At 40.5% G+C, this 277,614-nt stretch overlaps 1 protein-coding gene and 1 non-coding gene across 2 annotated transcripts; both read right to left on the bottom strand.

Annotated features, from left to right (window-relative positions):
• Positions 1-25,425: 25,425 nt before the first annotated feature.
• Prim2 (DNA primase subunit 2) lies at positions 25,426-205,497 on the bottom strand. Its single transcript, XM_004668191.2, has 14 exons — positions 205,223-205,497; positions 204,906-205,067; positions 203,641-203,744; positions 201,462-201,541; positions 199,003-199,123; positions 170,762-170,857; positions 167,489-167,626; positions 104,948-105,015; positions 83,794-83,866; positions 77,942-78,127; positions 47,006-47,132; positions 45,030-45,112; positions 37,006-37,074; positions 25,426-26,054 (listed from the first exon to the last, which is right to left on the bottom strand). Exons 2-14 carry the CDS (start codon positions 205,057-205,059, stop codon positions 25,830-25,832), a joined length of 1,524 nt encoding a protein of 507 aa, XP_004668248.1. The 5' UTR covers positions 205,060-205,067; positions 205,223-205,497; the 3' UTR covers positions 25,426-25,829.
• On the bottom strand, positions 158,813-158,919 carry LOC123463088. Its single transcript, XR_006638700.1, has one exon. It is a non-coding gene; the product is annotated as a U6 spliceosomal RNA (small nuclear RNA).
• Positions 205,498-277,614: the final 72,117 nt, after the last annotated feature.

Genomic DNA, 277,614 nt, shown 5'->3' on the forward strand with positions numbered 1-277,614 from the left:
ATGTGGAACTCCTTCTTCTCACATATCACTGGTGTAGATGACAGTCAGAAAAATTCAAAGCTCACAGACCAGCTATATTAGCATTTGTTTGCAGTGGTAAGAGATTCTGTCCCAAAGAAGGTGGAGGAAGAGTGCAGTCAACTCAAGGTTGTCCACTGACTTCCACGCACATGACATGGTACATGCACACATGCATATTCACAAATAAATAACAACTTAATAATAATGCTGGCAATTTTACTATGCCTAATTTCAAGTTATACTACAGTGATTTCAAGTTATACTCCTGCTCCCATCCTGAACTATTATTTGTTTTTCTTGTCTTATTACTTTAAGAATTTGAGCTCTTTATGAATAAGAATAGAGAACTAGGGGCTGGAGAGATGGCTTAGCAGTTAAGGCACATGTCTTGCAAAGTCTGAGGACACAGGTTCTATTATCCAGAAACCACATAAGCCAAATGCACAAGGTAGCAATGCATCTGGAGTTCGCTTGCAGTGGCTAGAGGCCCTGGCGCTCTCTCTCTCTCTCTCTCTCTAATAGATAAATAATAACATAATTTAAAAATTAAAAACATGAATATAGAACAAGGGTTCAAAAGATAGCTCAGTCTTGTTCACATTGCAAACATGACGACCTGGCCAGGATGCCCAGAACTCACATTAAAAAATCTGGGCACTGTGGTGACTGCTTGTCCTTCCAGTCTTGAGGTGATGGAGAAAAACAAATCTCTGGGACTGACTGGCCTGCTTGGTGAGCCCCAAGACAATGTCTCAAAACTAAGGTAGATGGTACCTGAGGAATAACACCCAAGGTTGCCCTCTGGCATCCATGTGCACACAGACACACACCTGTATGCACATTCATAATCCCCCATCCACATGAAACTGCACACACATAAATACACACATGCACATACACATATGAAAAGAGAAAGTGAATACCCTGTCCTATTCCTGATTTTAATAGTAAAACTATGTTTTCTCACTTAGTACAATGTTGGTTATGTCATATACAGCCTCTACTATATTTCCTTCTACTCTTAGTTCCCTCAAGGCTTTTATACAGAAAGGATGTTGGATTTTGTCAAAAGCCTTTTCTGCATCTGTTGAGATGATAATATAATTTATCTATTTATATAGTCTGTCCTCCAGTCCACTTATGTGATGGGCTACATCACTGATTTGTTGAACCAACCCTGCATCTCTGGAATGAAGCTAACTTGATTATGGTGAATGACCTTTCTGATGTGTTCTTCAATTTGATTTACAAGTATGTTAAGAATTTCTCCATGTATGCTGTCAGGGAGATTGTTCTATAACATTCATCTTCTCCTCCTCTTCCTTCTCCTTCTCATCTACCTCTCTCTCTCTCTCCTCTCTCCCGTCCCCCTGTATACATTATGTCTTTATCTGGTTTTGGTATCATGGTAACACTGGCATCATAAAGTGTGTCATTGAATTCCTTCTTTTCTATTTTATGGAACAGTTTAAGAATAATTTGTTCATTTGCAAGGGCTTTGTAAATTGCCATTTCAATTTCATTGCTTATTATGGATCTATTTAAATTTAACTATCCGGTCTTGATTTCCTTTTTCTAGTCCATATGCATCTAGCAATTCATCAGTTTCTTCTAGGTTTTCCAACTTAGTGCAATATAAGGTATGTCCAAACAATTTTCTGAATTTCACTGGTAGCTCTTGTCTCTGTTTTCTTCTCTAATTGTATTAAGGCTCCTCTCTCTTTACTTTGGTTAGTTGACCTTGTTCATCTCTTCCTAGAGCCAGGTCCATTGTATCCTAGATCATGGATTCCTTGTGGCTTTCTATTTTATTAATCTCTGCCATGATCTTAATTTTTTCTTTTTAGCCACAGTTTTGGGGTTTCTCTTAATTTTGTTTTTCCAAGGCCTTATCATAAATCATTAAGTTATTTTTTCACCTTAATTTTAATTTATTTATCTACCTTTGGATTTTGATTTTTTTTAATTTTTTATTCTCAACTTGTATGCTTACAATTAACCATGATATTTGCCTCCCCTTCCCCATTTATCCTTCACAACTCTACTCTCCATCATATCTCCTCCCTCTCTCCATTAGTCTTTCTTTTATTTTGATGTGATCATCTTTTTCTCCTATTATGAGGGTCTTATGAAAGGTATTGCTATGTACTGCCAGATAATGGATATCAAGGCCAATTTCTGTCTGGACAGTTATGTTGTAAGGAGTGGTACCCTTCCTTTAGCTTTTACATTCTTTCTACCACCTCTTCCCCAATGGACTCTGAGCCTTTGAGGGTGTGATAGAGATGTTTCAGTGCTGGACACTACTCCATCACTTCTTCTCAGCACTTTTGGGTCATCCCAGTGGTCACCACCATCTGAACAGAGAAGCTTCTCTAACCAAAAGTGAGAGTAGCATTGATATACGAATATGAACATTATGTGCAATGCTTTCAAGGCAGTTTGATGAGAATAATATAAGCATTTAGCCAAACAAGAGCAGGCTTTATACATTAAGTTACTTTTAAAAACATATTTTATTTATTTATTTGAGAGTGAGAAACAGAAAGCAAAGCATAGAGAGAGAGAGAATGGAACCACCAGGGCCTGTAGGCACTGCAAGCAAAGTTCAGAGCATGTGCCACCTTGTGCACCTGGCTTACATGTATACTGGGGAATCGAAGCTGGGCACTTTGGCTTTGCTGGCAAACACACACCTTAACTAAGCCATCTCCACAGCCCTCATTATTTATTTTAGATCTCACTGATTTTGAGGATACAGACTTTCCTCTTAGGACTGCTTTCATTGCACCCCATGAGTTTTAGTATCTTTTGTTTTCATTTTCATTCAGTTTTAGGAATTTTCTGATTCCTTGTTGATTTCTTTTATAACCCATTCATCATTAAACAGTGTGTTGTTGTCCAATTTGTGTGAGTTTGTATATGTTCTACAAATTCTCTGACTTTTTGATTTCTAGTTATTTTTTATTGTGGTCAGATAAAATACAGGAATCCTTTTGATTTTCCTATATTTGTTAAGACTTAGTTGTTACTATTTAAGAGAAAATGTCATGGGCTGCTGAGAAGAATGTATTCTTCTATGTTTGAATGGAATGTTGCATAAATGTTTATATGTTCATTTGACCCATGTTGTCATTTAACTCAGATATTTCTCTATGGTATATCGAAGTCATCTACTATTGTGTACGGTTTCTGTGTCATTACATCTAGAAATATTTGTTTTATAAAATAGGTTGCATGTTTGGTGCATATATATTTAAAATTGATCGTTACCTTAAATAGTGTGCAGTGATCCTACTTATCTCTTCTGACTGATTTTGGTTAGAAGTTCATGTTGTCAGATAGTAGAAGAGTGATACCTTCTTACTTTCCAGTTCCATTTGCTTACAGTAATTTTTTCATTTATTTATTCTGGGTTATATCTGTATTTGACAATGAGGTATGCATCTTGGAGGCAGCAATGCCTTTGGACCTGCTCAGTTGGTCATCTATGCTCTCACACCAGTTCAGATACAGAGTGAGCATGTCAATAGGAAGATTTGCCCTGTTGTTTTATGGTCCAGAATCTTGTCAGTGGTCAACTACATATTGCTGCTTCATTACTAAAGGTGACTGTTCCTGAATTCCAATTTTTAAACATCTTCTTCAAGGTCTGTCTTACATGGTATCACAACTTAAATTATCTGGATTCTTCCTTCCCCTGCTGAGCTGGTGGCTTTGATGAAGTCCCTCAGCTCCATTCTTTTCCCCAGTGGCCATTATGTTCCTGGAGGTGATAATAGACATAGCTGACACTAGTCCCTGGGTATTACATCATCCCTTGTCATTTTCTTTCTTCTTCCTACACAATTTTAACAATCCTTCCATTCAATTTTCAGATTTACCTCAAGGGGAAAAATCTAACTAATCCTGCTATGGCAGGCACTGAATCTCTCCAAATAAATTCCCTTTTTAAACTCCAAGCCCTTGGCCATTTTAATTTCCCCACTTTACTCTTTCAGTGTAAAATAATAGTGAAATGCCAGGAAAATAATTTCTATGTGCTACGTTTAAAAGCACTGCAGAACAGGGGATGTGGAAGCGGTTAGCAGCTGTTGCCTATGGACCTCAGATAGTGAAAAGGAAATAAGACATTGTCATTATGAGCACCCATCTATTCCACTCCTGATTTCAAGGAATACACATTAGGCAGGGTATGGTGGTGCAAACCTTTAATCCCAGCACTTGGAGGCTGAGGAAAGGGGATCATTGTGTGTTCAAGGCCAGCCTGAGACTACATAGTGAATTCCAGATCAGCCTTGGCTAGAGAAGAGCCTACCTTGAAAACTCAAAAATAAACAAATAAAATAAATAGATAAAAGAAAGAAATACCCATTGTTCCATTTAATATTTGGGATCATCTTATAAATTTCCTATAAGCTTCTCCTAAGAAACAAGAGGCATAGTGACAAAGTGTAGTGATTCTAAACCAGCGCATCTTGGGATACTGCTTCTGTGACTTTTAGAAGGTTATTCCTCAGCATTCAAAGGAAGTAACAACATAAGATCCAGTTTATACTGTGAGAATGCAATAAGAAAATGCACACAAATGATTCATACAGTCTGGATCACAGTCAAGGCCCATTCATTCATTCATTCATTCATTCAAATAATATATACTGAGAATCTTCTATGTGGTCAGCACTGTGGTAGGGCCAGGGTTCACAGTAGTGAATAGAACCAAATCCACTTTGGGGGACCCTGAGGAAGGAAATGTCTGTAGTAAGTGCATCAATAGAGGATGCAGATATTCTAAATAGAGAATGGTGGTATGGCATATGGTGTTTTACAGGGAGATCAGCAAAAACTTCTTGGAAGAAGTGATATCTGGGTAAAGGTCTAAAGTAAGTATGTGGACTGCCTGGGAAACTTTTCCAGGGGGAGAGAGCCACCAGTGGAAAGGGGAGCTACTCACCATGTTCCAGAGATAATGAAGAGACTTATGTCCATCAGAATAAGCAAGATGGAAGTGAGAAGATGATACCAGAGTGGGACAGGGAGACCTGGATCTTATAGGTCACTATAGGGTCTTTTTATACTCTCAGCAGATTAGTGCCAATAGAGGGGACTGAGCATAAATGAGCATGATCTGACTTAATTTTGTGTTCATAGTGCTGGGGATGAAACCCAGGACTTCATACATGCAAGGCAAGTGCTCTGCTACTTGAGCCATCTCCCGCCACACATCCCGGCTTTGTATGTGACAGTATCCCTGTATCCCTCTGGCTGTTGTATTTTAAGGGAAACAGACCAACTGAGAAGGTACTGTTAATATTCCAGGTGGGAGATAACAGTGGTCTGACCTAGGGTGGTAGCTATGGAAGTAATGAGAAGATTGTGGAAAAGTCCATTTGATGGTTTGGACATACTGTGTGTGTGTGTGTGTGTGTGTGTGTGTGTGTGTGTGTGTATAAGAAGACAAAGAATAAGTCCAGGATGTTTGTCCTCAGAGTCTAGAAGGATATAATTGCCATAACAGGATGGAGACACCTAAAGTGAAGCAGATGAGGTGAGGGGTCATTTAGAGAGAACTGGGAGTTCTCATTTGGCACTGAAGAGACAACTCAGTCAGTAATGTGCTTCCCTTGCAAGAATAAGGACCTGAATTTGAACACTAGAACTCCCATTTTTAAAATACTGGCATAGATTGTTACAGAAAATTTCAGTGCCTGTGCCAGAAGTGGGATACCTCCTAGTGAGTTGTTTGTCAAGAAAGCCCTTGACACCCCCCCCCAAAATGTATCTTATAGAAAGTTTCTAGAATGGATTGATGTCCTTAAAAATATTAATCCACTTCAGTTGGGGGAAATATCAAATACAGCTAGTAAACAGAACAGAAAATGGAGCTTCATGTGACACTTCTTTTGACCAGAGTGCTAATTTAAAATTATAGTAGATTAGAAGCTGTCAATTACTTGAAATGGCAAGATGTTGATGACTAGATAATTGGAACTGAACTTTATACTTCCTGTAGATATTAAGATTATATTAGGATGGCAACTCTTATTTGGGTGTGACTTTTGATTAAAAATTTTTTACATGTTCTTATAGTTTAAGAGTAATGACTTTAGACTTCCAGTCAAGATGGCATCTGCCTAACTATGCTTCACCTGGTGGTGAAGGAAAGGTAAGATCTTTGGGGCTCTGAGGGGTTGTGAATCCTATTAGACACCCCAGTGGGAGGGTGCAGATGAGCATAGTAGGAGATCTGCTAATTCCCATGCTCTTAGGCAGCCAACCAGACCCCCAAACTCCTCAAGCAGCTGACCCAGCTGCCCCACCACCAGATCCCTCCAGAAGTACCTGGAGACTACCCGGTCCCAGGCCAGCAGACTAGCATTCCCCCTCCTTCCTAGGGCTTCTACACCAGCGAGATCTCCCTGCATTGTCCTAGATGCCCTGCCTTGCACAGTCAAGGTTCCTTATGCACTACTAGCAGGCTATTTGGACCCAGGCCAGCAGGCTAGCATTCACCCTCCCTTCCTCAGTTTTTCCCCTACTTCCTGTCACTGGGACCACTGCCCATTCCCCCCCCCCCGCCCATGTCACTGCTAGAGTCCCATCCCTGCCCCACCATGACACAGGATGTGGCAGTCCCATCCACTCTCTACTACACCATCCCAACAGACCCCACCACCCCACCCCCTCACCCCTCACATTGCAGAACCACACAGTTCCAGCCTCCCTCTGCCACCTCGCCTCAACATGCTTTGGCCCATCACCTGCTAACCCCATTCCCTCAGACCAAATGACCGTGGAGTCCCATACTCCAACTACCGACCAACAAGCCCTTTCATTAGGTCCTCGGGCCCACATCAGAGCCTCATGGGCTCTTTCTGTCTGAGCAGACAGACACCATTGCCATCAGAAGTCTAATCTAGTCAAACAAAAAAGGGAATAATCACTGAAGACACTTCAAGGGTAAACTACAGCATCCTCCTAAATTAAATGATTCCTACACTGTGATGGGCAGACCATAGTGCAAAAGGAATAACATGAAAAGTGAAATGTAAGTAAATCCAACAAGATTGCCAGTTCCACAATGGGGAAGTCTCCAATCACAACATAGAAGAGACAACAGGATCAGAACCCCAAAATGAAGATACAGCCTTAGCCAAATGTCCAAAAATTGTATGAATGCTGTCCTCACTAGATTAGACCTAATAGAAAAGAAGCAGGAAGGGTTCCAAAGACAGTTAAGTGATCTGAAGAAGAGTGAAAGAAAAAAGCGTGGGGGAGGGGGGACTCAAAAATCAGCTGGCTAAGCTCAATGAAGACATAAATGCAAGGACGAATTAAAAGAAGCATTAAGAAAGTCAGAAAATGACATGAAAAGGGAATGTGACAGAGGGATGGATACTCTACATAAAAAGGCAGTAGAAGGGCTGGAGAGATGGCTTAGTGGTTAAGCACTTGCCTGTGAAGCCTAAGGACCCCGGTTCGAGGCCCGGTTCCCCAGGTCCCACGTTAGCCAGATGCACAAGGGGGCGCACACGTCTGGAGTTCGTTTGCAGAGGCTGGAAGCCCTGGCGCGCCCATTCTCTCTCTCTCCCTCTACCTGTCTTTCTCTCTGTGTCTGTCGCTCTCAAATAAATAAATAAATTTTTTTTTAAAAAAAAGGCAGTAGAAAATACAAATCAAACTGAACAAGTCCAAAACTCTATAGAAGCTCTCAAGAATAGAGTCAGCCATGAAGAGGATAGAAACTCAGAACTGGAAGACAAAAGAGAAGAAACAGTTAGTGAGTCCAACAGGTTGAATAAGTTCAAAAATTTTGTGAACAGAACATAAGGGAACTGTGGGATGCCCTTAAATATCCCAACATTCGGATCACTGGAATACCAGAAGGGGAAGAAATTATGATCAAGGCATGGAGAACTTATCAGTAAAATTATCAAAGAAAACTTTCCTACCCTCTCAAAAGAAAGTCCCATCAAGTTACAAGAAGCTAATAGAACTCCAAGCAGATTGGGCCAAAGGAGAAATTCTCCAAAACGTATTATCACTAAGACCCTAAACATTGATAACAAAGAGAAAGTCCTAAAAGCAACTAGGGAGAAACAACACATTACATATAAAGGTAACCTTCAGACTTCTCAATGGAAGCCCTGAAAGCCAGAAAGGCCTGGGATGGAACACTACAAAGTCTAAGAACGTATGGCTTCCAACCCAAACTACTCTACCCAGCAAAAGTATCCCTCATAAAAGATGGTGAAGAAAAACTTTCCATGATAAAACTCAGGTTTACAATTATATGAACACAAAGCCAAACCTACAGAAAGTACTTCAGGGAATTATCCACACAGAAGAGTCAAATAACCAACCTCAAGTACCTACAAGAAGCAGATCACAATAATCAAACTCAGAGAAGGCACAAAAAACATAGCTCTGGGAAATTTGTGGAAAAGGGGGCAGAAAGATTGTTAGAGCCACAAGTTAGGACATTAGGAACAGAGACATTACATCTTCCCCATAACTGATGGCTAACCCCACAGTGCATGACCCACAATCCCAATGGAGATATCTGGCAACCTCAGCAAGGAGGGTCCCTTCAGAGGGAGGAGGACAGAGAGGAGGCTCAGGATGATACCAACATGTGCTATTTACACACTGAGTATGTACACATATAATAAAGAAAAAGAATAATGATTGTAGAAGCTGGACATAGTGGAGCATGCCTCTAATCCCAGTACTCAGGAAGCAAAGCTAGTAGGATCATTACAAGTTCAAGGCCAGCCTGGACTACATAGCAAGCTCAGATTAGCCTGGGGATACATAATAATACATTCTCTCAAAACAATACAAAAAAAGATCTAGAAATGTAAGCTTAACACTAACGAATATAGAATATTGCTAGCTAGACATAAGGGAAACAAGACTGTCATCTTAAAATGACTTTATAAGAACAAGAGATACAGCCGGGCATGGTGGTGCATGCCTTTAATCCCAGCACTCAGGAGGCAGAGATAGGAGGATTGTTGTGACTTTGAGGCCACCCTGAGACTACACAGTTAATTCCCAGGTCAGCCTGGACCAGAGTGAGAGAAAAAACAAAAACAAAAAGAAAAAGAACATGAGATACAGTCTATATTTCTCAAATTGACAAGATTTTATTTTCAGGCAAATAGTAAATACTTTAAGATATATAAGTCATATGTTCTCTGGACATCTCAGGTATGCCATTATGGCACAAATACCTACAAAAAGTACATAAGTCACTGGGCATAGTTCTGTTTCAGGAAAACTTTGTTTACAAAAGCAGGCAGCAGGTTGGAATTGGCCCACTGGTTATAGTTTGTTTTTGCCTCCTCTCCTTCTCCAACTAAGCTTTTCTATTCCCTATGAAGCCTTAGGAAAATAACTTTCCTAAGCTGAAAAGGTAGGTCAGTGGTAAAAAGGCACTAGCTTGCAAAGTCTGCTGGCTTTGCAATACCCCAGCTACCCACATAAAGCCAGATAGACATTAATTTGCAGATGCAAGAGACCCTGGCATAGACATACAAAGAAAGAAATGAAAAGAAAAATAACTTTCCATTTTTTGCACTTTACTATTCAAGAGCAAATTTTTTAAATACTGTTTTTTGCTTGTCATTAGATGTTCAACTTATATAAGAATGGGTTATGCCAGTTATAATTATTCTATTAATTCAAAAAAGAATTGATATCTTGAAGAAGGATGGAAACAGTGAAATGGCTAAAAATGATGGCACTGTGGCTGTATTTTTATAGGAGAAGAAACCTAATTTGTATAGGAACGAGTGTAAGATGTAAATGGAAGAGAGGGATTAAAGATGGCTCCAAGGACTTTCTTTCAACCAATAGAGGATAGCAGTTACTACTATGTCTGTATAGTTAATGATGCTTCTATATCTCACTGTCTTAACTTGACTTTCCTAAGCATGCAATGAAAAATGCTTGGCTGCCATCTGATTCCCATATCACAGCTCCATGGGTGCGTTAGACACCCTCAATCTTATTGAACAATGTATCCGAGGAAACAGTTTCAAGAATCTTGTCATTTATTGGTATCACAATAGCGGCACAGTCATTTCCCCCAAAACTCCAGTTCTGGCTTTTGTCATTATCCTATAGGGGCTCATTGGCAGCTGAAACTCTCAGAGACGCAGCACTGACCACAGTCTTTGTCCCAGTGTCAGCTTCCTGGTGCACGACCTCTGCTTCAGACTCGAGGCAGTCCACAGCACCAGTGCTCTCGTTCAGCAAAGTGACTCATAATCATTTGCACTTCACATGGACTGCCTGATCGTTAACACACAGCCACCACGCTGCGTTGAGTTTCTGAAGATGTTCATGGGCTATTAAGCTGTGAATTTCTTAGAGAATTCAAATGACTCTAAGTTAAACTTCACAGTCTTACAGTGTGCTGTTTGTATTAAAAAAAAAAAAAAAGCCTGGCGTGGTGGGGGTGGTGGGGCATGCCTTTAATCCCAGCCCTTGGGAGGCAGCGGTAGGTAGATTGTTGTGAGTTTGAGGCCATCCTGAGACTACATAGTGAATTCCAGGTTAGCCTCAGGTACAGTGAGACCCTCCCTCGAAAAACCAAAAAAAATAAAATAAAATAAATTTTTAAAAAAAGCCAGTTGGACAAGTGAGTCCTATTAAACAACTCAATTCCAATATATTAAAAAGGAAACAGGGCATGGTGATATACACCTTTAATCCCAACACTGAGAGGTAGAGGTATGAGGATCGCTGTGAGTTCAAGGCCAGCCTGCAACTACATAGTGAATTCCAGCCTGGCCTACAGCAAGACCCTATCTCACAAAACCAAAAACAACAGAAAAAAAGAGGAGACCCAAAAAGCCAGGTATGGCTTTGTATTGTGTGTTGAAGTTAATATAATGATTCCTGCTTTGTTCTTTCACATTGACAACTTTTGACTATTTGAGGGTTTTTGTAGTTCAATACATATTTTAGAATTTGTTTTCTAATTCTGTGAAGAATGTCAATAGTATTTTTGTAGGGATTGCACTGAATCTGTACAACGCTGTGGGTAATTTGGACATTTAAACAATATTATTCCTTCTGAATCATTCACACAATATATCATTTTACTTTTTTGTATTCTCTCTTTCCATTCCTCTTATCAATATCTTGTGGGTTTTGTTTGTTTGTTTGTTTGTTTGTTTCGGTTTTGGTTTTTCAAGGTAGTTTCTCACTCTAGCCCTGGCTGACCTAGAATTAGTCTCAGGATGGCCTTGAACTCACTTTGATCCTCCTACCTCTGCCTCCCGAGTGCTGGGATTAAAGGTGTGTGCCATCACGCCCAGTGTTATAATGATTTCTTAATGGTGTTCTGGTGGTTGTGTATCATGTCATGTATGCATAGTAACAATAAACTTTCCAAGTTTTAACATACTTTGTTTGTAACTTGATGGTCAGGTGTGGTGGCACACACCTTTAATCCCAGCACTCAGGAGGCAGAGGTAGGAGGATCACTGTGAGTTTGAGGCCACCCTGAGACTACATAGTGAATCCCAGGTCAGGCTGGACTAGAGTGCTAGAGTGAAACCCTACCTTGAACCCCCCCCCCAAAAAAAAGCTACTTATTTATCTATCTATTTTTGTTTTAAGTTTTTCAAGGTGGGGTCTCAATCTAGCCCAGGCTGACCTGGAATTCACTATGTAATCTCAGGGTGGTCTTGAATTTATGACAATCCTCCTATCTCTACCTCCTGAGTGCTGGGATTAAAGGTGCGCACTACCATGCCTGGCTAATTGGTACTTCTTTTTGAAATACTGAAAAGAACTTGTAGTGAAACCATGCAGTCCTGAGCTTTTCTTTAAATGTGAAGTTTTTGTTTTTTTAAATTTCTGATTCAATTCTACTACATCTTACTATGCTGTTCAAATTTTACATCTTTTTCATGATGCAGTGTTAGTGTTGTATAATGGCTACAGATTTGTCCATTTCTTCTTACTTATTACATTTGTTGGCATAAAGTTGTTTGTAATAATATCTAAATAATGTCTAATGAACTTTTGCATTCTGTAGTTTCAGTTGTCATGTCTCCCATTTTATACCTGATTTTTTAAAAAGTAGAGGTTCCTTCTGTATTTCTTAGTCTAGCTAAGAGTTTTTCTATGTTGTTCGTCTATACAAAGAGCCAGCTCTTCATCTCACTGACATGTATTTGGTGAAGTCTTACATTCATTTATTTCTGTTCTGATTGGGATTATTTCTTTCTACTAATGTGGTTTTGGTTTTTCTTTGCTCCTGTTTTTCTGCTTTCTTCAGATACAACAGGGGGTTGTTTATTTGAGGTCACTATGCTGCTTGATGTGGGTGCTGACTGCTAGAAACTTCTTTTGCTATATCTAATAGGTTTTTGGCATATTGTATCTCTGCTTTCATTTGTCTTAAGTAAGTTTGAGAATTTCTATTTTGGCTTATTCCTTGATTCATTAATTATTCAAAATGTAACTTTAGTTAGACCCTAATGGGGAAGTTACTGTTGTTGTTCTCCTCAATGCAGATGATGTGCCCATCAAATTGCCTTCTAATAACTGTATTTATGCCCACACCTTAGTTGTAATTGACAGCTTTGGTCAAAGAGGCTCCTCTTTCCCATGTGGGAAGCAGTAAATATGAAGACTCATAACCAGGAAAAGTGAGGACGTTAGGGACTGCTGAATGCTCAGCCTTAAATAGGACATCTGTATGACTCTCCAAAGCTCAAGGAATATTGTCTAACAGGGGGTGAAAACAAAAACGAGACTGAGGAAGGAGTGGAGTGAGGTGAAACTGTTTTTGTAGAATGACATTAGTGTTGCACTATTGAACACAGAGCAGTTGTGATTGCTGGTACAAGATAGGCACAAGCCTGGGCCCAGTAACATCCTGTCATAGGGATCAGTAAAGAAGGGCCCATGAGGTCCTGTCCATCATCTGTTTTTTTTTAATATATTTTAAATTTTTATTTATTTATTTGAGAGAGAGAGAGCATGCCAGGGCCTCTACACTGCAAACAAACTCCAGATGCATGTGCCACCTTGTGCATCTGGCTTATGTGGGTCCTGGGGAATTGAACCTGGGTCCTTTGGCTTTACAGGAAAGCACCTTAACCACTAACCCATCTCTCCAGCCCGCTCCCTGAGGTCTTATAAACAGATATTGGTAGGCTCTGCCCCTCCCTGAGTATCAACAGGCAGTTACTGATCATTGAGGGAGGCAAAGAGTATTCAGTGATCTGGCTGCTGGTAAGGAGCTCATGCTCCTGTAAATAATCCCTCACTCACAATCCTGTAGGAAACACTAATGAAGCTCAGTGGATCACAAAATCAATGAAAAAAAAAAAAAGCAAACAACAAAAACAACAAATGTACAAAGAAACCAAAAAGGAAGGAAAAGAGGGAAGAGAAGGAGAGAGGGAGGGAGGAGGGAAAAAGGAAGGAAAGAAGGGTAGGAGAAAGGAAGGAAGGAATAGAGGAAGAAGAATGAGGGAGGAAAGAAGGAAGAAGTGAAAGAAGGAAGGAAGGGAAGAAGGGAAGGAGGGATGGAGGAGGGATGGAGGCAGGCAAATGAAAGGGAAGAAAGGAAGGGCAGGGAAAAGTCTTGTAAGCAGGAGGAGTGGTAATTAAGAGGGCAGGAAGCAGTGAGAGTAAGAGGGAAGCAAGAGAGGGAAATGCGGAGTGAATGTGATGAAATGCACCGTGTCCACATAGGAAGTGCCATGATGAAACCTACTGCTAGGACAACTAATATATGCCAATACAAATTGTAAAAACAAGTTATTTAATTTCCACGCATTTTGTACTTTCTAATGTTTTTATTGTTGAATTCTAATTTTATTGCATTGTGCTTAGAAAAATATGATATGATTTCAATTCTGTAAAATTTGTTAAGACTTGTTTTGTGGGCTCTAACAGATGCTACCATGGGCAATGATAATTCAACAGCTATCTGTCAGAATGTTCTGTAGATATCTATGTTTTCATCTGGTCTAGGGTACAATTTAACTCTGATGTTTCTTTCTTTAATATCTTTTTAAAATATTTATCTGCCGGGTGTGATGGCACACGCTTTTAATCCCAGCACTCAGGAGGCAGAGGTAGGAGGATTGCTGTGAGTTCGAGGCCACCCTGAGAATACAGAGTGAATGCCAGGCCAGCCTGGGCTAGAGTGAGACCCTACCTTGAAAAACCAATATATATATTATTCACACACACACACGTGTGTGTGTGTGTGTGTGTGTGTGTGTGTGTACTTGAGAGAGGAGGGAGGGAAGGTAGGGCAAAGAAAGAGAAAATGGGCCTGCCAGGGCCCCCAGCCACTGCAAATGAACTCCAGATTCATATGCCACCTTGTGCAGCTAGCTTATATGGGTACTGAGGAATTGAACCTGCATTCTTAGGCTTTACAGGCAAGCTCCTTAACCACTGAGCAATCTCACCAGCCCCTGATATTGCTTTATTAGTTTTCAGCATATTTATTAGATTTTAGCCTGTATGATTTGTCCATTGATGAGGTTGAGGTGTTAAATTCCCAAACTACTACTATGTGGAAACCCATTTCTCCCTTTAGTTGTATAAATATTTGTTATATGTGTTTCACTGGTTTTAATATTAGGTACAGGCAGAGTTACAATTGTTAGTTGATCTTGCTGAATTTACACCTATAGCCTCTTTTTTAGTAATGCTGATCTTATATACATACAGATAGCCTTGATCTTCATTTGCACAAATATCTCATTCCATGCCCTCACTTTCATTTTACTTGTATCCTCCAAGGAAGGTGAGTTTGGTTAAGTTCTTCATTTTTTTTAAATCAATTCATTCACTCCATGTATATGTCTTATAATTGGGGAATCTAGTTCATTTGCATTCAAGGAAATGATTCATAAGTAAAGTCTTATTCAGCCATTTTATAACCTGTTTTACTGGGATTTTTGTTCATTTCTTTCCCCCATGCTTGTAGCCTTTCTTTCTGGGACTTACATTAACATCTTCTGTTTCTTGTTTATTATTTTTGGTTTATCTGTTATATCTTTGCTGCTTTGTGGTTATAGGGAGACTTACAAAATCACATTTTGATTATGACAAGCTGTTTAGAAATGATAGCAGTTTAGCATGAGCATAAAGAAAAGGAGAAAACAAGCAAACAACAGAACAAGAAAAATTGTAAGAAAAGCACACTTTCCTTCAATTCCTTTGCACATTTTGGATTGACAGTAAGTTATTTAATATGTTTCTATATTGCTATCTCAGCACAATGAGGAAATTATTGTTTTTTGTGTTGTTTTGTGTTTTGCTCTTCATATTAAAGGTAATGATTTAGTCACCATGCTTCAATTACCAGAATTCTGAATTTAATTACCCTTACCAGTGAGTTTCATGCCTCCACATGTTTTCTTACTCATTGATGTCTATTTAGCATTTCCTATAGAATGTGTAATAGAGATTTATTCTCTCAACTCTAATTTCTCTGGGAATGTCTTCATCTCTCTTTCATGTATAAAGTTTTGATGGGCACAGGATTCTTAAATGACATTGTTTTTCTTCAAGTATTATGAAAATCTAATAGCACCATTTCCTGGCCTATAAGGTTTCTGCTGAACTGTCTTCTCTTTTCTCTGAGCATTCTCTCACATTGGTTCCAGGCCTCATTCTGACTACTGGGTCATCTTATGGTTTCCTGAAAGCTCTTCCTGCTTGTTGGCATGAGGCACGACTTGGGCAGTCAAGATTTAAGTGCTCATCCCATGACTCTTAACATGGCTTTGTGTGTGCATGCCTATCTTTCCAAAACTCTAAGCAGGCTATGTGTTTTCACTGAACCTATTATGACTTCAACACTTTCAACAGAGGAACGTGCCTAGGTCAAAATATCCTGGGAGTTTGCTGTTGATGTTTTGTTTCCATTCCAGTACTAAAAGACAATCCAGGCTCAAGTTGTTGACAGGTTGTTCAAAGAGAACAGAAAAAGTAGCCAGCCCGTTTCTACAGGCCTCTCCATAGGGGCAGAGCAGGCCTAGAGTCATTGTCCATCATTACTGGCCTGTGGTCAGGCATTACAAGATTTGGTTTAGCTCTGGGCAGAGCAACTATAACTGGATCCTCAAGCTACTATGTCATATCTGCAGTTACCAATCCCACAAGCTGTGTTACTGTGTTACACACTGAGCGCACAACTACCCAAGACCTACAGAATACTGCAGTAGTGCTAAGTACTACACACACTGCTATGACGTACCTAATGCTGAGGTGGACTGATGACTTAAGACCACTGCAACCAGCCATTAGGCAAAGCTATCTAGAATAGAAGCAGATACACTCCGATTGCATGTCTTTCCCTGGCACATAATATCTTCCAGAGGCTTCCTCATCAGACAGGCCTACAGTTAAGGACCATGAGGATTTGCCCAACATTACGTTTCCAGCAGCTTAGAACTATGTTTCATGGCAAATATCTGTGCTTTTCACTTTGCTCTATCTCCAATAAATGGAGTCTTGCTCTTGAGAATCTGAGGGTGTTAGTGAACGCAGCCCCATAGATGCCTGCACTTATTATTAGCTCAGTTGTACCCAAGTCTCACAGCCACAAGAATGTACAGTCTCAGGGGTGAGCTGCAACCCCACAGTACAGCTGGTGGTGATGCAGACTGAAATACAAATCCGTCCTTCTGGGGCCTGGGTCTCTGCATGGTGCTGGAAGAGTTCAAGTTGCATTTGTAAGCATTAGCCTAGAGGTAACTGAGTTACTGGAGAAGAGGAGCTGTAAAGTCAGTTCCTTGGCTGCCATGACTAAGTTTGGTCACATCAGTCTTCCAGCCACAGGGACCTGCACAGTATTGAAGAAGATGAGTTTCAAGGCCACACTGAAGCTGGAAATGAAACTTGAGTCCATTCCACTGGCACACAGATCTCTGCTGATACGCAGGCAGTGTAGTTTCTGTCTGTCAGCTCTAGCCTGCAGAGAGGGAATTCAGTTTCTATCAGATGACGAGCCTTACTGCAGCGGCCCCTGCACTGAGCTATGGCCTCCCGGCTTTGTTCTCATGCTAGCATTCATGTTCTGCTTCCCAACGGGTGGTGTCATGCTCCCCACTCTTCCACTCAAAGTTGAAGAAGAGACAGTGGACACAGTCAGTTGTCTGGCCTCACAAGTGACAAAAGCTCTGTCCAGAGGTACTGGCCGTGGTAGCATTGGTCATGAGCTTTCTCAGAACTAAGTCCTGCTGCAATGGCTCAGATAGTGCATTGATATCCAAGACTTTTACTTATTTCTCTCTCCCTCTCCAAGTAGAGGTATCTCTCTCCAAGCAAGACTGTTTGGAGCTGAAGGGGTGACATGGGTAATGTTCTCCTTCTTGATTTCTTTAAAACATCATTTCATTTTACCTAATGAAAACTGGGTTGTGTTTTTTTGTTTGTTTGTTTGTTTGTTTTTAGCTCTGGTGAAAGAAGTTCAGCTCATGGATGGTTGTAGAACCAGATGCACCTAAGGGGAGATGGGGAGCAGAGGATCTTAGCCACTGTTTTCCAAGATTCTGAGGAACTTATTTTTTCAATTTTTAAAAAATATTTTTTATTTATTTATTAGAGAGAGAAAGAAACAGACAGAGAGAAAGAAAGAGTATGAGCATGCCAGGGCCTCCAGCCATTTCAAACAAACTCCTGACACATGCACCTTGCCACCTTGTGCCTCTGGCTTTATGTTGGTACTGGAGAATCTAACACAGACCATTAGGCCTTGCAAGTAAGTGCCTTTAACTACTGAGCAATCTCTCCAGCCCATGAGAACCTTTGAAAATGCAGTCTAATAGAAGACATTCATTCACATACTTATTCAACAAGTACTTATTAAGGAACTGCTATGTTCTAGAAGCTTTCTAAAGTACATATAGGAGTTAACTGGATAGACAAGGACTCTGCCCTCATGTCTTTCCATGAATTGCTTAGACAAAGGTATGACAATGAACATGTGCTCAAAAAGACAAGTAACTTTATACAGTGATAACAGCTATGAAATACAAATAACAGAGGCCTGTGATTGAATGCCATAAAAATGGGCTGGCTTTATATAACTTGTTGTAACAGAATGGTATATGGCCATTGCTCACAGTTCCCCAAGCTAAGCCTGCCTGATTCTCAAATCTCTAACTCAGAAAGCATAACTTTTCCTTTTCACCCTTTATTTCTTGTGGTGGTTTGAATATAAAATATCCCCCATAGCATCAAGTGTTTGTGATGCTTAATCTCTAGTGGGTGGAGCCTTGGGGAGGAGTAACCTTGTTGGAGGAGGTGCGTCACTGGGGCAGGCCTTAGGGTATTATATTCTAACCCCACCTGCTGTACTTAATGTATTCTCTCTCTCTCTCCCTTCACCTTCTCCAGGACCTTTCTACCTGGGCAACCTCCCCCTTCTTATAGTTTGCTATCCACAAGGTGTCTATGGTACTGATTCATACTATAATTAATTTTGTGTATACCCTATACACTCCCACCCTCCTTCTCCCCTTTCCCCTAAGACCCTTCCATCCCCTGTGTTCTGTCCCTTGACTTGCCTGTCAAGTATCCTATCCTCTCTTCTCTCTGTTTCCACTTTTTCCTATCTTTATTCCCTAGCCTTTCAGTACTCCTGATGTTTGTATTACTACATGCAATGCATGCTGTTGCAAGTTAGGAAGCACATAGCTTTTTAATTTTATGAGATTCCAGTGACTGAGAGTTTCTCTAATAGCCTGGGCATCTGGAGTCTTACTCAGGAAGCCTTTTGCTATTCCTATACCTTGGAGTATTTGGTCCATTTTTTCTTCTAGTTGTTTAAGAGTTTCAGATCCTTGATCTATTTGGAGGTGCTTTTTGTGCAAGGTGAGAAAAGAGGGTCCAGTTTCTCCAGCATAATTTGTTGAAAATGCTGTCTTTTCTCCAATGTAAGTTTATGGCTTCTTTGTCAAAGATTTGATAGTTTTAGTTACAAGAACTTAGAGCTCGATCTTCTATTCTATTCCATTGATATATGTGCCTATTTTGTGCCAGGATCATGGCACAAATAAAACAGTACTATGCTGTTTTATTATTATGGCTTTAATAGCATATCTTGAAATCAGGTGTACCATGGGACATATGCCTTTTGCTGAGGATACTTTTGGCTATTTGAGGTCTTTTGTGCTTCCATATTAATTTTGACACTAGTTCTAACTCTGTGGGATGCTGCTGGAATTTTCATTGAAATTGCATTAAATCTGTTCATTGCTTTATGCAAGATGGCTGTTTTCACAATATCAGTTCCTCTGATCCATGATCCTGGGTAGTCATTCCATCTTCCTGTGACTTCCCCCACTTCTTTCCTCCAAGCTTTTATGTCTTCGTCATATAGGTCTTTTACTTCTTGGGTTAGGGATATTCCAAGATATTTAAAATTTTTGTGGTTATTATGAATGGGACTCCTTCCCTGAGTTCTTTCTCTGTACATTTCTTATACAAAAGATACTGATTTTTGTGTGTTGGGTTTTATATCCTGGCACTATGATGAAAGAATTTATCACCTCTAGGAGTTTTTGGCAGTCTGTCAGATCTTATGTATATAATCATGTCATCTGCAAACAGGGCTACTTTGGCTTCTTCCCTTCCAATCTGCACTTCTTACTTCATTCTCTTGTCTTATTGCTTAAGCTAATACTCGAAGTACTATCTTAAAAAGCAGTGGTGAGAGCTGGGAATGGTGGCACACGCCTTTAATCCCAGCACTCAGGAGAAAGAGGTAGGAGGATCGCCATGAGCTTGAGGCCACCCTGAGACTACATGGTGTATTCCAGGTCAGCCTGGACTAGATTGAGACCATACCTCAAAACACAAACAAACAAACAAAAAAGCAGTGGTGAGGGCTGGAGAGATGGCTTCACTGTTAAGGCCTTTGCATGCAAAGCCAAAGTACCCAGGTTCAATTCCCCAGGACCCACATTCGCCAGATGCACAAGGGGGCACATGCATCTGGAGTTCATTTGCAATAGCTGAAGGCTCTGGCATGCCCATTCTCTCTCTTTCTTTTTCTCTCTGTCAAATAAATATATAAAAATAAATTTTTTAAACAAAGCAGTGGTGAGAATGGCCACTCCTGTCTTGTTCCTGACTTTAATGGGAATTCTTCAAGTTTTTCCCCCCATTTAATAGTACATGGGCTTTAGGTCTGATACATATAGCCCTTATTATGTTAAAATACTAGCCCTCTATCCCCAGTCTCTCCAATTTTTTAATCATAAAGGGATGCTGTATTTTGTCAAAAGCCTTTTCTGCATTTCTGTTGAAATAATCATGTGATTGCTGTCTTTATATCTATTTGTGTGATGTATTACATTTATTGCTTTCTGTATGTTGAGTCACCCCTATATCCCTGGGATGAAACCTACTGGAATGAAGTGGATGACACTTTTGATATGTTCATGTATACACTTTGCAAGAATGTTATTGAGAACTTTTGCATCTAAGTTCATTGGGAATATCAGTCTATAATTTTGTTTTCTTGATGTGTCTCTCTCTGGTTTGGTATTAGTGTGATAATGGCTTTATAGAAGGAGTCAGGGACCATTATTCCATTTTCAACTGTGTGGAATAACTTGAAAAATAGTGGTTTTAGTTCTTCAATGAAGGTTTGGTAGAAGCTGGTAGTGATTCCATCTGGGCCTCAGAAAGAAAAATTTACATAGCTATATCAACTGGTGTTTCTTTGGAGAGACAATCACTGGAGGCATTCACTCTAGGGTTAACTGGCTCTACCATCTCCTTTCCTTCTACTGTGTTTTAAAGTATGCAGTGAATTAGGTTATGTTACATTTATTTTAAGCTTGAGGAGAGCACCAGAGGGATGCATGGTCATCCTGGATACTCAGCAACCATACATGGCTAACAATGGTAAGAGTGGTCTAATGTATTTTAATGTAGGGACAGGAGGAAAGGCGACTTTAGAACAGGTCTCAGCCTTAGCACCACTAACATGTTGTGCCTGGTATTTTCTTGTTGTGGAGGACTGTTGTGTAAAATGTTTATCAGCATCCTTGGCTTCTATCACCAAGACGACATAGCAGGTCCCCTCTAACTGTAACTGTCAAAAAATACTCCAGCACTGCCAAATATGCTTATGGGACACTCTAATAAAGAGATTCAAAAGATAGTTGGACATATGAATTGGTGCTCAGAGGAGAGATTTCATTGGACCTAAGATTTGGGAATACTTTGCGTATGTATGAAAACTAATACCAAGGGAGTAGCTGGGATTACTGGTAGAGCAACAAGAGGACCAGGCAGGGAGCTCTGTGAAAAACCAAGAATTAAGGGTGATACAGAATTATTAGATCACTATTGAGTGGCCTGAAAGGGAAAGAAAAGAATAACTAGAGCTACAGCAGTGGCTCAGCAGTCAAGGCACTCACCTGCAAAGCCTAATGACCCAGGTTTGATTCCCTAGTATCTTTATAAAGCCAGATGCCCAAAGTGGCACATGCATCTGGAGTTCCTTTGCAGTGACTAGAGGCCCTGGCATGCCAATTTTCATTCATTCTCTCTCTCTCGCTCTGAAAATAAATAAAAAAATATAGATATATTTAAAAGAAAACTGTGTCCTCTTAAAAAAAAAAATAGAATACCTTGTATCACTGTCCTTTTTACCAGTAAAGAACCTATGACTCAAATGGAGGCCAACATTACAAACACTGTCTGGGGAGATAGGAAAGTTTGAGATGATTAATTCCCTCATTATAGTCTTAGAAGCAGCATCTTAGAAGCAGCATTGGGGAATTTATTTTTCTATACAAAATAAAACATTAAAGATCCTCATGTTCTATTAAGGCAAATGAATACTATAATGTGGGGTTGAACTGAAAAAGTCATCACACATTTATGAGCAATACTGTTTCACTTCCTTGACACCAGTGTTCAAAACAATCACTGCAAGTGAAGGCTCAGGGGAAATATAGAAGCTTTGTATAGAGACATATTCTTAGTTATAGATAAGCTCCTGCAGTGATAATTCTCAGAGAAAATAAAAAGTCACGAAGCAACAGAGAAAAAGAGCCTACTGGATAGAAAGCAAATCCAGCAGTTAGAAAAAGTATCACTTTGGGCAAGAAGGTTGGATGAAGTGGGAAGGTAATTTTCTACAGGTGACATGAATTCCCAGAGTCAGACAGCTAATTGCCTACAATGCCAATTAGGGTGAGGTGGCTCGACGAGGGCAAAGACTTGTCAAAGAAAAAAAGCAAAACAGAACTCAACGCTGAAAAGAAGGCCAGGTGTTTTAGTAAACAAGTAATTACTCAAATATATGCTCGGTTCTTGTGTAACACTTTGGGCCAATAATACGTGACTACTTGGAGGTGCAACTCCCAAATACTCCCATGAAGGCTTTCTAAGGACAGTGTAACAAAACTGTGTGCATGCTCAAAATGCAGCTCTGCGCTGTGTTTCTGCTGGATGTTGTAATAAGGCAAACCAAATAGCATCCTTGAAATAATTTTCCCACCTTACTCATTTGTCAGATGAGATATCTGACACTCTGCAACACAGAATCTTCTGATCGCCTGTTTCCAAATGGAGCATGGACTGCCTTCTTGATCCCAGCCTGCCAACCTTTTTCTTCCCCTTCCTCCCCCAAGATTAGAAAAGAAGTTAACAAATGGATCTAATTACCACAGTGGTTTGAGGCTTCTCAACTTTCTTCCCCTTCTGGCTGTAAAGATGCCTCAGATTGAGCTTCTTTCTCACAGAAGTGCTGTCAGACTCTTGCTTTAATGGGCACTTAAATTCAATGTCAAGTTGATGTCTGTGGAAGGCCTTGATTACATTTGCAAACTGTAGTGTCTATCTGAACTGGAACTCATTTCACCTTTGAATTCTAAATCCCAGAAGTTTCCCTTTCTTCTTTGCAAGGAATGACAGAAGTTTGTGTGCAAAGACACTGCGTAAGAGAGCAAAGTTTAACAAGCAAAACACCCTGCATGCTTTGAGGGAGAGAAATCACTCAAGTCATTACAATTAAACATCTTCCCCAATTCTTTATTTCACATTTAGCTCATTCAAAATCTGAAACTGTTCACTCTTAACAACTCTGTCATATCACAACAAGTCTTAAAACTTGACTCATGCCCTCCTCTTGCTCTTTTATGCACATGGAAACTAAGAGTTATGAAAACCAGGGCGAAACATGAAGGAAATGCAGTGGCGTCTCCACTATGTCATTGCTTCAACCAGCTACAAATTTCCTGCCTGGTTTCTTTCCTCTGTTGTTTCTCCTTTAGTCTTTGAGCCTTTCTTCCTTGCGGTAACGAAAGACTAGACGTTAAAAGATGTATACTACTTATTCTTTTCCACTGGCCACTGTCTTGAAGAAGCTGCTGGATTTTGATTTTTCTTTTGAGTTCTTCCTACATCTCCCAATTCAAATAGGTCTGTTTTCAAAGAAAACAAGTCAAAATTGTCAAGACCTGTGAAGTGTGAAAAATAAATAGCTTTTTCCAATCCCCCAAAGCAGTGGGAACACAGTGGTTTCTATTTTCTTATTTAAGCCTCTCACCACTATCCTCTAATACACAGACTTCACAAATGTTTATATATTCTGCTGTACAGTACGTGAGGAGATCAAGCCTTATTCTAGAAACCTGACCTCGCAACAGAGCTCACGTTAAACTAGTGTTATTTTCAAGTTTGAGCAGAGCCATGTAAAACACTGAAGACAACACACATTCCTGAGGCTGCCAGAGTCCAAAGAACAGTCCACTTGAGGCATGCCTACTATACTCAACGTCTTTGTCCTTTCAGCTGGTGGAAGCACAGGCATGACAAAAGGTGAACACAAAGCAGAGGAAAAAGATAGTCTGGAACGATGTTGTCACATACAAAACGCTGGAAGATTTCTCACTGCACTATGTGAGACTACTTCTGATGGCCCCCTTATTCTAATAAAAAAAGAGAACTACATTCTTACTTTCAGATTTCTAATGGTTACTTATTTCTGTGGTTAAAACAGCTCCATGCGGCATTTATTCATAATATTGTAAAATAAGATTTGTACTTTACAGTTCATTATTAAAGTGGTAGGCAGTCACAGGATTCCTGTTGAGAACTATAAATGATGAAAGGAGTAGCAGATGTTTCCAGAAGAGAGATTTATAGAGGTAATTTGTAGTGAACTAAGGCTTTTTTCTGAAGTAGGTAATAATAGTTCATAAAGAGAGTGACAGGTCAGATAGCATCTCATTTAACTGTGTTAGTAAATATTCCTAGAAGTCGTTGTCTCAGAACAATATGAAGTCCAGATCAGCTGACCTTTTTACGCTTGGGTAACCTGTTTCTGTCTGAATCCCTTTCATAAATGGTGTCTGTTGGCACAAGATTAAAAACATGGTACTCCCTGAAGCTCAGTTTTCTAAATGCAATGTCTTTCCAATGGGTGATCCAGTTTTGTAAACACAACATCCTCCTAATGGGGAATGTGAGTCAAGAGGGAAAAGAAGAGCATCCCCTTTTGAAGACTGATGCATAGTAATATTTTCACACACTTCAAGGTAATAATAAAGCAAGAGTGACATTTCTAAGTAGGTCTTCTTAGAGCTCCAAAACCTCGGGTGCTTGAGACACAGAGGAAAAATCACTCAAAGAAAGGCACTGCAGGACAGAGAGGGTTGGGGATAGTCCAGGCCCAGCTTGCTTTTTTCTTTGCAAAGACAAGCAAGCAAGGAATGCTGTGCAGAGTCCGCATGTCTGTAACTACCTACACAGTGCCTGCAGTGAAAGGAGCAGCCAATTCCATGAATAAAGTTAATGAGTTGCCAAACTTATTTGGCTCTTCACAGCAACTACAGAAATAAAAAAGTAAGAAAGCTGGAGGGTAGAAGAAACACTGGACTTAAACCTTGCTGTGTGTTTTGGTGAAAATGAATGGAAAATGATGGCCAATAAGGAGAGTCGTTATTTACACCATAGTCATACTCCTTAATAAATACAGCTACAGGGCTGGGGAAATGGCTTAATGGTTAAGGTGCTTGCCTGCAAAGCCTAAGGACCAAGGTTCAAGTCCCCAGAACCCAGGTAAGCTAGATGTACATGGTGGTGCATGCATCAGGAATTTGTTTGAAGTGGCTACAGGCCCTGACATGCCCATTCTCATGCTCTCTTTCTCTGACTGTCATAAATAAATAAATAAAAATAAACCTACAGCTATAGAAATGCTGTTCATTAAGTCACGATTCATTCCAGGAGAGTCTGTTATCAAATCACTCATAATGTAAACAAAAACAAGTTTCAGACTCCTCACTGGGAATTGACTGATGCTGAGTATTTCAAAGAACACTTGAGATACACAGGGAATGTGTAATCTGTTGTGAAATAAGATTTCCACTACACACAGAGTCATGCACATTGTGACATTTATTATAAAAACGGTCCAGAAAATAACTAGGTCAAAACTACAGAGTGTTAAGCCTTAAAGCAAATGGTTGGTTTAAGCTATGTTGCATCCTGGGGCTGTAACCAGTCCAGAAGGCTGTTTTGATTTTACAGAAATAGGATTTAGTTGGCAATATTCAATGAAAGATTTGAACAGAAACTCCTCCCCTCTGTCAAAGAAGAACATAGTGGAGGTCTTTGTTTAAATCTGCAAGTCTGTTTGCCTAAAACATGTGTGTACATGGTGTGAGTGGGGCAGAAGAAGTAGTTCAAGAGAAAAAGGTTTAAAAAGAAAAAAGCACAACCTTAACAACAGGAAAGGATGGCTGTGGGGGGGGGGGACAGGAGCAGAGTTACTAACTCCCTGTTCAGTTACTGAAGTAATCTTCTAGCCCCTCCAGGTCCATGTCCAGGGAGGAATTTGCCGAGGCCAGAGCAGGCGGTGCATCTCTGTTTCTCTGGACACTAGGTTTGGGTTGAGGTGTTTCTGGATGGCTGGATTCTTTCTTGACGTCTTTACCACCATTTAGGATCCGCTGGCTCTCAAAAAAGAACTGATTCGGATGATTCAAAGAAAAGCCACAATCATCTACCTGTAAAGAGAAGCAAATTTATATCATGCTACCAACCCCAAAGCTACAAATTAAGGGCTCTGAAGATTATCTCTACTTCTACTCAAAACTAATTTTACCTGCATCATGGATCCCAGCTGTTCTTATCCAGAGCAGACACTCAGCACTTACCCCACTACATTCTGAGGGAGCTTTGGCAGTCCCAAGATTCGCATTACTATGCCCAGTCTAAACCTTTACACTTAGATCCGGTTCCTACCCACTTCCTCCTCAACACTTCAATGGCTCAAAAGCAGCTCAAACTCCACATCAAACCCATTGCGTCACCACATCTGCCTTCTGTTCACAGTCACTGGTGTCATCATCCACTCTGTGAGACATCCTGGGCATCTTATCATCTCAGCCCTCCACATCCCATCCATGGCACAAATCCTCAAATCACTCCAAAGCTTGCTGACAACTAGTCAAATGAAAGCTATGTTTGATAGGACTGGAGTTGTTAATCAGTAGAAGAGCCACATTGCTAGCATGTGCAAAGGCCGTGGTTCTCAAAAAAGTAAACAGTGTGGGAAATAAATCTGGACATGTACGTGTGCCATGACATGTGTTTGTAATGCATAGGTTAAAGACCTGAGAAATCCATTACTTCCCAGCTCACTGAGGCTAAGCAAACATCTGGCTTTTGAAAGTGATCATAAGATCACTTTTGATCATTTTGATTCTGATCCCTCTCATCACTCCTATTTCAGAGCTTATTTATACGTCTGGGACATGTAATATCATTTAATATAATAAAACTGAGAAAGTGATCCTAATGTACCATCTTCATTCTAATCTTGGGCATTCCATCCTTTTGTAGAAAATGATTCCCTTTTTATGAATTTTTACTATAACGTAATAGAAACATGTCTAGCTTTATGGCTTTATGCTATTTCTTTTCTCACTAACCTTTAATTTTGAATATTACCTCATATTACTCATTACTTTGTGCCTCTTGAACTCAATGAGAATTGAGAAGGCATTAATAATTTATGTGTCTGAATAATGGGCAAACACTATTATCCTCACATTTTGATTCTAAAATACAGTAATGGCAAACAAGTATGTCTTCCATAATAGCAGTCAGCACTTATTAGTGTCTACGGAATGCCAACATTCTTTTTTTTTAATTATTTATTTATTTATTTGAGAGTGACAGACACAGAGAGAAAGACAGATAGAGGGAGAGAGAGAGAATGGGCATGCCAGGGCTTCCAGCCTCTGCAAACGAATTCCAGACGCGTGCGCCCCCTTGTGCATCTGGCTAACGTGGGACCTGGGGAACCGAGCCTCGAACCGGAGTCCTTAGGCTTCACAGGCAAGCGCTTAACCGCTAAGCCATCTCTCCAGCCCGCCAACATTCTTAAATGGTGTAAACACATGTGGTCTCCCCACCACACATAGTCTTAATGACCTCAACAAAAGCCCTATAATAACCACATTACCAGGCTTTCAGGTAACACAGCTAAAATAAAGAGGGTGGATATGTTGACAAGATCACACATAAGCAGGCAGAATCCATGCTCAGAATCAGTAATCTCCAGTGTCTTATCCTTGTGCCAAGATCAAACATATTGTGTTCATTCCTGAAAACTGGAAAATCTTTTACAACTTGGTGATCTCTATAGCAGTGTGACATAAGAAAACAGGAAGCACTTTCTCCATAGCGTGAACCTTCAAGTCACTTTCTTCACATTCAGTCAGATCAGATGAGTGGATCCCATGCGATCCAACTTAACATTCAATCAAATCAACCAAAAGGATCCTGTGCAACACAACCTGAGTCCTTGCCCTCTTCGGTAGGAGTTGACCACAAAATATTTTGCTTGGATTAGATTTTTTTTTTTTTTAATGTGGTTTCACTTGATTTTTTTGAACCAGAAACCATCACACTGTATATATGGGCACTTAAAATGCTTGGCTTGTTCGCCTGGCTGTCCTCGAACTTGTGAGCCTCCTGCTTCAGCCTCCTAAGCAGTGGGACTGCTCCCTGCTTTACCATGTTTACTTGCCACTCTTTCTACTGAAGTAGCTAGCGTGTGCACAGTAGGTATTTAATAAATATTTGATGAGCTGAGCCTAGAACTAGTCATACATTTCACATATTAAACTTACTACATAAAAAGCAATCTTATGAGTTAGTAGATTTTTAGATTATGAGAATTCATTTTATTAATGTTAAATAAATATCCAATCTGCTAGTCATATGCATAAAATCATTTTCAAAAATAGAAAAGTAATGGTGGTTATTATAATCTATCATATAGATTAAAAAGGATTAGTAGGGAGGAAAGGAGTTGCTTTGGCTCAGAATAAGCTGTCAATGGCAGACTATGATTCAGAAACAAGGTCTTCTCTGGGTTCTGTGATTCTCCTCAGTCAGCTAATAAAAACCTCTCCAATACTATTATAGTAACTTTACTGTTTAAGAGATTGATAGCAAATACACTCGATTAGGAGCTATTACCCAGATCACCAAGGAAATAAAAAATCTTTACTTTACATTTTTAATGGGACTGCTTAATTTAAAAATATTTCCTAAGTGTTTTATGATACATCTATAATTTTTATTAATATTCATTTGTGAACTTTTTTTATTATATTTGATTTAGTCTACCTCATGAAAAAAGCAGTCCAATATCAATAATAAATGCTGTATTTGCAAAGCATTTCATGAAAAGTTTATTGCTTAATACGTTTCAACCAAAAAGCTCCACATTTTTAAAACAGAAAACCAGAAATTATTAGGACTCTGTAGGTCCTTTAAGCTGAACCTTCTCCATGTATAGTTTGGCAAACAGATGCCTAAACAGACTACATAGCTCCCTCAGCCAATGAGCTAGCAACGGGACTTGCATGAATTGAAAATACACGAGTGTTCGGGTATGGTGGCGCACGCCTTTAATCCCAGCACTCTGGAGGCAGAGATAGGGGGATTACTGTGAGTTCGAGGCCATCCTGAGACTACATCATTAATTCCAGGTCAGCATGGACCAGAGTGAGATCCTACCTCAAAAAACCAAAAACCAAAACAAACAACAACAATAAATACACCACTGTTGTGCTAGAGAGATGGTTCAGCACTTAAGGTACTTTCCTGCAAAGCCAAAGGACACAGGTTTAATTCCCCAGGACCCACATAGCCAAATGCACAAGGTGGTGCATGTGTCTTGAGTTCCTTTGCAGTGGCTGGAGGCCCTGGCATACTCATTCTATCTGCCTCTTTCTCTCTCAAAAAAATAAAAACAAAGTATTTTAAAAAAACAAGCCAGGTGTGGTGGCACATGCCTTTAATCCCAGCACTTGGGAGGCAGAGGTAGGAGGACCGTGCCCTGAGTTCAAGGCCAGCCTGAGCTGACATAGTGAATTCCAGGTCAGCCTGAGCTAGAGTGAAATCCTACCTCGAAAAAAAAGATACCTCATCAAAGTGCCAAGAATAAGTGAGAGTGAAGTATTCAGCACTAAGTGAGACATCTCTATTACATCCTCCAAGGATCAGGGACCATTGTAGAAGAGGTGACAGAAAGAATTTGAGAGCCAAAGGAAGGGGAGAATGCTTTGCAGTACTGTCTTCCAGACACAAAGTGACTATGGTAGTCATGATCTCACAGTAGCTGACGCTACACATGACCTGCATAATAGGAGATCAGTGGCAGGGGAATTCAGAAGAAGGAAAAGTGAGGGTGGAAGGATGGGATTATGATCATGGTATACTGTCTATATGTATGGAAGTTGTCAATAAAAAGATACAGATCTTCTGTATGACCCTGTGATACTGCGCCCGGGAACTCAAAGGACCCTAAGTGAACATATCACAGAGATACTTGCACATCAGTGTTTAAAACTAACCTAAGTGTCCAACACAACAGAGGAACAGATAAAGAAAGTATGGGATATGCACACAATGGAATTGTTTTTCAGCCATAGAAAGACAAGTATGCTTTCTCTCACAGTGGCGTCTCAATTTCCTATAGGAAAATCATGTATATGTACATTAAAGTAGAGGTGAAACTGTCTCAGAACACTGGGGGCTAACCGGAGGTGGTGGGGGGAGAGTAAGAAGACGCCATGCACTATATACACTAAAATGAAAATGATGTGAATGGAGGAGGGAGAACAGGAAGACTATGCAATGCCCCTGTACAAGTATATGCTAGTATGAAAATGAGAGTTTATGCCAAGTTAAATAAACTGACAATGTATGCTCATGAAATGAACTTGGCATTCAAGATTGTTTTTAAGGGCTTTTTTATTAATAATACTTGGTGTGATGCTCATACACTTGGGGGTATGCTGCACCTTCCTTCAAGGTGCCAAGAAAACAATGTCCTAAATGGAATCATTAGATTTCACTGTGGGGAGTGAAATATATCAACTGTCAAGCTTCAGTTTCCTCATTGATGGAAGGGGCATGGTAATCATGCTATATCACAGGGTTGTTATGGAAACAACAATATGAACATAAGAAGACTTGTTAAATCTATGAAATCTAAATTAAATATTTTAGAAAGAATTAAAAAAGACAAGTTAATTAAAAAGAAGCTGAGTTCCCAGAAGAAAAGATCTTGTTCCATACAAATCATTAAATTCTTAAGCAATTTTTTAAAAATTTATTTGCAGATAGGGAGGGGAGACACATACAGAGAGAATGGGCACACCAGGGCTTCTAACCACTCCAAAAAACTCCAGATTTATGTGCCATTTTGTGCATGTGGCATTGCATGGGTACTGGAGAATCAAACCTGGGTTGTTAGGCTATATAGGCAAGTGACTTAACCACTGAACCATCTCTTTAGCCCTAAGTTCCTTTTTAAAAAATAGAAATTATTGTGTATAAGTATGTTAAAAAGATAAAATTGAATTGTAACCCCAAAACTATACATAGGAGTTACACCAAAAGATCAGAAAATGAAGAATATATCTTAACTTTCAAATATTTTTAAGGAATCCACTTTCTATGTATTTCCATGTTAATCAACTGTTACATGTTTAGTATGTATGTGTATGTATGCCAAGGTCAGAGGACAATTTCAAGGTGTCTATAGTGCACTTTTGAGAGAAGGGTTCTTGCCACTGCAAGCAAACTGCCATGCGGCTGTCTTTATGTGGGTGCTGGGAAAATAAACCCAGGCCAGCAGGCTTTGCAAGCAAGTGCCTTTAACGGCTAAGCTATCTTCCTAGTTCCTATTAATTGATATTTTTATTAACCTTTGAAAGTAGGGCCCCAAACCCTCAAACAAGGGCTGTACCACAGTCTCTAGGATGGCGTTTTCTGACTTTCCTTTGGAGGCATGCACTACTCTGACTTGTCTTATTAGGCGTGCTGTGGCTTATGAAGTTGAATGACAGCATAAAACTTAGGTCTTCCCTTCTTCCCACTGAACTGCATTTTCCTCTAGGGCCAATTCTTTTGAACCTTTTTTTTTTTTTAAAGAAATTATGGGGTATTTGCTATTCAGTCTTCTTTTCATCTTTAACAAAAGCAATAGATAAAAAGAGATATCGACATCCTAATTACCTATTTTCCATATTTCTGCTTGAACCAGCAGCTATTTTCTTTACCATTCATTCAACAAACACATTGTATTTGCTTCCTTCCAGATCTGAAGCACATGCTATAAGGAATCATCATGATTTTGTTTTGTGAATTTGCTAATTTCCCCTTTTTTTTTTGGTCTGGCTGATTGTTGCTATAGATGATTTTTTTTTTCGGTGAGTAATTTCTGATTATGTCTTGTACAATGTTTTAGGTATTGGGAGAAAGTCAATTGTGTGTTTTCATTTTGTCATATTGTACTGGTCAGTTTTGTGGGAATGTGACAAAATAATTGTGCTAAACAACTTCTAAGAGGGACAGGGCTTTAGCTCATAGTTCAGATTTCAGTCCATGATCCATTAGTTCTGTTTCTTTGGGGTTTACACTGAGGCATTACATCATGACAGGGAGAATGTGGTATATGGGGAGCTGTTCTCGTCAGGGAAGTTGGGAAATAGGGACTGAAGAAGGCCAAAGCCCCATTATCTACTTCAAGGATATGCCCTCTATAACCTAAGTTCCTTCCTCTAGACCCTACCTCCAAAAGGTTCTATCACCTTTCCCTTCAAGGGCACTCCCCTATAACCTCTTTTCCTTCCTCTAGACCCCACCTCCTAAAGATTCTACCCTCACCTACTTGGTATGATGAGCTTGTGACCAAGCCTTCAACAGATGGTTCATTAGTGGCTGTTTTAGACAGCTTCACATTGCTGGGATGAGCATCCAAACCAGACAGTTTATGAAAGGAAGGGGTTTATTTTCAATCTTATATGTTATAACAGACGTTGTACATTATAAATTTTAGATTTCTACTTCACAAAAACAAAAGGACATCAAAGGTGTGTGTTTGTGTGTGTGTGTGAGAGAGGGAGAGAGGGAGAGTGTGTGTGTTAGGGGGCATGTACATGTTGCCAAGGCCAGAGATTAACAATGGGTGTCTTCCTCAATTATTTTTTTTAAGACAGAGGCTCTCAATGAACCTAGAACTCACTGATTTGGCTATACCAGTTGTCCAGCAAGTTTAGCACTGGGATTATATGTGCATGCCACAATGCCCAGCTCTTTACATGGATTCTGGGGCTTTGAACTCAGGTTCTTAGGCTTGTATAGAATGCATTTTACCTACTGAACCATCTCCCCAACCCCACGCAAGGTTTTTAAAGGCAGGTTAATGAAATTATCACATTCTACTATCTTAAGTTTCATCCCCATGTTTGTGTGAAGAAGGGAAGAACTGAGTAGTATGTGTAGGCTCTGAGAAATGACACAGGAAACTATCCCAAATGAGAGATGGCAGTGACTTCTAGCCTAGGGTTCTAATTGGCATCTACAATGATGACCCTGAATATTACAAAAGGTATTATATGTGCCATTTATGGCTGCAGGAAAATACGTGAGGGGTGTCAACAATGTGCATTATGGGGAAGAAACTATGCTCAATTATTTGGAAAGGAAGTCTCCAGAATTACTCCATATTTAAAGATTTATTTCTTAATTTTTTTTTAATTTATTTATTTGAGAGCGACAGACACAGGGAGAAAGACAGATAGAGGGAGAGAGAGAGAATGGGTGCGCCAGGGCTTCTAGCCTCTGCAAACGAACTCCAGACGCATGCGCCCCCTTGTGCATCTGGCTAACGTGGGACCTGGGGAACCGAGCCTCGAACCGGGGTCCTTAGGCTTCACAGGCAAGCACTTTCCACCTGTTCTTTGAGAAAACATCTTCCACTGAAAGGCAACCCCTTCCTTTCATAAACTGTCTGGTTTGGATGCTCATCCCAGCAATGTGAAGCTGTCTAAAACAGCCACTAATGAACCATCTGTTGAAGGCTTGGTCACAAGCTCATCATACCAAGTAGGTGAGGGTAGAATCTTTAGGAGGTGGGGTCTAGAGGAAGGAAAAGAGGTTATAGGGGAGTGCCCTTGAAGGGAAAGGCAAGCACTTAACTGCTAAGCCATCTCTCCAGCCCTAAAGATTTATTTCTAAAGAAACTATTTTTAAGTTCGATGCAGAGATTAATTTACACAAGGTTTGGTGTTTTCATTCACACATGAAGCATATGGTCAAAAGTAAACTACAGTACACCATAAATGTTTTCACTGTTGCTTCTTTAAGACACCCAGAAAAACAGGTTTCATGTAGGCTAGCTTTTGAAACCTACTAAATGAATCTCCCGAACATTTGCCTGGATCAACATATTTTCCATACAATGACCTTTACACACATACAGGCCTCCTATTCCTGCCACAACAAATGCAGAGTTTGAAGAATAGAAGCAATATTGTTTTACCTATGGGATATTTGGGTTTAATCAATAGGTTTCGTGATGGCAGCTTATAATGAGGCAGCTGGTATTCACCAAAGCCATATGGAACTATCACAGTGCTGCTGCGAATGCTATCAATTAGCTGGTTCATTTTGCAAACTTCCATTTAAGTGAATGTCATCACAGAGGAAACTACATCACTCAGGAAAATGAACCAAGGGGCTTACGGGATGGGAAACAGAGTGGCAGAAACCTGACAATAAAAATAGGTTCTATTTTTACAGTAAGAAGAGTAAATGGAGAAATGCACAGCTAAAAAAAAAAAACAAAACTATAATCACAGATCTAGTAAATACAAATAGCCTTTTTTATTTCACTGATTAACATGTGGTTTAAGGTACATTGTGTCTGAATATGAGGATTTAGATGCATGGCTTTTCCATATCTTCATTACTCTAAGGCAAGTTTTTAAAATTGGCAACTGAGTTTAGAGTGAGTTCTTAAGTATGTTCTTATAGTATCTCTCCAAATGTATAAGTAATTTATTTCCTTTTTAAAAAATAAAATATTGGGTAAGAGATCTCAATTTTTTATGAAGTTCTGTGGCTTTTTAAGTCAGGGAGTTCACAAATGATTGAGGACATATATGAAACTACAACTCTTAAGCTGAACAAGTTAAGAAGTGTAATCGTGGGCTGAGGAGGAGGCTCAGTGGGCAAAGTACTTGTCACACTAGCATGAGGACCTGAGTACAGATCTTGAGCATCCACATAAAATGCTGGGTATAGAGACATGCAGCTATAATTCTAGTGCTGGAGATGTAGACAACAGGGAATCCCTGACACTGGCCAGCTAGTCTAGCCCAGTTAGAGAGCTCTGGGTTCAGTGGAAGATGTTTTCTCAAAGAACAGGTGGAAAGAGACTGAGGAAGACCCCCAACATTGACCTCCAGCTTTGACACACATACATGTGTACCCCCACACACATGTCCTCATATATGCAATCATGCATACACACATGTATACCACATATATACAAATATATAACACTCACACACATACCAAAAAAAGAAGAGAGAAAAAGAAGGGGGAGGGAAGGTGGAAGGGGCAGTTATCAAGAGAGCAAGTCATTCAAAACTGGTGCTGTAATACCAAACAGGTGACTTACCAGTGATATTCCTATTTTATGATATAATCCTATTTATAGAAGACATTTTTCCTATGAATGCTTATCAAGAAACTCTGTAATTACATGAACCTGAATAGAAAACTTATCTATTGACAATAGAAAATAGAAAAATAGTAACATAAAATATGAATGCAATTATAAAATTGATTTTATTTTTAAAATATTTTTATTTATTTGCAAGGGTGGGGGAAGACAGAAAATGAGTATGCCAGAGCCACTTGCAACTGCAAATGAACTTCAGATGCATGTGCCACTTTATGCACTGACTTTACAAGGGTATGGGAAAATGGAATCCAGATGACTGGGCTTTGCAGACAAGTGCTTTTTAACCTCTAAGGCATCTTTCCAGCCCCTAAATTATAATATTCAGCATAGTAGCTGATTCAAGAAATAGCATCTTTTGTGAGAGAGTCATGGATCCCTGTGAAATCTTCTTAATACCACAGACTTCTTAATAGTGCATATGTCCACTCAGAGACAAAATATTTTTAGAGGTACATGGACCTCCAAACTCTATTCTTGGGTGTCTATTTGAGGTATAATCAATAATTGTGACCTGGGGGCCAGCGGGCTGAATTTGGGTCACAGATGTTTTCTGTTAGCTTGCACAGACCAGGCAACTTCATCCACACAAATGCTTCTAACAGGGCCTAAATTCTTCAGTGAATCAGTTTGTGCCTTACTGCTCCTAACCTCAGCCAACTTGACCTTTCTGGATTATTTGTGTCATCACTAAAGACCTCTTGAGCTTGTGATCCTTGCTCTCCATATTTTAAACCTTTCTCTGTGCCAGGCTAAATCACTCTAGCCACCCTGAAGGACTGCTGGTCCTACAGGACTGGGACGATAAATAGCAAGCACATTGCTCAGATACCCTTGTAGTTACAGCTAACCAAGTTCCCACCACGCAGGATATATGAGACTTGGCAATCAGATTAAATTAACAGCAAATGGCAGCCACAAATAAAGGAGATTTTCTGCACAGAAGATGGAAACACTCTTTGGTTTCTCTGGGCAGCTATTGCATGGCAGATTCTAGATCTAATCTATCTTGAAGACTGGCAAACAAAGGCCTGTGGGTCATATGCGACCCTACATTTTAATAAAGTTATATTCACAGCTATGCCTGTTCATTTTGTTGGTTTTTTGAGGTAAGGTCTCAGGCTGGCCTTGAACTGATAGCAAGGCATCAAGCCTACCTACATATTTTCTGTTTAAATTGTTTTGCATATGTATGTGTATACATGTATGTATGTGGGTGAATGATGAATGTGTCCATGCGTGTACAAGGTGTGGAGGCCACAGACCAGCATCAGATGTCTTCTTTGATCACTCTCTACTGTATTTCTTTCTTACTTTGTTGTTGTTTTCAAGGCTGATTAGCATATTTTTTGAGACCAGGTCTCTCACTCAGCCTGGACTAGCTGATTAGGAAACCCCTAGGGTGCACACAGGCATACTCAGCTTTCACATGGGTTCTGAAGATCAGAATTGGTACCAACTGGCTGACAGGATAAACACCAAAAAGCACTTTACCAATTGAGTCACCTCCCTAGCCCATTTACCTACCTTCAATGGCTGCTTTTGGACTGCAATGGCCGAGTTGAGTAGCTGTCACTGAGACGGCACAGAACCTAACGTCTAGAATTTTTTGCTACCTGCCATTTCATTGGAAAAGCTTACCAATTTTAGGTCTTGAATGTAGACATGGAGAGTGGGTAGAAACTGCAGTAAAGTGGGATCCTGCTAGTTCAATAGTCTTGGTTCTGTAGCAGCCAAGCTGGGCTCTGCAACCCTTTTACAAATGAGTTAACTGATACCATGTAATAAATCCATTTCCATTGAACATGGGGAGAATGGTTTCCTTGCTGCAACTAAAAGTGCCCAGTGAAATGCTGGATAACAAAAGACACACAGTTAAACTCTAAAGCAAATTTACTTACATTATGTGTCATCTCGAAGTATTTTTGACAGGCAACCTGATAATGTGTCCCCTTTACAAAATCCAAAATCTAGAATGAATGAGGAAAAGGAAAAAGAAAATTACCATTTAAGTTTCTTCTAAGCCACTGGAGCTCAGTTGTTGGCATTTTCATAATCTTCATTCCAGACAGGAAATAAACTAAATCATGAAGAAGGGGCTAAGTCATGCTTACACGGATATTAAAGTATCTAGGTAATACTAACATGGATATTAAAGTTTTCTAAGTAATGCTTACACAGATATTCAAGTGTTCTAAGTAAGGCTAGGTAGGGTAGATACTAGAGTGTTCTAAGTAATGGTAACACAGATATGAAAGTGTTCTAAGCAATGGTAACACAGATATTAAAGTGTTCTAAGTAATGCTAACACAGGTATTAAAGTGTTTAAGGAAAGCTAACACGGATATTGAAGTGTCTCAGTAACGCTAACACAGGTATTAAAGTGTTCTAAGCAATGGTAACATGGATATTAAGATGTCTGAGTAATGCTAACATGGATATTAAAATGTCTAAGTAATGCTAACATAGATATTAAAATGTTCTAAGTAATGCTAACATAGATATTAAAGTGTCTAAGTAATGCGAACATGGCTATTAAAGTGTCTGAGTAATGCTAACATGGATATTAAAGTGTTCTAAGCCATGCTAACGCTTTGAGCTTATACTATGATGCATTTTCACATTGATATTAAAGTTTTTCAGATGAATTCACAATTACTGGTCAACAGTAATCTCAGGGTAGCCTTGAATTCATGTTGATCCCCCTACCTCTGCCTCCCGAGTGCTGGGTAAAGGCCTGCACCACCAAAACTGGCTGACTTAAGTATTTTTATTTTTATGCATTTTTAATGTTTGGATTTTCATGGTAGGGTCTCATTCTAGCTCAGGCTTGTTGGGCTCTGAAAGCCCAGGAGTGAGGCCTAGTGGAACTTCCTGAGCCTAGCTAGAGTTTGGCGACCTGTCTCTGGCCAGCTAGGACTCAGCAAGACGCCTAATGGCTTCAGGCCTGCCACCTCGGCGTGGCAATTGTAATTATCATTTCAATAGCTACAGTTTACTATTGGCCCTTACCTCTGCCCCAACCTCCTAAAACCCCGCCTTCATCCCCAACATGATATAGGCAACTGCTCATAGCAATAAAACGAATTTTTTCTGTGAGTTTCTGCTTTGAAAAGACTCCCGACTCAGTGTGGTTTTCCTCCGGTGGCCAGGAGAGGTTTCTGAGTCGTCTTATGCTCATCTTCCTCCTTCAACCCCTTGGGAGGAACCAGCTGGCCTGGTCCTTCCAAAGCACTACCTACCGGGGAGGAGCCCGGCATCTGGGCCTAACGTGCGGCTCTGGGAACCCGGCAGACTAGTACCCCGTGAGAGGCAGTCATTGAGGAGGTAATCGGTGTACATGTGCAGGTGAGCGTACCCCATGAGTTATGAGGCAATCTTCATACTTAATGCGCTAAACTTTGCTTCTATAACCTATATTTGTTTGTCAACATTTCTTCGTTCCCTTTCTCTTTCCCTTCACCTTCAGTTTGCTGGCGGCTTTTGTATTTCTAAAGGCTTGTGCTTCCCTCTCTCTCTCTCTCTCTCTCTCTCTCTCTGCTTGGGCCTGAGAAGGCAGGCCAGCTTTTTCTGCCATTATGGAACTTCCCCTGGATCTGTAAGCTTCAATAAATATTCCTTCCTCCATAACTGTACCTGGTCTGGAAGTTTATCTCAGCAAACCTAAAGCTGTCTAATGAGCTGAGATGAACCTGACCATGTAGATGTTAATCTTTTGGAAGCTTTGTTTTGGAGAAATAGGCATGGACTGGGTGCTTACAACTAAAGGTGTCTTCTGGAGTGGTAAACCAAATTTATAGACTATTCAGATGAAAGTTTAAAAATACTAGGTGCAGACAGCATTAAACTTCGAGGCTTGGCTTATAAGCTTTCTAAGAGGAAAGAAAGACTACAGGGGACTTTGTTGGAACTGGGCTACTGGCGTAAGGGCTGGCTACATCCTGCTGCCCAGGCCCAGAGAGTTTAATCAAGGTTAAAATTGTAATAGACTGACATGCATAGCTAGAGATATTGGATTAAGAGATTTAAGATTTTTGTTGTTGTTGTTGTTTTGGTTTGGTTTCTCGAGGTAGGGTTTCACTCTAGCCCAGGCTGACCTGGAATTCCCTATGGAGCCTCAGGGTGGCCTAAAACTCATGGTAATCCTCCTACCTTGGTACCACCATGCCCGGCTGAGACTTAAGATTTTAAACTAGAAAACCTCAAGCAAGTTAAAATTACAGGCACTGAGACTAATTTTAGGTTATGATGGTTCAATATACATTGTTTTAATCTCTCCTTGCTATGCCTTATACCAGTTAAAAATGTTTATTCTATGCCTTTATATGTTAGAAGTGTTTAACTTGTTTACTTTTACAGGTCTTAATATCTTAAATTGGTCAAGACTGTGGGGACCTTTAAAATTAAACTAAGTACAATTTATAATATATAATAGTTATAAATCTACTGGGAGCCAGGGGCAAAATTTGGCAATTTAAATAAATGGCCCATCTCCTGGCAGCTTGTACCCGACCCTCCCATACTGGGAATTGGCTGCCATGTTGCCCCCTTGGACTGACCCAGGTGGGGACAGGGAGAATTTTGCCCTTTCGTGGTGACTGGGCTCACTAACCTTTTCCTGCGCCTACTAGACATTGGCACATGCCAGGAAAAAATCTAAACATGCCATTAGTCATATACTTCATTGTTTTACCACTCTTGGGCTGCCTGATCAAATTAAAACAGATAATGGCCCCTGCTTCGTAAGCAAGGCCCTTGTAGATTTTTCTCCATACCTAAAAAATTTTACATTCCACAGGCATCCCCTACAACCCTCAGGGCCAGGCTATCGTTAAAAGATATAATCAGACTCTCAAGTCTCAATTACAAAAATAAAAGGGGGAATCCTTACCCCCACATGATCAACTAAAAAAGGCCTTATTTACCCTAAATATTCTAAATTTTTCTAACAATTTAAAAGATCTATTGGGAGCCAGGGGCGAAATGTAGTAATTTAAATAAATGGCCCCCAATATATTCAATTGTTTATCTTAAGGTGTGATGGTGGGTTTCAGATTTCAATCTAAAGATATACAAAATATGCCTAGCAGGAGTTCCTAAAGTGTACTGTGACTTTAGGCTTTAGGCTTGTACTTTTAATGTCTAACTATCCTTCATACTCACAGCTTTAAAGTAGTTCCTGAAAAAATTCAAACTGTACCTCCCTTTAAGATCTTGGGCTTGATCCTTACCCTAGATTCAGTTTCACCTGACATGGAATTCACTATGTAGTCTCAGGTTAGCCTCTAACTCACAGTGATACTCCTTTAATCTCAGCACTTGGGATGCTACTGTAGGAGCTGGCCTTGTACAACTGGCTCCCCACCTTCCCTGCCTCGGGTTTCCCATCCCCTGGTTCCCATGGGCTGAAGAATGCATGCAAGTTGAGTGAGTAGGCTAGAGCTCCCAGTTCCCCAGGTAACTTTGATGCACTTGCAACCTCTATAATCTGCAGTTATGACCCCATTCTATACCAATCCAGTTCACATATGAAACAGAAAACTCAGTCAAGATCCTACAAAGACAAATATTTGCTTCCTCCTCAATAAAATAAGACTTCCCGCCATGGGTAACCACAATACCATAAAAAGGAAAGTCAGAAAACTGAGAGATCTCTACCAGGATGGAAGCCTCCAATGAAAACATACAGAAAACAAAAGAAATTGAATCCCAACATGAAAACACAACAAGCTATGTGATGCTGATCAAAATAATTGTTGAACTGGATCAAAAAACCAACAATTGCATAAATAAAATTAACCAGAATCATCTCTTAGAGCACTCAGCTTTTGTCACTAGGCTTAATTTAATTGAAGAAAAACAGAGAAGACTCAAAAGACATATAACTGAAATGAATGTGAGTCAACAAATAGAGGATCTCAACAACCAACTGATTGGAGACATGATCAAATGCAAGAATGAATTCCATGAAACATTAAGAAAATCAGACCTCAAACTGAAATTGTACCTCAAAAAAGAGACAGACACAATGCAAAATAATGCAACAGGAAAAAAAATCAAATAGACCTTTTAAAAACATCTCTACAAACACTGACAGAGTCACTCATGTGGAAGTCAGAACCTCTTAGCAGGAAGACAAGACAGAAGTTGATAAGGAGTCCAAAGACCTGTTATGTTCAAACAATTATGTGCACAGAATATAAGGGAACAATGGTATACCCTGTAACAACCAAAGAGCCAAATCATGGACATACCAGAAGGGGAAAAAATATAGGACAGAAGCATAGGGAACACATTCAAAACTATTATTGCAGAAAAATTTCCTAACTTCACAAAAGAGAGGCCCATCCAGATACTAGACGCCTACAAACAGACAGGACCAAAGAAGGAACTCTCCAAGACACATCATAGTTAAAATTCTTAACAATTAAAGCAAAGAGAGAGTGCTAAAAACTGCAAGAAGAGTAACAACTCACTACACACAAAGGCAATCCTATCATAATTACTTCAGGTTTATCAATGGAAACCCTGAAAGCCAGAGGGTCTGGAAAGGAACACTTCAAAGTCTGAAAAACTATGGCTTCCAACCCAAGCTATTGTACCCTCATAATAAAAGTATCCCTCATAATAGATGGTTAAAGGAAAGCTTTCAATGAAAAAAGTCAAGTCTGTGGTTATATGAACACAAAGCCAAACCTACAGAGAATACATCAGTGAACATTCCACACAGACAGTCAAACAACCAATCTCAAGAACCTAGAAGAAGATCACAATAACTAAAAGCACAACAGGCTCAAAAAAGTAAAAAACACAAGAAAGCACCAAACCCATAAAACACTTCATCATGGCAGGGATTAATTCAAACCTGACAGTAATAACCTTAAATATTCATGGTCTTAACTTACCCATCAAAAGACACAAGTTAATAAATAGGGTGGATCAAAAAAAATGGACTCTTCTATCTGCTGTTTTCAAGAAACCCACCTCAACACTAAAGATAGACACCTCCTTGGAGTGAAAGGATGGAAAATGATATTCCAAGCAAATGGAAATAAGAAATAGGCATTACTATATTATTGTCTGGTAAAATTGATTTAAAACCAAAAGTAATTTAAAAGGACAAAGAAGGCTACTTCTTACTCTTCAGCTTATAAAACAAAACATATTTGACCAAAAAAAAAACAAACTTTCTCCTTTAAGGTAAACTAAAAAATAGCCCTCAACAGAAGTATACATGAAATGCTCAAAAATAAAGGCACTGGACAGTGTGGTATGAAGCCTAACTTTAAAAACCATTAGCTCTGACCTGTACCTTGCAGTACCAGAAATAGGTGCTACTCACATTGAGATGTTGATCTGAGAAACCCAAGAGGTCCCCAAAACAAGACAGGCTTCTTCTGGCAATGCATTTGATTACCCATCTGTGGTAAAAGGTAAGACCATATTGCTGAATACACCATATGCTGCCAACACAGAGCATGGAGAGACCTGGCTAGAATCTGGAAAGAGTCAATCCCCAGAAAGTTAGCCCATCAAGTGCTGGAAAGCACCACATGAGCTACTGGGGAAAAGTTGTCAACAATGGTGAGCAAGCAGAGGTCAAGCTACTCAGAATCAACCAGCCTGAAAAGATGTACACACCAGTGCAATGGCGGCACACAGCCTTGGTGGGTATCCAATGGCTTTCTGATTGGCCAAGAAATCTGCCTAGTGGAAAGGAACTCATATTTGGAACTGGAAACCAGGTCTGAATCCTGTAGAGACAAAGATTATGCTTCCCAATGTCAAATTCCCACTAGTCTTTGGCTAAAAGAGAGGCTACCACCAAACTCTCCCTAAATTAATATTGCTTATCCAATTTAACCTAGGCTGACTTCTCCATTGGAGAATCTGTTTTGTTCTTTTTCAGAAGGTAGCAAGACCTGAAGAGATAAACCACCCCTCGCATCTCAGTCAAGGCCTAGGTGAAACCACAGAGGAATTGCGAAGATGGGCAAGAGTGCTCCTTCAGTGGTGAGCCTGACAAATCAGTGCCAGGGTAAAGGAGACAGATGCTGAGGACATTCAACACATACCAACACAGAAATCCAGTAGTTCCTAAGAGCTCATCACTGACGTAGACTTAAAAAGCACCCACCAAGGCTCAGAATGTATTTTTAAATTTTTTATTTATTTATTTAAGAGCAACAGACAGAGAGAAGGTAGAGGGAGAGGAAAAAAAAAAAGGGTGTGCCAGGGCCTCCAGCCACTGCAAATGAACTCCAGACGTGTGCGCCCCCTTGTGCATCTGGCTAACGTGAGTCCTGGGAAATCGAGCCTCAAACCAGGGTCCTTAGGCTTCACAGGCAAGCGCTTAACTGCTAAGCCATCTCTCCAGCCCGGCTCAGAATATTTTGTAGAAGGGGGGCAGAAAGATTGTAAGAGTCACAGGGTGGGATGTCACGCCCAGAGGCACTGCCTCTCCACCATAACTGATCAGTGCTACCATAATGCATAATGCACAACCCCATGGGGAACACTAACAACTCCAGAGGAGGAGTTTCCCTGTGGATGGGGGCAGGGAGGAGGGAAAGATGGTTACCTACAGATGATGTATCCATACAAAATATGTTCTTAATAAAATAAATAAATAATTCTTTTACAGTAAGGTGCTTTGTAGATCTAACCTTCTCAGATCTATGTCCTCTCTCTCTCTCCTCCCATTTCTGTTCAGACTTGTTTGATACCAATGCTCTTTAACCCCTGACAAAAGCATTAGCCACACTTCTATTTTGGCTTTTGCCTTCCTTCCCCCATCCATTTCCCACACAAACTCATATTAATAACTTCTGAGAAAAATGGGGCTAGAAAAAGAACAATTGGCATAAAAGGGCTTACTTTATTCTGGTACTACCAGGTAAGCACCCATGGTATGCCCCATCCTAGTACTCCATCCCAAGCTCATGGTTTTAACTAGAAAGAACAAGAGATTTCTTATCCAAACTTCTCTAATGTGTTACAAATCCACTTTATTTACTTCATTTAAACTGCTTTACTGTGAAATCAATACTTCTTATAACTTGCCTAATAATGTATATGTATTGATCCTACCATTATCCTCAGCTTGATACACAGTAATCTTATGCATTCATATTCATGCATTCTTCCTTCCTAATTCCCAACCTTCTCTTAAAACCTCATTCAAAGAACTTCCAAAAATGCTTCTTAGCCTCCTTAGCTGACTAGATTCTCTCCTTCATTAGAATACTCAAGACACTCAGCCTTGCCTCGAGTAAGCACCAACAAACTAAACAAGCCATAAACTAAATAAGCTAAAATTAATCTGAACTTTAGAGACAGAAAGAACAGTAGTATTCTCGAGAATAGTAATGTTCTTCAAGCAAAATATAACTGTTTAAGAATGCATAAAAATGGAGATGCTCCAGTTCTAAATTATCTTTGCTTCTCTTTAAGCTCTAAAAGGAGACACTGCCCTTCAACTCCTTCAAAGACCAAGTCAAACAGAAACACACTATAGAAAAAGTCTTTGCAACAGCACAATGTTTTAAAAATACAGAGGTACTATAAGATGTACTCAAATATTAGTTTTTCAAGTTGAATATTTCCTGTTTATTAACAAAACAAAATATTTCAAAACTTAGACCTATTATTGTCTCATTTTCACTTTATTTATTTTTTTAAAAATGTGCCCCTTGGTTGAAATATGAAAACAAACTAAAATTAAGAAAAAAATATTTCCATATTCCTTTACTACCAAGAAAAAAATAAAAATGTTGCCTAGCAGACAGAAGAACTGGAATTTCCAAGATCTATCAAGAACACAGGACCTGAGGCATCACACAGCATCTCTGTTGGTCACTCAATAAAAGTGAGGGTCTGTCTGATGCCTCATTACAGAGGAGATGTAGAGTGTAGTCTGACCTACCTGGTTTATCCCTCCAGGGGAGATCTTGTATGACTGCAGCTTCTGCCTCAGCAGCTCTGGGTCACTGTGACGGAATGGGCACCCTGACAACACAAAACAAGCCAGAAAAGCCACAAGGTTATTTATGCAGGACTCAGTACAATACCACACTTGAGAGACCATCTAAGCTTCTCTTAATGGTCTACCAGCTCATTAATGAAAACGCTAACTGTCCCTGGGTGCCACTAATCTCAGCACTTGGGAGAAGGAGGTAAGTGGATCACTGTGAGTTTGAGGCCACTTTGAGACTATATAGTGAATTCCAAATCAGTGTGGACTAGAATGAGACTCTACTTTGAAAGACCAAAATAATAATAAGAAGAAGAAGGAAGAGGAGGAGGAGGAAAAGAAGAAAGAGAGAGAAAGAAAAAAAATTCTTAAAACTCAAAAGAAAAGAATTAAGTCAAAATATCTATTTGAAAACTTAGAACAGAAAGGTCTGTACTTTAGGCATACATGGACAGATCTATCCATTAGGTAGAAAACAAAAAAACAAAACAAAAAAAACTTCACATTCTTTTCTCAGCAGGAAATTGGCTGATAAAAAAATAATGGGGGCTGGAGAGATGGCTTAGTGGTTAAGCGCTTGCCTGTGAAGCCTAAGGACCCCGGTTCGAGGCTCGGTTCCCCAGGTCCCAAGTTAGCCAGATGCACAAGGGGGCGCATGCGTCTGGAGTTCGTTTGCAGAGGCTGGAAGCCCTGGCGCGCCCATTCTCTCTCTCTCCCCCTATCTGTCTTTCTCTCTGTGTCTGTCGCTCTCAAATAAATAAATAAAAAATTAAAAAAAAAAATAATGGGAAATAGCCAGGATGTGAAATAAATGTATTGGCCAAAAACAACTTAACTACAAATAAAATATCTACTGTAACACTATGGATCCCTGCAAACTAAAACATTTGCAAAATGTATACTATATACTTTATTCAGACTAGAATTAATATGTATAGTACAAGGAAATATTGTGACAAACTATACAATACATGGCTTGCATTTTAAATCTCAATGTATAGTTTACTGGTTAGCTAACGATGTTACATGTTAGTTGCATGGTTAGCTAACCATGCATGTAAGCTCCCTACATGCCTGACCAGAGAAAGGCTAAACAAAAGAGAAAAGGAAAAAGCTAAATAAACTTAAAAACCAATAATTCTTAGATCCAACAGAGAAGTGGTGGTGGTGGGGGTCACAAGGCAAACTGCATCCCCCAAAACTGGAAAAGCAGGTAAATGCAGAGATCATAACTGACGGGAGCAGAAGTCCATGAGCAGAACCTCCATGAGAACCAGCGCCCTGAGGAAAACCTAAATCGACCGATGAATCATTCCCTGACAGCATACAAACCAAGTGCTATCCAAAATTTACTTAGAGAATTGTTCTAAAAAGCAAAATGTTGAACTCATAAATATATAGGAAATAGTTTGACATGGATTTTTTTTGAAGTAACAACTTGAGCAAACTGATACATATACTTGCTTTGCTATAAAGGCTTATTAAACTGCTTACATCATCTTTGTTGGTTAATCAGATGATACTCACATGAAGAAATACACTGCTCTTCAGTAGTTTGCTTTGACAATGAATGTGCTATTCTAACACTAGAGCTTTCCAATTTTAAAAGGCTTTTGTAAAACTTTTATTAGTCTTCTAACAAACTTGCAGAACACGAGCAAGACAGAACAGCAGGTAACAGAGGGAACTGAGAACTAAAAAGCCTCATCCTGCACAAACTGAGAGGCAGCTAAATGAGTTTCTCTGCCTGACCTAGTTCAATAATAAGGGAAATCACTGTTACAAGTAATGGGCTCTAGCTTGACACTGACGACTGACATGAGCTACAAACTAGGTTCTGTCAGTAAAGCAAAAAGCCATTACACTGTTTCAATGTCTCCTACAGAGCCGCATCTCGGCATCTGACGAGCACCCGGGGAAGCACTTACCGTGATAATCCCCATGGCTTGGTGGATTGGTTAGAATAATCTTCATACAACTGAAAGGTGTATAGTCTGTCCTCTTGCCTTCCTTTCCAAAGCTATGTCGGATATTGTAAGCATAACCTTTATCAAACTGAGAGAGAAAAAAAAAGAACCGACAAGGTCAGTCAACACTAAACTAGTGATATCAGTAATACTAGGTAGCACCAAAGAGCAGCAATACTTTCTAAATAAAAATTCAGTGCCCATGGAAGGATATACATGAATATGTATTGCTAGGGTCCTTTATGATTCAAATAATATTCTCTTTAAAAAATGTACAAACTTGGGGCTGGAGTGATGGCTCAGAGGTTAAGGCACTTGCTTGCAATGCCTAAGGACACAGGTTCAATTCCCCAATGCCCATGTAAGCCAGCTGCACAAGGTGGCTCATATGTCTGGAGTTCATTTGCCATGGCTGGAGGCCCAGGCACACCCAACCACACACTCTCTCTCTACCTTGTTCTCTTCTTCAAATTAATAAATATTTATTAAAAATGTAGAAACTTGGGCTGGAGAGATGGCTTAGCAAGTAAGGCACATGCCTGTGAAGCCTAAGGACCCCGTTCGATTCTCTAGGTTGCACATAAGCCAGATGCACATGGTGGCGTAAGCATCTGGAGCTCATTTGCAGTGGCTAGAGGCCCTGACCCAGGCTCACTCATAAATCTCAATGCCCATTTTGTTGTAACTGTTCCCCTCTTTCCCTCTACCATTCTAAACTAGAAAAAAGAATACTATGAGAAAACTAAATCTATGCTAGTCTATAATTGTCTTGTCTGCTTTGAATTTTATTCTTTCTGAAAACAAGCATTTGTCCATTATACTTACTTAACCTAGTCACCCCAAACTCTAGCATAGAGTTCTAGACTGCTATAGAGAGTTCTAGACTGCTATAGGAAGCCCAGATATCCTTCACATAAAAGGAAATGTGTCCCTTGTTCTTCCCAGCTTAATTTCTTAGATCTCAAAAACAAAACAAAAAAAAAAATCCCTTTCCCCATTTTCAAAATCCTCATTCCTTTGTCCTTGGGCAACAGATAATTATTTATAAAGCCGTGCTACCTCCTAATGGCTATTTTATCTGTGGAATTAAAGAGCTGTTAGTGACCATCCAGCTCCAATCTTGTTTTCTCATGAATCTTTCCCACACTTGAATCATCACAGCTTTCTGAAAACTGTCTGTAAAACAACCATTTCTTCCAGTTTACCCTGCTCTCATTGTCAGGACAAAAGAAGAGTTTAGGACATTATAGGGTTTCCTTGTAGGTGATCTCAACTCCTTAGGAGGCAGCTTAGAACAAAAGATGATAGAACTAGTCCCACATCTATCCAGAGCCTCACTATTCTAAATATTTTATTTATTTATTTATGAGACAGAGAGAGAAAATGGGCACCCCAGGGACTCCAGCTGCTGCAAATCAATTTCAGATGCATGTGCCACCTTGTGAATCTGGCTACTCTGGGTTCTGGGAAATCAAACCTGTGTCCTTAGGCCTGGCAGGCAAGTACCTTAAACTGCTAAGCCATCTCCCTAACCCCAGAGGAAAGGTTTGTCACCTTATAGACACCATCCCTTATAACATATCAGCTGGCTAAAGTAGTACAATTCCACAACCAAAGCTATCTACTTATTACTGAAATAGTTCACCTTGTCCCTTGGCATTACCACCACTGGCATTGAACACTGATTTTTTATTTATGTATGTATTTGGTTTTTTGAGGTAGGGTCTCTCTCTGGTCCAGGCTGACCTGGAATTAACTATGTAATCTCAGGATGGCCTCGAACTCATGGAGATCCTCCTACCTCTGCCTCCTGAGTGCTGGGATTAAAGGCAAGGCATGTGAATCCCAGATTTTTATTCCCCATAATCACTATGGCCTTAATATAATCCTGGCTGCAAAAGAAGGCACTTGTACAGTAGTCACAAGCAACTGCTATATCTGTATTCCAGGAACTCTACCTTTCACCTTTGCCATATCCACAAAGGTTCAAGAAGCAAATGAAAAGACTAAAGATGATATGATGATGGCCCATTATGTACAGGCAGTTGAACAAGAAATGGGCTTGGACTGCTCACAGAAAGAAGAATGCCTCTCATTTTCTTGAACTAGAAAGACTAACAAGATACCTGTTTGCCAGGCTCCCCTGAATCCTGTTGTTCTGAGTCAAGCTCTAACCTTTGAACTTTTGTGCTTCCTATGACCCGGTGTCATTTTTAGGAGATCCCACCCTCAGTATCTATTCACCTCTAATATCTGACGAAATTCTTCACTCCCAACCTTTGGTATCCAATCATCCAAGAAGAATTCTATTAGGTATGAGTGGCCAGAATCCCCCTACCCAGGATGTTTTCTTTCCTGTCAGTAATTTTCCATCCATAGACCATGGCCCCTCAGTTCCTAGATTGTAAATCCACAGTGGTGCCCTGTGTATTTGAACAAAGCATAGCTCTGTATCAATATCACCTTTTCAGAATTATAACTGTTTCTAAACAAAATGTCCTTTTACTACTTTTACTCTTGTCCAGTTCTACTTTTTTTTTTTCTTTTTGGTTTTCTAAGGTAGGGTCTTGCTCTTGTCCAGGCTGAACTAGAATTCACAGGGTAGCCTTGATCTCATGGTGAAACGCCTACCTCTGTCTCCCAAGTGTTGGAACTAAAGGCATGCACCACCACACCCAGCCAATTTTCTTTAAAAACAGTAAGCACTCAATACTTTTTATCCTTACCAATGTTGTCAGTTTACTATTAGCAAAGAAATGACTACCCTGAGTGGCTCCCTTCGGCATGTATGCTTAATCTACACATGCTTTGCCTTCACACTTCCTCATGAGGAAAACCTGTACGAAGTTAGTCCCTCTAATCATAGGACTTTAAAGACCCAACTCAACAATCTGATGTTTGGGCCACAGCTGGAGGAGTCTGCTGCTATTACAATTGTTCAGGAAATTTCTTCCTTTGATGTAATAAGTATTTCTTCTACTCTGCAAGAGTTTATTTACTGTCAGGGAAAACTTTTCACAGGCTGTATAAAATAGCAAGATGTTAGAGAGAGAATATAAATTTTGGTTTATCTACCACCTGCATAATTTGGGCAATTACAAATTACCTTGGACTTTTTTTTTACCCTTTTTTTTTTTTTTTGGTTTTTCGAGATAGGGTCTCACTCTGGCTCAGGCTGACCTGGAATTCACTATGTAGTCTCAGGGTGGCCTCAAACTCATGACGATCCTCCTACCTCTGCCTCCCGAGTGCTGGGATTAAAGGCGTGCACCACCACGCCCGGCTTACCCATTTTTAGTAACATAATAATGGCACCTAACCTGTCCTCTATATAAAAGCATTTTATAATCTGTAAAATTTTAAATATGGGGTCAAGATGACATCCACCTAACCACGCGCACCTCCCTGGGAAGGAAAGGCAAGACGTTAAGGGTTCATTGGGTCATCTGGAGGTGAGCAGACATTATCAGGCCTCCAGTGGGAGTGCGCGGAGGAGCAAAGTAGGGAACCCGCTGATTCCCACGCTCTGGAGTAGTCAACCAGTCCCCCAGTCCCCTCAAGCAGCCATCATCCCAGCCGCAGGCTCCTCCTGCACTAACCACAGGCAAGCGGACCCAGGCCAGCACAGCTCCATGCCAGCCACGCCCCCCCCACTCTTACCTCCGCCCCCAACCCCCATGCATGCACCCAGAGCAGCAGGCGGAGCCAATGCCTTCCCACTCGCTGCTGCCCCTGCCCCTCCCCCACCAGGAGGCTAGCATTCCCCCAAGGGACCTCCACATGCAAACACCATCCCACTGGCTGCCATCCCCCTACCTCCCTACACCTACCCAGGTCAGCAGGCCAGCACCCCCACCCCCACAGACTACACATTCTTCTCAGCAGAAGAATAGATCATATACTGGGGCATAAAGCCTTCCTCCATATATTTAGGAAGATTGATATAATTTCCTACATGATATCAGATCACATTGCTGTATTGCTAGAAATTAACAACAAAAGATGCACCAGGAATCCCATCAGCTCCTAGAAAATGAACACACTTTTAAATAATAAATGGGTACTGGCCAAAATAAAAAAATGAAATTGGGAAATTTCTAGAAATGAATGACAATGAGAACACATCATACCGACACTTATGGGACACAATAAAGGTGGTCCTCAGGGAAAAATTCACAGCATTAAATGCCTTCATAACAAAGGCAGAGAGGTCCCAAATCAATAACCTAACCATCCACCTAAAGGCGCTGGAAAAGCAAGAAGAATCCAAAGCAAAAAACTCCAGGTGGAAAGAAATAATTAAGATCAGAGCAGAAATTAATGAATTAGAAACTAAGAAAACAATTAAGAAAATTGATGAAACAAAGAGCTGGTTCTTTGAAAAAATAAACAAGATTAATAAACTCCTAGCCAATTTGAGCAAGCAAAAAAAAAAGACATGCTTCAAATTAACAAAATTAGAAATGAAAAAAGAGAGATGACAACAACATCAGGGCGTATTTCAAAAACCTCTACTCCACAAAACTGGATAATATGGAGGAAATGGATGAATTCCTAGACATATAACACCTACCAAAGCTAAACTCAGATCAGATTAATCTCCTAAATGAACCTATCACACCCATTGAAAGTTAATTAAAAACCTGCCCCAAAAGAAGAGTCCAGGAACAGATGGTTTTTCAGCTGAATTTTATCAAACCTTCATGGAAGAACTGAAACCAATTTTTCTCAAACTGTGCCACATAATCAGAGAACAAGGAAAGCTCCTCAACTCCTACTATTAAGCTAGTATCACCCTAATACCAAAACCAGCCAGAGATGCCACAAGAAAAGAAAACTGTAGGCCTATTTCCCTGATAAACTTATATGCAAAGATCCTGAACGAAATTCTCCCAAATGGAATCCAACAACACATCAAAAGCATTATCCACTTTGATCAAGTAGTCTTCATCCCACAAGCACAGTGGTGGTTCAACATACAGAACTCTATCAATATAATACACCACATAAATAAGCTTAAGCACAAAAACCACATGATCATTTCAATAGATGCAGAAAAGATCATTGACAAAATACAACATCACTTCATGATGAAAACATTGGGGAGAATAGGCAAGGATGGTTTATATCTCAACATAATAAAGGCTATACATAAAGCTCCTAAAGTCCAAATAACACTTAATGGGGAGAGATTGAAGGAATTCTCATTGAGATCAGGAACAAGAAAGGGGTGTCCACTATCACCTCTGCTCTTCAACATAGTTCTGGAAGTCGTAGCTCAAGCAGTAAGACAGGAGAAAGAAATAAAAGGGATACAACTTGAAAAGGAAAAAGTTAAGTTAGCCCTATTTGCAGATGACATGATTCTGTGCATGAGAGACCAGAGAACCTCCACCTCAAAACTCTTAAAGGTGATTAATTCCTTCAGCAAAGTAGCAGGATGTAAAATCAATGCACAAAAATCAGCAGCCTTTCTATAGACAAAAAGACAAAGATACAGAGAAAGAAATAAGTGGCACTGTCCCATTTTCAATAGCAACAACAACAATAACAAAAATACCTTGGAATAACATTAACCAAGGATGTGAAAGACCTATACAATGAAAACAAAAACCCTCAAAAAATAAATTGAGGAGGACTTGAGAAATTGGAAAGACCTCCATGCTCCTGGATAGGCAGAATTAACAATGTGAAAATGGCAATCTTAACAAAGGCAATATACAGATTTAATGCAATACCAATAAAAATCCCATTTTTCTTCACAAAGATAGAAAAAAATGTTCTCAAAATTCATATGGAATGGCAGAAGGGCTCAGATATCCAAGCATATCCTCAGCAAAAAAAAAAAAAAAAAACAAAAAAAACTCTGGAGGCAACATCATACCTAATCTAAAACTATATTACAAAGCTACAGTAATAAAAACAACATGGTACTGGCATAAACACAGGATTACAGACCAATGGAACAGAATTGAGGTCCTGGACTTTGGATTAAGTAACTACAGCTACTTGATATTTGACAAAGGCTGCTGGAAAAAAGACAGCATCTTCAACAAATGGTGCTGGGTAAACTGGAAAACCATATTCAGGAAAATGAAACTCAATCCACGCATCTCACCATGCACAAAAATCAAGTCCAAATGGATCAAAGTCCTCAATATAAGACCAGAAACTCAGCTACTATTGGAAGAAAAAAAGCAAGAGGAACTTTCCACAATATAGGAATGGGAAAAGACTACCTGAACAAAACCCTAGTAGCTCAGGAACTTAAACAATCACTCAACCATTGGGATCTCATAAAGCTGAAAAGTTTCCTCATAAACATACAATAAGCAGAGCCAATAGATTACCCACAGAATAGCAGAACAACTGAAAGAGGCCTAATTTCTAGAATCTACAAGGAACTCAAAAACCTAAACAGTAAAAAGTAAAACAACTCACTCACAAAATGGGGTAAAGAACTGGACAGAGAGTTCTGAGTAAGAAATGCAAATGGCAAACACATACTTAAGAAAATGTTCAACATCCCTAATTATCAGGGAAATGCAAATTAAAACAACCATGAGCTTCTGTTTTACCCCAGTAAGGATAGCAAATATTTAAAAAATCAAGGAAGGGCTAGAGGGATGGCTTACTGGTTAAGGTGTTTGCCTGAAAAGCCAAAGGACCCAGGTTCAATTCCCCAGAACCCAAGTTAGCCAGCTGCACATGGGGACACACACTTCATTTTCAGTGGCTGGAGGCCCTGCTGCACCCATTCGCTCACCTCTCCCTTACTCTGTCAAATAAATAAATAAATAAAATATTTTTAAAGTTCAGATGATAACAAATGCTGGGAAGGATGTGGAGAATTAGGAACCCTCATTCACTGTTGGTGGGAATGTAAGATGGTATAACCACTGAGTAAAGAAATATGGAGACCCCTAAAAAGGTCAACTATAGAGTTACCAACAGACCCAATTATTGCCTTACTGGCATTTACCCTAAAAGCTCCACGCCTCAGTTCAGAGAGATTTGCTCAACCATGTTTATAGCTGCTTAATTCATAATAGCTAAGAGCTGGAATCAACCCAAATGTCCATCATTAGATGAATACACAGCAGTAAGGAAAAATGACACAATGAAATTTGAAAAAAAAAGTGATCGAACCTGGAACACATCATTTTCAGTGAACTCACCCAATCACAGGAAGATAATGGTCACATATTCTCACTCATCTGTAGCTCCTCACCTGAATCTTCCCAAGATACTGACATACCTAATAAGCATCTCGAGGACCAGGCAATAGGGAGGGTAAGGGTGAGAGTGGGGGACACAAAACTGGACCCAGTTGGCAATGGTACCATAAAATTCTACATCCTAAAAGCCAGACTAAATGGTTGAACTTTCATCAGGTCTTTAGAGGGAACACAGCAATCACAAGGCCCTGGAGAGGGTATGATGAAGATTAACCCTAATCTTCTCCTATCTCTCTCTCTTCCCCTCTTCTATCTCTTTTATATTACCTATCTTCTTCTTCCTTTTTTTCCTTGGTGCTGGCCTATAACTCCCAGTACTAGCATGTGGTTAATATCCACAATGAACTATTGATCAGAGAGACCTACAAACTTTCCCAAAAGAAGACAGATTTCTGTCAGAGTACTTGATGACACACCAAAGGTTAGTGGTAAGATGCTACTGCCAAAGGCATCATACACTGTTGGCATATAACATGGAATGACCTGGCTGGAATCTGGAAGAGAGTCAGTCCCCAGACAGTTAGCTCATCTAGTGCCAGAAGGTGCTACATGAACGACTGGGGAAAAATGACCAATATCTGTCCAAGCAATTCATGGTCTAAGCTACTCAGCAACAAACAACCTGATGTGATGCTCACACAAGTGCAATAGTGGCACACAGCCATGGTGGGTAACCAACTACTCTTGATTTGGCTAACTGATCTGCTCAGTGGAATGGAACCCATAGCTAGAGCTGGGAAACAAATAGAACCATATCCAAAAAATGATCCTGCTCTTCATTACCAAGCTCCCACAAATCATGAGCTAAAAGAGGACCTATACCTATTCTCTGTAAAATAATAACGGTTATTCCCTTTATCTGGTACTGACTTCACTTGTTGGAGAATTAGCTTCTTTTTCAGACAGACACAGATCCTGAGAAGAAAATCAGCCCATCACACCTCACCAGGGATACAGCTGAAACCAAGAGTAATTGGGGAAAGGAGCAAGAGTGCTGCTTTCTAGGTGAACCTGGTACCAGCACAAGGGTGGAGATAGACACAGAGAACACTCAACTCCTACCAAACCAGATATCCAGAAACACAGAGGTTTCTAAGACCTCATCACTGAAGTAGCCCTAAAATGAACCCATCATGGCTCAGGGACATTTGCAAAAGAGGGGGCAGGAAGACTGTTAGAGCCACATGTTGGGACATTATGCAGAGACATTGCCTCTCATCCATAACTGATGACTAACCCCACAATGCACAACCCACATTTCCCAATGAGGAGGGTCCCTGCGAAGAGGGAAGGACAGGGAGGAGTTTAACATTGGTACCACAACATGGCTGTATACACATTGTGTACATAACTACTAAAAAATGTCAAATATGTTATTATGTGTTACATTTACATAGAATTTTTGCAGACAAACTCATGCCAATGTTGAATGGTCAAATCAGCAAGAAAAGATTCTATATTCAAATATATCTATCTGGATACTCCAAGTAGTTCTCTTAAAAAAGTATAAGCCATAAACAATAAGAATTCTACTTTGGAAAAGCAAAACATATACTCTATCTTCAGGTCCTAATCCCATCCCCCAAAGACACAGAAAACATTTTTAGTTCAGGATGCCAAGGTGTGTAGATTGTTTTTCCACAGATTTCCCTTGGAGGCAGAGTCAAGCTAAAGTTTAGATTTTTTTAATTGACCACCTCAGGAAATGCAAAGGAAGTAGTGAAATACCAACACTTCTCACACCATATTTTAACTGGCATGATTCCATACAATCCAATAAAGGAGGTGACCAAGCAGACCACTTTCAAAGACATTAACAGATCAAAAGGAAGGTTACCTGCTTATCAGAATTCTCTGTCATGATCACCATAGAAAGACAGAGAGCTGTCTATTTCGTACTATAGGTTGTACAACTTAAATGGATTTGTTTGTTTTTTTGTTTTTGTTTTTATTTTTATTTATTTATTTGAAAGTGACAGACAGAGAGAGAAAGAGGCAGTTAAAGAGAGAGAGAATGGGCATGCCAGGGCCTCCAGCCACTGCAAAGGAACTCCAGACGCATGCAGCCCCTTGTGCATCTGGCTAACGTGGGTCCTGGAGAATCAAGCCTCGAACTGGGGTCCTTAGGCTTCACAGGCAAGCACTTAACCACTAAGCCATCTCTCCAGCCCATTAAGTGGATTTGTTTTATCTTTTTCAGGGATTATCCTCGAATAGACTCAAGGTGACAACATTGTAACTCTCTATTCAGGTGGCTATTTAAGTAAGGAACACTATTTCTAAATTTTTAATGGAGAATTTAGTAACATGGAAAATTAAGAATAACATTCAGAAATGTTTTAATAACAATAGCTTCTAGGCACAGTGACTGTGAACAATCCTAACACTCAGAAGGAAACGCGGCAGTAGGTTTGAGGCTAGAATGGGCTACATAGGCAGACCTTGACTCAGGAACCAAACAATAAATAACTGGCATGTCTACAGATGACTAGTGTGTCCTGGACCATCACTACATGCAAGGTACATAATTTGGGTATTGCTATGTTATAAATGAGGAAACTAAAGATTGCAGAAGTCATGAATGGTTCTTTTAACTAAATTTAATAGAAAAGCAGAAATTATAATCCTAGTCTCCTACTTCCTAGAAAATACTATAAGATATAAATGGAGACAAAAGCATACACAACCATCTGTCAATGATCCAGTACAAATATTCATTCAACTCTAGATATCTCAGCACTGTTACTCAGTTGTTTGAGCCATCTGGAAGTCAGAATGAACCAGTATAAAACATGATGTTCCGATTCCAGAGAAACAAGGCAGGTAATTTGAAGTCACTTTTATTTCCTTTTGTAATCTTTTGATATATATTTTATGTTTTTATTATTTATTTGATTTATAATTTATCAATAGTTTAGAATTAAAAAATACAATTAACTAGAAAGATAAAAATCTAAAATGAGGGACTAGAGAGATGGCTTAGCAGTTAAGCGCTTGCCTGTGAAGCCTATGGGCCTGGGTTTAAGGCTCAATTCCCCAGGACCCATGTTAGCCAGATGCATAAGGGGGTGCACGCATGTGGAGTTCGTTTGTAGTGGCTGGAAGCCCTGCTGTGCCCATTCTCTCACTTTCTCTATCTGCCTCTTTATCTCTCTGTTGATCTCAACTAAACAAATAAAAATGAACAAAAAAATTATTTAAAAAAGAAAATTATTTTTTAAAAAATCTAAAATGATAGCCAGGTGTGGTGGCACATGCCTTTAATCCCAGCACTTGGGAGGCAGCGGCAGGAGGATCGCCATGAGTTCGAGGCCAGTCTGAGACTACATAGTGAAACCCAGGTCAGCCTGGGACAGAGTGAGACCCTGCCTCAAAAAAAAAAAAAAAAATTCTAAAATGGAAAAACACTAAGTCATGTTTGGCAATGATTCAAATAGTCAGTTTCCCTTAGGTTATTCTTCATGGAGTTTTCTAGATGGACACAAGAGAGGAAGTTTGTTTCCTTATCAATTAGAATCAGAATTGAAGAACTGCAATGTGCTTCAACCACCATCTAATGAGACCACAAGCTAAGAAACCAAGAAGAGGCAGATGCATGGAGGAAGGCACTGCAGGGGCCCCGCGCCTCTCGCTCACATCTCTATGACCCTGAGAGCAGCGAAAGCCTAGCAAACAGTAGCTTCTCAATAAAGGCTGACCTGGATGAACTTGTAAGAATCTGTTTCATAATTTAATGTTCACAGAACCCTTGTTTGTCGATATGAATGCCACTGACATTAACAGAAATTAAAATGCATAAACATTTCATATGCAATTTACCAAATTTGAAGACAGGAATCACAAATGACCTTTCATTCATCAAAATAGAACATCTACTAAATAACAATCTAAAAGACTAATTGCAAACACTTAAGAGGTAGTCAATTTAGTGTCTATCTCTCTGGTGAATGCAATAAAATAGACAACAGTATCATCTGAACACCGCAGGCTCAGGGTGATGTGATACAAGTGAGCCCATCACAAACTGGCTCAGCCTGAAAAAAACTGGTCTTTTCTATCACTGGCAAGAGGAAAAGCAAACAAATTCTGACTTAGGTTCACAATTAGAGACTGCAGAACAGCAGAGGCTCAGACTTCTAATAGACACAGGAGAAGCTTTCTCCTCCTCACAGATACAGAAATAATGACTGCTTAAAACATTCTACAAAAGCAAGTGGGTGTTTATTTAACTTCTGCTACATTCATTGCAATCTACCTACTTATTTTCCCACATTGACTTTGTGCCTGCCCAGTTCTCGGCACCCCCAGTGCCCACCAAGGAGAGCCAAACACATATGCAAAGGCAAGGAGCTTTATTTTGGGCTTAAACTCAGACTCTTGACTTCACCAGTGCAATGGATCCCTACAAGAGCCCTGAGCAGCAAGGGGGCAGGTTTTTTATAGGGATTTGAACAAAGAAGCAGGGGAATGGTTACATGATTTAAGCAGTAACTGCACTTTTATTTTTCTGATAGGCTTAGGATGCTGGTGGGCAGGGGTCTAGGGAAGTTTCAAGCAGATTAGGTAACCTTTATTGTGATTGACTATGTGTGTTTGAGGAACTTAAGCAACTTATCTTATGTCTATAGAAATGTATGGCGTAAGCAGTTTGTGGTCTTTTTTTAGTAACTGTTAAATTCTTATTTAAACCTTGCCGGGAAACAGAAACTTACTCTGACTTTGAAGCCTGTCATGGCATCTCTCTGGTTCCTGAGTCCTTCACTTAAAACATTCTACAAAAGCAAGTGGGTGTTTATTTAACTTCTGCTGCATTCATTGTAACCTACCTACTTATTTTCCCACATTGACTTTGTGCCCACTTCTTCTCGGTGCTTTGCTTCCTGAGTTTTCCTTATCTAGCCACTTTAGCATGCAATACTGAAGAAACAAGGGGTTTGTGTTAGAAAACGCTAACAACGGGCAAATTACACTATACTTAAGTAAAGTTACTTAAATTCACCACAAACTCCAGCCAGTCTTGTTGAACCACACTCACTGCTCACTACTTCCTAGGAAAAGTCATAATAAGGGACAGTTTGTAACAAGTGTCATTAGTTTCAATAGGTGTAGGTGTCTAATTACATACTTCAAAGATATTACAGAAAATTAAGTTTTTCAGGTTTGTGTTAATAATCTTTCTGTTGTAACCTGTAGCATCACACCCATGATATGTACATACAACACACACAAGGTTCAGTACAAGGAACAGCATCAAACACAGGAACACTGTGTCTAAGGTACATGACAGGTACCCCAGAAAGGATAGGCTACTTCATCTTGTACATGATGAGGGTCCAAGTTAAAACAAAGTGGCTGCTTTCTTCTAACCAAACCAGGCTACTGGTCCACTAGGACCGAGGCCTTGCAGGCAGATGGCTCTCAGGGGAAGGCTATGCAAGGTCCGTCGTGCGGCTTCAGGTTAACTGTTCACTTCTCTAGTGCAATGTGGCTTCTCTTTCGTCACTGAATTTATGCTGTTACACTATTCTTTCAAGAGGACATGCTAACAAAAAAAGATAAGACAAACCAGGAAAATGTTTTTATTTTCCGCTTTCCCACCCTAATAATTTTTAAAGCACATATTATTTCATGTTAGAAGTGCTTTGAATATCTGAACAAACTTCTCAGATATTTATCCATAGGAATTTAATGTAAAATTAAAATATCCATGATATGTTGGTCAGACATGAGCATGCCCAAAAAAAAACAGATGGGAAAAACAAGCGACCTGCTTGAATACAGATTAACTCAAACAACCCGACATACTTCAGTCTATGATGCCTTAATGAACAAAACAATAATCACACAAAACGTGATCACAAGCTAAACTCTGAAGATTAAAGTATAATTTAAATATCAATACTCATCTTTCAAAAGCTGATTTTCAAAACACTCTGTAATTATTTATTCTCACAATATCACTGAGGTGCAGTCTCGTACTTCGTTAGGTCATGCGGTCATTGTGTAAACATAGAATGCATTCCTGTACACACTCAACTATGCAGATCATCACTCAATGGGGCCTCTTGATAAAATCAAGAGATACAGTAAGCAGGAAATATATGGGGCTGCTGCTAGTATAACATGTCATATTATTTGACAGTTGTAGTAGTCAGCTTCAGGTCGCTGAGATGAACTTCCAGACCAGGCACAGTTATGGAGGAAGGGATATTTATTGAAGCTTACAGATCCAGGGAAAGTTCCATAATGGCAAAAGAAGCTGGCCTGCCTTCACACAGGTCCAAGGAGAGGGAGAGAGGGAGAGAGGGAGGGAGAGAGAGAGGGAGAGAGGAAGGGAGGGAAGGAGGGAGGGAGGGAGGGAGAGAGAGAGAGAGAGGAGAGAGAGGAGAGAGAGAGAGAAAGGGAGGGAGAGAGAGAAGGCTAGCAATCTACCATGATCCCACTTTCAGGTTTGGGTGCATTTTAAAATTCAATAGCTAAAAATCCTCATATGATGTTATAGGAATCACTGCTTCATTTATTGCTTCTTTAAGAGATGGGGGGAAGTAAGAGTGTGAGGGGGGAATACAAGGTTAAGTAATGCATTTATGTTCTAAGCTCAGAGTTCAATTTATAAGGCAGATGCAATACAGATGCTGATTGTGGTGGTTTGACTCAGGTGTTCCCAATAAATTTAGGTCTCCTGAATGCTAGGTTCCCAGCTGATGGAGATTTGGGAATTAATGCCTCCAGGAGGCAATGCTCTATGAATATAGGTAGGATCTCATGAACCTGCCATATACTGGTTTTGATCTCCACAAATAACAAATTTCCTATAATTCTACCTATAACTTACAAAAATAATGATAAAATGTAAGTCCACAACCTCTCCTCTAGGTTTTAGCTAGTTTTTTTTGTTTTTTTTTTTTAAAGCTCCTTTTACAAAGAGACCAGAATTCTAGGAGGAAAAGAGAGGGCTGACTGTTCCTTCCTTTTTAGAGGCCTCTAGAACCTTCCTCATTTCTGTCTAGTACATTACAGGCTCTGAAAAACATTTGCCCCTTATAATGAAGACAGATGTGACCATTTCCTAACATTTCTTAGAAGTTATTTAAAAAACCCTAAAACTAGTCATTTACAAATTATAATAAGCAGCTGATTACATTTACAAAACCTTTCTCAATATCATAATTGCCATTTTAGAACTAAGATAACTGATAAGATAACAGGACTATTTCTCTAGTCTCCAAGTTCAGTTTTGTGCTGGATTTGTCTCTACCATGAACTACATACACATGTTATAAGAGATATACACATGTATAGGTATTAGTATCTTCCCATAGCATTTGATTATATTAAGGGACCCTCTTCTTAATATTATTATTTTTCTATGCTACATCACATTTAGAAACTTTAAGACAAAGGATCAGTTGCTTATAATTTCATTTGCATAGTTTTTGTGAATATATTATCATGCAAAATACACATAAAGATAATTTTAAATATACACATATTTCAGGGAGGGGGAAAAGTTATCAGCGGTATTAACCAGCAATGGACCCTACAAGTTTTATGGCTGGCCAGCCAGGTCAAATGTGCCAACTGATGCAATGGTGGCACAGCTGTTATGGGGAAACCAACAGCTTTCTAAATGGACTGGAGACCCACTCCAATGGAAAGAATTCAAAACTGGCACTAAAAAAACTAATCAAAATCCTATGGTTGGGGAGGTCATAAGCCCTGTGTGTGGGAACTACTACTGTTGTCTGGCTAAATGGATATATTGTGACCACCAAACTTCCTTTTAAACACTAATGTTTATGCCCATATATTAATGCTACTCCCACTTTTGGTTAGAGAAGCTTCTCTTTTCAGTTGGTGGTGACCACTGGGATGACTCAAAATTTTCCACAGTGCTGAGAAGTGACAGAGGAGTGTTCAGCACTGAGACATCTCTAGTATACCCTCTAAAGCTCAGAGACCACTGAGGAACAGATGGCAGAAAGAATTTAAGAGCCAAAGGGAGGGAAGAACTGCTTTCAATGCAGTCATCCAAAGATACAAAGTGACCTTGATATTCATGACCTCACAGTGGCTCATACCATCTACCTAAGACAATGACATCAAAATAGAAGACACTAATTAGAAATAAGAAGGGACTCAGTGGAGGGCAGATTTGGGAGGGCAAGAATGGGGGAAATTATCACAGTTTATTATCTACACTTATGAAGATGTCAATAACAAATTTAAAAAATATACACACATGAATAATGCTTCAAATTATCATATTGCTATAGAAATTTCTGTTGTAGCCTTTTGGCTACTGTGTCATAAACAGTATTGCTTGAAATTTGCCACACCACTGCATAAGAAAAGCTGCTCCATAGGAACTCTTTGTGTTAATTCAAATTGAATCATTTAAGTGGTGAGATACCAACTAAAGAGAAAGCTGGGATACTGTGCAAATGTAAGCATGACAAGTCTTGTAGACTTGTGACCCTAGAAGCTGTAGATTAATTCCCTTTGAAACTCAAAGGCTGCCTCTGATCTCCACAGCATACAAATGAGCAGAACCATAATGAGAAGAGGAATAGACATAAAATTACAGAAATAATACTTTGATGTAAGCTTTAAAGAATAACTTGTTGACTATTAATAATCTCTAAATCAACTTATTTCTAAAGAAATGAAACAACTTTTGAAACTTAAGTAGTAGTAGACAATGAACCTTTCACCAAGCAACTACATTAGCTGATTGATATAAATTCTAAGGAACTTATCTTCTACTATAATACCAAACAATTCACATTTCACAAAATTTGCTGCTTAGACTTATTTTATGCAATGAACATAGCCCACCACATGGTTTAGGTTTCTCTGCCTTAGTTGTGTTGATCTAATCTAGACAACCGAGCTGTGATGAAAGACAATCCTAGGTTTCCTGAAATCTCTCTGCCTGTGTCCAACTATCCTTGACAGGGTAAAGAACTTCAAAAATTCTGAATTAAATTTCATAGGCATACATACACAATTGCACATAAATGTATAGTGAATTGCTACATCTAAGATCCTTCAAGATTCAGACAATCATTATCTACCTTTCCCTGCTACTGTGAAAATATCCTGTCCTACAGACCTACAAAATTAAGCTAACTGGCCCATAAATACAACCTGGCTAGCTCCTCCACTGAGATGACACAACGTGTAATGGAAAGTCACATTAATTTCAGGATGGGCACAAATGCACCTCAACTCATCGTTTATCTATGAGTTGCACAAATTGCACAGGTGCAGTTGCTACTTAACACTATTCCACTCAAATGGAGGTTCAAAAAGGCAAAATAAAAGGGAGTTTTATCATTTCTTCTCTTTTTGCTATGGAACACTACCAGCACTTTGTTCCTTAATTGAATCTCTTTTCTTTAAAGACTGCTGAGCATTACACTGAACACCAGAAAAGGGATAAGAAAATAAGAAATATGAGAATATTTCTTTAATCTGAAAGTCCAAAACTTCTGCTTCGCAATACAAAGAATTCTTGAGTGAAAAAGCAAATGTGAACAAGCATTTCAACAAAGACAGAAGGATTTGGGACTCAATGTGAATCAACACAGCTCCACCTTAATGGCTTAAAGAGTTCATGTACATTCCCTGAGGTCTCTCAACCACTAAAGAAATGTGGTAATGAGTTCAAATCTTCAGATATGAGCCTACATAATAATGACTAATTTGCCAAATTTACTAGAGCCCTGAGAATTGCCTGGTTGTCTGTTTTACAAGCCTGCCTTGACTCACATTTCTCACATGGGAAGAGAATAAGAAGGACATATTCTTGCTGGTTTTGTTCTAATAATAAGCATTATAGGAGGACCATGAGGAAAAATATAATTACTACTTATTACCTTACTGACATGCAGAAACTTTTGCTTTGATAATAGTTTAAAGCATACATGTCATTTCTAATTTTGCCATCTTAAACCTCAAAATAGTAATGTAATAAATTTCAAAGTTTATGTAAAATCTTGACAGAAATGACAGATATTCTAAGGGGAAATGATCCAAAGGTTTAAAATATGAGAAACAGCTTTTCATGTATTTTTGATCTGTTTCTGGTGCTTCAATAAAGGGAACTGGAGGAACACAAGTTTTCTTTATTGTTTTGTCATTGTATAAATCAAATAGAATTTTTCCAAAGAATTCTATGAGTAAACTGACAATGCACATATCTTGAGGGCAGAAAATATATAGAAACAATATCATTTCGATAATAATATGAATTTAAAAATGTTCTTCAGCTTTACAACCTGTAGATTAGGAAACTTTTACATATTTTTCTGACAAGTATCACTAAAAATTGATGACCACTGGGATTATAATGTTCTTATGAATCATGAAACAGTGATATCAAAATCCAAATTAAAAAAAATAATCTTAAACCAGGTGTGGTGGCACATGCCTTTAACCCCAGCACTTGGGAGGCAGAGGTAGGAAGATCACCGTGAGTCCAAGCCCACCCTGAGACTACACAGTGAATTACAGGTCAGCCTGAGCTAGAGTGAGACCCTACCTTAAAAAACAAAGAAAAAAAACCTTGCATTCACAGTTCCAGATTTGTGGTTTACTTTCTGGCAAAGTTTTTATTAATTCTTTTTTTATTTTTTAACATCTCTGTATGTGTGTGTGTGTGTGTGTACATGCCCATGTGCAATGCACACACACATATACACAGACATTGCGTGCATGTACAATGCCAAGCAGAAGGATATGGAAATCAGAGGACAATTTTGGGGTTGTTTATTGCCTTCTACCTCATCTTTCCTTCCACCTCATCTTTCCTTCCACCTCATTTGGATGTCGCACTATATTCTTTGCTGTGCACCCTGCAAGCTTCTGTGGAGATTCCTGTCTCCACCACCCATGTTGCTATCAGTGTGCTAGGGTTGCAGAAGCCCATGGTTTCCAGTGGGGCCTGGTGAGGATGAAACTCAGGAACTCAGGCTTGAGTGGCAAGCACTTTCTCTACTAAGCCCATCAAGGTTGTTTTTAAGCTATAACTATTAGCATTGAGTTAGTGCTTCTTCTGCTATAGGCATTGTCTTTCATAGATTGTTACTAGTTTTTTGTTTCGTTTTGTTTTTTCAAGGTAGGGTTTCAGTATAGCAGAGGCTGACCTCGAACTCACTCTGTAGTCCCAGGCTGGCCTTGAACTCTCAGTGATCCTTCTACCTCTGCCTCCCAAAGGCTGGAATTAAAGGCTACTGTTACTGTTTTATATCTATTTGTTTAAGTCTGAACAACTATGAAAATAGCTCCACCTTATTATACATAGTGGACCAATGCTCAGAGAAATGAAGCCTTGTTCTTTCCTACCAGCCAGTACAATGAAGCATTTGTACTGAAAATGTGATTTTTTAAAAATCACATTAATGTGCTACAAATCTGAAAGTGAAACTTAAGTGGTACCTCACAGTATTTTCCATGTATGCTTATTCTTCATGTTTTTTTCTAGAGTAAAAAGTAGACATCCCTGTCGGGTGTAGTGGCGCACGCCTTTAATCCCATCACTCACGAGGCAGAGGTAGGAGGATCACCAAGAGTTCAAGTCTATCCTGAGACTACATAGTGAATTCCAGGTCAGCCTGAACTAGAGTGAGACCCTATCTTGAAAAACCAAAAAAAAAAAAAAAAAAAAAACCGTAGACAACCCATAGTCACTTTCTTTTTCCTAGAGCACACTGATTATGTGAAATATGTATTGTATGCAGTGTAAATATACCAATAGTTGTCTGGCCTTAAGATTAGATTTACTTTATATAAACACAACATCAACACAATCATGCTAACAGATATGACAATAATATCTCACCACACTCTGTAAGAAGCCATGAGAGCGTGTACTAAGCAGCTGCTGGGAATTACAGAACATGGAATGTGGCCACAGGGCACTATCATGCAGGCAGATACTTTATTTTTCAAACAAAAACGTTTTCTTTTTAATCCCACAATTAAATAAATTTTTAAAAATATGAAACATGACATATTTTCCCCTTAAGGTGAAGTTTTACACTTATAAGGTGGTAAAAGAAGCTTTAGAACTCATGAAGGGCATGCTTCATGCCTTTCACTAGAACCTTAGGAAAGAACCTATCGTTCCAGTGTTAAATACTCAAGTAGCTTATAACACATGTTCAGAAAAATTATCTGGATGGTAAAAAACAATGCTGTTTTTAGATATTATGAGAAAGCCAGCAAAGCCCAGGGAACTGTGATGGCCTCAACTACTGACAATGACTGGAAACATCATCAAGTTCATGGATTCTAGAAGGAAATTAAGGATACTTGATAATTAGGTATCACGAAAGAAAACAAAAACAAACATGTTTGCTCTATGATATTTACAAGTCACCAAACCAAATAACTGAGACAGTGGCATTGGACTTGTATTATAAACCTATATAAATCAAGAGTGTTTTAAGAAGGCTAATAACCCAGTCTTTCCACATGAATTTAACTTTAATTCCTAACCTGCCCAGACAAGAGTCTCCACTGCCTTTTTAAAAGGCATTTCTTAAACAAATGGCTTAGGAAGTGCCTTTGTCCAGAATGTCCAGAACAGCCTGAGTTACAAACACAGGAAGCAGACATAACTGAATAAGAAAGATCCTAAGTATAGAAGAGCTTTATTTCTTATCAGTGTCTCAACTTCAAGAGATACTGACATTGTTTTCTGCTCATTTATCTCTTGTCTCTGGCAGCACTGGCTCTTGGGTCATGTGGCTCAGACTAGTATACCACCAGCTTTCTTTTCTTTTAAACCTGAATCTCTCTTTTTAAAATTTTTGTTTATTTTTTATTTATTTATTTGAGAGTGACAGAGAAAGAGGCAGAGAGAGAGAGAGAGAGAGAGAGAGAGAGAGAGAGAGAGAGAGAGGGAGAATGGGCGTGGTGCCAGGGCCTCCAGCCACTGCAAACAAACTCCACATGCATGTGCCCCCTTGTGCATCTGGCTAGTGTGGGTCCTGGGGAATTGAGCCTCAAACTGGGGTCCTTAGGCTTCACAGGTGAGCGCTTAACCACTAAGCCATCTCTCCAGCACCCACCAGCTTTCATGAGTCTCTATCCTGCAGACTTTTCAGTTTCTATAATCACAGTCACGTGACAGAATTCCACATAAATCATCCAATCAATCTCCAACCTCTCTCCTCTCTTCACCCTCCTCCTTTCTCTGTGTATCCTATTCATTCTGCTTTCTCTAAGGAATCTGGGCTTGGGTTGGAGAAATGGCTTAGTGGTTAAGGCACTTAACTTCAAAGCCTAAGAACCCAGGTTCAATTCCCCAGAACTCATATAAGCCAGATGCACATAGTGGAGCATGCATCTGGAGTTTGTTTGCAATGTCTGGAGGCCCTGGTGCACCCATTCTCTCTCTCTCTCCTTCTCTCTCTCTGTCACATATACACATAAATAAATATAAAAACATTTTTTGAAAAGATCATGAAACTTGCTTTAAAAATTTAACTAAAAAGCATAACATTTTAAAAAGGGACATAGAGCTGGGCGTGGTGGTACACGCCTTTAATCCCAGCACTCGGGAGGCAGAGTAGGAGGATCACCATGAGTTCGAGGCCATCCTTAGACTACATAGTGAATTCCAGGTCAGCCTGGTCCAGAGTGAGACCCTATCTCGAAAAACCTCCCAAAAAGGTGGGGGGTATACAGGGCTGGAGAGATGGCTTAGCAGTTAAGGTTAAGTAAAGGACCCAGGCTTGATTCCCCAGTACCCACATAAAGCCAGATGCACAAGGTGGTACAAGCGTCTGGAGTTTGTTTGCAGTGGCTGAAGGTCCTGGCATTCCCATTCTCTCTATCTGCCTCTTTCTCTTTCTCTCTCTCAAATAAGTAAATAAAATATAAAGCACAAACAAACAAAAAAAGTTATAGCCAGGCCTGGTGGAACATACCTTTAATCCCAGCACTTGGGAGGCAGAAATAGAAAGATCACTGTGATTTTGTGACCAACCTAGGACTACAGCGTAAAAGGGCCAGGTCAGCCTGGACTAGAGTGGGACTCTACCTTGAAAACAAACAAACAAAAAAAGGACAAACAAAATGTGGTAAAAAAAAAAAAATTATTTAATATGGTGATAATCGTGTGGGAATTTGTGTTTATATTTATTTGAAATTTTTTATGCTAAAGTTTTAAGAAATATTCATTCTCAATCTTACAAGCAATTTATGAATTCACAAGTATTATCTCAACACTTGGAAAATAGAGGCAGGAGGATCAGGAGTTCAAGGTCAGCCTCAGCTACACTGTGGTTGGAAGCCAGTATGGGCTATCTGAAGGCCCGTCTCAACCCCTACACCTCCCCCACACCGACACACACAAAAAAAAGATTTGCAGAGGTTTTCAAGGATCTCCCAACTCTAGAATCTCCCAAGCAAAAGCAAAGCCACGGATAAAGTAGTGTTTGATAGCTGTGTTTTTGCTTCTGGTAAGGATAAATCATTTCAAAACTCCAAGATAGTTACTGTTTTGCTAACTCTAAAAGCCTGTACGAGAGTAAATAAACAAGTCGAAACAGATCAACTAAAAGAGAAAAGAAAAATTATAACTTAAAGATATCATTACTTTATTTCAAATACCCTGAGTTTAATCCCATAATCTAAGGGAAACAATTTATCACAAGGTTTGACTTACGGCAACCAAGGGAAGCTTTTTATCTGGGAGGCAGGAAGTGGAGAGACAAATATGTAGGAAACTGGAATTTCCTTCATATTAACCTGACAAAAAATGCTGGACACCCAAGGGCCATTATATTTCCTAATCATAAACTTCTATATGTATTGTACTAGTAGTTAAAAAACATTCTTTGGCAGACTTCAATTTAACTTACATAACCTTCAGTTACAGCCAGAAGCTAATTAGTAATATAAGGTCTGAGAAAAGCAAGTTTTACAGGGAAATATACAGGGAGAAAAGTGAGAGTAATATGTAAGTACCCTAGCTAAAGGGCATAATTACAACGACATCACTCCTTGAAATCTGCATAATTATGTCCCAAAGACATTCTCATTAGTATCTTTTACTTTGCCACTAACTCAGAAAAGTCCTCACTCCTACATGGTTGGGAAATAAATATAAATTAAAAATTAAGACTTATACAAGTCAAATGCAATGTTTGCAAAATTCAGTGGTTGAAATTTTATTAAGTTCTAAGCAACAACAACCAAAAAAAAAAAAAAAAAAAAAAGACCCAAAAGCAAACGTCTTCCAGCAAACCATCACTATTATAAAAATAATATACATTTCAGAATATAAATGGGTAAGCTTTTGTCTCAAATTTCAGAGGGGAAAAAAGGAAGCTTAACCCACTTTTGGAAGACAGGAAGCTGCTTTTTCTGATGCTAATTCAAATTGAAATCTCTACTGACCAGCATTTCCTTTACTATGCAATGATACTGGTGCTTCTTGAGATCAGCCAGAAGCAGTTCCAAATACAGAATGCACTCTAAATCATTAAAAAGATGAAATTGTGTTTGGCATCCTTTCAGTGGTGAGTGCACCACACTGTACTCTCACGGTCTTGATTAGGAATACATTCAAGATATATAGGACAACTATTGATCAAGAGACTGTTACACTCAAGCCAGACACAGGAGCTCTCTCATATTATAGCAAGTTGACTGCTGCAGTCAGGTTCACATGGTTGGCAGAAATCACATGACCGAGGGCAGCTTATGGGAAATAAAAAGTTTATTTTGGCTTATGGACTCGAGGGAAAGCTCCATGATGGCAAGGAAAAATGATGGCATGAGCAGAAGGTGGGCATCACCTCCTCATCTACATTAGGTGGGCAACAGCAGCAGGACCGTATGCCAAACACTGGCAAGGGGAAACTGGCTATAACACAAATAAGCCCTCCCCATCAATACACCGCCTCCAGGAAGCGTTAATTCCCAAACCTCCATCAGCTAGGAACCCAGCATTCAGAACACCTAAGTTTATGGGAGACACCTGAATCACACCACCACATTGACTATGCATGGAGAAATAACTTACCTCTCAAAATTTGGGGCAGAAGACTTGAGGGAATATTAGTAAAGTTTCTTTCCCAGGACTTGAAGAAATTTTAATTCATTTTTAGGGAAAACACTGGCCAAAGTGGTGTTGATGCAAAAGCAGCGGAACCTGAGTTCGGATCCTTAGGACTCACATAAAATACCAGGCCCAGTGCTCACACAAAAACACAAGGTATGGAGGTAGGTACCACTGCTGTGACAAAACTAACCGTGAGGCTTGTAGGCTTCTTGGGTTGGTTTGTCGGAGTGATGTGGAAGGGTTTGGAAGTCTGGTCTAGAAAAGACCTTGACTACTGTAAGCAGAGCTTAATGCACCATTCTCAAGCGGGCGCATGGAAGACAAGAATGCCAAGAGAAGCATGGACAATGGAGGCCCAGCTCATGAGCTTTCCCAGAGGACAAGGGTGCAGACAGTTCATGCTACAGGCTAGAAAAGAGTTTGGCAACATTCTGCCCATGTCCTAAAAAACCTGAATGAGACTGAATTAAGAGTAATGACTAATTTGTTCGGTGGAGGGAATCTCAACACAGGAACATTCAATTGGTGCAGAGGAAGCAGCTGTGATTGTTAAAGAGATCAGCATCACTGAAAAGAACACTTCTGTGCTATACTGAGAAAAAAGATGCCCAGAGGGCAAAACCCTAGGCACTGAAGGCTCTAACTTGTAAGATGCCAACCCATCTGAAAAGAAGAACCAAGGCAACAGCAGCTGTGGTTGAAATGGGCCAGGCTACATCTTGAGCAGAAAGCAGAACTTGGCAGTACCACCCACACCATCCTAGTTTTAGAGGCATGAAAAATGCAAGATTGAGGGGGTTATGGAGTCTTGAGCTATACATGGTTCCAGAGAGCCACTGACAGCAGGCAATCTGTGGCAGTGTTAGAATCTTGCCAAACGACTGTGTGAAGCTATGAAGGTAAATCATAAATTAAAATGGCAGCCCCTGGGCTGGAGAGATGGCTTGGAGGTTAAGGCACTTGCTTGCGAAGTCTAAGAACCCAGGTTCCATTCCCCAGACCTACGTAAGCCATATGTACATGGTGGCGCATGCGTCTGAAGTTAGTTTGCAGTGACTAGAGGCCCAGTGTGCCCATTCTTACTCTTTCTCTTTCTCTTTCTCCCTTCCTCTCTTTCATAAGTAAGCAAATTAAAAAAAAAAAAAAAAAATGGCAGCCACAGAATGTCGGAAATGTCAATACCATGTGACATCTGCTAAGGAAAGCTTAAAGTTCAGAGTAGAGCTCCCCCAATAGTCAGGCTGTGAGTGCATCAGACAACAGAGGTAGAGGAGTGAGGCTACCCAAGCCCAGATGATTCCATCACAAGTTCAAGACATGAACCTACAAGATGTAGAGTTTTCCCTGCTGGATTTTAGTCTAACTGAGGTCTGATCATTCCTCCCTATACAGTGGGGAGCTTTACTTTGTACCAGTGCCTACTGGAAGAATGTAACTTATTTACTACCTCACAGGAGCCATAAGTTAAACAATTGCTTTGCTTGAGAACAGAATTCGGACTTTTGAACAGTGTTGGGACTGTTGAAGACTGTTGAGACTTCCAGAGATGTACTGAATACATTTTCATTATAAGACTCTGAACCTGTGGGAACAGAGTGGATGGCTATGGCTCAAAAGTGACACATTCATATCACATTGATGAGGAGAAGACTTCTGATGGATAATCTTGGTTGACAACTTGACAAGACTTAGAATCACTGTGGAAACAAATCTCTGGGTCTGTTTATAAAGGGTTTTCCAGACTAGATTAATGGATTTTCTAGATTAGGTTAGCTGAGGTGGGAAGACCCACCCTAAATGTGAGCACTGCCATTTCGTAGGCTGGAGGTCCTTGTGAGCTGTAGAAAAAGGAAAAACTGAGCTAAGCATCAGCATTCACCACACTCTGCTACCTCACTGGGGACTAAATGTAACCAGCTGCCTAGATGTCTCATTAGTAATGGGCCCTTCCTGACAAGTTGAAGCTTAAACATTATTTTAAAACAATTTTATGATGATTAGTAACTTCTACAGTTTTATGTATTTTAATTATCTTATTGATTGCACCTTGAGGCCTTTTACATAAAGAATGCAATTTGAATAATGCTGTAGTAAAGCCATTTAATCTCTGTTTACAACTATTTTCTATTCCAACTAGTAATAACTCCTGCCTGTGGCTACAGAGGCCTGTGTTTTATACATGGATAGTTTTAGAAGTTGTATCATATAGGTTAACACTGCTAAGGTCACACGGCTTGTGTACCACAGAAACAAATCAACTCAGTCTGACTTCAAGTTTGTCCTCTATACCACTTCTTTACAACCTTTTTCATGTCATATAAAACTGTGGGGGACCATATTAGACAGACAGTTTCTGGACTATGGAGGGATCTTACAATCTTATGTCACACTCTAACCACACCTATGCCCCATCTATCTCAGCTCACCTCACCAGCTTCAGTTGAGAAATTCAACTTCTGTCTGTGTCACCCAATCAGACCTCTCTTGGGCATGCACCCTACCCAGGTGTCAGTGGATTCTTCCTCTGAGCACAGGCCTGGTGGCTGGGATACCTGGTGCAGCTGTGCTGAGCCCAGACTCTAAGATATATCTTTCTGGGCCCATGGAGAAGTTCCTTATCCTCTCTGGCCCTTGAGCATACAACACTACACGTGGGTCTTAGTTCTGGTAAGATTTATCTTTTTTCAGGGTAGGAAGGAACATTTTTATTACTGTTTTTTACTCTTTAATCTCTTTGGAAGCACACGTCTTTTTTTTTGTTGTTGTTCATTTTTATTTAGTTAGTTGAGAGCGACAGAGAGAGAAAGAGGCAGAGAGAGAGAGAGAGAGAATGGGTGCGCCAGGGCCTCCAGCCACTGCAAATGAACTCCAGACGCATGCGCCCCCTTGTGCATCTGGCTAACATGGGTCCTGGGGAATCGAGCCTTGAACCAGGGTCCTTAGGCTTCACAGGCAAGTGCTTAACCACTAAGCCATCTCTCCAGCCCTGTCGGGAGCCATAGAGCAAAAGCCTCTCCATTTTGCCTGGGCCTGCTCATAAGCTGACTCATTACTCAGAAAGCTGATCCATCCAGCTTTCTGTTAGGTACTTCTGGAACCGGTCAGCAGGCTGCTTACAGAATCTTATCTTTTGCAAAAGGCCAGTTTATGGTCAGGATGTGAAGCCTGGTGCAGTCAGGATGTTAAGCTAGTGAGGCAAGATTAGATGAACACCTAATTACATCCCCTCTAGGTGTCCTGACAATTCCTTGCCCTGGCCATGTCCCCTCCCCCCTACAACTCCTTGCCCTGACCACATCTCCTTCTCCCTACAACCCTATATAAACCTACGTGTAAGAATAAACTCTCGAGGCCGTGACAAACATCTAGCATGGTCTCCTTCTTATGTCTGTTTGCCTTGTTTCATTCAGGTTAATTTTCACCTCGCTTCTTTGTTCGACTCCCCGCTGGCCAGGGCACAGCCCAGCACACATCTTTTTGAAACCTCTTGCCACATATTTTTTTTTTTATCAAAGGTCCATGTTCATTTACATGGGCTCCTGGAGGATGTGGTGTATCTCTCTGCTCCCCACTTTACCATCCCTTCCTCATCCCTTTCCCTCCCTCACATCCTGGTGATATGTGAATAAAAAAAATCATTTTCTTTAGTCTGGATTGCCAATTCTCTGGTTAATTTACTGACAGGAACTTAGGACTTGGGGTTCCAGAAAGTGCTCTGACCCCAAATTTCCCTGTATCAAGATAGTATTTAAAAAACACTCCAGCATAAAGCAAAAATGCTGCTTGCAGTCAAAGGCAACAAGCTTGGAATATTCCAGGCCCAGCCTAGCTTCCCCAACAGTTCACAGAATCAATACTGGAGTATACTGAAGATTCACATTTCAGTTATCAGTTACTGGTCCTGGCATGTACGAGGGGGTTAAATGTAAGCATGGACTGCTGACAGGGGACAAGTCATTACACTCATGTTGCTCACAGACACAAAGAACAAGTAAGAGCTGAAGAACTGCAGTGGCTCCACCGGATGGTGCTGGATGTCTGTAAGGGTAATACTTTAAACACTGGCTCTCAGTGCTGAGTTTGCATCAATTTCATGTGAAAAGTTTTTAATACACAACTTGTGGACCTGAATATACACTCACAACTCATAAGTGAATTGTTTAATCCCTTGGTGCAAAGGTTAACAATGTAAGTCTGCTCTGAGTCATACTACCAGTCAGATTCTGGAACAAAAGACAAGCTTTTTAAACAGTGCTAAGTGTTCCTTGACCCAGTTATGACACCATGTACTAGACCTTTTGTTTTGCTGAATGTCCAACACAGCCAAGCAAAAGCAGCTGAGATTAATGCTGCAAGCAATCTGACTGACGGAACACACTGCTGTGCACTCATAGAAGAACTCTGCAGTGCAATTGCAGTGGCTGAGACAGTTCACAGCCAAGTCCTAGTGAAAGGGTATGCTTTACAGGTAAGCTTTCTCATCCTCTAAATAAAAAGTTTGATAAATTTAATCTCTTGTATACAAGGTAAAGTTTTTCTTCAGGTAGACTAGCAAATAAATTATAATTACAACTAAGAAAAGTGTATGAGGGCTGGAGGGATGGCTTAGCAGTTAAGGTGTTTGCCTGCAAAGCCAACAGACCCAGGTTTGATTCCCCAGGACCCATGTTAACCAGATGCACAAGGGGGAGCGCATGTCTGGAGTTCGTTTGCAGTGGCTGGAGGCCCTAGTGCACCCACTCTCTATTTCCTCCCTCTCTGCTTGCAAATAAATAAACTAACTTTAAAAAACTTATTTTTTAAAAAAGTTATGGAGTTTTATTATAATTATGTAAGTACATTTTATTTGCACATAGGACAGTTGCATTTATTTCAGGAATCAAATAAATTATTTAAGAAATATGACACTCGAAGAACTTCAAACACCAGGACAGGGAGATGAGGTAAAGCACTTGCTTTGCAAGCATAATCCTCAGAACCCAATAAAAATGTCGAGCATGGTGACACATGCTTGTCATCCTAGCACTGGGCATGTATGACACAGTTCCCTGGGGCTCACTGGCCAGCCAGTCCAGCCTAACTGTGAGCTCCAGACCCAAACCAGATGAGCTGTCGTGAAAAAGGTGGATGGTGTTCCTGAAGAATGACACTCAAGGTTGTTCCCTGGCCTCCCGTGACTGTAGACTCATGTGGACTTGCACGACCATGAACACACAAACACATGCACACATATGTACATACTCTGAAAAACCTTTAAATACCCTTTGTAAAAATCATTTACAAATCAAAGAATCATATTATAAGTGTGACGTTAAGATGGCTCTACCCCTTGCTGATGAAGAGTGCGCTGAAACTTTATTGTTTTTAAAAACTGTTTTGTAACTCGTGTGTGTGTGTGTGTGTGTGTGTGCGCGCGCGCGCACGCACATGTTGCCATGCTGCATGTGTGGAGGTCAGAGGACAACCTCAGGGTGTCCATCCTCTCCTTCCACCTTCTTTGTGACCAGGTCTCTCTTGTTATTTTGCCACTGTATACATCAGACTAGATGGCTTGTGAGCTTCTGGATTCTCCTGGGTCTGCCTCCTTTTGCCAAGGGTGTACTGGAATTATAGACTTTTGTGACTTCGTGTCCAGCTTTATGTCGGTGCTAAGGAAGATCAAACAGGTTGGAAGCTACCAAACCAGTATCTTTAACCACTGAGCCATCTCCATAGGCCCATATTGCCGAAATTTTAATCTGTCATAAATATTCATACAACTTTATTAAATCTAGAATAAAATCTCTAGATTATGTAGTTAATATTCTGGAAGCAAAGTACACCAAAGCAAATGGTTTTCTTTGAGATCATTCATAATGGTGGGGGTGGGCAGTGTTTATTTGTAGGCATATGTGCAGATCAGGTGGATGGTGTTTGTACCCTACCACCTTTGAGGCACTGTCTCTTGAAATGCCAGGCTACAAATGAATGTCAGACTAGCCAGCCCACGAGTTTCGCATTCTCCTGACTCTGCTTCTCATTGCTGCATCAAACCACAGGTGTACCCACCACTTTGCATCCAGCTCGATGAGGGTTCTGGGGAAATAGAATGGCAGGGTTTGAAAGCCATCACTCTTAACCACTGAGCCATCTTCCCAGTCCCTTATAGATGTGTTTAAATAGTGAAATTCCTTATCCTCTAGTAAATTATGCACACCCATACTCATTCTCTGTGTGTGTGTTTATGTGCCTGTGTGTCTCTGCATCACTTTCTCTCCCCCCCCTCCGTGTATGTGTATGTACATGTGTGTATGTATCTGTATCGTTTTTTTTTTCTCTTTCTCTCAAACAAATAAATGAATGAATAGATTTTTTTTTAAGTGTAAGTTTAGTTGGTAAGTATTCTTCATTATATGATTAATCTTTTTCAGGGAGAAAGAAATCACAAAATAAACAATATATAATTCATTTCATATCACAGTGCATGCCACAAAGTAAGACTGATGTCATATTTGCAATGAAAATATCATAAGCTGGCATTACTAAAGAAAGAAACGGGGAGTTGTATGAGTACGAACACTATGGAGAGGTTTCAAAGCAGCTCCTCGGGTTATGGTCATAAAGTTGCTGTCCAAAGCTACTCTAAGAAAATTGTGTCAGCTAAACCAAACATTGCAAGTTGCTTTCCCTTGACTTGTTCAGAGTACCTTCCAATTCTCAAAGTAACTTCGTATGTGTGTATGTGCATACATACAGATGTATCTTATGTATGTTTGTTTTGTTTTTGTTTTTACAAGATGTGGTCTCATCCTGTAGTCCCAGATGGCCTCAAACTCATAGCGCTCCTTCTGCCTCTGCCTCCCAACCAAGTGCTGGGATTAAAGATGTGTGTCACCATGCCTGGCCACAGAAATATTCTTAACTGAAATCTAACCCAGAAAGCAAAATTTCAGACATATAAATGCTATTGGGAGCATACTTAAAAAGGAGAAGACACCTTTCTTCATCTTTTGTTTAACACTTAGTAGATTAATATGTGAATTTCTGTTTACATAACACTAGGCCCATTTATCCTTGAGAACCTTCAACTATATTTCTTTTTTTTTTTTTAATTTTATTTATTTGAGAGCGACAGACACAGAGAGAAAGACAGATAGAGGAGAGAGAGAGAATGGGCGCGCCAGGGCTTCCAGCCTCTGCAAACGAACTCCAGACGCGTGCGCCCCCTTGTGCATCTGGCTACCGTGGGACCTGGGGAACCGAGCCTCGAATCGGGGTCCTTAGGCTTCACAGGCAAGCGCCTAACCGCTAAGCCATCTCTCCAGCCCCCCTTCAACTATATTTCTATATATTTTTAAAATAGCCAGGTGTGGTAGCACATGCCTTTAACCCCAGCACTCAGGAGGCAGAGGTAGAAGGGTGGCCATGAGTTCGAGGCCAGCCTGAGACTACATAGTGAATTCCAGGTCAGCCCGGGCTACAGGGAGACTCTACCTGGAAAAACCAAAAATAATAATAATAATAAATTAGTTAATTAAAAATATACCTAACTTCAGACCAAATTAAATTTCATTTATTGTTCTGAGTTTTCCAACTCACCTTGTCTGGATCCATCTTTCCTTTGATAAATTCTTGCTTCCAGAACTGCAAAGCCTGTTCCAGTGTTAAGCCGATGCCCTTCAGGAAGAGGCCGTACTGCATGCGGCCTCCATGACGAAGATGATGAGTATCTCGCAAGGCCTTATGCAACTGCCGCATGCAAGGTGGGAAGGATTTGGTAGAAAGCTAAAAAAATAAGTTTTGCCAATGTTAAAAACTACCAGTCCCCTATATTTGTTTTGTTTTTAAATTCAGTCAAGTCAGAATTTTATAAAAAGCCATAAGGAAATATTACTGTGATTGTAAATGAAGTTTTCTTAATATTTTATATTAAGTAGTGAATATTTTAAATACATAAGGTTAGATGGTAATAAGTTCTTTTTTTACCTACTTCCTTTTTGAATTAAACTTTTTTCTTTGGAGATAATTACAGAACCACATGTTAGTTGGTTCTAGTAATAAATAATACAAAGAGATACCATGCTCCCAATTTCCCTTAAAGTAAAGCTATACAAAATTACAGTGTGTCATGACAACCAAAACCTGCTGGACTTTCCTGAATGTTCTCATCTATACTCACACTGTCTCTGTGCAGAATTTTTTTTTTTTTTTTTAATGCAAGAAAGCAAGAATGAGGAAAACAGAATTAGAACATCGGGGCCTCCAGCCACTGCTATCAAACTCTAGGTACAGGTGCCACCTAGTGTGCACATGTGACCTTGCATGCTTGTAATACTTTGTGCATCTGGCTTACGTGGGACCTGGAAAGTTGAACATGGGTTCTTAGGCTTTGTAGGCAAGTACCTTAACCACTAAGCCATCTTTCCAGCCCCACAATGTTTAGTTCTGTGTGAGTTTATTACATGAGTGGGTTCACAAATCTATCACCAGAGCCAGCATGCAGAATAATCCCATCACCACAGGGATACTTCTTATTTCCTTACATATAAATTCCTGCTTTGTGCACCTTGCTCCATCACCCCTTCCCTGTTTCCCGGCCCCTGGAAACCACTAAACTATTCTCAACTTCTGTAAATACTGCCTAAATAAAGTCACACACTACACGGCATTGGAGGATTTCAAAAAAAGAGAAAAACTCAGCATAATTCCTTTGTGAGTCATCTAAGTTCTCACAACTAAAGTGATTTCTCTTTTTAATTACCACAGTAGGGGTGTAACACAATTCGTGTAACGATTTGCTCCCTGAACAACACTTAAATTATTTCCAACATTTTGTTTTAAATAAATCTGTTATGAACACTTTTGAAAAGGTTTTGTGTGAGCATAAGTTTCTATTTTCCTGAGATAAATGTCTAAAAGTACAATTGCTGAGGAGCAGATGAAAATAAGAGAAATGGGACGTGGAGGGAAAATTCAAATGTGTTTCATCAGTAGTTTAAAAAAAATGCAGGTCTTTCCTTTAGTGTCAAAAATAAAATGTCACTGCTCATTTTTAATTTTTCAGTTGCATTCCCTCTACTGTCCTCAAATATGTCATTTCAAGACCTGAATCCTCAGGGCCTCATTTGCTCCCTGGAGAGCTTGCCTTGTGAGAAAGAACAAGTTTCACCTTGACTTTGCTATTCCCTCTAGTGACCATCTCATTTCTCTTTATCCTTTCAAAAGAGCTAAAATTTTCTATTCCCACACTAGTTTATTCAGATCTCTATCATCCCTTGATGAATCACTAAAAGCCGTTTGGCTCATTTTCACTGGCTCCTTTGGTTCTTTCATGCTATTACTTGACTATTTTACCTAATCAAAAATAAATAAATAAAAGCATTCAGCTCTGTTAATAAGCAAAAAGGTCCCCCTCGATGACTGATACCTTTTCAATTACATATGCTAGAATAAATACTTATTCAGAATTTTAGAAAACAAGATGAATAAGACACAATTTTCCTTTCAATTCAAATAAGGAAAATAATAATAGCAATAAGTGAATCCAATGCTATGTCAAATTTATACTATGCATATATATAGTCTTTACATATACATATAGTATGTATTATGAGGACTCCAAGAAAGGCATAAATCAAAATGCCATGGGGGTGCCCTGGTGGTGGTGGGGAGCTAATCTGTTACTTTACCAACAAGGCTACTTGCTAGTCCACCATCTCAGGTTCATGTTTCATAGTTCATCATCCTCTGGTACTATCTAGTATTCCCTTTCCCCCCGTGCCAACTAGCCACAGACAACTGATTCTTCAAGACACAATTCAATTTTAGCTTCCCTTGGTGCAGTCCATCAACAAATATTTATTGAACACTTATATATGCAGCCCTAGCAGCCACCAAAGAAAGAAGTAAAAAAAAAAAAAATCTCATCTTCAAAGAGTTACGTTCTAATAAAAGAGCTTACATTCTAATGTGAGGAGACAATGAACATGAGCATGAAAAGGCAGGTCTGATTTCAAAGCACTGTAAATAAAATGAGATCAAGTGTGATTAGGATGAGGTGCCTTTATCTGGGAGACACCAGAAGCCTCTCTAGGGAAATTGCAATTTTACTAAAATATAATTTCAGTTTGACTCCAGCTAAGAGAGGATCCAAAACTACTGTCCACAGTAAGAAAATTGGGAAAAAAAAAAAAAAAAAAACCTGAGAAGAAATGAATTTGGTATGCTAAGAAACCACGCAGCTGGAAAATAGTATAAGTCATAAAAAAGCAAAAGACAACACTGAAATGTGTGAATAAGCTTTATAAGCAATGAGTTCAGATCTCAATCCAAATATGATGGAACCCTAGAGGGTTTTGATGGTTTGATAAAGAGAATACTGTTACACTATAAACAGATTACATGAAAATAAGAATGGGAGCAGGAAAAACACTTAAGAGGACCTAAAAGTAGTCCAAATAATGGAAGCGACCCAAGAAAATGACTAAAAATGAAGGAGGAGGTGGCAAAAAGAAAGTAAGACCAAAGGAAGGGAAGAAGTGCTTACAGTACTGCCTCCCAGACACAAAGCAGCCATGCTACTCATGACCTCGCAGTAGCTGATGCTACCTACCTAAGACCTACACTAGCAGAAAAAAGTGATGACATCAAAATAGAAGAGAGCTTATTTGGAGAGAAGGGATTCAGTGGAGGGGGAATTTAATTTAGGTGGGGAAAATAAAGAGGATCATGGGATGAGATTATAATCATATATTTTCTATAGTTATGGAAGTTGTCAATAAAAAGTTAAAAAAGAGAGATTGTATGAGCAGCACATAGTATCCTGCAAAAGCCAAGAAGAGCATAATGCTAATGTCAAAGACCATTAGATAGGCATAAAAATCATCAAGGAATAAGAGGTTGGTGTCGGCAACAAGGAGGTATAAGGTTGTTACATCATCACAGAGCTTAAATGGAGCTGAAGCTCTGACTATGAAGGGCATGAAAGTGGCCATGTGGACTAAGGGAGACATTCCCCCCTACCCTCACCAGGAATGAGAAAATGCAAATTTTTGCAAATATGCTAATCATATGATGATGTGAGGCTCAGACAATAGAGACATAGAAGTAGGAAGCAGTTCTGCCTGGCATGGTGGCGCACACCTTTAATCCCAGAATTTAGGAGGCAGAGGTAGGAGGATCACCACAAGTTCAAGGCCAACCTGAGACTACATAGTGAATTCCAGATCAGCCTAAGCTAGAGTGAGATCCTACCTTGAAAAACAAAAAAAAAAAAAAAAAAAAAAGTAGGAAGCAATCCAAATAAAGATATATCATCTATATTACATAGCAGAGGGGTCCCAGAAACAGAACTACACTGTGGTCATCATAGTACTTAGCAGAATTTTTTTTTGGGGGGGGTGGGGTAGGCAGGATCTCGCTCTAGCCCAGGCTGACCTGGAATTTACTACATAGTCTCAGGTTGGCCTTGAACTCACAGCAATCCTCCAACTTCAGCCTCCAGAGTGCTGGGATTAAAGGCATGTGCCATCACACCTGGTTTACATTGTATTATTACACATTATAATACTCCAAAGTAAGGTCCATGAAGGTAAGAACAATTTGTTTTGTTCACCTCTGTTTACTGTTCAGTGGCTAGTATATAATTAATAGGCTCAATATATATTTGCTAAATGCATCAGTGATTATATTTTTATGCACTCCCACAGTAGGTAACCAAGTACATAATTGCTTGTGAATGTAAAAACACTTAGAGATAGAAATAGAATTAGTTTCCACCTCTTCGTGTAATATAAAGAAATTATGAGGAAGGGGAGAAGTGGGAGAAAGGAGTACTATAAGTAAAATAGTTATTTAGAGGAAACTAAAAATTCACAGACCCTTGAGAACAGATTTCAAATTAAACATGTAAGAAAGACAATGCTATTGTTATTTCTAGGCAGATTAACTGTTAAGTACTAGATTATAATTTTTCAAAAAGGAAACAATTTATTCTGCTCTAGCATACTTTTTGCTTCTCAGCATTAAAAGCTCAATATATTTTTTTAATTTATTATAAGTCAATTGGTAATTTCTGAATGAAAGTTATTTATGGCTGGCTTACTTTTTTATTTTGTGGATAGAGTGCAAATTCTATTGTGCATGAAAGTGAATTCTAAAACAAAGTATATCAAAGTGCACTATTCTTTCATTCTGTTACAGAATACAAATGAGACAGAGCTAAAATGAGCTACACATTAATGTAGGGATCCCAAAGATGGCAGACTCTGCTTAACATTATTGGTGACTGCTACTAATGAGTCTTGTACCTCATTGACACATTAAGTCCCAACCGCTATACCTTGGAATGTGACTTTACTGGAAAATAGGACCTTGAAAGAAGTGACTAAGGTAATATGAGATCACAGTATCAGAACTGAGTGTGATAGAAAATAAGTATATCCTTAGAGGAGAAAGAAACACTAGGAATGTATACCAACAGTGGAAAAATGATCTGAGGACACAAGACAGCCATCTCTAAAGCAGGGAGAAAGGCTTCAAAAGAAATTGAATCTACTATGACCTTGAACTTGGACTTCTAGCTGGTAGTTGGTAAAAAAATAAATAAATAAATATTTAGTTGTTTAAGTTGGTATTTTGTTATAACAGTTGTAGCCAACTAACTCACTTTTCTTTCTCACAATGTTTATGGTATTTAAAAATAAACACATAAATAATATCTAGTGATCATTACTTAAAAGAATTTCCCTTTGGAATAAACTGATTAAATTCTGTTTTTACTAAACTATAAACATTTTTCCCTTAATTTTGCTTCTCCTAAATTAAAAAAAAAAAAATCAGGGCAAGGTAAATGGGTCAATAGTTAAAGGCACTTTTTTGCAAAATCAGTTCTCCCAGGTTCAATTCTCAAGTGACCCATATAAGCTGGACACAAAAAGCCAGCAATTATCTGGAGTGCATTTGCAATAGGAAAAAGCACTGGCATGGTCATACACACATACACATGAAAGTAAATAATTTTTTAAAAAAGAAAATTACATGCACAAGATGAAATTGAAAAAAACAATGATAAGGGCAGGAGAGATGGCTTAGTGGTTAAGCACTTGCCTGTAAAGCCTAAGGACCCCAGTTCAAGGCTCAATTCCCCAGGACCCAGGTTAGGCAGATGCACAAGGGGGCGCACGCATCTGGACTTCATTTGCAGTGGCTGGAGGCCCGGGCGCACCCATTCTCCCTCCCTCTCTCTCTCTCTCTCTTTCTCTTCCCCCCCTCCTCTGCCTCTTTCTCCCTCTGTCTGTTGCTCTCAAATAAATAAATAAAAATAAAACAAAATTTTTTTAAAAACTATAAAAAAACTAAAATAATGAGAAAGCAATGAAATAACATTCTCTCCCACCTTCCCAAAAATCTCTAGTTGAAGAAAATCTGTCTTAAAAGCACTTGATACTTACCAAATCAATTTGATCTAAAGAAATCTTCCCAGAATTTCCTTGTGTACTATAATCTTGACCAGTGTAAGAATGACTAAAAAACAAAAACAAAAAAGGAACAAAATATTAAGATCTGTAAAATACTTTTGATCATATCACAGATAATTTCTAGTCTGATAAAGATTAAGGTCATACTAAAACATTTTATATGTGACCCTCAATAAACATATAACCAGGTATTTTAAGTGTATCTTATAAAACACACCTAATAATTTACCTAAAAATAATACAAAAATAGAGTAATAGTCTGGATTTCCTAATTCCTAGTCTAGGGCATTACTTCTAGTCTTCAAGCATAATACAGACTGCTAAAATTCAAGCCTTTATCACTTATGCCCTTAACAATATTGCAACCATGCCAAAAAAAAAAGCACTAAGCAGCAGGTCCTGGGAAAGTTATTTAATCCATCTGTACCCACATTACTTATGTGTAGAATGGAAATAATGGTGCCTGCTTTCAGTGTTAAAGAATATCAATGAAATAAATTTTGTTAAAAGTCCTGACATATAGTAGTCACTGTTTATGAAAATATGTAATAGTTTAGGTATTGATCTGTGGACAGAGGGCTCAATGCTCATGCTGGAGTACCTGAGTGTGATCCCCAGGCCCCACATAAAAAGCCAGACTAACACTGATGGTGAGATAGGAGGCAGGGACAAGAGAATTTCCCGGAGGCTTCAGGTGAGCTCAGCAAAGAACAAAATGAGAATCAAGTTCAAAAAACCCTGCCTCCAATGAGGGGACAGGCAAGAACCAATCAGAAAGTTGTCCTCTGACCTCCACATGCATGCACACACACTATAATGTTTGAAATTAAAAATTCATCATAACTAAAAATATTTATCAGTTCTCAGTGTACAAGGAAGGAGTCTTTAGCTGTGTTCTTTAATAAAATCTTTACAGTCATCCCAAAGAAAATTATTTTACACTTAGTAAATGAGGAAACTGGAGCACAGAAGGATTAGAAACACATTAGAATCCAAAAGCAAGTCTGTAGTACAGTAGTACAGTATGGATACAAAGCTTTGCACTCTTAATTCCCTGTCTCTTCACTGCACTCTTCCCTATAATGAATGTCTCTCTGGTACAAATTAGGAAACACAGCCTCACATATACTATCTAAGGCATCACAATCATAAAGAATTCCAGTCTCTCCACTGTGACTTGCTCAGTGTAGAGTGTTTCTGCCGTACCACATACACACTCACGGCACTGTAAGAGGCTATTTCCACAATTAACTTTACTGACTAAATAATAAGTTATGAAACAAACCTACACTAGTGGGCTTGGAGGTTGCAAGTACTAAGCTAGGAGATTGTTATATTTAAGTGCAACTTTCTCTTTTCCATAGTCCTCCTTCCACAGGCTAAGAAGGGCCTGAGAATTTCTCTGAAAGTAGGAGGAGTGCAGTGATACAAAGAGTGACCATCACTGCACTGAAGACAATTTAAGGACCAGAACCAGAAATACTCTTGGTCATAGCCCAATTTGTCTCAAATAGAGTGAAGTCACAAAGACAAAATGCTCTATCTATCCACTGCCAGGGAGAAGAAAGGTTAACCAATGACGACAACCTCAGGCCCTTAGCACCTAGATGGTGCCTGAGGGATCTAGGCAGACAAGTTTTACTAACTAGCCTTATCTGCATTTATTTGCCTTCCCTTGAGTTCCTGTACTCAGACTCAAAAGACTATTCCCCTTGTTTTGCCATTTCTCTAAATCCACTGCCCTTGACTGAAGATGTCATACATGTGGGAATTAAACTATTAGTTCCCTGGATATCCCTCCCTTGTACATATAAAATACACATGCTAATGGACTTTTCTCTTATGAATTTGTGTTTTGTTAAAAGAACTTGGTCCCACTAAGAACCTATTGAGATTAGAGAAAAAGATTATAACTCTTGCCCTAAAATGTCTATATGCTAAAAACATATCTTCTTGTCTCTTAAATTATTTCTTCCTCAAGTAGTAAATTTCTGTCAAATATTATCTCATTTGATCTGGTATATTCCATTAACCACAACATCACTATGACATACAAAATTCAAGCTGAGTTAAGCTGACGGCTGTTACTTTAATGTTTTACAGTTTTATATATAACATAATAACTATTTCAATAAAACCCCTAAAAATAAAAATGCATTTCACTTTCCAATATATCTGATAGTAGATGAAAGAGATACCATAGAACAATGGAAATCTGGGAGTTTAAAGACTTCTCTTTTGGTTTATAAAATTGCTAGTTCTATAACTGTAAAAAGTCATTTAATTATCCTGATTCTTAACATCTTCATTTGTAAAATGGCATTAATAAAGTCAGTCCCGTCTCACAGAAATGCTAGTGAGAGCAAATTAAGTGGTTTATTCAAAGTGCTAATTAAAATCAGTATATCTTAATATTAATTAAAACAAGTAGAGTATATGGAATAGCTTTGACAAGTAAATTCAGAGATAAGAGAATGGTAAAGCAGATATAATGTGCCAGTACAGGAGCCATTCATTGCCCAGCTGGGTACTGAGCCCTGTAACCCTTGGTGTCTCAGTATATAAATGAAAGATGATGAAACAATCAATGTTCAGATCAGATAGACAAAAGTACTCCCTAGGTAATAAAATGATACACAGACATGATCAGAGATACTCATGGATAAAATGGGGTGAGTGATCACCACACCACAAGCAGAGCATGGGACACATGCCTGCAATTCCAGCACACAGGACAGGAGGATTGTGAGGTCAAGGCATTTTGAGCTACATAACAAAAATGAGATCAAGGTTAGCCTGAGCTTCATAGTGAGATCTTGTTCCAAAGAAATAAAAACAACAAAAGAAAAAGCCATGAACATTTGCCTAAGTGACAAGCATTTGTAATAAAATGCTTGTTTTTCAACATTTTAGTAGAATATACAAAAGAGCTCATTTCTAAAATGGGGGGTGGGGGAAGTAAAGGGCAAAAGAATGGCGAGATTAATTTCAGAGAGCGCACAAGTAGAGTACAGACACACAGCCGAAGCAGAAAGAAGGCGACTCGCCACATGGGAGGATGCACAGAGCCCCCCCCCGGGGGGGGGGGATGAAAACAACATTGTTAAACATTCATTCAGAATTAGAATTCAATTCAAAATTAAGAATGCTGTACTAATTTACTTGTCACTGTGACCAAATAGCTGACAAGAAGCAGCTTAAAGGAAAGGGTATTATTTGGCTTATAGTGTGAGGAGATACTGTCCTTCACAGCTGAGAGGCAGCAGACATGAGGGGACAGCTGGTCACAGGTTTCCAAGAGTCAGGAAGAAACTGAAGAATAGGAGGTGGGACCAGGCTATAAATCCTCATGACCTACTTCCTCCAGCAAGGCTCTACCTCCTAAAGGTTCCATAACTTTCCTAAACAGTGCCACCAGCAAGGAACCATGTATTCAAAAACACATGAGCCTATGGGAGACATTTCATCCAGCCAAAACAAAGACTTTTTAAAAATATTTCTTTTCCACTCAACTATGACCAGAATGACTTGTCTATGTCTTGATTTATGAGAATCACACCTACTTAATATAAAAACAAACTAGTGATAATTAGAAGAAGTTGAGGGTGGAAAAGACAATGCAAGGTACAAGACACAAGACAGACGAATGAGACACCATGTGTCCCAGGTTTGGTAGGTAATGAAAATATCTGAGATGACAACTGACATAATTGGGTTTATACTTAAGGGGGAGGGGGTAAGTATGAAGAAATGACTATGAAGGAGAGGAACTGGGCAATGGGAAATTAATTGGAAGAATATTTTAGGCATGATTTGGCTCTAGCCAAGTAAAAGAAATTAAGCGCTTGAAGGAAAATAATGACAACAGATGAACTCAAATTTTCTGGGAAAAAAAATGGATACAACTTGACAGAGAAATATAAAAAGATCAAGAATAACAGAAAATTTAATGAGTGGCTTGAGTGTTACCAGGATAGTATTTCACCCTCCACTACATCAAAATCCATTTTATCAAATAATACAACTTTAAATTGGGAATAAACGTTCAAAGAAATTAATTTAAAATAGGTTAAATCATAAAAGCTCTGCAATAGCTCAAATCTGAAATGTTCCCACAGGCTTGCTTAGAACACTAGGCCGTCAGCTTGTGGTGCTATTTTGAAGCTTGTGTGGCCTTTATGAGTTGGGGCCTGGATGGCAGAAATAGGTCATGGAGAGTGGCCCTCAAAAGGCTCCACCAGGGCTGCGTCCTGGTCACCAGGATGTGAGGAACCTCTCCTACATAATGCTATCAGACTTGCTGGGCTAAAATCACTGGAACCTGAACCAAAATCAACATTGCCTCCATGAAGTTGCTTCTGTCAGGTGATTTGGTCACAGCAATGAGGAGAGTAACTAACAATCTTCTAAGTCATTAGTATTCATTACTATATTTCCAGGATGATTGGTTTTGCTCATAGTAGAGCAGAAGCTCACATAATTGGATCCCAGGAAAAGGAACAATGATGTTACCAAGAATGAAAACTTTGAACAAGTCACATTCATTCATGAAGGAGGAACATTGGCTTTTACATGGAAAGTATATTTCTAAAGGAGACTCAGGCAAGGAAAATGAGGCGGCACCTGCTACCTTCAGAGCTCAGTGTAGCTTCATATCTCAAAGATTCCAAATGAGTACAGACATTAGGGCAAGAAGTACAAACAACACATTTTTATTCAGTTTTAGGAACATCAATTTTATGAACATTTCTTAAATTAAATTAGAGGAACACAGAAACAGAAATAACAAATTTTAGTAGTAAAAACAAATTTCTTATTGAAATCACACATGGAAACCTAGCAGAAAATACTGTTTTGTTGTCCATTTAAAATAATACTGCTTGAGGGCTGGGGAAATGGCTCAGAGTTATAAGGTGGCTGGTTGCAAAGCCAGCTGGCCCAGGTCTAATTTCACAGCCACTCATGTAAAGCCAGACATGCATTTCTTTGCAGCTAATAGGAGATAATAGCATCCCCACCACCCCCACATGAACAAATTAAAAAAATTTAAATCATTAGTTTATTTTGAGTAATATTTATGGTCATTAGTATTTAGCATTTTTTAGCAAGGGGGGAATTTAGTAGGCATAAAAGCTATTCTATCCCTAACCTTTCATGAAAAGATACAGAGATATCACAAATGCCATTGTTTTCAAACAGAAGAATGAAAGGCATTGTAATGGGTCACAAAATTCAAACTGTGTTCTTTTTTTTTTTTTAATTTTTTATTTATTTATTTGAGAGCGACAGACACAGAGAGAAAGACAGATAGAGGGAGAGAGAGAGAATGGGCGCGCCAGGGCTTCCAGCCTCTGCAAACGAACTCCAGACGCGTGCGCCCCCTTGTGCATCTGGCTAACGTGGGACCTGGGGAATCAAGCCTCGAACCGGGGTCCTTAGGCTTCACAGGCAAGCACTTAACCGCTAAGCCATCTCTCCAGCCCCAAACTGTGTTCTTAATCACTATTTTGCCAAATATACAGAGGAATGTTTGCTCAACTGATAGGAGAATCCCTTTAATTTTCAATTCAGCCATTCATTTACCACAGTATAAAAGAGTAAAAACAAACCAAACTATACCCCAATTTGTTCATTCACAAATACGAGTGACAACAGTTTAGGAATCACAATAACTTAAACTTTTTATGTACATTTTTTATTTGCAAGAGTCTCTGGGTAAAAGGCAGTAAGTGTTTTCTCAAGTTATACAAATGTCAGTAAATATGTGGTTCAGTGATTACCCAACTACACTGTACACTATCTGTAGACACCAGCTTATAAAAGTATATAGTGTGCCTTTGCCAAAATGTACTGTTATGTACCAGCAAAGTCAGCACCTTCAGTGCCATGTCAGAACTGACCATATGCATAAAATCCAGGGGACCTTTCTAAAAATATCACTAGATTGGAGACTCACAGAGATGTTCCCCACATTCCAGCTACTGTCCTCATATGAAAGATAATAACAATAAAGCAAAATTGTCATTTTTAAGTAGCAGCAGCAGCAGAAACACTGTCCAGAGGCCCTGTGTACCCCCTTAACCTCTCAGCATACACTAAAGAAGCACTTTTCTGACCAAGGAAGGTCACTGACCAAACTGTGAATGATGCAGACATGACCCACAAAGTGTGATGTGATAAATGCCACAAAGCTGGGAACCAGTGGTGTGCAGGCTGAGAGAAGCCTCCTAGTGGCAGGTAAGAGAAGGCTGACAATGTGTAGTATCAAAGACTTTTAACACAAAATGGCACTGAATCTTTATAAACACAAATGACAGTATTCTTGAAGACTCTTAAAATGCAGCTGAAATGCTAAGGGATGGAACTGGAGTGGTGAAGAAGCCGGCTTAGGTAGAAGAGAATGCCAAAATAAAGAGGAAAGAGTAGAAATGTGGGGCTGAGCGTGAAGTTAGAAAATAACCTATGTCAAGCCTTAAAATTAAGATATGATGGGCTGGAGATGCTTAGTGGTTAAGGCACTTGCCTGTAAAGCCTAAGGACCCAGGTTCGATTCCCAAGAACCCACGAAAGCCAGATGCACATGGTGGCCCATGCATCTGGAGTTCATTTGCACCCATTCTCTTTCTCTATCTGCCTCTCTCTTTCTCAAATAAAAAAATTAAATTACACACACACACACATATATATTTGTATGTATCTCAAATGTAGGATGTGATGATGGTGAAAAAAGCCAAAAGCTGGGGCTGGGGCTGGGGAAATGGCTTAATGGTTAAAGGTACTTCAGTCCTGCTGAGCCAAGTTCAATCCTTCTCAATGCCCATTTAAATCCAGACAAAAAGTAGTGTGTACATACGTAATCTTAACACACACATGACAACAGAAGGTGGAGCCAGGAGAAATCAGAAGTTCACAAGCAGGAATGGCAAGACAGACCCTGTCTTAAATGGGTAGAAGGAGATGAGAAATATCCTGTCTTCTGACTCCCACACCGTGCCTTGTCACAAGCATCTGTGCATACACACAAACACACATAAACTCAAGTATACACATAAGAAAATATTTTTAAAAGTCAAAAGTCTGGAGTTTTAGTAATTTTAGCACTTCTAGTTTAACAATTCTACATGCATTAAAATATTCTGAAATTTTTCCATGTTCATAAAAGTATGTGACTTGAGTTTATAAAAGTTGGTTTTTAAAGTAATCATATAAACAGATGGCATTGTCCCTCTGCAGGCTTGAAAGGGTTATTACTTATAAGCAGACAGACAGAGAGAGATGATGAACAAATTCTGTGGAATTTCTAGCTTATAGATTACAAAGAGGTCACATTAAAAAAAAGCAAGAAGGGGGCTGGAGAGATGGCTTAGCAGTTAAGTGCTTGCCTGTGAAGACTAAGGACCCCGGTTCGAGGCTCGGTTCCCCAGGTCCCACGGTAGCCAGATGCACAAGGGGGCACACGCGTCTGGAGTTCATTTGCAGAGGCTGGAAGCCCTGGCGCGCCCATTCTCTCTCTCTCCTCCTATCTGTCTTTCTCTGTGTGTCTGTCGCTCTCAAATAAATAAATAATTAAAAAAAAATCTTAAAAAAAAAAAAGCAAGAAGGGGAAAAAACTGAAATTAGGTGGGTAGGAAATATGCAGGTCTCTAAACAACTTTAAAGCACGTCTTCTTGTACTGTAACAGTGCTAAGTATCTGCTATTTACTTGAAAAGGCTGAGTTTGGAGGGAGGCTTTGAAATTTTTACTTATTTGTTTTGGGTGTGGGAGACAGCCCAGGCTTGCCTCAAACTTATGATCTTCCTTCTCCTACTTCCCAAGTACTGGCATTACAAACATATGCCATCATGCCTGGTGCTAAGTCTCTGAATACAAATTTAAAGCTCCATCATGTTTCAAAAATCCAAAAGCATATATAATAGTATTTTTATGAAAATAGAACGCTATAATTATTTGTAACTAATTGTTTAGAAGTATGCTGGTAATTTTTAAACTTGTTTTGAGGTGACTATTGTAAATTACCTAATCTAGAAAAAGAAAACTAATGATATACAAACTATATATAAGTACCTTTTACTATGACATTAGTTCTATAAACATACAACTTATCTCAGATTTGATCACATCTGAGAAAGTTTCTCTTCCAATATTATCTTGCTCCTTAAACAGTGAGAGGTAGGCAGAGATAAGTTCCCAATACATGTATTTAAACACATGCTAGGAAGCTGGAGAGATGGCTTAGTGGTTAAGGTACTTACTTGCCTGTGAAGTCTAAGAACCCAAGTTTGATTCTCTAATACATAGGTAAGCCAGATGAACAAGGTGGAGCATACATCTGGAGTTTGTTTGCAGTGACTAGAGGTCCTGGTCTGTCCATTCATATTCTCTCTCTCTCTCTCTCTCTTTTCCTCCCTCCCTCCCTCCCTTTCTTTTGTCTCTCTATTTAAAAAATTTATTTTCCAAATAGAAGTTTATATACCTAAGTTTCAATAATTTGAAGCTAAAAGGAGAAAGATAAGACTTTCCAAAAATCTCAACCCCTATTTATATAACCAAACTTACATGATGATATTTTTAAACATTTTTATTTACTTATTTATTTGAGAGAAAGAAGCAGATAGAGAGAAAAGAGAGAGAATGGGCATGATAGGGCATCCAGCTGCTGCAAATAAACTCCAGACACATGTGCCCTTGTGCATCTGGCTTATGTGGGTCCTGGGGAATTGAACCTGGGTCCTTTGGCTTTGCAGGCAACTGCCTTAATTGCTAAGCCATCTCTCTAGCCCCCATGATGATATTTTTAATTAAATTAAATCAATTCAATATAAGAAAATGAAGGGCTTGACTTAGACAGGAGGCACAGTAAAACACATTCACAGTGACCAACAGTTATTTCAAAGCACTGAAACAAGTACCTAATTTACAGAAAATACTGGACATATATAAAACAAAAAATCTGAAAGACACTTCTGCACACATCTGACCTGACAATCCTAAGTGAGTAACAGACCTATTCTTGGACTCCACAGAAATAACAGAAATGTACACCATTTTAGATACACACAAATATCAATATGGGCAGTTAGGCACTCCATAGAGAATAGTGTTGGAGAGTGGAAACTAGGATTTAAACACACACACACACACACACACACACACACACGTAGGTTGTACAGAAAGATTAGTTGGTTAAGGCAAAGAAAAAAAAATCATGCTGTGGCACTGACACTATTTAAAAAAAAAAAACAGCCAGACATAGTGGCACACACATGCCTTTAATTCCAGCACTCAGGAGGCAGAGGTAGGAGGTTCACCATGAGTTTGAGGCCATCCTGAGACTCCATAGTGAATTCCAGGTCAGCCTGGGCTAGAGTGAGACCCTACCTCAGAAAACCATAAAAGGGGGAAAAAAAAAAAAAAACACGTAATCACACTTCAAGACTCCAAGAGTGCATTCACAGGTCCTCTACTGTGCCAAAAGGCAATAATGTCAAAACAAGACAGCAGATGCCAGCTTTTCAAGGGTAATTATGGCTCCAATCACTTTCTTCTTTTCATGTACTCCCACTGGAGAGAGTAAACAGAATAGAGGGAATAGCTACAACTCATTCTGTGTGTGATTTGTGGAAGCCCAACTAACTCAGAGCAGTGCTGGAGGCATGGAGGAACAAGGAACAAGAACACAGTAATTATGAACATGGCTTTCAGAAACCAGTAGTCATAGGCTTGAATATACCATCTGTATGAATTTGGCAGTTCATTAACTGGTGAGCAGCAATTATAAAAATAGTTATAGAAGTGCTACCATCAAGGGTCGTGAAAATCAACTAAGAAGTCTGAAGTTCATCACTGTATTTTTCATTCAAATAAAATCACTATCATGATTGCTTAAATTACTTTATCTAAACATATCTTGGTTGTTCTACAATTCCCCATGTAAAGTCAAATGGGCATTCATTGCAGCAGTAGGAAACCCTAGTGCACCCTCACATACATACATACATACATACATACATACATACATACATACATACGTACACACACACACACACACACACACACACACACACACGTGTGTGTGTGTGCAAGTGAATAAATGAATGATGGATGGAATTCAACTTTATAGAGCTTCACTGTTCAATGTAGGAACCATAACCAGTTGTGACTATTGAGTACAAAAGGTGTAGGGAAAATTAATGGGATTATTATTAGTAAAAGTCACAGTACAAATATCACATCATGTACTTTTATAGCCCTTTAATCTTGCAATACTTACTGATGAAGTCCTGTTATGACTATGAGTTTTGATTTCATATATCAAAATAGCAAGGCATGTAACAGTTTTGTTTCTTAAATACAATTTTATAATATTTAACTCATTGGAGAGAAGAGGGAATTTTTTTGAGGTCACATAGAAATACAAAGTATTCAGCTCTATGTTTAACTCCTTAGTCCATGTGAGTCTCACAAAAAGCTGATGGTGCATGCCCTTAATCCCACCACTTGGGAGGCAGAGGTCGGAGGATCACCACGAGTTCAAGGCTACCCTGAGACTACATAGTGAAATCCAGGTCAGCCAGAAGTACAGGAAAACCCTACCTCAAAAAAAAAAAAAAAAAAAAAGTCTCACAAAATAAGATAGAACCTGAAGAAAGTAACTGCAAAAGTAAAGAGCATTTTTCAGAGGGAGGAAGGGAGGTGGGGAGATAGAAAGGGAGATTGAGGGAGAGAGAGAGGGAAGGGGGAAGGATGGGCATGCCAGGGCCTCTAGCCGCTGCAAATGAACCTCAGGATGCATGGTGCACTTGTACACCTGGCTTACATGGGTACTAGGAAATCAAACCTGGGTCCTTAGGCTTTACAGGCAAGTGCCTTAACTGCTAAGCCATCTCTCCAGCCAAAGAACACTTTATAATCAGAGTTCCCATGGGGAAATGACAGGAAATCCAGAGACATTTTATTAAAATTACCCTCTCAAAATCTAGTCAGAAGATGCCTCTAAAAAGAGCATGAGTGAGGCTCTGGTTCAACCCTTGAAGGTTGAACATGATGACATGAACAAAACACACACCACCATCTCATTCCATCCCAATATGAGAACACAGATGCCACCAGATACCACCTTCTCATTCCAACCCAGCATGAAGACATGACTGCTACCACATACCACCATCTCATTCCGTCTCAATATGAGGACATGGACACACCACATACCACCATCCCATCCTGTCCCAATAGACATGAACACACCACAAACCACCATCTCACTCTGTCAAAACACTAACTAGCTCTATAAAAACCAAATGAATGCTAAAAATTTAAAGCCCAACAATTCCCATTATTCATTCCATTCATTCACATATTTATTGGGGCTCAATTATGGGAGTTACTGTAGTAAATAATGGGATATCAATGCTAAGCATGACAAATTCTTTATTTTCATACAGTCTGTTATGCTAGACTAATAAGCACCAAACAAACAAATGAATAAATAAAAACAGTCATTCAATTAGTGATAGTGCCTTAAAGAACTTTGGATCCATGAATGGTAGCACACACATGCACTCGCAGAACCTGGCAGAGGTGAGAGTATTCTGAATTAGAGACCAACTTGTTCAGTCAGGAGGTCAGGGATCTCCTCTATAGAGTCTGTGCCTCAGTCCTGCACAGACAGATAGCTCAGATGCACAGAGATAAAATCTGTATCAAGTACAGGCACTGCTGCCCTCTTTAGAAAGTCTTATGACTTTCAATTACCAAAATGTCTTACACAGGAGTTACTCTAAGAACAGCTGAGAAAATCAAACGAAAGGAGAAAATTATATATTCTGCTTTGAGAAGCTTAAATCCTGGGGTAAGATACAGTCTTCCAGGGCACTCTTCCAAGTGACCTGCTCCTTTGAACTGCCCAGTCTGCAAAAGTTTTCACCACTTTCCCACAGTGCATTCAGTTATAAACACATCTGCGATGGTTTGATTTGGGTGTCCCCCATAAACGTATGTGTTCTGAATGCTAGGTCCCCAGATGGAGGCAATTTGGGAATTGAAGCCTCCTGGGGGAGGTGGATCATTGGGGGCAAGTTTATGGGTATTATAGCCAGCTTCCCCTTGACAGTGTTTAGCACACTCTCCTGTTGCTGTTGTTCACCTGATGTTGAGTCAGGAGGTGATGTCCACCCTCTGCTCTGCCATTGTTTTCCTTTGTCATCATCAAGCTTCCCCCTCGAGTCTGTAAGCTAAAAATAAACCCTTTCCTGCTCTTACTTGGCTGTTTGCTGACAGCAACATGAAGCTGAGAGCAACACCATTCACAGATTCATTTGTTGGCAAGGTTAAAGTCCTCCATGATCACCTCTGAACATGGTGATATGAAGAATCAAGTCCTCAACCCACAGGTGTCTGTGACACTTCTATCCAAACCATAGCACACCTTGGACTAGGAACTCTAAGCCCCGCCATTACATTTTTAGTGTGGCTAGCTAAATTTATTTCAAATATGAAATGGAACTATCCTATCCTGTTCTACAATTTTTTCAAGTTTACATAGCCAAATTTAATTAAAATAAAATTTAAATTCAGTCATTTAACACTAGCGTATTTCAAGCACTCGAAAGTTATAAGTGGTGACTGGCTAAGCACAGGTACAGAACATCTTCACAGCAATTTCCACTGCACAATACTTCACAAGTTATATTGCTAATATATTATAGTAACTATCACGGTGCTTTCTCAGGCTTCTTAAGAAAGCTATTTCCCACATCATTATCATTTTGGACTTCACTAGAACTTTGTAACTAAGACAGTGTAAAATAACTAATTTTCTTTATTACTTAACTAGGGGAAAATCAATGTTTCAATGAAACCCAATGATTGAACAATAGAATATTTAGTGTTAGAAAGCATGAGAAATTATGAAATTTGTAGAAAAATGGTCAAACTTGGAACAGATCATTCTAAGTGAACTCACATAATCACAGAAAGACAATTGTCACATGGTCTCACTCATCTGTGGTTCCTAACCTGGATCAGCCAGAGTTGCTGACACACGTGAATGGCGTCTTGAGGCATGGACAATAGGGAGGGTAGGGAGTAGGGGAAGAGGAAGGATGGCAGGGACACAAAACTGGACCCATATTGAACTGGTACCATAGAATTCTATATCCTGGAAATCAGACTAAAGGGTGGAACACTCAAGAGGACCTTAGGGGATGTAGTGGTTTGATTCAGGTGTCCCCTATAAACTTAGGTGTTCTGAATGCTAGGTTCTCAGCTGATAGAGATTTGGGAATTAATGCCACCTGGAGGCAGTGTATTGTTGTGGTCAGGCTTATAGGTACTATAGCCAGTTTCCCATTACCAGGGTTTGGCACACTCTCCTGTTCCTGTTGTCCACCTGATGTTGGCTAGGGGGTGATGTCCACCCTCTGCTCATGCCATCGTTTTCCCTGCCATCATGGAGCTTCCCTCTCGAGCCTGTAAGCCAAAATCAACCTTTTTTTCCCACAAGCTGCTTTTGGTTGGGTGATTTCCACCAGTAATGAAAACCTGAGTGCAACAAGGAGAGCAACTGAATCAAAGGGCCCTGGAGAGGGTGAGACAAAACCTAACCTTAAATTTCTCCTGTTTCTATTTCTTCTCTGTCTTTTTCTTTTTCTTTTTCCTTGGTGCTGACCTGTAATTCCCTGTAACAGGATGTGGTTTACATCCACAATGAGCAGTTGATCAGAGAGCTAACTGGGAAACAAGTCAGAACCATATCCAGATAATGATTTTTCTTCCCAATGTCAAGCTCCCACTAACCTTGGCATATAAGAAGGTCTACACCCTTTAAATTCTCTGTAAATTAATAATGGTTATACCATTTAACTGGTGCTGACTTCACCCTCCATTGGAGATTTTGCTCTGTTTCAGATGGGAGCAGGATCTGAGGAGATAAAAGACCCAACACACTCCACCTGAGCCCCAACTGAAACCACAAAGGAACTGGGGAAATGAGCAAAAGTGCTGCTTTCTCAGTGAACCTAGTATCAGCAGAAAGGGAAAGGAGATAGACACTGAGGACACTCAATACCTACCAAAGCAGAGATTCAGAGGCTCCTAAGAGCCCATCACAGAAGTAGACTTAAAATGCTCCCAGCAAGGCTCAGGGAATTTTGTTGAAGAAAGGACAGAAAGACTATTGTAGCCACAAGTTGGGACATTTTGCACAGAGACATTGCCTCTCCCCCATAACTGACTGCTGCCCCCATAATGCATGACCCACAATCCCCATGGAGTTGGCCTATATCCCCAATGAGGAAGACCTCTTCAGAAAAGGGGCAGGGGCGAGGGAAAGGATGGTGCCAATATGTGTTGTTTACATACTAGATATGTCTATAGCTAATAAAAATAAATTTTAAAAAAGAAATTATAAAATTTACTTTCTAGGAAAACTGACAGCATCTGAAGTTCATAAATTCCTGAGAAACTTCAGAATCAGAGAGCTAAACTTAAAACATTTGCTTAGGAAGAAACAAGACCACTATCACAGGTAAGGCTCTGCTACTTCATTAACATTATGTATCCCATAGGCTCATGCTCCAGTATTTGACAAGATTTCCTGTAATAACTTCAAAAGTGTTCTCTTCTATGATCTACACTGTGTCTTACAAAGGGAGAAATGAATGTCTTCCTAGAACCTAATAGGAGTTCCCCTAATATGTGTTCAAAAAATAAGTAACCACTTCAAATGCTATGTTATGTGAGCAAGTACTCCAACATAGCTCCCACAAATCACCTCCCTAAGTCACAAGCACTGTATGAGTCCCATGTACAAAATCCTACAGCTACCTTGATTTTTCCTGGGGAGACACATGTCACGTTTCTAAATTTATAGGGTATAACAAGGGGATCCCTGCAACCCACTATATCTGGGATAATTTTTTTATGCCTGCAACAAGAAAAAAACCAGCTAATACATTCACTACCTTTTATTTTTCTCAAATAAAAATGCTAGCTAGCACCAACTCTAAATATGAGATTTATACACACAATATTTATGAAGTTTTGACACAGACACTTTAATATGTGTGAAGTGTTTTTAAATATTCTAAATAATAATGCATTGACAGTTATAAATATAGCTACACTGACTATAAGATTTAAAAGTCAGCTTCCTAGATTTTGTCATTTTCAACTCTGGTTCTCTGATTAAGAACTATGTCACAATGTGGCATCCACACATTAAAGCACTCTCTGGTATCTCCAAGGCTAGGTGTCAGCTATTCTGCGGCTTCTCTTTGCTCTCACCTCCACCTCCTGGAAGACAGCTGAAGAGGACAAGCGCGTGGTGGGCAGGCTGCTGCAAGCACCTGTCACTGCTGAGCCACCTCCCCAGCCCTACGCTTCCCATTTCTAAGCAAGATGATGAGAGAAAAATCACTTTTAATATGCACCTTTAATACCATGGGCACCATGTGGGGCACTAAAGCTACAATGAACTTCTACATTCGGGAGAATATATGCACTTTTGGTAACTCAGAGAAAAAAATCAGTACTCAAAATAATTTCAGCCTAGAAAATGCAGTGACATATGATCTTGAAAATGGCCAAAGTCACAGTGAGATACAGGATCACTAGATAACATGGCTAAGTTTATGTGATCTAGGGAAAGCAGTAACGATTCTTTAAAATTTTGACACTTTAAAATTTTACCTTTTGTTTTCAAAGTCTAAATAGGTTTATTTTTCTAAATTTTAGAGCTCCTGAGAGAAAAATTATAAAAAATAGCAATGTCTTTCTAGGTTTTCACGCTGGCCTAGAACTCCTGGACTCAAGTCATCTGTCCTCCTGCCTTGGTCTCCTGAGTACCAGGGACTACAGGGATCACCACTGTGCTTATCACATTTAAAGGGAAAGAAGACCATAGTTTTTTTAAAAATTTAAGCTTCAGGGACTGGAGAGATGGCTTAGCAGTTAATGCTCTTGTCTGCAAATCCTAAGGACTCATGTTCAACTCCCCAGGTCACATGTAAGCCAGATGTACAAGGTGACATAAGCACACAAGGTCACACATGCACACAAGATGGCACACCCACCTGGACTTTGTTTGCAGTGGCTAGAGGCCCTGGCGCACCAATTTTCTCTCTTTCTCTGTCATTTAAAAAAAAAAAAAAAGCAGGCCAGTCTGTTGGCCATGCCTCAAAAATACAAGTTAAGCTTGGGAGATGGCTCCATAATAAAGTGTCTGTCTAATGAAAGCATGAGGAGCTGAGTTCAAACTCTACTACCTGTGTAAATGCCCTGTGCATGGTTATTTATGTGGTGGTGGTAGAAATACGCCAAAAAACTTGAGCAGTGGAAAGCCCCCAGATGAGATAAGGAAAGAATGAGGAGGGTGACTAGAGAGGCCGCCCCACCCCTGGCGGTTTATTGCTCTCACTCCCCTTTAGCAGTTGACTGTAGGGTTAACTTTAACTATTACGTGCACCCCATTCTAATTTTTGTTTGCCAAACTGTGACATTTTTGTAAATCTTTTGTAACCTGCTCACTCAATTGTCCTATATGCACTATTGCAACCCATGCTTGCTTACACTATAAAATCCCTGACAAACAAGTCCGGGGCTGACACCATTACGGAGAGCACTTGATATCAGCACACCAGCATAAATAAACTTCCTCTCCTTCACCTGACTCAGCTGCTGGTCTCTTGACTCCCAGAAATTCCCATAAGAGTAAGTGCCTGAAATCCCAGCTTGAGGGAGGTAGAGGCAGTTTGCTGGCCAGCCAATCTAGTCTAACTGGTAAAATCTAGGCTACCAAGAGACCCTGTCTCAAGAAGAGGTAGACCACATATCTAAGGATAAGCAAGGTTGTCCCCTGGTCCCTACATTCCTACAAGGTTGTCCTCTGTCTTCCATATTTTCATGTACCTACCCACACACACACATATATGAACACAAACAAATAAACATCCTCACTGGGTGCTTTCGAGGATCAACTAAAATCCTATGCTGAAAAGTACTTCACAAAATGCCAACCAATTTGATTTCCTGGTCCCGTTCCCAGCAATATCCTCTAAAAACTCCCCTCTTTTATCACGTTTTACTCACATAGTCCTTCCTTCTCCCTTAACCTGTAAATGTACTCATCAATCCAGTCTTAAGAGAAAAAAAAAAAATGGAGTACTTTCTTCATCCAAAAAGTTTATGGATATGTTGCTTTTTCCTTCCCTCCCTCCTTCTTCATTCCTTCTTTCCTTTCCCACAGAATTATATGCTCACAAGAGCAGTATACCAGCCAGAGACTCATTTTTTTTAAATTCCTCAACATGACTCAGCATCACACTTGTACCATTTTTATAAATGTATGGATAATCCTACAGTGGCTTCCAAGGCCTAATTCAACTGACACTGATTGGTTCTTAGTATGTGACAGTGTTCACCAGCTCTTTTTGAACATTCCCCTTGGCATCCTTTGATTCTGTCGTTTGACTAGTTTCTCTTTTAACTCAGCCTCTGCCGCTGCCTGCTGCTCAGTGGTGATCTGTGAGCACCATTCAGGATCACTTCTCGCCTCTCTCCCTCGGTAAACTCACGCAGTCCCCAGACTGACTGCAGCAACTGACTAAATGTAGATTACCAGCATACACCTCTCAAATTAAAATTACTCTTTAACCATGTGTCTGCACTCAGCTAGTGTGCATACAACACACACACACACACACAAACTCCAAATTTTGTACCTTGCTGACATGCCTATCTCTCAAATGAAGCCAAACTTATAAATTATTTAATAACAAAATGTGACTTACTTTTATCCCAAGCATCTCTTTTTGAGACGGAGTTTCATGCATCCACAGGCTGGCCTTGAACTTGCTAGGCAGCCAAGGATAACTTTGACCTTCTGACCCTTCTGCTTCCACCTCCTGGGTGCTGAGATTACAAGTGTGCACCACAGTACTCGGTGTATGTGGTGTTGGGGATCAAGCGCAGGGCTTTGTGCATCCCAAGCAAGCACTGTACTAACTGAGCTATGTCCCTGGCCCCATTCTTTCCCATCTCCATCTTCAAAAAGGGAAGATGAAAGGAACACATGACAGCGAGACAGCCAAGAGAGAACACTTAACATGCTTGAAAGGCGTATCAAAACGTTACTGTGTACACTCTGTGGAGTCAAACTATGCTCACCAGCTGCCATCCCACTTACAGATGTCTGACATGGTAAATAAAATGAGAAGCCATCAGATTTAATAATCATAATAATAAAGCAACATCAGATAGCACAAATTACATGTAGCATCTAGTCCTGGCTGCCTAGCAACCAGTCATGAATGAACTCAAGAGAGAATAAAAGTCCTAAACGAATATAGAGTTTGTGCAAGTTTCAAGGACTAACAGAGATGTGTCAGTAGTTAATCTAAATTCTACTTGACAATTACCATACAGAGATGGGAAAAGGTAAGTCCATAACAACTGAACACAGAATCAAGTATTGACCTAGAGGTAAGACTCAGAAGATTTTATGTTTTTTGAACCAGTGAAATTGTAGAGGAAAAAAATGAGTTATAAAATTACTTAGCAAAAATAACAAAACTTTAATGAGATAACTTGCAGTTCACTCAGTAAAACACATAACCTTATCAAGTGTCAAATATTATCCCAGCCACTGAAAACATAAATATGAAAGTCACATTACAAGCTTTCAAGCAGCTCATGCTATCCTGAGGAAATCAGACAATAAATAAACAATAACAACATCTAATTCTGGAATCCAGACTTGTCTGTAGAATATTATGAAGCCACAGTAAAGGCCAGCTGAGACAGACTGACAGGATGGGAACTAAACAGTCAGGAAAAATGTTATCAGGAGACAACACTTGAGCTGAGTGACTAAGAACAAGCAAATGTTAGTTAAGCTATAAAGTGGGGAAAGGAAAAATATAAATATCTATGTGCTTACATATATTTCAAGTACCTACATGCTTATGTAAAATATATATTGAAAATGTTTTAAAATTGTATTCACATATATTAAACTCATATATACAAATGGAAGTGGAAGGCAGGGAAGTATTTCCAAAGGCACAGAGGAATGGAAGCCTTTGCATATTAAATTAGAGGACTTTCATGGCTTGTAAACAAACAAGAAGTTAGTGCCCCGGATCTGAGATTCTAAAGAAATAAACAGGCCCTACAAGCAGGACGTCCACAGAAGACTCCAAGCCCATTCATCTGGAATGAAGTAGCTAGACAGAGAAGGGCTTAAACCAAAGAAGAATCACGTCTGGCAGGGATGTGAAGAGTATGACAGGGCGAAGCAGGAGTTACGGAGAATAGGTAAGAGGCTGCTGTAGTAAACAAGGCACCGAGGAGACAATCAACAGATTCGATTTGGGTTAGACAATGGACTCAAATGTGATGTCGATGTTTCTTAATCTATGCACAGCTGTAAGAAACTGACAATTATATAGGATATACAATACTCAGGATCCTGAAATATTAGTGTTCAATCCATTCCCTTCCTGAGAACTGAGGTTTAAAAGTTCATGTCTAGGAAGAAAAAAGTTACTGCAGAGCAGAGAGAGAAGAAAGGGTTGGGGGAGGGGCAAAAGGAAAGAAAACCTAAGATAACAAAAATTAAATTTTCTCAGTGAAAAGTGATACGAAACTTAAGAAGAAACCACAAAGGAAAATATTATTGATGTTTAGCTACATAAAGCTTGAAAACATTTTTTTTTTAAAAAAGGAAACAAATGTTTGCAGCAAATACCAAAGTTACAATCCTTTATATCTCAAATACAAGAGATCAAATAAAATCTCTTGATTTTATTTGATCTCTTGTATTTGAGCAGAGTGAAGATCTTTCTCAAAATAAAAATGGGTAATAAAATGCCCCAAAGTCATTCTTTAAAAAAACTGAAATGCACAGTGCTGGAGGAATGGTTAGCAGCTAAGACATTTGCCTGCAAAGCCAAAGGACCTAGGTTCAATTCGCCAGGACCCACATTAGTCAGATGCACAAAAGGGTACACATATCTGGAGTTCCTATGCAGTGGCTGGAGGCCCTGGCACACCCATTCTCTCACTCTGCGCTCTCTCTCTCTCTCTCTCCTTCCCTCCCTTCCTCCCTCCCTCCCTCTTTCTCTGTCAAATAAAATATTTTTAAAAACTGAAATGCACATTATTAATCATTGCAGGATCTCTATGCTTATCTACTCAATTACCAACTACTCTGGCTACTCCACCTTATTCAAGGTAAAAGTAACAGAAGTGTGTCATACAATAAGAGAAGATTACAAGGTTGGAAAAGAAATGTTAGATCTTTAAATCTGTAAAATGCTCAATACCCTCTGACAATGTAATTTAACTGCTGACAAAACTATCCTAAGAAAATGGTCTAAAATGCAGATGAGGGTTTACACACACTATTTCTTGTGGGCAAAACAATCACAAAGGGCCTATATGCCACCCAAGGCATGGTAAGTATACTATGAAATAGCTGTACAAGAAAATATCATGTGGTCACTACAAATGTTTTATATTTTTATTTATTTGTTATTAGAGAGAGAACATGGGTGTGCCAGGGCCTCTAGCCACTGCAAATGAACTCCAGATGCATGTGCCACTATGGGCATTTGTTATTAGAATGAATCTAATAATGGGAGAAAATGTATGTTTATGATAACTGCCAATGGCAAATTTAATAAAGGTTTGATTCCAAGCATAGAAAGAAGAAATACTGCTTCTAATTTGAAGTGATAAGTTTTTCCTTTTTACATATTTTGTAAGTTTATTTTTTTAAACAGGAGGCTCTATTATTTTAACCTAGAAATGTACTAATTTCATCAATTTGACATAAATGTATGGCTTAGGCTTGTGTTTAAGTTAAAAGTGTATTAATTTTAGAAGTTTTCTATAAAGAATCGCTACTCAGCTTAAACTTATAAGGTAGTTTGACATATTTTTGTAGAATGAAAAGAGCTTTCTGTGGCATTAAAAAGTGAAGCCTACCAGGTACACTGTATTCAACTTGAGAACACGGGCAATTAAAAACAATTAGTTCAAAAGGAAGGTGTTCTAACCCTAGAAAATACTTTACCCACTTGAACACAGTGCATATACTAGTATGGCAAGGCTGTGACTCTCATTACCTGAGGTGGTTGAGTAGGGGTTGAAGTCTTTCATCAGACTGCACGGTGGGCAAGGACCTGGCTGTGAGCTGAAAATGGAAAAGAGACTTAGTAAACAGGAAGGACAAAACACTAAGTAAATACGATGTTAAATGAAAAATGGGGAAGGATAGTGATTGGGAAAGCAACACTCAAAATGTGAGGAAATGTTTCTGCTGTTTTTTTTTTTTTTAATTGTATATGTGTTCGCACTTGTGCGTACCATAGTCTCTTGCTACTGTAAACAAATACCAAACACCTGCATCACTTTTTGCATCTAACTTACATGGGTGGTTTGAGAATGGAACCCAGTCCAATAGCATTTGCAAGCAAGCATCTTTAACCACTGAAAAACCTTCTCAGCCCCAATGTTTCTATTTTTAAAAAAACAAGGGCTGGAGAGATGGCTTAGCAGTTAAGCGCTTGCCTGTGAAGCCTAAGTACCCCGATTTGAGGATCGACTCCCCAGGACCCACGTTAGCTAGATGCACAAGGGGGTGAATGCGTCTGGAGTTCGTTTGCAGTGGCTGGAGGCCCTGGCATGCCCATTCTCTCTCCCTCTCTCTATCTGCCTCTTTCTGTCTCTCTCAAATAAACACAAACAAAAATAACAACAACAAAAAAAATTAGCCGGGCATGGTGGTGCATGCCTTTAATCCCAGCACTTGGGAGGCAGAGGTAGGAGAATTGCCATGAGTTCGAGGCCACCCTGAGACTACATAGTGAATTCCAGGTCAGCCTGAGCTACAGCGAGACCCTACCTCGGAAAAAAAAAAAAAAATTTTTTTTTAATTCTTTAAAAAAAAAAAGCCAACTTCATGGTTCTAAGGCTATAGAGTAAGTCACTGGGCTTAGAATTTAGGAGAAAAGGAAACAAAACAAGCAGGAAATCCCCCTTGGAATTCATGAAAAAACCTCTATTTATCAGCACATCTTTGTAAATAATTTATAACAAATACTTCATAGTAATGAATTCTAAGATAATGATGAGGAAAGGGACTTTCACTTATGGATAAGTCATCATGAAATTAGTGTGTGTACACACACACCACTGTTTTTCTTCAACAACCACATTACTATAAGGAATCCAAGAATAACTTTTATGTATTCAAAAATAACTCAGACTACTTAATATTGAAACATGAACTCAAATTTAGATAATAAATAAGAATCAAAGCTTACTGCTAAATATTACGCATCACACCTGACAGTAAAACATTGAAAGATGAAATTCTGGCAGGCCACAGAGGAAGATACCAGCTACAGTGTCCATCAGGAAGCAGGTCAGACCACATCTACATAGCCCCCATGGGAAAGCCAGCTAGTGCCCAAGAGATCACTCTGTGACCCCCAACAGGGAGGTTCTCTGACTACAGGGCTTTCTATGGGCCTTTACGCTCTCTACCTCTAAGTTTCAATGAGGGTCACAAGTGTAATAATACAAGAGAATTTTCTGTACAGCTAGGTGTAACCAGATTTGCTGATAATAAAAGGCGAGCACACTGTGACTCAGGCTAAATAGTTGCAAGTAATGCAATCAGTGGATAAGTGGCCTGTAGGAGGTCCCTCACAAAGCACAACACACCACAGACTAGTACTAGAAAAAGGAGAGGCCAGGCGTGGTGGCACTCACCTTTAATCCCAGCACTCGGGAGGCATGGGTAGGAGGACTGCCTTGAGTTCGAGGCCACCCTGAGACTCCATAGTAAATTCCAGGTCAGCCTGGGCTAGAGTAAGACCCTACCTCAAAAAAACAAAAAAAAAAAAAAAAAAAGGAGAGGGACAGTTAAATTGGGAACAGATGACAAGAAACACACACATCAAAGAAACACAAAAAAATCTGGGAGACCATACCACCACCGATTTGCAACCTATACAACTTGGCTAAATCCAGTAAAATTACCTTTTAAAATAAACAAATTTAAACAAAAAAAAACTATAGAAAATTTTTAAAGGACTATTATAATGAAAGCCAAAACCAAAACCACTGAAATAGGAAAAATACAGAAATACAGAATTCTATCTCTAAAAAGGCCCAAGGAAATTCATCAAGGAAATCAAAAAAAATGAAAGAGAACCAAACAGAAGTCCTAGAAATAATACTTCAAATTAAAAAAAAAAAAATTGCCACAGAGAACATCACCAACAGCCAAGACCAAGCAGAAGATCAAATTTCAGAGATGGAGGACAAAGTCTAGACAATAACAACATGTAGAAACATAGAAAGGAAAACTACCAGCATTTAAGAACTCTGACATATACTCAAGAGACTAAACCTTAAAATGCATAAGATGGAAAGAGCTGAGGTAACCTCTAAAGGAATTTAGGGTTGTCTAATGAAAACACAGCAGAAGTTGTCCCAAACCAAGAGACAGGTTGATCATGCAAAGCCCAAAGACAAGAGCAGAGAATATTCTCTCTATGACACATTATAGTCAAGATATCAAAAATAAAGAAACAATACCAAAAGCTGCACATGAAAAATGCCAACTCACATACAAAGGCAAGAACTCCAGGTTACTTCAGATCATTCATCAGCAACCCTAACAACCAGAAAAGCATGGAATAACATATTTCAAGCCCTAAAAGTGAACAACTGCCAACTATGAGTGCTGTAACCAGAAAAAAAAAAAATCTTTCCAAATTAATGGATAAATAAAGATATTCCAAGACAAGCACAAATTAAGACAATTCATGACAACCAAACCAGCACTCCAGAGGGGAAAAAAAATGTGGTAGTGTCTCCCTCCACCCCAAGCTAACCTAGAATTCACTTATGTAGTAGTCTCAGGCTGGCCTTAAACTCAGTGATCTCCCTTCCCAGAAATTCTTAAAAGGAATACTACACAGGAAGAAAGAAAAACAATCATATCCTTGAAAACACAATACCCATCAAGGAAGGAACAGGAGAACTAAGATCATCTGAAAATGAATCAACCATGTTCAAAACAGCAAGCCAATAACACATAAAACTAACAGGGAAAGTGAAACAGGAGTACCAGTAACCCAGCCACCAGAACATCACCTAACAATCATAGGGAAAACTCTCAATAATAACTTTAAATGTAAGTGGCCTCAACTCACCACAGAAAAAGATGCAGCCTCAGTGATTCAATTACAAAACCAAGATTCAAATATCTGTTATCTCCAAGAAATACATCTAGCTAGCAAAGACATCCACAAACTGAACATTAATGGATGGAAGGAATCTATCAGCAAATAGATGCCAAGTAAATGTGCTGGTGTAACTGCTCTTCTAGCTGAGCATTCAGCATCAATCATGTGTGCGACTTCCTCCCTGCTGATGGGATGATATGACACTGGCTTCCTGCTCCTGCCATGCTTTCCCCACAATGATGGCCCACAATGATGGACTCTACCCTCTTGAACTGTAAGTGGAAATAAACCCTTCCTCACTTAACATTGATTTTTGTCAGGTACTTTCCCAGCAATAAGAAGGTAACTACTACATATATTTTGGGGTGGTATGTTGTGAACTCCACAGATTCCATCCCATATCTAGGAAAAAGTACAAATTGAGTAATAATGTTGGCTCTAGATATGGAATGGGAGATTAGATATTTTCTGTCCTTTCTTGAAGCAAGATAAGAGAAATAGGCAACTCTGTCAATAGACTAAGTGCTATTATAACACTGACTAAAAGGCAATAGATTTATTAGAGGGAACACAATCACTACACCTCCATTAACTTCTTTTGTTGCCCAATTAAAATGAATGAATTTTATTTTATGAAGAAACATTTCTAGAGTAAAGTCTTTGCTTGCAACTGTGAAGCTGACTGTTGTTTTCAAAACCCTAGAGGAGACACTGCTGTCAGCCAGGTCTTTTGTTTTAAGGGGCTGATGAGGGGCCTATAGGAAAAACATTTTTAGTATTTTTTCATGGTTTTCTTTTCAAATGATAGGTATGAAGGGAAGGAACATGAATAAATGGGGAGGCAAACATATAGTCATATGTGCCAAAAGTTCTTAATGAGTCAACAGACATTCAGGAAACAAAAGTGGGTCAATCCACTGGAAAAGGAAGAAAAAGAAAATAGGAGGAGGAAGAGAAAGGTGCTTCATTTTAAAATCATAAATCCCTCTCTTCAATAGTGACTAAACTAAAACACATAAAGATGACAAGAAAACGAGGCTCATTTGGAAAATATTGCCCTGTTTTGTTCTCTGGTGATTTTACTGTCCACCAGTCACTTCTGCTTCCTTGCAAAACTCAAGAGGAATAGCAATACCTACTAACATCAAAAGTTCACGTTGGCAGAAATCTGGGGCAGATGACAAGCACAAGGTAGATGGCTTCTTCACATACTGTTCTGTGCAAATAAGTAGTGTGCCCAGCCTATGATACGAGGGCAGTGTGTCCGCACAGCTTTACAGAAGACAAAACAATCAAATATCTTTACCCGCACTTCAGTCCACATAAATGTTAGGTGGTCGTGCTGAATCTTATAACTTCCCAAGACTATCAATATGATGCTTACACAAATATTCTAAAAGCGCATGATTTATGTGTCAATTTTTTTAACTAAAAGGCAACAATTTAGCAAACAAACCTCCAAGAATCCAAGAAAATTCAGCTTTAGAGAAAGCAGGTTGCTCAGCAGAACCATCGTTTTTATTACTGAGACCAAGGCAGATGTCAGATAAAATTAACTTTTACAAGCAGCTGCTCTTTTAACTTCATTGATTTTAACAACAAAAAATCCTGTATCTTTTTTGGCTACATTTTCTTGTAACAGCAATAGATACCAATTACAAAATCCACACTGAATTTCCACATTCCATTTCATGCTGGTAGAGCCAAGTTTACTCTTCAGTTGCAAGTTCTCCTGTAGCACGCCTGATACTGCTCCTCGCTAATCAGCACAGCCAAGTGATCAGATATTCACAGAACTCTGGCACTCACTGCATTCACACATTATTTCACTAGATCAGCACGCAGGACATCGCATGGGCGGTTTCATCTGGTACATGGAAATAGCTCTATCCATTGACCAAAAACATGACCTTAAATACACAAGCTCTAAACATCAACCACCAGGCTGGAGAAATGGCTTCACAGTTAAGGCACTTGCCTGCAACGCCAACGGACCACAGTTCTATTCCCTAGGACTCACTTAAGCCAAACGCATAAGGTGGCACATGCATCTGGAGTTTGTTTGCACTGGCTAAAGGCTTTGGTGTGTCCATTCTCCCTCCCTCCCTCCCTCCCCCCCCCTCCCTTTCTCAAATAAATAAATATAAATAAAATATTTAAACATTAACCACAACCTTGTCAAGCAAACTGGAGAGCTTCCATTTGAGCTTTAAGTATGGCCAATAGTTTAATTTTCAAAGAATACTAAGCAATGGGGAGGTAACAAGAAGCTATATCCAGTTCAGGGGACTAGATGATGTGAAGAACTGAGAGGAGCAAGCCTGGGAATATTGCAAACTGATATCCCAGCATTGATTTTTGAACATAAAACCTATTCTGTGAAAAGAGACTTGTTACTCAAAGACCAATCTGAATACCTGACTGAATGTGCTGTGTCACATACAAATGTAAAACAACTGCTTAAGCAAGAAAAGGGTAGAGGCAAGCAGTAATAAACACACATTGATCAATAACCTTTCTTCTCTCACACTCCTTCTTTCTATGTATCCCGAAGGATTAAAGCCAGGGCAACTTGCACTAAACAAGTCCCCTACCACTGAGTTATATTTGCAATCCTCACAATTAAGACTTCTCATAAACAAAAGAAGGATCTGGAAAGTGAAATCCAATGTGCTTTGTTTCTCATGTTAGTACTTAAGAGATTGAACTGTCAGCCTTAAGACTATTAGTATGGAATATGGAAATAGTCACACAGGAGGCATCCTCACATTTGGACATGTCAGAACAGTGATAATACCTCAAGCTGCTCTGCCATAGGTTCCTGGACCTTACAGGCCCTAATCAACTGCTGCTGGTGGACTGGGGGTCTCTCTCAGTGGTACAGCACTTGCCGAGCATGTACAAGGTGCTAGTTCAATCTTCAGCACCATCAAAACCAAACAAACAAAAACCCTGCCTTTAATGTACTGTACTTATCTTTAAAACATTAAATTTGCAATTGTTTTTTGCAATTGCTTCCAAAACAAGTTCAGTCATTTTCCCATTGTATGAAAACAGCATCACTGTTACAGCTTTACATACTCACCTGCCTAGCATAGACCCTCCTGACCAACCTTTAGGATTGAGAGTTGGCTGACAAGATCTGAGTCTTTTCATGTGTTTGTCATAAAAAAGAGACAGACCTGAAAATTGCTTTGGCCACAAAGCTTTACATGCAGAGACACTATAAACCATTTAAATTTCTAGAAAGTATAAAAGTACATAAATAATTCTCACAGAGATTTTTCATCAATGTATTAATATCATCTAAAAGTTCAGTAGGTGCTTTTTAATTAGAGGCATGTCATGGGCAGCAAAGAACTTAGGGACCAACATCTGTAGCAGCATGCTGACTTTCCACCAACACTTTGCTGGAAGTCAAAGAAGGGCGATTTTTGGGCCACTGTGCAAGATAATAAAGAAGAGTCCATTTACTAACATGAGTAAGAACAAGCCAGAAAGGAAAGAGCAGAAACTCCACTAAGTCCAAGGTGCCTGTCACACTTCCAGGTAGAACTAACTGGAACCAGATGAGAACAGTCTGGTGCTTTAACATAAGCCTACACTGGAAGCTAGCGTGATCAGATACACATCTGAGCTCTCCTTCATGTCAACAGCTATGATTAACAGATACAGCTATCACTAACTAAAGGATTGCCCAAGGACAGGAGGCCTAATAAAGTGAAGGACCTTTAAAGGCAGCTGGTAAGTGAACCAACACTTTTCATAATGTTCAACAATAAACTGCTTCAGCAATGTACTAATAATGCAATATCTATTAGCCACACGTGGCTTGAGTTCTTGAAATATAGACAGTCCAAATTGAGATACATTGCAAAATATATGCCAAGTTAAAAAACTGAAATGCAGGGCTGGAGAGATGGCTTAGCGGTTAAGCGCTTGCCTGTGAAGCCTAAGGACCCCGGTTCGAGGCTCGGTTCCCCAGGTCCCACGTTAGCCAGATGCACAAGGGGGCGTACACATCTGGAGTTCGTTTGCAGAGGCTGGAAGCCCTGGCATGCCTATTCTCTCTCTCTCCCTCTATCTTTCTCTCTGTGTCTGTCACTCTCAAATAAATAAAAAAAAAAAAATTAAAAAAAAAACTGAAATGCAGAAGAATGAAAATTAGGTCAATAATTTGGTATACAAATATGTTGAAATTTTTATATATGCCAAGTAGATTAAAATTGATTTAATCCTTGTAAAACATTTTTAATGTGGATACTAGAAAACAGGGCCTTATGTTTGTGTTTCTGCAGTAAGACTTTTTCTGCAATACAGGCAGCAACAACATGCCACTTTAATGAAATAACGCCTAGGAACATGAAGAAGTAGGAATAGGGCTAGAGAGATAGCTCAACCGTTAAGGCACTTGCCTTCAAAAGCTAACAACTGGAACTCAATGACCCACACAAAACCAGATGCACAAAGGGTTGCATCTGTAGTTCATTTGCAGTAGCTAAATGCATTGGCACACCCAATGTGTGTGTGTGTGTCTGTCTGTCTGCCTGCCTGCCTGCTTTAGCTTGCAAATAAGTGGGAATAAAAAAAAAAATCAATTGTGGGGATGGAGATATAGTTGAGTGGTGAAGAGGTTACCCAGCACATGTGAAGAGGAAAAGACAAAAAAAAAAAAAACAGTTATGTGCTATTGTCCAAAAAAAAATCTATTTTGCGTCTATGACTGAGAAACACATTTATAATGCATATATGCTTCAATGTGAAATGGAAGAGAACAGTGCATGAACACACTGCAACTTTGCCTAAATACTTATATAAATTATAAGATCATGTATCATGATCTGTCTCCCTATAGTTTCCCCCTCCCCAGTGGGGAAGGTTTTAAAGCAAATATAGTTCTTATTGTATTGAGAAATACTTATCAAATCAAATATGAATTCTTAAGTTTTGAATTATATCTTATACAAATGACTTCCCTTCCCTTAGTATTCAGAATTAACTTCAGGGCTGAAAAAAATAATTTGCTCTGACTCATGTTCCTTTGTGGATAATCTATTCTTCTTACTCTAAAAGTTATTAGACTTCCTTACGTTCATATTCTTACATTTCACTATAGCCTCCTACGTACCAAGGGGCTTTTCATCTTTCCTGAGTGGTATTTTACTATTCACTTTCAGTACAGTGCCTTCTTCTCAACTGTAAGTAATTTACCATCAATATTTCCTTGGCTACTTTTCTCCATTTCAATTTCTTTTCTTTTCTGGAAATACTACTGTTAAAAATGCTTTTCACACATTCATATTTCTGAACTTTCTTCAATATTCTATCTGGACTTTTTATTCGGCCTTCAGAATTCCTCAATATGATATTCCAAGTTCAATAATTCATTGTACCTATGCCCATCCAATTCATCTGATTAATTAAATTCCTTCCTTCAACTACTGCATCTGCCATAGCTAATATACCCACTTCTTTCATTTTATGACTTAATGGTTCCTAATGCTACTGCTACCATGCCCTATTGCTCAGTACATTCATGTTTATCTTATTGATTTCTCTGTCCTAATAACTCTACTTCATGAAGTATATACTACGGTAGCCCCAAGACCCAAGTGAATCTCAGGAAACCATAAAAGGTAATGAACCCTATATATACACTACATAATACACATGTGTGTGTGTATGTAAGGTTTAATATATGCATTAGATACAATAAAAGACTAAATAATGAAACAATTATTAACAGTATGCTATAATAAAACTACAAGCATTACTCTACTTACACTTGGGGACCATTATTAAGTAAAATAAGGGTTACTTGAAGCCAAGTGATGGCAACACATTGACAATCAATCTAAAAACCAAGCAGGAATAATGGGCATACGGAGCATAAAGTATGCATACATTGGACAAAGGAGGAAGAAGAATGGAGCAAGATTTTACCACTTTATCCAGAATAGTGCAGAATTTAAATTTTATGATTTTTGGAAGTTTCCATTTAATAATTTCAGACTGTGGTTCACTGCAAGTAACCAAAACCTAGAAGACAGGGAATGTTTCCAGAACTGTTCATTGAATGGCACAGTAGTGTTTGACATGGCATGAATCTGTTTCTATATGGCTCATAAAACAGATAAGAGATATTAGCAGAGTTATCAGAAATGCAGATTCTGGCTGCGATGGTTTGTGTCTGCAGCAATGCTATGAGACATAGATTCAAACAGCATGCCCAGTCACACTGACGAGACTCCATGTGGGACTCTGTGTGGTGCTATGCTATGTATGGGATGCACAAGCACAACAAGGCTGTGACCCATGCTAGATGACAAATAACAACAGCATGGTGACAGAGAGCCCCCATGCCACAGCCAACACACAGGCTCAAAGAACAAGTTACATCCTGAAGTCTACCAGGTAAAGGCTAAAAGCCAGATACCTAGGGACTGGTAGGTTTGCTCAATGTTTAGAGATACTTGTTAATGACTGCTTCTACTTCACTGTAATATAAAGTATATTAATGGTGATATACTGTTTGAATTCAGGTAAACTGGATTCTGAGAAACTGGTTGCCCCAACCCCCACCCCAACTCCAACTCCAACTCCAAGCACGTTTAAGACCCTGTGTCATCCATACTTTGTCCTTAGGCAAATTGGCCTCTTGCCTCTGGACAAGAAAAGGGAAAATGACAAGCAGCATACTTTTCTCTCAATTTCTCTCTTGTCTAAGATCACTAAGCCTTGTTAGAATACAGTTCTCAGACTTAAGATAAACATAACAAACAACCAGATCTAACTAGTCTTTATAAGTTAGAATTTCATGATTTAACAATATGAACAAGGTAATCTTAGTTTGTTATATCATAAACATAGTTCAGATTTGTTATTACTAATAAAACCATTTCCAGGTGTGTTATATTATCTCCTGGGCAGTTATCAAGTTTTACCTGCATTTACAAATCCATACTTTTAAAATATGTTTCATAGGATTATAAAAAAAATTCTCAAATCAACAGGTTATAAAGTCTAAAATTTGATTCACTGATATCATTTTGCTCATGGTGACAGTTAATAAAAACTGCCTTCGGATGTTTATAATGTGACGTAAGGAACTTCTTTTCTGGTCCTATCAATTTGGATCTCTGTGAGCCTCTTATACCTAGTTGGCTTCTCTTTCATAAAGATGGAAAATGATTTTTCTATAATTTTATTGAAAATATTTTCTTTGCTATTGAACTGAAGATCTTCTCCTTGTATGGCCATGATTTGAATACTTAGTATTTTTAAGGTACCCAACCTTTCATTTTTAAGGGGTCCTACATTTCTCTCAAGTTCTACTCATACTTTTTTAACTTGCCATTAGTTTTGGCACCCAGGTCTATTTTCTCGGCCTTGTCCTCGTGTCCTCATATTCTGTCATGCATACGACCTATTCTATTGGTGGGGCTTTCCTGGGCACTTTGAGTTATTTCATATTTGATTTCAGTTTGATTTTTCTTCAACATCTCTATCTCTTCATTAAGTTCCCTTTTCATTCTTTGGCTTAACCTCATTATACTTTGTTGATTGTGTTCTCTTGAAGTTCATTCAGGCGTTTGCTCATGTTCCTGTTTTGTTGTTATTTTTGGTTTTATTTGTTTTATTATTTTTTTTATTTTAGAGAGCAGGGGGAGAGAGAGAATTAGCACTCCAGGGCCTCAAACTCCAGACGCTTGTGCCACATAGTGGGCATGTGTGAGCTTGCACTTCCCTTCGTGCATCTGGCTTACATAGGATCTAGTCAAACATGGGTCCTTAGGCTTCGTAGGCAAGAGCCTTAACCACTAAGCCATCTCTCCAGCCCTCATGTCCTGTTTTGTTATTGTTGTTGTTGTTTGTTTTATTTTATTTTTTGTTGTTGTTGTTGTTTTTGGTTTTTCAAGGTAGGGTCTCACTCTAGCCCAGGCTGAGCTGGAATTCACTATGTAATCTCAGGGTGGCCTCAAACTCATGGTGATCCACCTACCTCTGCCTCCTAAATGCTGGGATTAAAGGCATGCGCCACCATGTCCGGCTTGAAGGAGACTCTTAGAGAAGTTCAAGAGAAAATACCACAGTCTAGCTTTGTTGGGGTTTTTTGTTTTTATTTTTTATTTATTTATTTTTTATTTTTTATTTTATTTTATTTTTTTTTTTGCAGCTTTACTCTTACTTTCTGGACGGAAACCTCTTTTCGGGGGGAAAAGCCAACAGGGATGACTGAACATGCTTGTATTTTTCAGTCTTTGCTGTGTATCAGACTCATCAAGGAGCTCTAAAGTGCCCATGACTGGTTGTGCTTCATTCCTGTGGCAGAACCAAGCAAGCACATGTCTACGTAGTCCAGGAGAGGATCAAGGGCAGCTGGCGGGAGCCATGGAGGCAGCAGGGAAGACTGCACACCAGGAAGAGGCTGCTTGGTGCTGGATGTCTGATAAGTGCCCGCAGAGAGCTGCTTCCTGACTAGTGCTACAGCCATGTGCTGTGCTGCCTCCTCCTAGAATCTTCCAGCTATGAGCAGCCTCAGCACAGCACACAGAGGCAGCGGAGATACGGTAGCTGCATCAGGCCCTTGCTAAGAGTCCAAGACAGGATTCACTATTTAGCATAACACCTAATGTAAGCAATTCTTTTTCAAAAAGAGAATTGAGGCTTACCGAAGCAGAAAACTAAATGCCTTTACTACAAAGCTGTAATTAGCAGCATTATAAATCATAGCACACTTCTGATTTCAGGTCTGTGGGATGCTCTGTAACACACAGTAATTCAGCTGCAACTGGCCTCCTGGATATAATTGCCTTTCTTGGAGAAAACCAATTTAATTCCCAAGAGGTTGAAAAGGAATGCAAATAATCACACATACTTACACTACAATCACATAGTTCTCCAAACAACTTTTAAACATATGCTTCTACTTTAAGCAAAGCAAGTTTGTCTGTCCCTTGTTATATTCAAACAGAATAGTGAGGTCAAGCATTCACATTGCTCACTAACTACATATTTAGTCATTGAGAGATTTAAACATCCTAAAATTTAGTATTGACTAAATTCCTATGCTACCTGAATAAAATGATACATTAGGTAGCACTGCCTGAACATAAAATTACAAATCAATATGCATCAAAAGATACTATTCTTGTGATTTAACAAGGCACAGAGAATACTCTGCTAAGAACCCGCCAAGTGATAACTAACTGAAAGAACAGGAAAGCAATCCCTACTCCCCATCAGACCTTTATTTAGAGCAAAAAAGGCCAGCCCTCAACAGAATTTTGCTCTACACACAGTGGGCCTCGGTAGCAGACTCTATCTGCTCACCTTGACAAGTGCACATCTAGAGCTCCAAATACATTCCTTGAGGGTCCTTCCCTCTCACCCACATGCAGGTCATCCAGATGGAAGCTGATTGCAGAAAATCTGTGGGTTTATACTGTTTCTACTTGTGAATTTGTCATAAGACCAGTTCTCCAGAAAGCCAGCGTATCTCAAAACAAGCTCTAAAATAATGCCATAATTTAGTATCATTAAGTTTTCCTTTCTCTCGTATCTTGAATGAAATATGTGAAATTCTACTTTTGTGTATGTAATAAACAGTAATGGTTACAGACACTATCAGGCTAAAAAAGTATGACAGACTTTCAAAGGTAGACATGGCAACTAGATGATTCAGGTAGTTCAGCTGAACTATGATCTTTGCAAAAGTACAAGGATGCAAATTACACAGCATTACCTACTTACCTCCAGGAGCTTGAAGTGTTAAATAGCCATCCCACCCGCCCTGCCACTTTCAGCATTAGCAGTCAAGTAGCCACATGGAGCTGTGCTAACCACTGATCAGAGTAGAGTATTAGATAGAAGGTCAATCCATTTCTTCCCTCATCATCTTTCTATCCTGATTTTTCTTCACCTCCTATTCTTTCTTCTTTTTTTTTTTTTTTTTTTTTGGGTTTTTCGAGGTAGGGTCTCACTGTATCCCAGGCTGACCTGGAATTCACTATGGAGTCTCAGGGTGGCCTCAAACTCATGGCAATCCTCCTACCTCTGCCTCCAAGTGCTGGGATTAAAGGCGTGCATCACCACGCCCGGCTATTCTTTCTTAAAAAGCATCCTCTGCTGGTTTTTGCTCTGCTTTGAGCCTATTGTCCCTTCAGCCTTTATTCACCTCATACTTCCCTCCTTTCAATCTACTCTTGCTTTTCTTCATGCTACCTTCTCCACCACCACCACCTGGATTTTTTCTGCTTGCCCTGTTAGGCCTCTTTCTCCTTAACCCATGCTCTGATCACTGCCTGAACCATTTCTCTCTGTCTCTCTCCCTCTCTCTGTCTGTCTCCACTGCTCACTGCTGTGTCCAGTCTCCTTTCTACAAGCCCTGACTGTCCTTGCCAAAGCAGTGGCTCCCTAGAAAAAAATCAAATCTAAAACTCCAAGTGGCTAGAAAATCTAGACTCTCAATAGAAAAGAAATTAACATGGCTAATCTCTAAAACTATAAGCCTGTGTCAAATTGCTAATCTCTAAGACTATCAATATATGTAGCATAGGGCCAAGTTAGCCACTGCTTTAGTTTCCCACTGATATTTTCTCGAAACTGAATCAGAGGTGACTTTACATCCTGATCAGGATTACACTGGAACTTGATTCGTCTTCTTACTTGTGCCTATAATCCACTACCAGGCTCCCTCCTATCTAATCCCTGAAGTTCACATGAAGAGAGGAACACAGGGAACAAGTCAAGTGCCAAACAATGAGAAGTGGCTTTTTCATGAAAGATGAGAAGCCGGGCGTGGTGGCTCACGCCTTTAATCCCAGCACTCCCGGAGGCAGAGGTAGGAGGATTGCCGTGAGTTCAAGGCCACCTTGAGACTACACAGTGAATTCTAGGTCAGCCTGTGCCAGAGTGAGACCCTACCTTGAAAAACCAAAAAGAAAAAAAAAGTGGAACAAAGGCACTGCTTGAGCCATGAAAATGGAAGCACAAGGTAAGAAGCTATGGCTGAAACCTAGAGAGCTGTAACAAGGCAATGTACATTAGTCCTACCAAACTAAAGAGCTATCTACTAGGGCAAGGCTACATAAGTTATATAATAATTACCATTTTCAACATGAAATCTCAATGGCATTTAACTAGTAAAGAATATTCTGAGATGTCAGATTTCTCAAAATCACTGAAACAGACTCATCAGATGTTACTTCCACCAGAGCAGCAATGCTCCCTTCTGAAGTTTATCCAGAAATGGCCTACAGATTATCCACTGACAAAAGAACAAAAGAAAAAACTATTAGAACAAATACTGTCCCTTCATCTTGCTTAAAGAAACTAGCAGAGAAAAAACCCAAGCCAACTAATTTGTGATGGAACTGAAGTAAGTGGGCAGTTAGTTTCGGAACCCTTGTGAAGGACAGAAGCAGGTTACAAGGACAAAAGGCAGCAAGGACAAGGGGATTATCTGGAATTGGAAAGAGTGTCTTCAAATGTTTGCAGGAGGTGAATGAAAGGGTTAAGGAAAAGTTGAAATACTAATAAAATGTCACAATGCTCAAGTAAAAATCTACTTTACAACACAGAATTTATTGAGCACTATTTGTTCAAAGACAAACTGTATTTCAAAAATGAGTTTAAGCTAAATGAAAAGACTCTTGTAACATATCAGGGTAACTCAATCTGCTTTATCTTTCAAAGTACAAGAAATGGAGAGATAAAGCACCTGGTGGATGATTTTATAATAGGTCAAATTTTAGAGACATAAGCGTAGGCAGGAGTTTATTGCCCTGTGAGCTTAGGTATTTCTAAAATTTAGCACACATTACATTCATAATTATACATCTTTATCAGTTAATGGCATTTCAAACAAATTACTATAAAAATACTAACAGCATTGCTTCAAATATTTAGCTCAAGATACATGAAATAGCCAATTATTCCTTTTGCTAGTATATATCAAGATATTAGAGGCATATATTACTTCACACAAATTCGAATCTACTGCATCTGACCCTGAGTCTTACTGGTTAGTCTGAATCAAGGACAAAAATCTCCTGCTATTTTTGTACGTTGCATACAAAACAGTTTAGTTTTCTAAAAATCAATGTTAAATATTTGACTGATCTGTATGCTCTAATTAGAAAATTCACATTATAAGGTCACAGGGTTCTCCCTGCTTCTTCAAGTTTTCCACATTAACAGTCAATATCAAAAGTGGGAAATTTCTACATTTAAAGGTCACTACCTGTTCTCATTGTAATAGTGACAAAACCATAGATGTGATTCAGTATTTTTATATACTGAGGATGCTAAGATTTGCTTACTGTGAAAATGCCAATAGTTTACCTTGCATGACTTTTCCCATTTTAAAGTCTCTATTTTCAGACTGAAGTAAATGTTATAAGAAGTATTGTGCCCTGCAACAATATAAGGAAGGTTCCAAAGGGAACCTCAGTTCTAAAAGGCCCTTCACTTAGGGATGAGAAGTGAGTTAAACAGGCTTTACACAGAGAATACCAACAACCAGTAATAAGTGTACGCCAAGCTAATCAGAAAGACAATGCTACTGAAATCAGTGCCTCTGCTCCAAGGTTTGTGAACAAATACTACAACAAGCCTGCAGTCAAAATCTGAGCACCAAATAAAAGAAGGCCACCTGAAAGAAACCATAGGACACATGAGTTCATGATTTCAACAAGAATTACATAAACTCAAAAGAAAAGAAGAAAAAGAAAAACAAAGTAGGCTGAGCATGGTGGCACACTCCTTTAATCCCAGCACTTGGGAGACAGAGGAAGGAGGATCGCCATGAGCTTGAGGCCACCCTTAGAAGAATACATAGTGAAAAAAAAAAAAAGAATACATAGTGAATTCCTGGACAGCCCTAGCTACAGTGAGACCCTACCTGAGGGTGGGGGGAAGAATTACATAAGCTTTGGGAGGAAGTAATTCAGAAAAGCAACCTCATTCTTATATGTCTGTTCCCTTCTTTCTTTGTTTTGCAAAGCTGAAAATAAAACCCAGAATTTTTCATATGCTGGGCAAATGCTCTACCACCAAGCTGTGTTCCCAACCATCCCTACAGAAGTTTCAGATAGTACTGTAGGAGACTCAGGAGAAAGCTAGCTTCTTTTAGGTAGTTTCAGTTAGGGGCAGAAGCCCAGAGAGATGCCACCCCACATGCCAACCTACCTTGGCAAGAATGGAACTCACGAATGAACTGGTGTCACATCCAGATTCATCAACAACAGCTGCAGTACCCCTGCTACCTACCCACAGGCGTTTAACACACTACCTAGATGGGCTGGCTTTCACCACCCTTTGAATGTACAAACCAATCAGGTCTTCCCTTTACAGACCTGAATCTGACAAAAGAAGACATTTTTTTTTTTTTATCAACTAGCAATGTCTGCTCATGCTGTTTCTAGCTCTCTTTCTTTGCATTCTCTGCCTCTCCTCCCTCTGCCCTGTGACCTCTGGCTACACATGCATCTGGCTGCCCACCCCAAAGCCAGGCTGGGTGGGGGGAGAGCAGAACACTGTTTTTTTTGGCCTGGGTAATTTCCTGTTTGTGTTTTATGCTTTGGGGTAACTTCACACTTTAATTACATGTATGATTTCCCTCCAATGTCTAAACCTGCCACGTGTGTATTTTCCTTACACTCTAGATCTGCCATTTGAGCATCCCTCGAAACTCTGGTCCTGCTACCTGTGTGGCGGTGCTCTTGTGAGCAGGATGGGCATTTCATACCTGAGGACCAAAACAAAAGATAAAGGGCACACTCTCCTGTTGCTGTTGACCATCTGATGTTGCCCAGGAGGTGATATCCACCCTCTGCTGAAGCCATCACTTCACCAGCCATCATAGCGCTTCCCCTTGAGCAAGTAAGCCAAAATAAACACTTGGTCGGGTGTTTTCAGCCAGCAATGCAAACCTGACTGCAATGTAAAGTTGGAACCGAGAACTCAGGTTATTGTGGCTATGTGGCTTTTGGTCTTCTGGGACTTATTTGAGGAAGGAATGTAGAAGGATTTGAAACTTTGGCCTAAGAGATGCAAGAGAAATACTATCGGGTGTTTTTTGTTTGTTTGTTTTTTGGTTTTTGGTTTTTTCTTTTCTTTTCTTTTTTAGTTTTTCAAGACAGGGTCTCAGTCTAGCTCAGGCCAACCTGGAATTCACTACATGGTCTCAGGGTGGCCTCAAACTCACAGCAATCCTCCTACCTCTGCCTCCCGAGTGCTGGCATTAAAGGTGTGTGCCACCACAACCAGCGGAGAAATAATAAATAAATAAATGATAAGATGCCAATTATAGTCTGATGATAATGGAGGATATAATGGGCATAATATTACACCAATCTGAGTAACAAATGCTACAGTAAGCTTTTAATCATTCCTATAATATTCCCAATTATAAAACATATTAGGGTCCATGCCTGGGTTAAAATAAAATAAAAGGTCAGATATCAAACATCTATAAATCTCAATTTCTTTAACTGAAAAATGGATGAAAACAGAACCTAAAGGGATGGAGGTGCCCTAAGTACCTAAGGTCATCTTGTCATCTTGTTAATTTCTGTTTCACTGTCCTCTCATGTTAGGCTGTCTGCTTAACCTAACAAACATGGGCTCAGCGGGACACTGCAACACAGCCACAATCCCTGTTGGCTGACTGATTCACTGAACACAGTAAACCCATCCTGACTGCAAGGCTAACATGTCCATCTCTGCCAGAACAAGGGTCATTAACCCCAGAAACCACATCAGCATGCAGAGTAAGCTAGGCCCCGGGCCTGTCCCATACCCTTGCCTCAGAGTCCTACTCCTCTGCGTAACCTAAGGCCCGAAGCAAGTCAACAACCTTTTGTTCTCAGAGAACTTGGGAATTTTCAGTCATTGGCCTAACTATAATCCTGACTGCACAACTGACTGAAGTTCCCTTCTGTCTGACTCAATCCCATCACAGAATGCCTTCTGACATCAGCAGAAAACAATAATATACCTACCTAGGAATATACTGCTAAGTTAAAGAGCAAAGGACAGAATAAAGCATGTGGCGACTACTCAAAAAGTGGTAGAAGTGGTGACTAAAACTAATCTGGATGAGAATAAAAGCAAAGCAGTGCCCCACACACAAGAACAGCTGCTGGTGTTTTGGTTTTCTCATTATCTTATTTATTCCAGGCTAAGAGGTGCTGGCAGCTTTGCTTTAACCATCTAACAAATACATACTTAGTACGTACTATGTTTCTATCACTAAGCTAGTCACCAGAAATACAAAAGGTAACAAAAATGAGCATTGCTCCCCCACCCCAAAGACTGATTTGTTACATTCATGACCCCACAGCGGTTCCTGATAACCCCACGGGGAAAGCTTCAGTGGAATGTGGATGGAGGAGAGGGAACACGAGAAGATAACCTATGCGATTATGACTGACTTGCAGTATGGTCTTATCATAAAGTTCTGAATTAAAAACCAGCATGAGCTACCTTCTCCAGAAGACTACAGTGCACTGGGGCAGCAAGTGACCATGTGAGTAAATATGCACTCCGACCATGGCAGACACATGAAGAAGAGGAAAACGGCACTGTGAGTATGTATGAGGACAAGCGACTTAGGGAGGGAGGCAGGTCAGAAGGTGTCCTTTTTTAAAGTATTTTATTTATTTATTTTAAAGCAAAGAGATAGAGATAGATGGGGAGAGAGAGAATGGGCACAGCAGGGCCTCTAGCCACTGAAAATGAAACCCAGATGCATCTGCCCCTTTGTGCATCTGGTTTTATGTGGGTACTGGGGAGTTGAACCTGGGTCCTTTGGCTTTGCTGACAAATGCCTTAACCACTGACCCAGCTCTCCAGCCCAAGGATGTCCTTCTTAAGTGATGCATGAGGGAAGACCTGGAGAGTGAACATGACTGAGTTAACAGAGAGGTGAGTGAGCAACCCCCACCCCCAAGATAAAGGCCTAGCACAGGACAGTAGGTGTGAAAGAGACCTTGCCAGAACAGAACACAGTGTGGTAGGTGCTAGAAGGCCAGGGTGATAGGAAGAAGACTCAGGGGCTAGGTTATGAGCAGACGTGCAAACCCAGTAAGGGATGCTAAGACCACTGGGAACCAAAGCAACACCTTTCCTTTAGTTACGCCTGACTCGCTAAGCCTGTGTTCTGGACACCCGGTACTTGCACATTATTCAGTGCACTGATAAGACAACCGCCCCACAGGAGCAGTTCTGAAATCTCTGAAGATGTTTTAGAAGATATTTAGTAGCATCTCATCCTTGAAGACAGTGTTTTGAATAACAGAAACAAAGAATAAAAAAGAACCATGACTAGAACTCAGTTCTACATTCCAACCTAGTGTTTTCCTTCCTAACCACCCCTGCCCCTGAGAGGATCCCAGCTCTTTAAAGCCCTGGAGAAGCTGGTTTGCTCCTTACTGTTGAGCGCAGGCTACTCAAGTGCATCACAAACTATGGGAGTGTGCAGCATGATGACCACAGACTCAAGAGCAGCGCGACGAGGGGTGTCAGAGGACACCTGCCTAACAGCTATTGGCCTGTTTCAAGAGCAGTTAAATCTTGATTAACTAGAAACTTGTTCTTTTGTTTTCTGTTACACTCCACTTTCAAGAGGAAGCACAGGTTGTGGTGCATACCTTTAATCCCAGCACCCGGGAGGCAGAGGTAAGGATCACCATAAATTCAAGGCCACCCTGAGAGTACATGGTGAATTCCAGGTCAGCCTGAGCTTGAGTGAAACCCTACCTAAAAAAAAAAAAAAGAGGAAGCACATGACAACTATATTTGCTTGTTTGTTTCTGCTTACAAAACAATTAGAACATATAAAACCTTTTGCAGAATACTGGGTAGCTATCTTCCATGAACTATGTCCTGCAGAGAAGACATGGTAGAGGAGCTTCGTGGAGCAGTGGGAGCATCTTTTCTCCTCACTTTACAGCAGCTAAGCAGGCCTAAGCACAAGGTCAGGGGAGCGCACAGAGAACAAAGCGAGGCCAGCAAGGTCGTACCCATCCCTGAACAAACACTCTGCTGGGGTTGAACATGGCATCAAAAGGATTGCTTAGGAGTTCTGCAAACTGGTAAGAAAGCAGCCAACTCGTCTTATTTTTCTTGTGTTCATGAAGCTTTTGGCCTCTTATCAAGTAGAATAAAATAATAGAGCAGTTTTATATCAAAATTTCACGACAATAGCTTAATGAATGCAGTGGATAGAATGGGAAAGAGTAACAAAATGAGTTATCCTGAAAGTCCACAAAACACTTTTTTCTTCATTCCCCTGACTTTCGAGATAAGAATTCTATTGTATTCACCTTTCCATACTTCATAGGTTTTATTTTAATCTCTTAGCTCTAATTTTTGACAAAAGGGTCAGAAGCAATCTCTGTGTATCCATTTTCCTGTACTTGTTTCACCTCACCAGCATGAGAATCGCTAATGTGCACTTAGCAGCATGTTCACCACTTTCCTGTCTAAAATCTCAGTTAATCATATGCCTGTCACAGTCTTGAGGCTGCAGAAAAGAGATAGCAGTTTGGAGTGCTTATCTAATAAAGGAGAGGGTACTGAATCTATGTGGTCCCAAAGCCAATCTTTTAACCATGAACTACAGCTGTCTTTCATGTCCGATCATCTTATTTATTTATTTATGAGGCAGAGAGAATGGAAGTGCCAGGGCCTCTAGTCAATGCAAACAAACTCGAGACACATGTGCCACCTTGTGCATCTGGCTTACATGGGTACTGGGGCACTGAGCCTGGGTCCTTTGGCTTGGCAGGCAAGCACCTTAACCATTAAGTCATCTCTCCAGTCCCAGATCACCATTTTTCAACAGTTAATACTGGATTCCCCCAAGCATCCCTTCTTTGCCATGCTTGTGGATTATTTTTCCTACTGTTATGAACATACCATCCAGACCTGCACCTCAGCTCAGTACAAAGAACAGCAGGCGCTGCCACATCCAACCTCCCTTGGCTTTTTATACAGATATTCCTTCCGGGCTGGGGAGATGGCTCAGCATTAAAGTGCATGCTTGCAAAGCCTGTGGGTTCAGGTTCAATCCCCTAGCACCCAAGTAAACCAGCTGATGGGCCAGACTCATTTGCAGTAGCAAGAGACCCTGACTCTCAAAGAAGGTGGGGCAGACAACTCTTCATACCTCCACACACATGCCATGGCACATGCACACCCATACATAGATACACACACACAAAGAGAGAAAGAGAGACAGAAAGGGATGTGAAGATTCCTTTTGTAGCCTCATGAAGAAACATGTCTCTGTTATCTCAAAGTTGCACACCTTCACAGTTATCTGAATTGGATCATGATTAGCAAAAATCCAGAGCTCATCCTGATTTCTTAGATTTCTCCTTTTTAACAAGCTTACACTTTCAGATTAAGCTGCCAGCATTCTGAGAACTCAGACAGACATTCAGACACTCAGAAACACTGAAGACGCATGTGCACAGCTGCCTTTGGTGCTAGAACCTGTCAGGGAGAGAATGATTCAGGACCAACCGCAGTCACCTGGACGGTCCGGAACTGCAAGGTTGTTTCATCACAGCAGCTGTAGCCAACAGCATGGCTTGTGCACACAGGCCGAAGCAGTGCAATCTTCCCCACAGACAAACAAGACAGTCAGTACAGGCTCATCTTCCTGCTGGCAGCAAAGCCCCTCATGGAGGCTTCACCTGCCCAGCAATGTCCCTCCCTTCTCCAGTTACTTGGAAAATCCTACCACTAAAGGAGCTTTCTCTCCCTACCGCCAGCTACCCAATGCTGAGCTGATTTTCCTTCTCTTTCACTGATTATCTCATTCTTAAACAGACTTTGCCTGTCATAGAGTAAGATGAAGGACTTCTAGTTTCCTTGATTCTAATCCCAATGCAACCAGGTACATCTTTCTTACCCATGTCATCTATCCATAAAGGAGCTTATAAGACTCACTCAATATTATGACCCATTCAGTTAAACTAGAACATTGTTCAGGTAAAACTCAGAATAAGAAATTTTCAGGCTTCATAAAATTGATCTTATCCCAATAAAACTTGGTTAGTCATTCTTCATTTCCACAGGGAAAATACAAAAGCAAGGAAAACAAGGTATAGAAGCAGTTTTATGAAGTTAATATTACCTTTTCAGAAAATAAAGCCATGCAGAGATTTCACAAGTTACACCCAGAAGTCAACCTTAAAGTATGATTTAAATACATTTTTAAAAGTAAAATCAGGCTGCTGGCCATGTGTCTGACTTAAAAAAAAAAAAAAAGACTTAAACTAGCAAGCTCTTAAAAGACAACTTTTGGGCTGGCAAGGTGCTCAGCATCTGGCTTGCAAAGCCACTGGCTTACAAAGCAGGTTCAATTCCCAGCATCCATATAAGCTGGACACAAAAGGTATCACAAGCATCTGTAGTTTATTTGCAGCAGCAAGAAACCCTAGTGTGCCCACACATGCACACATATGTGCAAATAATTCCTTTAAAAGACATTCTTAAAATCTAGTAGATACCTTAATTAACCTTTTAAGAAAGACAGAATTTACACAAGTGTTACCACCTGTGACACACTACACAGATGTGGGTCCTCAAAGGAGCAGCTGACTGACAGGATGTGTCTTACTCCCTAGAAAAGCCCACTAACAAATATCACTAAGCACTCCCCCCCCCCAAAAAAATGAAACCTTCCTAACTTTTCTGCTAATAGCAACTGGTCAAAAGTAATATTTTGTTGTTGTTGGGGGAGGGAGCCTGGCCCCATCCTCCTGATATTTAACAGACCACTTAAAGCTCTAGATATGAATAACATGTCCAACTTTTCTTTCAGGTTTAAAAATGTAGAGCTCAGTCTGGAGACTACAACAAAAGCCACTTCTCCCCTCACCACACAAATATGCTAGACTGTCTTAAAGAATTCAGTAATGAACAGAAAATCAAGTGCCAGTACTGCATCAAGTCTCACTGATTCACCAAAACCAAATGAGAAGCAAGCAGAAACCATGAGAAAAAAAACAGAGATAAAGACGGTCAGATAAAAAAGCTAGTAAGTAAGATGGCGACCGCCTAGTTGCACTACAAACAACCAGGGAAAAAAAGATGCAGATCCTAAGAAGAGAGCTGCCCCAACATACCTCAGAAGGGGCCCAACTGAAACTAAGGACAACTGGCGAAATAAGCAAGGGTGATGTTTTCCTGTGAACTGGATACCAGCACAAAGAGGAAGGAGACCAACGCAGAGAAAAATCAACTCCTACCAAATCAGAGAGCCAGAGCCTCAGAGGCCCTCAACACCTCAGCACTGAAGCAGACCAAAAATGAACCCAACATGGCTCAGGGAAATCTTGCGGAAGAGGGGGCGGAAAGAATGTCAGAGTTACATGTTGGGTCATGATTTTCAGAGACATTTATCATACTAATAACTGGGGGCTAACTCCACAATGCACGACCCATTTTCAATAACAAGGAGGGTCTAATGGGAGGGGGTAGATCACAGATGAGCCTAAATAATGGTACCAAACTGCCTGTATTTACTGAAAAGAAAACTAATAAATTAAATTAAAAAAAAAAAAGAGAAAAGGGAGAAGAAAAAAAAAAAAAGCTAGTAAGTAATTAGAAAATAAAATGAGTCATAAATAGAAAAGATCAGATAAAATAAGACCTGCTAAACATTCTAAGTATGGTTTATAAAAATTCTAAATGCATTGAATTATAGTATATACATGTTCTTAATATAAGCATTAAAATTTACTGTATTAAATGTACCTAAGGTAACATTTACATATCATCTAAAATATTAAAGATGGGGCTGGAGAGATGGCTTAGCGATTAAGGCACTTGCCTGCAAAGCCAAAGGACCTCCATTCAATTCCCCAGGACCCACATAAGCCAAATGCACAAGGTGGTACATACATATGGAATCCATTTGCAATGGCTGAAAGCCCTGGCACGCCCATTTGCTCTCTCAAAAATAAAATATTAAATGGATCTTTATATAAACTCATTAAATAAATGTCCCCTACTAACTGTCATCTAGGTAAAGTACAGGAAAATGGGCAAATAGGACAAGAATAAGTAAAAGACTTTCCAGGAGCTGGAGAGAGAATTCAGTTGACAGAGTGCTTACCAAGCAACTCTGAGTATCTGATACTCAGATCCCACGTAAAGAGTCAGAGGCTGTGACCGGCTCTGGAATCCCAGTGTGCCTAGCATGTGAGGAGAGGCAGAAACAGGATTTACTGAAAGCAAGCAAACAAAGCAATAAACAAGAAACCCTGCTTCAGCCAGGCATGGTGGCACAAGCCTTTAATCCCAGCCCTCGGGAGGCAGAGGTAAGAGAATCACCATGAGTTCAAGGCCACCATGTCCAGATCAGCATGAACTAGAGTGAGACTCTGCCTCGAAAAATCAAAAAAAAAAAAAAAAAAGGAAGAAGCCCTGCTTCAAATGAGGGGGAAGGCCAAGACTAAACAGAAAGTTGTCCACTGGCCTTCACATCAATCAGTCAGTAAACAGACAAAGAAAGAAATGCAGATTACAAAGTGGGGCATTGGTCACATTTCTAATCTTATCACTTGAGAAGCAGAAACAGGAGGGTTAGGAGTTCAAAACCAGCCTCACCTACCTACAACAGTGAGTTTGAGACCAGGTTGGGCTACATGAGACATTCTCTAAATAAATAAATAAATAAACAAATAAATAAGAAAAATAGATTTCCACAAAATTAGTCTCCTAAAAGAAGAGAAAGAGAATCCCATCTTCCTAAAAAGTTAGTTTTCTCTTTTCTTAAGCTCAGAAAAGCTAACTCTTATCAACCTCCCAAGGACCTGAAAGCACCTGTATAATATGGGGCTCAGAACAAACATGTCACTGACTGACCATGGAGATGACTGACCTTGGAAATCATTAGGTTTGTCACCACTCCCTTTACAAGTACTTAGAACCCTCCTTCACTCATCTTCCAATGACAGACAAAGGACTAACAATGGACATTAAGTGAGATGACTATTAGACCATGTGCTCTAAATTGGGATCTAAGGTCTGAAGAGAAATGAATACATTAAATTAGTCATATGCTGGGGGAAAAGAATAGCTCAAGACTATAATGAACTTAATCACTGTTTAAACACATCCCACACCTTTATCATCAAGAGAAAAAATACGTACAAAAAGCTACCCAATGGTTAGCAGTATGCTAAGATTTGCCATAATGAAGAATCAAAGAGCATTCAAAAAGTCTTTTATAAAATAAATGCAGAAGTGAAGCACTGAATTCTTCAGAAAGTCAATCAGCCATACAGACAGTGAGCAAAGTAGTCCCCAACAGGTTTTGAACTATTAGACAAGGAAAAGAGCTAATAGCTAAGGTTACAGTGGTCATCCCAACTACATTTTTACAAATCAATAAATTTTTAAATTATTGGCCTTCTTAATACTGTTATAAAATCTGCATACTTCATTTAATCTTGTTTTGTACTTAATTCATCTGGGATGATGGACAGATAAGAAAGTAACAAAGCTTACTCAGTTTTTAAGGGGCTATATAAATTTTCATCTTTATGTGACAGGATCTTTAGAATGACAAGTAGCATGACAAGTAAAAGTAAATGAACATAAACTGATGGCCCTTGTCATTTGTCTTGCCCTTTCTCTAGTAACCTAGGTTCAGATCAACATGTTCTGAATTTCATTCCTCAAGCACTCAATGAATCTGTCTGTTCTACAATGTAGCTCCACCACAGCAGTGAGACATACCCTCATTTTAATTAACCTAATGGTCTGTTCACCCATCATACTTGGAGGTTTATTTCATTACCCTAAATTAACATTTTCATTCCATTAAAGTCACAGATAATAATAAAAAAAAAAAAAAACACTGCTTCTGTGTGTAGATTACAACACATTTAACCTGTCGCATTCTTTTGTAGGGACTGCCTGCACTTAAATGTCTTTGAAAGCACTGAGAACTACTAGCAGAGCAATGACTTATTTACTCAGACACAGAGGGGAAATACTACAAGGAAAATACAACCACAGCATCTCGAGAATAAACACATATTCACTAGCTCATTGGAAGTGTGAGAAAGGTGTTGGTTGACCTTTTAAAAGGTAAAATGGTTCTCCTCAAAAAAAGATGGCTTGAATTAACATAAAATAATTAAGTAATGCTGAAATATCACTTAATTGTCCATGCAATGAGGTTTAGTTTCTCAAGTTTAATATCAAACATAAGAACAACAATGAAGTTATTTTCATTGTTCAAGTGGACTGCTTAAAGACATTTCCTAGCAAATGTTTACCAATTTAATGAGAAATTATTTGATCAAAACTCTTTGATATAACTTCAGCACCTAGGGCTAAATTACCATCTCCAGGATAGAAATTTACATTTTAGCCTATTGTTAACATTTCAAATTAATTCTGTTGATCAAAATAAATACAGCTCAATTTGATTTTAAAAGTTTAAAGCAGCTTTTCACATAATCCCAAATTAACAACATATCTTCAAAACTGTAAGTCCCCACTTTCTCCCACTCTCCATCCTACCCCCACCTTCAAAAATTTTTGCTACTTATTTATTTATTTATTCACTCATTCATTCATTCTATGGCAGGATCTCACACCGTAGCCCAGCCTAGCTCAAAACTATTCTTGTTTATTCTAAGGCACATTTTCTACTGCCTGCAGAAAACCAGAATGTCATTCATTAGCCTAGGACAAGAAAAACACAAGACCATAGATCTGAGAACAAAAAGTGCTTCAAGGCCAGGCACACTCATGAACAGCCTATAATCTCAGCTATTCAGAAGGTAGAGAAAGGAGTCTGTGGCCAGCCTAGGTAACAGAGTGAGACCTTATGTCTAAAAGAGAAAGAGAGAGAGAAGGGGAAGGGTGAAGGAAAGGGAAATGAGGGTGTGGTGGTTTCAGGTGTCCCCCATAAACTTAGGTGTTCTGAATGCTAGGCTCCCAGCTGAAGGAGATTTGGGAATTAACGCCTCCTGGAGGCAGTGTATTGTTGGGGACAGGCTTCTGTGTGTTACAACCAGCTCCCCCTTGCCAGTGTTTGGCGCACTCTCCCGTTGCTGTTGTCCACTTGATGTTAGCGAGGAGGTGATGTCCACCTTCTGCTCATGCCATCGTTTTCCCCTGCCATTATGGAGCTTCCCTTTGAGTCTGTAATCCAAAATAAACCTTGTAGTAGACAGCTTCAGGTTCAATGAGACAAACTTCCAGACCAGGCACAGTTATGACGGAAGCGATTTATTAAAGCTTACCGATCCAGAGGAAGTTCCATAAAGGCAGAAGAAGCTGGCTCTGCTCTCAGGTCCAAGCAGAGAGAGAAGCCACAAGCCAAAAGCCACACCACATAGCACACTTCAGGAACTCCAGGTGGAACTAGGCACTTTGCATATCTTTAGATTGGAATTTCAAACCCACTATCACACCTAGGGCTAGACCCCAAGATCCATCTCCTCCAGCCAGATGGCTGCAGATCCAAGGTACAAACTAATAAAACACAAAATATATTGGGGGCCATCTATCCAAACTACCACAAACCTTTTTTTCCCACAAGCTGCCCTTGGTTGGGTGATTTCTGCCAGAATGCAAACATGACTGCAACAAAGAGAAACAGAGGGAAAGGAAGGGAGGGGCAGGGAGAGAGAGGGGAAGCCACCCTGGGCTACATGAGATCCTGTGTTTAAAAAAAAACAGGCGGGGGGGGCGGGGGAGGAGAGGCTGGAGAGATGGCTTAGCACTTAAGGAGCCTGCTAGCACAGCCAAAGGACCCAGATTCCATTTCCCAGGACCCACATAAGCCAGATGCACAGGGCGGCTATAGGCCCTGGTGGCACCCATTCATATTCTTTCTCTCTCCCTCTCTCCCTCTCTCCCTCTCTCCCTCTCTCCCTCTCTCCCTCTCTCCCTCTCTCCCTCTCTCTCTCTCTCTCTCTCTCTCTCTGTGTGTGTGTGTGTGTGTGTGTGTGTGTGTGTGTGTGTGTGTGTGCCTCTTTCTTATTCTCAAATAATTTTTAAAAAGGGGAAAGAAAGAAAATGTGCTGGGACTGAAAGTAGTCTATGTGAATTATAATGTAAATGCAATGTGACCTTCCTTCTCTTTCCACCTTGTCCACGTTTTTGTCCCCAGCATGAAGGAGCCAGCACAGCGTCTGACATGGATAAGCGCCCAAAGTAGTTGTGGCGGGGGTCTCTGCAGATGCCTGAGTAACAGACAGTGCGGCACAGATCTAGAGATGGTAGGCAGGAGCAGCGAATGCAGCGTGACTGGAAGATCTGCATAAAGTGAATTAGCTTCAACTGAGTAAATAGAGAAATACATGGAGGAGAGTGGGTATTCTTTATCTCAGTGCTAGAGAAGGTACTACAGGCAACTCCAAGATGCCTGTGGTGTGAATGTGAATATGTCCCTCGCAGCCTCAGGTATTTCTGATTAAAGTTAAGTCTCCAGCAGCCTGCTGGAGGAGGTATCACTGGGGGCAGATCCTGGGGTCTGGCCCAAAGGTCTGCAGAGAGTTTCTGGTGGCTTGTGCTTGCCAGTGTTGGTGTTGATGTTGGCTTCTGCTTGGATCTGTGGAAGGGAGCAGCTTCTTCCACCACTGATGAGTCCCCTGGATCTGTTAGCTGACATAGACCTGCTCTTCCCATAAACTGCCTGGTTGGGACCTCATCCCAGCAGCATGGAGTTGCCCACAATACTAGGACAAAACTGAAGCTACACGCCTACACTTGTGATTTTACTTCATATGCACACACATACACATACCCAAAAGTTCACACTCTCTCCCACCCTCACCCTCTCTGTGCTGGTTTGAGTGTAAATGGCCCCATAGATTCAGGTATTTTGATTAACCTTCCTATTTCGTCTTCAGAAGGTGGAGCCCCTCCCCAAAGGTGTGTCTTGGGGCAGATCTTGAGCCCAGCCCTACTAGGTGTGTCCTGAGTTAGCGTGTGCTGGCAGGTACTGGCTATTCATGTTTCTCTGCCGTGGATGCGGAACCAAGCCAGCTTCTTCCACCATGGTGAAGCTTCTCCTGAATCTGCAAGCCTGAAATAAACTCCTTCCTTCCATAAGCTGCTTCTGCTCAGGTGTTTGTCCCAGCAACAAAAAGTTAACAGTCTCAATCTCCTCCCTCCCTCCCTCCCTCCCTCTCTCCCTCTCTCTCTTCCTCTCCCTCTCCCTCTCCCTCTCCCTCTCTTTCCCCTCCCCTTACCTGTTGGGGAGGGGCATCTGGATTCTTCAGGAAAACTGAAGATCCTCCTAAAACACTTCTACCTCTTACAAACCACAATTACATCAGAAGCTGACAAAGACTCGGCTTTCCTTCTGTTTGCTTAAATCTACCTAACAAAAAAATTCAGAAAGCCAGGTGTGGTGGTACATGCCTTTAATCCCTGCACTCAGGAGACAAGGTAGGAGGATTGTTGTGAGTTCAAGGCCACCCTGAGACTACATAGTGAATTCCTGGTCAGCCTGGGCTACAGTGAGAACCTACCTCAAAATGCTGCTAAAAAACAAACTTCAGAAAGACATTATACATACAAAAAAAAAAAAGAAAGAATATCACACACACACACACACACATAGCATCACAAAACACAAAGTAGCAAATACAGATGAGTGCTCTAGATGTTACCCAGAGATAAAAATGCCACCCTAGCATATGATTTTTTCTGTTAGAAAGGCACAGCACTGCATGCCAGGTGTGGTGGACCTGAAATTCAGTATGTAGTCTCAGGGTGGCCTCGAACTCACAGACATCCTCCTACTTCTGCCTCATGAGTGCTGGGATTAAAGGCATGCGCCACCATGCCCGGCCCATCCTGGTTTCTTGATGTGTTGATCCTTTAACCATAAACCATGTGCCAGTCTGCATGATCATTTACATTGTAGACTCTCCATTGTGAACGTTCCCAGAACACTTTCATTGATCACTTACTGATCACATTTTTGCATATCTTTCTCTGTGTTGTTCTTTAAAAAAAAAAATCAAATTCAGTCTTTTCAGCTAAGCCTGTCAATAACCAAGACTGTGTACTGTGTTTTCAGTTTAAATACCTTCAGCTATGTTATCAAAATAATAGGCTCACAATAAATGCTGGACAAGAATTCAAGTTTTCTAAGTGTTATGTTTCACAATTATGCAGGCATTAAACAGAACACGGTGCTAGTTCAGAAGTCAAAAGCATGGATTTTAGTTCTTATTCTGCCCAAAATTAGTCCAGTAAGATGTTTATCTTCTCTGAGATTCCAGTTCCTCATCAATACAAAGAGACAATCTTCAAAGTCCTGCCAAAAGCTCTCTATACCAGAGAATAAATATAAAGCTCGATTGGCGTTACAGGTTGAAATGCATAGACATTTTCTGTATTTTCTTTTTCTTTTTTATATTTTATTTTTATTTATTTATTTGAGTGTGTGTGTGTGTGTGTGAGAGAGAGAGAGAGAGAGAGATACAGAAATAGGCAGGTAGAGAGAGAAAAAGAATGGGAGCATCAGGGCCTCCAGCCACTGCAAACAAACTCCAAATGCATGCACTCCCTTGTGCATCTGGCTTATGTAGGTCCTGGGGAGTCAAACCAGGGTCGTTTGGCTTTATAGGGAAGTGCTTTAGCCACTAAGCCATCTCTCCTGCCCATTTTCTGTACTTTCGACTCTCAAAAGTGTCTAGGGCTGGAGAGATGGCTTAGCGGCTAAGGTACTTCCATGCAAAGCCTAAGGGCTCACATGTGATTCTCCAGGTCCCACGTAAGCCAGATGCACAGTGACACAAGCACACAAGGTCGCATATGCACACAAGGGGGTGCATGCTTCTGGAGTTTGATTGCAATGCCGGAGGCCCTGGCATGCAAGTTCATTTTCTCTCTCTGTCTCTGTCTCTGTCTCTGTCTCTGTCTGTCTCTGCCCCCCTCCCTCTCTTTCTTTCTCTCTCTCTCTCTCTCTCTCCCTCTCTCTCTCTCTCTCTCTCTCTCTCTCTCTCACACACACACACACACACACACACACAGTAATAAAAAGGCAATCTGTTGGGCTTGCCTCAAAAAAAGTGTCTAATAATAGAGCTGTGGCTCACAAATGAATCAAAATAGAAAATGACTCAGTCAACTGCTGAAATGTTGACTGGTGGGTGATTCATTCCAGTCCAAGCACAGCATTTTCTCTCTCTGTCTCTGTCTCTGTCTCTGTCTCTGTCTGTCTCTGCCCCTCTCCCTCTCTTTCTTTCTCTCTCTCTCTCTCTCTCTCTCTCTCTCTCTCACACACACACACACACACACACACACACACACACACACACACACACAGTAATAAAAAGGCAGTCTGTTGGGCTTGCCTCAAAAAAAGTGTCTAATAATAGAGCTGTGGCTCACAAATGAATCAAAATAGAAAATGACTCAGTCAACTGCTGAAATGTTGACTGGTGGGTGATTCATTCCAGTCCAAGCACAGCCTTAAGACATGAATTCAACCAAGTACAGCTTTTTCACTAGGTTTTAAGAAAACACCAGTATTACACACTAGGAAAGTTCTTTCTTTTCTTTTGTGAGGCAAGCCCAACAGACTGGCCTTTTCTTTTTTTTAATGTGAAAGTGAGAGAAAAAAAATTGGTGCACCAGGGCCTCCAGCCACTGCAATCTAACTCCAGACACATGCACCCCCTTGAACGCATGTGCAACTTTGGGTGCTTGCATCACTGTGGGTTAAGTGGGCCTTGGAGAGTCAAACATGAGTCCTTAGGCTTTGTAGGCAAATGCCTTAACTGCTAAGCCATCTCTCCAGCCTAGGAAAGCTCTTTCTTGTGAAAATAAGAAAATATGTTTGGTTTTATCCATGAGTCATTTCCAGAGTAAGACTTCCCTGCCTATCCCATTTTTCTCTTCCTTCATCTTTTGCCATTCTTGTTTATATTTTCTTGTTTATACAGTCAACTACTGTGTCATATATTCTTCTTTTCTATTATGCCAAAAAAAATATCCCAAATATGGAAATAAGGATAGCTGGTTCCATGGCATAAGTACCAATGCAGCTCCCTATTTACTCCTGATTAAAACCACTTGTTAACTTGCAGAGTTTTCATCTTGTTTGGTTTCTGAGGTCTCACTATCTACTCACACTGACCCAAACTTGAAATCCCCTTGCTTCAATCTCCTAAGTTCTAGGGTAGGCATGCACTAATATTTATAGATAATGATTCAACTGAGACACAAATCATCCATCTGGTAGAACAAATCACCATAAAGCTTAAGGGCTCTGTTAGGCATCAACCAATTTTCTTATTAACACAGAAAACTTTTGTAATATTGCTTACATGTGCCAACCCTCTTCAATGTTCCTTGCATTTGTCATTATAGCTAATTGATTTCCCCATTTAAAAATATAAACTTTAACACATTAGCTTTCGGAAAATTATCATTTAACCCTTGTATAAATTCTTTTCTATGGATACCAAGTGCTTGTTTTCCAGGCAGAACACTGGCAACAGACAAAATGCCAATTCCACAAAGTCCAACCAGATGAAGCAATAAGTTTACTGGGCTTCCTTTCAGAGAATGGGTTACGAGCCACTTACAAGAACCTGGAGACCCCAAGCATCTGCAGCACCAGAAAGTCTCATCCTGGCAAAGACGACAACCTCCCCAGAGCTGCACAAATGGAGCTCTCTGTCCCTTGGCCTTCCACCTTCTTTATACCCTATTCTATCCCACCCCATCACCCCAAAACCACGAGATCTAGTGCATGGATCGAGCTGATACAGGACCCTGAGATCTGAGGTGAAGGTCTGAGGACCCTCTCACTCCCTGTTTCTATGGGAGAATGTCAACATTCCCCATCGTCCCTAAAGAGCCCTAAAGAGCAGTCGCAGCTACTTCTGAGAAAGATGGTAACAGCTGTTTTTCTTGTGTAGGCATAGTTGTTTTTACAGGATATTAAAAAACAGAATAATATTGGGCCCACTGGTTCAACCTATTTGTAAAATACTGATGAAAATCAAAACCATTCCCATCTAAATCATTGCCTTCCTTAGAAGAGTATTTTCAGAATGACCAAAGAAAATATGCATTCCTTTATTTCTTCCCATTAGTGATTACAATGTATGTGGTAAGTTCAGAACCACTAGTGGGAAGATCAGGTGACCCATACGTGTGACAAGAGAGCTCTAGCTCTGGGTGCTGGCAGAAGTCCTCTTGCAGATTGAACTTGTCTTGAAATCCTGCATGAGGGGGTGGGAATGGCTCAGCTGTTAGAGCGTTTGCTGCACAAGCAACCTGACACCATTTGAGTTTGATTCCCCAGAACCTACATAAACACCTGAGTGTGACCATGCACATCCTGTGGGGAAGGGAACCAGAGAATTGCTAGGGCAACTGCAGCTCCTGGTTTACAGAGATACTCCAACCCAAGGAAAATCTGGCGATGAGCACTAGTGGGTAACCGACGGTCTCCTCTGGGCTGTGCCAGTGCATACACAGAGTGTGCATCTGGACATACAACACACACCACGCTTACTATACACACACCAAAAGAAAGTGTAAGCATAAGAATGAAAGAAGGGAGGGATCTGTACAAACCCTACAAGTACATGAGCAGATGAGCAAAGGGGTGCAGGCAGCTGTGATGGGCACGTCACTGATTCGCAATAAATGACAAATAACCCATTTGATTTCAGCAAACAAGAAATCTGTACTTGTAAGAGCTGTTAGAGATGATATGTCGGAGATGTGGTTATATCTTGATATTATCTTGATAGGAGATTCTGGAGGTATTTATGCCAAATTCAACATGATATCCTTTCTGCTATATTTATTTTCACTGGGGTGCTATCTGAATTTTGTTTTCAAAGGAAAATTGAAAGGCCTTACTATAAGAATTTTCTACAGGGAAAAGATTTACACAGTGTGAACTTCACAGAGAACAAATAAACAAGGGTACAAGGAAGCAAATTAATTTGGTCAACAAATACACTTCATGGTAAAACCTCGTTAGTTGATGGAATAATTCAAAGTACTGCCAGCCACAAGTCAATAGTGTTCCCTCAGTGCCAGGAGAGATCATAAAGACTGGGTTAGTCAAACTCCTGGAAACCCTGACACCTAAAGAAAAGTGGACTCACAGGCACAGGGGAGTGTGTGTATGTGTGCGCTTCATGACAGAGCACGGGGGCGCGCACGTGCGTCCCCTTCACGACAGAGCACGGGGGCGCGCACGTGCGTGCCCTTCATGACAGAGCACGGGGGCGCGCACGTGCGTGCCCTTCATGACAGAGCACGGGGGCGCGCACGTGCTTCCCCTTCATGACAGAGCACGGGGGCGCGCACGTGCTTCCCCTTCATGACAGAGCACCACGGGGGCGCGCACGTGCTTCCCCTTCATGACAGAGCACGGGGGCGCGCACGTGCTTCCCCTTCATGACAGAGCACAGGAGTGTGCACATGCGTGCCCTTCACGACAGAGCACAGGAGTGTGCACATGCGTGCCCTTCACGACAGAGCACAGGAGACTGCACGTGCGTGCCCTTCACGACAGAGCACGGGGGCGCGCACGTGCGTGCCCTTCATGACAGAGCACGGGGGCGCGCACGTGCTTCCCCTTCATGACAGAGCACGGGGGCGCGCACGTGCGTCCCCTTCATGACAGAGCACGGGGGCGCGCACGTGCGTGCCCTTCATGACAGAGCACGGGGGCGCGCACGTGCTTCCCCTTCATGACAGAGCACGGGGGCGCGCACGTGCTTCCCCTTCATGACAGAGCACAGGAGACTGCACGTGCGTGCCCTTCACGACAGAGCACAGGAGACTGCACGTGCGTGCCCTTCATGACAGAGCACAGGAGTGTGCACATGCGTGCCCTTCACGACAGAGCACAGGAGACTGCACATGCGTGCCCTTCATGACAGAGCACAGGAGTGTGCACGTGCGTGCCCTTCATGACAGAGCACAGGAGTGTGCACGTGCGTGCCCTTCACGACAGAGCACAGGAGACTGCACGTGCGTGCCCTTCACGACAGAGCACAGGAGACTGCACATGCGTGCTCTTCACGACAGAGCACAGGAGACTGCACGTGCGTGCTCTTCATGACAGAGCACAGGAGACTGCACGTGCTTCCCCTTCATGACAGAGCACAGGAGACTGCACATGCGTGCCCTTCACGACAGAGCACAGGAGACTGCACATGCGTGCCCTTCATGACAGAGCACAGGAGTGTGCACGTGCGTGCCCTTCATGACAGAGCACAGGAGACTGCACGTGCGTGCCCTTCATGACAGAGCACAGGAGACTGCACATGCGTGCCCTTCACGACAGAGCACAGGAGACTGCACGTGCGTGCCCTTCACGACAGAGCACAGGAGTGTGTACATGCGTGCCCTTCACGACAGAGCACAGGAGACTGCACGTGCGTGCCCTTCACGACAGAGCACGGGGGCGCACACGTGCATGTGCTTCATGACAAAGCAGCATCTACAAACAACCACACTTGTGTTTTCTGGAAGAATTAAAGGAAACATGACCCTAACACCAAGGTAATTCCTTTTCTTACATTTTTCTCCTGCAGTCAACAAATAAGACTGTAGGATCCTTGACTAGAAATGTTGATTTAGAAGGTTCTCTTAATGGCAAAATATAGTCTAGAAAAGGTAATGAAACTAGAACTAGAAAATAAAAAGTAATAAAAAGATTTGCATTGTCAGAATGCAAACAGTAACTATTATGTGATCAGATTCTAAGTTATCTTAATTTTCTTACTGATTCTTTTCTATATTTGATGAAATTTCCAAAGAGACCATATGTTACTCTAGTCATATAAGAATACATGCATGTAGGCATTCACCTGTGTAAAATTTAAATATTTTAAATGAACATGATGTACTTAAAAGTCTTTCATTTTATAGTAACTTAGGAAACCGACCTTACTTTAGAGCTGATAATCTAATTATCAGCTTCTTAAAAAATGCTTCAAAAAAGTTCTGGATGCAAACAATGCTGAACTTATGAAAACAAAAATTTAGTATTTGTTTTAGGCACATTTTGCATAATCTTAAATAAAACAATTATAAAGTGGCAAAACTTACATAAGCTTTCATTTTAAAAAAGAGTATCCTCTTAGTAGCAGAGGCCAGTAAGTTAAAAAAGAGATATAAAGGGAAGAGAAAGGAAGGGAGGAGGGTACTTAATAGGTTGGTATTGTATATATGTAAGTAGAATGATTGAGATGGGGAGGTAATATGATGGAGAATGGAATTTCAAAGGGGAAAGTACGGGGGGAGGGTATTACCATGAGATATTTTTTATAATCATGGAAAATGTTAATAAAAATTGTGAAAAGATAAAAACTTAAATTAAATTTTAAAAAAAGAGTATCCTGTACTAATTTCATGGCAGCCTAATTCTCACTATGGACAGAACTCTAAGAAATACAAAGATTCATACAGTTTAAAGATGATTAAATAAAAAATAAAATATGAAATTTATTTATAACATACTTCCAATTCCTCTAAAGAAGATAAAATATTTAAAATGTTCAACCACTAAATAGAAAACCAAAGTAGCCATGGCTAATTTTAAATAATATGAGCTGAAGTAACCAGAAAAAAAGAAAAACCCATTAAGCTACAGGGACTATACCGTCAGAATGTTACAGATCTAGAGACAAATTACTTGAAGCTATTATTAATCATCTTCACAGCCATCTATTGCCCACCTCTGTTTCTGACCTAACATTCTTTAGATGATTAGGTAATGCCTCTAAAATATATCTTTAGCAGACCATTACCTTCCACCAACCCAAAAGCTGAAACTATCATCAGAGTACAGCATCTGAGCCCTACATAGCAGAGCTGCCCTGGCCACTCAAACCCTGCCTGCCTGTGGTATCCATCAATGCAGTTTGGCAAATACCTTGATTTGTGACTTCCTTTGCTCTATGAATAAAAAATGTCATGTAACTGCTTCCAGAGAACTATGTTATTCAGAGTAACAAGAATCCATGCTCCCAGACCACAGTCGCTGATATGTGGATCACAAATTAACTATTGCTTGCTCTCTTTTAAATGAGAGCTATGTTTGGCCTCAATAATAACAAAGTGACTGATCTACACAATAAAAGAAAATCAAGCTATGGCTTTTGAACCCCCTTAAAAAAACAACAGTGACTAAATGAATTCTATCCTAAGATACAACATTTCCTTTAAAAGCAAAAGAAAAAAAGAAAAGGGAAAAGTAAATAAAATAATTCAGAGTTCAATAACTTAAGGAATGAATTAAGAAAGCAGAGACCACCCTCTCCTACTTGCACCCTTGCTGTAAGATATTGGTGCTATTTTCTGCCCATAAATGAACATTGCCCTTTAAATAGATTCCATGAAACCATCCACATTTCAACTATTTTAAATTAAATCTCTCCACAAGCATTTAAATGGATTTCATTCATCCATTGGAGTAGTAATGCAATTTCTCTACACCAATATCCAGATTCAGGATGATTTCCAGTACACCTTAACTTTAAAATACGCTCACATTCATTGAGCTAGTAATTTTAGAGGCCATCACCTCTGTGCTGTAGTTTTAAGGACAGGGCAGGGGGCGGGGAGGGAATGGACCTTCCTATATTATTTTTAGCATCAGTTGTCTTTCTCATCACTTCCTTTCTTATAACCTAAGGTTCAAGAGTAACCCGCCCCTGATGTACTTTTTATAAGAGTATGTAAATCTGACTGCTTATTCAGGAACACATATCACTGATGGTCCAATAAGAAGTAAAACTCGAAGCTTGGGAGATGGCTCAGAGGACAAGGTGCTTGTCCAGTCCCCGAGCCCACATGAGTTGGATGAGCAAGGAAGTGAATGAGAGACCCTGCTCAAACACGGTGAACACAGCTGTGAATGAGAAAGACTGCCGCCTCAGACAATGTGAACACAACCATGAATGAGAGCCTGCCTCAGACAATGTGAACACGTATGTGAAAGAGACCCTGCCTCAGACAATGGGAACACGTATGTGAAAGAGACCCTGCCTCAAACAAGGTTTAAGGCAAGGAAGAACACCTGGAGTTGTCCTCTGACCTCCACCCATGTGCTATGGCACATGTGCACACAAATCCACACACACGAACACAAACACACATTCCCGCAAAAAGAAATCTGAATTATTTTGGATTTTAGAAAGAAACTTAAAAAAAAAATCAGGTACTTGAGAAAAATATCTACTGGGATGCTGACTGGCTCTTTTAAAAGCAGGGCAGCAACAGTGAGCGAGCTGGTGAACACCCAGTAGGGCTGGACTAATAAAACTTAAGGTGCACCCCGAGTGATGCACCGTCTCCAGCACGGCTCCACCAGCAGGGCACTGAGCATGAGGCTTAATTACAAGTGAGGCTAGAGGGACATTCCACATTCAAACTACCACACCCATAACCACCACAGTATCAAGAAGCAGAGACTCTTAAAGTAATTAAAAAAGCAAACCACAAGTGACTTTTTTTTTTTCATAAGTGCAGCCACTGATACCCACAAACCTCACAGGATTATGTAATTTAATTAAATAAAAGAATATATGAGGAAAATGCCACTTCCATTATTTTTATTTATGACCCTTAGCAATAGCAAAAGAGATTCTATCTCAACACAAAGGATCAAACCTTCACAAAAAATGTGCCAAACAGAAAGATTTGCACTGTAGTTTGTCTGAGCATCAACATTAAAGCCTAATGCAGACATACAGACCTTAAGAACTGTATGGAAGTCCATCTAGCACAGAGGTAAGGCCCCTGAGGACAGATGGAAATAACATCTAATGCAGATGAAAGTAGCATCTAATCTAAGGGAAGTCAGTCTGCATTTTACTTACGAACACTCCACAGTGGACCCTACTGCCAATGGGACTCCAACTCATTATTTGTTATAAAGGTTTGTGACTCAAAAAGCCAAAATCAAAAATTATATTTTCTGAAGACAAATGATCATATTTTAGACATGATTTTTTTTTCTGCCATGATTAATGGACTCTGAAGTTCACAAAGGGTGACAACTGACAATGCATTGTTCTAGAAGAAACATAGGGATCTTATGAGGATTTGTAAGGTATGATGTAGACTGTTCACCCTTTTCATTCAAATCCTTTTCAATCAAAATAAACCTGCTCATATGGCTTAAAAAGAAATCACAACCCAGTTACTACCACTACTGGAAAATTCAGCAAAAACAAAGCTCAGATGCCAGCCCCTTCATCCTAATGCATGAGAAGGAAAAACAAAATCAAAAAAAAGAGCTAACAGAAAGAAAAGAGAGGAACAGGGCTGGGAAGATGGCTCAGCAGCTAAAGGCACTTGCATGTAAACCCTGCCCACCAAGGTTCAATTCCCAAGCCACCCACATAAGCCAGACACAAAAGCCTTAGCACCCCCATACACACATGCAAGGGCAAATTTACTTAACTATTTAGTTAATTAAATAAATTTTTAAAAGATAAGGACAGAGCTGAAATGCAGAAATAATAAAAATATTGGAAACCTACAACATGAACTTAGGGGTAATTGTATTAATGAAAAGAAAATTGTTGAATTTTGCCAGAATCTGAATGTAATTTTCCAAATGCTAACTAGGAAAGGCTATAACAAACCTCAAAAATTCTAAATTACCCTTCTACACTGCTGGTGGGAATGCAATCTGGTCCAGCCATTGTGGAAAACAGTGTGGAGGTTCCTAAAACAGCTAAAGATTGATCTACCATATGTCCCAGCTATAGCACTCCTAGGCATATATCCAAAGGACTCATATCTCATTTCCTTAGAAGTACATGCTCTACCATGTTTATTGCTGCTCAATTTATAATAGCTGGGAAATGGAACCAACCTAGATGTCCCTCAACTGATGAGTGGATAATGAAGATGTGGCACATTTATACAATGGAGTTCTACTCAGCGGTAAAGAAAAATGAAGTTATGAAATTTGCAGAAAAATGGATGGACCTGGAAAGGATTATACTAAGTGAGGTAACCCAGGCCCAGAAAGCCAAGCGCCACATGTTCTCTCTCATATGTGGATCCTAGCTACAGATGATTGGGCTTCTGCGTGAGAAGGAAAATACTTGGTAGCAGAGGCCAGTAAGTTAAAAAGGAGACATAAAGGGAAGAGAAAGGAAGGGAGGAGTATACTTAATAGGTTGATATTGTATATATGTAATTACAATGATTGTAATGGGGAGGTAATATGATGGAGAATGTAATTTCAAAGGGGAAAGTGTGGGGGTGGAGAGGGAGGGAATTACCATGGGATATTTTTTTATAATCATGGAAAATGTTAATAAAAATTTTAAAAATTTAAAAAAAAGATCCATATTAGCAAAAATAAAAAAAGAAAAAAAAATCTAAATTAAAAATAATTGGGAACTTAGTCCAAGAATGTTAAGCAAACCGGTGAAGCACTGAAAGAGCATTGTCCAAGCCAACTTGGCTTGGCCTGAGTGTGATCTGTCTCCATCACTCTCCCTAGTATTTCACTGAGTTTACCTCTGGCGGCTGACGGACTAACTTGGAAATGACTAAGAAGGAATGTCTGAAGTGAGGACTGGAGGCACGTAGGTTCTACCAGCTCCCTAGGAGCAAGAGGAAAGGTGCTCTCAGGCCCGGCAGCAGGAGTCTTAGAAGCACACTTTTCTAAGGGCTCCTCTGCTACTAGTTTTCTCCTTAGTTTTAAAACCTGTTTTGAGACTACCAACTGTTTTTGGTGCTGAATGCCTTTTACTTTGGTGCTGAGGGTCAAACTCAGGGTGTGACCCATACTAAGCAGGCTCTCTGCAGCTGAGCTCTATCCCCAGTCTCAGGCTACTTGGAACATGGTTAGTTCCACATAAATAAAGTTTAGGACAGAGCTTCAAAGGGACAGAGTATTCCAAGCAAAAGATGAGCGTTCCAGAGAGGACAGCTAACAAAGAAGCAGGAAGGCTCATGCAGCTCCCCTAAATGGCCTTCCACTATCTCTGTTAAACCTCAGCCAAGAAAAGAAAAAGAAAAACTCAGCAAATTCATTGATGCTGACAGGAATAGTTTCTAACTGTCTCCATAATCCAACCACTTATCAAAATTAATAAAACCAGAGAATTCAATGAGTTCCAAAAGAAAACATCATTTTCCTATTTCAGCTAAACTAAGATTACCTTAAGAAGGCCCATTGCATGATTTTTGATGAAGAGTAGACAGAACAGAGACCCTGGAATCTAGTACTTTCAGAAACCAAAGCTGGTAGAGGAAAGATAGCTAAAAGGGGAGAATGAAAGAAAACAATATATACTAAAAGAAATACATGTCTCAGTTAATTTTACTCAGTAACTAAAACTGCTTGTAGTGCTCTGGTCACTCCCTCATTACTTCAGGAATGTGGCTCGCTGACAGCCACCACTCCACTGTGTCATGAGAAGCATCGTTTGTCCACTGTTGCTGCTACAGAAAGCACTGGGGCTCAACATAAATCCTTATGACCTCTTTTAATACTCATCCAAGTGGCTGGCTTTCAGTAGCAAAGGATGCCATCCTGTGGTCTGAGGAACTTCAGGTCTTCCCTTTACAATACCTGAATCTGATGAAAGAATACATTCTCAATTGACTATAAAGGCTGTTTCCAGTTCTTGTTTTCTCTCTCTACCTCTCCTTACTCTCATCTCAGGGATGGATACACATGAATCTGGTTCCCCTCACCGCAGCCTGGCTAGGTCAGGGGAAAGCAGAGCACTGTTTCTAGGCCTTGGTAATTTTCTGTTTGACTCTGTTTTGTGCTTTGGGACTTCTCACTTCAATTACATGTATGATTATCCCCTGATCTCTGAGCCTACCACATGTGTGTTTTCCTTATACTCTAGATCTACCACATGAGCATCTCCTCTAAACTCTGGGCCTGCTACCTGTGTGATTCCTCTAAATGCAGGATTACCATGGATATAACTCTATTACCCATTTCTCATCTGAACTTCTTGGTCTCTACTTTGATATTTTTCCACTGCTGTTCTTTCTTAAGCCACCACATTTGGAAGTTCAGGGCAGATGCTGTGTGTGCTTCTGCTAAATCTCCCTACACAAATTTCTAGGCTCTGTCTTCATGGCTCCACTACAGACTTTCGCTAAAAAGTTCCATTTCTCTTAAATGAATCTCACAGACCATGCTGTGTTTTCCACACAAATATGTGTATCTTATCTTCCAATGCTTATGATTCTGCTCTAGCCTTCTTCCTAGATCTCAATTTCACTTAAATAAACCCCACAACTTGTGATTTCTCCCTAAATAAACTCAATAATTCATAATTTATCCCTCTTGAGTCCACTTTTATCAATTCTTTAGTAAGAATAGAATAGGGCCCAAGATTGGGCTTCATAAACTTGAAGAACCCTTCCTGAACCCCAAAATCCTACAGCATCACTAGGAGTATCCAATTCTGAGTTGTTTTATTTTTCTTGAGGTTACTGAAATAAATATACATTTCCAAATCTCTTGCTAGCTAAGCTGCACCCACTCCTACCTCTCCACTTATGACTGCCCCAACTAAAATAATATTCCTGGTCAGAACAAAACAAAAAGAAAGAATGCTACTCCTAAAAAGGAAGAAGTTAGGAAGAAAAAGTTCAGAAGTTAATTGGAACATGTACTGACTGGGCTTTAGTCAAACAGAAACCTTGTGAAACACACATACACACATGCACACGCACACACACACACACACACACACACATGCACCTATAGGCACATATGCATCTTCACATGCGGAAACACACACCATGGGGCTTCAGATAGAGCTAACAGGTGTGTCTCCACCTCCAGACAGCCCCTTAAAGCTCTGCACTGACCTGGCAGTTTCCCTCATGAGCACTGAGGAGTACTACCTGGGCCATAGCCACCTGGGCCCTTCATAGGCAAATTAGTAAAAAATGTTTGTGGGGGGGGGGCAATATGGAGCTTCTCTTGCATTACAGGTTGTTTGCTACTTTACAATAATTGCCTCATCTTTAACTGAAAACTTACACCTAATCACCACTGATATGTTACTAACTGGACTTCTCCAAAGTTTCCCAACTATTATCACCTTACCCACTACACTCAGTCCAATTGTCAAAGTCTCTGGCCTAAACTCACTTGCAAAGGTAAAGGAAATAACAAGAACTATATGAAAGCAAATGGAAATCAATTAAAATGCATCCCTAACCTAGAGCATCCCAGATACTTTGTTTTGTTTTATTTTTTGAGGTAGGATCTTGCTCTAGCCCAGGCTGACTTGGAATTTACTATGTAGTCTCAAGGTGACTTCCAACTCACTACAATCCTCCTACCTCTGCCTCCCAAGTGCTGGGATTAAAGGCATGTACCACCATGCCTGGCTCCAGATATCTTTACGGACCACAAATTATCAGAAAAACGCCAAGGTAAAATACTAACAAAGAAATGGAAATAAGCTTTCTGGTAAGTTAATAAGTCAACTTCAAAGTGGAAGAAAAAAAAGAATGATAGGTTTTTATTACATTGCTAAGTCACTGCCTTACTATACAAGCCTTGTGTGTAAATGTTATAAAATCATCCATTTGTGTTACAAGGAATTACTTTGAGCTGACACTAAAAACACAGAACTTGAAGTGAATTCTAAGTGGCATGCCCTTCATTGATCATCATTTTCAAACAATCATACTTCAATTTAACATCTTTTATATCATTGTTTAAAGTTCAAGTATGCGCTACAGGGATGGCTTAGCAGTTATGGCGTTTGCCTACAAAGCCAAAGGACCCAGGTTCCATTCCCTAGGAGGCACATTAGCCAGATACACAAGGTGGCACATGTGTCTGGAGTTTGTTTGCAGTGGCTGGAGGCCCTGGTGAGCCCATTTTCTTTCTTCCTTTCTCTCTCTTTCTCTCTGTCAAATAAATAAATAAAAGTAAATTTTTTAAAAATTCAAGTAAATGGGACAACCCAAAAATTTACTGCAGAATACACTATTCCATCCCTTCCAAGTCTTAGCACCTGTACACTTCATTCTGAAAGGTTGCAGTCTAAACACAGTTCTGCTGCATCTAAAGAAACAATCTTCTTAGCATAAAACACTGCCATTTGTACGCAGCCAAACAACATAGAAAAGATAATTCCACCCACTACCACTGACTTTTTCTTAACCAATTGAAATTTTGACATAATTGATATAACAAAGTTTCCCTTAAGCACTTTTAAAAAAATAGTAACTTTGTCTCAAATTTTAAGTTCTGGAAGTCAACATAGCTATCTGGGGGAAAAAAACATGAAAACGTTTAAGTTTTAGACTATATAAATCACCATAGATACCTCTGTAAAACTGTGTGTGTCTGTGTGTGTGTGTGTGTGTGTTGTGTCTTCATAAAATAAGGATCAAGCTAGGAACTCCAACTCCCTTTGGTATCCTATTCTTCACTGGACATCTTGAGCCTCTGTTTTGCTGAGGATATTATAATTCTCCACCACTAGGATCAAATCAGACCACGCTCATTGTGCATTCTGCCTGGGATCCTGTCACAGAGAAAACTGATACCTAGCAACTAGGCTAAACTTTCATCTGCATTAAAATAATTTATGGGTTCAGGAGAGATGGCTTAGCAGTTAAGGCACTTGCCTGCAAAGCCTAAGGACCCAGCTTCCATTCCTTAGGATCTATGTAAGCCAGATGCACAAAGTGGCACATGCATTTGGAGCTCACTTACAGCATCTATTCATTCCCTTTCCCTCTCCCTCTCTCTAATAAATAAAACTAAAATATTTTAAAATAAAAGGGAAATTTATGGGACATGGGTTCTAAATGATATAACCCCTGAAGTACCCTTATTTTGAAACTGTATATGTAATAACACTTAAATCATTCATGAATTAAACTTAAACTGCAATTAATTTTAAAACACTGCATAGACATAACATCAAAAATGTAAACCTTTGCCGGGCATGGTGGCACACGCCTTTAATCTCAGCACTCCAGAAGCAGAGGTAGGAGATGGCTTAGTGGCTAAGCACTTGCCTGTGAAGCCTAAGGACCCTGGTTCAAGGCTCAATTCCCCAGGACCCATGTTAGCCAGATGCACAGGGGGTGCACACATCTGGAGTTTATTTGCAGTGGCTGGAAGCCCTGGTGCACCCGTTCTCTCTCTCTCTCTCTCTCTCTCTCTCTGTTGCTCTCAAATAAATAAATAAAATTTTTTTATAAAACTACACTTCTGTTCCCATTAAATTACTACCACACATGTATTTAGTCTTACTGTCAAATATTTAAATATTAAAAGGCTAAACTCAAAAAAGTCATTATAAGTACAAAAAAAAACCACTATGACAAATGTTCTCCAAAATAATTACAACTCAGTGACCTGAAGTACATTCCTGTAAGACAAGAGGTTACAACTAATTTTTCATCATCTTCATCACTTTTATAGGCTGAGTGTGGGTGGAGATATGGAAGATCACTAGATTGGCAAGGAAAGACATACTCTCCTTTCTGACTAACAAAAATAAATTATGAAAAATGGGACACAGGCATAAGGACCTGAATTTGATTCCCAGCACACACATAAAAAGCCAAGTGTGGCAGTGTTGTACAAATTCTCTGGAAAAATCACTCCAAAGCCAGTATGAGTGACAGTAGATGAGTTTATTACACAGGGAACAAAAAGCTTGAGGTAGCCCTCCAAAGAAGCTTTGGCCCCAAGCTGAGATTTTATTTCCATTTATTTCATAGCCAAGGGGAGGGGGAGGTGAACAAACAAGATGTGGAAAATTGTACATCAATCATTTCTGTAGTCAGCCACCCTAACAATGAACTCCACTTTACTTTGTTTTAGCCTAAACTGTTTTTCCTTCCTATCATCCCTCTGGCCTTTCTGGGCAGTTCCTTCTTTGGGATTTTTCCATCACTGACAAAGATAAGTTTTAGCTCCTCAGCAATTAACTCTTACAGTAACGCAGTGAATCAGTTCAATTTTTAGCTTCTTTTCTATCACAGCAGTATATGCCTGTAATGCCAGCACTGTGGAGGCAAAGATGCAAAAGTACCCAAGGTTTACAAGCTGGCTTGTCTAGCATATTTGGTGAGTTGGGATTAGTCAGAGATCTTGTCTCACAAGAAGAGTAGAGAGTGATTAAGACGCACGATGTCAACTTCTGCCCTCCCACACATGCACACATGTGCGTGCACAAAGGCTACCACATACGCACAAGCCCACACACTCAAACACACCACTTTCACACATACAAAAAGTACAGTATGAAAGTGTTTGCAAAGTTCTTCATATGCCATGGGCAAAGTAAGCAACTGTGAAATAATTCAATTAGTAAGAACATAAAAACATAGAAGAGGGCTGGAGGGATGGCCTACTGGTTAAGGCATTTGCCTGCAAAGCCAAAGGACCCAGGTTCAATTCCCCAGGACCCATGTTATCCAGATACACAAGGGGGCACACACATCTGGAGTTTGCTTGCAGTGGCTAGAGGCCCTGGCACACCCATTCTCTCCTTCTCCCTCTCTCTGTTTCTCTCTCTTTTTCTCTCTCTCCCTCTGTCAAATAAATAAATAAAATTAAAAAAAAAAAACATAGGAAAGACAAGGCAGGAGAGATGGCTTAGCAGTTAAGGAGCTTGCCTACGAAGCCTAAGGATCCATGTTCAACTCTCCAGATCCCACATAAGCCAGATGCACAAAGGTGAGGCAAGCGCAAGGTCACACATGCCCACTAGTTGGCGCAAGCATCTGGAGTTTGAATGCAGCGGCTGAGGCCCTGGCACGCCAATATTCCCCTCCCCCTTTCCCTTCCCCTCCCTCTCTCTATTTCTGTCTCCCACTCATGCACACTTTATCTCTAAAATAAAAAAATTTAAATCTTTTTTAAAAAAAAACATAGGAGAGACAACCTTACCCCATTACTACTACCCTTATTTTCTGGTTCCCCACGTAGTTATTTTCTCCATCCCATCTCACTATTCTGGCATTTGAATGTGGTTGTCGTTCAGTCTTCCTACTCACAAATATCACTCTTCTTTGTTGGGAGAAGTAGTTCTTGTGAGGCATTTATTTTCCACTACAATTTTCCTCGGAACTGCCTTCTAGCGATCTTCTGGCTATAAATATTCACATATTTCTGACAAGAATAAATTCTTGTTAAAATAATGATCGACCTATCATTGTATTCTATAGATTAGTTGCACACACACTTGTCAAATGAAGGCAAATGCACAATTTCTTTTCTTTAACCAGCAAAAAATGACTAAACAAATTAATGAACTTCTCTCTGTTTTACAGATTAATCAGTGTTGCTTTTACAATGGTTAATAAATTAGAGATCTTCTCTCCTTGTTCTGCCACAGGTACTGGCTACTGAGTGACGTTTGCATTATGTTATACTGAACCTGTACACATCAACCAGAAGAGTCATCAGGTACTCATATCAACAATCCTGACTTAAAACTGTTTCTATTCTATCCTTCATATACAGAAATTTTTGTTCTCACTGAAATACTGAGTGAGGTTTTAGGCTACGTATCAGAAATATCAACTATAGCACAGTGCCAGCAGGCTGGGGGACTGTAACCACCAACCCCAGACATCACATTGAGAAGCAATGCTTCACCAGCCACTGCCATCCAGCTTTTTAACGTCTATGGTTTCTTTACAAAGTTAGTGACAAATGTGTTAACACAGGGGATCATGTTGTGTGTGCCTAACTTCTTATAAATTACAGCTATCTCACTTAAATGCTGAAGATAAATTAGATAGTAATGGAAACAATACTGGCAAGTTGTCACCCCACCTCTCTCACTGCGCAATCGTTACTTGATTAATGTTTTATGTCACTTATACCAAACACTTCTTTCTCATTTTCTCATCTTAGCTGCTCAGTGAGCAGACATTTATTGAGCCTTGATAATATATGATACAGTATACTAAACACAGAGAAATCTCAGAAGAAAAAGAATTATTTGTTCCTTTGGATCTGTGTCCTCAAGTGTCACAGGCATGTTCATGTTCTTTTTGAGATCATCCTTTGAAGGCGATGTGAAAAGTGGCTTCTTAACCTTGTCTGCTCCGATGGAACTCAGGCTCTGTGCTAAATGTTTGAGATAAAGCCCAGGTGTGTTTCAGCCACGGTTGCAGCTCATCTCCAGAGAACATCTTCACAAGCAAGGCCTTATTTCTCACCTAATCAAATGCTTCCAGATCCAGAGCAAATATTTTGTATAGTCCACATCCATGTATACCATGGATCTTTGACCCCACATTTAGTTACCTTTTATACATTTCCTATTGCTAACAACTTCCTGGTTTGAACTCACAGTCTATAATAGACAATACTAAGTATACCCATAGCCTTCAAATGCTAAGTATGTAAAACAATGCTAAGTGTGTAACAGCTTCTCAATAAACACTATAAAGATGAGACTAACCTGTAAATGTCTGAGACAAGAGTTTACTGCACATATCTACTATAGTGTTTAACAAGAACTGTGATATAATAGATTTGACCACTCTGCTCATTTATTACTTTCCAGTCATACTTGTATCAGTAAAGTTTTTTATTGGCATAGCACGGTTCTTAAATATTACATTTCTCCTGTGAGTGCTATGACTGGAACTAGGGTCCTCATACAGAGGAAGCAGCACTTTTCCAACGTAGCTATCTCTTCAGCACCCTACTTCCTACTTCTCCCACAAATTCAGCCAGTATGCTTTATTGTTACTGCCTCAGATGTTTTACAGAAATAAACAAGTAATTAATGAACTTACTTCCTGTTTCAAATTTAATTTGAAGTACCCCTCACAGGCTTACATTTTTGAATACTGGATCCCCAGCTGGTGGTGTGTTATTTGGAAACAATCTAGCTAGAAGTGGGTTGCTAGGGGTGTTCCTTAAAGGGGCATTGCCATCACCTTGTGGTTAAGCCCAAGCATGTCCTTCCCCTCTCTTCTTCCCTCTTCCCCTCCCTTCCCAGGATGAGAACTGCCGCCTCACACTCCACCGCTATGGACAGAGCCATCCCACCATGCCTTCCTTGTCATGATGGACAGTATCCTGATACCATGAACAAAATAGCCTCTTCTGCTTAAGTTACTTCTGTCACAGATATAAGAAAATTAACCAATATACCTATTATAAAAAAGAAATACACCAAGATTCCATTTTAAAATGTACACTTTCTTTTATCCACCAAAACATACTTCTATTCAAAATTATTACCCTACATTGTTCTTCTCCACTAAGTTTTGCCAGTCACCATGTCCTTAAACTGAATTGTCTATCCAATTTACTGTAAAGAACACACTGTCTATCTATGCCTTCAAATAGTTGAGTTTCACTGCTAGTTTTTCACTTCTTTCAAATGACTGCTTTTGAGGGGATCAAAACCATAGTTAAATGTGGTCTCTCACTGCATTTTCCAGGGTGACAGCTGTTCCTCCAAAACTTTTATCAGTGATATAAGCCATAAGAAGTATACAGAGCTATCAAGGTTCTTTTCACTGAGTTTATGAAATGATCCGTTTATTTTGAAGAAATCAGGACATAAGACTCAAGTGGGGGTTGGGTTGGTTTATTTTGTTTTTGTTTTTGTTTTTTGATTTTGCTTTTTGTTTTTGTTTTTCAGGGGTTTTGTTGTTGTTTCTGGTTTTCTTGGGGGGGGGGTTCTTGACTTTAGGTAGGGTCTCGCTCTAGCCTAGACTAACCTAGAATTCACTAGGTAGTCTCAGGCTGGCCTCAAAGCCACAGAGATCCTTCTATCTTTGCCTCCCAAGTGCTAGAATTAAAAGCATGGACCACCACACCCAGCAGAGAGAGAGTGAGTGAGTGAGTATGGGTATGCCAAAGCCTCTAGCTGAAAGGGAACAGTTAGGATGACTGGACCCCTGAAAGTAGAAGTCAGTCAGGATGGACAGGCATGGGGGCGCACGCCTTTGATCTCAGCACTCGGGGAGACAGAGGTAGTAGGCTCACCGTGAGTTCAAGGCCACCCTGAGACTACATAGTGAATTCCAGGTCAGCATGAGCTAGAGCGCACCCCAACCTCAAAACAAAACAAAACAAAACAAAGATCAGGATGGTCTGCACTTGCTAGAATTCTTATCTCTTTCCTAGACCTGTTTTACTACAAGCAACCTGGGACCTTACTGGGAGGGAGGTCTTTGATTTAAACACTGGTTAAGTTCGGCCCCAGAACTTGGCTAGCCTCTTCCTGAGATAACCCCTAGCCCTAACCAATTAACTAACCTTCTGGCTCACTGGAGTCAGAAGACAAGGCCCACCACTATAAAGTTATAAATACTTTTTGCAAGGGGAAGGTACATTCTGGGAGCTGCCTGACCACTTGTGAACTTCCAGCTGTTGGTGAGTTTTCCCTTGGCTGGGCCAAGGGGGAAAGCGCCTTAGGCCTTACTCTCCACATGGGCTCTTGATCCTCTCCAGCTCCCCACAGGGCAGGAACTCTTTGAACTTTCTTTTCTCTCTTTTTATAGTTTTCCTAGGCCTTTCATGTGGGATCTCTAGCCTCCTGGGTGCCTTTCCTTGGCTCTCTACTTCCCTCAATAAATATAGCAATTTAATAACCATCCTTTTCAATCTCGATTGTATCCAATTCTTTAATTAAAATTGGAAACAAATCTAGGGTTTGGGGTCCAAGGACTTTCCTGGACCCCAAACAACTCATTACATAGCCATTACAAAAAAAAAAATCCAGACACATATGCCAGTTTGTGCATCTGGCTTTATGTGGGTACAGGCCATTAGGTTTTGCAGGCAAGTGCCTTAACCCCTGAGCCATCTCTCCAGCCCAAGGATCATGGTTTTTACAACCTACATCATGTAATCCATTTCTCATTAAAGTAATGAGCTCATTTAATAAACTAAACCTCCTTTCTCTTTCCTTATGATATGTAAATTGTATAGCCTAATGTCTTACTTTATCAATTCCTGTATCTTTCACTCTAAGAATTTATTTTTTTATGTTTATTTCCCCTTAATATTTCTGTGGCATAATTCTTCTAAATAATCTAAATGATTCCAAATTATTTTTTAAAATATTTATTAGAAAAAAATTAAAATACTAAGACTTTGCTTTTACCTGACATATTAGCCAAGAAATTGCTTGACTATAAAATATTATGTAGGTAAAGGGTATACCCAGACAGTCTCGTCTCATACATTACTGAAAAGGTACACAGTAATATATAAAAAAACTGGTTTTACCTCGAATATCTAAAATAATACTGAGCAACAAAAAAGAGGCTGGTGGTATCACCATACCTGATTTTAACCTATACTACAGAGCCATAGTAACAAAAACAGCATGGTACTGGCACAAAAACAGACATGTAGATCAGTGGAACAGAATAGAGGACCCAGATGTAAGCCCAAGTAGCTATAGCCACCTGATATTCGATAAAAATGCCAAAAATACTCATTGGAGAAGAGACAGCCTCTTCAGCAAATGGTGTTTTGAAAACTGGATAAATATCTGCAGAAGGATGAAAATAGATTCTTCTCTCTCGCCATGCACAAGAATTAAGTCCAAATGGATTAAAGACCTTAACATCAGACCGGAAACTTTGAAACTGCTAGAGGAAAAAGTAGGGGAAACCCTTCAACATATTGGTCTTGGCAAAGACTTTCTGAATACAACCCCAATTGCTCAGGCAATAAAACCACAGATTAACCACTGGGACCTAATGAAATTACAAAGATTTTGCACCGCAAAGGACACACTGAAAAAAGCAAAGAGGCAACCTACAGAATGGGAAAAAATCTTCGCCAGCTATATATCTGATAGAGGATTAATATCTAGGATATACAAAGAACTCAAAAAGTTAACTAATAAGGAATCAAACAAGCCAATCAAAAAATGGGCTAAGGAGCTAAATAGAGAGTTCTCAAAGGAAGAAATACGAATGGCATATAAGCACCTAAAAAAATGTTCTACGTCACTAGTCATCAGGGAAATGCAGATTAAAACTACATTGAGATTCCATCTCACTCCTGTCAGATTGGCCACCATCATGAAAACAAATGATCATAAATGTTGGCGGGGATGTGGAAAAAAAGGAACCCTTCTGCACTGCTGGTGGGAATGCAATCTGGTCCAGCCATTGTGGAAAACAGTGTGGAGGTTCCTAAAGCAGCTAGAGATTGATCTACCATATGACCCAGCTATAGCACTCCTAGGCATATATCCAAAGGACTCATCTCATTTCCTTAGAAGTACATGCTCAACCATGTTTATTGCTGCTCAATTTATAATAGCTGGGAAATGGAACCAGCCTAGATGTCCCTCAACAGATGAGTGGATAATGAAGATGTGGTACATTTATACAATGGAGTTCTACTCAGCAGTAAAGAAAAATGAAGTTATGAAATTTGCAGAAAAATGGATGGACCTGGAAAGTATTATAATAAGTCAGGTAACCCAGGCCCAGAAAGCCAAGCGCCACATGTTCTCCCTCATATGGGGATCCTAGCTACAGATGACTGGGCTTCTGTGTGAGAATGAAAATACTTAGTAGCAGAGGCCAGTAAGTTGAAAAGGAGACATAAAGGGTGGAGAAAGGAAGGGAGGAGGATACTTAATAGGTTGATATTGTATATATGTAATTACAATGATTGTAATGGGGAGGTAATATGATTGAGAATGGAATTTCAAACGGGAAAGTGTGGGGGTGGGGAGGGAGGGAATTACCATGGGATATATTTTATAATCATGGAAAATGTTAATAAAAATTTAAAAAAAAAAAAACTGGTTTTATACATGTAACAAGAGCTTTAAAATACTTAGATCCTATACTCAATAATTTAATTTTTAAATCTACCTGAACATATCACAAATAAAAACAAACATTTATATAAAAAGTACACAACTCTGGGCTGGAGAGATGGCTTGGCAGTTAAGGCACAGACCTGAGAAGCTTAAGGACGCATTTTCAACCCTCCAGGTCCCACGTAACCCAGACGCACAGTGACACACACACTGTCACACATGTGCACAAAGGCTCACACACATCTGGAGTTTGATTGCAGCAGCTGGAGACCCTGGCACACAAATTCTCTCCCCCTCTCACTCTCATTAAGGAAAAAAAAAGGGCCAGTCCGCTGGGCTTGCCTCAAAAAAAGTACACACTTCCTTATATACATTTGTAAAAAAAAAAAAAAAAAAAAAAAAACCCTAGAAATGGGACTGGAGAAATGACTTAGCAGTTAAGGAACTTGGCTACAAAGCCTAGGGACCTATGTTCAATTCTCAAGGTCCCACAGAAGCCAGACACACGAGGTGGCACATGCACACAAGGTGGCACACACATCTGAAGTTCAATTGCAGTGGCCGGAGACCCTGGCATGCCAATTTTCCTTCTCTCTCTCTCTCTCTCTCTCTCTCTCTGTCTCTCTCTCACTCGCTCGCTCTCGTCAAAAAAAATTGGAAGCTGGGCATGGTGGCGCACACCTTTACTCCCAGCACTTGGGAGGCAGAGGTAGGTGGATCCTCGTGAGTTCAAGGTGGCACATGCATCTGGAGTTTGTTTGCAGTGGCTGGAGGCCCTAATGTACCCATTCAATCTCTCTCTCTCTCTGCTCTTTCTCTGTCTACCATTCTCAAAGAAATAAAAATAAACAAAAAAAAATTAACTAGAAATGGTAAATGTCCAATATCAAGGAGAAATAAAACAATAATCATAAGTCTACATGACAGAGTCTTTTTTCTTAATATGGAACACTTCACGAATTTGTGTGTCATCCTTGCACAAGGGCCATGCTAATCTCCTCTGTATCGTTCCAATTTTAGTACATGTGCTGCCGAAGTGAGCACCAGTCTTTTTAAATGCTGTTAAACTGGGCATGGCTATGCCTATCTGTAATCCCAGCACTTGGGAGGCTGAGACAAGAGGATCACAAATCTGCCACCAGCAAGATCATATCTCAAAAAAAGTAAAAATATGAACATATATATATATGTTATGTATGTATCTTTGTATGGATATATATAATTATTTTGAAAATGGTTGTGAAAAATGTAAATGACATCAAAATGTTAAATACTACATTATCTACATTATAAACTATATAATTTTCCCTTCACATTCCTATACTTCACAAATTTTCTACAGAATAATCAATAGTCTTAAAATCAGTAGCAAACATATTTTTTAAGTTTTTCCCTCAAAAAATTTTAGTATTAAAAACATTCATTTTAATTGTAAAATATTAAATCTGTTAAAAATTTTTAAGATCTGGGCTGGAAAGATGGCTTAGTGGTTAAGGTGTTTGCCTGCAAAGCCAAAGGACCTCAATTCTATTCCCCAGGATGCACATAAGCCAGATGCTCAAGGGGGTGCATGCATCTGGAATTCATTTGCAGTGGCTGGAGGCCCTGGCGTGCCCATTCTCTCTCTCCCTCTCTCTCCCTCTTCCTATCTCTGTATAAAATAAATAATAAATAAACAAAGTTTTTTAAAAGTTGGTAAGATCTGCCAGGCATGGTGGTGCATGCCTTTAATCCAGCACTTGGAATGCAGAGGTTGGAGGGTAGCCATGACTTCAAGGCCACCCTGAGACTACATAGTGAATTCCAGGTCAGCCTGTGCATATCTCACTTTCAATAGTTCTTCATTAATGATGAGCCAGAAAACTGAAATTCAAAGTCATGTTCATACAAAATCATTACTCTGTTTATGTCCACTCACTGTTAAAAATCATACTCTTAGCCAGGCGTGGGTGGCAGCACATGCCTTTAATCCCAAAACTCGGGAGGCATAGGTAGGATTGCTGTGAGTTCGAGGCCACCCTGAGACTACACAGTGAATTCCAGGTCAGCCTGAGCCAGAGAGAGACCCTGCCTTGAAAACAAATATGTGTGTATGTGTGTGTGTGTGTGTCAACATCTAATGAATCCTACAGCATTTTTCATATTACTAGCTCCCCTGCACAAAATTTTTAAATTGGAAAACTAACAAGGTGATATATCTTTCTTTATAGTGACTGAATAAATTTTTACTCTAGAAGAGGAAGTGTCAAAGAATTAAATTTATAAGTACCCCTCGCAAAACTATTTCAGTATTCAGCTGTTCCCTAGCAACAGAACCTGGTGGCATCTCCTCATCCCAGGAAAGCAACAGGGGCAGAATCTGTGCCGCATGCTCCCAAATCCATGGAGGCAATGAGTCCCAGCTATAGAAAATAAACTATTACATACTTCCTATCGAAATCAGGTAGAAGCTTCAATTATAATTCTTAAATATGATAAACAATCTTGAACACAGAAGTCTTTATAAAACAGCACAGGAAGGATCCTGTTTTCACTAAGAATGGAAGAGGAAAAACACAAAGGGGAACACAGGAAGGGTAATGTAATAACTAATGTGAAGAGACGCCATGGAGAAAGAAGCCACTAGCCTCAGCACAGCTAGAGCTTAAATGTGATTTATGCCCCATCATAGGTTTCAAAGCAAAAGTTAAAATTCCTACTCCAGAGAAAAACTGTCAAAAGCAAAAAAAGTTTCAAACTATTACAGCCAACTTTAATAGTTCTTCAAAAGGCCCATGAGGTCATACACACACAGGTGAGATTCTGAAGCATTCCGAGGCCCAGGACTCTCCAGCTCAGAACACTGCGTCCTCACCTAGCTCAGCTGTCCCAGCAAGGGGGAGAATGCAGCAGAGCTCTCTTATCAGGCACTGTACCAGGGCATCAGCAATAACCGAGAAGAACCCAATACAATCTCCACTCTGCGGCCACTGAAGTATTCAGCACATGGGGTGAGTGCCTGCTGGGATGATCCCAGAAACAGTGTGAGAGACAAATACATGGCTAGACCTAGAGGGGAAGACAAGCAATTAAAAAGTAAATAAAATTCAAAACATTAAGTAACATGTTTTTTCTCTATCCTGCAAATAGGATAGAGGAAACACTGTACAGCAAGTATGTCCAAGAAACTAAGTTTGACATTAGCACCAAAATAAATTAAATATATCAAACCAGTTTAAAGAACTTAACACTGCTTTTGAAAAGAGGACTTAAGGATTCTGAACTCTTCGGAAACAAAAATCACTTGACCAAGTACCTACAAAAAACTTGGTTTTCTAAAACAACAAAGTCTTCATGAGCCACAGAACCAAGTGAAGTTTCTAAATGAGAAAAGGAAATCCTTTTCTAATAAAGAACGCCCTTGTTTTCCTCTAGGACTCCAGGAAAGAAGCGTTCTGTGGCTTGACAATGAGTCCTTGTGAACATCTCAAAGTCCTTTTCCCTACATAAAAATGATCCCTATATTTCACTGTATTAGACTGCTTCATGATACTGGGATGAACAGTAAGCCAGTTTATGGAAAGAACAGGATTTATTTCATTTTGTCCATCCAAGGGTAAGTTCCATCAGTGGCTAAAAAGGCTGCTTACTTCCATAATCCAAGCAGAGAGGAAAACCATCCGCAGCCAGCAAGCACCCCAAAAAAGGAGCAAATACAAAAATCCTCCAGAGCTCAGACCTCTCTGAATTACCAGATCCACCCCCAAACATACCTTTGGACTGAACCCCATGATCACCCCCCAGTGACACCTCCTCTAGCTAGGCAGCTGAAAAACCAAGCTACAAACTGTAATAAAACACCTGAATTGCAGGGATGGTGGCGCACACCTTTAATCCCAACACTAAGGAGGTTAAGGTACAAGGATGGCTGTGAATTCAAGGCCAGCCTGGGACTACAGAGTAAGCTCCAGGTCAGCCTGGACTAGAGTAAGACTCTACCTTGGAAAAACAAAAATTAATAAAAATAAATAAAACAGCTAAGCCTATGGATATACATTCAGGCTACCACACTTGCCATACACAAAAATCAACTAAAAATGGAACAAAGACTAAGTGTGAATCATGAAACTATGGAAGCACTAGAAGGAAGCTTAGGAGCAATGCTTCCTTGACATCACCCTGTGCACAGTTTTTCCCAGCAACATTGTGGGAGTAAAGAGAAAAAGTCAAACCAGGCCAACGGGATTATATCCAAATGAGAACTTCTACGCAACAGAAGCTGGGGACAGGACAAAGGTAGCATCTGCCCAACAACAAGTCCCTGGTTCAATCTCTAGCACCACACATAGGAAATAAATAAACTTAATGTAAATTATCTGCGATTATGAAACAACAGAGAAAAGAAACAACCTATTGGATGGAAGAGAATATTTCCATACCACATGCCTGTAATATCAAGAACATATGAAGAAATAAAACAATTTAACAGAAAAAAAGCAAAATAATCCAGTTCTTAATACAAAAGACCTGAATAAATAATCCCTAAAAGATGGCACATAAGCGGTGTATGAGAGGATGTTCAAGTCAAAACTACAATGAGATTTCCACCCTATCCAAGTCAAAATTGCTATCAAAAGATAAAAACATATGATGTCCATATGGACAGAGGAAACAAAAAAAGTCAGGGACTGAAGAGATGGCTTTGCAGTTAAGTGTTTGCCTGTGAAGCCTAAGGACCCCGGTTAAAGGCTCATATTCCCCAGGACCCATGTAAGCCAGATGCACAAGGTGGCGCATGCATCTGGAGTTCCTTTGCAGTAGCTGGAGACCCTGGTGTGCCCATTCTCTCTCTATCTGCCCCTTTCTCTGTCTGTTGCTCTCAAATAAATAAATAAAAATAAAATAAAACAAAAAGTCAATATTTTATTTATGATTTTCTCTAAGTTTGTGATCATTTTAAAACTTTGAAAATGCTGGGTGTGGTGGCACACACCTTTAATCCCAGCATTCAAGAGGCAGAGGTAGGAGGATCACCATGAGTTCAAGGCCACCCTGAGAAGAGGTCAGTGTGGACCAGAGTGAGACCTTACCTCAAAAACAGAAAAACAAAAACTTTGAAAAATTTGAAGTATTATATTGTAGGGGAAGAATGAAGAAGGAGGGAAGAATGGAATTCAATGTTTATGTGCTATATTTCCTATCAACAAGAAAGAAGTTTAAATTTAGTTTGATGAAAATTTACTTTATTTCAAACCTTAGAAAATTCATAGAATGTTGCTTCTCTCAGTATACTTAGATTCTCCCATCATCCACCCAACACGTCAGGAGGGAAAGATATAATCCTTCTGTCCATATTCGATTGTCAGGAACATAAACTGAATAGCAAATACAATCTTAATACTTTGAATTATGTGTAAGAAAAATTTCTCGTAAATACTCCCAAAATGCTGTCTTCAAGGCAAATATATTTTTAAATTTTTATTTAAAGTTTATAATACATAAAGTCAAAACTGGCTTTGAAGCCCCAAAGTAAAAAAAGAAAAAAAAATCAGATTTATTTTCATAGTGTGATAATAGTTAAGCACTGAGCAACGTGGCCTGAAAGGGAATTACAATGTGAAAGAATCTCACATCTAACACACAAGGTAAGGGTCCACAACATAGACAAGTTTTGCCTGCCTCTACTGTATCATTATTACTCCATCCGTTCATAACAGTCAACCTTCTGTTTCTGTTCAGGATATTATAATTCTGGGAATATAATTATAATAAATCTAAGCTCCAGGTCCTATGAACAATTAATTCAAAAGGTAGAATCGTAATCTTAGGCTAGACAATCCCTATGACCATAATAACAGAATTAATGATAGACATTTGAATTATATTTCATAAAATTTCAAAATTTCTTAAGTTGAAATCTAGTAGCACCTCAGAATGTGAATTTGGACATAGGCTCATTATAGATATAGCTAGTTAAAATGAGGTCACCCTGGGGGAGAGGGGCTTAATACAATAAACGTGGAATTGTTAAACAAAGAAATTTGGAGCACACAGAGAGAATTCTATGTGAAATGGAATATGTTGTCATAAGCCAAGGCCCACCAGAAGTGAGACAAGAGAGCCTTCTCTCTACAAGAAGGAACAGACATACTGGCTCCTTGATTCTGAACTCTCACCTCCAGAATCATGAGACCACAGGTGAGTGAGTGTTCTTATACACCGGTCTGTGGTGCTCTGATATGGCAGCCCTGGAAGAGGAATAAAACATGGACCACCAAGCCATTTCACTCACAAGATAAGTCTTAAGTCTAAGAACAAAATCCCAGGACAGAGAGGGAGAGATTGTTTGGATAGCATGTTCTAGGAAGATAAATATGCACTTTTGCTACCATGAGAGAAGCCAAACAAAGACCCAGCACGTGAGTGAGGGTAACAACAGCTGCAGAGGAGGGACTGGACACTCACCAAGAGACAGTTGACACTCACACTACACATGGACTGCCCATTTTAAGAACTGAGACTAATTATTAAGATAACACAGGTTTTCTGTGACCAGCAACTAAGAAAAAAATATTAAGAAATAATAGAATAAAAACTGCCTAATGCAGCCATTGAATTATCTAGATGTTTTCTGCTCCAAGGAACAGAAGTCCACTTAAACTTGAGTTTCTAAGTTAATTCCTTAAAAAAAAACTGAAGCTTAATTATTCCTCACAGTAAGGAGCCTTAGTACTTTCAGAGCTGGTTACCCAGCAACTGGGTGACACATATGCAGACTAGATTCTTTCCATCTGTCTTTAAGCGTGTCTTCAATAAATTGTGATGTTTCTGAGCCGAGTGTGGTGGCACACGCCTTTAATCCTAGCACTTGGGAGGCAGAGGTAGGAGGATTTGCTATGAGTTTGAGGCGATCCTGAGACTACATAAATTCTAAGTCAGCCTGAGCCAGAGCCAGATGGAGACCCTACCTCAAAGAAACAAACAACAACAACAAAAAAAAAAATTGTGATGTTCCCATGTCATCTGCCTGTCTCAACATGGCTGCAACTGTTGCAGGTACCACATTCAATTAAACTGTATCCAAAGGTTGAAAAGACTTACCTTTATTATTATTACTTTTAAATATTTTATTTGAGAAAGATAAAGAAGCACAGAGAAAGCCAGGCATGGTGACGCACACCTTGAATCCCAGCACTTGGGAGGCAGAGATAGGATGATTGCCATGAGTTCAAGGCCAGCCTGGGACTACAGAGTGAATTCCAGGTCAACTTGAGCTAAAGTGAGATCCTACCTTGAAAGAAACAACAACAAAAAAGCACAGAGAGAGAATGGATGTGCCAGGGCCTCTAGCCACTACAGATGAAGTCCAGATGCATAAGCCATTTTGTGCACCTAGCATACATGGGTCCTGGGGAATGAAACCTGAGTACCCAGACTTCATCAAGCAAGCTCCTTAACTGCTAAGCCATCTCCCCAGCCCTATAATTTTTTTAAATATTATACTTATTGATTTATTTTATTTGAGAGACAGAAAAAGAAAAAGCAGCAGCTAGAGAAAATGGGTGTACCACAGCCTCTAGCCACTGCAAACGAACTTCAGACACATGCACCCAAGCGCCACCGTGCACATCTGGCTTACAAGAGTAATGGAAACCCAACCTGGGTCCTTAGGCTTCATAGGCAAGCACCTTAGCCACTAAGCTATCTCTCCAGCCCAAGACTTACCTTCTATTCCAACAAGGAAAACTTTGCAGAAGCCCTCAAACAACTTTCAGATCACTCCACCAAAACCAAATTGTGCCACATACATAGACCAGAAATGGAGGGAGGGTGGCACCACCATGGCTGGCTCAAGGTTGTACCAACATTCCAAAGCTTTCAGAATTGCCCTGTGAAATTCCTGATTATTATATAGTCCAGGAGCCACTACTGGCATTTAATAAATGACATTTAGGGAATGTTTAATGACTTGCAAAGCAGTGCTATCCAAAATGTCAACAGAGGGCAAAAGGGTAACAAAACCAAAAATATAAAAAGGGGGTGACCACACAATGGACAGACATGAGTGTCTTCTTGAGGGTCACAATGCCGAACGACTAACACCACTCTTGCCTAGAAATAGACTGTACACGAGATATAATAAAGATCATTAAAATAACACAGAATTAGGAATAAAGAATATCAACAGATATAACATTGAAATATAATCATGAATGACAGTGCAATTTATGGCATACCATATGTAACAACATGGGCTCTGTCCTCAGCAACACATACACACACACATACACACATTTTCATGCAAAAAAGGGTCAAGTGTCTATAAAGCATTTCTATAAACTACCTAATTTAATGATTAATAGTTTAGTCTTCCCAAAAGCTATATAAATGAATGAGTCACGCTTAACAAACCCTAGAGCCAATAAAAATTACTTACACCAGAAAATACTAAAATCTTTAACTCAAAAGGAATGCTTATCATATGCCTATAGAATAATTACTATAGTTCTTTTAAAGTTTTATTAGAAGCTGGAGAGATGGCCTGCAAAGTCTAACAACCAGGTTTGATTCCCCAGCACCCACGTAAAGCCAGATGCACAAAGTGGTACATGTCTCTGGAGGTCATTTGCAGCAGCTAGAGGTCCTGGCGTGCCCACTCTCTGTCTCTCTTCTCTCTGTCTCTCTCTGTTTGTAAATAAATAAATAAAAATATTTTTAAAAGTTTATTTTAAGCCAGGCGTGGTGGCGCATGCCTTTAACCCCAGCACTTGGGAGGCACAGATAGGAGGATCACCATGAATTTGAGGCCACCCTGAGACTACATAGTGAATTCCAGGTCAACCTGGGTTAGAGTGAGAGCCTACCTTGAAAAAAAAAAAGTTTCATTACTGTTCGTGGCAATATTAAGTACATAAAAGGATAAAACACTAGACCTACATTAAAAGGCAACAGTGCAAAAGCTGTAGCTTCCAGATGTCATCACTGAAGAATCAGGATCTTACCAAACTATGCACACCAACACTATCATTTTCTCAGCACTGGTCTTATCAAACTAAACACACCAATACTGAATTCAACACAGCTGCCTCCAATTTCACCCTAACCAGGCTGTGTACTGCAGCACCATGTCTCTGATTTTGTGCTTAGATAAAAAGACATTTTAGTAAGCTGAGGGTATAGCTCAGCAGTAGTGCACCTGTCCAGTACACATGAGGCCCTGGGTTCAATTCTCAACACTGAAAAAGAAAAAAAAAAAAAACAGCAAGACTTTCTTTTATGATGCACTCAACTAATACAAAATCTACTTGAGAAATTTAGGAGTCATATCAATCAGAAGACACCATGGTTTTAAGGGCAATACATGAAGTCTTTCTCCAGAGAGCAATGACCTAATGAAGAAGCCCAAAAAGGTCATTCACAAATTTAGTCATGTCACCATTAGTATTAACAGAAAACAGTAAGAAACCAAATATGGAGACTAACAAATAAAAAGCCCAGTATTCCAGAAATAACAGAATACTGCATCACAGTCTAAATATCACTACGAATATTGATGCATTCCCTAAAGGAGCACAAAGCAAAGGGCATATGACTGAAAGGTGGACTCAAAACAGAAACACAGTGAAGCACTTACTGCCAGAGCCTTGGAAAGCTTGGCTCTAAACTCATTCAGGACAATGGCCACAATGTCTTTAAGTGGCACATAAGCAAAGCCATCTTCCAGGTAGACTCTCCTTCCTTTGAACAAATCCAGCGCATCAGCAAAAGGGATCTGAATTCAGAGAAACGGAAAAAGTAAGTCAGACCTGACATTAGGAAGCCCTCCTAAGTCTTCAAACAATATTAAGTCAAAATAAAAAATTCATTAGTCTTAGCTTATCAAAAAGGAAAAAAGATAAATATAACCTGTAAAACTAAACAATCAGCACTACGAAGAATTAGCAGAATAAAAATAAATTTGTCTTAGAGTAATTATTTTAAAAATATAATAATGGCAAAGAACAAACTAGAATGCCTTGTTTTTATTCATCACCTATAAATGTGTGAACTATAAATCCCAAGGTTGTAAACTTCTATTTAAAATGCTCTAAGCACACGCACCTCAAATGACACATTCAAAACTTGATTCTACATCAAATGCAATCCAAATTTGCATACAGTATATTCAGTGCTGAAAATTACAAGTAATCAAAGCAATTCCAATTTTTTCATCTAAGTTTGTGTTTCTTCACTAGAGAAATGCCTTACACAAGCTACCCTCAACACTAAGAAATGGGACTGTGAAGATGGCGAGATGGGAACCTGAGGGTTCCTAGCACTCATGTAAATCTGGATGCAATAGTGCATGTCTATAATCCCAGAGCTCTTAAGGGCGAGATGGGAGCTGAAGACAGGAGAATCCCCAAAAGTTCACATACCTGGAGTACACAAAGGCAAACAAGAAGAGACCCTGCCTCAAACTCAAAAGGGGAGTCCTAACACCCAAGGCTATCCTCTGACCTTCACATACACATCGCAACACACACAAGCCCACACACCCCACACACACTCACAAAATGATTATAAAAACACTGAGATGGACAGGCATGGTGGAGCAAACCTTTAATCCCAGCACTTGAGAGGCCGAGGTAGGAGGATTGCTGTGAGTTTGAGGCCACCCTGAGACTACATAGTGAATTCCAGGTCAGCCTGGGCTAGAGCAAGACCCTACCTCAAAAAAAAAAAAGAAAGAAAGAAAGAAAAACTGAGATGTAAATGACATTGTTTTGCTGTTAAATATTTGCCATAATTATTTTTAAATGATATGCATAGTAAGTTCTGTGAAATGCCTTAATATTTAAGATATGAATTGAGTATATCAGTTAACTATGAAAACCATCATTCTGCAAAATCGTTTTTTCTTTTATTTATTTATTTATTTATTTATTTTTGGTTTTTTAAGGTAGGGTCTCATTCTGGTCCAGGCTGACTTGGAATGAACTACGTAGTCTCAGGATGGCCTCAAACTCACAGCAATCCTCCTATCTGCCTCCAGAGTAATGGAATTAAAGGCATGCACCACCACGCCCGACTACATTTATTGTTTTTAAAATGAAGTAAAAATTAGGTGAAAATTATTTACCAAACTGTCTATTCACCCAGGTTTTAGGGAAGAGTAACCAGATAGCGTTTAACAAATTACTGATTTCTATGATTACAGCACAGCCCTTGCCCCATTCCCAGAGTTCTTCATTCTTTGATAATAGGAAGAGACAGCCCCACAGGAAAACCAAACTGTTCTACATTGTGCTGTGTATGACATGGCATCCAACAAGTAGTTAAATGGGCATAACAGGTAAGAAGGGTTAATGCCATGACAGGCAAGAAAAAGGGACAGAAGTTTGAGAGCAAGTTCTCATCACATCTAGAATCTAGTCTATCCTCCCACTGAGTAGCTTTGTGATGTGTAATATAGTAAATACCTTGACAAGTCTGCAGCAAATCCATAAAGCGGGGAAGGGAAAGAAGAAACAGCTAAATGACTACTCTTCCTCGTTCTCTGGCAGTAACACTCCTTGGTTCACTTTATTGTGGTGGCCACAGTAAAAATAAAAATGCCCAACCAGCTTGAGATGGCTTAGCAGTTAAGGCATTTGTCTGTGAAGCCTAAGGACCCAGGTTTTATTCCCCAGGACCCATGTAAGCCAGATGCACAAGGTGGTGTAAGCACTTGGAGTTTGTTTGCAGTGGCTAAAGGCCCTGGCACCCATTCTCTCTCCCTCCATCTCTCTTTCAACTAAATAAATAAATAACATATTTTTAAATGCCCATGCAGAAGCAAGTGACATGAAGGCAACGAGAAATGTGTAGTGTGAGAAAAATGAACATTGACTCCTGTCTGCTAGGCTGAAGTGAAAGGTGTTAACGGAATAAGGGCTCAACACACAGAAGCCAGGAGGCTGGAATAGAGACCTACTATAGAGACAAGGCCTTACTGCATTCACTGGGTGGTGGAACAGGCCTGTAAGCCAGGCTACTCAAGGCTGAGGTAGGAGAATCACAGATTCCAAGACCTGCTTAGGCTACAAGGTGATTTCAAGGCCAAGCCTGGGCGATTCAGTGAGACCCTGTCGACAATATGCAGTTAAAAAGGGGAGGGTGGTGGGTGCTGGGAAAGTTGTGGAGATAGCTCACTGGTTGAGAGCTTGTTAGTTAAGTGTAAGGCTCTAGGTTTAACCACCAGTATTAAAAGTAAATAAATAAGAAAAGTAATGTGTTCACCTGTAACAATCAGTATATTCTTTCAAAGGGAATTATGACATTGAAATTATGAAGTTTTACATGGCATTTCAGCTCTCCCTCTTCCCTTCATCCCAAAGTCACTTGGTAGGTTCATGCAGAGTAGGGACCTGTGCTGAGGGGTGGGAAGACCAAGATGGCCCAGCACAGAATGAAGCTGGGATTCAGGAAGATTTAGGAAGGCATTCCACAGGAAAGCAAGTACACTTACAGTGTCAGAACCCAAATGCAATGAGACCACACCAGGATTCAAGCTGAAGCATGTGCCAGAGCCCAAGAGCAGGGAAGGGGACTTCATGCAATTAGAAAGAATGTTACAGCCAAATGGGCAAGCAGGTCATCCTGCGGGACAGAGCCATGCACCAGGAGCAAGAACCCAAGCAATACCGGAAGGGTATTCCTTTAAGACAACGGCCTGCTGTGGAGCCTGAGCCCTAGCAGTTAGGAGGATATCAGTGTAAAATATCCCAGCACTGAATGTTCTACATCCCGAGTGTGATGCAAACCAGATCTGTGTAGGCAAGGAGGCTGTGGTTATGAGGGGCTGTACAAAGGGGTGCATGGAAAATTCATATAAAGCTGCATGTGACTTAATAAAGTGTACATGATATTTGAAATGTTTACATACCTTATAAACTGACTCAAATTCCAACTTGACCCCATTTAAACTTGGCGATGAGGCAACAATGTCCTGCTCTCGAAGGTTCTTCTCTTCATCACTTATCTAAGAGGAAACATATGTTATGCTGCTTAAAAATGTAAGTATCTTCAGTTTAAATAAAATATTTCCCTGTCCTAGTGAATATTCTATACTTTTATTAAAGTGTCAATACACTGGTAGCTTAAGTCATTCCCAAACCATTATTATCATGCTAAGTCATTACTATCACAAACGAAGGCAAACTATGGATAAAAAACATAAATTAATATTCTTCAAGTGGTTCTCTGCCAACTTCTGAATGCATATAGGAAAAAGACGAGGGGCTCTAGAGGTGTGGCTCAGCTGGCAGAATGTTTAAAATGCATGAGGCCTTGGGTCCAATCCCCAGCATATGAATCAGGCATGATCGAAAATATCCACAATCCCAGCATTTTGTAAGTAGAAAAAGAAAGATCAGAAGTTCATGGTCATCCTCAGCTACACAGTAAGTTCAAGGCTAGGCTTGGTTATATGAGATCCCATCTCTAAGAAACAAAGTACTTTAATAAGAAGAAAAGAACTACAATAAAAAGTCATACTAAAGTGGGCATAGGGGTCACTCCTATGATCTCAGCACAGGTTCATAGCTAACACAGGCCTGCTTTGAAGCCCTGCTTAAAAACAAATTCAAGTCACTACAGAATAGACTAAAACTGAGCATTACACTAAAGAGTTATGTTAATGCATTAAGATAGGTATTTGAAGTGAAGAATGGCTTATTTCTTAATTTTAGAAATTTAAAACATAACTTTTCCTAGAAACAACTAAAAATCTATTATCTCTGGCTAGTTATATCTTTAGAAAAAGATTGATGAGGGCTGGAGAGATGGCTTAGCAGTTAAGGTGTGTGCCTGTAAGGCCAAAGGATCCCAGTTCAATAATCCAGGACCCACGTAAGCCATATGCACAAGGGGGTGCATGCATCTGGAGTTCGCTTTCAGTGGCTGGAGGCCCTGGCACACCTATTCTCTCTCTATCTGTCTATCTGCCTCTGTCTCTCACTTGCTCTCTCAAAATGGATAAATTAAAAAAAATTTTTTTAAAGATTGATGAGACCCATCTAAATAAACACTTTAAACTTCTGTATAAAAAGGGAGGAAAAGGTATATAAATGAAGATGAAACAAGTAACAAGCTTAGGGGAAATGTTAATGCCATCTGGCACCATAGTTATCCTCAAAAGGTCCCTGAAGGCACTAGTAGCTCATAAGTAACTCCAAAATAGTGAGAGATGAGGAGTCAATATTCATGAGTAAAAACAATAAACAGCATTTTTTCTGGGTAAGGTCTTACTATGTAGCTCAGGATGGCCTCAAACTCGTAACCTTCCTGTCTCAGCCTCCCAAGTGCTAGGATTACATGTACTACCACCACACTCATGATAATAAGCAATAAAAAACTAGTAAAATGGCAAAAGTTAAAAAGATTTATAATATATAGTGTTGGATACATTAGCAATACAAATGAAAAACCCTGGAAGTGAAAACAATGGCTTTTCTACCTTCTGGCAACTTCAAGAGCAAAAATGGACACTGTAACAAGTTTCAAGTTAATCACAAGCAAGTAACAGCCATGTGCAAACAGGGTGATGTTTCTATACTGTTTCTCATTGTTCAAGGACTATCTAAATTAAACACATTACAGTAGAATTTGCTGTTTTAGTAAAGGAGGTTGCATTACTTAAGTCAACCTCTTAGAGAAAACAAAAGTTTTACCAGGTGTGGTGGTGCATGACTTCAATCCCAACACTCAGCAGCCAGCCTGGGCTCCAGAGTTCCAGGTCACAGTGAGTTCCAGGTCAAGAAAAGAAGGAATGAAAGAAGGGAAGAGAGGGTGGGGTGAGAATGGAGAGGGGATGGGAGGATAGGGGGAAAGAGAAGAAGAGGGAGGGAGGGAAGTTTCAGCCCAGAAACCACAGATCTCAGATGTGAATTACATGTGTCTTAAGACTATCAGAGGCCTCAAGCTTATGTAAAAAGAATAAAACAGGCATTCCTAGGTTTACAGTCCTCCAAAAAAATGTTCCAACTGCAGTCATCTCCCAAAGATAACCATGCACACAAGGAAACATGAACCATGAATGAGAAACAGACAAGATTTTTTTTTTTCTTTTTGGTTTTTCAAGGTAGGGTCTCACTATAGCCCAGGCTGACCTGCAATTCACTATGTAGTCTCAGGGTGGCCTCGAACTTACAGCGATCCTCCTACCTCTGCCTCCCGAGTGCTGGTATTAAAGGCGTGCACCACCATACCCAGCAAGGTTTCTTAAAATAACTAAAAGGTATTAGAATTGGGGAAAAAATAAATTATGTATTGATTATGAGTAATCAAGAAAATTATGAGTAACCTAAGAAAATCAGGATAAATAATCTGTAACCCAGATGATACACACACACACACCAATAAAAAAGAAAATGCAAATCTGAGAATGAGATGTGAAAAACTGACCAAGAAGATCTATTACACATTAGATTAGTGTCCCAAGAAAAGAATAATGGGACATGTAAAGCAATAACAGCTGAGAATTTTCCAGAGTTAATAAAAGATAGCAATCTATAGATTTAAGAGTGTAGTGATGCCTATACAGGACAGACTAAAAGAATTCTAGGTTGGGATATGTCTTAGCAATTAAGAAGCTTGCATGCAAAGCCAAAGGATCCAGGTTTAATTCCCCAGTACTCATGTAAAGCCAGATGCACACGGTGGCACATGAATCTGGAGTTCCTTTGCAGTGGCTACCAGAGGTCCTGGCATGCTTATTCTGTCTCTATCTGTCCCTCCCTCCCTCCCTCTCTTTCTTTCTCTCTTTCTCTCTCTCTCTCTCAAATAAATACATATTTAAAAAAAAAAAAAAGAACTGTACTCAACAATCTGAAAATGTTTCAAACAGAAACTTAAAAGAAGCCTTAAAAGCGCAGCAAAACCCCATCAGAAAGACTCTAGCGAGACCGACTGCTCAAGGCGGATGTGAAGGCGAGGGAAGCCGGATGACACACCTTAGCGCATTAACAGAAGAATCTGTCAGCACAGAAGTGACAACCAGGAAAATATCTTTCAGAATGAACACAATCTGTTTCCTTGGTTTTACTTTGTGTGAAAGATATTTTCACCCCAAACCATCCTACATATACAGTAATAAACCCTAAAATTTCCCCTCAAATGAGTGTAATTTAAGAAGAGCTGTACATTTCAGGAAAGCTACACATTTCATATTTCCCTGTATGTCTCCTGGATACTCATAAACATGTTTTCCACAACCACATGGTTATTCCCATAAATGTGCCTTGGTTCTTGAAGTATATGGGAAGACCAAAGGGCGAGAGACTATTTATATTCTTTGTTGGATCTCCTGCACACACTCACACTCAAACTCTGTCCAGGTTGGGAAAGATTTATTTAAAAATAAGGAGTAAAGAGCAAACCCCAATGATCGTAATTCATTTTTACCCCATTTTTATTTCAATGGTTGAATGTAAAGAATGAGTTTAATCACCCCTCTAATCTTACATCATTAAACTTTATAATCAGGAAAGATTTTAAAAAGAAACTTTAGTGAAGGATAAGCATGCATTATGCCTGAAGTAACTTGAAACTGATTCTTCACCCCCCACATATTTACTTATGAACTAAGTTAATCAAGTCCTTGAAATCTGCAACTGCTTCTTGAATTCCAAACTACTTCTTTCAAGCACTCAGTCAGCTGGCAGAATGCCTATTTCTCCACATTCTCTGTGACTGAGCTCCAAGTTTTCCTCTTTATGACATCTCCCTTATGTTATCTGCTGCAATAACCTTTTGGTGTACAATTAAGGCTACCAAACTCAATCTTCTTTGAGGCTCCAACTGGCAAATGTCTTCCAAGAAACAAGAGAAAGTAATTTTCTTTCCCCATTTTTATAACACAGCCCAGTAGAAAACAGCTCAAGTTTACTTCACTCCTAAGGTTTTCAACTAGATAAGCAGCTTGGTAGTTTCCAACACTGTCCAAAGACAGGCAGCCAAGCTCACTACTGAAAAATCAATGACTGACATCTTCCAAACAGTTCACCAGCAGCATATTACAAAAATATGACTTCACTTAGTAAGGAGGAAAGGTTGACATTGCTTAGTCAACCTAAGACTACTGGTGTGTAGCCATGTTTACTCAAGCATATAGAAAATGAAAAAAATATCAGAAAAATAAGGTCAGAAAAAAATAACTATTTCCTTGTTATTTTTCTTACAATCTATAAGAAATCAAATTCTGGCAATTAAATTTCAGTACATTAGGTATTAAATTCATATTTTCATTGTGCATTTCAAATTCAAATGGATAGTAGAATAATAACTATGTTTTGTGTCTGAGGTAAATGGAAGTGAAAATTTATTCCAAGATATTCAAATATATGTAACTATAACTGAAAATGTTAGATATCAACTTTATGGCTTCAGCAATGGTATCTCCTATTTGTTGACCCAATTCAATACTTTCTTCTACAGTTAAAACACTTTATTATCACAACACTTTAAAAAGTTACATTTGCCACAGGACAGTACATTCTTTTTTCATAACTCATAGACTACTACCAGTTACCTTGTTCTGTTTCCTAAGATAGTTTTCTCCCACTCTCCCAAACTATAAACATGTTAGTTCAATTCAATAATATGCAACTTAACTGTTACATATATGAAACACTTATTAAATATTAGCTACCAAATAATAAAGGACGATACTGGTTCCTAGAATGTCTATGTTAGGAGCATTTTGAAGTAGGATTCTGCCAAGGTACCTATCTTAAAGACACATTTAATAGAGGAATGATTTTTATTAATTTTATGTTGGCTTGAGGTTCCTTCACAGGGTTGAGTGGATAGATTGAAGCCCCTCCAAGCCATTTATGGATACCAACGAGACCCTGTCACAGATCGCAAGCTGAATGTCCTTTGTTCTATTTAGATAGAAATTGCAAATAAGCAAGGAACAGCTCCCTTAATATTGGTAGCTCTGAACCCTTAAGTGCCAATGGCTTACCAACTGGGCCTATGAATGCCTTTAATCCCAACACTCAGGAGGCAGAGGTAGGAGGACCACCATGAGTTCAAGGCTACCCTGAGACCACATAGTGAATTTCAGGTCAGCCTGGACTAGAGTGAGACTCTACCTTGGGGAAAAAAAAAAATACCAGGCAGAGCAGAACAATGTGTTAGAAGCCAATCAAGTATCAAATAGCCCGATCCTGACAGCTTTCATCCAATTAAAACATCAAGGGATGCTTATAATAAAGACTATATAATAAAGACTAAAATGAAATTTACCTGTTTTCTCTCTCTAGCCCAGGCTGACCTGGAATTCACTATGTAGTCTCAGGGTGGCCTCGAACTCTTAACAATCCCCTACCTCTGCCTCCCAAGTGCTGGGATTTAAGGCATGTGCCATAACGCCTAGCTATTTTTTTAAATATTTTATTTATTTATATATTTATTTTCAAGCAGAGAAATATATACCAAAAGTCAGAAAAGAACAGGTGCAACAAGGCCTCCAGCCACTGCAAATAAACTCCAGATGCATGCATCACTTTGTGCATCTGATTTTAAGTGGGTACTGGGGAATCAAACCTGAGTCATTGGGCTTTGCAGGCAAGTGCCTTAACTACTGAGTCATCTCTCCAGCCCAAAAATTATATTTGAGAGAGAAACAGAGATAGAGAGGGACCAAGAGAGATACAAACTGAGAATGCATATGGCTGTGCCAGGGCCTCCTTCTACTACAAATGAATGCCAAATGTTTGCATCACTTTGTGCATCTGGCTTTATGTGAGCACTAGGGAATCAAACCTGGGCCATCAGACTTTGCAAGCAAGCACCTTTAAGCACTGAGCTGTCTCTCCAGCCCAAAATTAACCTTCTTAGCAGACCCTAACAGTGTTTAAACCCCAGGCAAGTCCCCTTAGGAAAGGTTGGGTCACTCTGATCTGTCTCAACACCCTTTCATCCTGGAGTCCTCTATTACATACACTTACTTCAAAGTCCACCAACAGTTTTCTTCCCTTGGCTATGCCCCACCCTAAATTACAGTTCTATTCTTAACTATATTCCTTTAATGCTCCAGTGTTTTATCTCCAATTAAGATACAGATTCAAATACAGAAAGAGGCTAGGATACGACTCAGATGAGATAATGGTTTTAGGGGAAAAACTCAGATGTAAAGGACAGTAACACAGATCCATCCCACCTCTTAATAAGAAAGCAGCAAATAATTAGTGGCCATCTCCTTTTGTGTTTTGAGGTGCTGAGGCTGAGGCTAAGACCACAGCACACTGAACAAGTGCTCTAACCTCTGAGCTACAGCTCCAGTCCAATTGGCAGCTATCTGTAATCCACTACTTCGGCTAAGGTGATCTCTTGGAAGGCAAAATAATCATTAACTATAAGCATATATGCTCCCTCTTAGATATTGTTAGTATTTATATGACAATTGGCTGCTACACCATGGATATAGAATATGGTATAGTGCTCATTCTTTAAGAAAAGGGATTCTTACCAGGCATGGTGGCACACGCCTTTAATCCCAGCACTCGGGAGGCAGAGGTAGGAAGATCACCATGAGTTCGAGGCCACCCTGAGACTCCATAGTGAGTTCCAGGTCAGCCTGGGCTAGAGTGAGACCTTACCTCGAAAAACCAAAAAATAAAAAAAAAAAGAATAGGGATTCTTTTCTTTGTACTCAACATTTTAAAAATAATGCGCAATTTGATTTGCAATCATATTTAGAAATGGCTAAGCCTACATGAAAGCTTCAAGATGAGATTAAAATTTAAAACCTGCTTTATAACTTCCAGACAGTGTAGTTTGCGTGGTAGGCTTCTACATGTGAGAGATACAACACATATGAATCAGAAATCTCACCAATCTGCTACTGAACCTCCCTAACATTTAATCCAGACATTCCTTATTCCTCAAGTTTACAACAATATCAATCTGACATCTGCAAATACACAGCTAGCCAAAAAAAAAAAAGTTTAACCTTTTATACCCAGTTTGATAAGTGCACACTGTCACTTGACCCACCCATATTATGGAACTGCAGAGGGTACACTAAGACAAGAAGAATAAAACAGAAACTATTCAAGGAGGAAGTCCAACCTTTTGACTCTATGACATGATATTATCACAAATGAGTTGGGCCACTTGTATAGCTACTGTAAGCATACATTTGACCAACAGACTGCATGTTAGACACACCTAAAACTATGTATTAAGCACCCAAAAAAAATCAAATAGTTTCTAGGAAGCTAAGGAAATCTATGTTCTGTTCTTTAAGGTTTTTAATTAGCATGTATTAATTATATATAATGTATTTATGACGCTTTCATACATATAGGTAATGAATTTTGCCATATTCACGTCCTCATTATGTTCTCAACTCCCTAAGCCCTTCATTAAGCCAACATCTATTAAGTACTGCAAATGGCTGGACACTGTTATTGGACACAACATTCAGGGGCTTATTATTCTCAGGAGACTGTCAAGCCAGTGATGACACTCAAGCGTAGCTCCACAGACAAAGTGCAGAATACCTAAGAGCACGAGGGAAAGATTTCTTTGTCAATCTTGGGAAACAGCCCACAAAGAAAACCTGTGATGAGTAAGAATTAGGTGAAACAGAGGTCAAAAGAGCAAAACTAACACTGTGTGTATGGAAGTGCATGGAGTTTACAGACAGTGACTGAGAGAGAGATGGGGAAGGCAAACAAGGGTGAGCACCTGAGATAGTTTGCTAAGAATTTTGAACATTATGCTAACAGGAAATGCATAAGGACTAAACAAGGACTGTAGAATAGAAATCTCCATTCTTGCTTTGGAATAACGGATGGGTTGTTAAGAAATCATGGCCATCCAAGCTAGAACAGTGGCAATGCAGCGGGAAGGAAGCATGCAGGCTCTGGAGGCACTGAGGCAAAGAACTGACTGTGCTGGGATCAGAATCAACAGCACTCTCAGGAGAGTCCTGTAAGAACAAGAGAATAACTGAATTTAAATAAACCCCCCCTGTGTACTCCTAAAATTCAAATATAGAAACTGCTCATAAACACGGGCTTGGCACATGTCCATACACATCCCCAGTGCCCTCACACCACGTGGGAAGAAGCTAGATCTGCACTAAAATTTGTACTCATTCATTATGAAACGAGTATTTCAAAATCTATTAGCTTATGTACCAGAAGTTCAGATAATTTCTTATAATGCATCTATTTTAGCACATTTTTAAAAATATTTTATTTTTATTTGTTTATTTGAGAGAGAGAAAATGGGCATGCCAGGGCCTCCAGCTGCTGCAAATAGACTCCAGATGCATGCACCCCTTTATGCATCTGGCTTACGTGCATACTGAGAAACTGAACCTAGGTCCTTTGGCTTTGCAGGAAAGTGCCTTAACCACTAAGCCATCTCTCCAGCCCTATTTTTAACACATTTAAATGACACAAGTTGGTAGTGGATCTCATCCAATGTTCTCATTGTCTTTCCATATAATATATATACATACATACATATGTGTGCATATATATATATATACACATATATATATATGTATACACAAACACACACACAATCTTTGTTCCCTTATGCTAATTTTATTCACAGAAGGGAAGGAAAACAGATTTTAAAAGTTTGGTGCTCCATAGTATTATCAAAGTGTGACTGACTAGACAATCTAATGAGCTCAGATATAAAAATAATGTTTGACTGTTAAATATTGAGGCTATTTATTTTTATTTTTTGAGACAGCATCCCAGCCAGCCTTCCTACACCTTACTATGTAGCCAAGGATAGCCTCAAACTACCTGCGTGCCAGGATGAGACACACACCCCCACAAGTGCTGGGACTGAACCCAGGGCTTCATGCACGCTAGGCAAACATTCTACCAACTGAGCTACATCCTAGCCCCAAAGATGGCTGAAGTTCTTTTAAAAAAAAACTCAATTTTTGTTACTGTTTAACTATTTTAGTTCTTAATGACATTGTACACGCTGAGGTGCACAACATTTGTGAATTACCTGCCCTGCACTGCACCTCAGTTCACAAGTATTTTGTTCCTTAAGTTAATGTCTTAATTAGTTTGACAAGTTTATTTTAAATAATAAAAGCCATATTTGAAAGGTCTATTTAGACTTGTGCACATAATCAGCATGTGCCTCTAATCAAACTGAGATGATTAGCAAATTAAACCCTTTAATTAGCATTTTGCATAATTTAGGCAAATTATGCTTCTTAGGTTTAAAGAAGGTGAAATGAATTTATCAATTAGAATTTTTTAAAATCTTTATTATCACCTTTAAACTTCGATTAATTTTGCAAAGTACACAGTAAAAATAAAGAAATACAAATTGAATTCATCTTCATTTCTGAAATCTAGCATCTTGCAATATTTAGGCTAATTCTATAGCAAAAAAACTTAGAAGAAGTATTTAGTTTTAAAGTTTGTTTCAACTTCTCAGGCCACCTTCGCCCACATTAAAACCACATAGCATTTTTTTAAATTTTTTATTTATTCATTTGCAAGCAGAGAAAGAAAGAATGGGTGCATCAGCAGCTACAAACAAACTCCAGACTCACGTGCCACTTTGTGCATCTGGCTTTACCTGGGTATTGAGGAACCAAACTCTGGCCATTGTGCTTTGCAGGCAAGTGCCTTAACCACTTAGCCATCTCTCCAGCCCTCACACAGCATTTTTTAAGAAAAAGCAACAAAGCAACAAAAGGCAAGGTTGGAGAGAAGGATGGTGGGTAGGATAGAAGAAGGGATGGAGAAAAGGATAGAGGAAGGGGCTGGAGAGATGGCTTAGCAGTTAAGGAGCTTGCCCTGAAAGCCAAAGGACCCAGGTTCAATTCCCCCGAACCTACGTAAGCTAGATGCACAAGGTGGTACAGGCATCTAGAGCTCATTTGTGCACCCATTCTTTCTCTCTCTTTTTCTATCTGCCTCTTCCTCTCTCTCCTTCAAATAAATAAATAAATAAAAATGAAATAACACAAAGAAAGAAAAGGATGGAAAGAGAAAGGAGCTTTTTTCCACTTTGCCACTCCAGTGCAAAAGCTTGGTTCTCACCACTGAACAAGTATCACACCATTTCAGAGAAAAGCTCTCACAGAAAGGAAGGCAGCCTTTAGGTAAGCCCAGGTCAATTGTCATGTTACAGACAGACAGGCAGCAGGAAAACAGCAATGCTGCCAATAAAACACACCCAGCTAATTGACAGCTTCCTCTACAGGCACTTCTCCCTCATACACTGTGATGCTGACTTTTAAGAAATAGATGCAGGGCTTCTGAGTGAGAAGGAAAATACTTAGTAGCAGAGGCCAGTAAGTTAAAAAGGAGATATAAAGGGAAGAGAGAGGAAGGGAGGAGGGTACTTAATAGGTTGATATTGTATATATGTAAGAACAATGATTGAGATGGGGAGGTAATATGATGGAGAATAGAATTTCAAAGGGGAAAGTGTGGGGGGGGGATTACCATGGGATATTTTTTTATAATCATGGAAAATGTTAATAAAAATTTAAAAAAAAAAGAAGTCAAGTTGGGCAGGGAGTGGGGACGCAGGCCTTTAATCCCAGCACTCTAGAGGCAGAGGTGGGGGAGGACTGCTGTGAGTTCAAGTCCACCCCTGAGACTCCATAGTGAATTCCAGGTCAGCCTGGGCTAGAGTGAGACCCTACCTCGAGAAAACAAAACAAAACAAAAAAGACAAGTTGGGGCTGGGGAAATGGCTTGGCGTTTGCCTGCAAAGCCTAAGGACCCTGGTTCAATTCCCCAGGACCCATGTAAGCCAGATGCACAGGGGGTGCATGTGTCTGAAGTTCCTCAGAAGTGGCTGGTGGCCCTGGCATGCCCATTCTCTCTTTCTCTCTCTCTCTCAAATAAATAAAGAAAATATTTTTTTAAAAAAAGAAAGAAATAGATGCATTTATATCTTCTCTCTTAGTCTAGAACATCCCTATTTGCAAACAAGACAAAAGCAAGCAACAGTGGAATTGACAGACAAAATCCAGATAATAAATAGCAAAAGCTTAAGGGATGGTGGGAAATGGGAAACACAGGTCATTTTTGATATATATTAAGCCTCAGTCTGATAGACAGGGTTCTAGAGACAGACCTTACAATCAAGAATCCAACTTCTAAGCCAGGTGTGGTGGCGCACACCTTTAATCCCAGCACTCGGGAGGCAGAGCTAGGAGGATTGCCATGAGTTCAAGGCCACTCTGAGATGACAGAGTTAATTCCAGGTCAGCCTGGATCAGAGTGAGACCCTACCTCGAAAAACCAAAATAAAACTAAAAATACAAAAAAGAATCCAACTTCTTGGGCTGGAGAGATGGCTTAGCGGTTAAGGCGTTTGCCTGCAAAGCCAAAGGACCCAGGTTCAATTTTCCAGGACCCACATAAGCCAGATACAAAAGGGGCACATGTGTCTGGAGTTCGTTTGCCGTGGCTAGAGGCCCTGGCATGCCCATTCTCTATCTTTCTCTCTCCCCCTCGCCCCCGCTTGCAAAAACATCTAAAAATAAAAGAATCCAACTTCTTTTTTTAATTTTATTTATTTATGAAAGAGGAGAGAGAGAATAGGCATACTAGGACCTCTACCCACTGCAAACAAACTCCAAATGAATGTGCCACCATGGGTATCTGGTTTACATAGGTCCTAGGGAATTCAACCTGGATCCTTAGGCTTCACAGATGTAGTAGTTTCAATAAAATCAAGAATCCATGGGCTGGAGAGATGGCTTAGCAGTTAAGCGCTTGCCTGTGAAGCCTAAGGACCCCGGTTCGAGGCTCGGTTCCCCAGGTCCCACATTAGCCAGATGCACAAGAGGGCGCACGCATCTGGAGTTTGTTTGCAGAGGCTGGAAGCCCTGGAACGCCCATTCTCTCTCTCTCCCTCTATCTGTCTTTCTCTCTGTGTCTGTCCCTCTCAAATAAATAAAATAATTAAAAAAAAAAAAGAATCCAACTGCTTACTAAAATTAAAGTGGCAGAAAAATTCAAATAGAGTATCCTCATCACTACAGGGAGCAACCTATGAAAAACTAAAGCAAATTATGTCTTTAACCTGCTATAAATACTACCCCAATTATGAAGCTTGGTGTGTGTGTGTGTGTGTGTTTTACATGCACCTATGTCACAAAATGGTGACAAGAAAAGAAAAATAAAGCCAGATGGTGGCACACACCTTTAATCCCAGCAGAGGTAGGGGGATCGCCATGAGTTCAAGGCCACTCTGAGACTACAGAGTGAATTCCAGGTCAGCCTGGGCTAGAGAGAGTCCCTACTTCGAAGAAAAAATAATAATAAAAAGTAATCCTGCCAGTGGTATGTAAAAAAGGAGTAAGAAAATAAACTCTAATCCATTTTAAATAAGACGCAAGAGGCTAAAGGACACCCAGGACAGAGAATAAAATAAGAATGCTGTACTTCTCACTGTCCTCCTGACATGAACCTACTGGCTCTTTCATGACCCCACAGAGGTTACGGATAACCCCACGAGGCCAGCAGGGTTCTGAACCCATCTTGGGGCATGGAGGGCAGAGTAGGGTAAAAAGGAAGAAGATAACAAAACAGAGAAAGGACTCCTATAAAGGTATGCCTCAGGGGATGAGGGGTGGGGAAGTGGACGAAAGAGGATAACATAATGGGAAAATGATGAAATTACGTCATGTTCATGTGCTAAGTTCTCAATAAAAAAAAAATTAAGGGAAAGGATGATTTATTTCTACATCCAAATTCCAACCTAAGCAGGCAGATCCCAGTACACCCCTGAACAACCTGTATCTAGAAAAGCCAAGCCAACAGCTCTGAGGTACAACAATCAAGCACACAGTTCCAAGACCGCATGCATATTTACTCAAGCGGCAATACTTTTAACGGAGTTTGCAGACCTGTACATCTATAGGCACTCTGAAAATACTAGTTGTCTCACTGGCTGTAAAAATCCAAAGACTGTGGTTTTCTTGGGCATTTGAACATGGGTTTGAGCTGGAGCAGCTCCCACTGTGAAGGATCACAACACTTCCTCAAGAAAGTACAGGCCCTTGTGCCCTGGGCACCACGGGACAACAAAACCAAGTCCACAAAGTTAAGGTTCTAGTTCCAGATATGCCTCACATTTCAGCTCATTCTTTTACCATGTAACAAATCCTCTTCCACTTCCGATGTTACTATCCCTCCCTGTACACCAGTGGACTGTTGGTACAGACAGAGCTCTGGCTCCCCCACATGACACGTCTAGAGCATAGTCACCCTTCCACAGGAGGAGGGAGTGCTTGCCAAGGAGAAACGGGCTCGCTGTCACCCATCTTGGGAAGAAACCTGTCAAGAGCTAGACTCGATTTTACTCTCATCACCTCTAAGTCACTGGACTCTCAGCCTAGTTGAATGAAAACATTAGATTTCAATCAAGAGTTCACCTCTAAGTCCCAAAAAGTGAAGGAATTTCTAAGTAAAAAGGAAAAGAAAAAAATTAAAGTGAAACGCTTGTACAGAGATCTGTACCAAGGTTTTATAAGCCAAAGAGAGTAATGGAGTAGAAGACTAAATATCGCATGTTTTCTCTCATAGAGCATCTAGATCTACATAGGAGAGAGAGAGAGACAGAGAGAGAGAGAGAAACGACATAAGAGCAGACTGGAGACTTCTTGGGAGGAGGAAAGGACTAGTTGAAAAAGAGAAGGGAGACTGGGGAGAGTACTGGAAGGGGAGCAATTATGACCAAAATACAATAATGTATATGTAAGAAAATCTCAGAATGAAACCCATTCCTTTGTATGCTAACTAAAAAAAATTGAAAATGGCTTTATATAAAAAGTACTTACAAACAAGACTGGACAGATGGCTTAGCAGTTAAGCCATTTCAGTGGTTAAGGATCCAGGTTCAATTTCCCTGAATCCACATAAACCAGATCTCCCTCCCTCCCTTCCTTCCTCTCTCCCCCTCTCTCTCCCTCCCTCTCTCTCTCAAATTAATAAATGTTAAAAAAAAAAAAAGACAGTAAGCCTCACTTGATCACAAAGCTCTCTCCTGTGAGCTAAGAAGAAAACCTACTCAAGTTCACAAACTTTTCTTTGCTTAACCAATTAAATTAAATTATTGCCAACTGGACCGCATAGTTTCTTCTGGGATTTTAGCTAATACTGACTTTTTTATAATATTACATAAATCAATTGTTAGTCATGAACTAACATATCCAAAAATGTTCTTCACAGGGTAAACTGTAAGAAAGGTGGAGTGGATACAGAAAAACCATAGACAAAACAATCTGTGAACAACTAAGTTATACAGACATAATACTTTCCTTAGAGGTAGTGCACATGCCATATGGGAAAACTACCTGTGGTATATCTAATATATTTGGTTTCTGGTTGTTAGAAGCAGTACAGATCTGTTTTGAATCTATATTTCTACACAATCCTATTTCTCTAAGCCCACACTGTCTCGTCCTCCCTCAGGTGGCAGTATCTGTGAGTGCCATACAGAGTTCTGTATTCACCAGCATCATTGGACAGTATGAGCCTTGGGTTGATCTTGAGCAGAGACGAGACACTGACTGGAACCATTCCTGAGTACCCTTTCCCTTTGTGACAGCCTCTGCCCACTCCCACCCACCTCACCTCCTCAAAAACAACAAACTGAGCTGGGTGTGGAGTCCTGCTTATGATCATGCATAAGGCCTTGGCTTTGATGGGTCTGGCCAGAGGGGTGTTGGAGCCCAGCCATCAATTAAAAAGCCATCAATGTTTGAGATGTTACTGCAGTGGGAACTTGGGATTCTCACCAATCAGGAGAAGCAGCAGGGGAAAGGGTGGTGGCTGAGCCCATGATGCTGGGCCACACCTGGAAGTGGCGGCACCCCCACAATCCAGACAAGCTCTCTCTCATAGGGAAGGAGCAGAAGAAGAGCAGAAAGAAGTTTAGTTATTTTAAATTGACTTTTATAGTTATGAAAATTGTTTTTAAGCGCTTGCCTGTGAAGCCTAAGGACGCCGGTTCGAGGCTCAGTTCCCCAGGTCCCACGTTAGCCAGATGCACAAGGGGGCGCACGCGTCTGGAGTTCGTTTGCAGAGGCTGGAAGCCCTGGCGCGCCCATTCTCTCTCTCCCCCTCTATCTGTCTTTCTCTCTGTGTCTGTCACTCTCAAATAAATAAATAAATTTTAAAAAACATCTTCTAAGATTCTTGGCATCTTGCTTTGACACGTGTACAGTACAGTTCATATGATACATGTTTGCTTTCTCCCTTGCTCTCCTTGAGAGACTGGCTTGGGAACACATCAAGGGCAGGCGGTGGGATCTGGGGCTGGGGACCCTCTGCCAGCCTGTCCACAGCTGCCCCTCCAAGTCCACCCTGGCCCAGACGCAGAGCTCCTGCGCCTCCGTGGTCAGTGTCAGTGCCGGGAGGAGGCAGGATGGGCCGCGTAGCCCTTTGTAGCCAGCCTAGCCTCAGTGTTGTATTTAGGCAAAAATTTATAGTCTGCCATCCGTGTTACAACATATTTTGATAAAAGTACAAGACAGGGTTGAGTTTTCTTTTCTAACAACTTTGAATTTGGGGAATGTGAGCTCTCAGCTCTTAAGTACTCATCGAAAGGAAAGGAAACTCACCACCGCACGGGAGTGCGGCAGCTTCCAGGTGTGGCCCAGCACCATGGGCCCAGGCACCACCCCTTCCCCTGCTGCTTCTCCCAATTGGTGAGAATCCCAAGTTCCCACTGCAGTAACATCTCAAGCATTGATGGCTTTGTAAACTGTGTTAAAGGAGGAAGGGCTCCATGAAAGGGTGGACTTGTAATAAATTTGGAACTTCAAATTAAAAAAAAAAAAATCTTAGCAAAATCAGTTAATTCTTCAATTTCATACTTCTAAACTCACACTCGTGTTTACATAATCTTTTTGATACGTCCTATGACCTTAAAAGTCAGTATCTACTTCCTTGCAGTGCTACATAAAGACTGCCTCTGAAAAAACTTGCTAAGATATTCAGTAATATGTTTATAATTCATACAACTCCAATTATCTCTAAGTCTGATTTGGGAGAAATTACTTAATCACTCTGATCTTCAGTTTCCTCATGGAGCTGTTAAGAGGAGTAAATTATATAATCCAGGGGCTGGGGAGATGGCACAATGAGGAAAGTGCTTGCCACACAAGCATAAGAATCTGAGTTTGAATCCCTAACCCCCACATGAAGGCTAATTGTGGCAGCATGCAACTGTAACTATACCACTGGGGAGATGCAGACAGGAGGATCCTGGGACTTGCTAGCTAACCAAATCGGTGAGCTTCAGGTTCAATGAATGACCCTCAAAGTAAGTGCCAGCAACTGAGGAAGACACCTGAAGTCAACCTCTAGTCTACCTACCTACCTACCTACCTACACACACACACACACACACACCCCAAAAATTTATATAACCCATGTAACACATTTAAGGTACCTAGCTAAATATAACAAATATTAGCCAGTAGTGACTAACTTCTCTCCATGCCCTTATGTAACAGGGCACATCCAGATTCTATTCAGTCATCCATTTCTTCAGGAAACGAGGTCCTCGTGCAAGCTTGAGTAGAGTTCTGATTAAACTATGGATCTCCTAAGGAGCTGAAATACAGGTGAAATAGTTTCTAGTAGAAACTATAGGATTCTCTTGCTGAAAACCCTGCCTTAGAGGAAAGGAACAAGAAAACAAGGCCACGGAAGCAGGTGCCAATGGCTGGAGGATGCCACAAGGTTCTGAAAGCCAAAGCTTAACAAGCATCAGTGGCTAAAGAATGAAAGGAGATGAGCCCAGAGCAGAGTTATCAAAGGCCCTGCTCTTTGAAGGCCTTCAGAGGGTGAAAAGCCGACTAGCTACATTCTTAGCTCCCGGCTGACTGGGAGTTGTTACAACTACTTCTTTGCTCTGTAGCTCAGATTTAGCTACTCAACCACTGAGAACAAAAAATTGTTACTTTTCACAACTTGCCACGTCCCTAATTTATTTTTTCTTTTCTTTTTTTTGGGGGGGGGTTGTTTTGTTTTTCAAGGTAGGGTCTCACTCTAGTCCAGGCTGACCTGGAATTCACTATATAGTTTCAGGCTGGCCTTGAACAACTCATGGCAATCCTCCTACCTCTGCCTCCCAAGGGCTGGGATTAAAGGAGTGTGCCACCACACCCAGCTTCTTTTTCTTAAAAAATAAATAAATAAATAAAATAATCTTACTGTGTAACTCTATTGATCTGGAACTCACTATGTAGGCTAGGCTGGCCTTGACTGCGCAGTGATCCCTTCTTCCTGCCTTTGAACTACTGGGATTACAGGCATGTGCCACCATGCCCGACAGCACATATCTGATACTTATTCTCGGCCAGATGATCCAGGACAAGGCAGTCTGACCTAAACTGCAAGCTAGTTCATGATACATGACTTCAACAAAAAGGATTAAGTATTCAGAGAACTTGAAAGAAAAAGGGATTAAAAAATTATGGAGTGAAAAGATAATGTATACATACAAAAGCTCAGTATCTTCCTTTCAAACATTTTCAAAACCATAAGAAGCCTCTCAGAGTATGTTTGATAACCAGAGTAATTTCATTATTTTAGAATCTAACATATATACATGTGTACATGTATTCATCTATAATGATATAAAACATTTAGGATATAGCTGCATACAAAGGAAACTTCACTAGTTCATAGTCATACTTTTCGAAGGACAAAACAATAGGCAGACAGCACAAATATAAGGAATTCTACATTTGAAAACTTTAAACAGAGATGATTTGCACAAGTTAGTCTGAAAATGTTTGCATATGTTAATTTTAGCCTTCAAGGATAATTCAGGTTGAAGTTCTACATTTAGCCATGGCACCTCTAGGTTTAAACTATCTTATAATGAGCAGACTATTTCCATGACTCTATAAGGAAAATCCAAATTCTACAAACTCTAAAATATTGTCACTAAAGTTCATTTGCCATGTTTTTTACAACTATATAAATAGACATGCCTCAATTAGCTGAAAATTCAACATTTTCCCTATTCTCCAAATGTAAAATTTATTAGCATTGTGTCAGTTCTCCAATACATATAAAATAAACTTGGTTAGTATATACATTTTTATTTGCAAGCAGAGAGAATGGAAATAAATATGGGCACACTGAGGCCTCCTGACACTGCAAACAGATTCTAGATGCATGGGCCATTTTGTGCATCTGGCTTTATGTGAGTACTGGGGAATCAAACCCAGATGGTCAGGTTTTGCAAACAAGTGCCTTTAACCCCTGAGGCATGTCTCCAGCCCTGAAGTAATTACTGGATGCTACAAAGCATTATGAAAAGTACTGGGTTTTAGAGAGAGTTACTTACAGAAAAGAAGCCCTGTGTTCACTTAAATCACAAAAGAAGCCCACAAAGGACTCTGCCTAAATCACAAACTTTTCCATTGACATACAGAACAAACTGAAATCTGCTAGCCAGCCAAATTCCTAAAAACCAGTTCAACAAGAAAAGATCATTTCATATATATCTATAAATCTGCTTTTTATTTATTTACATGAGAGAGAGAGAAAAAAATGGAGGATGAGAGAGAAAGAGAAGAGAGAATGGATATGTCAGGGCCTTCAGCTGCTGCCAACTCCAGACGCATGCACCACTTTATGCATCTGGATTTCATGGGTTCTGGGGGGATCGAACCTGGGTCTTTTGGCTTTGCAGGCAAGCACCTTAACCACTAAGCCATCTCTCCAGCACTATGAATCCTCTTTTTAACTAGTGCCTGCTAACTCAGTGTTAGCAAGAATACTGTTGTTGGACACAGTGGAGCACACCTTCAATTCCAGCACTTGGGAAGCAGAGGTATTACTATCACCATGAGTTTGAGGCTACCCTGAAAATGCATAGTGAATTCCAGGCCAGCCTGGATTAGAGCAAGTCCCTAGCTCAAAAAAAAAACAAACAAAGAGAAAAGAAAAATAAGTAAATAAGACAAGAATACCATAGCCAATTCTCTGGGAAAATTTTTTCACTTTGTTCTAATCACTGTTGGCATCATCTTATCACCCAGTCGTTCAGCAACTTTTTGGAAAGGTCAGGTTATCATCAATCACCCCACCCCACCCCCACCCCCACTGCTCCTGGACTACAGCTCTCCGCTTTGTGACTGTGCTCGGAGATAAGCTCCTCTCTCCCTCTGTGGTGGTTTGGTTCAGGTGTCCCCCATAAACTTAGGTGTTCTGAATGCTAGGTTCCCAGCTGATGGAGATTTGGGAATTAATGCCTCCTGGAAGAAGTGTATTGTTGGGGCCTGGCTTATGGGTATTAAAGCCAGTTTCCCCTTGCCAGTGTTTGGCACACTCTCCTGTTGCTATGGTCCACCTTATATTGGCCAGGGGGTGATGTCCACCTTCTGCTCATGCCATCGTTTTCCCCTGCCATCATGGAGCTTCCCCTCGAGCCTGTAAGCCAAAATAAAACTCTTTTTCCCAGAAGCTGCTCTTGGTTAGGTGATTTCTACCAGCAATGCGAACCGGACTGCAACAGTAAAGTGGTACCAAGGAGTGGGATTGCTGCTAGACACCTGACTATGTGGCTTCGGCCTTTTGGAGCTGATTTTCAAGAGGAATGTGGAAGGAGTTGAAATCTTGGCCTAAGAGATGCCTTGCAGTGCTGTAAGTACAGCTTGATGGTCTATCCTGGTCAGAGCTGAAAGACCTGAAGGCAGTAAGAACTATGGACTGGGAGGTTTGGCTTACGAGGGCGAGAAAGAGCTTTGCCTGGACTGGGCTAGCAGTTTGTGTGAGAAGCTTGCTCTTGTGCCCATGTCCTGAGAAGTTGTGCAGGGTTGCTTTGCGTAGAAATGAACTGGTGTGAGCCGAGGAATATGGCGCAGAAAGGAAAATCTTTGGGTGAACTGCTGCCCGTTCAACTGCAACTGAGAGATTACAACCTTTGAGACTGGGCTAGCTGACCTGTGCTGGGGCAACAGAAAGAATGTCGACTCTTGAAGGGGCCTGAGTGCTCAAGGAGTGTCCTGTTCTTCAATGTCTGCTTTATTCCCCCCTGGATTAACAAATTGGCACCCTACCTGTTATCGTGGAGTATAAGAAATGCTGGAAAGAGGGTCATTGAGTTTGCAACACGGTCTTGTGTTTTGGAAATGGCCATGAGCAGTATGAAGCAGGTTTGCTGGTTGCCTGCATAGAGACCCCGTGGGGCCATGAGGATGAACCGTGGCTTGCAGTGGAGACCCAGTGGAGATGCCGGGACCATGAGATGGCTGCCGAGGAGCTGCCGGCCCCGATGAAGTTTTCCAGGACTGTGAGTAGCCTAGCTGGAGGGGCGGAATTGGAATGCCAGAGACTTGTTGCTGGTTAGAATTATCGGACTTGACTGGCTAGAGTTGTTGGACTTGAAGCTACAGAGTTTGATGTTTGCCCTGGTTGTTTTAAATCTTGTATTGGTTGAATGTTTCTTTGCTATGCCCAATGCCATCTTTTGCAGTGTGAATATTTATTCTGTGCCATTATGGGTTTTTTGAGGTTATATTTTGGTATTATGGCTCAGTTAAAAGATCTTGAACTATGGGGATGTATGAACATCATTGGGATTGATTACAAACTATGGGGACTTTTAAAATGAGATGAATGCATTGTATTTTACATCATGTATGGATATCAGTTTATGGGGGCCAGGGGCGGAATGTGGTGGTTTGGTTCAGGTGTCCCCCATAAACTTAGGTGTTCTGAATGCTAGGTTCCCAGCTGATGGAGATTTGGGAATTAATGCCTCCTGGAAGAAGTGTATTGTTGGGGCCTGGCTTATGGGTATTAAAGCCAGTTTCCCCTTGCCAGTGTTTGGCACACTCTCCTGTTGCTATGGTCCACCTTATATTGGCCAGGGGGTGATGTCCACCTTCTGCTCATGCCATCGTTTTCCCCTGCCATCATGGAGCTTCCCCTCGAGCCTGTAAGCCAAAAAAAAAAACTCTTTTTCCCAGAAGCTGCTCTTGGTTAGGTGATTTCTACCAGCAATGCGAACCGGACTGCAACACCCTCACTATGACACTGACTGCATGAGCTCCTTTGACAAGAGTCATGAGCAATTACTTTAACACTTTTCATCTGGTTTTCCCTCGGCTCTTTCTCAATCTAGAACTTCCATCAAGTGTTAAAATTGTGTGTCACTCCATCCCACTGGACTCTAGCAGTCTCCATTTCTACACCTTCTCCAGACAATGGCTTCTCAGAAGTCCTGTGAACAGACAACTTTCAGTCTTGCAAACATACGTGTTCTCTGGCCTGCTCTTCTCCTATACCTGCATGTTCTGTCGATTATATCACCAGATTCCTAACTGGCAGAAATTTTTGTCGAAAGCTATAAAAGAAGCACACCTCTCATTCTGTGAGCACCATACTTAAATCACTGGGCAACTGATTAATACAGGCTTATTACAATAACTTGAGATGCCAAATGTTAGCTATAAGACTAGCGTACACTGGATGAATGGAATTTCATAGACCAAAATGATCAACACACCTTCCTAAATAACTACAACCCAAAATACATCAACTAACAATGCAACCAATACAATAAGAGCCAAAAATGGTCAGAAAACCATGACCATTTCAAGAATAATTTGCGGTTTCTATAAGAAATAATAAAGAAATACATGCCACGACTGTGAGGATTTCTATGATTTGTCAATTTCATGGGGCCTAGAATCACCTGTGAGGGAGTATCTAGATTAGGTAGCTTCTAAGCGTGCCCAGGGGGACTAGCATGAATAGACAGACTGAGGTGGGAAGACCCTCTTTAACTGTGGATGGCACCGTTCCACAGACTGGAGTCCTGGGTGTACACAAGGACAGAGTGGGCTGTGCACCTGCATTCATTGCTCTCCGCTTCCTCAGTGTGCCTCAACCTTCAACTGCCATTTTTCCCCACCATGAAGAGCCATAACCTGCAACTACAAACTGAAACAAAGCCTTCATCCCATAAACTGATTTTTGTCAGATGTTTTGTTCCAACAATGAGAAGATAACTAATACAAAGACCATTTTAAAATTCCACACATTAAAAAGTATATCAATGAGCTGGGCGTGGTAGCACACACCTTTAATCCCAGCACTTGGGAGGCAGAGAGAGGTACAGAGTGTATTCCAGGTCAACCTGGGCTAAAGTGAGACCCTACCTAGAAAAAAAAAAAAAAGCATATCAATGTTCTAATGTCAATTATAGAAAAGTATCCAAAAGTTCCTAATAATTCGTAACTGACCTTTGCAGCAACGACTGATAAATTAAACTTTAATTTATATTCATAGAAAAGAAGTTACCATGGCCAGCCATAGTGGCGCAGGCCTTTAGTCCCAGCACTGAGGAGGCAGAAGTAGGAGGATCGCCGAGAGTTCACGGCCACCCTGACACTATATAGAGTGTGTTCCAAGTAGCCTGGGCTACAGTGAGTCCCTTCCTCCAAAATAAAAAATGAATAAATAAATAAAAGTTACCAACCAAAAATGAGATATGTTCTAAGATTAAAAAAGTAAAAATTAACACATGATATATCCATACAAAATATGTAATTAATAAGAAGAAGAGCCAGATGTGGTGGCACATGCCTTTAATTCCAGCACTCGGGAGGCAGAGGTAGGAGGATAAATTCAAAGCCACCCTGAGGCTACACAGTGAATTGCAGGTCAGCCTGGGCTAGGGCAAAACCCTACCTTGAAAAGCAAAAATAAATAAATGAGTAAAGTAAAATAAAAATTGCCAGGTGTAGTAGTGCATGCCTTTAATCCCAGCACTCGGGAGGCAGAGGTAGGAGGATCACCGTGAGACTCCACAGTGAATTCCAGGTCAGCCTGAGCTAGAGTGACACCCTACCTCAAAAAACCAAAAAAAAAGTTACTGTGATTTCAAGGCCAGCCTGGGACTACAGAGTGAGTTCTAAGTTAGCCTGGGTTAGAGTGAAAACCTACCCTGAAAAAAATTAAAAATTAAAGGTGTCAAATACAGACAATAAGAAATTTTAAATGCCAGGTTATACAAGACACCTATTTTAAAATAAGCAAAAAATAAACAATTCAGATTTTTATGTGTACTTGTGTTCAGGAAGCCTTATTTATTTCACTCAAAAGCTCTCATTTCCTTAGAGGCAACTGAACACTAGATTTTTAATATGCAGAGGAGTTTACGCTTGTTACTAGAGGAATGCTCTCCTATCTTTACTGCACCCACCACAGTGTACTACTGTAAAGACAAGTATCCTAACTTAACAGCCTCTGGCAATTCAAATGAAATGTCCTATAGAAAATTCTAAACCAATCCCAAGAACATACAAGTACACTGTTTGGCTAAGTGAGTAAGTTGTGCCCATCAAAAGTCTCTCTAAATACTTACGTTTATGCCCACAGGCCAGTGCTGCTCTCACTTTAGTTCAGAAAAGCTTCTTTTTCAGTTGGCAGGGATAATGGAAAGAATCAAAACTTGTCAAAGTGCTGAGAATAAGTGACTATAGAGTGCTCAGCACTAAAGAAGGCATCCGTATCACTCTCTCCAAGGCTCATGGACCACTAAGAGAAGCAGGAAACGGTAAGAGCCAAAGGATGGAAAGTAGTGCTTTAGAATGCTGTCTTCCCGATATGACATGACTATCACATTTATGACATCACAAAGACTCTTGTTGCCTGGCCAAGACCTGCACAGTATTGTGCTCAACAACACTCCATTATGGATGGTAGAGAAGAACATCAAAGTAGAACAGGAACTATTTAGAAAGGAGTTAGTTCAGTGGGAGGGGGACAAGGGAGGGGTGACAAGAAAATAACAAGCAAAGGGGGATTATGATCAAAATACATTTTATCTATATGAATAAACATAGTCAATTTTTTCTTAGTTTTTCAAGGTAGAGTCTCACTCTAGTCCAGGCTAACCTGGAATTCACTATGGAGTCTCAGGGTGGTCTCGAACTCATGGTGATCCTCCTACCTCTGCCTCCCAGGTGCTGGGATTAAAGGTGTGCACCACCATTCCTGGCAATTTTTAAAAATCCAAATAGGGGCCAGTAGGAGATGGCTCAGTAGGCACAGTGCTTGCCACACAAATGTGAGGACCAAGACCAGAGTTCAGATCCCCAGCACCCAAGTAGAAGCAGTAGCTCATGTCTACAATCCCAGCAGCCTCCTGACAGGATGGAAACCAAGTACAGGAGACTCTAAAGCTCCCAAACACAGCAGCCAACAACAGAGAGTCTTCCTCAAACAAACAAGGTAGAAGTGAAGACTGACACCCAAATGGGAAAGGGAGAGAAGAAGCTGGAGAGATTGTTCAACAAGTAAAGGCACTTGCTTACAAAGCCTAACAGCCCAGATTCAATTCCCCTGTACCCATGTAAAGTCAGATGCACCAAGTGGCACATGTGTCTATAGTTCATTTACAGTGACAGAAGGCCTTGCTGTACCCATTCTCTCTCCCTCCCCCCCCCTCAAATAAATAAAACAAAGAGTAAGAAGGAAGGAGAGAGATGGTGCACGCAAGGAAAGAAACAAATACACATTAGAAAATTTATCCAAAATTGTCTGTTATTCTGAAATTTAACTTTACCCTATGCTGTAGTCTGAATATAGTTTGTCCCCACCAAAACTCATGTTGCAATTTAATTTCAGTGTGGTGGTAGTGTAGGGATGTGATTGTCATGAGACAGAACTCCCACCAATTAACAAATGTCATCTCATGGGAATGAGTTCTCATGTCACAGCAGCAATGTGGAACCCCAATCCAAGAAAAGTAGCCACATGGGCTGAGCCAGCCTCTGCCTAAGTGTGTCTCAACAACACCTGGAACGAAAGATTACCCTCCGGTTTTATGATTTCATGTTGGGGCACTGGAGAGACTGACTATTCTGTGTTTAAAGACACTTGATCCACAAGCCAGCCAACCAGAGTTTGGGTCCCCAGCACCCACATAAACCCACACACAAAAGCGCCTAACATGCTTAAGTAGAGTAATGGGAGGTGGAGTCAGGAGAATCCCAAAGCTCAAGGACCACCTAGTCTGGCCTTCCCAGAAGTCAAAGAAAGACCCTGTCTCAAACAAGGTGGGAGGAAAAGTCTAACACCCTGAGGTTGTCCTCTGACCTCCACACACACTGACATATGCACACCAGCATACACACGAACACACATAGACAAATAAATAAATTTCCTAAAGAACCTATTTTTAGATAATACTTGCCAAGAATTAGGAGAGGGAAGGAAGTGTTAGGATTTGGTTATAAATTATCCTCCAAAACTTTCAGGTATTGGAGGTTTGGTCCCCCATACAATACAATCAGTGACAGGATCCCCAGATCTCTGACCTCATTAACAGACTAATCCCTGAATGGATTCATAATAGGGTGGCATTATTGGGAAAGATAGAAATGAGATGTGAGAAAAAATAGGTCATAGATCACTGGAGGAGTCTTTTCTTAGAAAGAAAGAAAGGGAGCCGGGCGTGGTGGCACACGCCTTTAATCCCAGCACTAAGGAGGCAGAGGTAGGAGGATTGCCATGAGTTCAAGGTCACCCTGAGATGACAGAGTTAATTCCAGGTCAGCCTGGACCAGAGTGAGACCCTACCTTGAAAAACCAAAAAAAGAAAGGAAGGAAGGAGGCAGGGAGGGAAGGAAGGAGAGGAGGGAAGGAAGAAAGGAGGAGAGGGAGGAAAGGAAGGAGGGGAGGGAGGGAAGGAAAGAAGTTGGAGAGGGAGGGAAGGAGGGAGAAGAAACAAACAAACAGGGCTGAAGAGATGGCCTAGCACTTAAGGCGTGTGCTTGCCTATGAAGCCTAAGGACCTAGGTTCGATTCTGCAGGTCCCACATGAACCAGGTGGCGCATGTGTCCAGAGTTCATCTGCAATGGCTAGAGGCCCTGGCATGCCCATTCTCTCCCTCCCCCTCCCCCTTCCCCTCCCTCTCCCTTTTTTCTTCCCCCCCTCTGTCTCAAATAAATAAATAATTAAAAAAAGAAACACAGTCTTATATAGTCTAGGATATTTATGAACTTGCTATTTAGACAAGGATGATATCCTCCTGCCTCCACCTCCAAAGTACTGGGATTACAGACATGTACCACTATGCCCAGTTTGGTGGTTTAAATGTAAAATATTCCCCATGTCCTCCTGTGTGATTAAGCTTCATAGTTAATCCTCAGCTGGTGGAACCTTTCTAGAGGAAGTGTGTTGCTAGGGGCTAGCCTTGAGGTTTATCAGCCCAGCTTGCCAATACCGGCTAGCTCAGCTTTTCTTGCTGCTTCCACCCTGCCGCTGGTATGTGGTGAAACTACAGGTAAATATACGTGTTTTCCTTCTGTATTCTGCTTCTGGTCAAGTGTTCTACACTAGCAATGAGAAGGCAGCTGCTGCAGCTTTTGAAGGGCGCACTTCGCCTGGTCCCTGCCCTATTTCCAGCTCCCATGAGGTGAGCGAGCAACTGTTCTGCCTCATCTTTCCCACCTGAGCTTCTGCCCCCCAAGGTCCCAGCTGACAGGAACTGTAATGCCTGAAGCTGTGAACCAAATAAGTTGTTTTGCCAGTAACTGCCACAGTAACAGAAAATTTAAAACACAAAGAATAAGTACCAGTGAGGCCTCATTTCTGAGGTGATAAGGACATTCCAAAATTATATACTGATGATCGCATTACTCTGATGATACTTAAAATCACTTTAAAAGAATGATATAAAGATATGCTAATAAAACAAAATATGCTAACAATTTCAATAAATATATTACATTTTAAACAATACATGGCAATGTATTGCGATACCCTCAAATAAAAATTGACCTTCTCAGCATTCAGGAGGCAGAGGTAGAAGGATCTCCATGAGTTCAAGGCCAGCTCATGCATTAAAGACCCACTACATAGTGAATTCCAGGTCAGTCTAGGCTAGAGTGAGACCCTATCTCAAAAGAACAAAGAAAAAAAGGACTTTCTCTAAAATGACAATAAGACTACACAAGGACAGGTTTGTTGTTTTTTTTTTTTCCCCCCTGTGTTCTAACAAAAATCAGTAACTGAAAAAAGGTAGGGGGGTTGGGCTGGAGAGATGGCTCAGCAGTTAAGGAGCTTGCCTGTGAAGCCTAAGAACCCAGGTTAAATTCCCTAGGACTCACGTAAGCCAGATGCACAATGGGGCACATGCGTCTGGAGGACATTTGCAGAGGCTAGAGGACCTGGTGTGCCCATTCTCTCTCTTTCTTTCTCTCCCTCTTTCTTGCTCTCAAATAAATAAAAATATTTTTTAAAAATCAGTAATTTCATAGCTGGGTGTGGTGGCACACGCCTGTAATCCCAGCACTCGGGAGGCAGAGGTAGGAGGATCACCGTGAGTTCAAGGCCACACTGAGACTACATAGTGAATCCCAGATCAGCCTGGCCTAGAGTGAGACCCTACCTCAAAAATAAATAAATAAATAAATAATTTCTAATAAGAAGGGATAAATTATTGTTAATAGCAATAGTGGACTGTACCATAAACCAAAGTTTATGGTACAAAATGGAAGAAACAGTGGTTTAGGATCTAATGTACAGAGACATTATTTAGAAACCTCCTGTGATAGTTCATCTGTGGTTGCAACTTAACAGGATTTACAATCATCATGGAAACAAATAAACAGATCTCTGGGAATGTCGATATGTTCTAGACTAGGTTAACTGAGGTGGGAGGGCACGCTCTAATTGGATGGCTCCATCCAATAGGCAGGAGTCCCAGACTCAGCAGAAGAAGAAACCAGTGCAGGCAGCTGTGTTCACCCGCTCTGCTTCCTCAGTGTGGACTCGTGTGTCCAGCTGCCTCAGGCTCCCAGACTCCCACCCTCCCACCATGATGGACTGGACCTCCACAACTGTGCACTGTACACTTCTGTACACTGAAATAAGCCTTTGTACCTAAGTTGCTTCTGGTCAGATGCTTGGTCACAGCAACAAGAAAGTAACATACCTCTCAACAGGTACAGGAAAAAAAGCCAGACCTGGTGGCATACATCTATAATCCCAACACTCAAGAAGTAGAGGAAGGAAAATTTCTACAAATTCTAAACCAGCCTGGGCTACAAAGCAAGTTCTATACGAGCAGGAGCTATATAGCAAGACACTGCTCAAAACACACACACACATACTTACAGCCTCAAATTGCATATGGCTATCCTTCAAGAAATCTTGAACTTTGTCCTTGGGTAAAATATTGAATCGAAACCGAAGGAGATCCATTTCTTGTTGAATGAACCATCGTCTAAGATCTTCACTAAAATGGAGACAGGAAATTATTATGAGTATAAACTAAAAACCCAAGGATTGCCAGGAGTGGTGGTGCATGCCTTTAATCTCAGCACTTGAGAGGCAGAGGTAGAGGATTGCCATGAGTTCAAGGCCACTCTGAGACTCCATAGTGAGTTCCAGTTCAGCCTGGGATAGAGTAAGACCCTACCTTGAAAAACCAAGAAAAAAAAAAACCAAGGATTATTAACTTCAAGAAATTTCATGAGCAAGCAATCAATAGTCAAAGAAAAGTAACATGCCAACAGACAGCACTTAAAAGGAGACAAGCAATCTTTATGATGATGAGAACATGGCACTATAAACCACCGCCTGTGGGATATGTGGTGTGTGAGAGTGAGGGTATTATGAACATGCAAGATTAAATATAGAATACATGGAGCCCACCTGCATTATATTAAATAACATAAAAAATAGCTCATTGCATTTAATGTAAATGTAAAACAGTCGATTACATTTGAAAGTGGGTGTTTCTTTTTCAGAGGTAGTTTTATCAATGCACAGTAAATTCCAAACTTCCAAAGGTAATTTTACCTCTGAATAGATTAAAAATACAGTAAACTCTGCCAAGTACAATTATAAGCTACACAGCATTCAGAGTTTCAAGGCCAATGTAAAAATATACTAATCTATAAGGCAAATACATAATAGTCATTATTATAATACTTTACCTACTGCAGGTAAAATATAATTTTATGATTGTGAGGAAGAATATAGACTATAAGCAATTCATTTGCAATGAAAGTTATATAAACTATATAACTTTTTTATAAAAGTACAACTCTAAGACAAAAACTGGTAGTTTCTCAATGGTCTTGAGATAGTAAGCAATTCAAGAGCCTCACTCCTAATAAAAATCACAACTCTGCTATCTGGCCAAAATTAATACGAGTGGGAAAAAAAAGTTTTAAAAAAGCAATGAACTCCTTCTCCCTCTGGGTGGCACTATTGACATGAGAAACCAACTTCCAACTGAAAATATCTGAGCTAATAGGCCCACAAATTTCAAATTTGAAAAAAATTGTATCAAGTTCAAGTATGTGGGCTGGAAAGACAGATAAGGGGTAAAGGAGTTACTGTGTAAACACAAGGACCTGAGTTTGAATCTCTGAACCCATGTAAAAGCCAGGAATGGTGGCAAGCATCTAAAACCCCAGAGCTAGGGAGACAAGGGACAGAAGGATCCCCAAGGCATGCTGGCTAGCCAGTCTAGCCAAGTTGGTGAGCTCTGAACTCAATAAGAGACCCTAGCCAGGCATGGTGGCACACGCCTTTAAGCCCAACACTTGGGAGGTAGAGGTAGGAAGACTGACATGAGTTTGAGTCCACACTGAGGCTACAGAGTGAATCCAGGTCAGCCTGGGCTAGAGTAAAACCCTACCTCAAAAAAACAAAAACTAAAATAAAATTATATTAAATTTAAAAAATCAATGAGACACTCATAAATGTAAGTTGAAAAGACACCCAACAATTACCTCTGACCCACACACATACACACAAAAGAACACATATACACAAGCAGGCACACTCTCCACACACATACATATACAACCAAAAGCCAAGTATATGTTTGAATCACTGTTTTTTTTTTAATCAATATTGCTACATTTTTCCTGAAAAAGTATCAAAAGCCCTTCTTCCTAAATGAAATCCCTTCCAATTTTAAAATCTCAAACTGCAGTCTTTCCCATTAAGATAAAAGTGTATCACAATCAAACTTGCACTAAATTGTGTGTGTGTGTGTGTGTGTGTGTGTGTAGTGTGTAGTGTATAGAGTAAGGGTGTGATGTGTATTGCATGCACATGTGTGTCCAAATGTATATCCCATATGCAGAGGCCAGAGGACAATATCAGACATCCTTCTCATTATCATCCACATGTTTTCTTGAGACAAGGTCTCTCCTTCAACCCAGAGCTCCTGACTGTCAGGAACTGTGAGGCCCAGAAGTCCTGTATCCATGTGTGTAACCATGCCCACCTTTTTTTTTCACTTGGATTCTGGGGAATAGAACTTGGAGATCTCTGGCCAAAGAGGCCTTCATGACTAAGTGGCAAATGCTCTTAACCACTGAACCATCTCCCCAGCCCAATACTTTCTTTTAGTCTTTTTTAGTAAAACAACTTGTTAACTTGTTTCAAACAATGTGCAACAATATCCAGCCTATGACACACTGGTTCCTGATGGGTTTCTTTTTTTTTTTTTGAGTTTTCTTATATTCCATTCTCCATTCAACATTTCAACTTCCATGTACCCGTTGGCAAACCAAAAGGTCAAATGAACTGTGAGGGTCTGAAAAGATACTCACGACTGGCAATAAGCAAGGCGCAGAATAAAGTGAGAGATGTGATCTCGTCTCCGTGGCTCATATTCATCTTCTAAACTTTCCTTGAAAACAATAACACATGCATATGATAAGTGGGTTAGAGTAAGAGTTACAAAGAAATGCCGGTTCAGCATAACCAATGGTAAAGCTCAAGTTTCCCAAACACAGTTCTTAACACACTTTCCAGGATAACGATCATTTCACTTAAACCACCATCAGTTGAAACTGAGAATTGAACTACTTTATTTAAAGCTCCTGAGAAGCCACATGTGGTGGGGCATGCCTTTAGTCCCAGCACTTGGGAGGCAGAGGTAGAAAGGTCGCCATGAGTTCAAGACCAGCCTGAGACTACAGGGTAAACAAGACTCTACCTTGAAAAGCTAAACATAAATAAAAAAATAAATAAATGTTCCTGAAGGCTGGAGAGATGGTTCAGCAGTTAAGGCATTTGCCTTCAAAGCCTAAAGACTAGGGTTCAAGTCCCCATTACCTATGGAAAGCCAGATGGACAAAGTGGTGCATGCAAAGGCTAAGTGTCCTGGCATATCCATTCTCTTTCTGTCTCTCTTTTCTCTCTCTATCTCTCTCTCTCTGCTTGCAAATAAATAAATAAATATTTTTTTAACCCTCCTGGATTTGAATCTATTTCCTGCCAGCCCTTCCCTCTTAGCTTCTTCCTTACCTAGCCACAGATAGGGCATTCACCACCTCAACTATTTCTTAAATCAATCACTTCACTTCTTCAATTTCAACCATGCTAGGTTTAGCAAAACCTAGATTCCTAATTAATATTCAGCTGCATTCTTTAGTCCTATTTTCCACAAGCTGAGAACTTCTGGAGGAAAAAATGGATATGTGGATTATAAAGATTCAGTCTTTAACCTGAAGTGGATATTTACCAATGCCAATAAATCCACATTCAAGCCTAAAACAAGACGGAACATGTTTCTGGCATTTACTAGCTACCAAACAATAATGAAGTATTTTGAATGTACTAATCCACTTGTACAACCTACACTCCTACTGAAGATGCCTTAAGTCTAGTCTTGTCTATGCAGTTGTCCACCAATCATCATCACAGGCATCTCCAGGTTATATCAGCAATGAAATTCAACATCTTGATCTCAAAACCAGCTTCCCTTACTGTGTAACACATCTCAGAATATTATTACTATCCAAACTGTTATGATTTGAATCTGAAACTTCTCCCACAGACTACCATGTTTGGATATTTGGTCCCCAGGTGGTAGTGCCATTCTGGAAAATTGTGGAACCGTTGCACATACGGTCTTCCTGACTGAAGTGAGTCAGCAGACAGCCTTCTGAAGATTATACCTATTTCTCTTCTGACCTGTGTTCTCTGCTTCTGCCTGGCAAGTGATAGGAGGAGCCCCAAATGCATGCACGTTCCCATCACTGTGAACTCGGCCATCTCATGGCTGCTACGCCAAGGCTGAATCTTTCATCCTCTAAGTTGTTTCTGTTAGGTATTTGTATGGTAATAAGAGTAAGTAACATACTGTCTTAACTAGAAACATGGGTCAACTATAACTTTTCTCTCAGCTTTCCCCTATAATAATAAGCCACTGAAATCTTCTGATTCTCCACTTTTTTAATGTTGCCCCAAACAGTCCGCACGTCCCCTTAACTCAGACTCTCATTGTTTCCAGGATTCTGTTTTCCCTCCTGTCAGACATGACTCTATCAACCTGCTACTGGCAGCCATCCTCCCAAAACAAAAACCCACTACATCTGTCAAGATGCAAGACCAAGCAAGGTATGGTGTACACACAGCATCTCAGCACTTGGGAGGTGCATCCCACAGCGCACAGCACAGTTCCTGAAACAAGGAATGTCAGTCCTGAAGCTGAAGTAACTGTCATAAGCACCCTATATGTCAACCACCTCAATGGACTGACTGTAGGTACTTCCACACAGTGAGCAGTGTCTTTATACAAGCCAGTGCTTAGGTGGCCATGGTGGCTCGTGTCTTTAATCCCAGCACTTGGGATCAGATCAGCCTAGGCTAAAACAAGACCCTACCCCAAACACCAAAACAAAACCAAAAGCCCCTGCTTAATAAGTTACCTTTTCCATAATTTACAAGGGTAATACAAACACATACAAACTGACGGGACATTTTTCTCCCTCTTTGACTTACTCTGTAGGAAAACTTGAGTTTTCGAATCTCATTCTCCAACTTACTCTGGTACTGCTCTGTCCCTTTCACATAACTCACACCAAGGTTTTCAATCGCTTTTAGCACTAGGGAAAAAAATAAAGAAAAAATTCAAGATAACTTTCTAAACAACTAAATTCAAGACAAAATCTATCGACTACAGTTCCCTAATTACTTGTGTCAGAACATGGCAATATTAACAGCTTTCCTTTTCTGCAAGGGTATCATATGAACTATGTTTGTAAGGGGATAATCCCCATCTGTGTAAAGAAAATATTCATGTCCCACAAAATAATGTAACACTAAGGATTCTCACCCAGAGAAGAGGGAAGAATGGTGCCTGCACTGAGCCACCATTGGTGAGAAGTGAACAAGTACATACGTCAGTGTGGGGAGAAAAAAGCTTGGTGTGCAGGCCTTATGTGGAGCTGCCTGTGACAACTGCTTCAATTAGTCAAAGAAAAAGAAAAAGAAAAATACAACAGTGAAGAAACATCAAATGAAATCAACCAAATGAACCATCCTGAACAGATGCTACAATTATTCAAAAAGTCTCTAAAGCCATGTATCAATCTTTCCTCCAATAACTTCTTCTTCTGAGGCATTTTCTAACTCAAGAATGAAAACTAGGGCTGGAGAGATGGCTAAGCCATTAAAGTGCTTGCCTGCAAAGCCTAAGGATTGGAGTCAATACCTTAGTACCCACATAAAGCCAGGTGTACAAGATGACACATGTGTCTAGAGTTCATCTGCAGTGCCTGCAGACCCTGGTCTCACTCTCTGTCTGCCTCTTTTTCTCTCTCACTCTTTCAAATAAGTAAATATTTTTTTAAATTTTTTAACTTTATTTTCTATTTAGTTGAGAAGGGGGGGCAGAGAAAGCGAGAGAGAGGATGGGTGCGCCAGGGCCTCCAGCCACTGCAAACGAACTCCAGAGGCATGGGCCCCCTTATGCATCTGGCTTAAGTGGGTCCTGGGAAATCAAACTAAGGTCCTTTGGCTTTGCAGGCAAATGCCTTAACCACTAAGTCATCTCCCCAGCTCCTAAATATTTTTTAAAACAATAAAAACCTTGGACTGGAGAGATGGCTCAGCTCTCCTGCAAAGCTTGATATCCTAGGTTCAATTCCCCCGTGCCTTTGTGAAGCCAGATGCAGAGTGGCGCATATAGTTCGAATTCGTTTGTACACACACACACACACACACACACACACACAGGCATACACTCTAATTTAAATATCACTTACATTTCAGTCTATCAATAGCCAAGCTTTCAAACTCTATCAAGGATATGTTTTCAGAAGGTGGTTGCAAGTAAAACTGGAGGCTATGAGGGTAGCAAGCATTTCTCTGGTCACCTGCCAACCTCAGTTTCTTCCTCATTCTTCCAGAAAACTGCATCTTGGTACCTTTGGAAGGCAGTACATACAAGTGTTAGTGATGGAAAACAGAGTTGAAAAAGCAACAAACAAAACTCACAGGCACAAAAAAACATTCCACAAACACACAGAGAAAAAAAAAAAAAACTCCTTAAGGCATCACAGAATTTTAAACATGATTTAACCTAGATGATGGCCTTCGGTGCTTTCCGATTTTCTGCAGTAGGAGCCGGGGAGGAGATGCTGTAGAGTATGTGAAGTCGGGTGATGCTTCCCCCTCACTAGGTCGGTGACACCTGAGACCCCCAACGAAGAGGAAGGCGACGGCTGCAACCTCGCGAGCAGAGGAGAGTCGGGGTCCGGCTTCGGTGGCAGCTCTGGCAGGAGAGGCAGCCCTGGGACCCGGGCCTTCCAGGTGCGCGCAGGCAGCGCTCGCCCGCCCCGCGGCTCACCCGCCCGCGCCCACTACACAGCTGACAGCCGCTTGCGCCGGTGGCGGGAGATTTCATGTGGGGCCGGAAGCGGAAGCGACAGGACCCGAAGACCCGCCCCCGAGCGTCCGGCTCGCCGCGGGCTGCGCAGGCGCAGAGGGGGAGTCGCGCTTAGGTCGGTTGAGCGTCTCCGAGGGCGGTGCTCCTGCCGAGCCTCGCGAACGCGCTGTACGCCCGGCTGAGGATTGTTCTTTTTCCTATTTTAAATTGTTTGTTTGTTTGTTTGTTTACTTGAAAGCGACAGACAGAGAAATAGGCAGATAGAGAGAGAATGGGCGCGCCAGGGCCTCCAACCACTGCAAACGAACTCCAGACGCATGCGCCCCCTTGTGCATCTGGCTAACGTGGGTCCTGGGGAGTTGAGTCTCGAACCGGGGTCCTTAGGGTTCACAGGCAAGCGCTTAACCGCTAAACTATCTATCCAGCCTTTTTTTCTATTTTCCAAAACACGAAGCCGCGCCAAGCCCAGCACCACCAGGGGGTGACTGACAGCCCAGAACAGCTACCCATACGCAGAAATCTGTGGGAATTATCAGAGATGAGACTTGGGAGAAGCAGAAATCTGTGGGAATTACCAGAGATGAGACTGGGGAGAAAGTGGAGGGGACACGCACTTCCCGGATGTGGATTCAGGGACTGTGAATTTGCACTTGAAGGGCACACAGGCGTAGACAGGATGCAAGTAGCATAGCATGAAATAAACTGTGGGTTTATTTGTACCAGAACCTTTTCCAAGCAGTTTACCTGCCAGTTTTTATTCTCAAAACCCCATAAGGTGGGTTTTTCATTAGCCCCATCTCACACATAAATTGAAAAACAGTGACTTCCAGAGGACACCTGCTAAGTACAGAGCCAGGTTCAAATCCAAGGTGACTATCACAAGACCCCACTCCTCCCACTGCCCTAATTTTTCTAAGGGGATGGTGGATTTAATGTCACTTCCTTACTATTTCATACATATAATTAACATCACCTGGTCCAAAGAAGGCACCTCGAACATATGAATTCCTTTAGAAAATACCTGCAACACAGACCATAGAAGATTTACATGAATATTGTAACATACCCTAAAAACAGCAGCACCTACTTGGAATATCCTGCCAAAAAAAAATCAAGTGGGCCTAGAGGGGTGGTTTAGCGGTTAAGGCATTTGCCTGCAAAGCCAAAGGACCCAGGACCCACATTAGCCAGATACACAAGAAGCCTCATGCGTCTGGAGTTCATTGCCAGTGGCTAGAGGCCCTGGCATGCCCATTCATTCTCTCTCTCTCCCTCCTTCCCTCTTTTTCTGTCAAATAAATATAAGTGTTTTAAAAAAATAAATACATAAATAAAAATATCAAATGATTGAAATTTCAGTCAAAATAAATTGGAATGCTGTAAGTCCAGAGCCAAATTATCTTGGGTTATCATAGCCCTTTTGATGGCCAAATAATATCCTTCTCTGTGTCTGACCTAACATCCTGTGACCAAATAAATCCTTATGAAATGTATAAAAAGAACCCCTAGCTTTCACAAACCTGGAAGTTAAGAATGTCATTAGATAGCATTTGAAATCAATAGCAGAGATTTTTTTTAACCTTTGCTCTAACTATATCTACCTGACGTTCTCACCAATGTATTTGAAAAAATGTCTTGGTTGTAATTTATTTTATTCTGTAAGTATACAAACTTCATGAAATTGTTAATACATTGGAACATGGAATTCGGGGTAACCAGAATCAATGTTCTTAGACCATAGTTACTCATATTTGGCTCCAGAATAAACTATCTCTTGTTCCCTTTGAAGTGAGAGCTGTGTGTTTTGCATCAGCAATATCTAATCTGTGAGAAGGGATGGGGTTTAAATACAATTATAACAAAATAAGAAGTAAAGATTTGACCATAAAGCCAGACGTGGTGGCACACACCTTTAATCCCAGTGCTGGGGAGGCAGAGGTAGGAGGATCACCTTGATTTCGAGGTCATCCTGAGGCTATATAGTTAATTCCAGGTCAGGCCAGACCAGGGTGAGACCTTACCTTGAAAAAAATAAAAAGATGTAGAACTACAAACTAAAAATTCACAGAATAACCAGGCATGGTGGCACATGCCTTTAATCCCAGCACTTAGGAGGCAGAGGTAGGAGGATTGCTGTGATTTTGAGGCCACCCTGAGACTACATCATGAATTCCAGGTCAGCCTCAGCTAGAGTGAGACCCTACCTCGAAAAACAAAAAAAGTTCACAGAATAACACTGCAGTTATCAAAGGTTTACCATAAATATAACATCATTAAGACTATCAGGATACATAGAATTTATGTGAATATATTAGAGAAAAATTCTAAGATGAAAACTAAAAACAGAAAACCAGGTTATAGATAAAGTAAATAATTTTTTATTTTTAAAATATAAAAATGAAGTGTGCAAAGGGGGTATTATTATTAGCAACGATATTTTCCCTTGAAAAATTGGCAGAGTTTACAATGAAAATGTGAAAATATTCAATAGTGATACTTATATTGTTCATTTAGCCCTCATGGGCTCTTTATGATTCCCATATGTTGTCATTTTCTGTAGGTTTTCTTCTACAGAGGGATGAAATCTATTGGGAACATGAACTTCTAGACAATTTGATGAAATATCTCAGACAATATGTATCTGTACACAATATTTTTTTAATTTTATTTACTTGTGAAATAGAGACAGAATGGGTGTGCCAGGGCTTCCAGCAACTGTAAACACACTCCAGACTGTATGTCACCTTGGGCATCTGGTTTATATGGATCCTGGGAATCAAGCTTGGGTCCTTAGGCTTCACAGGCAAATGCCTTAACTGCTAAGCCATCTGTACAGCCCTATTTACCATTTTTATACACTATTTCAAAAGACTCCTAACCATCATGGTTGTTAGGGTCAGAATTTCATAGCTGCTTGATTTTAAGCTCTTTCTTGGACAGCCTTCTTGTTTGTATCTGTGATTCCCTCAGACACATTTTCCAAATTATACTAACTAATATCACTTTTATTACCAGTTCCTAAAGAACCGGAAAAATATATCTATCACTAGCAAAATATTCCCATGTAACCATGTTACCAATATCTACCTTTATATTTTATTAAAACTCTATTTTAGGGCTGGAGATATAACTCAGTGCTTAAGGTTCTTGCCTGCAATGCTTAACGACTAGGGTTCAGTTCCCCAGTACCCACATAGAGCCAGATGCACACAGTTGTGCATGCATCTGGAATTTGTTTGCAGTGACTAGAGGCCTGGCATACATACCCATTCCCTTCCTCTGTCTTTCCTTCATTCTCTCTCTGTGTGTCTCTCTTCTCTCCTTGCAAATAAATAAATAAATAAAATATTTTTAAACCCAATTTTAAATCTCAGAGAACTAATAGCCTATGAATGTCAGTTATTCCAGGATCTTTATGATTTTCTTGCACCAGTTTTAGTCACTCCTGCACTATGAAAAGGCACTTCTGTATCCAGAGGCACTCGCCATACACAGCTACATACCACAGCAGCCATTATGCACAATGCTATGTACATCTCGGTGAATCACCAGAGTTCTTTCCAGTATACATTTCATTAAGAAATATGATCTGAGGCTGGAAAGATGGCTTAGCTACTAAGACGCTTGCCTGCAAAGCCAAAGAACCTAGGTTCGATTCCCCAGGACCCACATCAAGCCAGATGTGAGTTCATTTGCAGTGGTTAGAGGCCCTGGTGCACCCATTCTCTCTCTATATATATATCTGTCTTTCTCTTTTTCTCTATCTCTCTAATAAGTAAATAAAAATTTAAAATACATTTTAAAAAATGACCTCAGAAAATACTCAGCTCTGGCAACCAAGATTCTCAATTGAAAATACATTTTAAAAAATGACCTCAGAAAATACTCAGCTCTGGCAACCAAGATTCTCACAAAGTTACACACACTGACTTTGTAATCAAAAGGGTCTGGGGAGATGGCTGAGCGGTTAAGGCCCCTGCTGGCAAAGCCAAAGGGCCCAGGTTAGATTCCCCAGTACTCATGTAAAGCCAGATGCACAAGATGGTGCATATGTCTGAAGTTCATTTGTGCTGGCTGGAGGCCCTGGCATGCCCATTCTCTCTCACTCTCAAGCTATATAAATTAATTAAATTAAACTGAGAAAACTTAAAAAAAAAAAAAGGGAAGCAAACACATGAACATGATATTAACTTTCACTAAACTCTAAAGGCCTTCAACAGATATTTATGAAACAGAATTAATGATTGTGAGAGATTACATGAAAAGTTACTGGGTTCCACTTCACATTAAACAGATGGTTTGAACCAAATGTGACTCCAACCTAAAAAAAAAAAAAATTAAAGTACTAATTTGAACACTTCATACACGTTCTTTCTAGAATGATGTGGCTTCCCAGTTTATCCTATGATAAAAGCCAGAGTACCTTTTCTTGCATGATTTTCATGAATCATTGCCTCCTAACTCAGTGCTGACCTGGACAACACCAGCTGCACACAGACAGTCTCCCCCAAATGGCATCCACTCTCAGTCAATGCCTCAGCCCCAGAACTTCTGTCCTACAGTGTGACACACAGTTGAGATATTAGTTGCTGTTCTTGGTAAACCAAAGTGTATGTTCCCTGGATGAGGGTGTGTTGCTTTAAGCCCCAAAAGATGAAAAGGTTCTGCTGTAACTTTGGGATCAGGCCAGGCATGCTTACCATGGAAGACAGAGAAAAGAAAGTATTTCCAACAGGACGGCTGACCCATGACAATGAAAGCAATTTGTCCGACCTCTGGTCCCTCCACCCTCCCCACTTCATTTCCCACACCAGGTTGCTGGCTAAAAAAGAAATCTAAAATCTTGTTCTTTTGCATTACATTGTTTTCATTAACCCAGCAGCAAGAGAGCTAGAGAGAAAGCATACACTTAAAGGTGGTTAAAGGGAGCAACAAATACTTTTCCAAGTACCTACATGGTTTCATTTGTTCCAGAAATATTAAGGGATCTTAGTTCTAAGAACCAGCAATGATTTCTAGGAAAACTAAAGTAATAAAAGAGCCAAAAAATTCCTGCCTCAGCCAGGCGTGGTAGTGCACGCCTTTAATCCCAGCACTCGGGAGGCAGAGGTAGGAGGATCGCCGTGAGTTCAAGGCCACCCTGAGACTACAGAGTTAATTCCAGGTCAGCCTGAACCAGAGTGAGACCCTACCTCAAAAAACCAAAAAAAAAAAAATTTCTGCCTCATCAACTTTACAACCTAGTTGAAAACAGAAATAAGCAAGGGCTGGAGTGATGGCTCAGTGATTAGCATGCTTATCTGTAAAACCTAATGATCAAGCTCTGTTCCCCAGTACCCATATAAAGCCAGATGCACAAAGTGGCCACCTGTACCTGGAGTTCAATTGCAGTGGCTAGAGACACTGGAGTGACCATTCTCTGCCCCACACACTCTCTCTCTCTCTCTCTCTCTCTCTCTCTCTCTCCTGTTCCTCTCTGCTTGCAAACAAATGAAAATATTTTAAATTAGAAATATAAGCAAAATAATCATGTTATTTACTTTGTAAGATGGTAACTGCTAAGCAAAAAAATAAAATAAACCATTCAACCAGAAAAAGAGCATATACAGTTCTTGGAGGATGCATTGACATTTTAGATGTGTCCAGAAAGGGCTGACTAATCTGACCACGGGCTGGAGAAATGGCTCAGCAGTTAGGGCACTTGCCTACAAAGCCTAATGACCCAGGTTTGATTCCCTAGTACCCACCAAAGCCAGATGTACAAGGTGGAGCATGTGTCTTAGAGTTTGTTTGCAGTGGTGCACTCTCTCTCTCTCAAATAAATAAAATAATTTTTAAAAATGATTATGATCATGAAGCAAGGGCCAGAAGACAATTTGAGATTTAAAGTGTCATTGGAAAAGTAAAAAAATAAAGTGTCATTGGAATAATAGCATTTTAAGCATATAGAATGCTTATAATTCCATGGTATTTACAACACTGTGATATTGGAGCAGGAATAAGCAAATCAGTGGAACAAAATAAGAAACCCAGAAGTGATCCTACATCTGTAACGGCTTAACAATTAAAGCACTTGCCTGTGAAGCCTAAGGACTCATATGTTCAACTCTCCAGTTCTCACATAAGCCAGACACACAAGATTACACAAGTGTTCAAGGTCACTCTTGTGCACTAGGTAGCACACGTGTTGAGTTCAATTACAGTGGCTGGAGACCCTGGAGCACCAATTCTCTCTCACACCTGCATTAAAAAAAAATGTACAGAAAACAGAAGCTGGGTGTGGTGGCACACACCTTTTTTTTTTTTTTTTTCAAGGTAGGGTCTCACTGTAGCCCAGGCTGACCTGAAATTCACTCTGTAGTCTTAGGGTGGCCTCGAACTCATGGTAATCCTCTAACCTTTGCCTCCCGGGTGCTGGGATTAAAGGCATGCGCCACCATGCCCGGCTCTATGCACACCTTTAATCCCAGTATTTAGGAGGCAGAGGTAGGAGGATTACCATGAGTTCAAGGCCACCCTGAGACTACAGAGTGAATTCCAGGTCAGCCTGAGCTAGAATGAGACCCTACTATGAAAAATCAAAATAAATAAATAAATAAATAAGAAGAGAGAGAGAGAAAAAAACAGACACTTAGAAAGCACAAATCGATCGTTCTGGAAATAGATTATATTGATGGTTGCACGATAATTTGAATGTACTTAATGTCACTTATACACTTAGCAATGGCTTAATGCTAAACTTATGTTGTGTATTTTGGAGGGTTTATTATGTGTTGTATATATTTTAGCCACTTTTTAAAAGTATAAACTACCCTGTCCAGGTACCTAGCGCGTTCTGGCAGGGAGGTTTAAAGACCCACGGGGTGGGTCGCCCGTCTGCCCGCGAGGTCGGGCTGCAGGCCGGTGGGGAAGCTGGTTGGGGGGTTCACTCCTGTTCCCGGCTTCCTCCGGCTCCGCCCCCTCCGCGGCCGCGGCCCCTCGCTATGTCATGGTTTGTGGGGCTGGAACTCCCCGGGCGCCTATGGGGTCGGCCAAAAAAAAAAAAAAAGTATAAACTAAAAATGGATTACAAGAGAGGATAATGGAGGGAATGCTTTTTAAAAGAAGATTGGGGCTGGAGGGATGGCTTAGTAGTTAAGGTGTTTGCCTGCAAGGCCAAAGGACCCAAGTTCGATTCCCCAGGACCCATATAAGCCAGATACACAAAGTGGCACATGCATCTGGAGATGGTTTGCAGTGGCTGAAGGCCCAGGTGGGCCCATTCTTCCTATCTGCCTCTTTCTCTCATTCTAAAATATATAAAAACATTTTTTTTAAAAAAAGATCGATCACTATGATTACATTAAAGTTAAGAACTTATGTTTAAAATTGAGTACAGGCAGGCATGGTGGTATTTTATCCCCCAGCACTCAGAAGGCAGAGATAGGAGGATCACTGTGAGTTCAAAGCCACCCTGAGACTAAAAATTGAATTCCAGGTCTAGGGCTAGAGTGAGACCTTACTTCTAAAAACCAAAAACAAAATATAAATAAATAAATGAAATTGAGTACATATAAAGCAGAACATGGTGGCTCACACCTATAATCCCAGCACTCAGGAAGCTGAGGTAGGAGGATTGCCATGTGTTCAAGACTAGCCTGGGCTATAGTGAGACCCTGCCTCAAAATGAAAACTAAAAATTAAGTATATATATGTACATTTGAATATCCACAAAAATGCAAAAGACATAACCAACATAGGATTAATGCCCTGAAGATAATAACAAAAATAAAATCATGTTAGAAAAGACAGAGAACAGTCAAACCAAGTATTTTTACAACAGAGGAAACTTAATGACCAACAGATATATGAAAATATGTTAAACTATGTTAGTAATCACAGAACTATACATCAAAATTACAATAATATGACATTTTATACACACCACATAGACCAAAATTTTAAAGTTTAGCCAGGAGTGATGATACATGCCTTTAATCCCAGCACAGGGGAGGCAGAGGTAGGAGGGTCAGTGTGAGTTTGAGGCCAGCCTGGAACTACAGAGTGAGTTCCAGGTCAGCCTGGACTAAAGTGAGACCCTACTTCAAAAACAATTTCTGTTTTTTAAGTTTGAAACTATCAAATGTCAATAAGGTGCTTTTGCAATAGGTAGAAATTTCACTGATGTAGCTACTTTGTAAAATAGCTTGGAGTCAACGGGTAAATTTGAAGTGTTTATTGCAGTACAAGGGCTCCATCTAAGCTCTATATTCCTCCCATCCAAGGACTAACCAGGCCCAACCTCGCTCAGCTTCCGAAATTACAGGAGATCGGGTGCATTTATGGTGTTGTTGCTGTAAACAAGCTCTGTACGTTCTCAAGAGAAATTTTTGTGTCTACATGTTTGTGATGGTTAAATTTTTTGTCAACTTGATCTGTTTAGGAATCCACAGACATTTCTTATAAGTGGGTGTCTGAGGTTGCTTTAAGGAAGGATTAACTAAAGGAGGAATCCTTTCCCCAGGGAGAGCCCTTCCCCAGAGTGGGCGGCCCCTCTCAGAGGAGGGGGCTTTATGTAAGGAAGCTCTGGGAAGGGAAGGATCCCCTCCGCCCACCCGGCTGCTTGCTACCTTCCAACATAGATTAAAGACCAGCCGCTCTTCAGGAAGCCTCCAGTCCTTCAGTGCCAGATTGGGTTCCTTGACTCTCATGCCTGCAAACTGCTATTGTTGGACTGCCATAAACTAATCCAATAAATTCGCCCACCCCACCTTTTTTTTCAAGGTAGGGTCTAACCCAGGCTGACCTCGAGTTCACTATGTAGTCTCAGAGTGTCCTCAAACTCACAGCGATCCTCCTTCCTCTGGCTCCCCAGTGCTGGCTAAATTCCCTTTTAATACAATTTATTCTATCGGTTCTGTTCCTCTAGAGAACCCTGTTAAAAAGTCATTGATAAGACTATTCATGACAACATCAAGATAGTAAAATACTGGAACCTATCATCAGGAAAATGGATTAATAGATGTGGTCTATTCACACAATAAGGTATATTTAAGCTTATTTTTTAAGGATTTGTTTTTATTTATTTATTTATTAGAGACAGAGAGAGAGAGTGAGAAAGGGTATCAGAGACTCTAGCCACTGCAAACAAACTCCAGACACATGTGCCACCATGTGCATCTGGTTTATGTGGTACTTAGGCTTTGCAGGCATGCACCTTAACCACTAAGCCATCTCTCCAGCCTGATTTATTTATTTGCAAGCAGAGAGAGATAGAAAAAAGAGAAACAAACAAAGAGAATGGATGCACCAGGGTCTCCAGCTACTGCAAATGAACTCTAGATGCATGCACCTCTTGTGCATCTGGCTTTACTTGGGTACTGCAGAATCAAACCCAGGTCACTAGGCTTTGCAGGCAAATGCCTTAACTGCCTAGCCACCTATCCAGCCCTAAGATATATATAAACAAATAGAAATAGGAGCTGGAGAGATGGTTCAGTGGTTAAGGTACTTGCCTGAAAAGCCTACAGACTCAGGTTCAATTGCTCAGTATCCACAAAAGCCAGATGCACATAGTGGTACATGTCTCTGAAGTTAGTTTGCAATGGCTAGAGGTCCTACTGTGCCCATTCTCTCTCTCTCTTTTTCATCCTGTCAAATTAATAAATAAAATATTAAAAAATAGCAACAATAAAAATGAACTACAGTTAAAGTAAGCACAGCATGGAGAAGTCTCAAAACCTAAGTCAGTGCAGAAACTTACAAGCTGGGTATTTTTCACTTCCATGCCTCGAATAAGTCACCCTGCCCTTGCCTGCTCGCCGATTCTGACTTGAATGGGAACATGTAAATGGCCGCAGTGCCTTGTGCTCACTCTTGGAGACTGGGAGGCAAGAATGAAGTGAGATCTGTGTGTTCATTCTAGTAGCTGCCTTCCTGCACAGCTGCTTGTGCCCCTCAACAGGGCATCACTCCACCCAGGGTGGCTGAGGGTCAGTGGCAGTACCCTTCCCTCCGCCTTGCAAGACTAGGGACAGTGACATGCTAACTTCTAGTGAGTCCTCCCTGATGGCACCATCCAACCCTTATGTTTCTACCGTCCCACACTTGTAAATCATCTCACCAAACAACAAACAGAAATCATTCTTATATTGGCCTATTTGGGATATGCCATTTGCCTCTTGTTGGACTCTAACAATTCAGTATTCTTATTCCAATTCCAGGCAGTAGTTCCTCTAAAGAGAAGGATACCCTTGTGGGACCCTTCTGCCTTCTCTATTCTTTCCCTATTAGACATGTTCTAATATGTAATTGGAACTGAGATTTCAAAGAATGGATTAGTAATGTCTCACTGGGGAGATTTCTTGAGAAGCAAATATATTTGTGAGGTCCCTACAAATCTAGGGCCTGTGGTAGGAGCTCTATTTGACAGCACACTGCCTCCTCTTCATCTGCCTGTCTTGTCTATGAACCCTTTGAGTGTCATGACATGAAGTTTCTTTAAACTCAATCACCACCGTTGCCTAACTCCATATCTCCTTTTGCCAGTAACAGTTAACCCTTGCTATAACGACCTGAACCTTTCAGACATAGCTTGTCCTGCCTGAACCTTCTCAGCACCCCAACTACATTGAGGAGATGCTGGTGAGAGGCAGGAGCATGCATTAATTTAGTCTTCGTCCTCAGAATGGCATAGTGTGTTCCTGAGCACCAAATCCCAAGATCTGGGCCTGGGGTATAAGGTGAACCATGGGGAGAAATCACATGAAGCTTAATCCCATATCTGCTTGGAGTTTATCATATGATGAAGAAAGAATAAGGCAATGGGCTGGAGAGATGGCTTAGCGGTTAAGCGCTTGCCTGTGAAGCCTAAGGACCCCGGTTTGAGGCTCGGTTCCCCAGGTCCCACATTAGCCAGATGCACAAGGGGGCGCACACGTCTGGAGTTTGTTTGCAGAGGCTGGAAGCCCTGGCACACCCATTCTCTCTCTCTCCCTCTATCTGTCTTTCTCTCTGTGTCTGTCGCTCTCAAATAAATAAATAATTAATTAAAAAAAAAGAATAAGGCAAAATGACTCTCACCGTCAATGGAGTATGCAGGATAACTGTTCACTCTCGGGGATATTTATAAATACTGGAGGCTGAAAAGAGGATAGTTTTTTGTTTGTTTGGTTGGTTTTAGTTTTGATTTTTCAAGGTAGGCTCTCATTCTAGCCCAGGTTGACCTGGAATTTTCTCTGTAGTCTCAGGGTGGCCTCAAACTCATGGTGCTTCTCCTCCTCTGCCTCCCAGGTGATGGGATTAAAGGCATGTGACACACACCTGGCTAGTTTTTGTGGTTTTTTATTTTTATTTTTTTTTGTCTGACTTTGCTCTAGCCATGTTGAAATAACCTTAAATACTGGCGTTTATGAGCAACATATATTTCTGGGTAATTACGTGTGCACCAGGACTGTGATTTTTCTGGTCAGATTAACTTTTTGGCATAATTCATTTCTTTTTTAAACTTTTTTTGTTTATTTTTATTTATTAATTTGAGAGCGACAGACAGAGAGAGAAAGAGGCAGATAGAGATAGAGAATGCACCAGGGCCTCCAGCCACTGCAAACAAACTCCAGACATGTGCGCCCCCCTGTGCATCTGGCTAACATGGGTCTTGGGGAATCCATCCTCAAACCAGGATCCTTAGGCTTCACAGGCAAGCGCTTAACCACTAAGCCATCTCTCCAGCCCCATAGTTCATTTCTTATAGCACTGAAGAATCATGCTAGTACATGATGGAATCCAAGCACTGTAAGAAATGCTTGTTTAGTGAACATAATTTTGTACCTAGCCACTTAATAAAATGTTCTTTCTCTATTTAAATTAAACTGAACTGAAATCCACTGTGCAAGACTCTACCTAGAATTATCTTATTGGTGTTAAAAGAATTGACTTGAAGAAAGGTAATCTAAGTTTAAGGAACTGCCTCCAGACACAATTTACTGTATGGTTCATTATGGATGACATTTCTGTATACTTTCGTAAGTGAAAATTTCTCTCCACTTCCATACCACCCTGAACACAGTCTGATCTGGTCTAAATAAGACATTCTCAAGTGAATTGGTTATTTCACATAAATCCAGCCAGGTCCTGACCATATTAAATTGTTCTGTAGTAGAGCTCAAACAACTCTGAATTTTTTTTTTTTTTAATAGGAAACTGATTTACAGACCATGGTTTCCTTCAGACAAAGATTATCCCATTCAGTTTTTCACCCCGCCACTACTCCAGTCCTGGACACACAGCAGACACTCCCCAGCCATCTGCTGAACTAAACTGAACTTTGTATTTATTCCTTATCCAGATGGGCTGTCGGATGCCTTTTGATGTGATCCTCCCCAAAGATGTGTCGTCACTCTCAATTTTGCCCTTCTGACTGAAATTCTTGATCAAAATATTTTCTCTCAGTTGGCTAAATTTTTGGAAACTGAAGTGGGTGTAAATATGATGCAGTTACAATGCCAAGATTTCATTCCAACTTCACTGATCGGTAATCATGTCCAAAAATGCCAAGATTTCATTCCAACTTGACTGATCAGTAATCATGTCCAAAAACTAGCATTCTCCACCGGAGAATGATCTCAACATTTTAGGGAATAGAAGTCAAAGTCTAAATAAGACTCTACCTTACTCTACTTTAACACCAAAAGATTAATACTGAAATCTTTCCTGCATGCAGAAAGGAAAGGGATCTCTCTGACCTATGGAATCACCTCTTCTGCATGTTCTTCCCCTTTTAATACAGCACTGAGAAGTCTTGATTTCTCAGTGTTACTTATTTATATTCTTGTGGTGTGTGTGAACGTTGGCGTGTGTGAGTGCAGGCACATGTGCTCTGCTCTCACCATCAGCATGCTGGGATTACAGAAGACCACCAGAGCTTCCAGCCTTTTATGTGTGGTCTGCGGAATCTGACTTGTTCCTCAGGCCTGAGCAGCCAGCGCATTATCCACTGAGCTATGTCCCCAGCTGGTGCGTTTTCTTCTTTGTGACCAATAAAATATTACCCATCAGTGAGAGTCCATGAGTTTAAAACTTCATTAAATTTCTGGCTTAACAGTTAAGGCACTTGCCTGTGAAGCCTAAGGACACAGGTTTGATTCTCCAGGTCCCACTTAAGCCAGATGCACATGATGGTGCATGCGTCTGTAGTTCATGTGCAGTGGCTAGAGGCCCTGGTGCACCCATTCTCACTCTCTCTCTCTCTCTTTCTCCTTCCCACCATCTATCTGTCTCAAATAAATCTTTAAAAAATATAAAATTTTCATCCTTCTATAATGCACTGAGCTTTCTTCTTCCCAATGTGCACTATGATGTATTTGGGATGCCACCCTAATGGCTTCTCACCCACTGCTCTCTTTCCAGGCCTCCCTGCTCCATGATCCTGAGGCGACTGCCCCCCCCCCCCAAATCAAATGTTCCATCCTTTTTCACAGACAGACTTTTCGCTCCCTATTCAACACCACTTCTCCCCGAGGCTACACACGGACCCAGGCCACAGAAGCAATTCTTATAACCAAGGTCGATTTTCTCCGGAAGACTGATGAGGAAACTGAGTTGTTATGCGCTTGTGTCAGCAGAGCGGAGGAAGCAGCAGCTGCCTTTGTTTAACAAACTCATTCACGGTCATTACTGTGGAGCTGTTCTGTCTGCGGCATGGACGCAATCCAGACGCACAGAATACCAAATCCGGATTTTCCCAATTAGCTTGCTTCCTAGTAATAATAATGAGGCTGATTGTTGCCTAGGAATTTCTTCTGACTTCAAACGTTTCATTCTGGACAGGGGCTACTTAGGAAGCTGCAAGTGAACAGTCTCCTTAAGACCTGGGAAGTTGTGAAGCTCCCTAAAGCCGAGGAAGTAAACAAGACTGAGGGTATAAACAGCTGTAAATCTCAGGAAGCACCTGAAACTTGCGAAGTCCACGGGTCCCTGCCGAAGTTACTAAGAACTGCTTGAGAGAAGAGACTGGTTCAAGCTCGTGTGGGCTCTTCGGCTGGCAGCTGCCTTTGAGTCACCCAGGCTATTAAATAACCCCTCACCCATACTCCTGTAAGTAACCCCAACAAACTCATAGGTTCCCTGAGCTATCTGGGTGAAATTGTTTCTTCGGGGTTTTGTCACTGCCCTGTGTCAGGTAAACACACGTTTTGCTTACATTTCCCAGGAAAAGCTAAAACAACAGCATTTGTAAAACAGTTTTTACAGAGCAATTTTGTTAATACGATCAAATCCAAGATTTGATGAATGAATCTGTGAAGTATATTGAACTATAAGTTTTATTTTCATTTTTGTTTTATTTATTTGCAAGCAGAGATACAAACAGAGAGAGAGAGAGAGAGAGTATGGGCATGCTAGGACTCTTAAGACACTGCAAATGAATTACAGACCCATGTGCCACTTTGTGCACCTGGCTTATGTGAGTACTGGAGAATCAAACTGGGCTCGCTAGGCTTTGTAGGCAAGCCCCTTAACCACTGAACCATCTCACCAGCCTTTTTTTTTCTTTATATCTTGTTTCTATTTTATAGTAAGGTTTAAAAGTTTAATTTTTAAATTTTTTTTATTTTCAATCAGAGAGAGAAAGAGAGAATGGGCATGCAGGAGCCTCCAACAACTGCAAACAAACTCCAGACACATTGTCCACTTTGTGCATCTAGCTTTACATGGGTACTGGAGAATCAAACCCAAGTCTTTAGGCTTTGCAGGTAAGTGCCTTAACCACTAAGCCATTTCTACAGCACCTAAAAGTTTAATTTAACAAAAGTAAAACTAGGCTGTAGAGATGGCTCAGCAGTTAAAGCATTTGCCTGAAAAGCCAGAGGACCCAGGCTCCACTCCCCAGGACCCATGTAAGCCCAATGCACAAGGTGACCCATGTATCTGGAGTTTGTTTGCAATGGCTTCAGGCCCTGACACACCCATTCTCTCTCTATCTGCCTCTTTCTCTCTATCACTCTCTCTCTTTCTCTCTCAAATAAATAAATGAAATGAAATAAGATAAAATAAAAAGCATACCTGGGCACGGTGGCTCATACCTTTAAACCCAGCTCGCAGGAAGCAGAGATAGGAGTATTGCTGTGAGTTCGAGTCCACCCTGAGACTACATAGTAAATTGCAGGTCAGCCTAGGTTACAGTCAGATCCGACCTCAAATTAAAAGGGGTGGGGGGCAGGGCTGGAGAGATGGCTTAGTGGTTAAGGCTGTTGCCTGCAAGCCAAAGGACTCAGGTTTAATTTCCCAGGTTCCACATAAATCAGATACACAAGATGGTGCATGCATCTAGAGCTCATTTACAGTGGCTAGAAGCCCTGGTGAGCTCTCTCTCTCTCTCTTTCTTTCTCTTTCAAATAAATAAATAAAAACTAAACTATCCTGGAGCCAGCACCATGGCCACCATGTCTTTCAGGGCCAGCATGAGCACAGGCAGCTGCAGAGCGTCAAGAGTACTGCATGCAGAATGCCTGCAAGGACGCCCTGATGGTTGGCGTCCCAGCTGACCGAAACCCCTTCCCGTAGCCCAGATCCAGTGCTTTGCTCCGAAAACTGTAGGGAAAAATTAATTGAAGAATGCCGTCAAGCACCGAGTGATGAATGCATACCTCCAAGTCTCAAGTAACCAGTTTTCTCTAGCCAAATGACTTACATATTTCAGACCTTCTCTGGCCTGGTCCTATAGGCAAAATTGTACACAAATTAATAGTTTTTCTATGCAAATAAGGAAACCAAGTAAAAGAACAGGATTTTAAAATAATAAGTGGCTTAGTTCTTTTGTGGAAGTACCTTATATTAAGACAAAAACCTTACCACCAATTCACTAAAATGCACCTCTTCCATGAGTGAAACACTGTGTTGTGGTATGTGGAGTATCATGTATGTTCTATTTACTTGGATGTTTACATTTTAGGAAGAAAACATTTTTACTGAAATAATTAAGTATTTATAATTTATTGTTCTGAAGAGTTTTATACTATAATAAAATTTGTTCTAAGGAATTTAGAATTACTAAATGAAAAGAAAAAAGTATAAAATTGTGGGAGAACAGGTTTTACTAATCCAATGATATCCTGATTTTCTACATGAAAAGATTTTCATTTCTGAATGAGAAATTTTTTCAATTTTTCAATTTTTTATTTATTTATTATTTATTTATTTATTTGAGAGACACACACAGAGAGAGAGAACTGGCATGCCAGGGTCTCCAGCCACTGTAAACAAGCTCCAAATGTGTGCACCAGCTTGTGCATCTGGCTTATGAGGGTATTGGGGAATTGAACTTGGGTCCTTTGGCTTTGCAGGCAAGTGCATTAAACACTAAGCCATCTCTCATGCCCACAAAATTGTTTGTTTGTTTGTTTCGATTTTTCCAGGAAGGGTCTCACTCTAACTCAGAGCTGACCTGGAATTCAGTATGTAGTTTCAGGGTAGCCTCGAACTCTTGGTGATCCTCCGACCTCTGCCTCCCAAGTGCTGAGATTAAAGGCATGCAATACCACACCAGGCAAATAAATAAATTAATTCAATAAAATAAAATTTAAATACTAAACTTAGAAGATGTTTCTTACCAGACTTGTTTGAAAGGATAATGTTATATGTTAGGTTGCCCCATCTTACATATGATGCAAATTCATCTCTTTTTTGAATTTTCTTTATAATTTCGCTTGTATCTTTAATGTCTTTAAAATACTTTTCATATCCTTAAAAAATGTTTAAAATGCAAATTTAAAATTGCAAATGGTTAAAAACAAGTCATATGCGAAGATCACAGCCTAGGAGTTCCTCGTGTCACGAGTGTTTTACCTGGATGTTGTGGCATTGGTTGAATTTGGGATACTTTTAGAACGATGCATTGTGTTTGTAAAGGGAATCTTTGAAGAGTCTGAAAATAAAAGTTTTGCCTAATTTTTAAAAAACTAAAATTAAATTAAATTTAAAAGGATATCTTAAGCCAGGTGTGGTGGCGCACACCCTTCTTTTAATCCCAGCACTGGGGAGGCAGTGGTGGGAGGATGCCGTGAGTTCGTCGCCACCCTGAGACTACGTAGTGAATTCCAGGTCAGCCTGGGCCAGAGTGAGAATCTACCTGGAAGAACAAACAAAGCACCACCAACAAAAAAGGATATCTTGCTCGTAGTGGTTTGGATAGAGTCATGCGTCTAAATGCTTGATCCTCAGCTGGCAGCACTGTCTGGTAGGTTTGCGAACCTTTAGGAGGTGGAGCCTTATTGGAGAAGGCAGGTCCCTGGGGTGGGGCTTGCGGTGTCAGCGTCACCCAGCCCTACTTGGTGCTTTCTCATCTACTTCCTGTCCATGTGACCGGCCGCTCCTGCTGTGCTCTCCCGGCCATGACAAACTTCTCCTGGAAACTGCAAGCTGAAATCAACTCTTTCCCTTGGAAAGCTGCTTCTGCTGAGGTTTTTTTCTTAGCAAAGAGAAGACAGATGATAAACCATGTTATCTGTAACATACATTATTTTCAAATACTGCCATATGCATTAGTATGAGCCATTGCCTATGACAGCAACCACATTGGTGTTGTATGATCATCCCAAATGACATGATTTGGATTTTTGTGTGTTGGTAAGCATGTCTAGATATTCTTACATTTACAGATGCTAAAAATAAGCTGTCACTCATTACCCTGCATCACATCACCAATTTGAAATTTTAATTCTTAATTGAAATTTTTCCCAAAATTTATAAAGATAAAACTAGGTTCTAGGGCTGGAGAGATGGCTTAGTGGTTAAGGTGCTTGCTGGCAAAGCCTAAGGACACAGGTTCAATTCCCTAGGATCCACATAAGCCTAATGAACAAAGTAGCACATCTGGAGTTCATTTGCAGCAGCTGGAGGCTCTGGCATGCCCATTCTCATTCTCTCTCTCTCCCTCCTTGCAAATAGATAAATACAAACACCAGGTTCTATCTTGCAGGCATAATGTGCAGTAATAACAAGAAACTCTAATAAAGCTTTCAGCATTTTACTCTCTTTTAATTAGTTGCAATTTGGTTTGATATTGTTAAATCAAACTAGGGTAGAAAAATAAAGTAATAGTCAAATAAGAACATGAGAGAGGGGGATTCAAACATGAAAAGACACATTGGAGCCAACTATGATCACTGATACTTTAGGGCATTGGAATAGAGATTTGTGGCAGTACAGGAGTTTTCACAGGGTACATAATTCAAAACACTTTTTTGAGTCTAGAGAACCTACCCAGCCTATCCAGTCAACGCTCAATTGCCACAAAACCAGAGAAGTATGGTTTTGATTTCTGTTTTTGAATACTCCAACTTGCCCCAGGTACAAGCAGCATGTATAAAAGGAAATGTGCAATGAGAAATTTTGAATTGGATTTTTGCTTTAAAATATGTTTTAAATTTTTTATTTATTTGCAAGCAGAGAGAGATAGTGAGAAGAGAGAGACAGACAGAATGGATGAGCCACGGCCTCCAGCTACTGCAAATGACCTCTAGATGCATGCGCCACTTTGTGCATCTGGCTGTACTTGGACCCTGAGGAATTAAACCCAGGTCATTAGGTTTTGCAGGCAGGTGCCTTAACCACTGAATAATCCCTCCAGCACTGGATTGTTCTCTTATATTTTCAAGTAACAGCTAAATGGGCTGTCAATTGTCATCATTTTAAAAATATATACAAATAAGTAACCAGTAACAGCCATTCCAATGATAATTTACTCTTCTCAAAATAAAAAAAAAAAAACCCTCCAGTTACAAAGGTGATGAAATCTTTCCATTATTAACCTCAACATGCACTCTTTGGTTTCATAAAAAATATCCAGCAAATTAATATTACTAATTTTGTATTGCTTTTATAACCTAGCATTTAACATGAAGTTGTATGTTTAGTTTTTATGTGATTATGTGAACTGTAAATGCATATGTGATAGGCATTCTTAATTGTGATTTATTATTATTCACTTGCTCACTCCTATAATATATACAAAGTGAATTCAGAATTGTTATTTCATACTCCTGAGAAAACCAAACTTAACCACATATGTACTTATGTTCAGTTCCCTTTGTTGGCTGTTCTACTTGTGTATGGCTTATTATATCTTCATTACAGATGATAAAGTAAAATTCCTACTCCCCAGAGTTACAGAGGTTGGTTCTTTTCTTCATCACAAAGTTCAATGTAGTTGTTATTTAATATGATTACATTCATGTGTTACTATTAGTATTCCATTGCAGAGTCCATTCATTCATCCTACTGACATTACTATTTTTGGATGAGTCAAACATTAATATGTTCCAAAAATCACAGAATTGTACCCCCTGCCCTCAGGCCTGATCACATATTCTCTTCCCATTCCTCCATTGTTTCCACCCAAATTTAGAACTTCCTTTAGTCGGAGGGGTGAGTTGGACGGTTGGACGGTTTTGTGGTGGTAACCAAGGAATCAATGGCAGGTTAGAGCAAGGTGGCGCATTCAACTTTTAACCATGTACCAGCTCACGTTGACAAGGTTTGGCTCTCAGGAGTACAGGCAACCTCTAGTACCTGGAAAGCTTGTATTTTGTTCCATCCCGTTAACCACTGTCTTCTTGATATTTGTGTGTAGTATGGGTATACATGCTTTTGTGCATCTGGCTTACACGGGTGCTGGGGAATTGAACCTGGGTCCTTTGGCTTTGCAGGCAAGCACCTTAAGCTCTAAGCCATCTCTCCAGCCCTCCACCTTATTTTTTGAGACATGGTTTCTCACTGAACCTGGAGCTCACTACTTCAACTAGACTAGCTAGCCAGCAAGTCCCAGGAATCCCCGTCTCTGCCTCCCCAGCACTGGGATTAAAAGCGTACCCAGCTTTTTTACGTTGGTGCTAGGGATCTGAACTCAGGTCTTCATGATTGTGCAGCAAGCAGTTTACCTACTTTTCCACCCACACAGCTCCAGCACTTTCTTTTTGTGCTCTAAAATCAGTCAGTTCATTAAGAACCCATCTAAGAAGCATAATTCCATTTCACTAGACCACATCATATTCACAAGCAAAAATATAACCTCTTGCCAAATATTCCCTTGTCAGAAAATAGATTTAGGATTTTTTTTCTCTAGTATTAATGTAGATTAATTCATTACAAAATAAACTAGTGATTTGTTACTGGTTGGTCTTCTAACACTGAATTATATTCCTCATCTGAATGGTTATTTATATAAAATTCAATTCTTGCCAGATGTGGTGGTGCACACCTTTAATCCCAGCACTGGGGAGGCACAGGTAGGAAGATCTCTGTGAGTGTGATGCCAGTCTGGGACTACAGAGGGAGTTCTGGGTCAGCCTGGTCTAGAATGAGACCCTACCTTGAAACTCCCTGCCCTGGCAAAAAAAAAAAAAAAAAACAATTCTTACTGATAACAGATTAATTTCCAGGCTGGAGAGATGGCTTAGCGGTTAAGCGCTTGCCTGTGAAGCCTAAGGACCCCGGTTCAAGGCTCCATTCCCCAGGACCCACATTAGCCAGATGTACAAGGGGACGCACACATCTAGAATTTATCTGCAGTGGCTGGAGGCCCTGGCATGCCCATTCTCTCTCTCTCTCTCTCTGCCTCTTTCTCTGTCTGTCACTCTCAAATAAATAAATAAAAATAACCCAAAAAAAATTTTTTTGAAGAGATTAATTTCCTTCAGAAATGAAAGTATTTGATATGTGGGAGTAATTATTGGCATTAAAAGTACTAAGAATGTGGAAGAAATTATTGGCATTAAAAGTACTAAGAATGTGGAAGTAATTATTGGCATTAAAAGTACTAATAGCAAACAAGGCGTGGTGGTGCACGCCTTTAATCCCACCACTCAGGCGGCAGAGATAAGAGGATCGTCATGAGTTTGGGGCTACCCTGAGACTATATGGTGAATTCCAGGTCAGCCTGAGCTAGAATGAAACCTTACCTCAAAAAAAAAAAAAAAAAAAAAAAAAAGTACTAACTGCATGGACTGGGGAGATAGCAGAGCCGTTAAAGACATTCACTTGCAAAGTCTATTGGTCCAGTTTCAATTCCCCAGCCCTCCCATAAAACCAGATGAAAAAAGTGGCTAAAGTATCTGGAGTTTGTGTGCAGTAGCAAGAGACCCTAATGCACCCATACACACACACAGAAATGATTTTTTTTAAGTACTGACAGCATTTCTTCACATCTGGAAGGACAGAATAAATAAATAGATAAATAAATGGCTTATGGGTAAAGTTTATGAACTTTTTGTTTGTTTGTTTTTTGAAGGGTCTCGCTCTAGTCCAGGCTGACCTGGAATTTCCTATATAATCTCAGACTGGCCTCGACTCCTGATGATCCTCCTACTTCACTCAGCAGTTTGAGTGCTGGGATTAAATATATGCACCACCATACCCGGATCACTAGCCTTTAAAAAATAAAATAAAATAATGGTTTATTTTTTCTGATACTGAAAGCAATATATATTTTGCATGAAAATTTAAATTGTTTAAAAAAGTAAAATTGTCATAAAAATATGATGAAGTAAAGAAATCTCAATATTTACCATTTAAACATAACTACATATTTGTGTTTCTCTTCATGTGCTTTTTTCAATAGGGATAAGTAAAGGCTTGATGTTTATATGCACATATATTTACATGTGCTCTTCAGTATAATAAGTGTATAATACTGGATATGCTTCTGTTCATGTGGTAGCATATTGTAAACCTCCAAGTCAAAATTAATAATGACTTTGTTAAAATAGAACTACTGACATAAAGGCTAGTTACATTCTGCTGCCCAGGCCCAGAGAGTTTGATCAAAGTTAAATTTATAACAGACTGATGTACTTGGCTAAAGATATTGGACTGATAGTTTAAGATTTTAAATTTAAAAACCTCAAACACGTTAAAATTTACAGACACCAAGACTGGTTTTAGGTTATTAAAACTACTATTGTCAAACACATTAACAATCTTGAAAAAGATGGCCTAACTAGTTTACATTAAAACAATAAAAAATATGCCTAAAAACTATAATAAACATGCAAACTCCTTTTTAAAAGTTAATTTAAAAAGTCTGCTTTTCAACATTATGATTTATTTTGTCCCTAAATTAAAAATATGGCTGTGTCCTACACACCTGATATTAATTTTAAAAACATAAAAAATATGTAAAGTGATCATAAAATACACACAGTTTCAAGAGCCACTACTGAGATGCGACATATAGACAGGGCATAATAAGTCTCATAAATAGACTAAAAGAGCCTTTAAAAAATGGACCGTGATTTACATAGAGAACCAAAGATGTTTTAAATATACCAAGACTATGCAAGGACTACCATAAATCACACTGTTGACCTAAAATAAAAATGTTCCCTAGCTGGGGCTGGAGAGATGGATTAGCGGTTAAGCGCTTGCCTGTGAAGCCTAAGGACCCCGGTTCGAGGCTCGGTTCCCCAGGTCCCACGTTAGCCAGATGCACAAGGGGGCGCACGCGTCTGGAGTTCGTTTGCAGAGGCTGGAAGCCCTGGCGCGCCTATTCTCTCTCTCCCTCTATCTGTCTTTCTCTCTGTGTCTGTCGCTCTCAAATAAATAAAATTAAAAAAAAATGCCAATTGTTTAAAAAAAAATCAAAAAGATGTCACTGGTTAATATTAAATTTAAAGCTGGGCATGGTGGCGCACGCCTTTAATCCCAGCATTTGGGAGGCAGAGGTAGGATTGCCATGAGTTCAAGGCCACCCTGAGATGACAGAGTTAATTCCAGGTCAGCCTGGACCAGAGTGAGACCTTACCCCGAAAAACAAACAACAAAAAAAGATTAAACTTAAACTACAAATGTTTAATGTTTGTTTAATGGTTTTTGAGTTTACATTATTCTAGTCTCTCCTTGCTATGCCTTATGCCAGTTAAAAATGTTTACTCTGTGCCTTTATATAGTAAGAATATTTAAGTTGTTTGATTTTGCAGAACTCACAGCTTAAAAAAGTCTTAAATCTCAAAACAGACTTAAGACTTTAAAACTATCTTAAATTGGTCAAAACTATGGAGACCTTTAAAGTTAGACTAAATACAATTTGTAAGTGTGATGGTTTTAAATCTGTTGGGGGCCAAAACCAAAATGTGATAATTTTAATAAATGCTCCCTAATGTATTGAATGTTTTAGTAGCTTATAGCTTCTGCCATTATAAAACTTCCCCTAAATCTGTAAGCTTCAATCCCTTCCTTCATAACTATGCCTAGTCTAAACATTTATCTCAAAAAACCTAAAGCTGTTTATTACACACAACATCGGAGATAATCATCTTAGTGAAGAATCATCTTAGTGAAGAAAAAGGTTTGTTTGGGTTCATGGTTTGGGCCAATGATGTAAGGCAAGAGGATCTGGTCACTTCTTGGTGGCCAGGGAGTGAAAGTGAGAGATTACATAGTGAATTCCAGTCAGCCTGGGCTAGAATGAGACCCTACCTCAAAAAAAAAAAAAAAAAAAAAATCCACATTAGTCCTTCCATCTTCAAGTCCTGAGGTTGAAATTGTCTATTTTCTGCCCTTTTTTGGCTCTAATATTTCATTAATACTTTGCAGATTATGGAAGTCTATGTAGTAACTTGAGCGCCACCTGGTGGGTATTGTGGCGACATTTCTGATTTGAAGGAATCGTAATAAAGAACTTTCTTGAGTCTCCACTTTATCTGTAAGGACTGGGGTAACAGCTTCCTAGCTCACAGAACCTCCATCCAACAAAACAATGTCCACAATATTTACAGGTATCTGGTAAACCCATCTCATTGAAACTGCAAAGCTAGAAATGATCCACTGTTCTTTTAAAGCACAAACACACCCCTAAGAGACTACAAGGATTATGTTTTTGCTCCCACGTGCTCAACTCCCACAGCAAAGTGAGTTGTTCTTTACAAAAAACCCTGACACAATGGCCGCATTTTGCATAGGCTCCTGTCTTTTGCAACAAGTTTAACCATGACTGTTCCTTCACCATTTTCTGTAACTGGACTTCATTTTTGCTTTTTTTCTAGCCATTATTTATTTACAACCTTTTCTTGCTTGATTATTTTTAGTCACCTCTGGTTCCCAAGGCTATTTCTCATTCAAACAGCACCTCCCAGTCTATTCAAGAGAGGTGCTGATGACAAGGACTTTAAACAATTAACAAGATGATTTGATGTCAAATCAAGAGTGATTCACAAGCATGTGATTACTACTGAAATCAATGTCAGCAGTTTGACTTTCAACTTATTTATTTTTAAATATTTATTATTTATTTATTAGAGACAATGAGAGGGAGAGAAAGAGAGAGACAGAAAATGGGCATGCTAGGTTGTCTGGCCACCGCAAATGAGCTCCAGATGAATGTGCCACCTTGTGCAGCTGGCTTACATAGGACCTGGAGAATCAAACCTTGATCCCTAGGCTTTACAAGCAAACACCTTAACTGCTAAGCAATCTCTTCAGCCTTATTTATTTATTTATTTATTTATGAGAGAAAAAGACAGAATGGGTGTACCAGGACTTCCAGCCATTGCAAATTAACTCCAGAGGTATGTGCCACCTTGTGCATCTGGCTTACATAGGTGCTGGGGAATCAATCCCAGGATGTTAGGTTTGGAAAGCAAATACCTTAACCACTAAATCATCTGTCCAACCCAACATCTGAATTTTTAAGGGAAAAAAATCTTTCAGCATATACATTTTTTCCATAGCAATGTGAGATTGTTAATGGTGAAACGTTTGGAAGTCATGTGGTTTTCTAATTTCATACATAAATCCCTCCTCCACTTTCCAGTAGTCAACTGTTTTCATTGAACATTTTCTGGAAGAGGGAAAATGCCTTAGTTAAAACAAAGGAAAGAAAATGGAATTCGGCAATCAAACTTAAATCTCAATTTTCCCCCTTGTGGTTGCTAGCTTGTGACCTTATATAAATAACAAAACCTCTGAACCTTCTGTGTCTTCTCAGCAAAACAACATAATTGTCCTAAGTGAGAGGAAAGCTAAGACCCCAACCCACATGGCTGCTGTCATGATTGAAAGAGATATGGAATTTGGGGGGGTCAGAGGGTTTTTCACTTGGCATGTGAACCCCAATTTTTAGACCTTGTCCATTCCCAACAAAGAATTGAGAAAATAGATTCCTAAAAGGTTAGATTATGAAGTTTATTTGTGAACAATTAGTAACCAGGGAAAGGCTGCAATTGTTTTACACACACACACACACACACACACACACACACACACACACACACGAGCTCACGCAGGACCTGAGAGGAGCCTGAGGGAAAAGCAGAGCCTGGGAGTAAAGAGAAGACGGAAAGATTTAAAAGGGCCAGATCTTCCAAGAGAGTAACTAAATAAGGGAAGAAATTCTGCTTCCCTCATCATAAAGGAGCACAAGCACACCCACTGGGAAGTGGGGCATGGGGGTGTAAGCCCTTCACCTTCATATTAGAAGACTTAAGAGCTCAGTTACAAGGAAGAACTTTGCTTCCCCCTCCATCACAGCTAGATGGGGATGGGGAAAGGCTTACCAGAACAGGGACTTGGAGATTCTGGTCTCAGGAGAAAAATGAATAGTCAACATGCAGGCCTCTCTTGTAGTTCATTAGGCTGGGCTTTTGCCATCGGCTCAGGTAAGGGCTGATTTTTTTTTTTTTTTTTTTGGCTCATAGAGCTGGCCAATAGGGGCAGCATACTTAGGTATATCAGACTGGAGAAGAAGTAGGAGACACTGTCTCTGAGGGATGAGACTGGATCAGATGATGAACTCCAGTTTTGTCAAGGCAGGTAGAGTGATATCTCTTTGTTCCCCCTCTTTGGGCTTTCCCTAGCTAACTAACTATCAAGGGGGGAAAAAAAGTGACCTTGCTCGTATTTCTCCCTTGGAGATCAGGTGCTGTCTTTACAAGCAGTCGGTGTGGCTTTCGAGCAGCTCACATGGAAACTTACCTGCTTCCCCGAGTTTTACCACTGTTGCCTGAATCCTTCTTCCTCATTCGGTTTCCAAGTATATGAAGACCCGCAGCCTCTGTCCTCACCCTCTGTAACCCCACCACATAGATCTCTGCATATCAGCCATTCCTACAGCAGTGCCGCCCAGTTTTCTCCTATGGTAACGCTCATAGAAAGTGATGTTAGTGCAGTACGAAGCCAAATGGTAAGGCTGCTTAGAGCTCATTGGTTTTACGTAGTGTCTCGAAGGGACATGAGTGGGCCTGAGCCCGCTTGCATACCGTGAGTATCCTGCCTACGCTCACCCTTAACGGTGTTGCTCCCCTACCCAGCCTTGTTCTTCACATGATTGTGCTGTGATCATCTCTCAACTAAACTACAATGCTCATGCTCCAAGTCTTATCACACTGTGGTGGACAATGAGTATAAAAATACAACAAAATGGCACTAAAAACTCTGTGGTGGTTTGAATGCAATGTCCCAATAGCCTCGGATGTTTATGATTAAGTTTGCAATTTAGTTCTCATCTTAGTAGAGTATTTGGGAGGCAGAGCCCTGCCGGAGCAAGTGTGTCATCAAGAGTGGACGCTGGGGTGGAGTCCAGCCCCGTGTGTACAGTGTAAGCTCGGGCTTCCTGGTACTGGCTAGTTTGTCTCTCTGCTGAGGATGTATGATGAAGTGAGCCAGCTTCTTCCCCCATGACACAGCTTCCCCAAGAATCTGTAAGTCTGAAATAAACTCTTTTCCTCCCGTGAGCTGCTTCTGGTTGGGTGTTTGTCCAGCAATGAGAATGTAACAACAATGTCCAAGTAAAGTGAGTCTTTTGGCATCAAGGTCTGCTCCGAAGCCCATAACCACCAGTAAGTGATGTAGTACCTTGACCAACTAACGCAAATAACTGATGGACTTCTATACTGAACTTTGCATGTGGAAGCTTATTTTAAGAGCATTTTCAGAAAAAAATTAAGATATTTGTGTTTCATAGCTAGAAACCTAGGCTGTGAAAGCCTTAATGACTTACATGTTCACCTTCAATAGTAGAAGTAAAAATAGTTAAGATGTATTGAGTGTTTCCTGTGTACATTTGTGATTGCTAGTTTGTGACCTTATGTAAATAACAAAACCTCTAAGCCTTCTATTTCTTTAAAAAAAACTTTTTAAAAATATTTATTTATTTATGAGAGAGAATGTGGGTGCACCAAGACCTCTAGCCACTGAAAATGAACTCTAGATGCATTCACCACGTTGTGCATCTGGCTTACATGGGTTCTGGGGAGTCAAACCTGGGTCCATAGGCTTTGCAGGCAAGCACTTTAACCACTAAGCAATCTCTCCAGCCCCTGAACCTTCTATTTATCAGCAAAATAATCTAATTGGTGCTAGTGAGGGGAAAGTAAAGATCCTGGTCCACATGGATGCTGTAATGATTTAAGGAGATGTCATGGGATTTAAAGGACAGGCCCTACTAAGTATTGTTCACCAGTATACTGATAATTGCACAGGTATTAACATAGCCACTCCACAAAGAAAGTGATGCTTAAAGAAATTGGTGCCAACCTGACACCAAAAAAGAAAAAGAAAGAAATAAAAAGTTTTGAACTAGATATATTTACAAAATGAAATTCTACACAGCACTAAGAAAAAACGACACAATGAAATTTGAAGAAAAATGGTTGAGCCTGGAACAAATCATTCTCAGTGAGTTTATCCAATCACAGAAAGATAATCGCCATATAGTCTCACTCATCTACAGCACCTAACCTGAATCTACCCAAGGTGCCGACATACCCAGCAAGCATCTCGAGGACTGGACAATAGGGTGGGTAGGGAGGGAGGGGAGGGCAAGGGAAGGGAAGGGACAAAAATCTAGACCCAAATAGCAATGGTACCATAAAATTCTACATCTTAAAAGGCAGACCAAATGGTTGAATGTTCACCAGGCCCTTACAGGGAACACCTGAGTCACAAGGCACTGGAGAAGGTACAATGAAGACTGACCTTAATCTTCTACTGCTTCTCTCTCTCTCTCTCTCTCTCTCTCTCTCCCTCTTCTCTCTAACTATTTTTATATTACTAATATTTTTCTTCCTTCTCTTCTTGGGCACTGACCTGTAAGTCCCAGTATCAGCAGGTGGCTATGATCCACAGTGAACTTTTGATCAGAGGGACCTACAAGGTTTCCAAAAAAAAAAAAAAAAAAAAGGCAGATTTCTGCCAGAGTGCTTGAAGACCCACCAAAGGTTAGTGGTAAGACCCTGCTGTTGAAGACATCATATGTAGTTGACATGTAACATGGAATGACATGGCTGGAAGCTGGAAGAGAGTCAGTCCCCAGATAGTCACGCATCTAGTGCCAGAAGGTGCTACATGGGCGACTTGGGGAAAATGACCAATATCTGTCCAAGCAATTCATGGTCTAATGTACTTAGCAGCAAATAACCTGTCATGATGCTTACACAAGTGCAATAGTGGTTCACAGCCATGGTGGGAAATCAACTGCTCTTGATTTGGCTAACTGATCTGCTCAGTGGAACGGGATCCATAGCTGGAGCTGGGAAACAAGTCAGAACCATAACCAAACATGAGCCCACTCTCCATTATCAAGCTACCACCAATCGTGGGCTACAAGAGGGCCTACACCTATTAAATTCTCTATAAAAATAATAAGGGTTATCCCATTTGTCTGGTGCTAACTTTACTCTCCATTGGAGAATTCACTTCTCTTTTTCAGATAGACGCAGATCCTAAGGAGAGAAACACCCCATCATACCTCAAAAGGGCCCCAGCTGAAACTAGAATAATTGGTAAAACAAGCAAGGGTGCTGTTTTCTTGGTAAATCTGGTACCAGCACAAGGGTGAAGGAGATCAACACAGAGAACAATCAACTTCTACCAAATGAGATATCCAGAGACACAGAGGCTCCCAAGACCTCATCACTGAAGCAGACCTAAATTAACCCAACATAGCTCAGGGAAATTTTACAGAAGAGGCAGTGGAAAGAATGTCAGAGCCACACACTGGGTCATGATACGTAGAGATATTTCCTCCTACCCATAACTGAGGGCTAACTCCACAATGAATGACCCATATACAAGGAGGGGCAAAGGGGAAGAGGGAGGGCAGAGAAGAGGCTAACAATGGTACCAACTTGACTGTATTCACTGAGTACAAAACTAAGTAATTTTTTTTAAAAGTTTTGAGAGCCATGCATGGTGGTGCATGCCTTTAATCCCAGCACTTGGGAGGCAGAGGTAGGAGGATTGTCATGAGTTCAAGGCCACCCTGGGACTACAGAGTGAATTCCAGGTGAGCCTGAGCTAGAGTGAGACCCTACCTTGAAAAAAAAAAAGTTTTGAACTGACAAATAGGGAGAATCTATGTCAACATAAACTATTTTTATTCTATAGAAATGTTATTCTAAGAGAGTAAATATATATTCAAGGTGAAATGTAGGAGATCAAGACTGATAATTCAAAAACGAAAAGTTACTTCTCTCTTGGAATCCATGCCTTGTTCACACGGTTAAAACAAACCTGTACTATGTATGTTGAGCTAACCTCAGAATTGACTTTAAACAAATGGTCAATTTGATCAGCCCCATAAAGGTCAACTGTGGCTGACTATTTGAGTAGGTAAAGCTAAAAATTTTGACATTTTCAGAGCTAATATCATTAGCACTTTAGTAAAAGGAGTTTTTCAGTTTTGAATCTATATGCCTTCTGGGTTTGTTTCCTAATGAAAGAAATCAACTCAAGACTCAAAATCTAAACAGAAATAGTCCTGAGATTATGACCAAGTTCCCATGTTGAGATGCTTAATCACATGAAACTGATTCTGTCTTCCACATGCCCTGATTGCTTGATTTACTTGTTCTGACTCATTTGATAGCCACTTACTGTTTAAAGTTCAGGGAAATTCTGGGCACTTTACTCCAAACCATGAAAATTGCAAGTTTTCCTTTTGTTTCTGGATGCCTCATTTGTTCAATCTCCATATAATAATAGTCCTGAATCTGAGCATTAGAAATCAAATTAACTGACCTTATTCTACTTTCATAAGCATGAGCAAGAAGCCTGCTTCCTGTTAACGATGAGCTAACCATGTTCTGACAGCACATTAGGGAAGAATTGGACCACATAATGGCAAGAGAATGTCAACTAGGGAAAAATGTGCTCAGATTTGGAAAATGCGTCAGTGTCTAGGAACCAACTGCATTTAACTCACAAAATTTGCTCCAAATGAGTATATTGAAAACTCTTCAAGAGAAGCTGCATAATTAATAAACCTAGAGTTGTCAAGCAGGGAATTATTTGCAGTAAATGTTATTTGATATCAATGACATTAATTTTTATAGCATCTCTGGAACAACTCAATAATTTCTTAAATTAAAATATATTAAATCACTAAATGTATTCAGAATTGTCCTTAGAAATATCAAAGTCTACGTACCTAAGTGTGTCCTTATAAGTGGTTGCATGTCAACCACTTAATCAAAGTTGCATGTTGACGAAACCAAAGTGTATGCAAAACAAAACATTTCAGAGGAGTAAACATACTGCCACATGCCAAACTGGCAACAGATGCATGAGAGACATTGTATTAAAAAAAACTAATTTGAACCTGGTTCAAGGCCAGCCTACACTGTATGGCAAGACTGTCCCAAAAAAAAACTCAATTTGAAAAACATATTCAAGAATTCAGTATTTATCCTCCTCTTCAACGTAACAATGAAAGTCAGACCCCCTCCCCACACCCAAAATAAAAAGTAAAGAAAGAATAGGTTAATACACAGATCCTGAGGCTAAAGACCTCAAAAAATACTGCCTTATGCCCTGAACTTTACTTAGGTGGTTCTGTAGAAGCCAACTGAGTTCTTTTATGTATATATAAAGGTTTTTCAAGGTAGGGTCTCACTCTAGCCCAGGCTGACCTGGAATTCACTCATGGAATTCCTCCCTACCTCTGCCTCCCGAGTGCTGGGATTAAAGGTGTGCACCACCACACCCGGTTTAAATATATAAATATATGAATATAAATATAAATAAATATATATATGTGTGTGTGTGTGTGTGTGTGTGTGTGTGTGTGTGTGTGTGTGTGTCTTTCTAGGTAGGATCTCACTCTAGCTCAGGCTGTCCTGGAATTCACTATGCAGTCTCAGGGTGGCCTTGAACTCACAGTGATCCTACTACCTCTGCCTCCCGAGTGCTGAGATTAAAGGCGTGCACCACCATGCCCTTCAAATATATTTTTTAATTGTATTTATTTGCAAGAGATTGAGAGAGTATGAGTGTGTCATGGCCTCTTGCCACTGCAGATGAACTCCAGATGCATGTGCCACTTGTACATCTGGCTTTATGTGGGCGCTGGCAAAGTGAACCCAGGCTATCAGGCTTTCAAGCAGGTGCCCTTCAATTACTGAGCCATCTCCCCAGCCCCCAAATGAGTTCTTATTTGTTTGTTTGGTTTTGGTTTTTCAAGTTAGGGTCTCACTCTGGCCCAGGCTCACCTGGAATTCACTATGTAGTCTCAGGGTGGCCTCGAATTCATGGCGATCCTCCTACCTCTGTCTCCCAAGTGCTGGGATTAAAGGCATGTGCCACCACGCCCGGCCCGACTGAATTCTTGATGAGAGATTAAGTTGTTTTCCACTGTCACCTATGTGAAAGACAGAGCCAGGACTATTAAGATCATTAAGGATGTATTTCTGAACATTTGATAATGCTGCACAGTTTATAAATTGCCTTCATATACATGAATCTCCCATGGATCTCAAAACAATCTTACCCAGTAGGGGAGACATGTGAATATGACTAATGCCATATTGTGGAGAATGCCAAGTTTAAATTCCCACGTAGCCCAGTGTTCTCTCTTCTACTTATTACTAGTCACTTTGTTTAAACTACATGTCCTTAGAAGATAGCAGCTTTCAAAACCTTAGTCTGTCTCTCAACATATCAGGATCAGAGGGACTTCATTTGTTTATCAGTGTAGTCAATGACAGAATGCTAAGACTGGCTTTGCCATTATGTTCTGTGGAATCATGGGTTGAACATTTAAAAAGATGATGAGGAGTACTTCAAAATAATGAGCAAAAACATTGGCATGATTAGTCATACTGTGAAAAATAAGTGCTCATCACTCCCCTAATAACAACCAGTTACTACACCAGAAACTGACACAAAATTGAAATTTACAGCTAAGACATTGTCATAAGTCTACATCAATGAGAGCTCCAGGTACCACACCATCCAATACTCCAAGCAACACTAAGATATTTCCATAGCAACTGCCATTGAGGACAATATCAGGATGCTGTAAAATGTGAAAAGGAAAAAGAGCTACAAACTGGAGACAAGAGTATTGTCCTGGTAGGTAAAGTGAAGCCCATGGTTCACTCTCAGGAAATATAAATATTGAACCACCTGGAACAGGCTGTTTCAGCCAGCCAAACCCATTCCACTCATCTACAGTCTTTCAAGAAAAGAATCAACCAGAATCCCGAAGGCACAGTAACTTGCACATGCATATCGCAGGCAAACAGCAGAGTGTTAACCTAAGAGACTGATCATGAGTCACGTAAGGGAAGTGTGAGGCCTGACCAAGTTATTTATTGAGTATCATTAGGGACAAAAAGGCAAACTAGAAATTCTTTCCTGGAGATTTTCATTATTGGGGTTGGGGGTAAAAAGATAAATTACTGCTGGGTATATTAGCAAATGCCTTTGATCCCAGCACTTGAGGGGTAGAGGTAGGAAGATGGCTGTGAATTTGAGGCCAGCTTGAGATGACATAATAAATTCCAGGTCAGCCTGGTCTGGAACTAGACCCTACCTCAACATAAATAAGTAAGTAAATAAATAAAATAAAGCTACATGTGATAGATGTCAAAAAGAGAAATGAAATTGTTGTTAAATTTTTAAATATTACTAGAGCATATTGTGGGTTGAATTGCATCCCAAATGAAGATCTGTTGAAATCCTAACTGGTGGATCCTCAGAGTGTAATCTTAGAGATCAGGTCTACAGACATAATGAAGTTATTAAGATGAGCCCTAACCACTTCTGTGGTGTCCTTAGTGAAGACAGGGACACAGGGAGAAGAGGACAGTCAAGTCTCTACAGAGACTGAAGGGATGTTGCTACAAGCCAAGGCGCTCCATGGACTACCTCACCAGCAAGGAGGATTCTCCCCAGCCAGTACTTTGATTTAAGATTTCTAGACTCCAGAGATATCGGAGCGTAAATACTTGTTGTTTCAAGCCATCCTAGTTTTGGTTCTTTATACCTGTAGCTGTAGGAAATTAACACAGATTACCTCATGCTAAAGGGAATAACGGATTTGCTCTAAGAAGTGGCATCTAGGGCTCAAGAAATGACTCAGAGGTTAAGAGTACTTTTTGTATGTAAGAACCACTCTACTACAATCCTCAGGACCAACACTCCCAGGGCCCCACAGTTAGGTGTGACTTCATGCATCTATAATCCTAGTCCCATAGGAGCAGAGACCTAAGAATTGTTGGAGTTTATGAAAAATGACACATCATATTTGAGACTCTGGTTCAAATAAGAATGTGCAAAAGAGTGACGGGACACCTAAAGTTCATCACTGCCACCGCAGGCCACTCTGCCCCAGGCAAGCATATGGATGGGCCCAGGGCACATACATGTGCATAACACACACACACACTACCACCACCACTACACACACTAAAAAGGTAACAAAAAGTTCAGAAACAGAAGTGACATGTAAACAGAACTTTAAAGAATCTGCAGCATTTGGGCAAACGTGGTGGCACCTGCCTGTGGTCCAAACTACTTGGGAAGCTGATGTAAGGGGGTGCTAAGGGTCCAGCAAAGTCCTTGAACCTCAAACCCTTGGTTCGTTTCTAATTTTAATCAAAGAATTGATCAAAAAGGAAAACTGAGAAAGCTAATTATTAAATTATTATATTTATCGAGGGAAGTACAGACCAGGTTCCTTGACTCTCAGGCCTGCAAACTGCTATTGCTGGACTACTGTAAGTGAACCCAATAAAATCCCTTTTAATACAATTCAGCCTGTTGGTCCTATTCCTCTAGAGAACCCTGACTAAAACAAATGGTATGCCGGGTATGGAAGTACATCATAATTCATCTACAACAGCGGACCTTTGACTCACACAGAAGACACCTCGATCTCACCTTCTTGATCAGCCCTCCCCCTGCCATCCTGCACTGACTGATATGTTTAGTGAATGGAAGAGAAAGGGAGATATAGATCTGAGGCGAGTAAAGAAGAGTAGAGGAGAAAGGATGGAGTAGGTGCCAAACCATTTGTTCCCCTGCCCATCCTTCCAGAACCCCTGAGGTGTTTCATGTTCACGGGGAGAGACTCTAGTCGTAAGCCCAGCATACTTGGGACTGAAATGGCTTAGAGTCAAGAGAGACCATTATGCCCCACAGGACTAAGCCACAAGGATATCTTCTAGACCAGAAGAACTACATGTTTGGGGACTCGCAGCAAAAACTGTATTCGGCACATAAGCAGTGACCCTGGAGAATGTTCAGCCTCAGCAAGTGGCCCTGAAAGCAGGAGATGGGAATGTGAGAAGTAGGGCAGAAGAAAAATACCAGGCAAGTAGTCATGACAACTGTAAAGGGAAAACTGTTTAAGAAGGAAATTTCTGCAAATGACTAGAAATAATATGAAAAAAGCTAATCTTCTACCAAGTAGAAAAGAGATTCCTGCCGCTAGAAAATAAAATATAAACGAAAGACTGCTGCCATGGTGGCACATGCCTTTAGTCCTAGCACTTGGGAGGCAGAGGTAGGAGGATCACAGTGAGTTTGAGGCCTCCCTAAAAGTCCAGGTCATCCTGGGCTAGAGCAAGACCCTTGAAAAACCAAAGCAAATTAATAACAATAATAATAATAAATAAGGAAGGAAGGAAGGAAAGAGTAAGTTTTGTGATATCAGGTCGATGAGATCTGGAACTCATGAGTCAGGTATAAATTATGATCCAACTGAAACCTATCATTAGCTCCAACTCCCTCTTCACCAACAAGAAAACTGGTAATGATAATAATATTGTGGTTGTGAACTTAACGTAGTACGTGACAACTTAATATCAATCTCCATGCACTATTGTCAAAATTCATGTAGTTTTATTTCTAGAATATTGCAGAAGCTATTGGTGGGCAAAGGAGAGTAGCAAAGGATCCAACAGCTTGATCACTCGTCAGTCATTCAATCTACACATACTTTGACTTCTGCCCATCAAATATTTAGGTTCTGGAAGTAGGAGTGATGGCAGAGGTGGGTACAACAGTGACTGATGAATTGGAATATCTACCCTCTGAGTTGCTGGACTACTAAACCAAAGATTGCATCAGACGGCAGATAGAGGATAGAATAGGGAGGTGCCCCTTGGCTCCTGTACTAGTCCTTTCCTGTGGCTTCTAGACTCTTGGCTTTGGGGGGAGAAATAGAGGAGAGTAAAGGAAAACAGTGCATTCCTGAAACATTACAAAAGATCAACAGAAGAAAATCAGAGCAAAACACTGGAAAAATTCCTCTCAGACTAGGAGAGGGATCCTGGACCTTTTGCTTCATGACAAATTAACGTGGACACTAATGCAGGAGGATAGCTCCAAGTTTGAGGCCAGCTTGGACTACGTACTGAATTCAGAGGAAGACCAAGAAAAAGAAAAAAAGAACCAGAAAGATGGCTCAGCAGTAAGGAATGCTTCCTGTGCAAGCATGAGGGCCTTAGGGGGCCTGACAAGAGACTTGGGGTTAAATCCCCTGGATGCACATAAACAGGAGGAGTGGCCACTCATGTGTGTAACCTCAGTTCCATAAGGGAGCATGTAGCCAAGCAGGAGTTTGTAAAACAACAGGAAGCCCTGGGATGGTTAAGAGACTGCAGCTCAAAAAAGAACGGGTGAAAGAAAAGCCAGGCATGATGGTACATGCCTTTAATCCCAGCACTTGTGAGGCAGAGGGAGGAGGATCATTGTGAGTTCAAGGCCAGCCTTAGACCAAAGTGAGTTCCAGGTCACACTGGGCTAAAGTGAGACCCTACCTGAAAACCAAAACAAAACAAACAAAAAAGAGTAAGTGGGGCTGGAGATATGGCTTTGCACTTGCCTGAAAATCCAAAGGACCCAGTTTGATTCCCCAGCACCCCTGTAAGCCAGATGCATAAGGTGGTTCATGTGTCTGGAGTTTGTTTGCAGTAGCTGGAGGCCCTGGCTCACCCATTCTATCTCTCTATCTCTATTTCTCTTTCTCAAATAAATAAATAAATAAAAATTTTAAAAAACAAGCTGGGCATGGTGGCATACACCTTTAATCCCAGCACTAGGGAGGCAGAGATAGGAGTATCACCATGAGTTCAAGGCCACCCTGAGACTCTATAGTGAATTCCAGGTCTGCTTGGACTAGAGGGAAACCCTACCTTAAAAAACCAATAATATTAATAGTAATAATGAAACAATAAGTGGAAGAGTGATGGAAGGGGACAGACACTGTTCTCTCTATCACAGGAAACCACCTTGCTCTTCAAGGACACATGCACATGCATGCACCAGCTACCATGCACACATATTACACATACACACAAGCAAAAACAAATGAATACGGCCATGTGTGGTGGCGCACGTCTTTAATCCCAGCACGTGGGAGGCAGAAGTAGGAGAATTTCAGTGAGTTCAAGGCCAGCCTGTGACTACAGAGTGAATTCCAGGTCAACCTGAGCTAGAGTGAGACCGAAAAAACAAAAAAAGAAATAAGGAAGGAAGGAAGGAAGGAAGGAAGGAAGGAAGGAAGGAAGGAAGCAACGAAGGAAGGAAGGAAGGTAGGAAGAAGGAAAAGAAGGAAGGAAGATGAACATCTAATCAGCAGGATACTTTTATTTCAGACAGATGGGAGGATGGGGAGATGTGTATGTAAGAAGGAAATAGAAAAACTTTTTGGAAAAGGAACAAAAGTCTAAAGCAAAAAGTCTTAAAGCAATTTAGTGAGAAAGAAGTAGAAAATGTAGTCAATTAAACCATGATTTAGAACATCACATCTAATACTCAGCAACAGTGTAACTGCCTCATTTATCCAGTTTAAAATACCACAAATGAGAATGTTCAGACACGTTCCAAAGATTTAAGGTGTTTTTAAACTGCTTATCTTGTAACTGCTGAAATGACGAACCATGACTTCTGTGAGTCTCATTTGCAAATGGAGGCGATTGGTGGGCCCGGCAGAATGGAGGTGAGAGGTGGAGCTATCACAACCTGACCTTTGGCAGGGCCTCAGGAAATGTAAAGTATACAATTGCTTCTACCATTTCTTTTATTAAAAAATATTTTATTTATTTAATTATCTGAGAGAGAAAAAGAGAGAGAGGATGGGTATGCCAGGACCTCCAGCCACTGCAAATGAACTCCAGACACATGTGCCACTTTGTGCATCTGGCTTATGTAGGTCCTAGGGAATTGAACCTGGGTCTTTTAGCTTCTCAGGCAAGCACTTTAACTGCTAACCCATCTCTCCAGCCCCTGTTTCTGCCATTTCCTACCAAAAGTTAGCTATAGGCTTTTCCTCAAATAATGTCTTTTTAAAAATTTATACAGTAAAATTTTAAATTACAAAAGGTACATGCATTCACTTCATCACAGATGTAATCAATATACCGATGGATAAAGCCAGCCAATATTTATTTATCCTTCTCAGAGTTTTCTATGTTTAGAGAGAAACAACATCTCTATGTGAGTTCATCTGCACATATAGTGTTGTAAATGGCTTTAAAATTGGTATCTGAGCACCTTTAGGGTATTTTTGACTGCAGTATGCAATGAAGAATCACACCAGAGAAGACACAAGTAATTAATGCTCTTTTGTAAAGGGCTCAGTGCTATCATCCAAATAAATACAAATTATACCATTCCTATAGTTAAAGTGTGTTAGAGTCTCATAGTGTCTTATTCGTGTTATATCTTCCATAAGGCCATCGTTTTATGATCATCTTAACTAGATGTACACTTTCACAGGTTTACAAGTCTGTAGGCTTTGGTAATGTTTATGTCTTTCATGGGACACACTGTACATGTGGTAGATAGTTATACTTATCTTTATGTTTGATCACTTCTACCAGCCTCCTATCACCCCCCCCACACACACATACACCATTCCCATGTAAAATGGAGATATGTGGCAATAATCTAGAAGTAATCATTGGAAAGAGAAGTGCTAATAGAGGAACGCAAATAATTGAAAGTAATTTTAAAAGTCAGCTATAGTTCTAGTCTAGCTATAGTTCTATAAAAAGGGCTAAAATGTAGGCTAAATTTTCCTCCTGCCTCAGGAAGATTGCTTGAGCTTAAGAGTACTGGGCCAACCTAGATAATATAGTTGGACTTGATGTATCTTTCCTAGGCTCCAAAAGCAGGGCAACGGCTGTGAGGAAGTGCAAGACTTGGAAGAAGTGGAAGTTAAGGTGACAGACAGGAAAAACACAATTTATATCCCATGTGCAGAAGTTCAGAGTAATGGCAAGAATTGAATTATGACTGAAAGTGAGTAATGGAAGGGAGATTGAAGAACTGAAGTGAAAATGCATAGAAATGAGGAGGCAAATATATTCTGAAAGCTAGGGTGCTACACAGTTCTTTGGGTGTTAAAACACAGGACAAATTCAAGAGTTGGAGTGGTGAGGAAAACAGTGAGATTGGAGCCATTGGATCTCTCAAGTATGAATATGGATGGCTGGGATGTTACTAGACAACAGCCACAAGCTGGAGAAGGCCTGTAATGGCCCACTGAGAGAATACAAAGAAAGGGAAGCGTTTTTACAAGGGTAAAAGTTATAATGATTTCCATCAGCAGTTCTCATAATGTGCTTCTCAGATAGGCAGCAGCCAGCATCATGAGGAACTTGTTAGAAGTGAAAATCTCATGCTCCACCTCAGACATGAGGAGAGAGCTCAGAATTGTGTTTCAATCACCCTTTCAAATGATGCTGGTGCCTTTATCATTAGACAGCCATTTGTGTAGAGTTGTAGTGGAGAGAGCTGAGCACAGGTCACTACCTAACCACCCATCATCCCAACCAGTTATTTGTTCTCCTATGAGATTTGGGTTTCATTTAATGCCCCAACCACAGGAAGCATTAGGAGAAATTCTGGGTAAAATGTTTGTTGGTTAGTTTATAATAATAAGTGGCACATAGACCTATGAGATTAAATGGTAATGCACATGAAATATAGAATTGAATTTCCAGAACGTGGGTGTGGTGGCTTGAATATATGGCCCCGTAGACTCAGGTCTTTCATTAGAATTGAGCTTACCATTTGAGTCTCTAGTGGACAGAGCCCTGCTGAGGAAGAGAGGTATGTCTCTGAGGGGTGGATCTTTTAGTCCAGCATGAGCAGGTGTGTTCAGAGCAGTTTGAGTTCTAACCATTGGCACTGGTGGGCATGTTGGTGATGTGTCTCTTCTTGGATATATGAAATTGAGCTAACATCTGCCATTGATAGTGTTCCCCTGGGATTTGTAAGCCTGAAAGCAACCCTTTCCTCCCATAAGCTGTTTCTGGTTGGGTGTTTATCCAGCAATGAGAAGCTGACTGCAGCAATGGTTAACCTCAGCAAATAGAATAGCTTGGAACATACATTCCATGGAATAAACTACATATCCTATAGGCCAACTAAAGGACAATGTTCAATGCAGAATAAAGTGATAAGCATTACCTCCAATAAACAAAAAATACTCCTGAGCATGAAGACATTATTAAATCTAGAGTTAGACACTACCTCAAAAAAAAAAAAAAATAACTTTGGATTGCATCCAGTTGGCATTGTATTGAAATTAATTAGAAGAGAGAAGTTATGGTGTGTGGTGGTTTGAGTTAGGTATGCCCCATAAACTCATATCTTTTGAATGTTTGGTTCCAGCTGATGGTAATTTGGGAGGTGGAGCCTTGCTGGAGGAGGTGTGTTGTTGGGGTGGGCTTAGGGGTGTTACAGACAGCTCCTTTTCTAGAGTTCTGCTGACTTTCCTGCTGCTGTTATCCACTTCCTGTAGCAGAGGTGATGTCCAGCCTCTGGTCATTCCATGCTTTTCCCTGCCATCATGGAGTTTCCCTTTAGACTGTAAGCCAAAATAAATACTTTCCTCACATCAGCTGCTTTTGTTTGGGTTATTTGTCCTAGCAATAAGAAGGCAACTGCTACATGTGTTCATCCTCAATGGAGCCATCTGTGATATTTTAAAGGCTAAAGAACAGCCAAAGGACCACGGTTCAGTTCCCCAGTACCCACCTGAAGCCAGATGCACAGGGTGGCACATGCACCTGGAGTTACTTTGCAATGGCTAGAGACCCTGGTGCATCTATTCATTTTCTCTCTCTCCTTGCAAAATAAATAGAATATATATATTTTTTAAAGCTGAAGAACATTAATGGGCTCAGGAGTGGTGGTTCAAGCCTTTAATGCTAGCACTTGGGAGGCTAAAGTAGGAAAATCATCATAAGTTTGGGTCCACCTTTGCTACAGAGTGAGACCCTACCTCAAAAGAGAGAGAGCAAAAAGAAGCCAGGAGTGGTGACATACACGTTCAATCCCAGTACTCAGGAGGCAGAGGTAGGAGTATCACTGTGAATTTGAGGCCAGCCTGGGACTACAGAGTGAGTTCCAGGTCATCCTGGACTAGATTAAGATCCTACCTTGAAAAAAAAAAAAGTACATTACTAGGCATCTGTACAAACAAGTTTAAGGATTGCTTGCTTGGATAGACAATCCATGAAGGAATTTAGAACTAGGGTGTAATTGAGAAAGAGTGGTGTTAAACCAGCAGCCATGGCACAAAGCTTTAATCCCAGATTTTCAGGAGGTTCAGACATGAGGATTGTGAGGTCAAAGCCAACCTGAGCAATATTGTGAGACCCTATTAACTCAAAAGAAAGAAAAGGAAGAAATGGAGAAAAAGAGAGAAGGAAGGACAAAGGGAGGGAGAGAGGAAGAGAGGTAGAGAAAATGAAAGGCTGGAAATGTAGCTCATTGGTAGAGAACGTGTTTGGCACAAACAAGGTCCTGAGTAAAATCCCCTAAAACACACCACACACACACACACACACACACACACACACACACACACACACACACAAAAAAAAAAAAAAAGTAGTATTAAGGACTTCTTATAGAGCAGGTGAAATTTGAAGGAAATTTGAAACTGAATTTTAGAAGGAAAATTAATAAGCTTGGATAAGTTTAATTGTGTAAACTGTAAGAAAGCAGGCAATGTCACCTTGACAAGAAAAAAGGATTAAAAGGAGACATAAAGGGAAGAGAAAGGAAGGGAGGAGGATACTTAATAGGTTAATATTGTATATATGTAAGAATAATGATTGTAATGGGGAGGAAATATTATGGAGAACAGAATTTCAAAGGGGAAAGTGTGGGGGTGGGGAGGGAGGGAATTACCATGGGATTTTTTTTTATAATCATGGAAAATGTTAATAAAAATTTAAAATTTTTAAAAAAATAAAAAAAACAAAATAAATAAATAAATAAAATCCAAATAATGGTGACCTTTCAAAAGGTCCTCAAAGAAGCTAAGCTCTTATTCTATTATTGTTAAGAAACAAAAAAAGAAAAAAAGGATTAAGCTGATGAGAAAGAAGCTTGGGTAATTTCCTTCAAGAAGAGAAAGATCTAGCAAATAAAGTAAAAATGACTGACTTGTTCAAGGATTAAAACATCAACTAGCTTGGACACAGGACAAGTCAGCCAGCACACAATAGTTCCATCTTCCTTCTCTCAGGACTTGCGCTCCAATCTGCCAGGTGACCAGTGCAAGCCACGCTAGAACTCATGCTAATACGGGAAAGACAAACTTACATCCTGGCCTTCCCTACAGTGGTGACGCCAAGACCTATTTCAGGCAGGACATAATTATTTTCAGAATGTATGGTTCTGGGAACAACACCCATTTTCTGTAATAATAACATTCTATTCAAGGCCCTCCGTCTATTCTGGGCTCTCAATCTCAGTGTACCAGTTTCAGTCTTTGTCCAATATTTGGCTCTCAAACCTTTGGTCAATACATTAACTGGGCTATTCATAGATTGATCTTATGTGTTTTCTTTAGACAGTGGGGTTTTGTTTGTTTATTTTTTGTTTTTAGAGGTAGTGTTTCACTCTAGCCAAGGCTGACCTGGAATTCACCATGTAGTTTCAGGGTGGCCTTGAACTCATTGATCCTCCTACCTTCTGCCTCCTGAGTGCTGGGATTAAAGGTGTGTGCCACCACACCCAGCTTGGACAGTGTTATTTTTGCACTTACATATTGTTTCTTAGATAACATACTTGCTGTCTTGGCAAACCTAGTCCACTCTATTTGGGCAGGTTACTGCTATTTTCTCAATAAAAACTAGCATAAGCTCCCCAACATGCAATTCTACTAAAAAGGGAATTCTGTTTTATACAACTGACTTCATTTTCACAATAAAGAAAATCTAATTGGCAAATAGAGCATATTTCGGGGGGAAATATGCTCTTGTAGAAGCAGGAAAGGAAAGAAAGAACTAGTTGAGGCGTTCACTCATTACAAGGTATTTGCATCTGCAATATACAAACATTGCCAGGCTACACATGTTTTAGGAGAGCAAATAATTATCTGTGATGCCATATTCTAGCCTTTCAAGTTAATATGTTTTATAATTGTCCTTTATTCGAGTATCCATTGTAAGGTTTGGGAGTAACCAAGACCACACAAACCACTCTGAGGCAAAGATGAAAGCTTTCATTCGGGAAAAGCACAAGCTGCCAGGACTGGCTATCAAGAGCAGAGCACAGCCAACCTGAGATTCCACATAGTGGGCTTTATTGGGCTCTGCAGTTGGGGGAAGGTGAGGAAAGGAAAAGTTGAATAAAAAAGGTTTCTTTATGGGAAATCTAAGAGAGCCAGGGTGTGACACCAGAACAGTGACCAGGTGACTTACAAGATAAGGAGGCAGAAAACCAAGATCTGGGGGCATTGTTAGGCAATTAAGGGATAATGTCTGGGCAATTTCTTGAGGAATGTGGATAGCCCATTTCCTTATGTCTGTTGCCATCCTGCTGTCCTTGGTGACTCCATTTTGGGAGCCCATCTTGACCAAACAGCCAGGTCACTAAGTTTCCCCAGTACATTAAGATGGCTTCAACACTAAAGGAAGAAGGTAGTCAAAGTACAGAGGTTCTGTAAGGGTTAATAAGTCTGGGGGTCCCAGCAAGCATTAAATGAGTCACAGAAATTACTGTGACATGCTGGCCCTGGAGCTGGCTTTAACACAGAGAAACTTCTTTTGGGTTGTAAATAAATTCTTTCCAAACCACAGCCTGATAAGGTCACGTATTGCATAGGATGCACTGCCCCAGGCTACACAGGAACCATTGCTCCAAAGCATGCAACCAGGCTATTATTAAGAACTATTCGAAGGCTGGAGAGATGGCTTAAGCGGTTAAGCGCTTGCCTGTGAAGCCTAAGGACCCCGGTTCGAGGCTTGGTTCCCCAGGTCCCACGTTAGCCAGATGCACAAGGGGGCGCACGCGTCTGGAGTTCGTTTGCAGTGGTTGGAGGCCCTGGCGTGCCCATTCTCTCTCTCTCCCTCTATCTGTCTTTCTCTCTGTGTCTGTCGCTCTCAAATAAATAAATAAATAAAACCAGAAGAAAAAAAAAATCCCAAGGTTAGATACCAGTCTCATTACTGTTTTTTAAAAAAAAAAAGAACTATTCGAGCCAGACCTAAGAGTTATATCTGGGAAAACAAGCCAGCAAAGAAAACAGCCCTGTTCTGGTTGCTTTTTCTCTCTTTTTTTCTTTTTCTTTTTTTTTTTTTCTCTTTTTTTTTTTTTTTTTTTTTTTTTTGGTTTTTCAAGGTAGGGTTTCTAGTCCAGTCTGACCTGGAATTCACTATGTAGTCTCAGGGTGGCCTCGAACTCATAGCAATCCTCTTACCTCTGCCTCCCGAGTGCTGGGATTAAAGGCGTGTGCCAGCATGCCCTGCACCAGTTGCATTGTTTTTTTCTTTTGCCACTATTCTCTGCCCTGCCTGCCCCTGCCCTTTACATGTCCAGCCCAGCTGCATCTGAGAACAGTAGCTTTAAACCCGTGGAATGGGGTTTGCCGTCCTTTGCTGTTCACCTGCTCTTCGATGAAGAATAGTCTGCTGTTGAGGTCGTATATTCTCTCTCTTTATTTCTACATCACCCTAGTTGGTTCAGCCCTGGCTCTAAGCCAACAGGTTCTTTGAAGAAAAATGTGCTGAGCAGAATGGCCTATGGAGTAGTCAATGGTTCCTGTTATTTTCAAGTAAAAACCATAGGATATTAAACACAAATCACGAACTTACTATCTAATGCCTTCAAAATGTTGTGCTCCACCTAAATAACTAGTAAATGGAAGTTAGAGGAGTCCAGAGCCATAGCCAAGGACAATTAGGTAAGTTACTAAGCATGATTTATCACTTTCCACAGATAGCAAAATGAACTTAGAGATTGATTTGTAATTCAGAGTTTGGCTCAGTTTCAAACTACTCCCAGCAGCTGTTTTCACTGACAACTAGCTGGGCAGGGGAGCAGCGCTCCTTCCTCGCGGACTCTGCAGTTCTAAGTCCTAAGTCACAGGAAAATCTACTTAGAAGGAAGTGTTGTGCTCGATGTACAATATACATTTGTATGATTTGGGGTTTTTTTTTAGAAAGGAAAAATGGGGCAGGGAAAATTAAAAATTAAAATTAAAATTAAAAAAAAATTAAAAAGGTATTTGCTTACAAAATCTTCTGAATTGTATTCAGTTACCCAGTACCCATGTAAAGCTAGATGCACAAAGTGGTCCGTGTGTGTCTGCAGTTTGTTTGCAGTGGCAGGAAGCCCTGGAGCTCCCATAGTCTTTCTCTCTCTCTCCTTCTCTCCTCTTTCTCTTTCTCAAATAAATAAAAAATATATATATTTAAAGAAGGAAGAAAATGGCTAGAGAGATGGCTTAGCAGTTAAAGTGCTTGCCTGTGAAGCCTAAGGACCCAGGTTCGATTCCCCAGTACCCACATAAGCCAGATGCACAAAGTGGTACAGGCATCTTGAGTTCATTTATAGTGGCTAGAGGCCCTGGCATGTCTATTCTCTTCTTCTTTCTCTATCTCTCTCTCAAATAAATAAAGAAAAATTTTTAATATTTTATTTTTATTTATTTAGAAAGAGAGAAGAGGGAGAGAGCAAATGGGTATGCCAGGGCCTCCAGCCACTGAAAATAAATTACAAACATATGAGCCATCTTGTGCATCTGGCCTATATGGGTACTGGGGAACTGAGCCTGGGTCTTTCAACTTTGCAGGCAAGCGCCTTAATGGTCAAGCCATTTCTCCAGCCCCCCATATAATTTTTTTTAAGAAAAAAAAAACAAGAAAATCTACTTGGGTATATGTGATCATAGCACATGGTAAGTATAATTTATATAATCCAAGATGTCACGTACATGCCTGATTCCAAACCTAGTCTCATTTTGATCACTGGCACCTGGAATTGAGTTAATTTTTTTTTTTCTTTTTCTATTTTAAAGTATGGTCTCATTCTAGCTCAGGCTGACGTGGAATTCACTATGTAGTCTCAAAGTAGCCTTGATCTCAAGGTGATCCTCCTTCTTCTACCACCCAAGTGCTGGGATTAAAGGCGTGTGCACCATGCCTGGCTTGGAGTTAATTGCATTTAACAGAAAATTCAAAATTCTCAAGCAGAGGATGTGTTACATGCTGTGTTGGTTAGTATTATCACACTCAGTGTCTTCACTATTCTTTAGTGTCCCTGTTCCCTAATGATACAGGGCTTGGGATCCAAGAAAGGATTAAGTTCCATAAAGATGCAGGCTTGGCTTGTGTCCAGATGGATCCAAAGACAAAAAGGGGACCAAGAGAGATAGTTACACACGTGATCAGGTAAAAAATCATCTACAATAAGACTCATGTGAAAAGCAAGCAGAAAGCCAGTTTAGCACAAAAAGAAAAATTCTCCAGTCAGCTAGGAGTACGGAGAGTTTATCAAAAGCCAAGGACCTGGTGAGCCAGGGTCCAGGAGAATGAAGAGAGTCACCTGCTCTCAAAGCTTTCCTCATACTCCCAACCTGGGATACTTCAAAGGGCCTCACCGCATAGCCCCCCATGGTGGACAGACAACTTGGGCCCTCAGATCTCCAACTCCAGTGGTCACCTCCCACTGACTTATACCCCAACAGGCATAAAATCCCTTCTGTTAAAGGAGTTAACAAATTTCAGGAATTCAACATACTATTGCTGAAGGCAAGAATTCTGTCCAGAGGCTGCCCCCTCTATCTAGATAACCCCAGGGGAGTGGGCCCCTGACTGGCTGTCTCTGAAAGAAAGGAGTTCCTTTCTTGCTAATCCTTCTCCCTCCTCCTCCCTGCCAACAGGACCTCAAACTTCTGAAATAAATGCCCCTTGCCAAATGCTACATGGGCACCTTGCATTTCCAGAGTCCCTACTGATGAGATGTGAACTGTCCCTCCTTTAAAATCTAATCTCTGGGTCTTAGAAATTCCTACTTGTCTCCAACTTTTTATAACATATGCAACCAGCTCCCTTTCTTTTATCCTATCTCTTCTGACCCCAGGTACATGCATTTTCTGTCCTTCTTAGACCTCGCCCCACCCCCAACACCCCACTCACACGTGGTTAGACTCCTTTGGTTGGCAGACTCGAGAGGCTGACGCCCACCCAGGTGTGCTAAGCTAAAGACCCTGGAAGCACTGATGAGTTGTTGCTTGCAGCCATCTTGGATGAGACTGGGTCAGACACAGGTTCTAGTCCCAGATCTTTGGGCCTCTGTCCCTGACTGACTGCCTGTAAGAAGCTATCTTACTCCTATTCGCCTTCACTAAGGGTTTCAAAAAGAAACTCGTGTGTAGGAAGATGACAGATCACACCACAGCACGAACTGCTAGAGTCTGCAGGGAATAAACTGGGAAGAGCTGAATATCAGGAAAGTAATGGACATTTTAAAGAGCAGCAAAAGAGCGGGAAGCCAGGCAAAAGGTGAGTGGCAAGGATACTAGCAGAAGGAGATGCCAGGAAAACCATTTGTTTTCAGCACTCAGAACTTGACCAGAGAAGACAGGGGTGACATTTTACGAAGACCCCTGGTGTGTCCACAGCTTGGCTGGCTAAGACCCTCTGTCAAACACAGTCTTTGGAAACTCAGAGCAAATATCACAGGAGTATACATGGAAAACTGACAAGCAAAATACTACATGCTGCAGGGAAGAAACTTTGAATCAAAGCTGTTCAGTGTTCAGTAGGAAGAAACCTGGGCAGAAGGGCTGGAAAGTGGTTAAGGCATTTGCCTGCAAAGCCAAGGACCCAGGTTCAATTCTCCAGAACCCACGTAAGCCAGATGCACAAGGTGGCACATGAGTCTAGAGTTTGTTTGCAGCAGCTGGAGGCCCTGGTGTGCCCATTCTCTCTCTCTCTCTATATATGTGTGTGTGTGTGTGTGTGTGTGTGTGTGTGTGTGTACATATTGTACATAACCTGGGCAAAAGAATAGAGACACATGTTCCAAAAAGCCTGGTAGACTTGGGAAGGCTTGTACTGGCAGAGGCAGCATTTGCAACTGCACTTCTGAAGGCATACACAGACATATGTACCCAAGACTTGATGTGTAAAGCACTTCCCATGGACCAGAACATCAGTAATCTGATTTTCCAAAGGAAAAGCCAGCGGTGAGAACAGCATTCCAATAGAACCTGAAGGATGGTTTCCCCAGGGGTGTGATTTCTTCATTGACCCATTCATCATTTAGTAGTGTATTGTTTAGCTTCCCTGAGTCTGTGGATGCTCTATAGCTTTTCTTGCTGTTGATTGGTAGTTTAATCCCATTGTGATCAGACTGCATACAAACAATTATTTCAATTTTCCTGTATTTGTTAAGATTTGCTTTGTGTTCTAATACATGGTCTATTTTAGAGAATGTTCCATGTGCTGCTGAAAAGAATGTGTATTCTGCAGCATTTGGATGGAATGTTCTATAGATATATGGTAGGTCCATATGTTCTATGACATCATTTAATTTAGATATTTCTGTTCATTTTATCTATTTATGTTTTGCCAGGATGGCCTGTCAATTGTTGAGAGTGGGGTATTAAAGTCACTCACTACAATTGTGTTTGGTATAAGTCTAATAGTGTTTGATGAAATTGGGAGCCCCCATGTTAGACGTATATATGTTCAGAATTGTAATGTCCTTCTATTGGAGTATTCTTTAGTCAGTATAAAATGACCTTCTTAGCTGGGCATGGTGGCGCAAGCCTTTAATTCCAGCACTTGGAAGCAGAGGTAGGTGGATCACCATGAGTTCAAGGCCACTCTGAGACTAACTAGTAAATTCCAGGTCAGCCTAAGATATATTGGAACCCTACCTTGAAAAAACAAACAAACAAACAAAAAAGTGACCTTTTTTATCTTCATGCACCTGACTAATGTGGGTACTGGAGAGTTAAACATTGACTCTAAACTACTTTCATGTCAGATAGATAGATGATAGATGATAGATAGATAGATAATAGATAGATAGATAGATAGATAGATAGATAGATAGATAGAAGATAGATAGATAGATAGATAGATAGATAGATAGATAGATAGATAGATAGATAGATAGATAGATAGATGGCACTGCCGCTCCAGCTGCAATGTCTATAGCCTCTCTCTTGGGCAGGATCCACTCCAAATCTACAGCTTTTCTTGGCATCTCTAATCTACTGGGGTCTCCACTGTAGTTTACAGTCCATCTTCATACCTTCACGTAGTGTCCTCTATACAGGGACTATCCTGCCTCATGATGCATGGCCTCCCAGTGTCTCCATGGACCTATGGTGCAATATTCCATCACCTCCTATATCTTGCATTTTTCATTCCTCTAAAATGAGTATCAAATGCAGCTGACAGAAGAAAAAGGTTTATTTCGGCTTACAATCTTAAGAGGAAGTTTTAGCATGGCAGGGAAAGGATAGTTGGACAAAGGCTGAACATCACATCTTGCCATAGCATCTGGTAGAAAGCAACAAGAAAGTGCCAGGTTCTAAGAAGGAAGTGCTGGTTATAAGACCCCTAAGCCTGCCCCCAATAATACATTTATGTATTCAAAACATATGAATCTATGGGGGACTTTTCACTCAAGTCACCTCAGTAGGCACAGGCTACTGTAGGATGTCTTAGTCAGTGTTCTCTAGAGAAACAGAACTGATAGAATGAATTTAACTGGATTATTTTATGGAAATCCAACAATAGAAATCTGCAGGCCAGAGAGTCAAGGAAGCTGGTAGCACTTCAGTCCATGTGGCTGAATGCCTCAGCATTCCCAATCCAGCACCGAAGGCCTGAAGACTTTCTGGAGAGTGGCTGGTCTTTAGTCCAGGCTAGAAGGCAGCAAGCAGCACTGTCAGCCCATTGGGAGAAGGGATCATTTTCCCAGAGCTTCTTTAGATAAAGCCCCACTCTGAAAGGGGCCACCCACTTTGGGGGAAGATCTCCTTCTGGGGGAAAGACTTCCTCCTTCTGTGGATTCCTAAACAAATCAAAGAGAGAATAGAATTTAACCATCACATGGGGGTTTTTTCAGTAACTTTGCCTGGTATCATGTATACCTTACCTGACCATCATGCTCACAAGTATTTCATACCCATGCCTGGCCCTTGCATCTTGTGGGAATTGATTTTCCATCCTTATTATTTCAGGTGCAATTGTATGTTTTCCAAATGTTTTTCCAAATCTGCAAAACACTGCGGTTAACTTTATATCATCTATTTAATGAAACATTCTTACAGATGGTGACTAGAATAACAAAAGCTATTGACCACCATCTTATGGTAAATAGGGTGCTCTGAAAGTAATCTCTGGACACTAATGTCCATTCCAAATGAATGAAAATTGATCTTGGAATTTAGAAGCTAGAGGAATTCTAAAACAAAAATGTTTGAGGCCCAATACAACATGGAATGACACAATTACTTGTATCAGTTGTTCTGTCAAAAAAGCATAGAGGGGCTGGAGAGATGGCTTAGCAGTTAAGCGCTTGCCTGTGAAGCCTAAGGACCCCGGTTCGAGGCTCGGTTCCCCAGGTCCCACGTTAGCCAGATGCATAAGGGGGCGCACGCGTCTGGAGTTCGTTTGCAGAGGCTGGAAGCCCTGGCGCGCCCATTCTCTCTCTCCCTCTATCTGTCTTTCTCTCTGTGTCTGTCGCTCTCAAATAAATAAATAAAACATTAAAATTAAAAAAAAAAGCATAGAGCCCAGCGTGGAAGCACACTTTTTTAATCCCAGCACTTGGGAGGCAGAGATCACCATGAGTTCGAGGCCACCCTGAGACCACATAGTGAATTCCAGATCAGCCTGGGCTAGAATGAAACCATACCTCAAAAAACAAACAAACAAACAAAAACATACAAGTTGGGAACCTCCTTAATTAGCTCTCTAATCTACAGTCATTCTCCATCAGCTATCAGGCTTTTGGTTTTGACAGGTTCTTATGAAGCTCAGGCCGGCCTCAAACCATCTAGCAATCTGAGGATGACCTTGAACTGATTACCTCTCAAATGTTCAGATTATAGGCTTGTTTATGCCATCTGACTTCTTTACAGACCACATCAGGCTATCATAGGACTTTGGGTTAGATGAATTATTTCTACCCTTTCTAACTCCTTGATGATTTCTGTGACTTCGTCATATTCATCAACGTGAAGCAGTCAGCTCATATTGCTGGAATGAACCCCAAACCAGGTACAGTTTATTGGAGGAACAGGATTTATTGAAGCTTACAAATCCAGGGGAAGTTCCATAATGGTGAAAGGAGCTGGCCTCCTTTCACAGGTCCACACATAGAGAAAGCAGCCAGCCCCAGCACCACTAAAAGCCAGCACACAAGGGGGAACTCATGCAGGGCTCAAGCACTCTGCATACCTTTAGCTAGAATTCAGATCTGCCCCCAGTAACACATTAGGCCTAGATCCCAGAATCTGCCCACAGTGACACCTCCTCAAGACAGGGGTAGAGACCTAAATTACAAGCTTTAATAAACTCCTGAATCTATTGGGGGACATCCCTTCAAACGACCACACTACCTGATATGAAGTGACCTACTTGGAGTGGACAGTTTACAAGTTCCCATCTCCCTAAACATATGCAATTGCCTTCACAGTTTTTACCCTCCAGTGGAGATCTCCAGTTGTGGTATTCAGTAATTGTGGTGTTTTTGAGTGGGTGTCCACCCATAAATTTCAGGAGTTTATTAAAGGTAATTTAGATCTCCAGCCACCTAGCTGAAGGAGATGGCATTGTGGGTGAATCCTAGGGTCCAGTGCTAAGACGTGGAGGTGTATTTGGAATTCCAGCCTAAAGATATGCAAAGTGCCTGAGCTTTCCTGGGGTTGCTAAGTGTGCTTGCTTGCTTTTACTATTGGTTGCTTTTTTTTCTCTCAGCATGGGTCTGTGAAAGTTGGCCAGCTTCTTCTGCCATTATGGAACTTCTTCTCTATCTATAAGCTTTAAATAAATTCCCTTCCTCCATAACTGTGCCTGGTTTGGAAGTTCATCCCAGCAACTGAGGCTGACTACTATAGTAACCCACCCCAGAAAGTTCTTTTCTAGGGAAGAAATGTAAAGTGCATACTCTCATGGGGATAATCACCCACCCCAGGATAAACTTAGCCCTCTTCACCTGCATGGTTCTGGTCCCACCTCTGTCCCTACTGTTCACTTCCCCTGGTGCTTTTGTTTTGGGTTGCAAAGAATTAAGTTACCTTGGGCTCCAGTATACACAAAAGCCCAAATATTTGCATATTAGTAGAGTACCAATAAATCTGTAATTAAACATGAGGCTCTAGTTACCATGTATGGCTCTCACTCTCTGGCAACCTTGGACACCCTGCCAGAGAAGTGGCTGAGGAGGTTCCTATGCCAGGAGACCTTCTTCCTCCATATCAGGGGGTATAGTAGGGATCACCATCCATCCTTGTTTTCCATGCCCTTTGGTGAATGGCTGGTCAGGTCTAAAACTCTGCCAAAGGTTCATAAGCACATCATTTGGCTTTTCTTTTTTTTTTTTTAATTTATAAAGTAATTATTTTTATTTATTCATTTGAGAGAGAGGGAGAGAGAAAGAGGCAGATACAGAGAAAGAGAACTGGCATGCCAAGGCCTCTAGCAACTGCAAACAAACTCCAGATGCATGTGCCACCATGTGCATCTGGCTTATGTGTGTACTGGGGAATTGAGCCTGGGTCCTCAGGCTTTGCAGACAAGCACCTTAACCACTAAGCCACCTCTCAATCCGTGGATTTTCATAAATTTCTTTCCAAAGAACTACAGCATGGCATGTCATGGCATGTTACATTCATCTTTGAGTGACGCTGTATTAGTCAGTGTTCTCTAGAGGAATGGAATCAAGAAAATGAATATATATTATAAAAGGGATTTAGTAGATTGACTTCCATGAGATGGGTTGGGCTATCTGCAGGTTAGCGAATCTGAGAAGTTGACAGCTATTCAGTCCATGAGGCTGCTTCCCTCAGTAGTCTCAACCTGCTATTGAAGGCCTGGAAGATTCCTAGACAGACACTGGCTGAGGTGGTTTCAACTAGGTGTCCCCAATAAACTCATGTGTTTTAAATGCTTAATACTTAGCTGATGGTAACTTAGAAGGAGGAGCCTTGCTAGAAGTGCATTGTTTTGGATGGGTTTAGGGGTGTTAAAGCCAGCTCCCCCTTATCAGAACATGACTTCCTCTCCTGCTGCTATTTACCACATGCCGTGGCAAAGCTGATGTCCAGCCTCTGCTCATGCCACACCTTTCTCATGCCATCATGAGACTCATCCCTTTGAGACTCTAAGCCAAAATAAATGACTTTTTTTTTCCATCAGCTGCTTTTGGTCCTGTGTTTATCACCCACAAGGTCACTGTAACATTGGCCTTCAATTCACATTGGAAGGCTGAAGAAGCTAATTCCAGTATCCATGAAGAATAATAGCCACACGGTAGATGCACTCACCAACAAGGAATCAGGGCAGCCAGGCAAAAGACACTGCTTCTACCTGGAACCTCTCTATATGTGCTGCCACTGGAAGGGCTCCCTCCCTACTTAGTTAATGTCCTCACAAACCTGCCCAAGAGGAATGTCCCTTATTTGATTCCCAACCCAATCAAATTGACAATAGAGATTAACTGTCACAAGTCCTTACCTTGTCAGTCTGACAGACAATCACATCACCTTATGTCAGACTTAATTTCCAAATAAAGATAATAACAAGCTCATAACCTACCTACCATGATATAAATACCCCATGCATAGGCCGGAGAGATGGCTTAATGGTTAAGGCACTTGCCTGAAAACCTTAAGGACCCAGGTTCAATTTCCCAGGACCCAAGTAAGCCAGATGCCCAGATGCACAAGGGGGTGCATGCATCTGGAGTTTGATTGCAATGGCTAGAAGCCTTGTTATACCATTCTTTCACTCTTATAAATAAATAAATAAAAATTTTAAAAAATAACCCATGCACAACTCGAAAAGCACTATTCTCCCTCCCCCAAATAAATGGCAGAACCTCTTCAGGAATGTTTAGTCCTTAGCATATTATAACTTCAATATAATAATACAGATTTAACATTTAACTACTGAGATTGTCTCAGTTGATATTATATTTCATGGTAAAGAAGCTAAGAGAGAAAAAACAAGTATATTATTTTTATATTCATTTTAAAATATTTTATTTATTTATTTATTTATTAGACAGAGAGAGAGAGAGAGAGAGAGAGAGAATGGGTATGCCAGGGCCCCTAGCCTCTGCATACCAACTCTAAATGCGTACACCACCAAGTGCACCTGGCTTATCTGGATTCTGGGGAATTGAACCTGGGTCTTTAGGCTTCACAGGCAAGTGCCTTAACTGCAAGGCCATCTCTTCACCCCCACAAGTATATTCTTAACAATACAAGCCAGAAACACCTGAGAAAATTACAATCCTCTTTTCTGTAACTGGTTACATGGCCCTAACTGGTATTTGTAACTACCTTCTACTACCCACTCCCTCCACCCTCAGCTGATCTTGGTTCTTTTTTATTTTGTTTTGTTTTGTTTTGCTTTAGAGGCAGGGTCTCACTCTGGTCCAGGCTGACCTGGAATTAACTATGTAGTCTTAGAGTGGCCTCAAACTCACAGTGATCCTCCTACCTCTGCCTCCTGAGTGCTGGGATTAAAGGCATGCACTACCACGCCCAGCTGATCTTGGTTTTTTACCTCCAGGGGTGACACTTTCTGCCTGAAGGATCTGGGCCATTTATCACACTACCTTGATTGAGTTGTTGTAGTTTCCCAACGACCTTGGTCATAGGGCATGGTGACACTTAAGAGTCACCCTCTGAGTGGTACATGGTAGTGCAAGCCTTTAATCCCAGCACTAGGGAGGAAAAGGTAGGAGGATCACTGTGAGTTCAAGGCCACCTTAACACTACATAGTAATTCCAGGTCAACCTGGGCTAGAGTGAGACCTTACCTCAAAAATCCACAAAACAAAACAAAAACAAAAACAAAAAGAGTTACCCTAAAGTTCCTCCTGAACTCCAGGCATACTCTTTCTTTCCTCTGTTGTGGAGGAGCAGTCCAATTTCTCTCAGGTAGTCTGGGTGAATCACCACTATTAACACTGCAACTCCTTTCTTAGCCTGTTGACTCAAGGGCGTCAGGAGCCCAAAATGGTCAGTGGTCTTCGCTTTCAGTGCACTGGAATGTTGTGCCTCCTGGAAGTAGCACTCCCCTTTCTGGAACCAAGACTTCTAGGCCAACAGAGCATAAGGTTTCAGGAACAGGAAGCAAAAATTTTGCTACTAGGTCACTAGAGGTGATGGTGAGTGGTACTATTCCACTCCTTGATTCCTGGACCCATGAGTCCTGGTTATAGGAGAGTACCATGTATCACATGCTGATTTAAAGCATATACCACTCTCTAGAGAGCCCTGCCTGAGCCCTGTAGGCTATTGGCAACCAGGTTGGCTCTGTTGCCATGTCTTTAAAGGCCATTCTACTGTTACATCAAGCCAGCTACTTCAGGATGATGGGAACGTGGTAACACCAGTGAATTCCAAGAGCATGAGCCCATTAAGACCCAATAGCAGGCCATGAGCGCATGCGCTCTCTCTCTCACTGCGTGGTCTTTCGAGGAAGGGTCTGGATCTAGCCCAGGCTGACCTGGAATTCACTGTGTAAACTCAGAGTGGCCTCAAACTCTCAGCAATCCTCCTGTCTCTGCCTCCTGAGGCAGGAATGAAAGGTGTATAACACCACACCCAGCTTGAGCTGCCTATTAAAGGGAGAAGAGTGCAGATGAGAGCATGGCCTTCCTCCCAAATCCAAAGGACCCCACTGGGAGTCATCTAAGGGGCCAACCAAAGGCTCTAAACAGCATCCCTGTCTGTTACTGATACCTCATGTGCCACCAGATCTGCTGGATTCTATGGCCCAAGTGGAAGGGCAGCCTGCACAGCAGCCGGGACCTGTTGAAGAGCCTTCTCCTTTTCTGGGCCCTGTTATGGGGTCTGGTTTTGCACAGGTACGACCATCAACTCATGGAATGTGAGGCAAGGTTTTATTGGATAAAAGAGAAAGTAAAGAAAAGGGAAAAAGAAAGGAACTGGTCCTTTTACATTCCATTTTCCATTTCCCCCTCTAATATGACACTAAGTCAAATCCTTGGCTTGTGAACAATAGTGTCTAGGGTGTTTTCATCTAAGGGGGTATATTGCATCTGCAATATCATGAGTTTAACAGAACTTATTTTATTTTTTATATATCTGCTTATGACATTAATAATGCAGGGTCCTATTGTAAGGCCTAACAGCAGTAGTCTCAGGGGCCAGCAATAGAAGACACAAGGAAGTTAGCCACAGAGACCAACTAAACACAGACTGAAACCAATTACTAGTGGCTTGTCCCTGAAGTTCTCTTTCTTTGAGATTTTCTCTAACTAAAGACAGTGTATCTCAGATTGTGCCTGACTGATTGGCATAAAAGCAACAAGATTTACAAAAAGTCATACATAGGCCCCCTTGTTTCATAAGAAGTAAGTCTAATCCTTTTATATTTTGTCACTTCCACTTTCACAGCCGTTGGAGTGTTTAGGATGTCCTGGTGGGGGCCCTTCCAATGTCCCAATATGGTGTCTCTTGATCTGAACTACTCTATAGCTGGGTTGAATCGGATGGGACCAAACAGGGTGTCTCTGAAAAGCAGCCTTGACTGCTGGAACAATGGACTCCTGGACTCCTTGTAAGACTTGGATAGAACGAAGAATCCTTTCATTAGTTCTACTGAGAAATTTTATTTAACAAATGTAACTTTAGTTGCTCAAAAGAGAAGAACTATAAAGAGAAACAAAGTTGTATGCCATTTGTTATTCCCTTTTCCTTGTCAGAGATAATTGGCCATTTTGTCTCTGGACAGGGTCAGGGGGACGCATGGCTTAAACTTGCATGGGGTCTGAGATAAAGGGGGCGTCATCCCTTTCTCCAGAATCTAGCTTGCCATGGCTTTGAATAGCACATTACAGTAAGCAAACGCAGAAGGAAATGACAGAGCAGAGAGCTAAGCATCCTGGCATTCCTTGTCTTACTCTGAAGTTGTTTGTTTTTGCCTAGGAAATTTATTTTACCCATTTGTAATACATAAGGTCATTGGGTCTTGTCTATGTCTAAACTGGTTAGACCTATAAAGAATATGAATGGCATCTGTGCTTATGAATCTGTGACCCACCTAGCACAGGACACCACCTGTGTCTAATGTAAGCTGCATGTACGTTATGTCTATGTCCTTATATAAAACTTTTAGAACATCCTTAAAAGTCTGTAAACAGTTGAAAAATCTTCAACATTAGGCATGGTGTTCAGGTTTAGCCTGAAAATTAGCTTTCTGTTCCTTCTAAAAGGAAATTAATTTTAGGCAAAATTTGGTCTTTTTATATCTCTTACATCCTTTCTACATGCACACATCTTCATCGACATATCTTAATGTTCTGATCTAAGTTCCACTTAAAAAGCAATTTTTATTTTTATTTTTATTTTTTATTTTTTGGTTTTTCAAGAGAGGGTCTCACTCTAGCCCAGGCTTACCTGGAATTCACTATGGACTCTCAGGGTGGCCTCAAACTCATGGCAATCCTCCTACCTCTACCTCCCGAGTGCTGGGATTAAAGGTGTGCGCCAACATTAAAAAATATCTTCACAGTTTCTCCAATCATTTCATTGCAACCCATAATTAACCATCTTTCTTATAAGACTATTAAGAGAAACTATACCAAATTGATTAATCTTCTTACCCACTGACAAAGAAGCGAGTAGTCTGGCTTCAAAGAGTTAACCATTTTACTATTGGAAATTTGTAGAGCAAAAGTCTTCCTTAGTATTTAGCTCACCAAAAAAATCTCTACCTGACAACCAGACTTGCTTTATAATACCAGTATATATACCTTCAGATTTTTATAACCCATTGATTTGAGATAGCTCCTATTAATAAACTCCATGAAATACACATTGTATAAATATAGGCAAAACATGACAACTGTTTTGGGGATAATCTTTGTCAATACCTGTAAGACATTGTGGAAATGCTTTTATTAGGAGTAACTAAGGCAATTTTTTATTTCTGTCTTGAGGCAGGCTGGCCTAGAACTCAGGTCAGTTGCCTCCTCCTTTTAAGTAACAGCACATTACAATGTTTTAAAATACCTGGCAAATTATGAGATGCCACTTCAGAGAGAATTTTGTTGTTTTTAGTAAACATTTATGTAAGTTGAAGTTGACCTAGAACATAAACTCAGTAATTATATTTATGAGATCATGTAACAAAATATGGCTTTATTTACACAAAATTTTAGCTCACCATAGGCTTTAGTTAAATCTGACTTTTAAAGTCAAAAACCAAAAAACCTTGAAATAAATCAAGTACCAACAAAAGCTTTAGGAGAGACCTGTTGGACTATTTGGATTAATAAAGAAACCAAAAGGTGTCTATAAACAATGTCTTATTTGTTTAAAGCCCAAACAAAAGAGGAAATATCAGGCACAGTTCAAATTAAAATTATGTACTTATTTTTATCAAGTAATTTAAAAGTCACCTGGCTTAAAATATGGAGTCAGGCTATAACATTGGAGCCTTGAATTGGAGATTATCCTGTCTCAGTTCATTTTACTGTTTTTGTTTTTCCTGAAGATCTTTGAAGTGCTTTTTATTTGAATAGTTTTAGAGATTTTTCAACAAAAGGATTTTGACCCATATCTTCAAAGACAAGGACAAAACAAATGAACACAACACCAAACATAAATATGCTACAATAACAGCTCTCTTGACCTTGCCAAGAGGCTGCCAAACCTAAACTGAACCAGAAACAGACCTCCCTTTGAAATCTCTGAACGGAGCCAGAGAGGGTCAAGGGGGGCCCCTCCATCCCTCATACAGGGAAATTAATGCTGCGCCCAGCTTCCCTCTTGGACCCAGAAAAGCACGCAGAACCAGAAAACCAGTAAAAAGAACAACGAAAAACAAAAAGAAGTGTGGAAAAAGCACCTCCGGAAGTTTCTTACCCAGTGGGGAGTGGGCTGCTGTCCTAGGCACAAGGTGGCTTGCTACCAACTCCAAAACCAGGAACATGCAGGCGGATGGAGATCCAGTTCTTGGGCCGAGACTAGAGGTCTTTGCCCATTTCGGTAGTCAGGGAGGGGGTCTTGAAATGTGGATCCAGGGCAAGCCCACAAGATGTTATGGGGTCTGGTGTCACACAAGTAAGACCATGACTCATGGAATGTGAGGCTAAGTTTTATTGGGTAAAAAAGAAAGAAAAGAAAAAGAAAAAAGAAAGAAACTGGTGCACCAGGGCTGGACCCCAGAGGTCAGGATCTCAGGCTGCAGCCCAGAACTGCTGAGAGTGCCAGCTTGTATTGGAAAAAACAACAAGGTGTTCATTGCAAAAACAGGATAGAAGTTAAATCACAAAGTTACATTAAGTTACCGTTAAACAAGGAGTGGGTGGTCATTACAAAAAAAAGTCACAAGGCATTCATTACATAGGCCATGTAGGCGAAGCCGAGGCAAGAAACATTCTATGCTATGTGGTCACAAAGGTATTTAAAAACAGAGAGGCATGTGAAGGTTATGGTACATTGCACGGAGGGGTCATCCCAATCCTTAGCTAATAGGAAACACCTGCATTTTGCAATAAGGCCTGTGGTAATGATTCCTGCCTACCATGTACCAGGAGATGGGTTAGTCTGTTCAGGTAAAGAAACCATGCACATTTGGTATAGCAGCTGCAATTGGAGCCGCTGCTTTACTAGATTTATGATAAATGTCATTCTCCATGAGCACCTGTCTTCTGTGCAGACTGAATAGGAGAGTTGATGTAAAGCTGAGCATGGTGGCTTGAGCCTTTCCACTTCACCCTTAGGTTCCTGCCTTGTATTGAAACTGGATGTAAGTGTAAAAGGACAGATGCGCAGGGCACTAAGGAGCATCAAAGTTGTCTTGCTTCGCATCTCCTTCAAGTAAAGTCCTTGCCAGTTCCATAGACGATGCAGGATCAGTGCCTTTGGGCAAGAGCGGTACTGCAGGGAAGGGGGTGCATATGCTTTCTCTACTAAAGGGGGGGACACTGTCTTCAACTTCATCAGGCTCTTCCTGCACACCTCCATCCCAAACTTTCCACTCTATTTTAACTCCCAACACACTTTGAGGCTGGGACTTGAACTTGCGTCGTAAGTCAGCCAATTGTGTGATGAAGGCATGAGTTTGGTTTCTCATTTGGCAACTTTAGTACTGTGGCTCCTGGACAGAAGGCTTTCTTCCGCGGCACACTTAGAAGCCTTCAGATCCTTTTACACATCTGGAAACTTCATCCAAGAGCTCATTCTGTGCCTTTGTTACTTTACCCAGAATGCTAGGGGGGGGAAAAAACAAACAGCCAGCATCATTGTATTTCTTGTTTTATATGGAGAGTAACTTGTTTTATAGAGAGCATCTAGTTATTTAGAGAGAGTAACTAAATTCCTTGCTCCTTACAAGAGGTGACTCGGGATTATCAAATACATCTATCTCGGCCACTTCTTTAAGCAGTTCACGCCATGGATTATTAGTACTCTCCATGCTACCAAGAGAGTCTTTGGTAAGTGTACACTTAATCAAGTTAGAGAGACAGCCCCAGACATCACCAAGCCCACTAGAGAAATTAATCCTTACAATTCTGTTTCTCTAGATCCACACCTGCTACCAACATTTGTAAAGTCAGAGTTCTCTAGAGGAATAGAATGACTCTATACTATAAAGGGGTTCGATTAGCCTACATAATGTGAGCAGGGCAGTCCAACAATGGCTGCCTGCAGGAGGTGCAAAGACTGAGAACCTGGTTGCTGCTCAGTCCACCAGGCTGGATGACTCAGCAGTCCCAACTGAAGGCCTGAGGTCTGGAAGTTTCCTAGAAAGATGCTGGTCTTCATTCACATTGGAAGGACGAAGTAGCTGGATTCCAATGTCCACCAAGGATGGCAGCAAGCTGGGTAGATGCACTCATCAGCAAGTAGCTAGGGCAGCCAGGCCAAAAGTCACTGCTGGAAATATATTGGAAATTATATACATATATTCATTTATTTATTTAGAGAGGGAATGGGCATGCCAGAGCCTCCTGCTACTGCACACAAACTCCAGATGCATGGGCCACTTTGTGCATCTGGCTTTACACGAATACTGGTGATTTGAACCCAGATCACCAGGCTTTGCTAGCAAGAGGCTTTAACAGCTGAACCATCTCTCTAGCCTCTGAAGGCCTTTATATACAGGCTGCCACCACAAGGGCTTCTCACTCTGGGGGAGGGTCCACCCCCTTCAGTTAATCCTTCCTGGAAACAGTCTCACAGATGTCCCCCAGAGGGGCGTCTTTTACTTGATTCCTGATTCAGTCAAGTTGACATTAACTGCCACGGACCCAGGTGAAATGTTCACTTGACCTTCCTTCTGTCAGCTCCTCTTGATTGCTTTAGCACTTTCTGGACCTGTTTACATGCAAACCTAAGTCACTCAGACCTACCATCTCTCTTCTGCCTTGTAAAGCTCATGCTCCACTATGGGACGTGGCTAAGCCACTAAGTGAAGTCCCTGTTGAATTAATTTCTTTCTTCCTTTTAAAAAAATATATATAAAAAAAACTGGGCATGGTGGTGCACACCTTTAATCCCAGCACTCGGGAGGCAGAGGCAGGAGGATAGCTCTGAGTTCCAGGCCACCCTGCCACTACATAATGAATTCCACGTCAGCCCGAACCAGAGTGAAACCCTACTTGAAAAATTTTTAAAAATTAGTTAAACTTTTTACTTTATTTATTTGAGAGACAATAAGCATCCCAGAATTTCTAGTTGCTGCAAATGAACTCCAGATGCATGCACCACCTTGTGCACCGGGCTTTATGTGGGTGCTGGGACATCGAACCTGGGTCCCTTGGCTTTGTAGACAAGTGCCTTATCTGTTAAGCCATATCTCCAGCCCCCTGATTCCTTTCTTAACTCTGTTTATCTTAACGTTCTTCACACAACCATGTCTCTCTTGGTAAACTGGGCATTATATACCATGTCACTCATGCCCCGTTCCCTCAGGAACACCTGTCCTCTACTGTCTTCCAGTTCCTGATGTTCACGGGGACTTCAGCCAACAACAGTCAAATGTTCCTAGTGGCTCATATGAAACAGTTCATTTGGGATTGATTTCCCTTATGTTGCCTCAGGTTATGCAGTCTTTGTCCCAGTGAGAAATGAGTAATTCTGTTACTCAGTTTCTCTGCTTCTATAGCACTCCTACTGATCTCATCTACCCCATGTCACAAAGCTGCACACATCAGACTGTGAGAGGCTTTTTCATGTCTTCCTTAGAGTCTTTTCCAGGCTGGAGAGATGGTTCAGTGGTTAAAGGCATGTGATTGCAAAGCCTGAGTTTGATTCCCCAGCACCCAGATATACACAGTGGCACAAGCAGCAGGAGGCCCTGGTGTGCCCATTCTCTCTCTCTCTCTCTTTCTCTGTCCTTCCTCCTTCTTTTTCTGTCTCTCTCTCCCCCCCGCTTTCTTTCTCAAATAAATAATCATGTAAAAAATTTAACTTTATTATATTTGTTTGAGAGAAAGAGGCAGATAGAGGGAGAGAGAATGGACGCACCAGGGCCTTCAACTGCTTCAAACAAACTCCAGACACATGTGCCACCATGGGCATCTGGTTTACATGGGTCCTGGGAAATCAAACCTGGATCATTTGACTTTGCAGTCAAGTGCCTTAACCACTAAGCCATCTTTCCAGCCCAATAAACATTTTTTAAAAAGTCTTTTCCAACTCAAAGTGTTCAGAGGCCAAGTAGTTCCTGAAAATTATGGTTTTCTGCCTAGGTTATTATCAGGGCCCCCAGTGCTATGCTGACCGATGGGCTTTCCCTCCTCTGAGGCATATTGTCTATCACTTCTCCTTCATGCTTCCCCTTCAAGACTCTGCCCATTAGTTCCATGGTTTTGGATTCCAGGAGGGAATCTTTCCCTCGTGGCCCTCCAGTGGTTAAAAAAATAAAAGTCAGCACCTCTATCTCATGCCCTCTTTTATCCAATTTACCCACTCAAGCGGACTCAATCGGAGGCTAACATGGAAGTGCTCCCTGCAAGCCCCTTTCCTCTTGCAATTACTCCCTTACATGTTCACACACACACACACACGAAATGGCTTAGTGGTTAAGCGCTTGCATGTGAAGCCTAAGTACTCTGGTTGGAAGCTTGATTCCCCAGGACCCACATTAGCCAGATGCACAAGGAGGCGCACTCATCTGGAGTTCATTTGCAGTGGCTGGAGGCCCTGGAGCACCCATTCTCTCTATCTCTCTTTCTCTGTTGCTCTCAAATAAATAAATAAATAAATAAATAAATAAATAAAAATAAACAAATTTTAAAAAAAAAATCTGAAAGAATATATAAGAAATGACTAAGCTAGGCATGATGGCACATGTTTATGATCCAGCACTCAGGAGGCTGAGGCAGGAAGACTCAAGCTGGAGGCCAGCCTTGATGACATATGAGATCCTCTCAGAAAAAAAGCAAGGAAGGAAAGAAGGGGTGGGGGAGGCAGAATGAAGAAAGACAAGCAAGCAAGAAAAATAAGATAAATTGACATGCTTTCCCTTAGTACTGGGATGGGAGTCAGACAAGTGCTTATGGACAAACAGACATTCATATTGAGTTTATGACTTTGTGTGTAGTTTTTCATTGTTTTGTTTTGTTTTTGAAATGCTGGGAATCAAACCCAGGGCCTCTTCCATACGAGGCAAGTGCTCTACCCTGAGATATACTCCCAACACTAGAATTTGAACTTTTACCAGGTATATATTGTACTCTCATAATTATAAAACAAAAAACAAATGATAAACCCTGGTTTCAAGTCAGATGTGGTGGCTCACACCCACAATCCCAGCATTTGGGAGGCTGAGGGAGGAGGATCTCCAGTTTAAGAAGCTTGGGATACAAAGTGAGATTTAGGCCAGTCTGGGCTATACAATGAGACCCTGTCTCAAAAAAGAACCCAAGAAAAAAGGTAGTTTCATGCATTAAGTAGTGCATAGTCTAGATAAATTTCAAGAATTAAGAATATTTGGAACAATGTAATGTTTTATAAATTGTAGCACTCAATAAATATGAGATGAATAAATTAATGCATCATTCTTATCAACGGAGTGAGAAAAGACAACAGTAAAATGCATGAAATTAGCCCATGAAAAGAGCCCAGAAATCTTTCCTGAGAAAAAAATTGAAGCAAGGCCAAATTATTCCCAAAACTCTTGGCAAAGAACAAAAAAATCAATTCTAACTAAACAAATGCAAGTGGACTTCAACACGCATGTAGGGGCTATAATTTTATAGTTTTATATAGGAAATCTGATGTTTGCATAAAGAAATTAGACTAAGGAGCACTGGAAAGCTTGGCATTGCTGGATTCTCCTACATTAGTGATTTGGCTGGTGGGGGGGCTCCTGGGAAGGGGTAGATTCTATCAGCTGTGAATCAGCCTTCTAGAAAGAAAGAAATGCTTATAAAAGGTGGAAAGAGATGGGTGTTGTGGCACATGCCTTTAATCCCAGCACTCAGGAGGCAGGGGTAGGAGTTTCACCATGAGTTCAAGGCCACCCTAAGACTACATAGTGAATTCCAGGTCAGCCTGAGCTAGAGTGAGACCCTACCTCAAAAAACTCAAAAGAAAAACAATGTGGAAAGATGGAGCTGGTGGGTGGTTAAAAGTGCTTGCTTTCAAGGCCTGTCAGTCTCAGTTAGATTCCCCAGCGCCTACGTAAAGCTGGACTCAGGGTGGTGCATGCATTTGGAGTTCATTTGAAGTGGCAGGAGACCCTGGTATGCTAGCACATGCATGCACATGTGCACACGCACGCACACACATATACACACACGGAAAAATAAAAAAGGACAACTTTAAAATGTGGAAAGACAAAATACTTGCCCTTTGTGATGGTTAAATTTTACCTCAAGGTTGTATTGACTCTCCAGCCCTGTGCCATAGCTCAGTTCGCAGGGATCTTGATTGCCTGTCCCTTCCGCAAGGTGTCATGTTGGTTCATTATGTCGATGACATTATGCTGATTGGATCAAATGAGCAGGAGGTGGCAGCCACCCTGCAGTTGCTGGTACAGCATATGCACATCAGGGGATGGGAAATAAATCCATCCAAAATCCAGGAACCTTCCACCTCGGTGAAATTTCTAGTTTAGTGGTGTGGGGCCTGCAGGGATACTCCTTCTAAGGCGAAGGATAAGTTATTGCACTTGGTCCCTCCTAACACTAAGAAAGAAGCAAAATGTCTAGTGGGCCTACTTGGATTTTTTTTCTTTTTCTTTTTCTTTACTTATTTTTTCCTTTCTATTGACAGCTTCTGTACTTACAGACAATAAACCATGATAATTCCCTCCACTCTCCCACTTTCCCCTACACAAATCTACACTTCATCCTATCCCTCTCTCTCTCCATTAGTCTCTCTTTTATTTTGATTCATCATCTTTTTCTCCTACTATGAGGGTCTTGTGAAGATCGTGCTAGGCACTGTGAAGCCATGGATATCAAGGCCAATTTCTGTGTGGCCGATTGCACTGTAAGCACTCCTCCCTTCGTTCAGCTCTCACATTCTTTCTGCCACCTCTTCTGCAGTGGACCCTGGGCCTTAGAAGGTGTGATAGGGATGTATCACTGCTGAACATTCCTCCGACATGTCTTCTCAGCACTATGGTGCCTTTTGGGTCATCCCAATGATTACTGGCATGTGAAAAAGAATCTTTTTTTTTTTTAAATTTTTATTTATTTATTTGAGAGCGACAGACACAGAGAGAAAGACAGATAGAGGGGGAGAGAGAGAATGGGCGCGCCAGGGCTTCCAGCCTCTGCAAACGAACTCCAGACGCGTGCGCCCCCTTTTGCATCTGGCTAACGTGGGACCTGGGGAACCAAGCCTCGAACCAGGGTCCTTAGGCTTCATAGGCAAGTGCTTAACCACTAAGCCATCTCTCCAGCCCTGAAAAAGAATCTTTTCTAACCAAAAGTGAGAGTAGTTTTAATATGTGAATATGAACATTAAGTGAATTGCTTACAGGGCAGTTTTATGAGCATAAAACATGCATTTAGCCAGACAGGAGCAAGCATTACACTCCTAGTGCTCATGACCTCTCCTGCCTTAGGCTTTTTTTTGTTGTTGTTTTTTCCTGGTTTTCCAAGGTAGGGTCTCACTCTAGCTCAGGCTGACTTGGAATTCACTCAGGGTCTCAGGGTGGCCTCTAACTCATGGTGATCCCCCTGCTTCTGCCTCCCAAGTGCTGAAATTAAAGGTGTGTGCCACCACACCTGACTGGCTTTTTTTTTTAAGTTTTATTTTTATTTATTAGAGACAGAGAGGAAAAGAAAGACAGAGGGAGTGAGAATGGGTACGCTAGGGACTTTAGCCACTGCAAATGAACTCTAGATTCATGGGCCACCATGTGCATCTGACTTATGTGGGACCTGGAGAATTGAACCTGATTTCTTAGGCTTTGTAGGCAAGTGCCTTAACTGCTAAGCCATCTCTCCACTCTATGCCATAGGCTTCTGATTAGGTTTTCAGTACCAGGTATGTATTTCCTCTCATAGAACAGGTCTCCAATCCAATTAGAGAGCAGTTGTTTTCTCCCATAACAGGCAGGCCACTATTGCATCCATTGTCTCATTTGGCCTGGCTGGCCAAACTTAAGACTTGCAGTGTCTACTGTTTTCACCACTGATGGTGTCTTGTCTTCCATAAGGCTGCATACAGTGCAACATTTTCCAGTTCTCTGTCCGGTGTTCTACTGGAAGAAGGTTTACAGCACATCCCCAGTTTGATTTCTCAGTGGCCTTGCAGCCTAGCATGTGGAGTCTTCAGCAATAGGGTCTTATCATCTATTCCTGGTGGGAAACCAAGAGCCATGACAATAACCTGTAATGTTTGGGGGAAGTCAGGGAACTTCCTGGCCAACAACTCACTAAAAGACATCCCATCCCTACCACTGAAAATTTTCTAGTAACAATCTATGGCTTCTGGGTGTGCCATTATCCAGAAAAAAAAAAAAAAAAAAGTTATCATGTAGCTTATTCACAATATTCTGAATTTTGATTGCCTCTCCCCCCACATTCCTTTCACCCAATTTCTTCCTCAGACTTCACTTAGGCCATTCTACCTGCAGTAATCTATCCATCTACTTACATATATACAGTACCATCCCCTTAAGTCCACCCCCTCCTCTTTCCCTTATAGCCCTTTTCTAGCTTACTGGCTTCTGCTACCAATTTTTACTCCAATTCACACATAAGTCTGAACATTTGTAACTAGGATCCACATATGAGAGAAGACATGTTGGTTTTCTGGGCCTGGGTTACCTCACTTAGTATAATACTTTCCAGATCCATCCATTTCCCTACAAATTTCATAATTTCATTTTTCTTTACCACTGAATAGATCTCCATTGTGTAAATGTACCACATCTTTATTAGTTATTTAGCTGTTGAGGGACATCTAGGCTGGTTCTATTTCCTATCTATTGTGAAAACATTGTTGTGCAAGTATCTCTAAGGTAGTGAGAAGAGTCCTTAGGATGTATGCCTAGAAGTGCTGTAGCTGGGTCATATTGTTTTGCAGCCAGGTTTGCATTACTGCTAGAAATCACCCAACCAAGAGCAGCTTGTGCAAAAAAGAAGTTTATTTTGGATTACAGGCTCAAGAGGAAGCTCCACAATGGCAGGGGAAAACAATGGCATGAGCAGAGGGTTGACATCAGAAGGTGGACAACAGGAACAGGAGAGTGTGCCAAACACCAGCATATTTTGAGAACTCTCTATTTAGTTCCATAGCCCATTTTTCAATTGGGTTGTTTTATTTCTTACTGTTTAGTTTTTTGAGTTCTTTGTATATTCTGGATATTAATTATGTCAGATGTATAGCTGGCAAAGATTTTCTCCCATTCTGTAGGTTGTCTCTATGCTATATTCACAGTGTCCTTTGCTGTACAAAAGCTTTGTAATTTCATGGGATCCCAGTGGTTGATTAGTGGTTTTATTTCCTGAGCAACTGGGGTTATATTCAGAAAGTCATTGCCTATACCAATATGTTGAAGGGTTTCCTCTAGCAGTTTCAGGTCTGATATTAAGGTTCCTGATCCATCTGGACTTGATTCTTGTGCATGGAGAGAGACAAGGATCTATGTTCATCCCTCTACATACAGATATCCAGTTTTTCTAGCACTGCTTATTGAAGAGGCTATCTTTTCCCCCAGTGAATTTTTTTGACATTTTTGTCAAAAATCAGATGACTGTAGCTGCCTGGATTGACATCTGGGTCTTCTATTCTGTTCCATTGATCTACTTGTCTGTCTTTGTGCCAGTACCATGCTGTTTTTGTTACTGTGGCTTTGTAATATAGCTTAAAATAGGGTATGGTGATACTGCCAGCCTTATTTTTGTTGTTCAAAATTGTTTTGGTTGTTTGAGGTTTTGCGTGCTTCCAAGTGAATTTTAGGATTGTTTTTTCTATTCCCCTGAAGAATGCCATTGGAATTTTAATGGGGATTGCATTTGGTAAGATTGACATTTTCATGATATTGATTCTTCCAATCCAAGAACATGGGATGTCTTTCCATTTCCTAGTGCCTTCTATAATTTCTTGCTTGTGTGTTTTAAAATTTTTTTTTTATTGTAGAAATCCTTCACTTCCTTGGTTTGATTTATTCCAAGGTACTTTATTTATTTATTTATTTTGAGGCAATTATGAATGGGAGTGATTCCTGGATTTCATTGTCTGCATATTTATTGTTAGTATATAGAAAAGCTACTGATTTCTGTGTATTTATTTTATATCCCGTTACATTGGTAAAAGTGTTTATCAGCTCTAACAGTTTGCTTGTAGAGGCTTTAAGGTCCCTTATGTACAGAATCATGTCATCTGCCAATAATGATAATTTGATCTCTTCCTTTCTAATTTGTATCCCTTTTATGAGTGTATCTTGTCTTATTGCTATAGCTAAGATTTCCAGTACTACATTAAGTAAGAGTGGGGACAGTGGACACCCTTGTCTTGTTCCTGATTTTAGTGGAAAGGCTTCATGTTTTTCTCCATTTAGTATTATGTTGGCTGTAGATTTGTCATAAATAGCCTTTATTATGTTGAGATATGTTCCTTCTATTTCCAATTTCTGTAGGACTTTTACCATGAACAGATGTTGGAGTTTGTAAAATGCCTTTTCTGCATCTATAGAGATGATCATGTGATTTTTGTTCTTCAGCCCATTTATGTAGTGTATTATATTTATTGATTTGCATATGTTGAACCATCCCTGCATCTCTGGGATCCTATTTGGATTTTGGAGACAGCACATTCCTCACTTGGTGTCATACTCCATCCCATATACCAAGTGACTTGGAAAGCTACTAGTTTTCAGTGGGGCTCAGAACAAGAGAAGGCTCTTCAACAGGTCCAGGTTGCTGTGCAGGCTGCTCTGCCCCTTGGGCCATATGATCCAGTGGATCCAATGGCACTTGAGGTGTCAGTGGCAGGTATGGATGCCATCTGTAGCCTTTGCAGACCCCATAGGTAAATTGCAATGGAGGCCCTTGGGATTCTGGAGCTAGACACTACCATCATCTGCAGGCAATTATTCTCCTTTGGGAGATGCCTCTTGGCCTGCTATTGAGCCTTAGTGGAAACTGAATGCTTGGCAATGGGCCATCAAGTTATTAAGTGACTTGAACTGTCCATTATGAGCTGGGTGTTTTCTGACCCATCAGGCCATGAAGTTGGATGTGCAAAGCAGCAGTCCATCATCAAGTGGAAGTGGTACATATGTGATTGGTCTCAAGCAGGCCTTAAAGGCACAAGTAAGTTACATGAGGAAGTTGCCCAAATGCCAATGGTTTCTACTCCAGCTGCAGTGTCTTCTGTCCCCAACCATGCACCTATGGCATCATGGGGTGTGCCCTATGATCAATTGACTGGGGAGGAGAGGATTAGGGCATGGTTTACAGATGGTTGAGCGCATTATATGGGCACCTCCCAGAAGTGGACAGCTGCAGCATTATAGCCCCTTTCTGGGACAACTGTGAAGGACTGTGGTGAAGAGAAGTCTTCAAAATGAGAAGAATTATAGGCAATGCACATGCTTGTGCATTTAGCTTGGAAGGAAAATGGCCAGATGTCCGGTTATACATTGATTCATGGGCTGTGGCCAGTGGTTTGGCTGTAAACTGCTATTGTTGGACTGCTGTAAGACAATCCAGTAAATTCCCTTTATAAAAAATATTATTTATTTGAAAGAGAAAGAGGGAGAGAGAGAGAGAGAGAGAGACTGAAAGAATGGGTGCACCAGGGCCTCCAGGCACTGCAAAAGAACCCTAGATGTATGAGCCCCCTTGTGCATCTGGCTTACATGAGTCTTGGAGAGCCGAATGCCTTAAACACTAAGCCATCTCTCCAGCCCTAAATTCCCCTTTTAACACAAGTTATTCTATCGGTTTTGTCCCTCCATTTAAAAGGCATCCAATAGCAGGGCATAGCCATGCTTATGTGACTCCAGTTCTGAGAATCTCTGGAACTGATGAAAATGACAACTTCTAGAGTCAGTGAAGAGATGAGACTCCATCTCAGGAACGAAGAACATGAGCAATAGAGGTGGACACCCAACATTCTCTACTGGCCTGGTACAAGCACCACCCCCCAAACCTCATCACACCTACTAGACATACAACAAAACAGTGTCAGGGCTGGAGAGATGGCTCAGTGATTAAAGCACTTGCCTGTAAAGTCTAAGGACGAGGGTTCAATTCCCCAGTACCCTTGTAAAGGCAGATGAAGAAAGGCAGTGCATGCATCTGGAGTTTGTTTGCAGTTGTTAGAGGCCCTGCGTGACCATTCGTCTCTTGCTGCCTCTTTCTCTCAAATACATACATACATACATATGTAAATATATATGGACTGGGTGTGGTGGTGCATGCCTTTAATCCCAGCACTTAGGAGGCAGAAGTAGGAGGATCACCATGAATTCAAGACCACCCTGAGACTACATAGTGAATTCCAGGTCAGCATGTTGGGGGGGCTGGAGAGGTGGCTTAATGGTTAAAACACTTGCCTGCAAAGCCAAAGGACCCAAGTTCAATTCCCCAGGACCCAAGAAAACGAGATGCACAAGGGGCACATGTATCTGAAGTTCAGTTGCAGTGGCTGGTGGCTCTGGTGTGCCCATTCTCCCTCTACCACCCCTCCCTGTCTCTTTCCCTTAACTAAATAAATAAAAATAAAACTTTAACAAATGTGTGTATATATATCTATTTCCAAAAGTAACCAGTGCATCTCCTTATAGGCTCTCTGACCTATGGCCGATGTAGGCTTTCTTTCTTTCTCCAAAGAAATTTATTTATTTAGGTTTTTCAAGATATGGTATCGCTCTAGCTCAGGCTGATCTAGAATTCACTGTGTAGTCTCAGGGTGGCCTCAAACTCACGGCCCTCTTCTTACCTCTGCCTCCTGAGCGCTAGGATTAACGGCGTGCACCACCATGCCTGGCCAATGTAGGTTTTCTTTATCGTTTTTCATTTTAAAATGCCTTTGGCTCTTAGGTCCAGACTGGGCTTCATAGCAGGTTCCAGGTCAGCCTCAGATATATATAGCTAGACCCTTTCTCAAAAAAGAAAAAAAAATCAAAGATGAAAAAAGAAGGAAGAGAAAAAAAAATGGAATGTACTTTATGTCTTCTTATACTCAGCTGTGATTTTTCTGTGGCTTCCAGAGTTGCTGTCTGGAGTTGCATATGGTCCTTTGGGCTACTCCCATTTAAGGACTCAGGGTTGTCCAGAACTGGTAAGGGGTGTGTGTGTGTGTGTGTGTGTGTGTGTGTGTGTGTGTGTGAGAGAGAGAGAGAGAGAGAGAGAGAGAGAGAGAGGGAGGGAGAGAGAGGGAGGGAGGGAGGGAGAGGGGGAGAGGGAGAGGGAGAGGGAGATCCACCTTGTAGCCAGCAGTGGACGTCTGATGTCAGTGGAGAGTGGCGCTGCACAGAGAAGCCCATCCACACCAGCAAAGGCAGCAGGCAAGAAAGCAGTGCTCTGTCCCGTCCACTACTTCTTATCTGGGCCAGAGCAGGAAGGCGCCTCCTTTGAGGGAGGACCTTCTCCCCAGTTAATCCTTTCTGGAAATGTATTTGGGGACCCATGCAGAGGTAGGCCTCTTAGTGGCTCCCACATCCAGTGACGTTGACAGGACTCACCATCGCAGGACTCTGAGGCCAGATGCAGCCATGAGCATAACCTGTCAGTACTGCTGTGTAAGCGCTGCTGTGTACGTGGCCGTGGAATTGCTGGGTCGCGGGGCACACGCCTTGAATAAACCATGCCTGGTTTTAAAGGAGCTTTTCAGAATTTAATAAAGTCATGTTTGTTCACACTTCGTTGGTTTCAATTATTTTTTTCCCTGTTTTTTATTTTAGGACATTTAGAAACAAATGAAGCAAAATGATTTATTT

Source organism: Jaculus jaculus, chromosome 8 (genome assembly GCF_020740685.1).
Source record: "Jaculus jaculus isolate mJacJac1 chromosome 8, mJacJac1.mat.Y.cur, whole genome shotgun sequence".
NCBI classification, from domain to species: Eukaryota; Metazoa; Chordata; class Mammalia; order Rodentia; family Dipodidae; genus Jaculus; species Jaculus jaculus.

Excerpts from the sequence above, each read along its gene's own strand:
- Prim2 (XM_004668191.2), bottom strand. The coding sequence starts at position 205,059 with ATGCAGTTTTCTGGAAGAATGAGGAAGAAACTGAGGTTGGCAGGTGAC. Across the intron at positions 167,627-170,761 it reads AATTTGAGTCAGTTTATAAG|ATCCCTTTTGCTGATGCGCT; the intron begins GTATGTAAACAT and ends CTCTGAATTCAG. Across the intron at positions 45,113-47,005 it reads AAGCCATGGGGATTATCACG|GGTGCCCATTCCGTCACAGT; the intron begins GTAAGTGCTTCC and ends TTGTGTTGTCAG.